This window comes from Dromiciops gliroides, chromosome 1 (genome assembly GCF_019393635.1).
Source record: "Dromiciops gliroides isolate mDroGli1 chromosome 1, mDroGli1.pri, whole genome shotgun sequence".
Lineage (NCBI taxonomy): Eukaryota > Metazoa > Chordata > Mammalia > Microbiotheria > Microbiotheriidae > Dromiciops > Dromiciops gliroides.
This window is the reverse complement of record NC_057861.1, coordinates 73,609,546-73,855,546: the sequence shown is the minus strand read 5'-3', so window position 1 is coordinate 73,855,546 and position 246,001 is coordinate 73,609,546. Positions and strand designations below refer to the sequence as shown.

The window sequence follows — 246,001 nt, the reverse complement described above, 5'->3', positions numbered from 1 at the left end:
CAGTAGTCAGAGCAGAGGAGTGGGGGGCATTCCAGGCATGGGGAACAGACAGAGAAAATGCCTGGAGCAGAAAGATGGAGTGTCTTTTTCACCAGAACAGCCAGGAGGTCCCTGTCACTAGATCAAAGAGTATACAGCCGGGAGGAAGGTATAAGAAGCCTGGAAAAGGGGAGGGGGGCGGTGAAGAAAGGAGGAGGGAGCTACATTATGAAGGGATTTTCATATTTGATCCTGGAAGCAATAGGGAGCCACTAGAGTTTATGAAGAAGGGCAGTTGACATGGTCAGACCTGCACTTTAAGAAAATTGTTTTGGTGGCTGAATAGAGGATGGATTGCAGTGGGAGAAGCTTGATGCAGGAAGACCCACTAGCAGATTATTTCAATAATCCAGGTACAAAATGAGGAGGACTTGTATCAAGTTGGTGGTGCCCAGCCTTAGGTTCAAAACTGTATGTGTACACAGGGCACATAGAAGTGAGTTTCTACATTTGTTTTCAGTCCCTTTACCCTGAATAATGAAGCTCCTAAATCAGACACAAAGTCTACAATTGATTCTCATTCCAAAAACAATTGCATACTTTGTCTCTCCCACTGCTGATAATTGAGCCAAGTTGGCTTCTCCAGTTTCCTCCCAAGTTTCCCATACCACCTCCTTCTGCTCTTCAGTTGGATTGCACCCAGGAAATGCAAATTCTAATATCAAACATTTAAGGCGATCAGGAAGGTAAATCTTCTGAAGGGAAAGAAGGAGGAAGCCTACTAGAATGACCTTTGGATTAGTCACACCCTTGCTCCTCCTACTAAGAAAGAATTGCATGGAACCCCAGACTCTTAAGAGTAGAAATGAACTTAGAAACAAATGCCAGGCATTCATCACCCAAGACCGTTCCTCAGGCTGATGATACATGCAGGGGTTGCCAGCTGTATTTTGTATCAGGCAGTCAGAGAATGAATGACTGGCAAAGGGAGATTGTAGACAATATATTTCTATGGGGTTATGAATAAAATCTATCTTAACAGATGATAATTTTGTAAATTTGTTCTACATGGTATTTCTTATTTATAGAATTTTAAATTATAATTTTTAAAAATACATTTTTGCTATCTTTTATTTATACAAAAACCTACATTTTCCAATGTATCTCTTCCCACTAGAGATGGTTAGACATCCCCTATAACAAAGAATAAAGAAAAAAATGTCCAGCAAAAAACAACACATTGAGAAAGTCTGACATAATATACAGTGCTCTACAGTCACACTCTCCCATCTAAAAAGAAGGTGGGTGCTTTCTCACAAATCTTTTTGGGGCCAGGTCTTCAGTTTTGATTGCTTTGTTTTTCTTTCCATTATTCTATTTTAGTCACTACATATACTGTTTTCTTGACTTTGCTTACTTCATTTTGCATCTGTTTATATTTTCCCATGCTTCTTTGTATTCATCATATTTGTCTCTTAAAGTAAGCATGGTAATATTTCATTACAGGCATATATCAGAACTGGTTTAGCCATTCTACAGATTATTCACTTATCCCCCTAGTTCTTTACTCTCGTAAAGTATTATTCTAAACATTTTGGTGTATATTGGGCCTTTCTTTTTGTCATTAACGTTTTTTTGTGGTATATTACAAGGGTCAGAGAATATGAACATTTTAGTCACTGTCTTAGCATGACTGCAAATTGTCCTCCAGAATGGTTGTACCAATTCATAGCTTCAAAAGATTACCACTGTGCCTATCTTTCTATGACCCTTCCAACACTGACTGTTCCCATCACTGCCAATTTGTAGACTGTGAAGTAAAATGTCAGGGTTAGGATAATTTACATTCTCTTAATTCTAATAATAATTATTATTAATTATTTGGAACATTCTTTCATATGGTTGTTAATAGTTTGCAATTCTTTTGAGAAATTTATTCACATCCTTTGACCACTTATCTATTGAGGAATGGCTTTTTGGTTTTTTGTTTTTGTTGGTTGCCTATACAAGGTGTCCCAAAAATCTTAATGCAGTTTCAAGCTATTAAAACTTATTAACAGTTTAATAGTTTAAGCTATTAAAGCTTTAAAATGCACTGAGGGGCACCTAGGTGGAGCAGTGGATAAAGCACCAGCCCTGGATTCAGGAGGACCTGAGTTCAAATCCGACCTCAGACACTTGACACTAGCTGTCTGACCTTTGGCAAATCAATTAACTCCCATTGCCTTTCAAAATACAAAAACAAAAAACTGTACTGAGACTTTTGGGACACCCTGTATAATCTTATATTCAATATATCTGATAAATTCCTGGTATCTAAAATATATATTGCAATTTTTTTAAATTTAAGGAATTACTTTCATTATGATTGAGAATCTGATTCAGAATTGCACGTATGCTGTCTCTGCAGGTTCCATTTATACCTAACTGAGATGGCCAGATGGTTTAATCTCCATTAGGAAATGTCTGCCACTTCCCTGTCACTTGGTAGCAGCAACCTTAATGGTGGCATAAAACAATTAATTTGGATTCCAAGAAGCTTAATTAAGAATGACCTCAAAAACTGAAAATAATAGCATGAGAGGTGGTATCTTGTGTATGATGGGATTCACTAAACAGGGAATGGAAAATTACTGACCCAAGGAAGGAGAGGAACATGGAAAGACACAGTTAACTTGTGCTTCACAAGAGAGAAATGTGAGTGAGGAATATCTGAATGAAAGCCACATCCTGTTCCACTGGCTGAGGGGCAGAAAAGTAAGAGGCAATAGCTTTAATGCTGATCCAAGATGGGAATCAGGAAGTCTGCCAAGGAGGTCAATCTGTTCTCTACCCACAGAAGGGCTAATGACCATCAAGGCTGTCTGTATATCTCAGACATGATTGAATGTTGGAGAATGAAGAGTCTGGTACCTGCAGGTAGGCCTTGGGCCTTGGGCTGTGTACTGGTAGAAGGGTCCAATACTGTCGAAGAACCCATTTTTGTTGTGTGAAAGGATAAATTTGGCATAAGTTTGAGGAGTAGAACTCTCCTTGGTAGCCTCCATATTTGCTAAGAAAGTGAAAAGATAAAAATATGGAGTGGGGGAGTAAACCTTAAGCTCTTTAAGTCAACAGTGTGACCTGGAGGCCAAGAACAATCAAACAAAACCCTAAAATGATATTAGTTGGTATCATAATTGAGGCACAGTATCCATGGTTGGGGGGTGGTGATTCTCAGGAGAGACACAGTATCTAAGGCTAGAGAGGAGGAAGTTCTATTGTCTTCTGTCCTCATCAGATCATACCTAGAGAACTGTACTCTCTTCTAGACACCACACACAGGATGCCAAGGACAGAGGAGAGCAGCCAGACTGACAAGGGCACTTATACCATGGGGGGGTTAGTGGAAGGCACCGAGAATGTTTAGCTTGGAGGTGAGTCTTAAGGGGACCATGATTATTGTCTTCAGGTGTCTGAAGGGTTGTTATGTGGAATGGCCTGTTTGACTTCAGAAAGCTAAAGAAGCAGTGGTAGAAATTGTACTGAGGCAAGATTTTTGTTCAAATATTTTCTGTCTTTTCTGACCCTTCGTGACCCCATCTGGGGTTTTCTTGGTAAAGATACAGGAGTGGTTTGCCATTTCCTTCACCAGCTCATTTTACAGATAAGGAAACTGAGACAAACTGGGTTAAGTGACTTGCCCAGGGTCACACAACTAGGAAGTGTCTGAAGCCTGATTTGAACTCAGGAAGATGAGTTTTCCTGACTCCAGGCCTGACAGTGTATCCACTCCACCATCTAGCTGCCCATAGACAGATTTCAGTTCAATATAAGGAAGGACATCCAAATAATTAAGGCTAACCCAAATCTAGAATGTTGAGGAATCTCCTTCCCAAGAAATCTTCGATTGGAAGCTATATAACCAGTTGTTGGCATATAATAGAAAACATTCCTTTTTCAATGTGGGTCAGAAGTGGGGCAGCTAGGTGGTACAGTGGATAGAGCACAGGCCCTGGATTCAGGAGTACCTGAGTTCAAATCCGGCCTCAGACACTTAACACTTATTAGCTGTGTGACCCTGGGCAAGTCACTTAACCCCAACTGCCTCACTAAAAATATATATATATATATATATATATATATATATATATATATATATATATATATATATATATATATATATATATATATATATATATATATATATATATATATATATATGGGTCAGAAGCAAGTTCTTTCCCTGCCTCCTTCCAGAGGGAGCTAGGTGGCACAGTGCTGGGGGTGGAGGGAGTGTGGAAAGGGACTCCAATGAGATTTATGCTATGAAATACTAAACTATTTAATTTGTATCAATGTGTTTATTATTCCTAAGCCTTTATTGCTATTTGGTCTTGTATACAGAAATAGAATCCTGTGAAATTATTTTCATTTCTGTCCCTGAGCCCCACAGACAGAAGGCAGGCCACCTTTCCTCCAGGACGGGCAATGAGGCCCTTTCTCACAACACCTCCCCCTCAAGGGTTTCCATGACCACAGCCTTGCCTTTCTCTAGTCCTCCACGTAAAGTCTTCACAGCGACATTGGAGTAGATTCCATCAGCCATCAGCTGTGCTCCTATGTCCCCTGCCTGGCTGCCACCCCTTGCTGGCTCTCGTTCTGGGCACTGGGATCTCAGAAACTCTGTAGGCCGGCTCCATCCAATGGAACCATTCCCCTTCACGTCCATTTCCAGCAGATGTGTCTGGAAGATGTCCGTGCCCATGGCAATAGTCGACCCCTCCAAAAGGACGCTTCTTTCGGTCTCATCTGGATCCTTATCCAGCAATTCAGGTGGCCACTGAGTAAAGCAGGTCTCCCTACTCCTTCTCCCTGTTTCTTCCCGATCCCCTTCACGACGGGAATCTTCAAGGAGATCGTGGTGGGGGTCTGGGTCCCAATGCGGAGGAGAATCAATGGTTTCTAGATTCCACATGGAAAACATAGCATGAGTACAGGTCTCTGCAGTCACCTTCTTCTTCTCCTCAGGTTGGAAGCCTCTTAGTTCAGCTGTTGTATCCATTCCTTGAAAAAAGAAGAAAATGGAAAAAAAAAGAAAAGGAAAAAGAAAAAGAACAAAATGTGTGTGGAGCATTTTTTTTCAGACACTCTTTCTCCTCTAAATTGCTCTTCAATCCCTAAAGTCCCTTTCCTCACTTCTTGTTATTTACACTGTTTCTTGTCTACTGCTCACTTCAACCCAGAAGATCAGGCTCACATAGGAATCTCTAATCTCCACATAACCAAGATCCATGTACCCATGCCAACATTGTAGCTTATAAAGAAATCCATAAGCATTTCATTTGAACAACCACCATTTGTGATAGATAGAGCAGGTATTAGTGTCTTATAGGCAGTTAAGTAGTGCAGTGGCTCTTAGAGCAGCACTATCCATCAGAGTCAAGAAGACCTAAGTTCAAATCCTACCTCAGATATTTACCAGCTGTGTGACCCTGACCAAGTCACTTAACCTTTTAAACTTCAGTTTCTTTATCTATAAAATGGGCATAATAATAGCATCTATGTCACAGGGTTCTTATGAGGATCAAATGAAATAACAAATTTTACAAACCTTAAAGTGCTAGGTAAATGCTAACTATTATTATTATCCCTACTTGATAACCAAAGAAACCAAGGCTCAGAGAGAAGTGACTTACCCAAGGTCACACCGCTGGTGAACAAATGTTGGTACTGGAACCTGGACTCCAAGATACCATACAACAGTTTAGGGAAGCTGTCTTTGTCTCACCAAGGGCATCTATGCCTATCCCTCAGATTCATCTATTTTTGCTTTTAGGGAGCTGAGAGTCACTTAGGTTTTTCACTTTTATAAGGAGGGGGAAAGTTGATGTAGTCACAAAATATAATGATAGGTAATGGCATGTACCCATCCTTTCAGGAAGAGTGAATACCTTCCTCTGATGACTCTAGAGGGTGGTAGGCCATTGGACAAACAAACAAACAATAAACAGCTACCCCCAAACTGGCCAAAGCCTTGAAATCTTTAAATAGCTAAACCTTAACGACAGTTGGCAACTCAAGAAAGATGAAGAGACAGCAAAAAGTCAGAGGGAAATTGAGCTATTCACCTGAAGGTGGGAGAAGAAGAGCTTTTTCTCCCGGCATCAATCAGTTGACAGACATTAATTAAGCACCAGGCACCATGCAAAGCACTGGGGATAGAAAAGAAGGCACAAGATAGTCCCTGTCCTCAATAGGCTCACAATCTATTGGGGAAGACACCACATAAACAGATACATACAGAGCAAGCTATATACTTGTAAATAGGAAATAATTAACAGAGGAAAGGCATCAGAATTAAGAGGGGTTGAGGAAGGCTTTCAGGAAAAGATGAGATTTTACTTGGGACTTAAAGGACATGGTAGGGGCAGCTAGGTGGCGCAGTGGATAGAGAACCTGCCCTGGATTCAGGAGGACCTGAGTTCAAATCTGAGCTTAGACACTTGACACTTACTAGCTGTGTGAACCTGGGCAAGTCACTTAACCCTCACTGCCCTGCAAAAAATATAAATAAATAAACAAACAAACAAATAGATAAATAAAGGAAGTGGTAGGGGGAATGGGTCTGTAAGTAGAGTGGAAGAGTTACAGCATTTCAGGCATGGGGGTCAGCCAGAGAAAATGCCCAGAGTGAAAAGATGAAATGTCTTGTTTGTGGAACAACCAGGAGACCTGTGTCACTGAACTGAAGAGTACATGTTGAAAACTTAGGTGTAGGAAGACTGGAAATGTAGGAGGGGATTAGCTTATCTAGGTCTTTGAACGCCAGAGTGTTTTGCATTTGATCCTGAAGGCAACAGGGAGCCAGTGGAGTATACAGAATGGGGAGTGGGGAGGAGAAGGTGGTATGGTCTGACTTGTACTTCAGGAAAATTGATTCGGCGACCTAATAGAGGATAGAATGGAGTGGGGAGAGATTTGAAACAGGCAGACCCACCAACAGGCTATTGCAGTAGTCCAAGTGAGAAGAGATGAGAGTCTGTACCAATTGTGGCAGTGTCAGAGCAAAGAAGGAGGCGTATTTGAGAGATGTTGCAAAAGTGAAATCAGCAGGCCTTGGCAACAGATTAGATATGGGGGATGAGAGATAGTGAGGAGTCCAGGGTGACTCTTCAGTTGTGAGTCTGAAAGACTGGGAGCATGGTCTTTCCCTCTACAATGATAGGGAAGGTTGGTGGGGGAGGGTTTAGGAGGAAAGATAATGAGCTCCATTTTGGACATATTAAATTTAAGATATCTACTGGATATGTAGTTAGAGATGTGTGAAAGGCAGTTGTAGATATAAGATTGGAGGTCATCGGGAAGCTGGGGACAGGATTTGACAATCATTGGCATAAAGATGGCAATTAAATCCAGAGGAGCTGATGAGATCGCCAAGTGAAGTTGTATAGAAGAAAAGAAGATGGCCCAGGACAGATTTCTGAAGTGCACCTATAATTAGAGAGTATAATCTAAAGGAGGATAAGGCAAAGGAGACAGAGAAGGAGCAGTCACATAGGCAGGAGGAGAACCAGGAGAGAGAGGTGTCCCCAAATACCTAGAGAGAAGTGCGTATCAAGGAGAAGACGGTAACCAAAAGTGTCAAAGGCTGCAGAGAGGTCAAGGAGGAGGAGGATTGAGAAAAGGCTATTGGGACTACTTGTCCAGGAAGAGAAATACCATCTAGTATTTGCAGAATGAGTTACAGAGAGTTAAAGGAGCAGATCTGGAAGCATAGGTACCCTCCACCCAGACACTGATACAGAGAGGCAGTTACTCAAATATGGAAACATCTTCAAGGAATGGGACCACTTACAGCAAAGAAGAGAAGCAGCTATGGATTCAGGAGAGAGCTAGCTCTGATGATGGAATTAAACCGAAGAGAGAGGCAGACTACAGGAGCCCAGCTGAGGTTCCCACCCAAAAGAGATGCTGCACCTGGAGTGAGCTTTGGGAGGATTCTGCTAGGAGGAGAAAGGTCTTTATGTTCCTGCGGTATCACGTGTGTTTAAACTGTATCTTGTTCTGGTCCCCCTGATCACCTCTTTACCTTCTAGTCAGTAGAGTAAGTTAAAAGTAGCCAGTATAAAAGGGCAGTAGTAGCAGGAAATTAGATTGCAAAGAGCAACCTGGAAGTCATGGACAAACTGTCCCAAAAGATCAAAGGACCATAACTTACAAAGTGTATTATATATTAACTAAAATTCACATCCTGATAATATGTAATGAATCAGGGGAAGCCATCTAGGCACTCTAGTCAAAGTTTCTGGTCCTAGAATATGTAAATTCTGGACAAAATCAAGACCTCCAAATTCCAGGCCAGCAGAACATCAAAAAGGGACTGATGATTCAGATATGTTAATGAATTAGCCCCAAGGTGGCACAGATAGGAGTTGGTCTGTTTCCCCAAAGAACCACAAAAATGAGATCTTCTTCTGTCTCCTAAGGGTTCATGCTACCTAGTGCTCCCAACTCTAGTCTCTGGTTTACATAAGTGATATTCTCTGCCTTTCCCCATCCCATCTGCCCCATGCTGCCTGACTTACTTCTCCATCCCATACCACCATCTGCCTTTGTATTTCTCCCCACTTTTTGCCACTTGTTTCAGTATTTTCTGTGCTGTTTGCTTTCACATCCTTTGTAGTTATTAAAGTCTGATTTCAGGGGCAGCTAGGTGGCACAGTGGATAGAGCACCGGCTCTGGATTCAGGACCTGAGTTCAAATCTGGCCTCAGATACTTATCACTTACTAGCTGTGTGACCCTAGGCAAGTCACTTAACCCCAATTGCTTCACCAAAAAAACAAACAAACAAAAAAGTCTGATTGCTACCACATTTCTTTCTGCCAATCATGTTCTTTCCTAGTGAGTATCAAAAGAACTAGTCCCAGGGCAGCTAGGGGGCACAGTGGATAGAGCACCGGCCCTGGAGTCAGGAGTACCTGAGTTCAAATCCGGCCTCAGACACTTGACACTTACTAGCTGTATGACCCTGGGCAAGTCACTTAACCCCAATTGCCTCACTTTAAAAAAAAAAAAAAGAACTAGTCCCTGTTTCATAATTTCATAAATTAATTAACAATTCAACAGAGGAGTGAATGGCATTGACAATATGTAGCCCCTACTCATGTGCATCATTACTAATGTACTAAGTTTGTACCTACTTTTACCAATGATGCTGTTTTGTGGTAAAGTGTATCTCAGGTTTCTGGGGAGAATTCTGTAACTACTGTTCCTACATTGACATCTTAGTGAATGCCTTTCCTTTGAACAAATTATGTCTTCTGGATGATTGTTCATGGGAAAGAAACAGTAGGGGCTCATGAATTAGTTTTAGGAGTGTTTACCTCCAGGAACTTCTAAATATCAGTGACCTAGTGGGTATCCAACCTTCCAGTGACAGTTGAGAGAATAGCCAATGGGGAGAATATTGTACTTTAAGTCCAATCCCTGTCTCCATCCTTCTATAACCCACAAAGATATGCTAGTCTTCTTAGATTTGGAATCGCTTTTTGTTGATCTACCTGTTTTGATAATAGAGCTAGGTTTGTCTCTTCCTCACAAAGATGCAAGTATCCACGGTGACATGTAGGAATATCTTCTAGTGTAGTGGGAGGAGGAGAGGAAAAGAGGGAATAAGCATTTATATAGTGTCTATTATGTGCCAGGCACTGTACTAAGAGCTTTTTTAGAAATATTATCTCATTTGATCCTCAAAACAACTCTGCATAATGTTATTATTATCCCTATTTTACGGTGAAGAAAACTAAGCCAAAGAGAGGTTAAAGTGACTTGCCCAAGGTTACACAGCTATTAAATATCTGAGACCAGATTTGAACTCAGATCTTCCTGATTCCAGACCCAGACCTCTATATTGCACTATCAACTCTCCATAGTGTAGTATAAAGAGTGCTAGACTGAGATTTGGGAGACCTGGGGTTCAATTCTAGCTCTGTAACCAGCTATGTGACCTTGGGCAAGTCCCCCTTTCTAGAATCTCACAATCCCAGAATAGGATGGGAACGTCAAGATCATTCCATGTTTGCATCTTATCTGCAATATCTTAAAGGGTCATTCAAGCTCCCAATGAAAGGTGGAACCCATTATCTTCTTCTTTTTTTTTTTTGCGGGGCAATTGGGGTTAAGTGACTTGCCCAGGGTCACACAGCTAGTAAGTGTTGAGTGTCTGAGGCCAGATTTGAACTCAGGTACTCCTGAATGCAGGGCAGGTGCTCTATCCACTGCGCCATCTAGCTGCCCCCGAGCCCACTATCTTCTGAGGCAGCCTATTCCATTTTTGAAGAGCTCTAATTTTTTTGGGGGGTGGGGTGGGGTGAGGCAATTGGGGTTAAGTGACTTGCCCAGGGTCACAGAGCTAGTAAGTGTCAAGGGTCTGAGGCCAGATTTGAACTCAGGTCCTCCTGTATCCAGGGCTGGTGCTCTATCCACTGCACCACCTAGCTGCCACGAAGAGCTCTAATTTTAAGGACAATTTTCCTCATATCAAGTCTAAATCCTCCTCACTCTAAAATCCACCCATTGTCCTTTATAATTTCACAACATTCATCTTCAATTGTTTTGTAACTGTGGTACTTTCCATTTACAAAGCCATCGTGTCTATTGTTTTCCTGGTTCTACTCACTTCATTTTGCATCAATTCATGTAAGTCTTTCCATTCTTCTCTATATTCATCATGTTCCTTGTTTCTTACAGTCAGTGATACTCAATTAGATCCACGTAACCACAATTTATTTAGCCATTACCCAATCTAGGAGCACCTACTTTGTTTTCAATTGCTTGCTGCTAGAAGTATTTTGGTGTACATGGAACCTTTCTTTTGGTTAGTGACTTCCTTGAGGTATGTGTTTAACAGTGTAATCTCTGGGTCAAAGGATATGGACATTTTAAACACTTATTTTACATAATTCCAAGTTGCTTTCCAGAATGGCTTCACTAATTCACAGCTCTACCAACAAAGTACCTTTGAGAAGAATTAGGAGGGCAATCATGGCTGTCTCAAGTATCTGAATGGCTGTCACTTGGAAGGGGGTTTATCATTGTCCAATATGAGGAAGCTGTCACTACTGCCTCCAACTGGACTTGCAGATAACACACACTGGAAGAACCTTGACCCTCCTGGTCTGAATGGTGAGACCTCACTGGTAGCTGGTACCATATCTAACTATGCTCTTTCATAAAAGCCATTTCCCAACATACTGCCTTCCATATACCTTTCTCTTCTCCCCTTCCACTTCTGCAACCCCACTCCCAACAGTAATCACATTAACTCTACCATTGCTTCTGGAAACTGACTGCTCACCTTCCAAGTAACTCCCCAGATCAAAACACCCTTCCCTGGTCATCATTCCCCTATATGTGTCATCTCTTCCCTTTAGAATGTAAGTTCCTTGAGGGCAGGGACTGTCTTGCTTTTGTACTTCTATCCTCAGCTTAGTATAGTAACTGGCACATTTTAAGTATATAATAAATGCTTCTTTCTTTCATCCATCCATTCATTCATTCATTTATTTATTCATTCGGTTGATTCTCTAATTCCTTTTTCCCCCTCAAAATCTCTAGGGACAGAGAGTCCCATGGCCACTCACTTGAGCTTTTGATCAGCTTGACAAAGAGTTTTATTGTTCTTAGAACCAAAGGGACTCTCCTCCCACTAACATAAAATCATAGTTCTTTCCTACACTTCCTGCAGATAAGCAGAACTACGTGTCCACACACTCCTTCAGAAAAAGCCTTAATGCTCTTATCTGAAATTAAGGTATCTCTGCCCTTTGGCCCTTTCCTCCAGATTGGACAATTCTAGTTCTCCCACATTTTTTGTCAGAGGTAAGAATTTCCTACTGGTAAACCCTGGCTGCCTCTCCTCTCTAAACATTCTCCAATTCTTGACTGATGTACACTGGGAGGGGGAGGGGGGTTACCCCCACGTTTCCCTGGCACTCACCCTTTGTGCTTTCTATTCCCAATGCCACCACAGGGCTCCTGGCCCGGGAGGTTCAGACAATGGCATTAACAGAATTTTCTCCTGCCTCTGAACCACCCTTCATACTGCTGCCAAACTAATCTTCCTAAAGTCCAGCTTTTAACTTCTCATTCCCTAGTCCAAGAACCTATGGAAAGCTCCCCACTGTCAACCACATTAACTGCTCCATGCCTCTACCTGGCCCTCAAGACCATCTGTGAGAAATACGCCCTTATATTTCCCAACACATACCCTCGGTCAGTCTTCCCCATTCCTCCAGCACAATCCAGGTGCTTTTTTTTTGCCTCTGATCCAGGGTTATGCACCATTAGAATGTAAAATCTTTGAGGGTACGGATTGTTTCATTCTTTGCAGACCCAGAGCCTAGGGCAATACCTGGTACATAGTAGGTGCTTAGTAAATGCTTGTTAATTGATTGGTCTGGAGTGTCCTTCCCCTTCTTATGCACTTAGCTAAGCTTTACATGCACAACTAGGGGGTGCAGTGGATACAACACTAGGCCATGAGTCAGGAAGATCTGAGTTCAAATCCAGTTTCAGACAGTTACTATCTGTGTGACCCTGGGAAGGTCACTTAATCCTGTTTGCCTCAGATTTTCCATCTGTAAAATGAGATGGAGAAAGAAATGGCGAACCACTCCAGTATCTTTTCCAAGAAACCCATCCCTCCCCCCAAATGGGGTCAGAAAAAGTCAGACATGAGGGCAGCTAGGTGGCACAGTGGATAAAGCACTGGCCCTGGATTCAGGAGGACCTGAGTTCAAATCCAGCCTCAGATGCTTGATACTTACTAGCTGTGTAGCCCTCCTTGGGCAAGTCACTTAACCCTCACTGCCCCACCAAAAAAAAGAAGGAAAAAAAAAGAAAAAGTCAGAGGCAACTGAAAAAAATAACTGAACAACAAAACTTTACTTATCCCTCATTTACCTCTTCCATGAAGCCCTCCTGGACTATTCCAACTCCTGGTGATTTTTTTCTTTTCTAAACTCCTAGGGTTAGTGCCATAAAATTCATTCCTTAATTGTTTTCTGATTGCTGTTAAGATTCTTAACACTTCTGTTAAAATTCTCTCTCCTCAAAGGACCCACATGTACAAAAATATTTATAGCAGCTTTCTTTGTGGTGGAAAAGAACTGGAAACTGAGGGGATGCCCATCAACTGGAGAATGGCTGAACAAGTTGTGATACATGAATGTAATGGAATACTATTGAGCTATAAGAAATCATGGTGGTACAGTGGATAAAGCACTAGCCCTGGATTCAGGAGTTCCTGAGTTCAAATCTGGCCTCAGACACTTGACACTTACTGGCTGTGTGACCCCGGGCAAGTCACTTAACCCCCATTGCCCTGCAAAAAAAAAAAAGAAAAAAGAAATGATGAGCAGGCAGATTTCAGAAAAAACTGGAAAGACTTAAATAGGCTGATACTGAGTGAAGTGAGCAGAACCAGGAGAACATTATACAAAGTAACAGCAACATTGTGTGATGATCAAGTGTGATCGACTTGGCTCTTCTCAGCAGTAGAATGATCCATGACAATTCCAAAAAGGACCCCTAATGGAAAATGCTCTCCACATTCAGAAAAAAGAACTGTGGAATCTGAATGCAGATTGAACCATACTATTTCTACTTTCTTTGTTTTTCTTTTTTGAGGTTTTTCCTTTTTGTTCTGATTCTTTTTTTCACAACATGACTAATGCAGAACTATGTTTAATGTGATTGTACATATGTAACCTACATCAGATTGCTTTTTGTCTTGGAGAGAGGGAAGGGAATGGAGGGAGGTAGAAAAATTTGAAACTCAAAATATTATAAAAACCAATGCTGAAAACTATCTTTACATGTAACTAGAAAATAATAAAATACTATTAAGATTTTAAAAAAAGATTCTCTCTCCTCTACTTCTCTAGCTACTTACCCACTCCCACACTCTCTGTCCTTACCCCAGTAGCTGGCATGATAACTAGTATTCAATAAGGGTTGGCTAATAACTTGGCTGGAGGACTTCTTCCCTGCTGTCTGGTCATGTGCTTTTACCATCCCCCACTATCACAATGGCTTCTTTCATGATGAATGGCATTTATTTAGCTATGACCTTGGGTGGGGTTTTTGCTATATGAGGTTGACCATATTCATAGTATTGGCTCCACAAAAGAGCAATCATCTTATCCCACCACCACCACCCCTTTATCTGTCACCAGGGGTATAGACTTACTATACCCCCAGGACTTCCTTCCAGCTGTGGCAGATCCCTTCCCCTAACTGATTACCACCTATGCCAACAGAGCAGGAGACTAGGGACAGAATTGTCCCACTTGGGACAGAATAATACTATCAAATATGGTATAGTCATACTTCGGAAGACTGACATCTCTTGCTAGCCTATCCTTGTCTAGTTCAGGACTCTACCACCTCCCTAAAGTTTCACTTTTACAGTTCTTTGCTCAGTTACAGAGAGAGTATGACGAGCTAAATTATCAGAGATGCCAATCACAGCAAAAGCAAAGGCTGCAGCAAACTGAGAAATTCCAACCCACCATGACCCACAACTTCTGACTGATCCCCAGCTGGGTACTTGTGCCTTTCAGTATTCTCCTTCCTGGTTCCAAACCCTCTCTCTCTTCCAGTGTATAAAGGAGCTAATATTATACTGTCACAGTCACCAAGTCCCCAAACACAGCAATCCTCTTAAGTCAAACTTTAAGTGTTTGCTTAAATTCTTTCAAAATACTCCCATTGGCACTGCCTGCTCCCTGAACAAAACAAACTTCATCAGTGAAGCTGATTCATACAGCCTAATAATAAATGGACTTCCTATTGTCAAAGTCTGTAGCACCAAGGACTCTACTGTCTTAGAAAAATTAAAAATTAATGTTGTGACCAGCAGCTAGCTGGCACAGTAGATAGAGCAGTGTGCCTAGAACCAGGAAGACCTGGGTGTAAATCCGACCTCAGATACTTACCAGCTGGGCAAGTCACTTAACCCTGTTTGCCTCAGTTTCCTCATCTGAAAAATGATAATAGCACCTATATCCCAAGGTTGTTGTAAGGATCAAATGAGATAATAATTGTAAAGGACTTAGCACAGTGCTTGGCACCCACTATAGAAATAATAGCTATTATTATTATTAGTTGTTGGTGTCAAGCCCTCAGTTTTCCTTGAATTAAAGACCTAATCAGTCTCTCTTAAATAGAAGACTTAATCAATAGGAACTACAGCTCCCACCCTGGAATCAGCTCCTACAAGGCCCACCACTCTCCACCCATTTCCAGCTCTAGTTCTGAGAACAGAGCTGCCATTCTTGAAAATGACATGCCAATCAATTGCCCTATGACTCCCAACATCATTCCCTCAGTTTTCCCTAACATACTCCTCCTGTGAGCAACATTCCAAACTCCTTGATGAAAGGGACTGTCTTGCTTGTTTGTGTATCCCTGTGTTTAGCACACTGACTGACACAGTAAGCACTTGATAAATTTTTTTCATTCCTTCCTTCCTTCCTTCCTTCCTTCCTTCCTTCATTCATTCACCTTGGACCTAGCTATACTATTCACACCATATACCATTGGTTTGTAGTTCTAAGTGTACAACCTTGTACTTCTCCCTGCACAACTTAGATACTTCCTCATTCATCTTTTGAGCAGGTATAGGGAAATACTAATGAGAGTCAGCTCCCAAGTTCCCTGCTCTTAGAGGAAACCCAAACTGGGCTGTACAAAAAGAATATCTTCATTGAATGGTAGGGCTCAGAGCTGGGATCATCTAGCCCAGGGATAATTGAGAGTTGACTTTATATGGCCAGTCCTTAGGGGTTCTTCCCAGGTTTGCCAATGGTCTTTGTAATTGGTTCTGAAGTTGGCCGTACTTCCTTCCTTCTAAAATCAGCCCTGGATGCAATATCTTGTGCCTGTGGAGCAGGGAGGGATGGTGGGGTCCCTTGTGTTCTTGGAGCACAGCCTACTGACCTGCATTCACCTTCTGGTTCAGGAAGCTCAGAACTACATCCTCATAAATGTTCTCAATGGTGATGATGTGACTGTAGTCTGCAAACACGTACTTCTCATACTTGTGCAACTCCTAGGATTGAGATGTAGAGAGAGAAGTCAGGGCAGGTGCCTTTGGGAACCTCCTTGACCAACCTTTCTAGGATCTAGTCCTGGGCTTACATCGGATAAATCTGGACCTCAGATTGATAAACTCTGTTCAAGGGTCTAGTTGCTTAGTTCCTTGGTTCTTGCCCAGCCTGGGCTGTCAGTCTTATCAGGGAGAAGAGGGTGACTGGGCCTTTTTGGACTAATTTGTGCTACCCAATCCCAGGAAATGGACTCACAAAGAAGACTTCACACTGAGTGACATACCAGGGGGAAATAGCTTAGATGTGTTTATAACATATTTGACTCATCCTAGCTCAGAAAGGTAGGTACTATAAGTTATCCCAATTTTATGGATTCCTTCATTAAAGGTTAAGTGATTTTCTAAGGTTACTTAGCTAGGAAAACCAGAGCTGGGACTTTAAGGTGGGTCTTCTTGATCTACTATACCATACAGACTATATTATTTGTCTTTTCCATTGTTACTATTTTCATAGTTACATTAAATTTACCCCAGCCTCTATTTTACATGGATTCAATTTGATTCAACAAATATTCATTAAATGCCTAAGTTGTACAAGTCACAATGTGCTCAAAGATAATTCCAAGGCCACAAGGCAGGCTAACTGAGTGCCAACAATAGAAATAGTTTGAAAGTTGAGGGAGAAGCAGATTTGTGGCAAGATCATACTAAATTCATTTTGGGACATGATGAAATTGAGGAGCTCATGCGAACATTCTAGGAGAGATACCAGCAGGAAGTTGGGAAGTATAAGGACAGCACAGGCTCAAAGATATACTGGCTCTTTCCCTGCCACTGGCAAAAAATCCCAAGTCTCCTCCAAATGCCCTTACTTGATCCTGCCATCTCCTTGAGCTATGGTCTTATATTTCTCTTCCCTTTCACAGACTAACTCCTTGAAAATACTATCCACAAACATTGTACACAGTAACAGCAACATTGTGTGATGATCAACTGTGATAGACTTAGCTTTTCTCAGCAATACAATGATCCAAGACAATTCCAAAGGACTCATAATGGAAAATATTCTCCACATCCAAAAAAAAAGAACTGTGGATTCTGAATGCAGATTGAACCATACTATTTCTACTTTTTTGTGGTTTTTTTCTTTTGTGAGGTTCTTCCCTTTTTTTATGATTCTTCTTATATGACATGACTAATGCAGCAATGTGCACTAATGGGATTGTACATGTATAAACTATGTCAGATTGCTTTCTGTCTTGGGGAGGGGGGAGGGAAGGGAGAGGGAGAAAAATTTGGAACTAAAAATTTTATGAAAACAAATGTTGAAAACTAGCTTTACGTGTAACTGGAAAATAACAAAATACTTTTATAATTTAAAAAAAATGCGGGGGCAGCTAGGGGGCACAGTGGATAAAGCACTAGCCCTGGATTCAGGAGGTCCTGAGTTCAAATCCAGCCTCAGACACATGACACTTACTAGCTGTGTGACCCTGGGCAAGTCACCTAACCCTCATTGCCCTGCAAAAAAAAAAAATGCTATCCATGCCCACTCCATTTCATTTCTTCCCAGTTACTTCTCAATCTTTTTAATCTGGCTTCCATAATCATTATCACTTAGCAGAAAGACCTCTTTCCAAAACTGCCAATGAACCCAACTGCCAAATCCACACGCTCTTTCTCCATCCTCATCCTTCTTGACTTCTCTGAACCCCCTGATATTGTCAAGCACCCTCTTCTTCCTAAACTCTCTCTCCTCTCTGGTTTTTCATGATACCACTCTACACTGGTTCTCAAGCTAACTGCTTCTTCTTAGTATCTTTTGCTATGTCATGCCCATTAAAATTGGGAGCCCCCATTCTTCAAAGCTTTCTCCCATGTCCTTCTCTCTTTCTCTCTGTGTGTCTCTCTCTCCCCACATATCCAATCAGCTGCTAAGTCTTATCAATTCCCCAACAACTGTCACATCTATTCCCTTCTCTCTACTCCCAAGAGTAGTAGTTCTCTTTGTAGTGGCAAAAAATTGGAGTTAGAAAACCAAGATTTGAGTCCTGACATTTTCTAGGGGTAGAATACTTACTAGCAAGTTACTGATTTTCCCTGAGCCTCAATATTCTCTTCTGTAAAATGGGAACAACTGCTTCTGTCATAATCATCACAAGGGCCAATGGCCCTTTTATTTTTTTTTTGCAGGGCAATGAGGGTTAAGTGACTTGCCCAGGGTCACACAGCTAGTAAGTGTCAAGTGTCTGAGGCCACATTTGAACTCAGGTCTTCCTGAATCCTGGGCCAGTGCTTTATCCACTGCACCACCTAGCTGCCCCACCAATGGCCCTTTTGAGGCAGTGAGGGGGAGCACAGAAGCCTGAAGCCTCTCCCCAATTCCATGGCCTGAAGTTCTCTTGAGTGAACAAGGGCTTTGGGGCTCAGGCACAGGGAGAGGCTGCCCCTGAGGGCTTCACACTCACCAGTTTGCAGCCCACTTCCAGCCTTCTCAGCAGGTAGGGAAGGAAAATCTGGACAAGCCATTCTTGAACAAAATGCTTCTGAGCAAATTTGCTGTCAGACTCAAATTTCTGAAAGAACAATTGGGCAACAAGTCTTTGTTGACTGTTTTTCAATCAAGAAAAAATAAAAACACATACCATGTGCCAGGCACTGGGGATGTGAAAGGCAAAAGGGAAAATAATCCCCGGACCAGAAGGAGCCTGCAGTCTATCTGTTGTTCAGTTATGCCCGGCTCTTCAGGACCCCATTTAGGTCCATTTCCTTCTCCTGCTCATTTTACAAATGAAGAAACTGAGGCAAACAGGATGAAGCGATTTGCCCAGGGCCACACAGCTAGTAAGTGTCTGAGGTCATATTTGAACTCAGGTCTTCCAGACTCAAGGCCCAGAGCTCTAGCCACCACAGTCCAGCTAGAGAAAACAAATAGAAAACCCTGTTTGTTGTTCAAAGCTCTTCACAACCTCACTTTCCAGTCTCCTCCCTTTCCCATACTCTTTGATCCAGTAACAGTGTCCTCCTTGCTGTCCCTGGAACAAAACATGCCATCTGGGCTCCCCACATTTTCTCTGGCTGTTCCCCCAGCTCTGGAATGTTCTCCCTCTTCATCCCCACCTCTTGGCTTCCTCAAAGTCCCAGCTAAAATCCTACTTCCTACAGAAAGGTGATTTCCCTTAGTGCCAGCACCTTCCCTCTGTTGTTTATTTCCAATTTATCCTATTAATAGGGCAGCCAGGTGGTACAGTGGATAAAACACTGGACCTGAAGTGAGGAAGACCTGAGTGCAAATCTGGCCACAGTCACTTACTAGCTGTGTGGCCCTGGGCAAATCACTTCACCCTGTTTGCCTCAGTTTCTTCATCTGTAAAATGGGCTAGAGGAGGAAATGGCAAACCACTCTAGTATCCCTGCCAAGAAAACCCCAAATGGGGTCACAGAGAGTCTGGAACAACACAACAACAAATCCTTTTTATAGGTTATTTGTCCTAGTTGTTTGCATGTTGTCTCTCCTGTTAGATGGTGAGCTTCTCATGGGCAGGGGCTATCTTTTGCCTTTCTTTGCATCCTTAGAGCTTAGAATAGCATCTGGTACCTAGTAGGTACTTAATTACTGCTTATTGTCTGACATGTGTATGTATGTATGTATACACACATATAATATACATATAGATGTGTGTATACACACATATAATATACATATGGACACATATGTATATATGTTTTGGGGTATATTTGAAACAGATATAAAGTGATTTAGGAGAGAAGGTACTAGCAGCTAACAGACTCCAGAAAGACCTCATGCAGAGGTGGCACATGAACTGAGTCTTGATGGGAAGCAGAGATTTTAAGAGATGGAGGTCAGGAGGGAATGCCTAGAAAGGCAAGGGGAACAGCCAGTTCAAGTCTCTGGCAGGGTGGTCACGGCAAGAACGAGGGTGACTGGGGGGAAGGGGGATCTTACTTTTAACACACGACCCTTGACCTTTTCCAGCAGGCAGATGACTTGTCTTCTACGAGTGGCTGAGGACACATGTTGGTCTGAAAGCTGTTGGAAGGTGTACACGGCATTCTCCATCAGCTAGGAATGGAAAAGTTAGAAAGAGGCATTTGGTATGAAAAAGATGTGTGGATTCACGACCTCCAGCTGCCTTTTCCCAGCCCCCAGACACATTCCCAGGTAGGGAAAGTCACCAGGACATGCTCCATGCTTCCTTCTCACCCACCCACAGATGGGACTGGAACTCCACACAGGCTTTCCTCCTGACCCTTCATGGTACCTGTTGCATGAGATCCTGAGCACTGAAGACAAGGTTTCTAGTGCCATGAAAACCAAATCTTTCCTTCAAACCCTGGAGACAGTCCCAGTACAGCTCTGCCTTCTGGTAGCACGGCTGCATCAGCTCTAAGTCCCAGGGCATATCTCCCAGTGAGCAAACCTGTGAAAGTGCAGCAGAAGGGGAAGATGTCACACTCTTCCTGCTGGGCCCCAGTTGGTGTGGTCATTCAAAAAGAGGAGAGCAGGGGAGCTCCCTCAGCTTGCCCTTTGGTGGGAGTCATTCCCTAGATTGGGGAGAGCTGCTTTTAAAGTGCAGAGTAGGGTCCCATGGCCTCAGATGCTACAAGGAAGTCAGGAGGCCTGGAAAGGATGGGAACAATATCCTGACAATGCAAGAAATTCCAATAAGGAAGAAATGAGGAAGCTGCGTAAGGAGACCTGCATAGGACACTTTTCAACCACCTTGGATTTAAGAAACAACATAAACAGACAATGGAAGCATAAGCCGGCAGCTGGGGTAAAGTATCCTGGCACACTCCTGTAAGAATCATGTTAAGAACACTGAAGCTCAGGACAGGCTGGTGACAAAGTCTGCTAACTAATGCTACCTGACAACAAGGAAAGTAACTTTTTTAGAGGAAGAACCACTGCCCAGGGACTGGGATGGTGCTATTGGATGACAAAAAAAAGACAGAAATAATGAGCACGCACTTCTGTTTGTTCACCAAGAAGAATGGAACAAAAATGGATGATAGCAAATTCAAGATTAAGAGAAGAAACATTAAGGGTGACCAGCATCTCCCAGTGAATTCAAATGGCCAAATCGAGAGGAATTCTATCCCCATCTACTAGATATCCTGCTGAAGCTTTAGGCTCACTGGGAGCCTTGTTTCAATTCCTGGCAAAATTTTGGAGCATATCATTAAAGGGAGGTCTTGTGAGCAACTTGGTCAGTCAGTCAGTCAGTCAATAAGCATTTATTAGGTGCCTATTATGTACCAGGTACTGTGCTAAGTGCTGGGAATACAAAGAAAGAGAGGAGGAGGAGGAGGAGAGGGAGGAAAGAAGGAAGGAAGGCAAGTTTCCGCTCTCAAATAATTCACATTCTTTTGGGGGGGAGGGGGCAATGAGGGTTAAGTGACTTGCCCAGGGTCACACAGCTACTGTCAAGTGTCTGAGGCTGGATTTGAACTCAGGTATTCTTGAGTCCAAGGCCAGTGCTTTATCCACTTCGCCACCTAGCTGCCCCCTAAGAATTCACATTCTAATGTAGGAGACAACTGCTATGTACAAAGAAGATATAAACATGACAAAGTGGGGATAATCAAGAGAGGAAAGTCATTAGCATTAAGAGGGATGGGGAAAGGCTTTTTGGAGGTGTAATTTTAGCTGGGATTTAAAGGAAGTCAAGGAAGCCAGCTAGGTGGTGCAGTGGATAGAGGACGGGGCCTGGAGTCAGGAAGGTCTTCCTGAGTTCAAATCTGGCCTCAGACACTTCCTAGCTGTGTGACCCTGGGCAAGTCACTTAATCCTTGTTTGCCTCAATTTTCTCATTTGTAAAATGAGCTGGAGAAGGAAATGGTAAACCACTTCAGAACCTTTGCCAAGAGAACCCCAAATGGGGTCATGGGAGTCAGAAAGTACTCAACAAGAACATATACCAGGCATTGTGCTAAACACTAAGGATACAAAAGCCAAATGAAGCAAAGATAGTCCTTTCCCTGAAGGAGCCTACCTTCTAATGCAGGAAGACAATATTCCCTAAAAGGGACCTGAAAAGTAAGGGGAGGGGGCAACGTTCTAGGCTACAAAGAAAAATAAAGGCATAGCAGCCAGAGCAAAAAGTGGTTAAGTACTGTAGTTTCCAAGTATTCTGCCCCTTTCAGAACATATTTGGAGTGGTCCGTCCAGTCCTAGATGCCCCACATTCTAGGAAGAACAATGAGAAACTAGAGTTCATCTAAGAGGTGCCATCACTGGTTAAAGAAAATGGGTTTTTAGACTGGGGTGTGGGGGTGGGGACTGGCTATGATATCTGTCGCCAGGAATCTGAGGGGCTGTCATGGGGCAGATTAGACTTCTCCATGGCCCCAGAGGACGAATGGAAGGAAGTTTTAAAGGGGCAGCTTTGGACTTGAGATCAGGAAAAACTTTCCAAAAATCAGAGGTGTCCAAAAGTGATCTGGGCTGCCTCGGGGAATGCCCAGCTCCCCATCACTGGAGGTCTTTAGTGTCAGCTGAATGTCAATGGGGCTGTAAGAGATTCTTGCTTAAGCAGCAAATGCCCTCTGAACTCCCTTCCAGACCCTCAGTGTCTATGATTCTTCACATCGTGGCCCTCAGAGGAAGGACATTGCCACATGTTTCCTATTATAACTCACTTCCCCTTGTGCCAAGGAAGTGCCCCCTAACAGCCTCTGTGCTCAGCACTTCTTTCTGGTGTCATATTTGGCTCTAGGAAATGTGAGCTCTCCACAGGATAAGCATGAGACGGGCCATGGTGACCTAGAGAACAGCTGAAGGTACTGGGGCTCCAGCCAGGATCCACCAAGGGAGAGCCGGAAGGAGTAACAAGAGCCTGCACTCTTGCCTGATTCAGTCTCAAAGGCTGCTGGCCCTAAGCCTCTATAATACCTTGGGCGTCCAGCGGGATCATTTCTAGTGGAAAGATATCTATTAGACACTCCCTCAGCCCCCACTGCTTGAGGCTGCCTGGAAAAGGGGCTTGTAGGACAAAAGGAGGGAACAAGCAATTATTAAGCACCTACTATATGCCAGGCATTGTCCTAACCCTTTTTAGAGGTAGGTGCTATTTATTACCCCCATTTTATAGTTGAGGAAACTAAGGCAGGCAGAGGTTACTTAGTTAATAAGTTCTGAGGCCAGAGTTGAACTCAGGCCTTCCTGACTCCGGACCTAACACTGATATTAATAAAGTTAAATTGGGTAAAGTTAACATTTCATTATTCATTATTCATCATTAAACAAAATTAAATTCATAAAATTAAATGATGTGAACAGTTTCCCAAAAAAATGCTCCAGATGACAAATAATTAGAAAACCATGAATTGAAAACAGCTCAGAGGTTATGCCTCATAACTATCAAATTGGCAAAACAGACAGAAAAAGGAAAACTTTAAAAAAAAAGAAAAGAAAAAGGGAAACTACAAATATTAGAGGGGCAACAATATTGTGAAGACATACAACTTTGAAAGAATTGGGAACTCTAATCAACACAACGACCAACCATGATTCTAGAAGACTCATGTTGAAACATGCTACCCACTTCCTGACAGAGGTGATGAACTCAGAGTAGAGACTGAGACATATGGGGAGGGGGGCAGGGCCGCCCAAGGCATGGCCAATTTGGGGGCTGGTTTTGCTTGATGATGAATATTCACAACAAGGGTTTTATTTTTTTCTCTTTCTTATTGGGGAGAAGGAAATACATGGCTTCATTGATTGAAAAGATAAAATTTAATTTAGAAAATAAACAATTAAAACCAACAAGACCAAACAAAGAGGGAAACATATGCAAAAATATTTACACTTCTTTTTTCAGTGGCAAAGAAATGGAATAAAGCAGTATCCATCAACTGGGGAATGGCTAAACAAATGACAATATATGAATGTGATAGAATAGTACTGTGCTGTAAGAAATGAAGAGAGACAGTTTCAGAGAAACCTAAAGGGCAGCTAGGTGGCGCAGTGGATAAAGCACCGGCCCTGGATTCAGGAGTACCTGAGTTCAAATCCAGCCTCAGACACTTGACACTTACTAGCTGTGTGACCCTGGGCAAGTCACTTAACCCTCACTGCCCAGCAAAAAAACCAAAAAAACCCCCAAAAACAAAAACAACAGAGAAACCTAAAAAGACTTATATGAACTGATGCAGCATGAACCAGGAGGACAAATTAAACTATAACAAAACTGCAAAAATGAATAAATTTGAAAGACTTAAGGAATTCTGATCAATGCATGACTCACCCTGAACCCAGAGGGTTCATGATGAAGAATGACATCACCTCCTGCCAGAGAGGTAATAGACTAAGAGTATGGTAGACTGAAAAACACATTTTTGCACATAACCAATATGGGAATTTTTCCCCCAGTTGTAAGAATTTGTTACAATGGTTTGGTTTGGTTTTTAAAGGGGAGAAAAAATAAATGCTTTGATCATTTTTTGTTTGTTTGGGGTTTTTTTGGTGAGGCAATTGGGGTCAAGTGACTTGCCCAGGGTCACACAGCTAGTAAGTAAGTGTAAAGTGTCTGAGGCCAGGTTTGAACTCAGGTCCTCCTGAATCCAGGGCCGGTACTCTATCCACTGTGCCACCTAGCTGCCCCTGATCATTTTTTTAAAATTTTAATTAAAAAAGTAGGGGACAGGGGCAGCTAAGTGGTGCAGTGGATAGAGCACCGGCCCTGGATTCAGGAGGACCTGAGTTCAAACCTGGCCTCAGACACTTTACACTTACTTACTAGCTGTGTGACCCTGGGCAAGTCACTTGACCCCAACTGCCTCACTTAAAAAAAAAAAAAACAAAAGCAGGGGACAGGTTTGCGAGATATAAGCTGGGACCACATGGGGAAATCTTACCTCCTCTTTCAGCACTGCAACAACCCGACTTCTCTGCACGTTCCTGAGCAGACCATCCATTCGATGAATGAGGAGTGTGCCAATCATGCCAACCCCTTGGCGAACAGGGCCAAGGAGCTCCTCTATCACCCAGGCCAGCTGAGGCTCCACTTCCTGGCAGAGGAAGGACTCAGCAAGGCCACACACCATTGCTGGAAAAAGAGCAGAATGTTTCATGAGGCCCTAGGCCTGGCAGAAAGCCTGGGCTGCAGCATGAAGGAGGAGGCCCCTGGGATCTGGGGGGGATACAAGGATCACAGGACAGTTCTCTGACTCATGAAAAAGGCCCTAGCTCAGTCACTGTAATGTGAGCAGCACAGACAAAAGGGAGGGGAGTGGGAGGCAGGGGTTGGGGTGGGGAGGGTGGCAGAAACATTTTGTAGCTGAATCTGGTCCATCTACAAGTCTGCTCTAGGCAGAAGCAGCGTCCTCCTCACCCAACCAATTCTCACTTTGAAGTTTTTGAGCAATCTGATTTCTTAATGCAAGCATCTGATCCGCCTCAGGACGAATTTTCTTCTCTAACTCTTTCTGAAGTTCTTCCTTTTCTTGATGAAAATTGTGGAGCTCAGAGGAGACCAGTTTTAATACTAGAATATAAACTTCATCCAAGAACTGTTCAAAGAGTAGGAGCCAGACAGAGCCAGAAACATATAGAAAGGGAAAGGAAAAGAGAGGAGAAGGAGACAGAGAAGGGGGAGAGAGGGGGAGAGGGGGGCAAAGGATGGGAAGGGGAGGAGAAAGAGAAGAAGGGGGAGAAAAGAGGAGGGGAGAGAGGTAAGGGGAGAAAGAAAGGAAGGAAGGGAGAGAGGGAAGATAGATGGGGGAGAAAGAAAGGAAGGAGGGAGAGTGAGGGAGAAGAAAAGAGAAAAGAGATGGAGAGGGAGAGAGGAAGGAAAGAAGGAGGAAATATAAGACAGAGACAGAGACGGAGAGACAGAGAGAGGGAGACAGAGAAAGACAGAGAGAGAGAGAGAGAGAGAATGAGAATTAGGAAAGCATATGTACTTATATCAAAGACATTTATATAGGTCACAGCAGAGATATTTAAGAGAGTCAGTGTTCTGAACGGCCTTTTCCTTGCCCCCAAAGCCCCCAAGTGTTAACTAAGCAAGTATAAGTGCCAATACACAGAAAGAATGTTGGTTATATTTTTTTTGTTTGGTTTTTTTCCTGGAGGAAGAAGGGGAGTTATAGCACCCATTCCCACAATCCTGAGCGCTAACACCTCCAAAGCACCAAGTGACTGCCCCACAGGAGAGGCTCTGAGGTCTGTGGGGTTTCTGTGTATGGTCTCCCACAAACAACTGATAGAATCACCCTGTACACCCAGAGTTGTTAACCTTTCTTGTGTCATGGACCTCTTTGGGGGTGAAACCTATGGATCCCTCCTCAGAATAACGTTTTGGGTTTGTTTTGTTTGTTTTTTGGTGGGGCAATGAGGGTTAAGTGACTTGCCCAGGGTCACACAGCTAGTACATGTCAAGTGTCTGAGGCCGGATTTGAACTCAGGTCCTCCTAAATCCAAGGCCGGTGCTTTATCCACTATGTCACCTAACTGCCCCCTAGAATAACTTTTAAAGTAATTGAAGGACATGCTCAATTTCAGTTAGAGGTTAGTAAAAATGAAGATGTAATGTTTTTTTCCTATCCAAGTTCATGGACCCCCTGGAATCTAGCCACGGAGTCCAGGGAGTCAGTCCATAGTTAAAATCTTAAGGATTAGGGGCAGCTAGTTGGCACAGTTGATGGAGCACTGGCTCTGGATTCAGGAGTACCCGAGTTCAAATCCAGCCTCAGACACTTGACACTTACTAGCTGTGTGACCCTGGGCAAGTCACTTAACCCCCATTGCCCCACAAAAAAAAAAAACAAACAAACAAAAAACACAACAAGATCTTAAGGATTGAGAAGCCCTGTTCTATACCCTCTGCCCACCAAGCCTGAGAAACTGGACTTGAGCCACAGGCAAAAACCTGTGTGGCTCAAACAGTGATAAACCTGTGGATAGGAAAAGTCAGAGTGGAGAATTTACCTTCCTCCAGGCCCATTTCCTTCGGCTTCCCATACCCCTGAGCATGGCTGGTTTCTGGGCCCGAAGCTTTGGCAACAGATCCCGCATCAGCAGATTGGTGAGGATCTAGGGCCAAAGGAAGACAGGGGTGACCGCTCTATGGCAGAACGAGACTGGCTCCCTCTCCAGCAGCCCCTCCCTGGGTCCCAGCCCCTGCAGGCGGTGGGGGAGGGGGGGCTCCCCCAGCTACATTTATTTCACAAACCTCAGCATCTGTGCCTAAAAGAAGATTGTCGACTCCATAAATGCCTTTCTCCTGCCTATAAGACTTCACTGCATCCAGAAATGCCTCGGCTTCAGAGGATTCTCTTCTCTGTAAAACTGAACCCGATGTTATCCTCATTCCTCCATGCTTTGGCCCACACAAGGAGGTTGCTGTTGGCCCTCAAATCCCACCCAGCTGTCAAGTACACCTTCCCTGATCCTCCTGCCCCGTAACAACCACCCTCCTTTGATCACGAAGAGCCCTGAATACCCCTGAATACCCATCTCTAATCTACCAGTCATGGGTCATCAGGATTACTTTTCTGCTTCTATCTCATCTTCCTAGACTGTAAGCTCTGTGAGGGCAGCGTGTCAGTTCTGGCCACTGCAGTTTGTGAAGAACATTGATAAGAGGAGGCAAATAGGATTGGCAAACAGGACTTGAGTCTGTGTCATTGGAAGAACAATTGAAGGAAATGGGAACGTTTAGCCTGGAGAAGAGAAGACTGGGGGGGGGGGGGGCAGGGGAGGGGAAGGGGTGATGACGACTGTGTCTCAGTATTTGAAGGATCATTAGACTTGTTTGGCCCCAGAGGTGGAAGTTGTAAAGAGGCAACCCAGGTCTGAGGTCAGGAAAAACTTTCTAACCATAAAATCTGTGACAGATTGAGTTGTCTCAAGTGGCACATAATCCGGTGCAGAATTTTATGAGCAATCAAAGTCAAGTTCAACAGTCTATTGTTTAAAGATACTACCCTCTCCCACCCCCACCCCCCACACACACCTTTTTTAAAATCAAGACATTTGGTCACTGAATCCAACCCCTCCCCCAATTTACAAATGAGGAAATTGAGGTTAAGTGACTTGCCCATGGTCAAACAGGGAGTAAGTGACACAGCTGGGGAAGTGAAAAGTCTAGATCACAAGATCGGAGTTGGGTCAGACCCCAGTGGCCATCCGGTCTGACCCATTACAGAAAGGAATCCCCACCTCTGACTGGAGACTCCGGAGGAGGGGTTGGCTGATCATTTGTCAGGCATATTAGAGTGGGGATTCCTAGATCTGTTGTTACTTGTGTGACTCTGGACATGACACTTAACCTGCCCGGGCCTTAGTTTCCTCATCTGTAAAGTGAGGGTGGTACTAGTAGGCCTCGGAGGGCCCTTTTCGTCATTCAACACTGAGGTTTCTCTGACTTTAGATGAAGTAGGTGCTTAATACTGTGTTGTCTGTTGTTGAATGAACCAGTCAAGAAGAGTCTATTCCATAGTGATGGGGCACTTTCCTCAGAGACTGGACCCATCCATCATCAGGTCTGTGTGGGAGGTGAGAACTCAGAAACTAATCATGGGACATGGGCCTAATTCTAACCACAGCCCCTCAGAGAAATCATCGCAGTTGGGCTGGGCCCAGGCCTACCTGTCCCCCGGCACCGAATCCCATATCTCAGGACAGATTTCCAGCTGTCCTGAGATTCTACCGTGTCCGTGCAAAAGCAGAGGGGCTGTCGGAAAGGGTGGCAGAGATAGATGGGAAATTCCAGAGGGGGCTCAATGATTGGATCTGGATCTTGAAAGGAGTGGTTTCCTGAAAAAGAGAAAGGCTATAGGCTTGACCCTTGTCTTAGAGTCAAGAAGAAAACTTGCCAGGGGGCGGCTAGATGGCACAGTGGATAAAGCACCAGCCCTGGATTCAGGAGTACCTGAGTTCAAATACGGCTTCAGACACTTGACACTTACTAGCTGTGTGACCCTAGGCAAGTCACTTAACCCCCATTGCCCCGAAAAAAAAAAAAAAGAAGAAAACTTGCCTTGCCTCTCTTGAGCCACACAGCCAATCCAGGACAAATCAAGAATGCCCATATATATGTATGTATATATACATATTTATATTTGTTTTGTTTTGTTTTTTAAGAATGCCCTTATATATAAGGTGGGGGGAAATGAGGGTCAGCTTGCTTTTAAATGTCTTTCCATGACAAGGGGTCTCCAAGCCTCTGAATGCTATTCTTCTGAGGCTGGTGAGGGAACCTAGATGCAAATAATGTTGTTCTGGCTTTGCATAATCCTAGCACTGCCCATCTCAAAGGATGATTGCTGGATTAGGGGTGCCACTTGAATGTCAGCAGTCATGATTACCTCTCTAATGGCAGTCTTACCTGTTGACCTTTGGTAGAGACATTCCCTCCATGAGGCCACTAGTGTGTAACCAGTCAAAGCAACGGAACCCTGCGGCTCATCGCCACACCTCTGCTCCTAGAAAGACACCCAAAGGGACTTTTCAGAAACTCTCAACAATAGTTTGCTCTCACCCAAACTTAGGAGGGTTAGCAGCCAGTGAAGCAAGAACTCCCCAAAATATACACTTATGGGACACTTTCAATGAAGCCTCCCAGAGGCAGCATGGTGCCTTAGATCTTGGGAGGCAAAAGACCTTTAGCCCTGGACCTGCAGGATTATAATTTTCTGTGTTGCCTTAAGCAAGTCACTCGTGCCATTTCTGGGCCTCAGTTTCCTCATCTGTATAATGAAAGAGTTGGATTGAATGATGTAAGCCCAGCCAGCTCTGACATTCTGATTCTAAGATTATGATATCATACTATTCCCCACCCCAAACACGCTACACTCCAGCTAAGCTGTGTCTGCACATATCCCAAAGTGCCCCACCTCTCGACTTTGGTCCTAGAACCTTTCTTCAAATTCCTATTGATCTTTTAAAACTCAAATGCCACCTCTTGGAAGAAACTTTTTTTTTTTTTTTAGTGAGGCAATTGGGGTTAAGTGACTTGCCCAGGGTCACACAGCTAGTAAGTGTTAAGGGTCTGAGGCAGGATTTGAACTCAGGTACTCCTGACTCCAGGGCCAGTGCTCTATCCACTGCGCCACCTAGCTGCCCCTCAGAAGAAACTTTTATGGATTCTTCCTAGTTGGAAATGATTTCAGTCCTCTGGCATCTAGAAGCCAGTGTTAATCTATACATCACCATGAAGGCAGAGACCATCCCTTATTGAAACTTCCCATCACCTCTATTTATCAAGATCCCAAGATTATAGAGTTAGACCTGAATGGGATCTCAAAGTTCCTACCCTCTCATTTCACAAATGAGGAAACTGAGACCCAGAGACTGGGGAGTGAGTGACTTGCCCAAGGCTACTCAGCAAGTTTGTTATGGGTCCCAGATTAGAACTCGAGTTTAGGACTAAAACCAGAGATGGCAGGTGTCCACCAATATTTGAACTTGGGTCCTCTACCTCTAAATCCACTCTTTATTGATTAATTTAAATATCTCCTGAATTTAAATACAAGATGTGATGTTCTGTTGACCTTAAATTTCTGTGGAGACCAGGTGACTTGAGAATGGAGGGTGGAGAGGGACATGTGGGCAAGCCAGCTCATGTCTGGGGAAGAATGGCAGCTATGAAGATGGTAGGAAAAGAAAGCTTCCTATCTAGCTGTCCTACTCACAGGTATGTGGCACTAAGTCCACTCCACGAGCCTCTCATTCCTACCCTGAAGTGCCCATAGCCATGAGGGTAATACATGTATTTGATCTCTGCCTTTGACTTAATGATGTACTTTAGGCATGTACATCTTCATTGTGATGAAATTCCAATTCAATTTTATTCAATCCAAGAAAAATTAATTAAGTGGTCATCATGTATTTAAAAAAATTTTGAAAACATAAAATATTCCCTGCTCTCAAAGACCTAACATGCTACTAGATGTGGTGGTGAAGACGTATCGTGTATACAAATTAAGTAAAATACAAGGTAATTTGAAGAGGGAAAGAGTGCAAATTCCTGGAAGGGAGAGAGGATGAGGGAAGGCTTTATAGAATATGTGGTCCTTCCACTAAGTCTTGAAGGAAGGAAGATACAGCAAGCCTTCATACATGTTTGTTGATTGATTGGGACTTCAAAGTTCAAAATCCTTCAGAAATGAGTTTAAGTGGCAGAGAAGCATCTAGAAAAAGTGACCTTTCAGAAAAGAAAATACAAGCAATGACAAAAAAACAAAACTAGGGGTTGGGCTAATGAGTCCTAAGGGGCCTCCCAGCTCTGACTTTCCATGATCCTGTGAGGGTTCATGGCTAAGGGGAGCCTGGGAACATGGCACCTGAGACAGGGAGAAGGGGATATCCATACAAATAGTAATAATAATGACAGAAATGATTCAAAGAAATAGAAGAGAACCCCAGTATTTTAAAGTTTACGAGACTGCCTCACAAGACTGCATGAGGTAGATAACAGAAGTATTATTTCTCCATTTTATTGATGCAGAAACTGAGGTTCCCAGAAGTTAAGTGACTTGCTCAGGTCCACACACTGGGTAAGTATCAGAGACAAGATTAGAACCCAGTGTACAGTGTCATAAGTCAGAACTAGAATGGACCTTAAAGGTTATCTAGTCTAACCTCATTTTACAGATGAGAACACTGAGACCCAGAAAGGTCCCCAGAGAGAAGCCCCTTTCCCCTTTGATGGAAGAGGGTGGAAGATGAACATGGTAGAGCTCCTCCCAGATCCTCCACTATTTAAGGATGGGACACAGAGAATTCTCTTCAGCATCTCCCACCCAGCTACTTCCTGGATGCTGTCACCTCCAGAAACTCATCATTCTGCAAGACGAAATCAACTTGGAAACTCCCATCTTTTCAGATCATTTTCCAGCATGACCACATGACTTCATGCCCTTCTTTCCAGCTTCTTTCCCCATTAGATTGTGAGCTCTCAGAGGACAGTCACTATCTAATGCCTTTGTTTGTATCTCCAGCTACTTAGCCCAGTGCCTGGCACACAGTAGGTGTATAATAAATGTGTATTGATTCTGACTCCAACTCTGACACGTCTTCCCCAAGGTCATACCAGCAGCAAGGAGCAGTTACCTCTAGCTCCATGTCTAGCATTCTTCCCGCTACCACCTCTGCAAAGAACTGACTACAAGGGGTCTAGAACCAAGTGTTCAGCTTGGCATTGGCATTGGCACTGGCACTGACATTAGCACTGTCAGATCCCACTGAGAATAAGATGGACACTCTTACCTCTTTACTACCAAACCACTCCAGAGAGGAGTCTCCACGTAGGACATAGTAACTTTCCCTCCACTTCGGGGAGTGCCCTTGCAGCTGGGTCAAGATTCCCTCGTGCATCATGGTCTGGGGAGGCTTCTAAGAAGAGAAACTTGGTCAAAACTGGCATCGTACCAAGTAACATTCCTTAAAAAAAAAAATAGCTCAACAGAGAGAGAGAGCGCCTTCCATCCTGCTCTCTCACACTCAACAGACTCCCTGGGGCTGCCACAGCTGCACACCAGACATTTCCCAAACACATGGAGGCTGTTAATGTTGATGCCTAAAGACAGCTGAGCTAAGGACAGGGCATCTGCCATCTCTCCAGAGACCTGAGGCAAAAGCAGCAGAGCATGAACCTGCAGGCCCTTCACCTGATGCTTTAAGTGTATGTCCCCACATCCAAAAGACAGTCCTTTGTGAGTAATGGTTGATTCAGATACTCTTTTTTGGAGTATCCTGGTAGGGGAGGGAGAGTCCCAGTTCCCCCTCCCACTGAGGTGTTGAGTCTCAAAGAACAGCCATTTGGGCTCATCCTGTATTATTCTTTCCATTTGGAGGCAGGAAGATATACCAGGGGACCCCAATCATGTTTCAAGCTACACAAATAACATCTCCAACAACTTCCCTGCCCCAATCCTGTAAAGGAATAATGGGTGAGTTATACCCCTACTAAGCGGTTACCCCAAAGAGATCAAAGGAAAAGGAATCATATGAACAAAAATATATATACACATATATTTGTTCATATGATTCCTTTTCACATATATATACATATATGTGCGTATGTATATATACATACGTATGTGTGTGTGTGTGTGTGTGTGTATGGAGTATGTGGAATATATACATCGCAACTCTTTGAAGTAACAAAGACCCGGAAGCTAAGGGGAATTGGCTAAACAAATGTGTCATAAGATTGGAATATTGTTGTAGTATAAGAAATAATGAAAAGGACAATTTCAGAGGAAACTGAGAAGACCTCTGTGGACAGAGAGAAATGAGCAGGAGAGGAAAACAAGCCACATGACCCCCAACATTACAGAGGAAAACATCTTTGAAAGACTTGAGAACATTGGGCCAATGCAATGAGAAAGCCGGGGTCCACAGGACTGAACAATACTGCTTACATCCTGCCAGAGAAGCAATGAGCTTAAAATGCAGGATGAGACAGATATTTTTGGATATGGCCAATGTAGGAATCTGTTTTGCCGGACTACACCTATTTGTAAGGAGAATCTTAGTTTTATTGTTCATGGTTTGGGGCAGCTAGGTGGCGCAGTGGATAGAGCACCAGCCCTGGAGTCAGGAGTACCTGAGTTCAAATCCAGCCTCAGACACTTAACACTTACTAGCTGTGTGACCCTGGGCAAGTCACTTAACCCCAAGTGCCTCACTAAAAAATTAAAAAAAAAATTTATTGTTCATGGTTCAATGAGAGGGGGGCAGTGGAAAGGGATAAGAAATACGTGTTCAAAAATCATTTTTAAGCTAAAAAAAATAGAATAAGTAGGAGTACAACTAGACAAAAAGTAGGAGAGAGTTCAGCATAGAAGAGCATTCTTCCATCCTCCGAAGCCACTGACATTCGAGGGTTAATGAGCTCTCATCCTCAATGCCCTTTGTTCCTCTCCATGTGAGGAGGTTGTGCTGGGACTTTATGTGATCTCTATCTTCTGTATGCTTGAAGAACCCTGGACCCAGAGAAGGAGCCTCTGGCAGAAAAGCACCCCACCCAAGGGAGCCATACCCACTTTATTCCAACCTGTAGCATTCTCAGGATCAATTCCCTGTACCAGTACCTACTTCACTCTTCAATAGCTGGTATCCTGTCTGTCCCTGGGGTGTCAGCTCACTTGAGATTTGCCTCAGGAAGGTCATAGCAAGTTGCCTTCGGTAATGCGGCATGAAGTGATTCAGAAAAGCATCGGTCCGGCCTGGGAAGGGACAAAGAACAGGTACAAACCCAAGTTGGTCTCCTTTCCCTCCTGCTGATCTCACCTTATCCTGAGATCGTTGGAAACACCAATGCCCTCACAGGCCCCAGCGGCTATGCCCCTGCTGTGATCCCTCTTGCTTCTGACAGGTCTGCAAAACACATCCAAAGCATGATCTTTTTTATACCAAGTCTGTGTTAAGGAAGCTAGTGATGGGCAGAACACCTTCCACCTGGAAGCTTGGTGACTAGATGCACGTGAGAAATAACTGCACCCATGAGGGTCTCATCCACAATTGTCCTACTCCCACAAAGATCAGAGAGATTGGATGCAAGTGACTTGAGTCCAAATCTTTCTCCTCAGCACCCCCGAGAAGCACCATCTAGCAGATGATGCAGTTATGAGAGCCTGGGAAAGGGGCTTATATTTGAGATCCCAATGTCGAAAGAGATAGTGAAAGTTTTCTGCAATTCACTTTTCCAACTCTTTGAAATCATAAGAGGAAAGGAGAGGAAAAATCACAGGAAACAAATTTCATTGAGAGTAGAACTGGAAGAAGGAAGTAAATAAACATTTATTAAGTACCTACTATGTGCTAAGCACATTTGCCAATATTATCTCATCTGATCCTCACAACGTCACAACTACCCCTCCCCACCCCCCAGGGAGGTTCACTGATGATATTCATTGCTGACCCGGTGAGCTGTATACTTAGAATCACTAATCCCTGAAAAGTAGGGTGGGCTTGAGGAAAGACCAATCAGCCAGTGTTGCTCTACAATAGCCCCATAACCCAAGAAACATGCACGCGCACACACACACACACACACACACACACACACACACACACACGCAGTCCAATAGCCTCAGTCAAGTGATTTGTCAAAGGATTTTGGCAAAGAGGTTTCCAGGGTCTTCCTTTTTGTGGGTAATTTTATCTACAGCATTTAGCACAACGCCTGCCCTATAGTAACCACTTAACCAATGTGTGATGACTGACTGGGTGACTGCTGACACCCCTTCAGACCCTAAGGTTTACAATCTCACCCCTCTAATCCACCTCCTGCTGCTCAAATGACTCAGCAAAGGATTGTGGTTCCAAGTGCTTTTTCTCCCCCAAGGCTCTTCCCATCCATGAGCTAGTAGGGACCAGTTCAGGCAGAATCCTGCAGTCCACATGTGGATGGCACATAAACTATAGTCACACCCAGGGTTTGGTAGTTGAAGGAATTTCTCATGTTGGGGCCAAGAACATATCCCTGTCTCCTTGCAAATAATAGGGCCCAGAGCAGTGCTGAGTGGCAGCTCTGAGTCTAAGTCCAAATGTCAGGGGAGGAGAGAGGGAGAAGAGAGAAAGAGCGAGAAAGCAGAAAATGAGAGGGGGGGGGGAGGATATAAAGCGATGAGAGAGGGAGAGAGAATGTGAGAGGGAGAGGGAGAAACAGTGAGAGAAGATATGAAATGATGAGAAATAGAGGGAGAGGGAGAGAGAGACAATGAGAGAAGATATAAAATGATGAGAGAGAGAGGGGGGGGAGAGAATGAGAGAGAGAGAGAGAGAGAGAGAGAGAGAGAGAGAGAGAGAGAGAGAGAGAAGATATAAAGCAATGAGAGAGTGAAAGTGAGAGAAAAGGTAAAGGAATGAGAGAGAGGGAGAGAAAGGAAGAAGAGAAACAGGAGAGGAGAGAAAGGGAAAGAGACAGAAAGAGAACAGGGAAGAGAAGGAAGACTAAACATTTACTGGTTTGCGGAGCTGCCAGATACTCTCTCCAGGTTCTCAGAAGGGCTCTGGAAATACCACGTGACAATAGCTTCTCCAAACATCCTCTCCTGTCCTCACCTCTCAGGTGCTGGCATTGTCTCTCTCCAAGGTGGCTCGAGTTCTGTGCACCCATCTCCTTTCCACTGAAGATCCTGCAGGAAGGTTCCGCTGCTTGGTTAGAACAGAATAGCCACTCAGAGAATCCCACTCAGCCCTGAGGGCACCTCCTGATTGGCAAGTCAGATAAGGTGAATGTCTAGGTAATGTCTCTCTGATAAAACAGCTCTGACAGTCTAAGTTCTATGAACATAAAGGCCTGAGAGCAGGGTTCCTCTAATTCAATCCTAGCAATCTGTTATTAAAGTCCTGGGGCTCTAAGCCACCAGGTCCTGACATGCCACCCAAGCAGAGCCAACTCCGAAACAAGACTTGAGGGGAAACTGAAGCCCTCCTCAATCGCACTAAAAAAAAAATGGTCCAAGCCACTCCATGAGAGAAGTGAACCTTGTGTTGTGGGTGGGGGACTCCAAAAATTGTTAATCTTCCAGAGACATGTCAGAGAGAGGGGGGCGTATGTAGCGGGGGGGGGGGGGGTACTGGCTCTCATCACGGGATGTCATGGCCACACACACCTGCCAACCACAGGAGTGCCAGGGGAATAACCCTGCTGAGAGCACCCACTCACTTAGAAAAAGAATTTGTGTTAAAAATTGAAAAGAGAATGAGTCAAAGGCCTCCCTGTGGCTTCTCAGTCACCTTCCTGACCCTCTCATCTGTGTCTGTGGCGGTCTCCATGTGCCTACAGAAGCTGCAGTGTCCAGGGACTGGCCAGAGAAGGGAATGTGTGATGGGTGAAAGGGCAATTTTTAGTCGACACTTTGTAAAGTCGAAGAATATGTTTTGGTATCATCGGCTCCTTGGGGAAATGCCTCCAGCCCCACCCTGCACCTGTTTTCTGTTCTCTGTTTCGGTTAGAGATTTTCCAAAGCCGGTTATTTCCTCCTGGGTTGAGCTGAGATCTTCCACAGGTGCACATATAAATAAATGGTGCTGACCACATGTCCATCTTCATGATGCCAAATGACCGGCCCATCAGCAGGTGCCTGTTGGTCTCCAGTTAAGGCCCTTAGAGATGGGTGTCAAATGGAGAGGGGGCAGTTCAAAGCACAGGGACAGAAGCCAGGCCCAAGCTACCACCACGGCCACAGGGAAAAGGCCAAGGAGGGGTATGTATGCATGTGAGTTCGAGGGGAAGAGAGAAGAGGTAACAGGCAAAAGAGTGAGATGGTGAGTAGGAGAGGTGTGAGAAAGGGAGAAATGAAAATCCCAGGGTATGGGACCAGATCTAACCAGTGACTTGGCCACTGGCTCTAGTCCTTACTCAGGGGGCAAACCTGGACCTGAGCAGGGACCAGAATGCTTCCCTTAGTATGAGTATACCCAGGAAAGTGAGAAGAACTGAAGTTGTGCCATCACACCCACCCAACTCAGCCCTTCAGAAAATGCAGGGAATCTGCTAATGGGGCACATGTAAACACAGCTCTGAGAACTCCAAAACGACCAAGCAGCTTGGTGTGGCACGGAGTGGAGGTGGAGGGGTTCTGGGCTTACTGCCTAACCCACCAGGGCATCGTGCCCTTACCCTCAGGACAGTGTCCAGCACCCACCCTGCCCCCTGCCACATTTTGTGACCCACCCAGAACATTCACCCCTTGGCCCTAGGTGTCTATCTATTGTCTCCCTTAAGCCTCTGTCCTAGGCCCTCTTTACAACTGAAGAAAGTGTAGACAGGGAGATCTCACCAATTCCTATTATTACAATAAATACAACTACCTGTATGCAAGGGTAATTAACAATTCTTTATCTCCTGTGTCATTCTTCCAAAAGCTACAACCCTACACCTCGAAGGATCAGCTAGACATGTCCATGTGGATGTCCCAGCAATATACACCATCCCCTACATGTGTCTACCTACCTACCTGCTCCAGTCCCCCCCTTTCTTCTTCTCACACCCACTGATGGCTCCACCATCTTCTCGCCCATGCTCCTAAACTTAATTTCTGATGTTTCCCTCTCTGCCACCCCCCATATCTCATCAGTTGTGAAGTCCTCACAACTGGACTCAACCTTTTCAATAATATCTCATCACAACTATCTCCTGATGGATACCCATCAACCGAACATGTTGTGGTATATGATTGTGATGTAATAACTATAAAAAATGACAAGCAGTAAAGAGGGGACAGGATAAACAAAAAAAAAAAGATAAAGAGAACAGAATAGGATGGAGAGAAGTACACAATTAGCAATCATAACTGAATGTAAATGTGATGAACACATCAGGGAGACAATATATTCAGTAACAGCGATATTGTAAAGATAACTGAAAGACTCAGCCACTCTGAGCAATACAATGGTTCACCACAATTCCACAGGACTCATATGAAAAATGCTCTCTTCCTTTAGATAGAGAACTAAATCAGAGTGCAGATATTGAAGCATATATACTTTTTCCTTCCTTTATTTTTCTTCCTTTCCACCCCCTGGAATACAGCTAAAGCAGACATGTGTTTTCCATGACCATTTGTATAATACATACCGTATTACTTGCCTTCTCCGTGGTCTGGGGAATGGTTGGAAGAATGGAAAGAATTTGAAACCGAAAATTTAAATAAATGTAAATGCTGCAAAAAAAAAGAAAGGAAGGAGAAAAAGAAAGGAAGGAAGGAAGGAAGGGAAAAAGAAAGAAAAAGAAAGAAGGAAAGAAAGAAAGAAAGAAAGAAAGAAAGAAAGAAGGAAGGAAGGAAGGAAGGAAGGAAGGAAGGAAGGAAGGAAGGAAGGAAGGAAGGAAGGAAGGAAAGAAGAAAGAAAGAAAGAAAGGAAAGAAAGAAAGAAAGAAAGAAAGAAAGAAAGAAAGAAAGAAAGAAAGAAAGAAAGAAAGAAAGAAAGAAAGAAAGAAAGAAAGAAAGAAAGAAAGAAAGAAAGAAAGAAGGAAAGAAAGAAAAAGAAAGAAAGGACAGAAAGAAAAGAAAAATGACAATCAGAATGGTTTCAGAGAAACCTGGGAGAATTTATATGAACTCAAGCAAAGTGAAGTGAGCACTGTGCACACTTAACAGCAATATTGTACAATGATTAACTGTGAAGTCACACCAATATTCTAAGTATGATCAACTGTGGAAAGGCTTTGCCATCCTGAACAAGCCAATTCCAAAGGGCTCATGATGAAAAATGCTATGCACTTCCACACAGAGAACTGATGAACTCTGAAAGCAGATTAAAGCAAACTTTTTTTAAACTTTATTTTTGTTTTGTGTTTTCTTTTGCAACATAGCAAATATGAAAATGTTTAGCATGACCTCACATGTATAATTGAAATCAAATTCTGCTCCCTTCTCAAGGAGAGGGCAGGGACAGGAGGGAAAGAGAAGATTTTGGAAGCCAAAATTTTAAAAATTACTGTTAATTTTTTATATGTAATTTGGAAATATTTAATAAAATAAATAATAATAATTTTTTTAAAAAAGAGAGTGTGGAGGGTAGAGCAAAGAAAATACTGTATTGGGTGTTAGGAAACAGGCCTTCTAATTCTATTTGGCTAATTACTGTGATCTTGAGCAAGTTAACTTCTGAGTTTGGGGTTTTTTTCTGTAAAATAGTGATATTATCTACCTCATGGAGTACATTGTAAGGATCAAATGAGTAAAGTGTTTTGGGGAAAAAAAACCAACCAGAAAACCAAGACAAACTCTCTTAATGAGATGGGGGGGGTGGCAAGAAGGAGAGAGTCAGAAATGACACCAAGTTTAGGAGCATAGGGCCGACTAAGAAGATGGAGCCATCAACAGAAGTAGGAAAGGGTGTGAGAAAAGGCTGTTGAGGGAGGGAGAGAGGTAAGGGGAGAGGACAGTGTACACTCCTGGAACTTTTGGCCCTTATTATCTCTCTCTCTCCTAGATTACTCTAATAGCATCTTAACTAGTCTTCCCATTGGCAGTCTCTCCAATTCACCCCTCATAAGCTATCAAAACAATCTTCCTAATTCTCTTGACATAACCACACGAATTCCCGGATCAAAGACTTGCAGTAGCTTCCTATTACCTTTAGCATCAAATACAAACTCCTTATCCTGGCATTCAAGGCTCTCCAAACTCTGGCTCCAATTTAACTTCCTAGCTTCATTTCACACTGGTCTTCTCTTTGTACTCTCAGTTTCAGTCAAACCAAACTACTGTTAGCAAATCTTACCCATCCTTTGTCAATATTACACAACCCCTCTTATTTCTCTCTATTCATGTCTTTCTTCAAGGCCCAGCTGATGTTCTACTTCTGCCTCATCCTCCCCAACAGCTAAGAGTGATTCTGAGCTCACAATTCTTTTTTTTGCTGTCCTGTCTGAATACCTCTCCTTTTCCCCATCCTCTTCCTTGCATCAGTATTTATTTACAGGCTATAGAGCCCTTATTGGATCAGGAGGCCATTGAAGTCCAGAACTATGTGGTTTTTCCAGAACTATGTTTGCATTTCAATCTCTTCTGGAATAATCCCCCACTCAGAGGAAGCACCTAATTAGGGTTTGTTGACTTGACTCTAAGGACCATCCCAGTGTGGCTGTATGAACCATCACAAGGCACAGTGACCAGGCATCACCTGATGGAACAGCACCTCGAGGACCTTCTCCCGGAAATGGCTAACTAAGCAGCACCCATCAGAACCTGCCCAATTGGCCTGGCAGGATGGTCACCCACCACAGTGTACTCCCCTGCAAAATCTACGACTTCCCCCATCCCTTGTCATAGATAGTCAAGAGTCTAGGAGACAGTTATGGGGCTTAAATTCACATTTTAATATTGGGTGGTCACACAAGAGAGACCATACACAGTTCATGAGCCTGCTCTCAAGCTCACTCCCTCCTTCCCCAGGAGAGAGGACTGCTGCCCCACACCCGCTGGTCTTTGTAAAAATATCAGGAGAAAGACAAGGAAGCAGTGTGCAGAGGTCAACTCTGGGTCTGGCACATCTGGGCCCATCTGGCTACAAAATGGAATGCTTCTCGAAAGGAATGGTCAGCTCTTTTGCCGCGGCCTCATCCAGGAACCAGCACAGGCGCCCCGTGTGGGGCTGCACAAGTGCAGCAGGAAGCGGATTCTCTTCATCACCTTCCAGGATGCGCTGTTTCCCCACACCAACAGAAAGCACATGAGGCCCAACTCCATCCCCAACTCCCAGACACTTCTCAAGCCCGAGAGAGGGAACAAGAAGGTACCATGGGTCCTTTGCCCTGGCCTGGACCCCTCAGACACAGGAGATTCTAGACATTGCCGTTGTGAAATCATCCCACACCGGGAACTTACCCTCAACAGTGTCTGTTCCCATCCCCTTCTAGGGACAGCCCACAGCTAGATGTTCCCCCGGCTCATTCTTCAATATTATCACAGGGACAAAACTGTGACTGTTACCTTCAAAACAGCTGCTTTGCTTTCTCCAGTTGCCACAAACACGACCATTCGTGCTGCATTCAGTACAGGCAGAGTGAGGGTCACTCTTTTAGGAGGTGGCTTTGGAGAATCACTGATGGGGGCCACAATTTTTTCCTTCTCCTAGGGGAAATAAGTTCAAGCAGCGGGAAGATAATCAGATGGTACTAGAGGCCCTCAAACCAACTCTCAGCTTGAAATGCTTTTGCCCCCCTCCAACAACCCCAGGATACACAGAACTTATAACAGGGCCCTCAAACCCCATACCAGTGTATTGTAAGTGCCCTTGCCATGCTGAAGATGACCCCCCAGCCCTGGGCTTAGCTCCGCAGCAGCCGGTGTAGACCAGTCCAACTACCAAAGCAGCTGGTGTAGACCAGCCCAACTACCATAGCTGGCTCACCTGCAGCAGTGGGTGATCAGGGAAAAGGGAACACGTGTGCCCATCAGGTCCAATACCCAGAATCAGAAGGTCAAAAACTGGGATTGCGTCACCTTGAAAGGCCTGAGGGAGAGGAACAAACACAAGAAAGGCCACCCCCGCCCTAGTCAGATGCCCAGCCTGGCCTCTGCCAAGTGAAAGGCCCTCCCTTCTGTGTCCACACACTCTGACTAAAGGCCTGTGCTGTTCCAGAAGCAGAGTGGGAGGAAAGACGAGAGGCTGAGATGCTTCTGAGACTGAACACAGGCTTTTCCTGAATCAGCTTTTCTCTGAGGGGCCTTAGAACATTTTCTAGAGCTCTCACATGAAGCTTACCATCCTGCAAAACTGGAGCTGTGGCATTATAATCCCTGTTTTATAGAGAAGAAAACTAAGACTCAAAGGAAGCGGGATAACTTGTCGTGGGGCAAGACATGCCAGGGGCAAGATGTGAATTCATTTCCAACAGACCCTTACCTCCGATACTCTAGCACAACAGCGTGGCCAGAGCAGAGCTAATCCACTGCCACATCTGTCCTTTCAGGGCTAGGTCACTCTGCGTGTTGGGATGGGCCTCCTCCTCAGGCTGGGAGGGGATGGGAGGGAAGGGCTCTTGGAAGTAAGGCCTTCTCTCTTTCCATGTAGGGGGCCCCACATGGGGCCCATGCAGGAAGGGCTGCTGCTGCTGTCACACAGCCAGGTTTGCTCAGGACACAGTTATGTTGTTAGTCTTTCTAACCAGGTGTTAATTTTAGTTATTATTTGTATAATAATATAATAATAATCCTTTTCCCCATTTTACTTCTCCTTTAATTGTTAGATTTCCCTCTTCTTTTGGGGTTTAAGTTGTTGATTCTCTAGGTGTTTTTTTTTAAAACTGCACACTTGATTCATGAATTTCCTATTTTATTAATGTACATTTTCATACGTTTAATTTTTTTCTCTGAGGCCTGTTTTAGCCACACTCCCCCAAATTTTGTCTCATTGGTACCATTCTCTTTTTTTTGTTTTTTTAGTTTGTTTTTTTAGTGAGGCAATTGGGGTTAAGTGACTTGCCCAGGGTCACACAGCTAGTAAGTGTTAAGTGTCTGAGGCCGGATTTGAACTCAGGTACTCCTGACTCCAGGGCTGGTGCTCTATCCACTGTACCACCTAGCTGCCCCCATTCTTTTTCACATAGTTATTATTATGACGATTTGTTCATTAACCCCATCATCCTTCATTATATTACAAACTTTCATTATAATGGAAGTTCTTTTTCCTGATTACTTTCAAAAATTACTGTTTGGCATAAAAACCATGAAATTTAGCTGCTATATGCTTTGGAGTTTCAAATATGAGGTTTTTTTCTCTAGAGGTAATTTGTGGATTTAATCAAACTGTATTTAATTTTCTATTCACATCCTATTCAAAAGTTCTGGGCAGTCTTAGCTTTTTTCCTTCAGTATGGTATTCTGGGATTCTAATTTATCCTGTTCTCCTAGCTGTGATTTTTAAGTTATCTCTGTACTTTAAGTACTCAAGACATGCATCCCTGTCTTTAAGTTTCAATATAAACTCCGGGAGAGCAAGAACTGTTTCCCAGTATCCAGCACAAGGCAAGCATTTAATAGATGTTTGCTGATTAAAGGCCAGTTGGTTTAACTTTATGTGTACCATCAGTTGTCTTTTCTTTCCCATTTACCAAATTTTATTCCAACTTCTGCTTTTTAAAAAATTCCAAATCTGTCATTTTCCCTTTGAGAAGCTCTACTCTTTTTAGAGAGATTCACCATCATATTTTCTATGAGGCAATCCCCTACTAGACTAGGGAAAAGGGACAAAGTCTAATCTGGATCTGAGTAAAACTAAACAAAAAAACCAAACATACAAAAGTCAGACCACATAGGTCCCAGGGTTTCTCTAAAGAGCCCAAATCCAAAGGGTTAGAATGGAAGCAGGAATTGGGTTGCAGGAATGGAGAGTCGTTCTAAGGAAATTAGTACAGGGAGTGCCAGGGAAGTAACTGTTTGTCTGATTCAACTTGTTTCCCCAAAATCTTGAAGCACAAGTTTATGAGGCTATGTGTATGGGTTAGGCACACACAGGTTGCAAGTACTAGGTAAGATCTCTAAGTACTTTGGTTGTCTAGTGCTATTTCATGACGGTTGTAAGATGGGTTTTTTCCTTATTATTTTGTGGATTCTTTACTAATTATTCCAGATTTGGTTCATTATTTTCTTTCTTTTGACAGGTTAGCCAAGATCCTGATTATTACCTGCCTCACTATTACTGAATTTCAGACTCCAAGCCATCATTTCCACATTAGTACCTGTGTCCCCAAACAGAGCCCCCTAGGGAGAGGAAGCCCAAGAGAAGGCATGGGCAGCAGTGTGTAAGAGCTTTCCCTACCCTAAGCCCCACTACTCACTTCTCGAAGCTTCTCTGCGTAGTCTGAGGCAGCCTCTTCCACTGGAAGCGAAGGGTTAATGGTGATTACCTGGCTCTCTGGGATGGGCAGGTTCGAAAGAAGATGAGTCTATAGCAGATAAAGGAAGAAAATTCAGCCTTACACCCACATCCAGGGCATGACAGCCAAGGACTTACGTCCAGGCTTTAATTCCCGGCCTCTCTATCCCTCTTCCACTACTGTTGCCTCTAAAGAACCCACGTCACAGGCCTTCATGTACCACTGATTTGGCTGTACTCATCTCACCTTAAGATGAAAAACTTACTATGAGGGTCACTTCCACAGGCCCTATAATCTGGTCATGCTGAATGAATAAATTAAAAGGCATTCGTTAAGCACTGTGCTAAACACTGATGGTAGTAAAGACAGGAAAACTGAGACAAGGGAGCTCATTCTCTAACCAGGGAAGGCAATGGATAAGAGAGTTCAGCAGCAGGGTGCATGGCATGTCCTGGAAGTCCTAAGAGAACCAGGAGGGAACAAATGGCCAGACAAGGTCTAAGATCCTTAGGATGCATCAGCAGGCCAGAGAGCAGTAAAGGAACGACCGGGGAGGGGGGGGGGGGCTGGTGGGCTCTGGGCTGCCCAGGGGAGGGGGAGGGGGAAAGGGTCACAATACCCCTCCCCCCAGGAAGAGAATGGCCTCGTCATGGGGCCTGAGAAGCCTAGTTATGGGGAGAGGGCAATGAAAATGCAAAAGATTCAACATATTTCTCACTATCTAGAATCTATGGCCCTTCCCTACTGCTCTTCCCTGGCCACCCCCATTCTCCAACTCAGTTGTGCTAGCGAGATCATAGGCTTAAACATTACTCTCCTCTCCTAAAACTCCCCTCCCCCAGGCCCCAAATCAAATCAAACCAAACTCTTGAGCCAAAGGTTTGGTGGGAATGGAAGGATGGAAATGAATGGAACAGATGGAAAAGCTCTACTAATTCCAGGGCATGTACAGTCTGCAGGTGGATACAAAGTGAGAAGGATAATCACAGCCAGTAGATTATTTATTATCTGTGTGAAGGGGAAAAGACCTATCATCCTTACTGCCAGTTCCTAGAAATGTCTACTGGCATGGAGACCACCGGCAGATCACCAGACTCAATCCTCTATGCTCTAGGGCTCCCTGGGCATATTATGATGGTAGTCAGACTTGTTGGTACACTACTTTGCTACTAGGGTGCAATGAAAGTCAGGCTGGGTGGTCTACAAAGTCCCCAAGCAGTTAATGACCACAAGAATTGGGATATTCAGGGTCAGTCAGTCAATAAGCATTTATTCAGTACCTACTATGTTCTAAACACTGAGGACAAAAAAAAGAAAGATGGTTCCTGCCCCCAAGGCACTTACAGTCTAACAGGAGAGACAAGAAGCAAAGAAATATGTGCAAACAAGCTACATACAAGAGAAACAGGAAATAATTAAGAGAGGGAAGGCACTAAAATTTAGGGAGATCAGGAAGGGCTTCCTGTAAAGGATTTTAGCTTGAAGGAAGTCAGGAGGAAGAGATGAGGAGGGGGAGCATTCCCAGCATGGGGGACAGTCATTGAAAATGCCCAGGCCTGAGAAGTGGAGTGTCTTGTCACTCGGTCAAAGAGTAGGTGGCAGGAAGTAAGGTGTGAGAAGACTAAAAACTGACAAGTGAGGAGTTCTAGGAAGACTTGTACAAAGTGATGCAGAACAAAGAAAACATTACCATCATAAGCAGCTAACATTTCTAGAACGCTTTAAGAAAGTGTGCAAAGTGGGGCAGCTAGGGACGCAGTGGATAGAGCACTGGCCTTGGAGTCAAGAGGACCTGAGTTCAAATCTGACCTCAGACACTTAACACTTACTAGCTGTGTGACCCTGGGCAAGTCACTTAACCACAACTGCCTCACCAAAACAAAACAAAAAAACATACAAACAAAAAACATACAAACAAAAAAAAAGAATTAGATTAAATCTAAGAATGGGATGGCTAGGTGGTGCAGTAGATAAAGCACCGGCCCTGGATTCAGGAGTTCCTGAGTTCAAATCCAGCCTCAGACACTTGACACTTACTAGCTGTGTGACTCTGGGCAAGTCACTTAACCCCCATTGCCCCACCAAAAAAAAAAATCATAAAAAATAAAAATAGCCAGGGCATCTAGGTGGCGCAGTGGATAAAGCACTGGCCTTGGATTCAGGAGGACCTGAGTACAAGACCAAAAAGACCAAAGACTCCAGTTCCAATCCAGTGAAGATCACTGCCATTTTGTTTGGTTCACCAGGTATGAGCCAACAGAACTGGGATGATTGCTGGGGCTTCTCAGCTTTGATAGTCAGAAAGCCCTATTTTTTTTTTTTAATGAGCAGCACCAGGATTCCCCACTGGAAGATGAGCCCCTCATTTCAATTCTCTCTCTTTTTTTTTTTTGGTGAGGCAATTGGGGTTAAGTGACTTGCCCAGGGTCACACAGCTAGTAAGTGTTAAGTGTCTGAGGTCAGATTTGAACTCAGGTACTCTCGAATCCAGGGCCGGTACTTTATCCACTGTACCACCTAGCCGCCCCCCCCCCATTCTCTTTTTTTTTTTTAGTGAGGCAATTGGGGTTAAGTGACTTGCCCAGGGTCACACAGCTAGTAAGTGTTAAGTGTCTGAGGCCAGACCTGAACTCAGGTACTCCTGACTCCAGGGCTGGTGCTCCATCCACTGCGCCACCTAGCTGCCCCACCCCAATTCTCTTCTAATAAATATCCTACAGGATTTTTTATAAGCTATCTCAGGCTTGGTCAATCAACCAATCAACAAGTATTTATGGGGCAGCTAGGTGTCACAGTGGATAGAGCACTGGCCCTGCATTCAGGAGGACCTGAGTTCAAACCCAGCCTCAGACACTTGACTTATTAGCTGTGTGACCCTGGGCAAGTCACTTAACCCCAACTGCCTTGCCAAAACCAAAAAAACCACCAAGTATTTAAGTACATACAATGTGTCCCAAGAGGTTGGGGGAAACCATATGAACACATATCACTTATATATGTATTTATATTATGTATTAAAATGAATACAAAGTAGTTTGGGGGAGGAGAGGGAGTAGGCCAGCAGCTGGGGAGTTAGGCCTTCATGTAGAAGGTTGACATGTGAACTGAGTCCTGAAGGAAACCAGGGATTCTGGGAGGTGGAGGTGAGAAGGGAGACTCTTCTAGGTCTGTACAGGGGACACCAGTGCAAAGAAAGGAAACGGAGTATCCTGTGTGGCACAGCAAATAGGTCAGGATGCCTGGATTATAGAGTGTGAAGGGAGGAGTGATATGTAAGAAGCCTAGAGAGAGCTAAGGAGAAAAGAGATTGAAATGTCCTCAGGAGTCTCTATTTGATCCTAGAGGCAGTAGGGTGCCATGGGAGTTTACCTGAGTGAGGGGGCAACATGACTAGACCTATGCTTTAGGAAGTGAGGACACCAGACAAGGGGCTGTTATAATAGTCCTGGGGAGAAGCAGTGAAGGCCTGAACCAGGGTGGCAGTTTTGAGTGGTGAAGAAGTGATGTACAGGAGACATGTACTGTGGGTACAAATGACAAGATTTGCTAATTTACTTGGTCTACAAAACGAGTGAAAATGGGGAGCCAAGGATGATGTCGAGGTTTCAAATCTGGGTAACTACAAGAATGGCAGTACCCTGTCACAGGAAAGGTCAGAAGAGAGACAGGTTTGGTGAGAAAGACAATGAATTCTGTTTTGGACTCATTGAGTTTGCCTGTGGCATCCAATTGGAAATGTCCAACAGGCAATTAATTGGTGATATTCAGGGCTAGAGCCTAGGAGAGAGACTAAGACTGAACACATCAATTTGGGAGTCACCTGCATGGAATGGTAACTGAATCCATGGGTGTGGAGGTCACCAAGAGAGAAAAGAGGGCCCAAGAGAGACCCTTGGGATAGTACCACAGTCAGGAGACTTGAAATGTACGATAGGGGGCAGCTAGGTGGTGCAGTGGATAAAGCACTGGCCTTGGATTCAGGAGGATCCCTCAGCAAGTCAAGCAGGACCGTGGGCAAGTTACTTAACCCTCATTGCAGGTGGAAGGAAGGGAGGGAGGAAGGGAGGGAGGAAGGAAGGAGATTGAGAAGGGAGCATCTGGGCAGGTAGGAGAGCCAAATGAGAACAAGGTAAAGAAAGCCTAGAAGGAGGATGTCTCTAGGAAAGGGGTTCAGTGGATAGATTTCAGGGGTTCCATCAACTCCGATGGGAAATGAACTGCATTTTTATTTTCACTAACCTTTTGTTTCCTTTGTAACCCTATATATTTTATTTTATCCATTTAAAAACATGATTCTGAAGAGGGGTTCATAGTCTTTACAGACTGTCAAAGAGGTGCACAGCACAAAAAACGTTAAGGACTTTTTTGATCTAGGAGATGGTCAATAGTGTTAGAGTCACAATGGAATACCAACTCAGGAGTAAAGAGAAACAAAGTGCATCTAGGTGGTATAGTGGATAGAGTACCAGCCCTGGAATCAAGGGGACCTGAGTTCAAATTTTACCTCAGATACTTACTCGCTATGCGTCCTCAGGCAAGTCACTTAACCCTGTTTGCCTCAGTTTCCTCACCTGTAAAATGAGCTGCAAAAGGAAATGGCAAACCACTCTAGTATCTCTGCCAAGAAAACCCTAAATGGGGTCACAAAGAATGGGACTGACTGAAACGACTCAATGACAATAGTGTCAAGTGCTTCAGAGAGATGAGGAAGGATGAAGATTGAGAAAAAGCTATGAAGTTTGACAATTAAGGCAGTGTTGGACTTTGGACAGAGTAGTTTCCATAGAGTGATAAAGTATGAAGGCAGACTGTTAAGGGGTTCTGAAGAGAATGAATGGGGAGGAAGTGGAGGCACTGAATAGAAATGGCTTGTTGGAGTTTGGCTGATGGTTATGTAGAGACTATCACCCTGATAGGAAGGCAACCTCTAAGAAGGATCATCATACCCAGGCCACCAGAGCCCCTCAGGTCCAAGAAAACTCCAGGTCCCACTCCCTATTTTAATAAAACCACCCCAAATTCCACATCCTGCTCCTTAAGACCAGGCCACACTATTGAGCATACCCCCCTTTTTATAACCACGGCATGTATGATCAAGAACAGCACCTCTGGGTCAGACAGACCCCAGTTCCTGAGAAAATTAACCTGCTCAGCTTTGGAAGTCTTGCTCTGAGCAGGGTTTTCATGTTTGGCAAATTCAATTAGTCCACCGTATCTACATGGCCAGGACCATCTGTGCCCCAGACTCCATCCAGGCATCTTGCCATTAACCCTGTGCGAGGCCTAACTCCTCGCCTCTATCAGCGCCTCAAAAGGGCGTGTCAAATGACGGCTCAGATCAAGGCACCATCCCCGTGATTCCGTGCTTAATAACTGTTGTTGAGTGACTGACACCCCAAATATTCACACCCCGGCCCCCACTCCTCCACGTGTGTCTCTCCCAATGGGAATGTAAGCTCCTTGAGGGCAGGGGCTGTCACCCTGGTATTTCTATCTGCAGCGCTTGGCAAAGTGCTGGACACACAGTAAGCATTTGACAGAAGCCTTTTTATTCACACCTTAGGACCAGACTCCCGGGGCTGCACCCTGGATTTCATGAGACTGGGACCCCTGGGACCGCACGTGGTCATCAGGAAAGCTCCTTGCAGCCAAAGTCTCCCATTCACCGCGGCCCCCCCCCCCCCCCTTACATCCCACACCACACCCGGAGCTCCAAGGAGCCTAGAAGCGCTAGCCCCAGGGCCCCCGCCCCCTTTGTAATGAGGTCACCCACCCTTCAGGGCCAGGCCCCTCCCAGCCAATGCCCTCCCTCCGCCCCGCCCCGCACCCGGTACAGGCCGAACGTGCTGTCCGCGTGGTCGAAGGGCACGAGGCGTTCGTCGCAGAATCCCAGCGTCCAGTGCGCGGGGGCGGCTGGCCCGGCGGGAGCGGCGGCAGCGGGCAACTCTTGGGACAGCAGCTGCACCAGGCTCCCACCCGAGAGGCCGAGCGAGAAGCGAGCCCCATCGCCGGCGCCTCCAGCCCCGGCCCGGCTCTGCGCCGCCCGCTGCACCACCAGTTGCGCCAGCGACACGCCCAACTCCTGCGGGCTCGGGAACACCGAGATGAGGCGGGAGCCTGACCCCGGCATCGCGGCGGTGACGGCAGCGGCGGCGGGGGTGCGGGAAGAGAGCCGGCGGCGCGCGGCGTGGGGCGCGGCCTCGGCGCCCGGGCGGAAGTGGCGCCAGTCCGGGCGGAAGGGGCCGCACGAACACTTCCGCACTAGTAGCCGCTCCGAGGGTCAGACGCAGGCGCAGCTCCTCTTAGGGAACAGCCGCGGTGCTCGTGCCTGTGCGGGGCGGCCACAGCTCGGCCAAGGGACAGCAGAGCGGTCGCATCCTGCGACACTGACCGGGCAGCAGCCTCCGCAGCTCATGAGAAGGCCCTGAAACCATCTCTGACCCCCGCTTAACAGGGGCCCGGGGGCACCCCCATTCACTTTGTCACACTTGGCCGGATGCTCATTTCCCTGCGCCCCTCATCCCCACTCTACATACACACTCCTCTTCCCTGCCCCCTCCCCGTCGCGTGGCTTCTCTCAGAATAAAGTTTGAAAAACTCGTCAGATCCTAAGTGTACACACCGGTGACTGAGAAGCAAGAGTATTCTAATATCACAATACCCAGGCCTGCACGTTTTCATCAGAGCTTGTTGTCAAGTTTATTTTTTTTAACTCAAACTAAAAAATAAAATTGCCATGCCTGAAAACACCCGAAAGAAATAGCACGTACTCATCACCAGCCTGAGAAGTTTCTGGATCATCAGTTGGTCACTACCAGAAAGACGATACCGGGCTATCTGCATAGTCACTACCAGAAGGGCCAAGCATAGGCTTCTGAATGGTAACTGTCAGCAGGACTGGGCTGGGGGCTTCCACTGGAGGTCAGAGATCAAATACATGAGATTTCCAGTTAACTTGGATTAAGCACAAACCACCTATGTTGGCCTGCAGCCTCTCAGACCAGTCTATTCTTGTCCACAGGAGCACTGTCCCCACCATTCACAGCACTGAGTAAGGGAATGAAGGCAAATCCACTCCTGAAGTTTAAACTGAGTTAAAAGTAAGTACTGGAACACAGTGACTTAATGACTGAGGGTTCCTTAAGGCACAACCAATAAAACAGGCAGGAATGGTCCCCTCTGTGCAAAAGAGGCATTGACATTGTTGCCCTCCTGTCTGGGGCAGTTTGTAGTTAAGGAGCAAAGAAAAGCAGAGAAATGACCCTTGCTGACCAACTCTGGCTAAAGCAGACCAGATGAGACAGGGCTTTGTGGCAGCTCCCCATACCCTGCCCCACCTCCCCACCCCAGATACAGCCTATGTTTGTCAGGAGTCCCCTCTAGCCCTAGAAGGAGGAGCCAGATGGACCACACATAGCATCCTGTGATGGGGTATCAAACCCTCATTTGGGAAACATCCAGGAGTCACATGGGTTTAAATGCTCCAAACCATGTGGGCCTCTTGGCTGCAACCCAACCCTCAAATACTCCAGCAACCTTGAGGATCCCATGCAGGATCCTCTTTAAGTCCTGTCCAACTTTAGCTCCTGCTTGAACCAGAGCCCTGGATCTGAGGGGTGGGGTCAGGGAGGAGCTTAAAAAGCAATTTTGATAAATTACATTAGGCCAACTTGTGCCCTCCCCCACCACACTCATTCTTTGGGAAGGAGAGTGGCTGGGTCCAGGACAGAACAGGGCGGGGCTATGGTTGCTGTCCTCAGTCCCATCCATCACTGCCAGGGAGGAAGAGGGCAAGGTATGGGGCAGTGAGCTCTGTTAAAGGGAGAAGGCTCCTGTGCAGATGCCAGTGTAGACATTTTCATCCATGGGGATATATCTCCCTTGCTTCAGGTCCAGGAAGAAGAGTCGGTCTGATGTCTGGTGCAAGTCAAATCCTTCACGCTGAAGCCGTGTTTTCTGGATCTTGAAGGTCCCTGTGGGATAAGCAGGAAACAACTACCTAGCCAGCAAAGGGTGATGTGGAACAAGGCCCCCCAGGGCAGGGCAAGGTCCTAGAGCTAGAGACATTAAAATGTTATGAAATGAAATAAAAGATATGAATATACCTGTTGTGTCCACCTGAGGCAGGAGGCGAAGGAAAATGGGACGAGCATATGGTGGAAGTACTCTCTGTAGCTCCTGGTACAGGGCGTTGGGGTTCAGCATAGTATGGGGGTCAGCAATGGCAGCCATTCCAGCCTTACCCTCCACTCCTACAATGGGGTTAGATGCTGAGAACGTTCCCAGGCCCCTAGATTTCTCCAGGCCTTTCAGTCCCTAAGGTTCCCCAAAACTACTTCCTATCCCATCATGTCCTCCCAACTCTTTCCAAGATCCTGTCCCACCCGGGCTCCTTGCCTGGCACATCCACCCCATAAACTGCCACATCAGTCTGGCCCAGAACACGGCTCAGGACGCCTTCCACCTCAGTTGTGGAGACATTCTCCCCACGCCAGCGAAATGTATCTCCACTCCGGTCCCGGAAATACATGTAGCCAAGTTCATCCATCATCAGCACATCTCCTGTTGGGGCAGAGATGTTACAGTGAGCTACTGTGGAACACTGCTAGGGGACCTTCTGTCCCTCATGCCTAAATCCCAGTCCTAGATCATACAAGACTAGTCTCTCTACCCAGGGTGCCATTCTCAAGAGGTATCACAGAAGTAGGTGGGGTAGTACCTGAGGGGTATGTAAGGAAGCAAGATACTTGAGAAGTAGGGAGAGATAAAGATGGGTAGGGCTTAGGGAGTATTTGAGAAATAATGGGGTTTGACGGGGTCCTGGGGGGTAGGATGAGATTTAACAGTACCTGAGAGGTAGGCACTGTCCCCTTTCCGGAACACATTATATGCTATCTTCTTGTTGGTTGCACTCTCACTGACATACCCATCAAATCGACGAAGGGGGTCTTGCTGATTGATCTGCCCAACTAGAAGACCGGGCTCCCCTAAGGATCAGAAGAATATGTCAGCCACAGGATGTATCTAGGATTTCTGGCAAATGGGGATGATCTAGTATTTGGGGGCTTAATTGGGTGCTAGAGTAGATACTCCTCTCCTTCCCCCTCACCTGGCTGGCAGGAAATGCAGAGCCCCTGGGCATCCCTCAGCAACTCCATTGTATCCTCATTCACCTTCACCAAGCGGATTGGGTACACATTAGGCAGGATCCGGCTATTGAAACCACATGCCCCCACCTAGACCACGTGGAAGGAGAGAGAAAATGTAAAGTCTCATGCTGACTGAAAAACTTGGGGGGGTTCTATGCTCCACTGGCAATGGCACTCCTCCATCATGCCATAATTAAATTTGGTCACCCTGTGGAATTCAGAAGTTCTCACCTCCAGCTCTCTCTGATCCTCCATACCCTACAGTCATGCCCAGCCTCACCACTCACCCCCCTCCAGCTCTCACTTGCCTCCCCCAGCTCCTACTTGCCCTCCACACCTTTCCATCTAGGTTGGCAATGCTACAGTTGCATTCAGTTGCACCATAGAATTCTCCAATCTGCTGGACCCCAAAACGGCAGGTGAATTCCTCCCAAATGGCAGGCCTGAGTCCGTTGCCCACAGCTAAGCGTACGTGGTGCTGGTTCTCTGTTGGCCGCACAGGCTGTTTCAAAAGGTAACGGCAGATTTCACCAATGTACTGAACCACCTGATGGGAGTGAGGGAGGAAAGGATGTAAGTAAAATTATTGTGGTGGGAGAGAGATGTCACTGGGGAACACATATAGCAGAGGACACGGATGAGGTGGCACTAGAGACATGGCAGGAACAAATGTATTAGAGGCATTAAATATCAAGGTGGGGAGCAAACATAAGGGGGAACAGATACCCTCAGAGACGATCAGGGTTGGCAGTATCCTTAGAGATCATCCAGTCCAACTAAGGAAGACCATTAAGCCTCCATTTGACTATTTCTAATGCCTGGGAGTTCATTATCTAAAATGCAGTGTTCCTTTGTCAATACTTTATTGAGCTGACAGATCACACAACAAGTAAGTAGAGTCAGGAATGATTTTTGACCTTTGCTTTAACCAGCTGATTTGACTGCACAAAGACAGCTGCTTCTGAAATGATGCCCATATTAGGAATCAGTCATCTTCTGATTCAAAAGATCATCAATTCATTTAAGTTTTATCCTGTTCTTCACTGCTCACTATGTTCAAGGCTTTCCAGCCCATCTAAAAAAAAGAATTCATTAATCTGAGCCACAAGGCTTCTGAGTATCCTAAAGCCTTTGTCCTATTTAATTTCTCAATCTCAAACTATATTTTCACCAACTTTTTTTGCCATCCTTTGCCCTGTCTACCTTTGCTATGAAGTCATCCAGTATATTAAATCAAAGTGTATGTATATACACATACACATATATACGTAATGTGGAGAATACCATCAAGTTCTTCATAAAGTTCTGTATTACTTTATCATCTGCAGTAAAGGTTGGAACATAAGCTACAGTTATCTTCATGGAGATGTTTGCTTAATTCATTGTAAGAACTTTAACCTATCCCATGAAGTTATGTTTCTTGTTGATTTTAAGATCATACTGAATCCAGCTTTGCCAGCTCCTGCATTTCCCTCTCCAAGGAGAACCTGTGAGCTTTGTATTTAACTGTACCTTTATGTCTTCTGGTATCATTTCCTAACTTTTTTTTTTTTTGGTGAGGCAGTTGGGGTTAAGTGACTTGCCTAGGGTCACAATCTAGTAAGTGTTAAGTGTCTGAGGCCGGATTTGAACTCAGGTCCTCCTGAATCCAGGGCCGGTGCTCTATCCACTGCACCACCTAGCTGCCCCTATTTCCTAACATTTTAAAACACCAATGTGCCGTGATATGGCTGTGAATCACAAAATACTATAGTATCTAAAGGCTTGAAATTAAGGCCTACCCAAAGGGCAACTGAGAGGTACATGGCAGATGTGAGCAGGTTTCGCTCATTGAAATTAAGGAACTGGGGAGCAAAGGATGTCATCACAGGAACATGACCAGAAAAAGAGATAGGCCAGCCAGGATGAAAGCAAGGGGAAACTAGTGGCAGCCTGTGTGCTCCATGGATAGCCATGCAATGGACAGCCAAGAACTGTAGACAAAGGCCATCAGGATATTGTATGGATGCCTTGTGGTGGGCTTACAAGAGATACACAGGATGGGAAGGTAGTATTTAGTAGGTTAAAAAATGCTCATTGCAATTTGGAATTATGCCCAAAGGGCGATAAAGCTGTCTATACCCTTTGACCCAGCAATACCACTTTTGGGTCTTTTTCCCAGAGAAATCATAGAAAGGGGAAAGGGACCCACATGTACAAAAATATTTATAGCTCTTTATGTGGTGGCAAGGAATTGGAAGTTGAGGGGATGCCCATCAATTGGGGAATGGCTGGACAAGTTGTGGTATATGAATACAATGGAATACTATTGTGCTGTAAGAAACAGTGAGCAGGAGGAGTTCAGAGAAACCTGGAGGGTCTTGTGTGGGCTGATGATGAGTGAGATGAGCAGAACCAGAAGAACACTGTACACAGTATCATCAACATTGAGTGTTGATCTACTGTGATGGACTATATTCTTCTCACCAATGCAATGGTACAAAAGAGTTCCAGGGAACTCATGATAGAAGAGGATCTCCAAATCCAAGAAAAAAAAAAAAAGAACTGTGGAGTATAGATGCTGAATGAACCATACTATTTCTTTTGGTTTTGGTGCTGTTGTTTTTTCTATTTTGAGGTTTTTCATTATTGCTCTGATTTTTCTCTTATAACATGACTAATGCAGAAATAGGATTAATGTTATTATGTGTGTATATATATATATATATATATATATATATATATATATATAATAACCTATATCAGATTACCTGCTGTCTAGGGGAGGGGGGAGGGAGGGAGAAAAATCTGAAATTGTAAAGCTTGTATAAACAAAAGTTGAGAACTATCTTTACATGTAATGGGAAAAAAAATAAATTAATTAAAAAAAAAAAAGAAATGCTCATTGGATTGGATTGAGTTTAGCTCTGCATCACTGGGGGAAGTACTCACAACAAAGAAATCACATATCCATCAAAGTGTCCATCATTTGTGTTAACAGAGATATGGCTCAGTTGCTCAAGTAGCGTGCCAACCTGGTCACTGGAATGTAGAACTCCAAACTAATGTTTGTAGACAATCCAAGAACTGAGATTCTTAGCATCCTATGTCCCCTTTCTATCACTGACTGAAAAAGCAGAAAGGGGCTATCTAGGACTGAAGGATATTTTGTATTTGCATCTCTTTCATGAGTTGCTATAGCCAAAAAAATTCCTTTCTAGTAGTCCACCCTCTGTTAACGAGCCTCTCTGTATTTGGCTAGCCTAGCCCCTGCATACCAGATAAAAGCTCTTGCTGAGACTCAACATGAAACCTGCCTGACAGACTGACTGGTAGAACATCGCAGAGCTTGTGCTTTGCACGTATAGCCTTTGAGAACCCAAGAAGAATTCTGTGGAACAACTTGTCAAAATTCCTCTTAAAAAGTGGTGCCCAGAATTGAACACATATTTCAGGCATGGTGTGACCTTTGTAGAATACAACATCATTTCCCTTGGTTTAGAGAAGGAGTTCTTCATCTCTTGGTAGTCTAGTAAAGCATATAGACCCATTTTCAAAATAATGTTTTTAAATACATAAAAGCATTCGTTTGTAAAATACTTACAAAGAATACCAATTATATTGAGATATGGTTATCAAAATATATATTTTTAAAAGTTCACTGACTGGGAGCAGCTAGGTGGCTCAGTGGATAGAGCACTGGCCCTGGATTCAGGAGGACCTGAGTTCAAATCCGACCTCAGACACTTAACACTTACTAGCTGTGTGACCCTGGGCAAGTCACTTAACCCCCAATTGCCTCACACACACACAAAAAAGAGAGAGCATAGGAACTTAAGATTCTTAAAAAAAAAAAAAGTTCACTGACCCCAGCTTAATAGCCCCTGTTCTAAACCCTATATCTATTAATCCAACCCAAGACTGCAGCCACTTTTTGCTAGTCAGGCCACATGGTTGGCTCAAAATAAGTTTGTGGTAAACTGAAACTCCGCCATTTTTTTTTCATCTGAAGTGCTGCCAAATCATACCTTCCAAATACTGTACCTATGCAAACATATAGAACTTTTTGAATCTAAATTCAGGACTTTACATCTGCAAAACTTCTTTATGAATTTGGCCTCAATTTCTCATTTGTTGAGATTACTTTAAATTTTAATTCTGTCACCTTAAATTAGCTCTTCCTCCTAGTTTTATGTCATCTATAAATATGACAAGCATGCCTTCCGTGTCTTCCTCTAAATCATTTCTGTAATTATAGAAAAGGAATAGTTTTTGAAATAGATACAGATAAAAAATATTGAAAAAGACATGGCATGCTACTAGATACCTCACTGTTGACACTGTTGACAATTAGGCAACTGTCCTCTATTAGGACACTTGTTCAGCCAACTGTGGATCCACTTGACTATCCTATTATGAGCCCACATATCATGATTACATCCACAAGAATATGAGGATTTAGGGGCAGCTAGGTGGTGCAGTGGATAGAGTACCAGCCTTGGAGTCAGGAGGACCTGGTTTCAAATCCGGCCTCAGACACTTGACACTTACTTGCTTTGTGACCCTGGGCAAGTCACTTAACCCCAATTGCCCCACCAAAAAAAAAAAAAAAGAATATGAGGATTTTTCTTAGTCTTAGTACTGGATGGGATCCTAAAAATCTTCTAATTTAACCTCTTATCTAATATAGCAATCTCTTCAAATGCTTTAATGAGATAAAGAAATGCAATTATCTATCAACCTAAGAAACCTATCTTCAAATTACATTAGTTCAGCCTGATATGAGGTGATGGGATAAATACATGGTGGTGGTGTGGTATCATGGAACTAATCTAACTTGACTTTCCTAGTAAGAAGATGTAGGAATAGAAACAGTATGACATTTGCTCTATTCCACTTCAGTTATCTGTAAATGCAAAGGTCCAGCACTGACACCTCTATTTTATGCTAACAAGGTTAGAAACAAGACAGAAGGTGGGAGGGAACACAAAATGGAGACCTAGAGAATCTCAGAGGTGAAAAGGACCTCAGGGTTCCAACCCCTACCTAAAACATGAATCCTGTTTATAACATTCTCTGTGAGGGACCTTTCAACTTCTGCTTGTTAGGAATTGATTCCTTACAGAGTCAGGCTCAACCACATACTTAAGGAGAAGGTCATGGGTATGCATATACAATATTTGTAGACTAGTAACTGAAGACAAAGGAACATTTCAACTGCTCGACCTTCAAAAAACAGAATCTAGACCTTCTCACTCCCAAAGTGTAGTTGTAGTAGTAGTAGTAGTAGTAGTAGTAGTAGTAGTAGTAGTAGTAGCAGCAGCAGCAGCAGCAGTAGTACTCCTACTACTACTTTTCAGCTAGATTTAGAGATGACTTGTGAGTGTTTGAAGAATGAGTTAGTCAGGCCTTTCCCAACTGTGCCTGTGGTCTCCCAGCTGCTATTCCTTCTGAGATAGTAGTGGAGTAGGGTAGAAATGGTTCTAGATTTGTTATCAGGAAGCCTGAGTTTAAAACTTAGGTCTGCCACTTGCTGGATAAGTGTACAAATGACTTCACACCTCTGGACCTCAGTTTGTTACTGTAAAATGAGGAGGTCGTATTGATTAAAGGAAGGGTGACCCAGGCGAATAGTGACAGAGCCTAGGGGTTGGAAGGGCCCTCAGAGGCCATCTAATGTAACCATCTATACATGACACATGATCCCTGCCTTTGCCCAGACCCCTCTGGTGAGTGAGAGGCAGGCCATTCCACTTTGGGGCAGCTCTAGCTGTTAGGAACTTTTCCCCCTCTGCAGCTTCTGCCTGTTTCCCTAATTCTGCCTTCTGGGGCAGAGAAGAACCACAGGATAATTGCCTTTTAAATGTCTGAAGACAGCTATCAAGGCCCCACCTAAATCTTCTCTTCTCCAATTTCATCAGGAAACCTCTCTTTGTTTGGCAAGATCTCATGGCCCTTCACCATCCCAGTTGCCCTCTTGCTCACAAATGTCCTTCCTAAAATATGGCACTGAACTCAACCTTCTGGCTGTAATCTGATGAGGGCAGAGTAGAACAGGAAGGGGTAGGGGAAAGGAACAGGTATTGATTAAGCACCTCTTATGTGGTAGGTACTATGCTAAGAGCTTTAGAAATATCATCTTAAGACCACCGCCTCCGCAGTCCTGTACATTATCCTTCTTTTAACACAGCCTACTATGACATTAACCTTTTTGGTTACAAAATTATTCTACTGACGTATCACACTGAGTTAACGGTCTGCTAAAATCTCCACCAGCCTGGAGAGCAAAAAGGAGTGTATAAACAAAGGAAAAGAGTTGGTGAAAAAGCCAAGAGAGGAGCCAATACCAACACTGGGGATATTTATTGGGAAATCTTGAAGATTTATCTTAACTCTCTCCACACCTGCTTCAATCCTTTGAGGGTCTATGACTTCCTTCCTGTGAACACTCCCTCTGCCAGCACAGGCTACAACCCTTCCCTCTGTACCTTAGCAGATAATCTTCTACTTTCTGTGGCTAAAACCATTCATGACCTAGGGTCCAGCCTTCTGGTAATGAACCTCTCTAATCTTAGTAAGGCTAGACAGCAGAAACACCAGGTCACCAGAACTCTTCTGGTTTGGTAAGACCTGCCAGAATTTAAGGGCAGCTAGGTAGTACAGTGGATAGAGTGCTGGGCTTGGAGTCAAGAATACTCATCCTGGGGGGCAGCTAGATGGCGCAGTGGTTAAAGCACCGGCCCTGGATTCAGGAGTACCTGAGTTCAAATCCGGCCTCAGACACTTGACACTTACTAGCTGTGTGACCCTGGGCAAGTCACTTAACCCCCTATTGCCTGCAAAAAAAAAAAAAAGAATACTCATCCTTCTGAGTTCAAATCCAACCTCAGATACTTACTAGCTGTGTGACCCTGGGCAAGTCACTTAAGCCTGTTTGCCTCAGTTTCCTTATCTGTAAACTGAGTTGGAAAAGGAAATGGCAAACCACTTCAGTATCTTTGCCAAATGGGGTCATGACTGAAAATGACTGAAAGAAATAGCTAGAGCTTATGCTCCATTGGCAAAGCCTTCAAAAACCTAGGGCCACCTCCATGATCCAATGAGATACTGGAGAAGAGCTTTGGTAGAGGGACCTTCCTTACCTTTATTATTTTCATCCACTATCTGTTTTACTGTAGGTCCTACAAATGAAAATCCTTAAAAATCCTCAAAAGGGTTAACTGCTTGCTTTGGGGGAAAGGAGGGGAGAAACTGAAAAGCCTCCTTGCCAAGGATAAAAACCTTGACTGGTCAGCAGTAACAGGTGTGGTAACTGAGAGGGGAGCATGTGGACTAGTCCCTACGCCAAATGAAAAAGTTCACCCCAAGGTGTCCCTAGGTATCAGTCCCAGCCGGTGGTCCCAAATGCTGACCAGGGAGCATAGACAAAGGAGGGAAGGGATGAGATGGTAGTAGCCATGTGGGGAGAAAAGAGAAGGAAGAGACATGGAAGGAAACAGTCAAACAAGGTGCTGAGGGGGTAAACTGACATGGTAGAAAGGACTGGTTGGAAGCATAAAAACAGTGGGGAGCTTCAGCATCTTGGGGAGGGGAAAAGGGCCCTGACCGTGCAGTTGTACTTGATGCAGTCATCCCAGAAGCGGCTGGCAGAGAACTTCTTCCTAATGACGACTGTGAGCCCATAGAGAAGGCACTGCCCCACCCCCATGATGTTCCCTGCAGAAAGACCAGGATTAGGGTTAAAAGCCTCATCAGACCCACCCACTCATTCCCTTCCTTCCCCCTTCCTTCCCCCTTCCTTCCCAAGGAAGTTGCCAAACAGCACTCCCTTCAGTACCTGCCGAATGGTACAGAGGGAGACAATTGTAAATTATATCCGAAGGTTTCATTCTGTAGGCATGGTGCCCAAAGGCTGCAATTCGATAGTACCTGAATAAGATAGGAGAGGTGAGGCTGAAAAGGGGACATGGGAAAGATGTGGACGGGGCTAAGGGTGGGGATACATGGAACAAGGGCCAGAGGAGGCATGGGGAAGGGGTGAGACTCATGCTTGAGCCACGTGAGGTGGTGGCAGGACTGAAGCCAAGATGGATATGGTGCAGAAACAGGGCTGGGGCTGGGGGCTGCAGGGAGAGGGCAGGATTGAGGATAAGGTTCGTGTGGAAGGGGCAAAGTGGAGAGTGGGGCGAGAACAGGAGGAAGGAAATAGAGCTAATAAATTAAGAGGGTGGAAAGGTATTAGGGCTGGGAAGCCCTAGGGGAAAAGCAAGTATCCTCAGTGTCCACACCCTTACTCAGCTTTCGGTCCTACCTGCTGTGTACTACAATTGCAGCTTTGGGCATCCCAGTAGTGCCAGAAGTATAGATGTAGAAGAGACGATCTGGAAGGAAAGGGAAGCATCAGGGGTGGGAGGAGCCAGGAGCTCCTTTGGGATTTGTTGGTGGAGATGGGACTATGGGGATGGAGGAAGGATGGGACTAGAACAAAATGAGAGGTACCAGCAGGGAGGGTCTCCAGGAGGAAACCCCCCAAACTAGACTCACCGTCCATCCCTTTAGGGGGCACTTGCATAGGGGGTGCTGTGGAGGCCTCACTCAGCATAGGATCAAGAAGGTGAGTATCAGGGGTGACCCCTTCTGGCCCAAAGTCCCCAGAGCAGAACTTCACTAGGTTTTTCCCCAGCTGTACACTCACTTCTGAAATAGCTGGAATACATGAAAGGTATGTGATTAGCCCCAACCTCTGGTCCACAGACCTGCCTATTAACCTCAGCCTGAAGACATGCCTCTTGGCCCCAGGGCACCCCCTAGTTCATAGATATACTCCTCAGTCACGGATATGCCTGTTAACCTCAGTCAACAGACATGTGTTTCAGCTCCAACCCATAGACATGTTTGTCAGACCCCTCCCACAGACATACCTACAAGTGCTAGCTTCCTGACATGATTGTCAGCCCCAGGCTACAGACATACCTGGACATGCACATAAGGCTCTTTTCTCCTAAGCACAAGGCCAAACAGCCAGGAAACACTTTTCAAGGCTGGAGCTGGTCAGTCTAGCCTAGCTAGCTTCCCTCCCCCAAGACCCTACCGGCCCCCAGATCACACCAGTCATTTGCCATCAAGTCATGCTCTCCCTCCTCCTACCTCCAGAAGTCCCCGCCCCAGACCAAAAGAGAAACCTTTGCTTTGATACTGTGGGGCCTGACCCTCTGTACCACCCCCAGCCTCACCAGCTGCTAGCTCCCCCCCAAAGATCAGGGCCTTGGCCCCTGAAGTGCTGAGGCAGAATGTGAGGGGTTCCAGCCGCAGGTTCACATTGAGCAAGGCAGCCTCCACTCCTGCCTTGGCGAGGCCAAGCCACAGTCCCACAAACTCAGGCCGACCCTCCAGAAACATGGCAACCACATCGCCAGGCCCGAAGCCAAGCTGCAGGAACAGGTTGGCCACTGCGTTGGAGTACTCATCCAGTTGCTGGAATGTCCACTGCTTTCCGCTGACCGCATCTATTAGGGCCACCTTTTGTGGCTGTCGGTTGGCCACCTCCTGGAAGATGTATGGAATGGTGTGCCTGGCCTGCTGGTGCCGTCGGAGCTCATAACGGACACTGATCAACACGGAAAGGCCACTGCAGCAAGGAAGAGAAGAGATCAGGCAGACCCTAGAACAGAAGCTGCAGCAGCAGCCACTCCTGCGTTCCATGTAGCCCTTAAGCATTTCTTCACCCAAACACAAATGCACAAATACTATGAAAGATGGGGGAGCAAGGTAAGGAAGGCTAATAGTTACAGGGCCACTGCAGCATACATTTACTATGTGACTTTGGAGCAGCTTCTGCCTCAGTTTCTCCCTCTGGGTAAGGAAGTGGGCAATGACCTATCTTGTGGGAGTAAAAGGCAAGTAAAAAGGATAAGGGGGGGCGGGCAGCTAGGTGGAGCAGTGGATAAAGCACCAGCCCTGGATTCAGGAGGACCTGAGTTCAAATCTGGTCTCAGCCACTTGATATTTACTAGCTGTATAACCCTAGGCAAGTCACTTAACCCTCATTGCCCTGCCCCCCCCAAAATGAAATACATACATACATACATATGGATTGACCCATTGAACAAATTTTTGGTAAATCAAATTTTAGAAGGTTATATTTCATGTTTTGAAATTAAAAATATAAAAATGGGGGCAGCTAGGTGGCTCAGTGGACAGAGCACCGGCCCTGGATTCAGAAGGACCTGAGTTCAAATCTGGCCTCAGACACTTAACAATTACTAGCTGTGTGACCCCGGGCAAGTCACTCAACCCCAATTGCCTTACCAAAAAAAAAAAATATATATATATATATATATAAAAATGTTTTCAGTTTAAAATACATAATTATCTATGTAGCTAAATTGTACTTAATTGGCAATTATATTCCTAATTCTATAGGGAGATCTTTTAGCTCAAAGAAAGCTTCATACTATAATTTCTAATTATATACAACTTAAGGTGACATGCTCACGTAAATCTCATAGAAGAGTCTTACAAAGAGGCCACCCCGGGCCTTGAGGGCTAAATCTACTGGGACTCACAGAGGCTCCTCTATAGTTTACTTAGTATGATTAGAGAAGATGTCTTCTCTTGTTAGAGTCAGAACCCAGTCAGTCCAGAAGATCCAATTAAACTAAGAAATACTTAGCTCTGGTTCTCACACTTTGGGTCTCCAGAGAAAACATGCTTATTAGCCACAGTATAGGAAGACAAGAGATTCATTCACCTCTCCTGTCTGTAAGGATGTGTATATAGTCAAGTCCTCAACTCTTTCAAAAAGAATGTCAGGGGCTTAAATGACTATAGGATGGTAGGGATGAAGTAGGTCTGACCAAGGATGAGGAACATAGAGATAAATCCAAGAAGGAAGAAGGAACAGGAGAGAGGAACTTTGGTTTTTTTGCTGGGCAATGGGGGTTAAGTGACTTGCCCAGGGTCACACGGCTAGTAAGTGTCAAGTGTCTGAGGCCGGATTTGAACTCAGGTACTCCTGAATGCAGGGCCAGTGCTTTATCCACAGAGCCACCTAGCTGCCCCCGCCCCCTTTTTTTGCAGGGCAATGGGGGTTAAGTGACTTGCCCAGGGTCACACGAGAGGAACTTTTTGACTCCAATATTCTAGAAGACTTACAGGACAGATTTCTGAAGACTGAATAAAGCTCTTTCTAGTTAAACCAAAGAATGTAAATGCTTATTGTGTCAGATATGTACTGTCCTGTTAGACACATCCCCAAATACAGGATTAACCTGTTCAACAGGGGAATCCATGTTATTGAGCTTCAGTAAATATAACCACCAAAACATCACTCAGTTTTCTAAGGTAGTTTGCAGACAATCTACAAAGGTATGTTGGTAAATTCCTATTTTAAATAGTCATTCTTTCTCTCTGAGTCATGAAGAACATACATTTCCACTTACCTCAATGTTAGCAGAAAATATACACTAGACCAAGGTTTCCTGCTTAGTTATTGAACTAAGTCTATACTGTGACTACTGAGGATGAGGAGAAGGGCAAAGGAGAACTAACTACTCGAGGGATTGAGATGGGAATCTGGGAGACCATGCCAAGGAAGTTCTGGGAACAATGAGAGTTGGAAAGAAAATGTTAGAAGGGCCAAAAGCCATGTATGGGCTGGGATTGGGGATGGGCCAGGGGGAGAATGGTTTTGTAGTTATTCTAACCAAAAAAAGAAAACTGGTTAAATATTTGATGAGGGAGTGTCAAGTTTTAAAAGCCCTGAAAGAGTAAAGATACTCTGGGCTGTAACATGAGCACTCAGAAGGCCCAGCTATTCTGGGAGACCTAAGGAATCTCCCCCCACTGCCTGCCCTCCCCCAGCTTCAGCTTGACACTGGCACTAGCTCCCCCTCACACTATTCACTCTGTTCTGATCCTTTCCCTCTGCCCTACCACTACCTCCCCTTCCCAAGCTCTGCCCTGCCATCACCTCTCCTCCTCCCCCCACCCAGCTCTGTCCCAACATCACTTTCCCTCTGTCCCCAGAGCTCTACCCTGATCCTCCTTCTTCATTCCCAGCTCTACCACATTCTAACCTCAGGCCAAGCATCCCTGAATGCAGAGAGGAAGTAGAGGGCACAGGAGGGTTATGGGTGGGGATGGGACACACAGCTGAGTGATTGCTACTTCAGCTGGTGACTTGCAGGCAGTCATAACTTATGGAGTTAGGGCCACCGTGCTCTTCAGGGCAAGATGAAGAATCCCCAACCCAGTACTTCTTTCTCAGGCTTTCTCCATCTTCACGGCTCATACCTTTTGTCTCTCTCTTCCTCCCACTCCCCCAGAATTTCCCTTTCAGCTCAAGAAAGTGAACACAGGGTAGAACTGCCAATGGGAGCCTGGGGGTGGGTTCTAACTGTAGACAATACACATGGCATCAGGGTTAGGTCACGCTAAGCCTTAGAATCCAGCTTACCCTGCCTTCTTGTCCCCACTTCAGACTGCCCTTTCACCTCACTCTAGAGGGAACAAGACTCTCTTCAGATCATAGAAGCCCTCAAACTTTACTCCCAATCAGAAGGGAACCATCTGCTAGCCTCATACTCCCAGGGACTGCCTACACTCCTTTGTAAAGGATAAAGGGACCTTTCTCTTGCTCACTGGCCCAGCCCCAGACGTGTTTCGGCCTCCTAATCTCTTCTTCCAAGGGCAGACTCCATTTTGAAAAACCACAGGGCTCCCAGAAAGATATGGGAGACAAAGCAAACCCTGAATACTTTGCCCAATGATGTCAACTCTTTGCTGAGCCAGATTAGGCCCCTATATTGTGTAGGGGGTGAGAGAAGCATGATAGATTCTGACAGAGCAAGCTGTACTTACTGTTCTCACTATGCCAAGGTCATGGAGGCCTAATCTGGCTCAGCAAAGAGCTATCACAATGCCAAGCACTGCTCCTGTACCCATCACTACTACCAAGACACCCATTGCTACCATCAGCTTTCCTCATAGCTCTGCTTCAGTGTCTCCATTCCTCCTCACATAGCCCTTTGGTACCCCACATCTCCCTCACTTACAAAAGGTCCCTTAGTGCTGTCTTGAAAATAATTCGTAGGAAACGCCAACCACCGGTGCCCACATAGATAGCCAAAGCAGCTGCCAGACCCCAAGACCAGGGCAGTCCCAGGAAGCGGAGGAAGCCCACTGAGGCCAGGGAAGCTGTGCACAGGCCTGCAGTACGCATCCTAAGAGAGAAAAAGGAAAGAATCATTCTTACCCTAAGGCCATATTTGGGGGTGGGTGCAGAAAGACAGTAAAGGCAGGGAATAGGTATCATTGGATCACAGGACCTAGATAGAAGAGACCAGGGGGCAGTGGGGTACAGGAACAAAAGGTGAAATGAAAAAAAAAAGCAAAGGAGAAAATTAAAGAGGAGACTCATGGGAGGGCTAAGGCAGGAGAGAATGTGGGAAGGGGGTAGCTAGGTGGTACAGTGGATAAAGCACTGATCTTCGATTCAGGAGGACCTGAGTTCAAATCCAGCCTCAAACACTTGACACTTACTAGCTGTGTGACCCTGGGTAAGTCACTTAACCCCCATTGCCCTGCAAAAATAAAAAATAAAATTTTTTTTAAAAGGGGCAGCTATGGGGCAGCTAGGTGGCACAGTGGATAGAGCACCGGCTCTGGAGTCAGGAGGACCTGAGTTCAAATCCGGTCTCAGACACTTAACACTTACTAGCTGTGTGACCCTGGGCAAGTCACTTAACCCCAATTGCCTCACCAAAAAAAAAAAAAAAAAAAGAAGAGAATAGGGGAAGAAGTGAATGAGAGGAACAATAAGGACTGAAGTGAGGGGGAGTTCAGAGAGACTGAGGGGTCCTAGAGAGAAAAGGAGTGGTGAGAAAGAAAAGTTGAGAGAGAAGGAAGAGCTCAGGGGAAAAAAGGGCAGGAAAGATATGAAAGAAACAGGGAAGAGGAGAAAATGATAGAGGGAGGGAGGGAAAGAAAGAGCAGGGGGGAAAGCTGGGGAAGAGAGAGGGGAGAGTAGCAAGGCTAGGAGGGGGTGAGGAAGAAGGACAGGGAGAATAAGAGAGAAGAGTTCAGGGAAAGTCAACGTGATAGAGTATGGAGGGGCAGCTAGGTGGCACAGTGGATAGAGTACTGGCCCTGGAGTCAGGAGGACCTGGGTTCAAATCTGGCCTCAGACACTTAACACTTACTAGCTGTGTGACCCTGGGCAAGTCACTTAAGCCCAATTGCCTCATCAAAAAAAAGAAAAAGATAGAGTATGGAGAAAGTGGGGGTAAGAGGAGAGAATGAGAGTGGGGAGGGGAGAGGAAGAAGGGGAAGCTAAGGGATGAGGGCAGGGGAAGGGAGGATAGGGTCATTGGAAAGGGAGAACAGTAATGGGGAACACAGAAGAGGGAAAAAATGAAGGAGACTGGGTGTAAGGAACATGACAAGAAAAAAGGGGAAAATAGTGAAGACAACAATAGGGGACAGTGGTGGATAGGCAGTGAAAAGGAAGAGGAGGGAAGTGAGGAAGGAAAGTTGTGGCAACAATGAAGGGAGAGGGGCGGTTAGGTGGCGCAGTAAATAGAGCACCAGCCCTGGAGTCAGGAGTACCTGAGTTCAAATCCGGCCTCAGACACTTGACACTTACTAGCTGTGTGACCCTGGGCAAGTCACTTAACCCCAACTGCCTCACTAAAAAAAACAAAAAACAATGAAGGGAGAGTAGTGGGGGAGGCAGTAAAGGAAGGGTGAGAGTAGTGGGGACATGGTGGGTAGAGATAGTGGGTGGAGACAAAGAGAAGGACAATGAGGAAAATGGTGCAAATTCTAATGAGGGGGACAGTATGGAGGAGGAAAGAGGCCAATGAGGGAGGACAGGGATAGTTTAGAGGAGATTAGAGTTTAAGTATGGCTTGGACTAGATGACCTCCAAGATCTACTCGGGACTACTGGGGGAGGAGACAAGGGGCAGGGGACCAAGGAGAGGGTAACAGGGATAATTAGAGGGGTTTTTATTTTGGTAAAGTTGGAATAAATGGCTTCTCTGGTCTCTCCTAACTGATTTAGTGACCGCTGTTACTACTGAGGAAAGACAGTGAGGGGATAGCAAGGGGGAACAGTGAGGAGGGAGAGTGAAAAGGGACTGTGAAGGGACAGTGAGGGAGGACAATAAAGATGGAGAGCAAAAGGGGACAGTGAGGGAGAGTAAAAAAGGGACTTGCAGGGACAATAAGGGGGACAGTGAAGGAGAATTGTGAGGGGACAGTAAGAAGGATAGTGAAGAAGAAGAGCAGAAAGGACAGTGAGGGGGGACAGTAAGAGGGACAGTGGGAGCAGTGAGGGGTAGGAGGAACAGTGAGGATGGAGAGGGAAAAGGAACCGTGAAGGGCAGTTAGGGAGACCGTGAGGGGACAGTGCGGGGCACAGTGAAGAGGAAGATTGAAAGGGGACAGTAAGAGAGAGAGAGAGACTGGTGGCCTCTGAGGTCCCTTCCAGGGTATGTGGTGACCACTGTGACTGAGGGAGGGATCTGCAGGGGGTGCTGCGAGGTCAGCGCGAGAGGACGGGGGTGGGGATTAATGAGAGGATGGGGAGCAAGAGAAGGACGGGAAGGGGCGTCAATGAGGGAACAATGAGAGCTTTAGAACACAAAGTGTCTCACACAGTGTCACTCACACACACACACACACACACACACACACACACACACACACACACACACACACAAAATACATGCGCACACGTACCTCACTCCCTGGTCCGCCCCCAGGCCCCCCACCCTCTCCCTTCCCCCTCTCCCACTTCCGGAGGTCCGGACCATAGAGCACCTGGGGGGAAAGAGAGGCTGGTTCCGAGATCCGGCGGCTAGAGCAGCCATCCTGCTGCTATCCTTCGTCTCCATGGCAACCCGCCGCCAAGCTGGCGCGAAGCGGGGGAGGTAAAAAGGAGGGGGCCTCCCACGTGAGCGGGGAGCCGGGCCTCTAGCCAGCCTCCTCCCCCCACCTCCCGCAGGGCAGATATGGAAACTGAGACCCAAAAAGGACGCTTGCCCCGCATCCCCTGGCTCCAGCTGCCAGATCCGATCCCGGGTCTGGGCGTGCGGGGGCCCAGGCTGCTGCGGCGGCCGCCCCCTAATGCTTGTAGAATGAATGAACTAGTGTTTGCGGAGGTGTGTCCACCTCGGTATTTGGGTCGGTCGGCTCGCGCCACACGGACAGCACAGAGATACCGGGCCTCCACTCCATGCCCAGCACCGTGCCAGGGGTTTTGTTTAAGTCTATATGTCTGTGCCAAATCCTCGTCCTCCTTGACCTCTTTGAATGTGCCAAAACCCAACACTTCAGCCATCCCCTATTTGAAACTCCTGCGGTCTAGACTCACGATTCCCAAAGGCTCCCTAGTCCCCCATTACCCCACCCCACCCCACCCCCAGAGACCATCCAGCCCAGCCAGAACGAGCCTCCCCTCTAGACTGGATTTCTTAACCAGGGGTCCACGGATTTCAGGAGATCTGTGAACTTGGATGGGGGGGGGGGAGAGGAGGGAATCACAGCTCTATTTTCATTGATTTCTAAATGAAATCGAGCATTTCCTTAAATTATTTAAAAACATGATTCTGACAAGGGCTCCATAGGCTTCACCAGATTCCAAAGGGGTCCAGGACACAAGGTGAAGAACCCCTAAAACATACTCAACTAGTAATCATTCAGTACTTGCTTGAGGAGCTCAGGGAAGAAGGAAGAAGTATTGCTTTTATGCTCATGACTCTCGGAGATTTGCTATCTCCACCTTGGCGTCAATCGCAAAGTAATAATATGATAATGACAATCGTAGCTCATGTTTATATATGATTCAAAACGAGAAAAGAGCCCCAACCTGGGAAAGTCTAGGTTCTAGTACTCTCTGCTCCTTCAGCCACTCAGTGTAACCCTAAGGTAAATTCTTTCCCCGCCAGAAACTTGTTGGAAGTTTTGGTAGAGTTCAGTGGCCCCGGGGCTAACGTTCCTTCTGGTCCTTGATCACTCACCTCCTAGTAGTCTTCTTCAATAGCTTTCATGGAAGGTCAGGTGATCAGAGGCCCTCCTCAGCCCAGAAGGCAATCCCAGCAGCTTTATGGCCAGGGCTTCTGCTCTGATTATCACCTAAATCCCTGATACCAGAGCTCTCCGATGCTGTCTTCCAAGATACACCAGCTTAAGCCCTCTGGGACTCTTGCTCCACAAGCCGTGGGTTCATAAGCAATGTGGGCAGAAGAGGCAGCTGGGGATTTCACAGCCTCCCCGTAGGAAGCCTTGGCTTCCGCTGAGGGCACAAGAAAAGCTCCATCTCTGGTTTCTGAGGGTGTCCAGCCTGCTGAAGAAGGGCAGAATCACCGCTTCCTCCGATTTCAGCTTTCCCAAACAGGATTTCAATGATCTCACAGGCGGATGTCCCCAGAAGACAGCTGTATTCCCCAAGTCACCACGCAGATGCTGCTCTTTCTATAGCCGGGTCATCTCAAGACCCCTTCAAGCAGCTCCTCAGATGTTCTACTTGGGATATGAAGGGGCTCACCTACGGCTTGGCCGTAGCACCGGCCCCAGCTCCGGGTGCTGCCTGGCCTGGGTGAGTCACAGACGCTCTGGGAGGTCCCTTCCCAGCTTTCACTCCACAATTTCAAGTTCTTTGCGCTGATCCCCACTTTCTTCTCCCCCAACCCGTCCCTGCCCCTGCCCCCGCCCCCCGCTCCGCCCTTATCCTTTAGATGCTTGTTTTCAAACAAGCTCTATGACCTTTCCCCCAGTTTCCCTCTCGTGGGGGGAGGCAGCCTTGGCCTTGGTCCAGTGCCCTTTGGAGAAGGGGGCTGACAGGCACACACTCTATAGCCTCTCATTGGTCCCTTGAGTGTGGGCAGCTCAGCTTGAGGGAGGGTGGGGTGGGGAAAATAGATGGAAACTGTTGCACTGTTCGCCCCCCTTCCCCTCCTCCCCCCTACAATGTTGAACTGAACCTGGAAGATGCCTCGCCCAACAGCCCCTCCTGGCGGCTTGAAATTGTAGTGCTCTTTCATTGACAGATTTAGAGCCAGAAAGGACCTTAGAGATCACCTACTCCAAAAAACTCAATTTATATCCCAGAGATGTGCCCAAGGCCACAGAAGCGGTGACAGACTAGGATCTGAACCCAGATCTTATGACTATGAATCCATCGTTCTTAATACCCTTCACAGAATCCCTACAGGTATCCTCTTCCAGATGCCCCCAACTGTCAGCACCAGCCCTCACCACCATCTGACTTATCTTGTATGTATGCTGCATGCATTTTTTTCTTTTTATACTTATATATGTACATGTTTTTCCCCCAACAGAATGTAAGGACCTTGAGATAAATCAACCAATCAACGAGCACTTATTAAACCCTTACTATATGCCAGGTGGTGTGCTAAGCACTGATACAAAGACAAAAAAAAAAGTACCTGCCCTCAAAGTGTTTACATTCTTCTTTTTTTTGTTGTTTTGGTGAGGCAATTGGGGTTAAGTGACTTGCCCAGGGTCACACAGCTAGTAAGTGTCAAGTGTCTGAGGCTGGATTTGAACTCAGGTCCTCCTGAATCCAGGGCCAGTGCTCTATCCAAAGTGTTTACATTCTAATGGGCAGATCAACACACATATTAATGGATATGTATAAGATAGGAACTAGATGAAAGGTAGCCTTAAAGTAGAAGGTGCTCGCATTTAGGGGAACCAGGAAAGGCATCCTGCAGGAGATGTTTAGGTTGTCTTTTTTTTGGCAAGGCAATGGGGGTTAAGTGACTTGCTCAGGGTCACACAGCTAGTAAGTGTCAAGTATCCAAGGTCAGATTTGAACTCAGGTCCTCCTGAATCCAGGGCTGGCACTTTATCCACTGCGCCATCTAGCTGCCCCCTGTTTAGGTTGTCTTGAAGGAAGCCAGGGATTCTGAGAGAGAAAGCCTTCTGGGCAAGGGCTTAATGTAAAGGCATGAATTTAGAGTTGGAAGAGGTCTTAGAGGCCATCGGATACAACCCTTTCATTTTATAGATGAAGAAACTGAGGTTCCGAGGTTAATTTGCCTAGGAATACCCAGAAAATACATATGGTAGGATTTGATTTCAGGTCTTCCCTTCTCCAAATGGAGCACTCCATCTCCAATGGCAGATGAAATATCCTGGGTGAGGAATAGGAAGCAAACCGGTATGGCCAGAACATCTAGGGTGTGAATGGAAGTAATGGGTATGAAGACTGCACAAATTATATAGGGCTGGGTCATGAAGAGCTTTAAATGCCAAACGAGTTTATACTTGATGCCAGAGCTAATAGGGAGACATAGGAGTTTGGATGCCTGTGGGGGATGGGGTGGGAGGCCAAGGGGAGGTGAAATGGTCAGACCTACAGTCTGGGAAATCATCTTGGCAACTGTGTGAAAGATAAATTGGAGTAGGAAGAGACTTGAGGCTGGAAGACCAATTAAAATGTTATTATAGGGTCAGCTAGGTACGAAGTGGATAAAGCACCAGCCCTGGATTCAGGAGTACCTGGGTTCAAATCCAGCCTCAGATACTTGACACTTACTAGCTGTGTGACCCTGGGCAAGTCACTTAACCCCCATTGCCCTGCAAAAACAAAACAAAACAAAACAAAATGTTATTATAATAATCTAGATGAGAGATAATGGTTGTGGTGGTTGTATGAGTAGAGAGACTTACAGTGTGTAAAAGATGTTGTGGAGGTAAAAATGACACAACCTAGCAAATGATTGGGTGTACAGACTGAGACGAAGGAATGAAACAAAAATCACACCAAGGCTAAGGAACCTAGGTGACTAGGAGAACAGTGGAAGTTTGCGAGAGAGAGGTGGGCTTTGGGGGAATGATGAGCTTAGTTTTAGACTTGTCGCACCTGGGGTTTGGGGGGAAAGATGAGTTTAGTTTTGCACATGTTGAATGTGAGGTGTCACATGGGACATCTAATTCAGAAGTTCCAGTAGGCAAGAGTCTAAAGCTCAGGAAAGGAAGTAGGATGAGATATGCCAATCTGGGAATCACTAGCATAGAGATAATAACTGAATGCATGGGAGATAAAGAGATCACCAAATATGAGTGTAGAGAGAAAAGAGGGCTCAGGATGGAGTTTTGGGGGACGTTCACAGTGGGCATAACATGGATAAGGATGAAAGGAAGGTTTTTGTAGTTAAGAGCAGGGATTGTTTACTTACTTTGTCTTTGTAATCCCTGCACCTAGCAGAGTGCATGGTACATAGTATGCCTGTTGATTGATTGCTCTTTTGGAGAAGCCTAAAGGAGCAGGGGAAAGGATGCTAGATTTGGCATCAGAGGACCCATGTTTGATTCCTAGATCTGATACTACCTATGTGACCTTGGGCAAGTCATTCACCTCTCTGGGTCTCAGGTACCTCAACTATAAGATAAAGAAGTTGGATTGGATAATCTCTAAGGTCCCTTTCACCTTAGGTTCTTTCCTCTCTCTTCACTCTTCACCTTCCCAGCACAGCCAGGCTAGTTCTCTACAGATTTCCCAAAGGCTCAAAACCAAAGAATTTGGTTCCACACTTCAGCTCTAGGAATTTTCTGCTGGTCTAAGCCTCCTCCCCTGGTTCTATTAATAGTGTGACAGACCACACTTAGCCCAAGGGAGGTGATAGGCTAGGCATCCCTCACTGTGTACAAGGACATAGCCCTCAATGGATAAAAAAGACCCAGCCCCAGCCCCCCAAAGAGGGCTTCCATTTTCTTTGCTGCCTCCTCATCCTCCCAAGATTCCATCCTAGACCCTCTTTCCTTCCTCTGAGCCTCTCATAACTTTAGTTATCACATATACACAACTGATTATCTTTCTATCCCCAATCTCACCCTAGACATCCAGTCTCTATTTCCAACTGCATGAGAGATACTTTCCCATTTTGGAGAGTCCTATGAGTTTCTCAAATTCTAATGCTACTGCCAGGGACATTTGAAAGATTGTGGAAAACGGGAGAAGCTCATCATGACAGGAAAAGGATAACTGCCCTTACTTTAAAAAAACAAAGGAGAGCCTTCTGCCAACTAGAGGCTAGTGAGCTTGGCTTCAATTCCTGGGAAATTTCTAGGACAGATCAGGAAGAAGCTAATTGATGAACATCTACAAGGGGAAGCTATGATTACAGTGAGCCAGCCAGCACAGCTTCAAGAGCAGGTCATGCCAGCTCAACCTCATTTCCTTTTTTGATAGGATAACTAAATGGATGGGTTTGGTAGATGCTGGGGATATAGTTTGTCGGGATTTTAAAGTTTTTGAGAAATATCCTTTTATTCTTATGGGAAAATGTGTACTAGGATGAGAATAGTTAGATGGATTCAGGGCTGACTAGATGACTATACTCAGAATAGTTTGTGATGGTTTAGTGTGTGTGTGTGTGTGTGTGTGTGTGTTTGCAGGGTAATGAGAGCTAAGTGACTTGCCCAGGGTCACACAGCTAGTAAGTGTCAAGTGTCTGAGGCTGGATTTGAACTCAGGTCCTCCTGAATCCAGGGCCAGTGCTTTATTCACTGCACCACCTAGCTGCCTCTGGTTTAGTGTTAAGGTTTCTGAAGGTCTCTGGTAGAATCCTCCAGAGATCTGTGACTGGCCCTCAGCTGTTTAATATTTTAATCAATGTTAAAAGATTAGATGGAATGTTTACCAAAATTGCAATTGACATGGTACTGGAGGAAAGCAAACACTGGATGACAGAATCAGGATCCAGAAACATCTTGGGAAGATTGGGTTGAATCTAATAAGATGAAATTCAGTGGGGATAATGGTCAAGTCCAACACATGAAAACAAAATATTGACCTCACCACTATGCAATGACAAGCCATGGATAGGCAGCAGTTTATTTGAAAAAGACCTAGGGGTGTTGGTGGATTGTAAGCTCAGTGGAGTCAGCAGTGTGATGTGGTAGCACCTTGGGCTGCACTTTGAGAGTTATAGCTTCAGACCTCATCTAATAATAATAGTAATTAATACTAATAATGATGGGGCAGCTAGATGGCGCAGTGGATAGAGCACCGGTCCTGGAGTCAGGAGTACCTGAGTTCAAATCCGGCCTCAGACACTTAACACTTACTAGCTGTGTGACCCTGGGCAAGTCACCTAACCCCAATTGCCTCACTAAAAACAAACAAACAAAAAAAAAAAACAAAAAAAAAATTAATACTAATGATGATTATAAGAGCTACCATTTATATAGTACCTACTATGTGCCCAATACTGTGCTAAGTGCCTTACAAATATTATTTTATTTGATCCCCATAACAATCCTGGGAGGTAGGTGCTATTGTTACCTCCATTTTACAGAGGAGGAAATAGATTAAGTGACTTGTCCAGGGTCACACAGCTAGGAAGTGTCAGAGATTGGATTTTAATTTAGGTTTTTCATGACACCAGGCCCAGGGTCAATCCAACATGCCACTCTGGTATGTCATAATGCTCCAGCATTATGTTCCATTCTGGGTACCACAGTTTTATAAAGTCATTGATAAGTTGATAGGACAAAGGGTCTTGAATCCACATATTTTAATGATCAGTTGAAGAAACTGGGTATGTTTAGCTTAGAAAAGGCTCCAAGTACATAGAACCACTGTAGGGCTGTCACTAGACTTATTCTATTTGGCGTCAGAGGGCTGAACAAGGAGCAATATGTAAAGGTTGCAAAGAGACAAATGTAGGTTTCACATCAGGCCAAACTTTGTAATAATTAGAACCAGCCTGAAGTGGAGTGGGCTGCTTTTTAGTGGGCTCATCCTCACTCCTTGGAGGTTTTCAAGTAGAGCCTTATCATATATGTTCTAGGAGGGATTCCTTTCATGCATGGGTTGCACTAGATGGTCAGCAATGCCCATTCCAAGTCTCAAATTCTGTGATTCTGAATGGATCCTGTTCTTTCTTCTAACTTCTATATTTAATACTGATGGCTTCACCATTTTCTCAGTCTTCCAACTTGGGTTCCTAACCTTGGAACTATTTCAGGATCTTCTCTTGTCATACACTCTACACATCTAATGTGTTGCCAGGTCTTGACATTGTTGCTTCTATAATTGTCTCTGGCATCTAATCCTTTCTACTATGCCCCTTCTCCCCCAAGCCCTGTAGGCCTTTGTCTCTTCTTAACTAACCTAGCATAATCACTTATTAAAATCATCTTCCTGCTTCCTTTCTCCCATTCATCTTCCACTCTGATGCCCATTAATCTTCCTGGCGTACCTCATGATCATGTGACATCTACTCAAAGGATCTGCAGGGACTCTCAGGAGTTTAAATTCCCAATCCTGGAATTCAAGGGCTTCCATAATCTGGCTCCAACCTCAACATCTAGCCTTCACACACTCTATTGTGGCTAAACTGGACTCTTTCTCTGTATCCTGTTTCTATCACTTTATTCATTCCATCCCCCATGCTTGGAACAGAGTCCCCCTTGTCTACTTCTGTTAAGTATCTCCCCTTTTTCCTTTAAGAGCCGGCTTCCCGGTACCTGCATTGCTCCTTCCTCCAAATTGTCATAGTGCCTTGCCTCACTCTCCTTTACCTCACTGCATACTACCCTGGACCACACTTCTTTGGGTCCAAGGCGTATCCCCTCAATTAGATAGTAGGCTGCTGAAGGTAGAGGACACCCTTTTCACCTTTAGATGTGTAGTCTCATCAGGGCCTTGCCCATACTAGGGGCTCAGCAAATGTTTGATGAATCACGTTGGATTGAATTGAAAAGCTAACATTTTAATGATCAGGACTTTGGTTCTGTGGGGTTGGTGGGCTGCTCTACCCTTTTATACCACTGAATCAGAGACTGCTTTCTAAAGGACAAGGACTTTGACAGAGGCTTAGCAAGGTTGACCCAGGTCTGGGGAGCCCCAAAAGAGACAGTCAGAAGTGGGTCTGAGAAAATAGGGTTCACTGGAGGAAGATGAAGAGCCCAAACTAGGGTGCTCACTAGTGAACAGGAGGAGAAATTCAGTCCGGCGCTGGTGACCCATCCCTTTCCCATGAGTCCCTCTTCCCTCTAGTTCCCAGCTCCCTGAGGGCAGTCTTTTCTGCCCTCACTTAGCTAGGGCTCAGAAAAGGTGAGAAAGAGGTCAGAGGTTTAGGGAGATTAACCCTGAAGAGGACTTAACCCCCCAAAGCCGTTCTATTCCTAGCAGGGCCCCCACCAAACTCTTGAAAAATCACCTCAGATGACCCTCATCACTTTTACCCAGAAGCTTCTTTGGCAGTAATTCGATCGGGCCTGACTCAGAGCTGATCCAGGGAGCCAGGAAGGGCAGGCATGTCCTCGCTCTTCACCGGCAAAGTGTTGATAAGGAACAACAGTGAGGGGGATGAGGTGGACACAGAGCAGGAGCTGAGTCACCGGCTGGACAACAGGGTGCTGCTGCTGTATTTTGGGGCTGGGGAGTGCCCTCAATGCCAGGCCTTTGCCCCCATTCTCAAAGACTTCTTTATGAAGCTCACAGACGAGTTCTACGTAAACAGATCCTCCCAGATTGCCCTGGTCTACATCTCCCAGGACCAGACTGAGGAGCAACAAGACACATTCCTCAGGGACATGCCCAGGAAGTGGTTGTTTCTGCCATTCCAGGATGAGCTGAAAAGGTAAGCCGACCTGGGGGCCCTTGCTAGGGGAGGGAGAGCCAGGTAAGAACTCCGAGCCGGGGCAGGTCACAGAGCCTTTCTGCAGTGAGCCCTACCCCCACCAACACTGCCTGCCCCATGTTCCTTTATGGCCTGAGCCCTGGGGCCCCCAGGAGAAGGCCCAGGGAGGTAGAGGTTTTCTGAAGTGAGGCTGGCAGAATTAGGCCTTTGATCAAGGTAGGCAGGGGGACAGAAGAGACCAACATTTAACGATTTATACCACTGGGCCGAGGGGAACCATCATGGCCCACAGCTGAGCACAGCTATTTACGGCCTAGTAACCTAGGGCCAGTCCAGCCTCTTCCCTGCACTGCCCTACCGACCACCTCCTAAGAGACATTCCATAGGGGCTATGCTCCCTTCCCACCTTTGGGACCCAGAGGTCCTGTCCTTCCCCCTCCACAAGTAGCAGCTCTCTTCTCTAAGAGGAAAGAGGAAAAGGGCCCTTCCTCCCGGTCCCAGGACCCTGTTCCAAGAGAGAGGAGAAGGGCTTGTGTTGTAGTCTAGTCTTCTAGCCCCATCCTATCTCAACCCCTGAACACAGAGGCCTCTCACTGACTTGCTCACAGGGACCTTGGGCGGATGTTTGCTGTCGACCACGTCCCCACGGTAGTTGTGCTAAAGCCTAGTGGCGAGGTGGTCACCCAGGATGCTGTGGAGGAAATTGGCCGACTTGGGCCTGCCTGCTTCTGGAACTGGCAGGAGGCCTCTGAGGTCATAGACCGAAACTTCCTAGCAGCCGAAGACTTTGATGATGTGGCACCCAGAAGCCTCACTGACCCCATCCGCCGTCTCAAATACAAGATTGAGAAGGAGACTTGGAGAAGATCCAACTCACAAGATGGTGAAAGAGAGGAGGACACTGGGGGTGGGGCACTGTTCTGAACCTGCTGAGTAGGCTCAGAAAAGGGGCCCTGGCTGGAAGGTGCCAAAGCTATAGGAAGTGGCCCTCTGACTCCTAGATGTTTGGGTCCCCACAAAGACTTGCAAAAGCAGAGAGGCAGAAAAGACACTGAACTGAGGTCCAAGCAGTGGATCAGTCTTGTGCATGAACCCTGAAATCTCAGGGACCATGCTCCCTTGTTCCTGCCTGATGTCCCACATGCTCTCCTTCAGACTGGAGAACCTGGTCCCTGGAGGGACAGGACTCTTTCTGGGGAGATACCCCTGAAGCTTCAGGGGCTGAGGGCTGGATGCTCCAACATCAACCTTTAACAATTCTGTATGAGGCACCAGCTGCCAGAGTTGCCCAGACCCCTCTACATTCTATTCCCTCTAGCGGTCACCCCAACTGTGTGGCCCTTCCAAGATGAGCTAGACACTAGAGGAATGAAGAGTATGAGGCTACGGGGAACAGAATCTCAGAGCTGCAAGGGACCTTGGTGACGATGTATTTCAACCCTGACCCAAACCAGAATCTCCTCAACAATGGACTTACCTACTAAGGGACTTTGTAGCCTCTGAGGCCCTCCTCCAAAGGAGAGCCCAGCCCCTCCCAGCTGGGGAGAGCTCTAATTTTCAGGAAGCCCTTCCTTACATCAAGCCTAAAGTTGCTGCCTCTTTCTGACTTCTACTCTTTGCTCCTCATTTGGCCCAATCTTCTCTTGTGAGAGAGGGCCAGAAGGAGAAGCTCTGCTCTCTCCCCATTGTGGGGTGTGAAGCGGGAGGGCAGTCCACTATCAAAGATAGGAAACAATGGGATCAAGGAGAAGTCTTTATTGCTAAGAGCAAATTGAGCCAGTCCTGCAGGCTTATCACCAGGGGAAAAAAGTCCAAGGCACACATTTTGTTCCCTGCCTGCCCAGAGACATATCAACTCAAGGCCTGATGGGGCAGGGAACCCTTGGAGACACCCTTGCTAGAGCATAATCTCTCACTTGGCAGAGTAGCTTAAGACCCCTTCTCTCCCCACACCTTCACCAGGCACTATTAGTGGCAAACTTTCAAGCTCCTGTTAGGGGCTGAGCTGCCTGTCCCAGAGATTCTGAGACAGGCTGCAGGCTTCCAGATGTCCGAAGGGACCATGGAATGTAGTGTCACCCAAGGGGCAAGGAGGGCAAGAGGAAGAAGAAGAAAGGCACTGTGGTCAGCAATGCACTGGCTGTGCCATCCCAGAATCCTGAAGGCTGATCCCTCTTCTACTGGGAGCTAGCAGACACTGGGAGGCAGGCGGGCCGCCGCTGTCCTCTCCACCACAAAGCCATAGTTGTACTGGAACGACAGACAGAATGAGAGGTGGGGCAGCTTCATGAGCCATGGGCACGACAAATCTAACCTTGGCTCCCACCTCCCACAGCAGACCTGCAGGGGCTGGGGGGGGGAGGGAGGGGGGGGTTCAGGGAGTGGGGAGCTAACCTTGCAGACATCACTATGAGACAGAGGACCAAAGGACCTACCTCCTCCTCGATGTCAGCCAGAGATTTGATGGTCAGGTCTGCAAAAGCAGAGGAGCCCTGCAGGAAGGGCCAGAGGAGAGTCAACCCCAGAGGACCCCCAAACCCTCAAAACCGTACCCAGGCTCTTTGGTATGAATTATAAATGCTGGAGCTCAGCAACCCCAGAACTAGGGGTGTGGCTGCCCCATGCCTCCAGTGACTTTGCCGCAATATCCCTCACCCCCTCTCCCAGTACTCAGGCCCAGGTCTATCCTTCAAAGCCTCCCAACCGACCCCAGAGTCCCCAACTCTCTGCTATACCTCTCATAACCTCCCTGACATCCTCTGCATCCACCCTGTCTCCCACCCCCAGTGACCTTCAAGGATCTATGGGAGGAAGTGCTGTTTTATGGGAGCTGGGGAAAGGGCCTGGGATCATATGGCTGGGGGGTGGGGAAAGGGTCTGGTGAGGCACCTCAGGACAAAGGGAAAGGTGGGGTTCTGACAATAGTGCTGGTGTCTGCTTCATGGGATGGAAGGTTTTAATGTAAAGTTGGGGCAAAGGAAGTGTCTTAGCATGAGTGCTCATCAGCATATACTGTTGTGAGGAAAATACTTTAAAAACCGTCAAGTGCTATATGTTCATGTGAGGTATCAGCACTTATTGATGAATAATAAATGCAAACAAGTAGCTTGCTTCACTCCTGGGGGACTACTCACCGTTGGACCATTGTCTTTGCCTTCAAACTTGGGGTGCAGGATGAAAGGAACCCCATCCATGGCTGACAAGAAAGATTACCAATGAGTTGAAGGGTAATGGGATGAAAACCAGAGCTACTCTCCCATTCCCCTGAGGAAACTGAGGGCTGGCATGGGAACCAGAGGATGCTAGTGGTGGAAAAGACCCAAGATCTTTTCTAGGCTAAACCTGTCTTTTTATAGACGGGGAAACTGGTGCACCATGGGGGAGGGGAGTGTTACAAAGTTGGCAAGCACCAGAACTGACTAGAACTCTGGTTTTTCTCAGTCTGAGGCTTTTTTCTTCCAGACCTTGTCAATTCTCCTTCTATCCAGACCCTGTTCTTCCCAGTGCCTCAATATTCCTATCTTTTCTCTGCTCCTTTAAAGTCGAGTAAGAATGCAGAGTTCAGTTTACCTGAGATGCCATATAGACTAGACGCCTCATAGATGGAATCACTCCTCCTTATGGTTCCTTGTCTTGAGCTCAATGGAGATAGCTTCTCTGAGCCGTCACTGTGGGATGACACAACCCATGCCTATGTAGACTAGCAAGGGAGGTCACCCCTGAATCTCCCCTCCAGCCCAGGTCTTGGTTGCCTCCCCACCTCTTGCCGGTCTCACCTGGACTTATCCAGAGAGAGGCCTCTCATCTCCAAGCTGATGCTCCGAGGCTTAGGAAGGGGCTTGGAGATTTTACCTTTCTTACACCAAAGTGCAAAGCCACCTATTTCCCTAGAGGGTAAGACATGTTTTATAAGGAAATGTTGTACCCAAGGAAGATCACTCCCTGGGGACTGTGGGTGAGGGTTCGCTAACTCCTAGGACATGATGGTGAGGGGGTGGGGCACACACACATATGGAAATGGTTAAAGGATCAGGTGTCTCTATATATGAGGAGGGCCAGTGGGGTCAGAGGGTTGTGTATATGGGATCACGTTAGCCAGGGCAAGCTGGAGTGGACAGGGGCTTCAGGGGCAGCTCTCTACCCAATACGCATGTATCCTGGCACCACTCTGCTCTTGCCACTCAGTTGGACATCAACGACAGCCGTATCAGCCACTCCAAGGGGGACCAGCTTCATGCAGACCCGTTTCTTTTTTGACACTGATGCCTCTGGGCAGGGGGGGAAGGAGAACAGAGGTCCATATCTCTTTCCACTATATCAACTGAAACCCTCACTAGTCGTAGTGCCTACCTTCCCATCCATGGATGGGACTAGGATTCAGGATGTACAATACAGCTGTCACTAAACATACCACAAGTATGAGTTTGTGCGCGCACATGCATGCACACGCACACACACACACACACACACACACACACCCCACCTAGGAAAGAGAATGACCGTACTGGCATCTAGGAACTCGCTGACATAGGTGAAGCCCATTGGAAGAGGTGTTTTCTCATTTAGGATCTGGATATCTGTGACCACATTTTCTGGGAGGGTCTGTGAGGGAAGCAGAGAGGAAGGGGGTAATGGTCACCACAGCTGCAGAAAGAGCCAGAATCAGCCAGCCCAGGTAGGGGAGTACCCACAACTGCTCTGTGGGGGAAACTGGAGGGGGGCGCAGCAGTAATACACAATTACTGGCACCCTGGGCAAATTTAGGTGGAGAAAGAGAGCAGACGGAAGAGGCACAGGACAAAGGGCAGTCTGAGGGAGGAAAGTCAAGGGGCACGACAGCAATGGGACCTTGGCAACTTGGACCTACAAAAGACCATGCATGGCCTGAGACAAAGGGACACAGGTTGCCACAGGGATGAAGAGGTATGTCCTTGTATCAGTATCTGTCACCAACAGCTCTGGAGCTATGCTGAATGCTGTGGAGTAGGAGTTAGGACATACATGTTTTAGACAAATCACTTCACCTCTCTAATTTCTCATTTTACAAATGAGGATAATGGCTCTATTACCCACCCATGACTGCTGTGGGGAAAGCAGACTGTAAACTTCAAAGTGTTAGGGGAACAGGAGACCATGCTGTTATTATTCCTTACCTCACTGCTGCCGCTGCTGCCAGTTCCAGTTTCCCCAGTACTGAGGCACAGGAAGTAGCCAGATTTCTGTGCAAATCCCTTTCCGAAGTTGGCAGGTGTCCCCTCCACTGTGCTTGTGATCTGGGGGTCAGACAAAGCAGGCCACTGACATGGAGTATGGCGGGGAGGAGCACCGGTGGCCCAAGACCTGGCCCTAACCCTTCTCTGGGCTTCTATACCCTCTCCCCTTACTAGCCAAAGGACTTTTGTCTTCCAATGCCACAGGCCCCAGATATCACCATCTCCCCACTTCCTGCGTTGGACAAGAATACCGAGGCCTGTAGGCTCTGGAGTCAGACTTGGACAAGCCCAAGAGTCCAGAGGGGCAAGGCAAAGACTGTCACATCAGGGCCAGAGGGGCTGGGTGAGATTAAGGACACTGAGGCTGAAGGCGCCAAGGGTAGGAGATCAGGAATGGGAGGGGTGGAGTTCAGGGGTAGGGTGGAACTCAGAGGGACCGGCACTGAGGGTGGAGGAGGTGGAATGAGTGAGAACAGAGACGCAAAGGGCAGGGGACCCGAGGACCAGACAAAAGAATACTAGAGGGAAGGAAAAGCTGGGGTGGGGGGCGCAAATGAGGGAACCAAGAGAGGATAGCAAGGTGAAGTGAGGGGGAGACGGGGACATGGGGCAAGGGGGCAGGGAAAAGGGAAGGAACAGGAAAACTGAGGCCAGAGGAAGCACTGGAGGGTGGGGGAAGCACGATAACACTGAGGCGAGGGTGGACAGGCAGAGGGACACTGAAGCCGGAGGAGTAGGAATAAGGCGCAGGGATACCGCGGCCAGGCCAGGCCGGGCTCCATTCGCTCACTCACCGGGCTGTAGCCCCGGGGCGGGACAGCCGAAGCCAAAGCCCAGGCCAGGCCAACTATAGGGTCGGGCGTAGGATCCATCCTAGGGGCTGCGGATCAAGGCAAAAGGAAACGGGATGAAGGGGTGTTCCGGCTGCCAAAACGAGGGGCTAGGGCCTCAGAAACGACCAAGACCTGGGATGCCGCCCCCGACAGCTGCCCAGAGTTCTCTGGACTTCGAACCGCTGGCGGCTGTTTACAGGAACTACAGGAACCAGAAGTCAATTCGGTGAACTAGTTGCGCCTGCGCAAACACTCATTCCCATAAGTCTTTGATGCAAAGCCTGCGTTGTATGGCGCAAAACCCCAGCCAAACAGCTGACGTCATTCCTCAAAAGATTACTTCAGAAAGCACAACTCTAGCATAAAGCGTCCTGCTCATGGGCAAAGTCCTGGGGAGCGTTGACGTGTTAATGACGTTTACGAAGTACCCAGAGATACTTGCAAGACTAGAGCGGATCCTTAACCACGAATCACCCGCCCATCTCTGGCATTCCTGGATCCGGACGGACGGAGGGGCTTTGTGGGAGGAAGAAGAGTAAGTCAGAGCAAGTCAGAGCAGTTCTGGCCCCAGACATCGAAAGTTTTTTGCAATAGGTGGGTGGGCTTTGAGTTTGTTCCAACCGGTTATCGGGTACTCATCACCTCTTGCCTGCAGCACTACGATGATCGCTTGCCAGTTGGTCCCTGCCGCCAATCCTGCTCCACTCCCATCTATCCTGACAGCTGCCAAAGAGATAGTTCTTTAGAACTAATCCCCTGCTCAAGAAGCTGTTGCCTATAGTCTAGCTACAGTGATATAGTATAATGTACTATATATAATATAGCATATACACTATGTTACAGCATATACCATAGCATACATTATCGTATACTATGGCATGATAATATATACTATAATATAGTATGGTAATAGCTCAGTGGCTCCCTATTACCTATAGGACAAAATAGAACTTCTCTGTCATTTAAAGCTCAGACTACCTCTTCAGGCTTAATACAAAGTACTCCCATGCTCTATTCAGACACCCCCCATCCCTACCCCCAGAGGATCTTTCTTTTCCAACTTTTTTTTTTTTTAGTGAGGCAATTGGGGTTAAGTGACTTGCCCAGGGTCACACAGCTAGTAAGTGTTAAGTGTCTGAGGCCGGATTTGAACTCAGGTCCTCCTGACTCCAGGGCCAGTGTTCTATCCACTGTGCCACCTAGCTGTCCCCCCAACTTTCTTAATAAAGCTCCCTTCTCCTTCTTACTGTCCCCTATCTCCACCTCAGTGAGGGATTACCCAGAATCTCTGCTGTACTCAGACCCTTAGGCGAGGCACTCTCCCTGTTGTTCACCGGAGGTGGGCAAGGCCCCTCCAAGCCTTCTATGCTCGACTGGGCTGACATGACTGTTTGGTTGGTCTCCTTCATTCTCAGAGAGGACCAAAATGACACTACTATGTTAGAGTCTACAGTGTATTAGACCAATACCAGCTTGAAATGTTCTGCCACAGGTTGGGCACAAAGAGTCCATGTGAACATTTGGGACATGACTGGGACACACTACCTGGATATTAAATTAGAAATCAACAATTATAATCCTTACAGGAAGCCTTCCCAGGGAACCCTGCCTGAGTCCCAATCTAAGGCCACTGATCTCCTCTCCAGACTTGCTGGAGAGCCCCACATCAGACCTGACCCAGACAACCCACTTCCAAACACCAGTCTTTGCCCCAGGGACCCCCGTGTCTATCTGGATCTAAGCCATCAGCATAGAACCTCTTTGCTAAAGACTTCTCGGTTTGATCCTTCTCCTGCTAACTATTGTCTCATGTCTCTCCTGCCCTTGGTAACTAAAAGGCTGTCTACAACAGGTGCCTCCACTTTCTCTTCTTTTTCCCTCCTTTAAATTCCTTACAGTCCTGCTTCTGACCTCATCCTTCCACTAAAACTGCTCTCTCCAAAGGTACTGAGGAGCTCTTGGTTACCAAATTCAGTGACCTTTTCTCAATCCTCATTCCCTTCAGCCTCTTTGCAGGCTTTCACACTGTTAATCGCTATCTTCTCCTTGATACTCTCTTCTCTCTAGGTTTTCAGGACACCACTTTCTCCTGATTCTCCTCCTATCGGACGGCTCCTTCTGTCTCCTTTGCTAGATCCTCTTCCCTCCGACCATAATGTCCCTCAGGGTTCCGTCTTGGGCTCTCTTCTCCAAGAAGTAGTATTTACTTGCTGATCTTATCAGCTTCCATGGATTTAAAGACTACCTCTATGCTGATGATTCCAAAATTAACCTATCCTGCCCTAAACTCTGCTGCCCTCCAATCTTTCTTCTCCTACTGCCTTTCAGATACTTCAAAACTGGATGTCCAGTAGACATCTTAAACTCGACACGTCCAAATTGGACGCATTCTTTTCTCCTTAACTCTCCCCTCCTGCCTTTATTTATTTATTTAATTTAAATTAAATTAAATTTTTTTTTTTTGCAGGGCAATGAGGGTTAAGTGACTTGTCCAGGGTCACACAGCTAGTAAGTATCAAATGTCTGAGGCCGGATTTGAACTCAGGTCCTCCTGAATCCAGGGCCAGTGCTTCATTCACTGTGCCACCTAGCTGCCCCCTCCTGCCTTTTTTATTACTGTAAAGGGCAACTCCATCCTCCTAGACCCTCAGGCTCCCAATTCTGCCTTTCCTGTTGTTCAGTCATTTCAGTTGTGTCCAACTCTTCATGACAATATTTGGAGTTTTTTTGTTTTGTTTTGTTGTTTTTGCAGGGCAATGAAGGTTAAGTGACTTGCCCAGGGTCACACAGCTAGTGCCAAGTATCTGAGGTCACATTTGAACTCAGGTTCTCCTGAATCCAGGGCTCACTTCGACACCTAGCTGCCCCCAACCTGATTTCTTCTTAATCCTTTTCCTTTCTCACTTCTGAGTAAGCTTACCAAGACTGAGCTCCCTCCTGATGACACTATGTATCCTGGCCACCCTCTCCAGTGTTGGTTGCCCCTTGATTTACTCACTGGTTGTGGTGAAAGAATCAGGATATTCTTTGCACCCCTCTTGCCACTTCCAGACTCTCCTGCCATCACTTGGCAACCACTCCTTTGAGTTTTGTAGTATTCAGATTTATCATCTAATCCTTATAATTATTTATCACCCCCCCAGGATGCTCTTCCTTCTCCAATAAGTTCAGTGACTGGCTCCATCTTTCTTTCCTCCCCAACTCCTGCTTTCATCTTAAGAGATTTTAATACACTCCTTCAAATACCATACCATCTCACTTCCTCAATCTACTCAATTCACATGACCTACTCCTACAAACTACCTCTAAGCAGATGATCACACCCCTTGAACGTCATCACCCACAGGTTCCATGTTCATATTTAGAAACTCTGAACTTCCTTTATCTGGTCATAACCTTCTATCACTCCATCTTTTCCTACCTTATGACCCCCAACCCTGTTCTTTCTCACCATAATCTGCAACTTTTATGCCCCTCAGTTCTTTGCCAGGCTATCACCCCATTCATCAGCTATACTATCCTGAACCATGGCGAATCACTTCAACTCTACACTGGAACCACTCGCCACCTTGTACTGTTGTTGATCATGCCTTGACAAACCCAAGCCCTGGATTACTTGGATCTACACTGACTTCTTCACTCCAATTTATGTGCTGCTGAACAGAGCTCAAGTCTCAAAAATTGTTGACTGGGTCTGCTACAAATGTGTTACACACAGTAATCTTAAGTGGCCTTTTACTATAGCAAGGCAATCCTTTTACACCTATTTATCCTTCCACTCCTCAAAGTGAATACACTCTATGTACTTACAGTAAGTAACTTCACAATGTTTATTGACAACCTTATTTATTACTCCTCTAGTTGCCCCTACTCCCTTTCAGCTGAGGACCTTGACTCATACTTCCCTGAAAAAAATCGAAGAGATTCCCCAAAGTCTCCCTTTTCCTTATCTTACATCAGGCAGACATCTTCAACTATCTCTGGTTTCACCCCAGTCTCTTTTTAGGTTTTTTTTTTTTTTGCAGGGCAATGGGGGTTAAGTGACTTGCCCAGGGTCACACAGCTAGTGTCAAGTGTCTGAGGCCAGATTTGAACTCAGGTCCTCCTGAATCCTGGGCCGGTGCTTTATCCACTGTGCCACCTAACTGCCCCTCTGGTCTCTCTCTCTCTTTTTTTTTTTTTTTACATATAAGGTATTTTATTTTTTCCATTACATGTAAAGATAGTTCTCAACTTTTGTTTATACAAGCTTTACAATTTCAGATTTTTCTCCCTCCCTCTCCCCTCCCCTAGACAGCAGGTAATCTGATATAGGTTATATCTATATATCTATATATCCATATATATATATATATATACACACACACACACACACACACATATATATATATATATACACATAATAACATTAATCCTATTTCTGCATTAATCCTGTTACAAGAGAAAAAATCAGAGCAGTGATGCAAAACCTCAAAATAGAAAAAAAAAACAGCACCCAAACAAAAGAAATAGTATGGTTCAATCAGCATCTATACTCCACAGTTCTTTTTTTCCCCTCTGGTCTCTCTTAAAAAGGTGGCTTTTGGGGGTGGCTAGGTGGCGCAGTGGATAAAGCACCGGCCCTGGATTCAGGAGTACCTGAGTTCAAATCCGGCCTCAGACACTTGACACTTACTAGCTGTGTGACCCTGGGCAAGTCACTTAACCCCCATTGCCTCATCCAAAAAAAAAAAAAGGTGACTTTTCTCTTTGCCAATGCAAATTCCTCTACTTGTATCCTCAATCCCATTCCTTCCTGTCTTCAGCAGATTGAGCCCCTCCCTCCCCACATCCAATGTTAGGTCTCTTCCTGTTCACTGGCTACTTCCATGTTGCCTAACAAATTCACTCATGTCTTCCCCAATCTTAAAAAAAAGACCATGTCATACTATTTTTCACTTTGATTTTTTTCCCCCTTTGGGTCTGTGTCTTTTACAACATGACTAATATGGTAATATATTTTGCATGATTGAACATGTGTAACCCATATCAATTTTTGACTGTCTCAGGGAGGGGGGAGGTAAGGAAAAGAGAGTAAAGATTTGGAACTCAAAATTTAAAAGAATAAATGTTAAAAAATTGTCTTTACATGTAACTGGGGGAAATATATTTTTTAAAATCCCAAATCCGGGGGCAGCTAGATGGCGCAGTGGATAGAGCACCGGCCCTGGAGTCAGGAGTACCTGAGTTCAAATCCGACCTCAGACACTTAACACTTACTAGCTGTGTGACCCTGGGCAAGTCACTTAACCCCAATTGCCTCACTAAAAAAAAAAAAAAGAAAAGAAAATTTATAAAAAAAAAAAAAAAAAAAAAATCCCAAATCCTTCACTTGATCTTACCCTCCCCACTAGCATCCTATATCTCTCCTCTCCTCAGCCAAACTCCTTTAGGAAGCCATCTATCTACAAGCAACGCTTCCACTTTCACCCCTCTTTCTTCATTTTAAAACCTCTGCAGTCTGGCTTCTGATCTCATTTCTCTGAAACTTCTCTAGTGTAGCCAACATCCTTTTTTCCCATCAATACTATGGTAATTGCAGGGCAGCTAGGTGGCACAGTGGATAGAGAACCGGCCCTGGATTCAGGAGGACCTGAGTTCAAATCCGGCCTCAGACACTTAACAATTCCTAGCTGTGTGACCCTAGGCAAGTCACTTAACCCCAATTGTCTCACCAAAAGAAAGAAAATATTGTGATTGCTAAATTTTCTCAATTCTTCTCTTTCTTGACCTTTCTGTAGCTTCTGGCACTTTGGATTACACTTTTTCTGGATACTCTTTTCTCCTCCCAAGGTTTTTGTGGCGTTGCAGTCTCCTGTTTCTCTTCCTGATTTCTCCTTCTCAGCCTCATTTTTGATTGGCTCTTCATCTATGTCACACCCACTAACTGCAGGTGTCTTTTAATTCTGTCCTTGGCTCCTTTCTTCTTCTGTAATGGCTTCCTTGATGATCTCATTTAGCTCACACAGGTTCAAATATCATCTCTATGCTCTACAATTCAATATCTATACATCTGGCCCTAACCTCTCTCCTGACATCCATTCTCTTATCACCAATTGCTCCTCAGATATCTTGAAGTGGATATCCCCAAGGCATCTCAAATTGGAAATATCTAAAACAGAATCTGAACTTCCCTATTATTGTTTGGAGCACCACCATCCTCCCAGTTACCCAGATTCCAAACGTAGGTGTGATCCTTAACTCTTAGTACACTCACTCTATAGATCCAATCTATAGAGTCATGCTGACTATCTCTGCATCTCTCAAATACATCTTCTCTCCCCTGACATGGCTGGCAGTCTGGTATAGACTCATCATCTCGTGCCTTAACCACTGCAATATCCTTGTGGTTGGTCTCCCTGCCTTGTCTTTCTCCACTCCAGTCCTTCCACCCCCTACTCAGAAAACTCCAATGGCTCCCTATTACCCCCAAGATCAAATATAAAATCCTCTATTTGACTCTCAAAGCCCTTCACAGACTGCTCCCTTCCTACCTTTCTAGTCTTTTTACATTTGTCTTCCCTCTACAACTTGTTAATCCAGAGCCTTTTCACTGTTCCTCAAAGCTGACACTTCACTCTCCCAACTGTGTGCCTTTTCACTGCTTGTTCTCCATACCTGGAGTGCTCTCCCTCCTCACCTCTGCCTATGGCTTTCTTTAAAGATACAGCCTCTATAGGAGGCCTTTCCCAGTCCTCCCCATTGACATTGCCTCCCTTTGGGATTATCTCCCATATCACTGTAAATACATCCAATACACACACACACACATACATACATACATATATATATATCTATATCTATGTCTTGTGTGTACAGTTCTTTTTATGTCACTTCCTCCAGTAGAATGTGAGTTCCTTGAGGGCAGAGACTATATTTTTGCCTTTTGTAGCCACTTGGCCAGCAACTAATACTAAGTGCCTAATAAATGCTAGTGGAATGAATGAGGTGATCATCAAACCTTGCCATTTGTTCTCCTCCTACATCGTCTACATCTGTGGGTCTTTTCATCCACCATGCAGCTGAACCCTCCTGTATGAGTTGTCTCTCCCAAATATATTTTAAGTGATTAGATTCTAAGTTCCTCAAGAGCATTTTTGTCTCTGCATTCCTATCACCTCGCACATTATTTATTTGCTTGTTTTGCAACATTTTATTTTTTCCAGTTACATGTAAGGGTAGTCTTCAACATTCATTTTCATAAGATTTAGAGTTCTAAATTTTTCTCCCTCCCTTCCTTTCCTCCCCCCTCCAGAAGACTGCAATCAGGTTATATATGTACAATCCACAAGTGCTCTTTTTATCAGTTCTTTCTATGGGGGTGGATAGTAAGCTTCATCATTAGTCCCTTGGGATTGTCTTGGATCATTGCATTGCTGAGGGTAGTTAAGTCATTCACAATTGCTTATTGAACAATACTGCTGTCACTATGCACAATGTCCTCCCAGCTCTACTCACTTCACTATACATCAGTTCATGAGTCTTTCCAGGTTTTTCTGGGATCATCCTGTTTGTCATTTCCTATAGCACAAGACCATTCCACCACAATCATATACCACAGCTTCTTCCATCATTCCTCAATTGATGGACATTCCCTTGATTCTCAATTCTTAGCCACCACAAAGAGCTGCTATAAGTATTTTTTGTACAATTTTTCCCCCTTTTCTTTTTCATGATTACTATTGTTAACTGTTTCCCTTCCATCTTATTCCCTTCCCCATGATATTTATTCTATTATCCATCTTCTTTCATCCTATCTCTCTTCAAAAGGGATTTGGTTCTGTCTGTCCCCTCCCTCAATCTGCCCTTCCTTCTTTAACCCCTCTCTATCCCCTTCACCTCCTATTTTCCTGCAGGGTTGGAGACATTACTCCACCCAATTGAGTGTGTATGTTATTCCCTCCTTGAGCCAATTCTGATGAGATTGAAGTCTCTGAGCCAATTCTGATGAGTGTTAGGCTCATTTAAGTATGCTTCCACCAGTCATGGACAACCATGGATCAGTGCCTTGAAGAGCCACAGGCCACAGTGTGGCTGTGCAGTCCAAAGGTGGTGCAGTGGATAAAGCACCAGCCCTGGATTCAGGAGGACCTGAGTTCAAATCCAGCCTCAGACACTTGACACTTACCAGCTGTGTGACCCAGGGCAAGTCACTTAACCCTCACTGCCCTGCAAGAAAATTTAATTTATAGGTTCATTCACTGCCCAGATTAAATAGATTACTCCACCCAGTTGGGTGTGTGTTAGTCCCTCCTTGAGGCAACTCTGATGAGTTTGAGGTCTTTGAGCCTTTTTTGATGAGTATAAAATTCATTTACTGCCCTTCTCCTCTCCCACCTCTTTCCCCACTCCATAAGCCTTTTCCTGTTTCTTTCATAAAGGATTTCACCTCTGCCCTTCCCCCTCCCCCAGTGCATCCCCCTCATCCCTCGATTTAACCCTAAAGATGTCATCATGGGGCAGCTAGGTGACACAGTGGATAAAGCATCCATCCTAGACCCAGGGGGATCCCAGACAAAACCCGGCCTCAGACACAAGACAGTCACCCACTGCACGACCCCAGGTATGTCCCCCAACTCTAATTTTTTATGGTTCTCTAGGGTCTTGTATTTGAAAGTCAAATTTGCCATTCAGTTCAGGTCTTTTCATCATGAATACCTAAAAGTCCTCTTTTTCATTAAAGTCCCACTTTTTCCTCTGAAAGATTATGCTGACTTTTGCTGGGTAGGTGATTCTTGGTTGTAATCCCAATTCCTTTCATATTCCATTTCCTATCATATTCCATGCCCTCTGGTCCTTTAATGTAGAAGCTGCTAGATCTTGTGCTATCCTGACCGGGGCTCCACAGTACTTGAATTCTTTCTTTTTGGCAGCTTGCAATATTTTCTCCTTGACCTGAGAGCTCTAGAATTTGGCTATAATATTCCTAGGAGTTTTCCTTTTGGGATCTCTTTCAGGAGGTGATTGGTAGATTCTTTCAGTTTCTATTTTACCTTCTGCTTCTAGAATATCAGCAATTTTCCCTAAGAATATCTTGGAAGAAGATGTCTAAGGTCTTTCCTTGGTCATGGTTTTCAGGTAGACCAATAATTTTCAAATGATCTCTCCTGGCAGACCTATTTTCCAGGTCAGCAGTTTTTCCCAGAAGACATTTCACATTGCCCTCTATTTTTTTATTTATTTGGATTTGCTTTATTGTGTCTTGGTTTCTCATAAAGTCACTAACTTCCATTTGTTTGATTCTTAGGCAATTATTTTCATCAGAGAGCTTTTGTACCTCCTTTTCCATTTGGCCAATTTGATTTTTCAAGCTGTTGACTTTTTTCTCATGTTTTTCCTGCATCACTGTCATTTCTCTTTCAATTTTTTCCTCTACCTCTCTAACTTTATCTTCAAAGTCCTTTTTGAGCACCACTATGGCCTGAGACCAATTAACATTTTTCTTGGAAGCTTTAGATATAGGAGCCCTGACATTAACATCTTCCTCTGAGGGTGCACCTCGATCTTCCTTGTCACTGAAGAAACTTTCTATGGTCCTCACTTTTCTCTGTCTGCTCATCTTGCCTTTCTTTTACTTGACTTTTAGCTCCTTAAAGTGGGACACTGTTTCTAGGCTGCAGTATCCCAAGCTTCAGAAGTCCCAGTTGGTATGATTTAAGGAAGATCAGGTTCTTCACTCACCTGGCCTGTTCCCTGGTCTGTAGATGACCCCAGACCAATTTGATAATCAACCAGCTTTGTGTGTTGTAGTTGTCAGCTCCTATGAACCTGTGCCCCTCCCCTACCTGGGCCACTGCTACTCAAGCCTACCTCCAGGTTCCTAGCAGGGGTGAAAAACCTAAGTTCTACCTCAGCACCAGCATAGACCCCTGTAGTCTCCCCCCTGCCAAGGGCTCAGCCCTCTCATCAGACTGTGAGCTTAATTCCAGATGACACTGATGCTTCAGCTGATTCAGAGGCTCTGGAGGTCTCCTTCTCTGGTGAGGCCTTCCTGGGACTGGGGTTGGGCTCCACTCCTGTCTCACCACAGTAGCTCCCTCCTTCAGACCTTCCAAGTTGTTCTTGGTTAGAAGATGATTTCAGCACATTCTTCTGTGGGTTTCGCTGCTCCAGGCATTGTCCTATGGCATTATTTGGATGTTTTTTGGGAGTGATTGTGTCATGAGTTCTAGAGCTCACTGTCTTTCCTCTGCCATCTTGGCTCCCAAGGTGTGTTTTTCACCTCGCACATTTTAATAAATGCTTGATTCAACTGAGTAAATTTGTTTTTCTAGCCTTCTTTCTACAAAGGCCTCCAGAGCCAAGTATGGAGGAAGGGGGCAGAGGAAAGGGCCAGCTCAGGTTCCTAACTCCACTCCAATCAGCTGCAGACTCACATCAGTTGTCCTGCCAACTGTTCTGCATCTCTGCCCCTCTCCAGTTATGCTGTAAGACTAGACTACCTGATTCAGGTTCATGGCAATTCAGAGGGGCACTGACATTTAATCTGGCCACTGGTATCAACATGCCAAAAAGCACCACTGTCAACCAGTTTGCCCACTGCTGTCATTGTAAGAGAAGTCAGGGAAGCCAGGTGAAGTGAGGTCAGAGACACCCATCAATCATAAGAGAAGATTCAGCAAAGGCAGGAAGGAAAAAGGCTTTGGAACTTTATTCTCTTTGATAAATTTTAAACTGAAAACGGTAGATTTGTATCAATATTTCCAGAAATGCACAAACCTATTCACAGGGAAGTCTGAATTTACAAAGACATGAAATTAGAACTACATGAAATAATACAGAATGTAACTTTCTACTTATTGTAAATCCCAATAAAAGTTTTGGTAAAGTTATGTTTATTTCAGGTCGATTAGCTCAGAATTCATAGAATGAATCTGAGTTAACAAAAAATTTATTTCCCTATACAAAATTACAATACACAGAACGTGTACAAGTACAATACAGGTTTAAATTGTTAGTAACTATCACCTAGAACAAAAATTTCATAGTAAAAAAGGACATGGAAATTAAAATAAGTCAAAATTTTTAATTGAAAAATTTGTGACAAGTCCTAAAAGAGACACTTCAAATTCTTACCATAAAATTGCTATTTAAAAAATGAATTTGGTTAGGAAGAGGAAACAGGTTTTCAAATCATTTTAAATCCCGATGGATCTAAGTAAAAAGTAACTCCAATGTGTTAGGTTGAGAGGTAGAGAGGTGTCACTGTAATCACAATCTTCTATTGGTTCCAGGTTTTCTGAGGTAATTAGCTGTGTGTCAAGTTGTAAAAATAAGAATATTGGCAAACATGACAAATTACACCAATGACCTCTTTCCTCTCATCAATAGGTCCCAAACTTAATTAGATGCATCTGAATTAACACTGCCGGGGTCCCCAGCAGGTGAAGTGATAGATGATGGAGTGGTAGCGTCCTGCCAGCTGCCATTTGTCTGGAAATAAAGAGAAGATCAATGAAGAGAGGAAAGCAGAAGAGGAGTTTTGGACAGCAGACTGATCATGGGTCAGCAGTGTAGTGTCTGCCTGCCTAGGGATCAGAGCTGGGAGGGGGCAGGATCAGTTCAATGAGACCCTTATGCTATGTGCACATTAACATCTTTTCTCCTTTCCTTCAGATCAACACATCCAGCATTGCACTCCTCAGTCCTGTAACTGGACTGATGGTCTGGTGGCCAGCCATAAACTGTGAGGCTCAGAAAATAAGGAAGGAGTTCTTGCAATCAGCTTTTTGTGAAAGAAGACCAATCTGACACCCAGGGAGGCTGGACTTTTCTGGGTGAAGAAACAGAGTACCTAAAGAAGAGCCAGCAGCCTATCTTGGCAATGCCAGTAGCCCTAATATTAGGCCACTGAGATACACCTTCAGCTTTGACTTTTTATACTGGGCATCTAGTAAGATAGGTTCACAAACACCAATAACTAAAAAGGAAAGCAAAGGATCAAGTTTTTATTTAGCAAATGCTAAATAAAGAGGGAGAAAATTCCAATGAAAAGCAAAGTAAGAGCCTAGGGTTTTTGCTAAAGAAAGGAGACCATGCAGGATATCAAGAGATATTACAGGATTACAAGATAGATATCTGTATTACAAAGGAAAAGTCAGTCTAAGAAGTGATATTTGCAGGTCTTTTAAAAACCAGGTACCATTACTTTATAAGCTTTTGAACTTCTAAGTTACATCTTTGGGTCTTCCCTACAGAATTCATTCTGTCGATACCACTATACTTTAGCACAAATAATCCTTAGGAAAGCTAAGTATGTCATACTTGCTTAATGGGTAGCAGGGGAATAGGTTAGCAACCAGAACCACATTATGGATTAATTTTTGGCTAGAAAAGACCAATTTCCCAGCTGGATATGCCAATAGCTCTCTTGAAGAAAGAGAGATGGATGTGTTTGAGAATGTGTATTTGGGAGCCAAAGAGGATATTTGATCTGCACATATAGTCTTAGAGAGATATTGCACCAGAGATGATACAATCCTTTTTTTGTAAACTTTAATGAATTATTCTGAAACTCTGGTCACTTACATCAATTCGCTGCGTTGTATACAAAGGGTTTCCGACAAGGGAGTCGTATCTGCCCGTCTGATGTATAACATGATGTAAAGAATCCATCTGCAACAATACCCAACATGATCACTCATCACATCATACACTCTGGCTCATTTCAAAGGGGGAAAACCCACAGTAAAATGATAATCTTTCCAATGATGTCTACAAACCAGGCATAATAGATATGTAACAAGGAAAGTGACAGCTAGGTGGCGCAGTGGATGGAGTGTTGGATTTGGGATCAGGAAAACTTGACTTTGAATACAGGTACTGCCACAGGCACTTACTAAACTGTGTAACTCTTAGTCTGTTTCCTCATATATAAAATGGGGATAATAATAGCACTTCACAGGTTGTGAGGATGAAACAAGATCTATCACCTTAAAGCCTTACATAATGGTTATTATTCTCAAAACTGCTATGCCCCCAGAGTCTCCTAAAACCACAAGTTCTAGGATCATGGATCTTGAGATGGGAGGGCCCTCAGAGGTCATGTAATCTTCATAGAAAGGTGTTTCTGTCCAGGTGAGGGCTAGATGGGTAATTCCAAGGCCCTGGAAATAGTTATAGCTTCCACACCCTATAGGGGACCACAACACAAGCAGAAGAAAACTGCAGAGGGCTGGGCTCTCTATGTCTTCCTTTACCTTACTTCCCCCTTGTTTCCATGGGGAAGGTACAAATATCTTTTTACTGATGGATTTAGACTGAGTAAGGTGTTTTCCATTGTGGCCTAAGGGAAGGGCAGGTTTTCATTAAGCAATAGTGGAAAGCAATTCAAGGTCTCTAGTAAAAATATGTTTTCTCTCACTCAAGCCCAGTTGTATAGGGAATTCCAGTTTGGGTATGTTGAACTAGGTGAAATATGAATTCCCAGGGGCAGCTAGGTGGTGCAGTGGATAGAGCACCGTCCCTGGAGTCAGGAGTACCTGAGTTTAAATCCAGCCTCAGACACTTAACACTTACTAGCTGTGTGACCCTGGGCAAGTCACTTAACCCCAACTGCCTCACTAAAAAAAAAAAAAGAAAAAGAAAAAAAGAAATATGAATTCCCTTTCAATGCTAAGATTCTGTAATTCTGAAACTGTACATTGATGTTTGCATTTAAAATTAATACTTTCGGGGGCAGCTAGGTGACGCAGTGGATAAAGCACCAGCCCTGGATTTAGAAGGACCCGAGTTCAAATCCAACCTCAGACACTTGACACTTACTAGCTGTGTGACCCTGGGCAAGTCACTTAACCCTCATTGCCCTGGCCCTCCCCCCGCCAATAAAAGCTCTGCTCTGGAATATAAATTTCCTTGAGGGCAATAAACTCTGTGTAAAATTAATACTTTCTCAAAATGCTACCCTAAAATTCAGGCCAAAATTTCAGAGTTGGAAGAGATCTCAGTGGTCATCTAAGCCCTCCACTACATCCCTTATAGGTATTTGTCCAGCTTTCGAAATCCTACAATGAGGAGGAACCCACTATCTCCACAAGCAGTCTATTCTACTTTTGGATAGCTAGTTCAGGTTCTTATCTTTCACCTAGACTATTGCAACAATCTCCTAATTCTTGTCCCAGCCTCAAGTCAAACAGGTGCCAAAGTGCTATTTCTAAATACAGGTCTGATCATGTCATTTCTGTAGAAGCATACAACACTAAGGCCTCAGCAATGCTAGAAAAAAAAATGCTGTGATGACAATGTCTTCATCTGAAGCCCTTGATCTCACTTGAATCAAAGACCTAATTAATTTTCCTAAATGGAATAGGGATAGGGCCTGGATCTAGGATTTCACAGGTTTGGGGAATCCCTCTACAAATGCAGGTTTGTACCTTGCCTTAGTCACTGGGAGATTAAGGGAACTGCCCAGTATCACACAGCCAGTGTGTGTCAGAAGCAGGTCTTCCTGATTCCAAAAGCAGCTCTCTATCCCTTATCCTAAGGCTGCCACCTCACATTTCAATTTCAAGGAGGGATCCTGATTCCTTGAAATTCAGAGAATTGGTCTTGTAAACAAAGCCAGGTGGTGGGAATTTCTTTTTGGTCTTGGTGATCAAAGTCGGGGTGGTAATTAATGTCTTTTTGTTTAATCCAGTTGAGGGGTTTTTCTTTGTTCACCTTTGGCCAGATTGAAAGATTTTAAGAGAATGTAATTGGTAACATTACAATAAATCAAAACCCCTTAAAGTATGTGGAATTTTGTCTTTTGTTTCATGTATACTATTAAGATTGAAAATAGAAATTGCTTGGGTCAGAGGGAACTGCAATTAACAGAAGAAGCTCAAATTGTACCTCTAAGTCACTCAATAAGCACTTAGTAAGTGCCTACTATGTGCCAAGCACTGTGGATACAAAAAAATGCAAAAGACAATCCCTGTTCTTGAGGAGCACACAGTCTAATAATAATAAGAGAGAATGCATGTTAATAACTATGTACAAACAAGATATATAGAGGATAAACTGGAGATAATCAAGAGAGGAAAGGCACTAGCATTAAGGGGGATCAGGAAAGGCTCCTTGGAGGAAGTGAGACTTAAAGGAAGTCAGGGAAGCCTAGAGGCAGAAATGAGAGTATTCCAGGTATGGGGAACAGCCAGTAAAAATGTCCAGAAAATGGAGATGGAGTATCTTGTGGGAGGAACAGGAAGCAGGCCACTGGATTGCACAGTGTGGAGGTGGGGACTGGAAAGGTAGGAATGGGTCAGATTGTGAAGGTCTTTAAATGCCAAACAGGATTTTATATTTGATCCTGGAGGTAATGGGCAGCCCCTATTTACTTTAGTTTACTAAAGGCGGGGAGGAGATGACGGTCAGATCCATGTTTTAGGAAGATTAATTTGACAGGTGAATGGAGAATGGATTTGAAGCAAGGAGACCAATCATCAGGCTATGGCGACAGTTCAGGCATGAGGTATTATGAGCTTGTAGCAGGGTTGTGGCAGTGTCAGAAGAGAGAAGGTGCTTCTTTGTTAACAAATAACAGCCATTTCTGGATAGGACCTTTTCTGGAGACCTAGGGCCCCACTCACCATTCCTGTGATTTCTCAGTCTAACCCCTGTTCCTCCACCTCAATCAACATTGTACTTTATATGTTGTCTTCCCTTATTAGAATGTAAGCACCTTGGTAGCAGAGATTTGGATCTCCAAGGCTTGGCACACTACCTGATCCAGATAAATACTTAATGCTTTTTACATTTCTTCATTAAAATTATTCCTTGGCAGATTTTGGCTTAAAATGTGCAAAGTAGAGACGTTTTCTTTCAAATTCCTCTGCTCCATAACCCTCCCTATCACCCCCGGGATCGGAAGGCTCCAATTAATCTTCCCTTTCATGCGCTCTACAATCCAGCCAAAATGGTCGTCTTCCCTTTATCCAGGCTGCACCCCAGGTCTGGGAGGCACTCCCATCTCACCTCAGCTCAAGCACCACCTTCTCCATGAGGCCTTTTCTCATTCTACTGGTCACTACAATCTTCTCTCAAAAAAAATGACCTTTTATTTATGTTGTTGATAGTTAGATACGTGCATGTTGTAGCCCTTTAAGGGCAGGGGCTGTCTCAGTTTTGTGTCGGTATCCCCAGTGCTTGGCTGTGGATTGATTACATGAAGCCCAAATTTGTCTTTTTTGAAACTTCCACCCACTATTCCTTGTTCTGCCCTCTGGAACCAAAGAGGACGGGGCTAATCCTTCTAAGTGATAACCCCTCAAATATTTGATGTCTTCAAATTCCTGTTTTTAGAGGTCAGACATTCAAAGGTCTGTTTCACTTCTCTGTCTCACTCTCCATACTCATTTCCTCTACTTTCTCACACCCTACTCGTTCTCAAGCTTTTATGATCTAACTTCTAACCACTGCTCCCCCGGGGTTACCAAGGAGGTAGTCATTGCTAAAACCAATGCCTTGTTCTCAATTCTCATGCTTCTTTACCACTCTTTCAGTAGTGTGTGACCCTGTTAACCACTACCACCTTTTGAATATTTGCTCCTCCCTGGTTTTCCATAACACCTCTCCCTTAACGCATCTAACCATTCTTCAGTGTCCCTTTAGTGGATCATAAACTTTGCACAGGTATCATCTAGGGTTCTTGTCCTGAGTCTTCCTTCTTCACACTTTTTTAGTGACCTCATCTGCCTCCACAAACACATCCCCATAAGGGGCAGCCAGGTGGTCCAGTGGATAGAGCACCAGCCCTGGAGTCAGGAGGACCTGAGTTCAGATTTGGCCTCAGACACTTATTAGCTGAGTGACCAATGGCAAGTCATTTAACCCTGACTGGCTCCAAAAACAAAAACAAACAAAAAACCACATCCCTCCCCATCTCTACTCACACTGCCATCACAGTAATTTAGGCTGTCTTCACTTCCTGACTGGCCTCCACATAGCTGCCAAAAAGCTATTTCTACAGGTCTGACCATGTCACATTCCCATTCTTACCCCACCCTCATCCAGAAGCTGCCATCCTTATGGCTCTAGGACAAAACATACACTCCCTTTTTTGGAATTTAAGGTCTTCAAAATCTGGCTCCAAATTCTCTTTCTAAACTGATTTCACATTATTTCCCCTCATGCAGTCTACCTGCTATCCATCCTGCATAGGCAGGACACCTTTCATCTCCTGCCTGTGATCCTATGCCCAGGCTCATACATCTTTTTTCCTTCTAAATATTTATATTTAACATTCATTTTCTTTCTTTGCTTTTGAGAGGAAAGAGGACTCTTCTCCTCACCCCCATGTCTCCCTCCAGAGTCTCCTGGGGCTGTGTCCCATCAGTCACCTCCACTTCACAGAGCACTGCTCCAATGGTCCAGAGATGTACTGAGGCACATGCAGCCCGTCTAGCTCCGAATTCTGAGCTCCTCTCCTTGCTTTACCTCACTATGTAGCTAACCAGCTGACTGCTGTCCTTTACATTTACATCCCTTCCTCTTTATCCTCACTGACACTCCCCCTTACCCCTCCATCCCCCTACCCCCAGCTTAGACCCTCTAGTCTGGTCAGTCCATTTCTAGACCTGTCCCAGTTCTCCTGGATATTCCTGCTACAGTGATGTTCTAATCATACTGTTTTTTGATTTGTTTGTTTGTTTGTTTGTTTGCCTATTGGTGAGGCAATTGGGGTTAAGTGACTTGCCCAGGGTCAAGTGTCTGAGGCCAGATTTGAACTCAGGTCCTCCTGAATCCAGGGCCAGTGCTCTATCCACTGCGCCACCTAGCTGCCCCAGTCATACTGTTTTAATCCCACAAAATAATCAGACATTAAGTGCTTCTATGTGCCAGGTTCTGTGCTTTGCCCTGGGGATAGAAAAACAAAAGGCAAACAGTCCCTGGCCCTGAGGAGCTGACATTCTACTGGGAAAGACAACCCATAAATAGCTAAAGGAAGGCAGAAAGGAGGAATGGCAGACAGCCTGTTCAAAGTCATGAAAGCAGGAGGTTTCATAAAATCAAGTTTGGGGACAGCTAAGCAGTGCAGCTTGGCTGGAGTGGGTTAAGTATAGAACTACTCTGAGTGCTGGGGGAGGAGTCTATAGTTTTCTGTGGAGGGCCATTAAAGATTTCTGAGCAGGAAGTGACATGGAGACACCTAGCATTATAAAATATTTGGCCCTACTTAGCAGCCTCCAACAACTTCCTATTGCCTACAAGATGAGATCTAAATTCTCTGGGGAAAGGGGACTGCGAGGGCTCACTTTCCCCAGCCTTTTTGGTTAGTCCATCTTCAAGAAACCTTTTTTTGCTCACACCAAACTTGTCTACTTTTACCCATACCTTGAATTTTCCTACCCCAAACATTCTCCCCCGACCCCAAGTGAAATTATGCACATCCTCAAAGGCTACCTCCGCTATGAAACTTTCTCTATTTCCCTAGCTGAAGAGATAACTCCCTCCTCTTAATTCAGAGGGTGTCCACACCTGGTTTTTTGCCCACTGTCTTGTAGCATCAATATTACCTTTCTAGATATGTCATTTTCTCAAACAATTATTGGACTATTTGAGAAGACATGTCCTATATTCTGTTTCTTCTAATGGTCCATAATGCTGAAAACAATGCCTTGAAAATAATTACTACTCGGGAGCAGCTAGGTGGCACAGTGGATAGGGCACTGGCCCTGGATTCAAGAGGACCTGAGTTCAAATCCAGCCTCAGACACTTGACACTTACTAGCTGTGTGACCCTAGGCAAGTCACTTAACCCTCTTTGCCCCACACACACATATAAAAAAAAAAAACAAGAAAATAATTACTACTCAATCAATCAATCAACTGATAAGCATTTATTAAGCATCTATGTGTTAGGCACTACGCTAAGCACAGGAGATATGATGACACAAGCAAAATCATCCCTGCCCTCAAGGAACTTGTACTCTATCAGGGTAGATGACATGTGCCTATAACAAAATATATAAAAAACGGTCAATTCTGTTTTAAGAACTTGTTTTGAAAATGCAAATTTGCTCTAATGTGCCTGATATATAAGGGAATAATTTAGGCAGAATGTGAATTTTGTGTTTACTTGTACATGATTTCATCTGAAAGAAACAGTGAGAATGCAGAAAACTGTACTGCTTCACAATAACTCACAAGCTGCAACCCTTCTGATGTTCACTTCCATGAGCAAACCTCTGGTCTTTCTCAAGGTCAAGTGCCATATTTATGGTCTATCCTCTGCAGGAGAAACAGCAGGTGGAGAAGGGCTGGTCTGTACCACATCTCCTCACGCTGCACTTTCCTCCATGGCCTCTGGCTCCCAAGGACTGGCATTTCAGCCTGCTCAACTTATTTCAAACTTTGTCAGTGTGGACACCATGGGAACAGGGCTCTAAGCCAAGTAGGAGCACTCAGCCACAGACACCACTGTTATTTAATGTGGTATTTATATATTTCATAACCACCTCACATGTATATAACTGTGCTACCACTCTGATTTAGTTCCTATCTTTTCTTTTAATGTGTCATGGACAAAATTTTTGCTCCTGACTTCTGTTTTCCCATAAGCCCTGTGGTTTTTATTGTACAATTTTGCCTAGCATGGTGATGTTTAGGAATGTTGCAGTGTAGCAGAACTAACTGTGCAAGGTAATTTTTTACAGGGAAGGAACTCACAGCTATGGGGATGAGGAAAGGCTTCACGCAGAAAGTGGCAGGTCTCTTGAAGGAGATGAGGGATTCTAAGAGGTGGAGGTGAAGAGAACATTAGTTGATTGATCCAAACCTATCTTCCTACACCACAAGGACATATTCCAAACACTGCTGCCCACCTGGAGGTCACTTAGGCAAATTCCAGGCATGTTTTCTAGAAGAAATAACTTACTTCTGGAAAATTAGCTTTGTAAACATAAATATACAGAGTGGAAAATGTCACGGAATTAATAAAGCTATGATTTCTAGTAATCAGAAAAATGTCTGAAATAAATTGTTTCAAAATCTGTGACTTTTCCTTCCACGTCCTAAAGGTTAAACAACAGAGAGTCTTAAATCTCTAGAGAAAAGTTCTTCCTGAGGTCATTATGACAAGTGCAGATGACAAGTCTCCAGACTCACCTGTGACTGCACACTGGCTCCCACTGGGGAGCTCTGGTAGGTCAGTGACTGTAGATTTAAAAAGGAGTCCCCAGAATTTGTCATCTTGAAAGAGCCAGAGGAGCCTGAAAAAGGCAGAAAGAATCAGGATAGACACAATACATCTGCCTGGTTGTTCAGTGCAGTCTGGCAGGAAGTTATTAGGCATTTCTGGGCTGGGATCCAGCCTTCACTTCTGTTTAGAGCTGTTAGTTTAGATATGCCAGCTCTAACTGGGCAGGTCGGGTGAAATAGCTGCACAGGAAAGACCCAAGGCCCCAAGTTAATCAAGTGTTTTATTTTTACCACCAAATCACAGCAGAAACCTCACAGCTCAGATAAGGGCCTCCAATAAGGAGCACGTGAACAGTCACTAAAAGCCCAGGGTGGAGAAGAGGGGCTTTGGGCCTCTTTACAAGGTATATCTCAGTTCTTTCACCTACTTGTTCTAAGAGAGAGAGCAGCAGCATTTCCACACAGCCCAGAGCTTTGATGTTTACCCTATTAAATCACTCATCCTTAAACAAACAAGCATGTCTCATTCCAGGTCAAACAGAATAACCAGAAGCAAAGAAAGATATGCTATCTTACAGGACCAGAACGTACTTGGAGGCAGCTGCTATTGCACAGGAGCCAAGCCTGGCCAGCTCTGGTAGAATGGCCCTTACTCACCAGAGGAAGGTGTGGATGGGGAATTGGCCTGGTTTCCTTGGGCCACCACAGTAGTTGCATCCACCGCTGTCTTTGCTGCATAAATATTAGCTTCTTCCTGAAATTTCCCCATGTTCTTTTTGTACCGGATTCTCTTATTGCCAAACCAGTTAGACACCTGTGGACAGACAGAGGGTTATTAAAGCATGTCCCCAGGATTTTTGTCCCACTTACATCCAGAAAGTGTGTGCTGATTTAAGTGAAGAGTAAGGCTTCATTTGGGTACTTATGAGACAAATGTGGTGTCCGGGTCAGCTGCCTCTTCTGCCCCAGACAACATGCCACTTTACCCATTTTCCTATAGATAAGGATCATTTGTTACATGTCAAAGAGGTAAAAGAACAGCCAGCAGCATGAACTGACAGAATGGCAAAGGTGCTTGACTTGAAGTTAGGGAGGCCTGAATTTCAATCTGACCTCTGACACTTAAAAAGGTATGTGACTGTAGGCAAGTCATATAATGTTTCTGAGCTTCAGTTTCTGGAAACTGGGGACAAAACCACCCACAATATCTACCTTATAGAGATGTTATAATGATTTAATGAGCTAATATATGTAATAATAATAATAGCCAGCATATACATAACACTTTAAAGGGCTGCAAAGCATTTTATAGATTATCTCACACATCTCAAAATTTAAAGTGCTATGTAAATTTCAGTTATGATTATTCTCATAATCAATATCACCTACATGGCTATAATAATCATTCTATTACAAAATTATAAAAAAGAAAAATATCACTACATCTTCATGAAAGACCGGACATTTCTAGATCTGTTTCTTCAACAAATGTAAAAATGATTGGATTAGCTGACCTCTGAGGTCTCTCCTAATTCTTGAATTCTCTTCCTTCTATTCTAAAAGCTTCCCATTTGCTTGACAATATTTTTCGGCAGACTTGAGTTACTGATAAAATGGTTGCAACTGGACCTCCTATCTGTCCCTTCCCATTTCCACCCCATTCAGGCCCTTGGAAGGCCAGTCACCTGGGAGACAGTGATGCCGCCCTTCTTGGCTAACTCTTCTTTGGCTTCTTCACTGGGGTAAGGGTTGCTCAGATGGGAATAAAAATATTCATTCAGGACTTCTGTTGCCTGCTTGCTGAAATTACGCCGCTTTCGCCTGGAAAGACAGACTGATCAGAAAGACTCCCTGACCCCATCATTCCACATTAATAGTACTTTGTCTATTTAGCAGTACCTTATGGCCACAACTCCTCAAAGGATGCACATTGGAGTGGATAATTCTGAGTCTCTCCCAATATTCAGTGGTGTTCTGAAGTGAAAAGGGGTATGTTCTACATGATATTGTAGAGAGAATATTGAACTTGAGAAGTAGAAGATCTAGATCTAGTTTCAGTTTCAGCTTGGCCACTTACTAGCCATGTAACCTTAGGCAAGTTTTACAACTTCTGGGATCCAATCTCCTCATCTGTATTAATGACACTTTTACTCTAGACTTTACATAATTGTTATGGGAGGAAAAGGACCTTAAAATATAAGGGACCGGGGCAGCTAGATGGCACAGTGGTTAAGGCACCGGCCCTGGATTCAGGAGGACCTGAGTTCAAATCCGGCCTCAGACACTTGACACTTACTAGCTGGGTGACCCTGGGCAAGTCACTTAACCCCCATTGCCTAAAAAAAAAAAAAAATATATATATATATATATATAAGGGACCACATACATTTGAGTTATTACTGAGCTTAGGGAGTACAACTGCAATTTCATTGACAATAGTGAACTCCCAGAAGAGGAAAATCAATCTACCAATTCAGGTTGACACCTTCTCTGAAACTTATAGGCTTAGAGAGTTGTCTGAGGAAATGAGAGATTAAGTAACTTGCCCAGGGTCCAAAGACCAGTATTTATGTGAGTCATTACTATTGTTACCAAAACTCCTTTACTTGAGACTCTTTAAAAAATCTTTAAGTTAATTTCCCTAAGAGATCTTCTACTTCATTCAGCACTAAGCACAATACTGGCACAGGATAGGTGCTGAATATGTTAACTGACTGATTGACTGGGTGGTCAGTCTAGCAAATGCCAATGAAGTTAGCAAAAATTTGCACCTTCTCTAAGTTCTCATACCCAATAACACATTAGACATTCAGAGAAGGGTCTACAAATGTGAGTGGGAGAGAATCTAGCAGAAATAGGGGCTAACTGCCTGTTTCTGTCCTGTCCTGCTTACCGGGCATCTAGAAACCGGGAACGCAGGATCATCACTGCTTCACACGTGCTTTGCTTCAGCTGCATCTGGATGGTACTGAATTTCCCATGGATAATGTTGACCATGCGTTCAATTTCTTTGGGTGAAATTGGTCTTGTTCTGCTCTGCTCCCTAAGAAGGTTCATGACATGAGTAGTAAACTCACTGCAGGCCTGGAGAAAACAAACAAACAAATAACAATATAACCTCCAGAGATTAACAGCTCACAGCTAAATCTAATCTCAGCACATGGGAATGACTCCACAATACTGGACATGCCCCCAGGTCTCAGCTTCCTCTTCTACCATATGGCAACCACCAGACCTCTAATGTTTTCAAACACTGGCCTGCTGAATGTAACCAGTGTCAAGTGTTTTTTATCTTAGCTATATTCGGAGCAGCAGATCAAAGTGTTTTCAATCAAATTTGGCATCTCTGTTAAGTTGTACCAATTAAGTGTATTCCATATTCTGTGCCACAAAAGAAACAAGGTTATCAGGTTTTGGTTTTGGTTTTGACAAATGCGCATTCACATGATAAAAACTCTTCCATGCAGAAAGATCACCTGTTCATATTTCTCTAGCTCAGAGTGGTATATCTGTCGGATCTGTGACAGCTTGGCCCTGTAGTCAGAGTGTTCAATGCTATTGTCATTTGGACAGCCACCTGATGTTGCTGCTACAGCCGACGGTCCTCCTCTTCCTCTTTTCTCAGGCCCGGAGACACCCTCTGCCAGCAACATGTTATCTAGTCTCATTAGCTGAGCATCTGGGGGGTCCTCTTCCTGAATACCACGAATACTTAACACTAGATGAACAGAAAGGTGGAGCAAATCATTATTCATTTTCTGAAAGGAAAACATAATTGACATCAGGAGAGTTCACTAATTTTTTCATTGAGCCATTTAGAGGAAAAATTATTTTATTTACTCATCAAATTTGGTTCTCTCAATAATGCTCTCTGTAAACCCTTATAAATTCCAGAAACTTTAGGTGGGCTTAGAATTGTTCTGCAGAAGAAAGCCAAGTTTTCAGAAAGCAAAGCTTACTTAGTGAAAAGAGAAAATAGGCACAAGATTATCCACAGACTGATTTAAATGCTAAAAAAATCTGTTTAAACACTTTTGAAATACAAAATCATTAAACAATTAATATTTTCTCCTTACTCCCTTACAAACTAATCTTCTCTTAGTCAGAACTGAGAGGTTTCAGATTTCTAACTAAGAGATATGATGAAAGAAACATTCCTTAGAGTGTTGTGTAATTCAACATTTTCATTCAATTTTGTTATCTTTTTTTTTTTTTTTTTTGCAGGGCAATGGGGGTTAAGTGACTTGCCCAGGGTCACACAGCTAGTAAGTGTCAAGTGTCTGAGGCCGGATTTGAACTCAGGTCCTCCTGAATCCAGGGCCGGTGCTCTATCCAATGCACCACCTAGCTGCCCCCTATCTTTTTTGTTAGTTCTTTATTTGATACCTTTTACAACCACCCTGAATTTTAGTGATGCCATCTTGAGTGGGAATGGGCTAAAAGAATTAAGGTTAACTCAAAGAACAGCTTTTAGTTAATTTACCAGATGATCTAAATATGAACAAGTTTTCTGACCCAGTAGTTTGACTTGATGAAAACCTAATACTTCCAGGCCTGACCAAAAACCTGATACCCTGAAACAGAAGATCATAGTATACAGGATGCTAATATACTGAATTAAGAGTAACTTCAGGGAAGGTGTACACCACCTAATATTGACAAGACTGAAGTTCCCACAATTCTTTCCATTTCTTAAAAAAAATATCTTTATTATCATAAACTTTATAAACATTAAGAAGAATGAATATTTGTACATGGTATCATGTCCCCTTCTGAACTTCCTTCTGTTCTCTTCGGTGGATTTAAAAATACTGAATTCATTTTGGGGGTAGTTTCCTAGTTTTATATCACTTTCTACAGGGTAGGCCAAAAGTCACAATGTTTTAATAAATTTATGAAAATTATTTTTCTTTTTTTTTCACCATTTATGAGATTTGATTTCACACATAATGTAAATTCATTTCCTATGTATACTATATATGATGCTTTGGTATTATCACTTAAAAAAACAAAAAAATAAAGGGGTCATTAAATATTCAAATCCCTTTGTGACTTTTGGCCTACCCTGTACCTCTCTACCCCCTAAAACTGTACTCCATCCCTGATAAAAGCCCTCCCTTGTAACAAATATAAGCTGACAAAATAAATCTGCCCATTGGCTGTCTGAGAATTCATGTTTCACTCTATACCAACCTTTACCAAAAGGTTATTAGTCTTCTGCAGTCATGATGGATCAGAGTTCTTAAAAATGTCATAGTTGCTTTTCTTTACAATGCTGCAGCCACTGTATAAACTTTTCTGATTCAGCTCATTTCTTTCTGTATTAGTTCATAGTCCTCAGGTTCTTCTGAAACTATCATCATTTCTTAAAATGTAGTACTCTTCTATTCTATTCTATTCCCATGCCCTAATTTGCTTAACTATTTCCCCCAGTCTTAGAATTTTGAAGTTGGAAGAGATCTCAGCAGCCAAGTAGTCCAAACCATAACTCAAAAGCCTACTCACTACAGCCACTCTGACAAGTGGGCATCCCATCTCTGCTTGAAAACCTCCAAGTAGGGGGATCCACCACCTGCTTCTCTCTAACTCACCCCACTCTGGGGCAGCTCTAATTGTTAACAAGTTTTGTTTTTTCTTCTTGACATCAAGCCTAGAGCTGCTCTAAAAATTTCCACTCATGCTAATCCCTCCTCCACATGGCTGAAGACAGTTATCACGGCTTCCCTAGATCTTCCTTTCTTCAGTCCAAACATGCCCAGTTCCTTCAACCGGTCTTGTTCTTACATATTTGAATCAATTTCTTATATAATTTGGATATCAAACCTTTATCAGAGATAACTAATGACAATATCCTTCCCTCCCTTCTCCGCCCCCCCCCCCCCGCCACGTTAATTGTTTCCCTTCTGTCATTGTGTAGGTGCATTGTAGAAATGGATAGAGGAAAACCTGAGTTTGAATCCTGCCTCAGACGCTTATTACACGTGTGACCCTGGACAAGTCACTAAACCTAGCCTTGGTTTACTCATTTATAAATTGGAGATAATAATAAAGGATGGAATAGCAATTACTTCACAGGGTTATTGTGTGGATTAATGAAATACATATATAAAACATGAGTAACCTTAAAGTGCTGTCTAAATGTTAGATATTTTTATTGTAATTATTATGCAATTTTTTTCCAATTTTATATAATTAGAAATGCCCATTTCATCTCTTGTAATCTTGTTTCTTGTTTGGTCAAGAACTCTCATCTTTCCATAGTCATGAAAGATATCTACTTCCCTGCTGCTCCAGGTAATTTATAACATGGCCTTTTATATGTAGGTCATATATCCATTTAGGGCTTATTGTGGTATATGGTGTAAGCAGCTGGTCAAAACCTAATCTCTGCCATATTGCTTTCCAGTTTTCCCAGTATTTTTTTGGGGGGGTGGGGGTGGGGGGCAGGGTAATGAGGGTTAAGTGACTTGCCCAGGGTTACACTGCTAGTAAGTGTCAAGTGTCTGAGGCCGGATTTGAACTCAGGTCCTCTTGAATCCAAGACCAGTGCTTTATCCACTGCACCACCTAGCTGCACCCCCCCCCCCGATTTTTTTTTTTTTAGCCAAATAATGAGTTCTTATTCCAGCAGTTGGAGTCCTTGGCTTTATCAAATAATATGCTACTATGTTCAATTCCTTCTGCTGTTATGTACCAAATCTTTTCCACTGATCAGGATTTTTTTTGTTGTTTAAAAAAAAATTAGTATCAGGTAGTTTTGATGCTTGATCATTATGCTGATATTCTGTATTATACTTTGGAATCTAGTGCTACTAGGTCTCCTTCTATCTTCCCTTCCCCTCTTTTAAGTATTTCTCTTAGTTTCTTTCTTTTCTTCCAGATGAATTTTATGATTTTTTCCCCCTAGCTCTATAACATAACCCTTTGGGAATCTGATTGGTATGGCACTGACATTTTAAACTAACTTATATAGTATTGTCTTCCTGGTGGGTTTTGTGGATATACCAAATGGCTAATCATTTTTGTGGGTTTATTTTATAACCTGCTACTTTGCTGAATTTGTTATTTCAAGTAATTTTTGGATGAGTCTTTAGAGATTTCTATGCAAATTATCTTATTTGCAAAACTGATGATTACCCCCCTTTGCTTAGTTCCTCATTTTTTCTTGTCTTATTGCTATTTATTTTTTAAATCAAAGCAAACAATAGTGATGATAATGGAAAACCTGGCTCCCCATGATCTTATTGTAATGGTCTCTAGCGTTTCTTCATTATAGGTAATAATAGCAGGAGCAGCTAGGTGGCACAGTGGATAAAGCACTGGCCCTGGATTCAGGAGGACCTGAGTTCAAATCTGCCCTCAGACACTGGACACTTACTAGCTGTGTGACCCTGGGCAAGTCACTTAACCCCCATTGCCCCTCGCAAAAAACAAACAAAAAGATAGTAATAGCTCTTGGTTTTAGACAGATTCCATTTAATATATTAAGGAACTGTCCATTTATCTCCTTTCCTAGGCCAACCATACTACCTGTATCTTTGATTCCAACGCCTTGCAGAGACTGACCCTATAATCACCACCTTTCTCACTAATCTTCAATCTCCCCACCACTACAAATTGCCCAAGTCTCCTCCATACTTAAAAAAACCCCAAACCTTAACTAACCACATCATTTACTCAAGCCTCCCTTTCATGTGCAAACTCTTAGAAAGAGCTGTGCACTTTTATTGCTTCTGCCTCCATTTCTTCTCTCATTCACTTCTCAATCTGATTTTGGACCTCTTCACTCAACTGAAAATGTTCTCTAAAGTTATTGAATTCTTACTTGCCAACTCTGTAAGCCTTTGCTCAATCATCATCTTTCTTGACCAAGAAAGTAGTATAGTGTCCGACACTGTTGACCACTCTCTCTTTTCTGACTTCTGGTTAACATTGCTCTCTCTTGGTTCTCCTCCTGCCCGTTTGATGACTCCTCCATTTCCCACCCCTTAACTATGAGTGTGTGGCTTTGTCCTGGGCCCTCACCTTTCTCTACATTCTTTCTCAGTGTTCTCATTGGCCCCATGGGTTTAATCAATATTTCTATGAAGATGATTCCCCAACATCATATCAGTTCCCTTCTCTTCATTCGTGGGGTTATGATCATTCTAATTCAGATCCTCAACTCTTTTTTTTTTGGGGGGGGGGGAGCTCAGGTTTATTAAGCCCGTGGGTCTATGAAGCCATTGAGAAAGGTCATCTTTTTTTTTTTTTTAGTGAGGCAATTTTGGGTTAAGTGACTTGCCCAGGGTCACACAGCTAGTAAGTGTTAAGTGTCTGAGGCCCGATTTGAACTCAGGTACTCCTGACTCCAGGGCCGGTGCTCTATCCACTGCGCCACCTAGCTGCCCCAGTCATCTATTTTTACACTAGTCTGGTCTGATCTGGGTTGGGGAAAAACAACTTCATGAAGAACTAGAAAGTGGCCTGTGAAACGTGTTTCTTTGACCAGTCCCATTATATGGCTTGGAAAGTAGAGCACCAAACAGTTGGTCATTCAGATTCTAGGTTGATCCTCAACTCTTTTATGTCAAGAACTCCCACCCTATGGGTGCCTTTATTGGTGAGTGCTTCTCATAACTATCTTTTTAAAAAAATTAAAACATATTCTTTTCCCTCACCATTTTCCGCATCCAAGTGCTCTCCAGAAACTCATCATCCTGAAAGATGAAATCAATCAACTCTGTAACTCACATCTCCTCAGATCATTTCCTACCTTCAGGTTGTAGGGCTTCATCATGTCCTGCATGATGCATGTCCACCCCCCACAACCCCTTTACTGCTTCTTTTCTTAAGTTTTCCTCCATTATAAGATAGTGAGCTCCTTGAAGGCACTGGACTATCTTTTGGCTTTTTTTGTAGCCTCAGCACTTAGTGCAGTGCCTAGCACTTAATCAATGTTTATTGATTCTTGACTGACTCTTTGATATAGATATAGACTATTGTGACTTGAGAAAATCCTTAACTGCTGACAAGTCAGTAAACTTCTATTAACTCTGTGACCACTGAAGAATAAAATGCATCCACAAATATTTATCTAGCACTTACTCTGTACATATACTTTGCCAGGTGCTTAAGAGTAAGACAGAGAGTTATCCCAAGCCTCAAGGAATAACAACCAAATAATAGAAAACCAGAAGACCTGGGTTCTAGTCTCAGCTCTGCCATTCACTTGTTGCATGACACTGAATCATTTAACCTCTTATCTTCAATTTCCTGAACATTAAAATAAGAAAGTTGAATTTTTATGGTGGTGAAAAAATAATGGGATTCTATGAGACCCAGAGAGCCTAGCCAGATCTTTCTTAAGGCCAGCCCAGAGTCAGAAGAATTTCAAAGGAAATGTAGTTGGACCTTCGACTGTGAATAGAGACAATTAGAGATTAAAACCACACCTACCTGAAAGCCTTCCCCTCAGAGGGTCTGTCCTCTGTACTCTGACCTCAGCACATACTGCTCATTGACCACCTTCAAATCCAGTAAACCAAGAGATTTGACTGATGCTAGCCAATTAGCTTTTTTTTTTTTTTTGGGTGAGGCAATTGGGGTTAAGTGACTTGCCTAGGGTCACACAGCTAGTAAGTGATAAGTGTCTGAGGTCAGATTTGAACTCAGGTACTCCTGACTTCAGGGCTGGTGCTCTATCCACTGCGCCACCTAGCTGCCCCTAGCCAATTAGCTTTGAGCAGTGTGGAAGGGCTATCTCTCCTCCAGACCCATAGAAGCTTAGGCTCTCAGGCTCTCTCTTGGCAGAGAAGGTGGCCATTCTGAGCGCTCCTGGCCCAGAATGTGGAAGGAACAACCACATGGCCCATTCTCTCTCTCTCTCTTTACTAATATTTAATATGCTTTAATAAATGCTTAATGCCCAAAACTGGTACTGTAGCCTCTAATTTCTAAGTAACAATAAATTAGAAACCCCAGCTAAATTCCCTAAAACTTGGGACAGAGATAGGGCACCCCAACATAATTTCAAATGACACATAGTCCTTTCTAAATCTTTCAAAACATACACAAATAACTATAGTACAAAAAAAAAAAGGCAAGAGAAATGCATAGAAAAGACGCAAAGCATTCTGCAAGATAAAAGGAAGGAACAATCAAAAAAATTTCATGGTCTCATAGGAAGAAATAAAAGAGTGGAGCCCAAGGATAACATTTCCGGAAAAGCTGCCGACTTTCATTTAACTTCGATACTTCAAAAGATCCATGATTTCACTGGTGGTGTAGGTAATCTCTCTGCCAATGCAGACTAAGACTCCTAGTAAAGTGGTCTTCATGATTTACTACAGACAAAAAATACAAATTATCACTTAATAGCCAGCTCTCTGGTGATGAACTTCTCAAAACTAAGCTTGGCTGGACGGTTCTCAGATGGTCCACTCCTGTGCCTCTATGTAAATCCTTGCTGCCTTGGTAGAAACTGCCTGAGCATGTGTTTCCCCAGGCATAACCTTCAGGAACTCAGGGTGTTGTGGCTGAGGTTGCACCAGGTATGGATTTTGGTGGAGAAATAGCATATGTAATAGAAAAACTGAAAATTCACCCTGACTACCCTTTCTCTGTGAAACTATATGAGAATATGAAGAGTATATTTAAAGAGGCAGTATAGCACAATTGAAAAAGGTTTGAGCTTGGAGTCAGGAAGACCAGGGTTCAAACCCTGACTCTAACACTAACTAGTTCTGTGAGTATGGACAAGTCACTTAACTTTTGAGCCTCAGTTTCCTCATCTATAAAATAAGTATAAGACATATATATGCATATATATATGTGTGTGTATATATATATATGTGTGTGTGTGTGTGTGTGTGTGTGTGTGTGTGTGTGTGTGTGTATATATATATATATATATATATATATATATATATATATATATATATATATGGGGCAGCTAGGTGGAACAATGGATAAAGCACTGACCCTGGATTCAGGAGGACCTGAGTTCAAATCCAGTCTCAGGCACTCAACACTTGCTAGCTGTGTGACCCTGGGCAAGTCACTTAACCCTCATTGCCCTGCCCCCCCCAAGACCTATATATACCTACTTCACAGAGTTTCTGTGAGTCTCAAATGAAATACATATGAAGTGCTCCAAAAACCTTAAAGTACCATACAAATGTCCAAATGTCAGTAGTTTATTACTATTATTTATTATATGCTAATAAATATGAGGCATGTGTGGCTGGGTTGATAAAGTGACAGCCTCAGAATCAGGACTAACTAGGTTCCAGTCCTGCCTCTGACACAAATTAGTTGCATTATCCTGGGCAGTCATTTTACCTCTGAGTGAACCAAGAATTCTCTAAGACTAAGAGAATGACCAAGAGTGGAACAGCAAGAGTTTTAAATACAAATTTATATTTATCCTAGAAGAAATAGGAAGGGACTGAAAATTACTATGCTTTAAGGAAGATTACACTGGTCCCTGTAGAGATTAGAGAGTTCCCTCTTCTTAACTCCACATCTTACAACACCAGATTCTTTCCCCCACTATTTCTTCCTTCACTCCTGCTTCTGATGTAGAGGTAGCACTTTTACTAAAAAAGGCTTCCCAGTCCCTGCAACCATGTATCCTTGACCTTACCCTCTCCAATACTTTCCAGAAGACAGCATCCCACTATCATCTACACTCCCTCTCTTTACTCTCTCCTTATCTCTCGTTTCCTTTTCTGTAAAATGACTGGAAAACCACTCTAGTAACTTTACCCAGAAAATCCCAAATGTGGTCACAACAGAAATGACTGAACAATAGCAATAATCACAAAATGTTTTCCCCATCCTTAAAATACCCTTGTTTGAGTTGACATCAAGCTTCAGCTTGGATGGAAAGGCCTGAAAGTCCAAGGGTGCATCAGCAGGGTGGATATCCACCAGAGGTCCTAAGGTCCAAAGGTCCTTAGGATGTCTAAGTAGGTTAAATGGTAGTACCTGGGGTCTGAAGGGTGGACTGATAGGGCAGATAGTAAGACCTAAGGAACCTCCATCTTAATGGAAGGATTATAGTTGATTACTCATATGTAGCTCAACAACTAAAGAGTGGGATCAGCATGTCTACTGTACAGGGCAAAGGCATGGTTCTGCGCATCCAAGTTTAATGGCATCCAATTGGGGGAGGGGAGTGGTGTCACTTTCTAGCCAGAAAGAAGAAAGTACTACCAGGAAGGCTGTAGGTGAAGGGTACCCCATGGCACTTGCTTTGCCAGGATCTTTGTACCAGATGGGCTGTGGGTAGCCTTAAGCATGGGAGAAGAGTCTGAAAAAAGTAAAACCAATTAGGAAGCTACATAAGAACCCAGGATGGAAGTGACAAAGGCTTGAAGTAGGATGAATAAAGAAGGGGGAGAGAGGTGTCTGGTGTGAGAAATGTTATGGATGAAGAATTGACAAGACTTGGCTAATGACTGGATATGTGGGTGGAGGGAGGAGCAGTGAGAATAAAGAGTTGAAGATGACTTTCATTTTAAACAAGCTGAATCTGAGGTATCCAAGGGACAATCTAGTGGAGATGTAGTATTACCTTTCAGGAGGCAGGTTAAACAAGGCTGGATGTGAGGATTTGGGAACTATCTGAAGGGAGATATTAATAAGCCATGGGAGCTGATTAGGAATTTTTTTAAAAGGTAGATAAAATAATGAGAAAAAAGGGCCTAAGACAGAATTTCTGTGGTACCCATAGTTAGTGGGCAGGAAATGGATGTTAATCTAGCAAAGGATACTGAGAAGGAGTACTCAGATAGGAAGGAGGCAAACCAAGAAGGAACACCATGAAAACCAACATGGGAGAGGAGTGGTCAACAGTGTCAAAAGAGGTTAAGAAGGTTAGGCCTGAGAAAGGGCATTTTTATTCCCAATTACTTCTGGAGTGATAAACATAGATGGAACTAGCTATAGTGATCTCTATAATTAAATGGTTGGTAGAAATACCCTTATTTTTAAAGACAATTATGTGGAAATTCTTCCTTAATCTTGATTCCAGGTAATTCAGAAAGAATGCCACTCATAGATGAGAGTTGGAAGGATATTGAAAGACTTTCTAATCCAAATTCTTCATTTTATAGATTTGGAGAAAATGAGGCCTTATTCAAGTGAACTGATCTGCCCAAGGGCTCATAACCTTGGGCAAATCACAAAGAAAATATGGTTATGTAAGAATGGAGTGACAGTATAAAAGTGGCTTGTGGCCCATACACTCCCAATGCACAATTCAAATCACAGGCCTCTCACAGTCATCAATCACAAGTCACCAATCAGAACTGAACACTAAAATATCAGAAATAGCTGCTGTGATGAATATGGCTGAGAGACATACATATTTGCATCTTTCTTCTGCCATTTGAAAATTAATTTTGTCAAAGCCATTCCACATACACAGCTCTGCCTGCAAATTCTGCCTCAGTGCCTGTCTCCCAGCTGCAGCTTAATTTTCTGTCACTTGTCTAATTATGGTAATTAGACATTAGTTATCATCAATTACACAGGAGCTCATTTCAAGTTGACTGCTGAAAAGCATCTCAAACATGCTCTTCAAATCCCACAGGGACATTCTGATTAGCTGGCACTGGGCAAGACCCAAGTAACCACAGAGGAGTTCTATTCAGGAATAGTCTTTACATCTTTCCACAGGCAGATGAGAAATAGACCTTTTATTAAGTATTCAAATAAGGAAATTTAACTTTGAATATTCAGACTTATATAATGTTTTAAGGTTTACAAAGCAGTAGGTAGTACAAATATTATTATCCCCATTTTATCAATGAGGAACTGGAGGCTCAGGAAGTCTAACTGATCTGCCCAAGATCAAACAGGAGTAAATGTCAACTGGACCTGAACCCAAGCCTTAGAATTAAAAACCTAGAGTTCTTTCCATTATATTCACTTAATTCAGAAAAAAACTTCTCTTTTCCAATGTTTACTGCAAATCTGGTTTAATGAGAGGCATTGTGGTATTAAACAAAAAAAAAGCACTGGTTTTGGAGCTAGTAAAGAGCTGGACTTGAATTTGAACAAAGCAACTCATGGAACATCTCTGTACTTAATGTAAAATGGGGGTGGTGTTCAGTTGTTTCAGCCATGCCAGACTCTTCCTGATCCCATTTGGGGTTTCCTTGGCAAAGATATCAGAGTGCCACTGTCATTTCCTTTTCCGGCTCATTTTACAGATAAGGAAACGGACAACCAGGTGAAGTGACTTGCCCAGCTACTAGCTCATTCTCCCTCCTTTCTGGGGTTACACAGCTAATAAGTGTCTGAGGCCAGATTTGAAATCAGGTCTTTCTGACTTCAGGTCCAAAGTTCTATCCACTGGGCCACCTATACTACCTACCTGTACTTACCTTGGCGTCAACAAGTATCAAACAAGATAATTTACTTTGCATACCCTTTTTTTTTTGGAGGGGATGGTAAGGCAACTGGGTTTAAGTGACTTGCCTGGGATCACACAGCTAGTAAGTGTCAAGTGTCTGAAGCCAGATTTGAACTCAGGTCCTCCTGATTCTAGGGCTGATGCTCTATCCACTGTGCCACCTAGCTGCCTTACTTTGCATATCTTAAAACACTATATAAATATGAGGTGGTATTATTGTTGTTGTTGTTATTAGAAATCCTAGGCACACTATTCAGAATCAAGTAGTCACATGTGTCTCTTTTCTTGATAACCTCTCCTATCCAAACAATTGCCAAGTTAAATGCTGTATCTCCTCCCTCCCCCAGCCCCCTTTCCCCACAATAGAATATACACTCTTTGAGGAAAGTGGCAAATTTTTTATTTGTCTTTCTGTACTGGAATCTAGCCCAGTGATTTGTACATAACAGGCAGGCACTTGACAAATGCTTAATAAATGCATGGGACTTGACTGAAATGATGTTAATTCTATACACACAATGTCTCTCAGGTCCATTCCTTCCTTCATCTCCACTCATACTGCTTAAGCCATAGTTCAGCAATCTCTGGAACTTCAATTAACCTATGAATTCCCCATCTGCAAAGGAATTGAATGTAATATAATCATGTCATGGAGAGGTCAGCCACAAGAGCTACTATGCATATTGCCAAGTTATGTCTCGCCCAAGACAAGAATCTATAAGAAATTCTACTAAGAGACCACTTACAAGAACCACTTTCTTTCTTTCTCAGGGTAGTTTCCTCCCAAAATATTTCATCAGTGTCATGATATGAAACAGAGATAATGAAGGCAAACAGCCATGTTTACAGGCACTCCAACAGCTTCAAAGAAGATCTTAAAATCATTTTAAAATTTATATACCTTCCAAATTCTCCACCCACAAAAGTATGATTCTATTTCACTGTCTCTGAAATGGTATCACTGTTGCACAGCACTTCTGTTTCCTGAAGTTGGCACGCTGTTCATCATGGGTGGATTGTTTTTACCTCTTCATTTCTATTCTTCCCACCTTACTTGCTCCCTCTGCACATTCCCTTCTATTTTACTTAGCTTTGTACATGTTGAAACTCTCCAGTAAAATGGGAGCTCCTTGAGAGGGCAGGTAAAGTTTCTCATTTTCTTTGTGTCCCCAACATCTAGTACAGTGCAGATGACTATCTCAGTCACCCACCTGGCTAAGCTGTTTGGTTTTCCATAACAAAGCTATCAGCTTGATGTTATATATCTTGTAAATAGTAAAATTTACATCCCACATATTGGTATTCAACAAAGATACTTGGTTGCCTTAAAGATTTAAATCCTACTTGAAAAATTGGAAAATTCAGTGTAACACAAAGGTGCCCTAACGTGAAACTTTTAGGTAACTTTTGAACATATTTCTTGACTACAAGTTACTAAAAGGGGTCCCTTTAATCTCATTTCTGGACCTTGATATGGTTCACCATGTTTAAATGGTCCTCATGTAAAAAATGTGGGAGTAAAATGCTTTCTGTGGTCACTTCCAGCTTTAAATTTTAAGGTTATAATCTGGTTCCCACTCACTTTTGCAGTTTAATGTCATGCTAGTTCCCTTTATATATTCTCAATTCCAATCAAACAGGACTGCCAGTTATGCTGTGCCACAGTGAACTTTCGATGGCCATGAAAACATATACAAACGGTAATTTGTGTCTGTCTGGAATACTCTCCCTCCTCTCCTTAGCTTTTCAGAATCCCTAGCTCTCTTAAAGCATACCTCAGGTGCTAGCTATGCCTTCCATGAGTTCTTTCCTGATTCCTAAGGATTTTCCTTCTTGAAATTATTTCATAAAAAATCACCTTGCATTTACCTACCTGTACTATACCTTCAAAGTAGAATTTAAAGTCCTTGAGGGAAAGGACTGTTTCCAATTTGTCTTTGGATTCCCAGAGACCAGCCAAGTGCCTTGACCATAGCTACATATTTAAATGTTGAATTACTAGCTCATTCTCCCTCCTTTCTCAAATTCAGGACCTGGCTCACAGGCTTCCTCTACATACCCTTTTCTCAATCTTGGGACTTCAATACACATATCAAAATCCCCCAATTCACCCAACTTCTAAATTCCTATGAGTTCTACTTCCTGCCATCTCAGCTACACACAGCAATAGCTGAACCATTCATTTATCACTCATAATTATTCTATTCCTATAACCCAGAACTTTGATATTCTTCTCTCTTATTTTTCAATCTCTTCCTCTGCCTTACTCCTCCAAAAGCCACTCTTTGACAGATCACTGGTCTGTCCACCCTTCCCTGTTCTCCCGGTTTATCATTTCTCTGGTCTCACTTCCCACCCTTCACTCTTTTTTCTGTGTGTGCGTGTGTGTGTGTGCGTGTGCGTGTGCGTGTGCGTGTGTGTGTGTGTGTGTGTGTGTGTGTGTGTGTGTGTGAGAGAGAAGCAATTGGGGTTAAGTGACCTGCTCAGGGTCAAACAGCTAGTGAGTGTCAAGTGTCTCAGATCTGATTTGTACTCAGGTCCTCCTGAATCCAGGGCCGGTGCTCTATCCACTGCGCCACCTAGCTGCCCCCCACCCTTCACTCTTAAACAGAGGTTCAAACATATATTAATAGGTCATCTTCGTCCTCTGTGTCTTATTGCCAGATGCCAACCCTAGGTCATTCCTACCACATGTCATATCTCCTATTCAAGTGTGGCCGAGGGGAAAAAATCAATAATGCTGCTAAAATTCACTATAAATTTGTTATTTAATACTTACTGGGCCTTTGCTGATGCATAGCAATCCCTTTTCTGACTCTAATCATTCTTCAAAGAAGCTATTACAAACCTTTTCCATTTCCTCAAACCTACTGTATCTCCTCCTTCCCTTTCTCTCTCAGCAAAGGATTCATCTTCACATCTCAAACCCCCTCTTCATCATATCCCCTCTCCCATTCTCATCTCTTTTTCTCCAGAGTCTGATGAAAAGGTGGCTATTGTTCTTGCCAAGTACAACCCCTCCCTTTGTGCTATGGATTCCATTCCCCAGTGTTTCCTTTAGGGACTACCTTGTCTTCTAGAACACTTCCTATCTGTCTCTCATCTTCAATATCTCTTAATGCACTGATTTTTCCCCTTGCTCATCCCAAACTTCCCACTCCAAACATGTCCAGGTCTCTCCTACCCTTAAAAAAAACAACTTTTAGTTGCCTCTATCATTTTCTCAAGCTAATATCTTACATCTCTTTTCTCTTTCACAGTCAAACTCTCTTGGTGAGCTTATCAGCTGCTTTGGGTTAAATTATCTCTATGCATATGACCATCAAAAAAAATTAGTCTGTCTATATCCAGACTTTATCTCTCTCCTGTACTCCAGTTAAACACCATCAATTGCCTGCTAGACATTTCCATCTGGCTGTCCCAGCAGATACTTCAACTCAACATATACAATATAAAATTCATTATATTTCCCCTAAAACCCATTCCTACTCCAGTCATCTTTATTTCCATTAAGTGTATCACTATGCTTGCAGGCATTTAGGATTGTAATCCTGGAGTGATACTTGACTCTCACCTCCCTTCATATCCAGTCACTTCCCAAATTTTAGCTATTCTACCTCCACAATAACTATCTTCTTCTCTCCACTGATACAGCCTCTTCCTTGATTCAGGTCCTAATTACCTTCCTTCTAGACTATGGCAATAATTTCTGAACTGTCTCCTTGCTTCCAGTCTCACTATTCTCCAATCCATCCTGCATATACCAAACGGATATTCCTAAAACACAGGCAACAGGGAAATATTTGAAGAGCAGAAGAATGACATGTCTAGATGTGTATATAAGAAAAATTAATCAGGTAGCAACACAAAGGATGTGTTAGTGAAGAAGTTAGCTATATGATCAGCAAGGAAGGTATTGCAATAATAGTCCAGAAGAGAGATGAATAGCAGTGGAAATAGAACACAGATACAGATGTAAGATTTATTGTCGAGGTAGAAGTGGTACAATTCCTTGGTGGGAGATTTCCAGAAATTCACAGAAAACAAACTATAAGAAAGAAGCCAGTAATCAAATTCACTGCCGTAGGTATATATTTTTTAAATGCACGAAGTATGGATAACAAACAAGGTAAAATGGAGCTCCATTATAACACAAGGAAGCACATTTGAGCCCACAGATACTGAGACTTCATGGATTAGGACCCATGACTGAAATATGGTTCTGGAAGGATATATCTTACTCAAAGGAACAAGATATAGGAAAGAAGATAGAGACAGAATTGCTTTGGCTATTAAAAGATATTCTCATGTGGATAAATCATTAGGAGACTATCAATAGAAGCAGAAAAATAAGGAAATTTGTTATCAAAATTTGCTACAGATCACCTGAAAAGACAGAGAAAACAGATAAGCTCTGGAAACAATTCAAAAGCCTAGCATGAAGAGACACATGATTTAGTAGTGATGTGGGCTTCAATTATTCAGACATCTGCTGGAATGTCTCTTATTAAAAGAGAACTACTAATCTGTTGGTTTGTTTTAATGATAATTTCATCCTTTTAAGGGTGAAGGAAAGTAGAAATGATGGGAACCTTCCCTTTGGTAGAAAAGAAAAGCCAAAAATAGTATGATAGAGATATAGGATATGACAAAGTTTCTAGATATTTGGAGAGCAGATTTCAAAGGATCCAAGGAAAATATAGGCAATCAATCAACAAATATTTATTAAATGCTTATTATATGCCAATCACTGAGTGAGGTGTGGGGGAAATACACAAAAGTGAAACAGTTCTAACATCTCTCCTAATCTCCAGATTTACATCTCCAATTGCCTATTAGACATGTTGAACTGGATGTCCCATAGATATTTCCAAAACTGAACTCATTTTCCCCATTATTGCCGAGGGTACCGCCATCCTCCCAGTCATCCAGGCTTGCAACAGGTGTCACCTCCTCACTTTTTCTCATTCCCCATATCAGTCAGTTGTTAAGTCCTGTTGATTCTACCTTTTTATCATCTCTCATATATATATATATATATATCTCCTTCTCTCCTCTCACATTGCCATTAAACACCTAGACTACTGCCTTCAGGTTGGTATCCCTTCCTCAAGTCTCTCCCTACTGCAGTATATTTGCCACTCGTGTACGTCACTCCTCTATTCAATAAACACCAATAGCTCCCATTATTTCCAGAATCAAATATAAAAATATCCATTTAGCTTTTAAAGCCTTTCATAAACTGCCTCCCACTCTCCCACCTTTCCAATCTCCTCACACTTACTCCCCTGCACTAGCTCTGGGAGCCAGTGACAGTGGCCTTGCTTTTCCTTGAAGAAGACATTCACTTTCCAAATTTGAACATCATCACTGGCCAGTCCCTAGGCCTGAAACACCCTCCTCCTCGTCTCTACCTCCTCGCTTCCCTGACATCCTCCAAGTCCCAGCTAAAACTCCATATTCTACAAGAAACCTTTCCTGATTCCCTTTAATGCTAGTACCTGCTTCCTCTGTTGATTATTTCCAACTTATCCACATACATATCTTGTTTGCACATAGTCGTTTTCATGTTGTCTCCCACATTAGACTCCTTGAGAAAGGTTTTGCCTTTCTTTGTATTCTCAGCTCTTTGAACATAAGTGTTTGTTGACTGACTGCCTTCAAGGACCTTACATTGTAAGAGGCAACATCCACACACATGTGCATGTACATAGAGACATACACACATATAATACAAGGTAATGGTAGGAGGAGAAGGGAACATAAGAGAAATATCATGTGTGAGGAACAGCAAGAAAGGTAAAGGTTCTTGGTTCCCAGTTTGTGAGTGGTCAGGGTATAATTTCTTTCAGCTGTTCTGAATCCAAGTTCATCAGTCATTGGCAGCTACCCCACACCCAGAGAGTACTTCTATTCTTATCACCACCATGCCACTCAGGTTCAATCCTAATGAAATTAAAGTTATGTTTTTGAGGTACATGGGGATGAAGTAGGTGCAACATCTGCTCTGGCCCCTCAAAATGGTCCCCTGGGTTTGTGATGATTGGGGATCACCTAAGCTGGAAAAGTTGGTTGCCACAAAACTGGTGACTAGAAAGGGCTAAGGATCACAGTGAAACTCATCATTCAGAGCAGACAGGCTCAGATTGAGGTTGTACCTTCTGGCTCAGCCTTGATCATCAAAGCTTTGAAAGAATTTTTCCAGGATAGAAAGAAGCAGAAAAATATTAAACACAGTGGAAACATCAGCCCTGATGAGATTATCAACATTGCTCAATAGATGAGGCATTGATCCCTGGCACAAAACTTCTCTGGAACCATTAAAGAGGCGATAGGGACTGCTTAGTCTGTGGGCTACAACATCAATAGTGGTGCTGTAGAATGCTCAGCTATTTAAGAGTCACAAAGGAGACAACTATAATAAGTGAACATTTGACCAAAAAAAGAAAGAAAGAAGGAAAGAAAAGAAAAAACGGTTCAGAAAAGATAGGATTCGGCCAGGATGTGAAGAACTTTAAATATTTAATAAAAGTGGTTAAAGCTGATTCTAGAGGTTAAAAAAAAGGTTGTCTTAATGTGGAGGGGTTGATATAGTCAATATATGCTTTAGGAAAAATATTTTGGAAATTGTGTGGAAGACAGATTGAAGTGGAAAGACTAAAGTCAGGAAAACCAGTTGTGAGAAATTAATTGCATAATCCAGACAAAAGGTAATGAGGTCTTGAATTATGGTGGTAAGGTGTGTGAGTGAAGAGAAGTGGATACAGAGATTTTGTGGAGGTAGAAACAATGAGATTTTGCATAGATATAGGTCATGAGAAAGAACAAGAAGCTGAAGCTGACTACAAGAAGGGCGGTGCCTTGGGCAGAAACAGGAAAGGTCAGAAGAAGGGAAGGTAAGTGGGAAAGAGAAGTAGTGTTTTGGACATTCAAATGAAGACATCCAGCTCAAAATGCCCAAGAGACTGAAGCATAGCAAAGAGATCTAAGGCTGAATATATAGATTTAAGTTCCAAGTGTATAGGGGGTTGATGAGATTACCAAGTGAGACACTATATAGAAATAAGAGGAGAGGGACCAGGGCAGGACCTTGGGGGACTGCCCACAGTTTGAAAGCATAACATGGATGATGAACCAGTCAAGGATGCTAAGAAGGAGAGGTAAGACAAGTAGGATATCCTAACAAAATCTAAAATTCTATAGAGGAAGTTTGGCCAGTAGTAATGGGAAACTCAAGAATGCAAGTCTGAAGATGCAAAAGGAAATAATTCTGATGAGGGGGAAAAAAAGTTGGTAACTGATAAAGGAGCCTGATGTAGGCAACTTTTATTTATTTATTTCTACAGCAGAGAGACAATTCTTTTAAGTTTCAATTCTTTCCCATCCCTTTCTCCCTTTGTTTTACACACACACAAAGAAAGAAACAGAAAGAAAAAAGTATGCTTCAATCTGCACTAAGTCTATCATTTCTTTATGTGGAGGTAGATAGCATATTTCATTATGAATATGTAGGAAATTTTTTTTATCTTAATAGCATTTCATTTTTTCCCAGTTACATGTCAAGACAGTTTTCAACCTACATTTTTCTTTCTTTCTTTCTTTTTTTTTTTAGTGAGGCAATTGGGGTTAAGTGACTTGCCCAGGGTCACACAGCTAGTTAAGTATTAAGTGTCTGAGGCCAGATTTGAACTCAGGTCCTCCTGACTCCAGGGCCGGTGCTCTATCCACTTCACCATCTAGCTGCCCCTCAACCTACATTTTTATAAGATTTTGAGTTTCAAATTTTTCTCCCTCCCCAAGATGGTGAGCAATCTGATACAGGTTATATATATACCATCATATTAAACATTTCCACATTAATCATGTTGTGAAAGAAGAATCAGAACAAAAAGGGGAAAACAAAAAAAAAACACAAAAAAGTAAAAATAGTATGGTTCAATCTTCATTCAAATCCTACAATTATTTTCTGTAGAATATTTGCTATCATGAGTCCTTTAGAATTGTCTTGGATCATTGTACTGCTGAGAAGAGCTACGTGTACCACAGCTGATCATCACACAATGTTGCTGTTACTGTGTACAATGTTCTGGTTCTGCTCACTTCAAATTCATCCCCCAAAAGAGAAAAAGACCTATTTGTACAAAAATATTTATAGTAGCTCTTTTTGTGGTGGCTAAGAATTGGAAATCAAAGGAATGCCCATTGACTGGGGAATGACTAAACAAGCTGTGGTATATGATTGTAATGGAATATTATTGTGCTATAAAAAAATGCCAAGCAAGACAATTTCAGAAAGGCCTGGAAAGACTGGTGCACAAGGAATTCAGACAGAAAAGCATGTGTTGGGGCAGTTAGGTGGTGCAGTGGATAAAGCACTGGCCCTGGATTCAGGAAGGCCTGAGTTCAAATCTGACCTCAGACACTTGACACTTACTAGCTGTGTGACCCTGGGCAAGTCACATAACCCTCATTGCCCCACAAAAAACAAACAAACAAAAACAAATAAAATCATGTTTAAAAAAAAAAGAAAAGCATGTGTTTTTTGTTATTGGGGGTTTCTTTTGGGAGGGGGGGAGACAATAAACTCCATTTAAGACATTCTGATTTTAAGATACTGGTGGGACAGCGGAGAGGGGATGGCAACAGTAAATTGGAAATGTAGGTCCATAGCTTGAGAATGAGATCAGGATTGGAAATAGACATCTGGAAGTTATATACATATGCATGGAGGTAAGAATTAAATATAGGATCTAGAACACAAAATGACTTCAAGATCAGGCAGTCCAACCCCCTAAGATTAGCAAACTGAAACCCAGATCACAGAGGTAGTAAGTAGCAGAACCAGGATTCAAATGCAGGTTTTCTGACTTAAAATCCAGTATTTTTTCCCACCACACCATTGTCAATTCCACTTCTAATTATACTTAAATGATCTCAGGTATACCTTTTTAAAATATCAGGTATTCCTTATACCAGGGGGTCCTTTTCCTCTTCAAGTTATTCTGACAAGGAAAATATATAACCAGTTGCAAAAATGTGTTCTGCTGAATAAAGGCCATTGTATTATCCCCAATTTTCTCTTGTAGTGAGAAGGAATCTCATACTGACCAAAAAGGCAGCATGCAAAAATTATGGAAAGAAAAACTTTCTAGAACCTTCATCAGCACAGTGTATAATGGGGGGGGGGCAATGAAGGTTAAGTGACTTGCCCAGGGTCACACAGCTAGTATCAAGTGTGTGAGGTCAGATTTGAACTCGGGTCCTCTTGAATCCAGGGCCAGTGCTTTATCCACTGCGCCACCTAGCTGCCCCATAATTTTTTTTAATGGATAAAAAAAAATCTTATATGTAAATGTAAAATATAAAGTGAAATCCAATACAACTGCCTCTGGTACTCTTTTCACACTGTTGCAACATACTACTAAAAATACTCTTAACATCAAAAAGTAATAAGGAAATCTCATTCAACTTGAACTTCACTAAGAATTCCCTCATGTTTGATGATGACTGTACATATTTGCATATGTATACTTCTCAATGGGTGGGTGAGAGGCGAGGAGAGAATGCAGAATTGATTTTTTTTAAATGAAAATACCATCACTATCAATGTTCTTAGGTTTATAGAAAAAAATAATTTCTTAAAACTTTAGTGGAGTTGTGATCAAATGACTAGCAGCATCCTTTGTGATTGTTGGTCCACTTTCAAAAAATCCCGTGGTACTATAAAAAAAACTCAAAGCTGAAATTCAACTGAAAGAAAGTTTTCAGTTGAAATCACAGTTTAACTGAGGTTCAGAGGTGAATAAAGTATGTTGCTGCATAAGGTCACATAGGAAGAAAGTAGTAGAACCAATCTGAATCCAGGTCCTTTAACTCTAAATCTTGTACTTTTTCTACTTAAACATGTTCACTCATTACCAGTTCCTGTCTGCAGAGTGATAAATATTTTAGCTACTACACTTCAAAGTAGTCAATAGCAGAAGAAAAGGATTCATATAAAAATACATAGGATAAGGGGCAGCTAGGTGGCACAGTGGATAAAGCACCAGCCCTGGATTCAGGAGGACCTGAGTTCAAATTCAGCCTCAGACACTTGACACTTACTAGCTGTGTGACCCTGGGCAAGTCACTTAACCCTCATTGTTCCACCAAAAAAAAAAATACACAGAATAGCATTTTTTTATTGTAGTGAAGAAATGTAAACAAAATGGGCAGCCATCAATGGGGGAGTGGTTGGTATGTGAATTGTGGTATATGTAAGTAATGGATAACTGATTTTGTAAATGACATATATGAACTGATAAAGAGTGAAATATGCAGAACCAAGAGAATAATTTACAAAATGACCACAATTATTTAAAAGAAAATACCTTTCAAAGGCTTCAGAAGGTTGATAAAGTATAACTAGGGGTAGAGAAATGAGACATATCTTCAGTGGATGGAATACTTATACTAGTCAAATCACAAATCCTTGAAGTATTACAGTATGTATAACTATAACCTATCTTTTCCTAACTCCCCAAATGACACTGAAACAAATGGGAAATAATCTCTCCTAATCATTCATTTTTTTTCGTTCTCACTACCATCATTCCCATTTTAGCCCATACCACCAGAAATCTGGATTACTTTTCTCCCTAAATCTATTCTCTTCCCTTTCAATCCATTCCAATTTTCCTTAAAGTTTCACTTTCATTCTGGTACTCCTCTATTCAAAATACTAAAACATGCTTATTCAAAAGCTCATATATTATCATAGGTTTTGCTAGGTGCTGGAAAGACAAAAATAAAACAAAACAGTTTATGCTCTCGAGGAAGGCACACTCCAGTAGGGTGATAAGACAAGTATACAAGTGACTATAGTACAAATTGGAATGTTTCAAGTCGAAGCAGAAATCAGGAGACAGAGTGAGAGAGAGAGAGAGAGATTACTATTAACTAAGAAGGAATCAGGAAAGGCTTTACTGAAGACAAGCCACTTCAACTGAGTATAATAAGGTCCAGCTCAAGAACTATCATCTCCTTGAAGCCTTCTTTGACTTTTCCAGGCTTTACTCCTCTGCTCACCTTTTCTGAACTATTATAGTCCCAGAGCCTCTAGAGCTCATGCCACTCATTTTACAAATGAGGAAACTATCACATAGAGTTCACCTTATGCAGTTTAGCATATATACTTCCTTTTATTTTTTGAGGGGGCCACTTTTTCGATATGTTAAATCTTTTCTCTCCAACTAAACTGTAGGATCTTCAAGAGCTTAGAATCCTTATTCTGTGCTTTTTTCCATAAAGATCCAACAATCTACAAACAGGAAAACACGAGATCTGTGGTTGAAGAAATAAATGTTAGGTGGAAAGTGAAGCAGAGGTTGAACTGGATGGCCTCTGAGGTTCCTTTCAATTCTAAAAGTCAGTGATTCTGTGAAAATGACTTAGTAGATCTTAACAAGAGACAGCCTCCAATTTAGGAAGTCTTTAGCAAAATTGAGTACACACAAGAGCCAGTTACTATACTCCGTTTCATGTCCCCAGTGACATCTTCCAAGCTTGCTTTAGCTGAGGGAGCCACTGGAGTTCCCACACTAGCCTTTCCCACCTCTTTGGTACTGGAGAATTCCCAGAACACACCACGGAAACGAGCCACTATGGAACAGTCATCTATTACTAAGGTAGTTTGAAAGAAAGATTAGGGGCTGAGTTGTATATGATGAGATGATTCTAAAAAACAAAACTGGGTAGGAAAAGATGAAGAGAAGCAATTATCTCATAAAAACGGGTTGTGGAAGAAGAACTAATATAGAGGAAGCAGGCAGGAGTGGAGAGCTACTAATATTGGAACTTTACTCTCATCTGGATTAAAAATGAAACAACATATGTTTTTCTTTTTTGAGGTTTTTCCCTTTTGCTCTGATTCTTCTCTCATAACATGACAAATGCAGAAATATGTTAACGTGATTGTACATCTATAACCTATATCAGATTACTTGCTGTCTTGGGGAGAGGGGAGGGAGGGAGAAAACTTTGAAACTAGAAATCTTATAAAAATGAATGTTGAAAACTATCTCTACATGTAACTGGAAAATAATAAAATATTGATATGGAAAAAAAGAAAATGAAACAACACATGCATCGGAAAAGGTTTAGAAGTCTTCTAAAATTCTAGAGAGGTGAGAAAACTGGGGAATAGGGTGGGAAAGAGACTTACAGAAGGGGAGAAAAACCTTTACCTTATTTTCTTCTGAGAGTCTTCCCACCAAGGCTTGGTTCAGCAGAGAAGCTCACATTCTGAGTTAAATAGGCTTTTGTGGGATGGCTGTGAAACCTAGCGATCACCTAACATTGTCTCCAAGGGAAAGTAAATTTTGAGTTACAAACCCCAACTCACAATGGAACTTTTGGAATATAAGCTTTTGGTGCTGCCTACATTTTTAGAGAGAAATACGTGATAAATTAGTTTCTCAAAATAGAACCTAGATGTATTTTTGCTTTATGTTGGCTGAAATTTCTCATTCCTCAATCCATAATTTTTTACATTCTTTTAACAAACACTCATCAGTCTGTAAAAACACTGCTGTAACACATGGTATTGTGCATTCTCCAGCACAACACTCACTAAATGTTCATCAAAATCTAGAATAATTATACTAAGCCAAATGAAATTCCCATCATTTCTAATTAATCGGTAATTAAAATACATAACCACCCAAGGTGCTGAAACCTCACTCAATATGCAAATTAAATTCATTACAATATATTTACATATCATTAATTAAAAATCTGCAATTCTGTAATGAACTGTATGAGATTGCTGATGCCAAAATAAAAATGATATGTCATTTTGTTTAGGCTTGTTTTCCTCTCCAGATATTTTTGCACATGGGAACAGTGCTAAAGAAAAAGGTCTCAAAATTTGTAGAAATGGCCACACCAAAGCTTTGGGAAACACCACCTTTACTTTTTCAAAATAAGAATTTGTAAGTGTACAAAAAGCTAAATTTATAGATTAGCTTAGCAATATTCTCCAAAGCAACATGGGAAAACTGTGAGAAAATAAATTTTCTGTCAGAAGAATCAGAACCTTGTGTCAGAGCTCTATTTTCTACTACTTTACTAATACTACCCATGCTTATGTAGTTTAATGTTAAAATTACAGCATTTTCCTGGCTTCTGTTCTGCAAATAATTTGTCCACTTCACAATGTGGTAATCTGGAAACAGTCACCGGACTTACTACCCGTGTGATCAGGAGCAAGGTCACTTAACCTTGGGTGGGTCTCAGTTTCCTCATCTGTAAAAGAGAGGGTTGGATTTAATGGCTTCTGAGGTCACACCTAGCTGGAGAGCTAGGATTGCTGACCTCACTCACTATTCTCTACCTTTCAATCTTTTCCTTCTCCCCTTCTTTTACATAAAGCCTAAAACTTTTTCTGCAGATTCCACCCAAAGCTCAGTCTTTGCCTTGTAGAGTCAAGACCAGCTTTAATCCTCTCTTCCATATGAAAGACTCTAAAAGACAAATGTTTAAAGTCAGGAATCACATCCTTCCTTCTGAACATTATCTTTCTGTTAAACTGCATGAGCTTATTGGCCTGCTACAGGATACCTGTATCTCCCACTTTTAGAACACTAAAACTCCCCAACATCTCTATCTCACATGAATGCTTCTTTAGCTCTGTGTGTACACAGCTTTTTGACTTACGTAAATTGTATAAGTATGTTTCATTTCTTTTTGTTTGTTTACTAAACTTGTGATTTCAACAGCATGGCAGTTTGGCTCATAGCGATTAACTTCTACCAATTCAGATCAGTGGACTTCTCTATAATTTACAGTCTTAAAGAACTCCTTTGGTCACTGAGAGGTTAAGTGACCTGCTCATGGTCACAGTCTATATATACATATATGTGTGTGTATTTATATGAGGAAGGACTTAAATCCAGGTCTTCTTGACTTCAAGGCCATATCTCTTTCCCCTATATGTCATGCTGTCCCCTCATGTCTTCACACAATTAATAATGATGATGATGGTGGTGGTGGTTGAATGACTATTTATTCTGTATAGAGATTTATATGTAGACACACACACAGAGCATGTTGTCTCTCCCATTAGATTGTTATTTTTATCTCCTTGAGGGCAGTAACTGTAGGTGCTTAACAAATGTTTACTGATTGATTTAACATCAATCTGTAAAATGGGGAAAACCTTAGTTGTAGTGCTTCCCTTAAAGGATCGTTGTGAGAATCTGAGATGTGTATATAATACTTTTTAAACTTTAAAATGCTATATAAGTCAGTATTTATTATTATGGTATATGTGTCAGACTTCTGCTCATTTTTCACAACTTGTATTCAACAAGTGGCATAAAGATATCATCAATGACATCTGGAAAAGATTATGGGATGGTAATATATAGCTGGAAGGGCTCTTTAGAAAAAAAATTTAAGGACATGAACAAGAATAGCATAGAATAAAAGAAGACAATTACATTTTAGATTTTATTTACATTTGCTACAAATATATTTCCTTTTGAATCATTTAGAAGGCAATACCCTGGGGCAGCTAAGTGGCACAGTGGATAGAGCACCAGCCCTGGAGTCAGGAGGACCTGAGTTCAAATCCAGCCTCAGACACTTAACAATTACTAGCTGTGTGACCCTGGGCAAGTCACTTAACCCCAAATGCCCCACCAAAAACAAAACAAAACAAAACAAAAACAAAATAGAAAGCAATACCCAAACTGTTCAGTTTAAATGTTTTAAACTGATGATGAAATTGGCATGAAGGAAAGGGAGGGCCAAAGATAATAAACTTTAGTCTCTGCTATAATGGGAATACTCAAACATTGCATCTTTTTTTTTTTTTTAAGTGAGGCAATTGGGGTTAAGTGACTTGCCCAGGGTCACACAGCTAGTAAGTGTTAAGTGTCTGAGGCCGGATTTGAACTCAGGTACTCCTGACTCCAGGACCGGTGCTCTATCCACTGCGCCACCTAGCTGCCCCAACAGTGCATCTTTTTAAAGAAACTATAGTTAAAACTAAGACTTGATTTAATCAAGTACTCTGTGTAAGATCAAAGTAGAAAAGGTCCAAGTTAACCCCAAAATCAGAAATTAGGAATGGAGAGCTCCATCTTGGAAAGTAGCATGTTCTGGAGCCCTTTCTCTTTGTAGGTATAAATCTGTAACCAATTCCTGTTGTAGCACTTTACTTTAGGGGGGCAGCTAGGTGGCGCAGTGGATAAAGCACCGGCCCTGGATTTAGGAGTACCTGAGTTCAAATCCGGCCTCAGACACTTGACACTTACTAGCTGTGTGACCCTGGGCAAGTCACTTAACCCCCATTGCCCCGCAAAAACAAAAACAAAAACAAGCACTTTACTTTAGTAGTTACTTTAGACCTAAAGCAATGTGGGGCTTTGATTAGGCTCAATATTCTGCCCTGACCTCATACCTTCTGGACATCTTCTGTGGCTAGCTATAAACACAATGTACAGCATAGGAAATATCTGCAGAGACCTTATTAAGTTGGACAAGGAACACAAGTCAGTGCTGGGCTTGAACATTGTACTTATTTGCTGTTTCAGATGTTTCTAGAGTCACAAAAGTGGCTTTTAAATAGAGGCAAGGCTAGGGTGAAGTTGGAGGCTAACAGTGAAAAAGTCACATTCCATGGAACATACAAAATCCTTGTATAGCAATATTGTAAAGATAATCAACTTTGAAAGACTTAGTAATTTTGACCAACATAATAACCAACTACAATTCCAAAGGCCTCATGATGAAATATGCTCCTCATCTCCAGACAGAGAACTGAATGGACTCAGAGCACAGAACGAAGCATATTTTCTTTATTTCTTTCTTTCTATTTTTGGGCATGGCTAATGCAGGAATTTATTTTGTATGACTTTATACACTGTAACGATTGGAATGACGCCACCTGCTGGAGAGCTACTGTAGGAAAGCTCCACCATGAGGAGAAGGCGTCTGAGGGCAAGCCATGTGGTCAAGGTCCTTGGCGTCAGGAAATGACATGTGACCCTGGCCAAGTCACTTAACCCTCATTGCCCTGAAAAAAAAAAATTAGAAAGTTCAGAAGAGGAGAGGATTTGGAGGAAAAAATAATGAATTCAGCTTTGATCATGTTGAGTTTAAGATATATATAGTATATCCAGTTCGGGATGTCCAAAAGGCAGTTGGAGATGGGATATTGTCAGGAGAGAAGTTAGGGCTGAACAAACAGATCTGAGAATCATCTATACAGAAATGATAACAATCATTTGAATCAAATGAATAACTGAGATGAAAGCTTACGAGATCACCAAAAGTATAGTAGGGAAAAAGCAAAAGGCCTAGCACTGAGCCTTCAAGAATATCTAGCAGGTGTGTCCTGGATGAAGATACATCTAAAAAGAAAGAGGGGTGATCAGAGAGGTAAGAGGAGAACCAAGAGAAAGAAGCTGTGTCATGAAAATGTAGAGGGGGAAGAGGATGATCAAGACTGGCAAAGTTTGCAGAGAGGTCAAGAAGGATAAGGATTGAGGAAAAGCTAGGAAAAGGTCTATTTGCATCTCAAAATGCAAACAAATCAGATGGTTTAGTTTGTTTAGTGCTACTGCATTAGAGATCACAATTTTGTACTCAAAACAACATGACACAATTGATGGGGGGAAGGGTCATTGATTTTATACCACCAAAGTTCTGTCATAAAATAAAAGTCAAACCTAGATCAACCTACTTAAGCTAGCATACTGCTCATAGAAGATCAGTGAATTGTGGTCAGCAAGAAATGAGGTGTTCCATTATGTTATAAATTATTTATATTAATTCCCTTGAAAGAGGTTTTCTTTTCTTTTTGTGCTGCCATAGCACAATTAAGGATGTGCTTGGCACAAGCACAATCCTGGCAAAGTAAAGCCTTGCTAGATAGTCCTTAAAATGACTTCTGATTGATTAAATGTACAGCAAGTCCCACACTGAACTAGAAGAAAAAAGCAAGTACTTGAAATGTATTTCAAGCAAGATAGCTGAGCCTGAAGCAACACAGAGTAGAAAAGCATGAGCTGGAATGTTAATAAAGCCTTCTTGGAAGAGGTTCATATGCTCCCTCCTACCTGTCCAGACTCATTACACACTACTCCCCCCCCTTCCTGCATTTTACATTCCAGCTAAACTGGCCTAGTTCCTGTTTCCAGAACTTAATACTCTTATCTTTGTACAGCTTTCCCCCCATATCAGAAATGTATTCCCTCTTCACCTCTGTGCCTTAATTCCTAGCTTCCTTCAAAGCTCGGCTCAAGGGCCATCTTCTACATGAGGACCTTTCCTGAAACCCCAAAACTACCAGGGCCTCCTTCCTCCTCATTACTTTGTATTTACTTTATAGTTTGCATTTACTCAGATGGGTGCATGTTATTTCTTCCCAACAGAAAGTAAGCTCCACAAATAGCTGTAAGCATACACGATGCCCTCTACCACAAAAAGATTTGGCATTTAATAATTGCTTCCCAAGTGAAAGAAAAAAGTGAATTATCAGTCAGAAAGGAAGAGTTTGGCCTGAAGGTAGATGAATATCACCAAAAAAAGGCCCTACCATACCATGAGTACATCAAAGTTTAGAGTATTCTTTTGAGTCCTAAGAACACTTGTCACTGATCCTTGGAACACTCACAAGTTCTAACTTGCATACTCACGTGCGCATGTGCGCGCGCGCACACACACACACACACACACACACACTATTTGATTACCTGTATAAGACTATAATGGAAATGTCTTGGATTAAATTACTCTTATCTTGGGGCAGCTAGGTGGCGCAGTGGATAAAGCAACAGTCCTGGATTTAGGAGTACCTGAGTTCAAATCCAGCCTCAGATGCTTGACACTTACTAGCTGTGTGACCCTGGGCAAGTCACTTAACCCTCACTGCCCCACCAAAAAGAAAGAAAGAAAGGAAGGAAGGAAGGAAGGAAGGAAGGAAGGAAGGAAGGAAGGAAGGAAGGAAGGAAGGAAGGAAGGAAGGAAGGAAGGAAGGAAGGAAGGAAGGAAGGAAGAAAGAAAGAAAGAAAGAAAGAAAGAAAGAAAGAAAGAAAGAAAGAAAGAAATTACTCTTATCTTGACATTCCAACAAATAGATAATCAACAAAGTGAGAAATTAGAAATTAGGTTTTAGAATTCATAAAAAGTTCTAGTTATGTTGCATATGTTATCTTCATAAATATAACAACAACAATTAAGAGTGTTTACTTCACATAAGTCACATAAGGGCAAGGATCATCTTGTTTGGTGTCGCCTAATCTCCACTTGGCATTGTACAATATACTCCACAAATTATCCTCCTGCTGCTGAATCTCCTAAATTGAACAACAATGTAGAATTCTACAATTAATGCCCCACAGAAAGATTTACCATCAAAAGCATTTAAATAGCCACCAGTTCATGCATTTTTACTTGGAGCTATACAAAACAAGTTAAAATGACATGTAATAGTTACTGCCTTCTAGGAACCAGGAATCTAAAAACTAAGAGAAACAAGAATCCAGCTGGTGGTACCAAAGAACTAAAGCTGAATAGACAGATCCTTTAAACATATGTCCATATAATTTCATAGAGACAGGACTATGCCCAAAAGCTATATTTCCTAGATTAGATTCTGAAGAAAAAGAAGCTGTAAGATAATTGTATTATTTTATAATGGTTTAAAAGTAATCAAGTGATGGAAAAGGGAGTAAATTTTGGCAACTGCTTTAGGATGATATATATTAAATGATACACATGTGTGCGTGTGTGTGAAACTAAGTAAAAAAAAAAACCACTTTTTTCAAACTAACCCATTCAATAGCAGGAACATTGCTTAGCCAATCTATTATGCAGAAAGCTGAAGGGACAACAAAGGAAGTATGAGGGAGGGATTTGGGGAACAAACATTTCTTAAACCAATTCACTGGTAGAAAAAGAAGCTTGTGTGACTAGGTCACAAAGAGAGTCTAACCCTTTTGCTACAATATGTCCAGGCTTTTATTTGCTGGAAGCTATAACATCTGCTCCCCATAATTTAAATAAGGAATAGACAGGTCATCAGACATTCACAAATCTATGAGACCAATGAGAAATTTAGTGTAACCAAGCTGCAAAGGTTTTAAAAACCAAGTATGTTGACTGGTTAGAAGCACACCAAATATAATCAAAGCACGTACATACAAACAAACACACACGAGTATAAGTATTTACTTTGAAAGTAAAGAAAGGTGAGAGTGAATGTTATGCTCTCCCAATTCATTTGGTCATCTTAAATGACCAATATATGAAATGTAACCATATAAGGACTCACATAAGAAGATAATCTGTACAACCTGCTCAATACAGTAAGCTAATTTTCAACCCACTGATGGCAGCCTGAGGAAGATAAAAGTCAATTTGGGAACAAATAAAAAGCAATTTATTTTTTTAATGAAAAAAGTGTCAAAATACAGTTTCTCAATTACCACATGAAATTCAAATGCAAGATTCAAGTTATATTCTTTTTAACAAGAGTGAGAATATATCATTTATTCTTGCTATTTCAACTACCTTCCAAAAGCAAAACAATTTTATCCAAAGTACATAATCCAGTCACAAGCTACATCCTATTTTCAAGCTAATTCATTCCAGAAAGACCAATTCTCTTTAAGAAATCATATAACTATCTTCATTGTCAATTTTCATTATACCTTGATTTGATCTTGTTTTCTCTCCTTACACTACTGTTATTCAATTTTTTTTAGTTTTTAAAAACATTATTTAGCATTTTATTTTTTCCCAACTACATGTAAAAACAATTTTTAACTTTCATTTAAAAAATTTGAGTTCCAAATTCTTTCTCCCTTCCCTCTATTGTTTTTCTAATTAAAACCATAGTGTTTGCTTCAACAATACATAATCTAATTATAAACACAGTAGTTGACTTTAACACAGGGCTTTATAGTTTAAACAGCTTCACATTCATCCTATCACTTCATCCTCGTGACAATTTCCTTCAGTAGATAGTGTAAATAAGCAAGGTTATTACAATTTTAGAGATGGGGAAACTGAAAATAGAGAAGTAGTGACAAAGTTACACATACAGTAAGTGACATAGTCAAGACTATTCTATCTCCAGGGCTCTCTCCATTATACCAGAGGTGTCTCTACTTCCATAACAATTCCCCTTCCAAAACACCAAAAAACACCAGAACCATCTTGCTAGCATCATGCCTCTATTACCTTCAAGACCTGGTTTAAGTTCCACCACCTCGCCAGGGCTCCTGTCCAGGGCACACCCTCCATTCCATAAGCTTTGTGTATATACTTTGGGTTTTTTGGTGGGGCAATGAGGGTTAAGTGACTTGCCCAGGGTCACACAGCTAGTAAATGTCAAGTGTCTGGGGCTGGATTTGAACTCAGATCCTTCTGAATCCAGGGTCGGTGCTTTATCCACTGTGCCACCTAGCTGCCCCTGTGTATATACTTTGTATCTAATTTGTATGTACCAACTCTTTGCATGTTGCCTCTCTCTGAGGCAAGGGGATGTTCTGGACTTTTCTCGTATACCCAGTGCTTAGCAAAGGGCCCTGACACACAGTGTTTAATAAATAGTTATGATAGGTTAAGAAATAAGTTTTAAGACTTCACCAGAAGCTAAAGATCAAGTAAAAATAGTGTTCTTCAAACCCAATAGGAGCATACCAGATAACTTTTCCCTGCAAAGAATAACTTACCTGTCTTTTCCTTGATTTCACAGAGCACACTGAAGAGAGCAGGCTTCATTCGATGGCAATTCAAAGCATGTTTTCTGAAAAGAAAGTTGGATGAATACTTGAGAAAAAGAAAAGATAGACATCAGGTCCAAAATCAATCAAACATTTATCAAGTGCCTGCTATGGCTAGGCCTAGGAGATACAAATACAAAAATGAAAGCCCCTCCCTTCAAGGAACATAATTACATCTAATGAGGAATATGACATACACATATGGGTATATACAAAATATAATCAAAATAAATATATGTGGGGCAGCTAGGTGGCATAGTGGATAGAGCACAGGCCCCGAATTCAGGAGGACCTGAGTTCAAATCTGACAAAACAAAACAAAAACAAAATAAATATATGTTTGGCTCTGCATATGAAGGAAACAAATAACAAGGGGGGGGGGGGGGAGAGAAGCCTGCAGCCCAAGACCAACCTAAACTGGTTTACTCACTTTATAGCCTCCTATAGTCCTGACTGCTTATCAAACAACTAAGTATCTTCTTCTTTTTTTTTTTTTGGTGAGGCAATTGGGGTTAAGTGACTTGTCTAGAGTCACACAGCTAGTAAATGTTAAGTGTCTGAGGCCAGATTTGAACTCAGGTACTCCTAACTCCAAGGCCGGTATTCTATCCACTGAGCCACCTAGCTGCCCCCATAAGTATGTTCTTTAAATAGTGTTTTACACCTCCCCCCAAATTACATGGGGAATGGCTTGTATTATAAATTTTTTTGTTCTCATATTGAGAAATGAGGTCTTTATTAGAGACATTTGCCATAAAGATTGTTTCCCAGCTTTCTCTCTTTTTTTTTTGGTGAGGCAATTGGGGTTAAGTGACTTACCCAGGGTCACACAGCTGGTTAAGTGTCAAGTATCTGACTGAGGCCGGATTTGAACTCAGGTACTCCTGACTCCAGGGCCGGTGCTCTACCCACTGCACCACCTAGCTTTCTTTTTAATCTTGGTTGCACTGGTTTTGTTTATACACAAGCTTTTAAATTTAATATTATCAAAATTTCATTACCTCTCATTTGGTCATAAATTCTTCCCTTCTACATAGATCTGACAGGTAAACTACTATTTGTCTTTCTAATTTACTTTTGGTGTCACCCTTTATGTTTAAATCATGTACCCAATCTTTACATAACACATTGTGATTTTTAAAAAATCATACAGAAAAAGGGAACTCTATATTGCTCCTCTGTAATTAACTTTGATTTAGTATCTTAGAGTGTAGCCTCTATACTAAATGGGCTTTCAATGATCTTTCCTTATTATAAAAGGACTAAATCTCTCTTTAATGAATGAATGAACAAACAAAAATAAATAAATCATGTACCCATTTTGTCCTTATCTTGGTATATGGCATAAGATGTTGGTCTATACCTAGTTTTTACTCTATGGTTTTCCAGTTTTCCCAGCAGTCTTTGTCAAATAGTGAGGTTTGTTTTGGGTTTTTTTTGCAGGGAAATGAGGGATAAGTGACTTGCCCAGGGTCACACAGCTATTAAGTGTCAAATGTCTGAAGACACATTTGAACTCAGGTCCTCCTGAATCCAGGGCCAGTGCTTTATCCACTGTACCACCTAGCTGCCCCCAAATACTGAGTTCTTATCTCAAAGGCTGGTGTCTGGGTTTATCAGACACTAGATTACTATGATCACTTACTACTGTGTCTTGTGTACCTATTCTATTCCACTGACCCAACACTCTATTTCTTAGCCAGTACCAGATAGTTTTGATGATTATTGTTTTATAATATAGTTTGAGATTTGGGTATGGCTAGGCCACCTTCCTTTGTATTTTTAAAAAATTCCCTTGATATTCTTGACCATTTATTCTTCCAGATGAATTTTGTTATTTTTTTCTAGTTCTACAAAATAATTGTTACTCTGATATAGCACTGAATAAGTAAATTAACTTAGGTAGAATTGTCATTTTTTAAATATTGGCTTTGCCTACCTGTAAGCAATTGCTATTTTTCCATTTGTTTAGATCTGACTTTATTTGTATAAAAAGTGTTTTGTGATTGTGTTCATATAGTTCCTGGATTTGTCTTGGCAGGTAGACTCCCAAGTATTTTATATTGTTTTCAGTTATTTTAAATGGAATATCTTTATCTCTCTGCTAGGCTTTGTTGGGTCATATAAAGAAATACAGTGGATTTATCTTATATCCTGCAACTTTGCTAGTTTAAAATTATTTCAAGTAATTTTTGTTTTGTTTTGTTTTTTCAAGGCAATGAGGGTTAAGTGACTTGCCCAAGGTCACACAGCTAGTATGTGTCTGAGGCCACATTTGAACTCAGGTCCCCCTGAATCCAGGGCTGGTGCTTTATCCACTGTGCCACTTGCCCCTCAAGTAGTTTTTTAGTTGATTTTTTTTTGGGGTTCTCTAAGTATACCATCATATCATCTGCAAAGAACGACAGTTTTGTTTCTTCATTGCCTAGTCTTATTCCTTCAATTTCTTTTTCTTTTTTTATTGCTATAGCTAATATTTCTAGTACTACATTAAATAACGGTGGTGATAATGGGTGTCCTTACTTCACCCCTGATCTTACTGGGAAGGCTTCTAGCTTATCCCCATTACAGATCATGCTTGTTGATGGGTTTTTTGTTGTTGTTTTTTTTGGTGAGGCAATTGGGATTAAGTGACTTGCCCAGGGCCACACAGCTAGTAAGTGTTAAGTGTCTGAGGTCAGATTTGAACTCAGGTCCTCCTGAATCCAGGGCCAGTGCTCTATCCACTACGCCATCTAGCTGCCCCCTTGATGGTTTTAAATAGACACTGATTATCATTTTTAAAGAGTGCACCCTTTATTCATATGCTCTCTAGGGTTTTTAATAGGAATGGGTGCTGTATTTTGTCAAAAGCTTTTTTAGCATCTATTGAAATAATTATGATTTCTGTTGTTTTTTTATTGATATGGTCAATTATGTTGATAGTTTTAAAATATATTCTTTAAATATAAATGGTTCTAGTCTCCTTTCCTACCCCAGATCTACACAAATCTCATCCATGATGAAGCCATGCTCTCAGGATGATCTCACTCTCCTTACTGCTGCTCAGGAAGTCCAACCAGGGTCCTTCTTCCCTGCTTTTCCTAGAACACTGTTACTCGAGTTTCATTCTGAGCACTGTTGAGGCCCAGTACTACAATATGGCCAAGGGTATTTGACTAGATTTTAAGCACTTTTGAAGTGCTTCAAGTGTCATAATTCATACTCTTATTTAAAGTTTACAACTTACTTTCCTCACAATACTCTTGTGAAATAGATAGAAGTGTCTCACAATCTCAACATTAGAAAGGACCTTAGAGGCCATCTCATATCATCACACCTGACAAAAAAAATTCTCTGTATAACAACTTCAACAAGTGGTAATGCAGTCTTTACCTGAATGCCTCTGAGAAAGAACTTAATATCACCATTTTGCAGACAAGGAAAGCTAGAGAAATTCCAGGGACAAGTAGTCACTGTACCACAAGGCTCTGAGCTTAGTGCTCTTTATTACTATGCCATGATCTAAGTAAGGCTTAACAAATACTGAAATGGAAACTATGGTCAACCTTTAATCTATCTTACATTTCTTTTCTTTCTTTTTTCCCCCTATTTTACATTTCTAATGTTAAAATATTTTCTTATTAGGTGAGACCCTAATGGTTTGTTTTGAGCTTTGCTAGTATTTACTATGTACTAACTCATAAATTTAATCTTTTGAGCAGCTAAATATTTTACAGCTAAAATCAGAACAGAGGTAGAAGAAACTGGGTAAATTGTTACCAGTTGCTGTTGAAGTGGCATAAGCAGTTATTATGTATTCTCTTTAGCGTAGGATAATAAAAAGTTGTTCAGTTCTCTCCAGATGAGTTTCTGCTGCCCTTGACAACCTCAGCAGCCCACTTGAAGGTAAGTTAATTCCAATAAGGGTTAAGTGACTTGCCCAGGGTCACACAGCTAGTAAGTGTCAAGTGTCTGAGGCCACATTTGAACTCAGGCCTTCCTGAATCCAGGGCCAGTGCTTTATCCACTGCACCACCTAGCTGCCCCCAAAGATATGCAATCTTACAAAATATCTCAATGAAATGTTCCACCCTAATTTCTAGATAGGCCCTTTACTGGAGGTATTCAGCAACTTTCAACAAGTACCTATTATAGACAAAGCACTAAATTGGAGGAGACAGCCCCAAAAGAAAACATCGCCCCTAAGTTCAAGAAGTTTAAATTTGGGTTAGGAAGGATACTCACAAAGATACAGAAAACCCCACTTACAAAGCAAAGCAAACAGATGCCAAATAAAAGAATCTAGTACAGAAAATTTAAGTGCTGAAGCAGCACTCCATAGAGAAATGTAAGAAGAGAAGTACCTTCAGAGGGGTAAGCTAATTAGAAGAGGCACTGTGCTACACACTTAATAAAACCCTCTCTATGTCAAGAAAGTGAATTAGAGAAAAGTTGCTCTTGGTCTTTATCATCCTGTCACTCTTCCAATACTGGGCATAGTCTTCAGAGAAGACAAAAAGTGCAACAATTTTGGGGTTTGTACTTTTAACATTTTTCTTTAAAGCATTATGTATGTATGTATGTATATATGTGTGTGTGTAAGTGTATATATTTGTATATATACACATATATGGACTACATAGATCTGTATATGTGAACCTGTTCATTTACATGTCTTTTCGGAAACAAACTGAATCTTACTTATATTCCTAATTAATTCAACATTACTTCAAAAGGGTTGTTGCTAAGATTCCACATTTAAAATAATACCTCAAAACACTTAAAATGAAAAAAAAGTTTTAAATTGAAGAGATCACTACAGGTCACATTTCTTCAAGAATAGTCCAAAACCATGCTGGGGCCGTGACAGATTATCAGAAACATCAGGGAAGATCAATATCTAAACGCAGAAAACAGCCCGAGAACAAAGACAGCTGACAGCTAAAGCCTAGTGGCTGCTATTGTCCTCCCTTAAGTCTTTGACTGGCTAGACCTAAAGAGTCCTTAGTAACTAAGGCAATTGATAAATTCAACAAATATTTATTATGTTCCTGCTAGGAACAAGGCAAGATGTTCAGGCCAGGATACACAAAAATGGAAAAAGCCAGGGTCCACGCCTAATCAGGCTCCCCATGCCTACTCCTAAATTCAATGTTTGAACAGGAGAATCAATATAAAGAAAACAATACAGAAGTCTATCAGAGGATCATAGATTTAGAACCAGAAAGGGCATCAGAAGTCAGTCATCAGCTCCAACATCCTCATTTCAAAGATGAGGAAACAGGCCCAGAAGAGAGGTTAAGTGATTTGCCCAAGGTCACACAGATAATAATAAGTAGCAGTGCTAGGATCTGAATTTGAATACTAAGTCCAGCATTCTTTTCTTGGTTGCTATATATTACTATTTGTATTTGTTTTTAATTTCACACTTCGACAGACTTTTAAAGCCCACTTCAGTTTAAATCCTATGATCTTCTACAAATAAATACAAATATGCACACAATTCATTTGGGTACTAGCTCTAAGAATATTTTTAAAGGATCTTTGTTTTCATTTATTTAATATTTCCAATTTACAAATTAAAATTGAATCCAGATTTTTTAAAGATTAATAATTAATCCATGGGCAAGAAAACAAAAGAGCAGAACCACACACAGTCTTAGTAGTAATCTAGTAAATTCCCACCTGAGACTGGAATCCCTAACATTCTAGAAGACCTTTACCAACAGGGAATTTTCTATTTCCTAATATGCAGTACATTCTGGTTTTGGACAGTTCTAAGTGTCTGGAAGTATCTTCTAATACCAAGTCAAAATCTGTGTCCCTGTAACTTCTATTCATTGGTACTAGTTCTGTCCTGTTGAGACAGGCATAATTAATTAAAATTTTGTTTCTAAACAACTTTTAGATATTTGAATTGATCTTGTCCCTAAGTCCTTGTATGTCCTGTGGTCATCCTTATCATCCTCCTTTCAATACACACCAGTTTATTAATGTCCTTCCTAAAAAGTAGTGAATCCAGTAAATGCTTATTAATTAAACTACAAATTTCTACAACTGAATAATAATAGAAGTCCTTATTACAAGAACCAATTCAAAAATAAAAAAATTGGGGCAGCTAGGTGGCACAGTGGATAGAGCACCAGCCCTGGAGTCAGGAGGACCTGGGTTCAAATCCGGCCTCAGACACTTAACACTTACTAGCTGTGTGACCCTGGGCAAGTCACTTAACCCCAATTGCCTCACTAAAAAAAAAAAAAAATCAGGGAAACACCTTCAAACTTATAAAGAAAAAAGTGTATAAGTCTTCAAAGTTTCACTAATTTGCTTTAAAAAAAAACCATAAACACCAAATGTCTTTCACTTTCAGGAACACAAAATCCATCAGATTTTGTATTCCAAATACATATAATGCAAAAATACATATATCAGAAAAGAAATCATTTTATACATGGCTCACATACACATACATATATATGAATGTATTTCATAAAGCTTTTTTTACCCTATTAACTCTCTTTAAAACTGCTCAGTAGTCATTTTCTATTATACTGAGGTCATACTAGCCACTGGAATGATATACTGTAGAGCCTTATAGTTTAAAGCTACAAGTATGAGAAGCTATCTTAGACCCACAGAAACCTGGTTTACTTAAATTTAAAATCCACTGAAAATATTTAATATCCAGTCACAAAGTCTATTTCTTGGTCACTAGCAGTAAGTCCAAAATGGTTTTGTTATTGTATCCAAAGATTCTGCCATTCACCAGCAAAGAAAGCCACAATACTTTGTTCAAATGATGCAAAATAATATCGCTAGGGACCCTTGTAATTAGTTGAATGTTCATTAAATTTATAAGAACATCACATTCTCAAAAAGGTTTTCATTTTTCACATTAAAGAACTGAGCGACTCATTCTATGAAAATAGTAATAATACTATTGAGTAACATGACTCCATGCTTTTCAAATGGATAAACACTGGCTGACTTTTCCACCCTCATCACTGTCCTATAGTTTCTCTGTACCTTGGCTCATACTACCTACTTTGCCTGGAATTCATTCTCTGACCTAACTACATCCTTGTCTGCACAAATATCTCTTTTTCTACAATGCTCCATGCAAGTCCCACTTCTTACCTGAAGCTTTTCTCTGACCTCTATCCCAACCCTAGGTAAAAGTAATTTCTCCCTTTTAAAATTTCTCATAGAATTTTGACAGGACATTGATGTGCTAAGCACTTTACAAATATTATCTCCTTTGATCCTCACAACAACCCTGGGAGGTAAGTGCTGTTATTATTCCCCTTTTTACATACAGTTGAGGAAATTGAGGCAGACAGAGCTAAAGTGACTTGCCAAGGATCACACAGACAGGTAGTGTCTGGAGCTGTATCTGAACTCAGCTCTTCCCGATACTAGGCCTGGTACTCTACCCACTTTGCCACAGCTGCCTCACTGCATTATGGTTTGCAAAGTACTTATTATGTTCTCTCATTTGGGCTTTCCAACATCCTTGTAAGAGAGGTATTATGATCTCCAATTTACACATGAAGAAACCAAGGGTCAAAGAGGCTATAAATGACTTGTCCACAATCTCACAGCCAATAAAATGTCAGAGGTGAAATCCAAACTCAGATCTTCCTGTTCCACCTCAGCTTTCCTTCCATTACAATTCTGTTTTCTGAATGAAAGACTAAATGAATGAATAAACCCCAAATCTGGCAGCACTCTATAATAGTTATTAATTAAGCACCCACACATACAGAAATAGAGGCAATTTAGAGCTGACAGAAGGCTCCTGAGCCAGATTCAACGTGGGCAGGCACTCTAGGGTAAGCACAATGACTCTGGTAACACAATTTTGCTGAGATGACAGGATTTGGAGCTTCCACCAAGTCCCTGGAGCAGTCCTTGAATCCCAACATGATGCTGTTGCTCCCTACTACTTTTTCCATTAGGCGTCTCCAGTATTCTTCAATTCTCATTTACAGTCCTCACTCTTCAGCTATTTCAAAACTAAAGATTTCATACCCCATTGCCAAGGAGCCCCACTCTTTAACTTTATTTGGGCCTCGAGCTCTAAAAGGCTACTTAGCAAACTCCTGCCTAGCTGAAGTCATTTATTAGTTTAAGTCATTGGTGTCAGTCTCATTTAATTGTAGTCTGAACAAATTTAAAATGCTCAGATTCAATGTCACCTATTGATTAGACTAATTATTTTAAATGTACTCCTATGCCTAAAGCTATGCATTACATACTAAATATTCAGACACATTTGGCACAAAAGTTTTTCAGGAGAAAAGAATGAGCTTTGTTTGATTTACTGATATAAATGGTCCCCTGTTATGAAAAGAATTGGAAGGAGGGAAAAAAGTCCTATAAAAGAAAGGCACTTTGTAAACCTTAAAGAAGTTATCAGTTTGCAAGAGTCCAAGCTAGAAAAAAAATTGTAGAAAAGGTGCCTTACAGACACCAAGATTTAACTAAAATATTAAAACTAAATCCCTAGTCACCCTCCTAAGATAATTCTTTAACCTACTAGGGAAACATCAGCTTTGATGTTTCTAGATCTAAAATAGAACAATTCATTCTGGGTCATGGTTGAAGTGAACATTTGTTTAGGTCTTTGAGAGGTCATTCATTACCTAAAATGAGCATAGTCCATGTGAAGATTGTTTACCTACTCTGCCAAAAGGAACTGTTTTATAAGCATTGGGGAAGAATACAACGATTCTAAAAGGTATAAAACCTAACTGCCAATCCAGATGGAAGAGGGGAGAGGAATCTTTTCCTCACCTCCTCATTTTAAACTTTAAATGGATATTCCTCTCCCACTTTAGTTCTCTGACTTTGATGCTGATTACTTAATGTCACCAGGAGCACTAAGGCTAGTACAAGGTCATACAGTTAACAGTATGTGTCAAAACACCTAGAGGAAAGCCCGAGCAATGTTGGGTAGAACATTTATGAGCCGACCTGAAATCAAGAATGAGAAGGTGGGGCTAGGTTTTGATCTTTACTGTAGAAGGGAATACCCACATGGATGAAAGCACCGATCCTCTGAATTACTGAAGGAAATTGTTACATGCTCGGCATCCTATAAAACGTGGACAAATATGTTATTTGCCCCTTCCGATATTCTTTCTGAGTAGATTTTCCCGCTTGTTTCCCCACAAATCTATCTTACGGTGCCTACCCAATGACACTCAGTAAAAGGGAAGGATAAGGAATGTTAAGCATTGAGTGTGGTGGGTGACTGTTCAACATGTTGTCCTGTTACTTGTGCTGAAGAACAACTCAGGCTCTGGATCCTGGGCTCTTCATTCTTCCAATCAGTCATTTGTTAAGGCGCATTTATTAAGCCCCTACCATATACCAGGCACCGCGTTAAGCGAAGGGAATACAAAGAGAAAGGCTAAAAGCAATCCTTACTCTCAAGGAGCCAGCTCACGGGTAAGAAGCATTCATTAAGCGCCTACTATTATGATGTGCTAGGCAGGCACTGTGCTTTTTAGGGTGAGGAGCGAAGGAGAGAGCATTCGTGGTGTCGGACTTTCCACCAGGAAGCCCGGGGAAATAAAGTTTGTTTGGGAAAACTCATTCCTCGTCCACCTTCCCCCTCCGAGGGCAGAGTTCGTGAAGCTGGCCTAGGAGCTCGGCTGCTACTACTCCATGCATGACTCCTTTCCCTCCAGCTGCCGCAGGAGCCCATAGGTAGCTCGCCTCCCAAGCTCCGGACCCTCCCCCTCCCCCACCGCGGCTGGACCCTTTCCGACCTCCGCGCCCCACGCTCCCCTCCCCCACCTTCCCCCTCCACGCAAACCCCTCCCCTTCCCCCGTACCGGGCCTGCGCTTCGTCCAGGCTCTGGTCGGTGATGGCCATGATCTGCTGCAGGATGTCGCCGGTGTCCTGGTGCGGGCCGGGTCCCGCGGCGGGCGGCTGGGGCCCCGGCGGCGGCGGGAGGTGGTGCGGGGCCGCGGACTCCAGCTCCTCGGCGTCGGGCGGTGGCAGGGGCAGGGGCGGGATTCCGGAGAGCGCCCCCACGGGGTGCGTGGCTGCCGCTGCCGCCGCCGCCGCCAGCAGCCGGGACGGGTCGTCCATGGCCCGGAGGCGCTGAGGGAGGGGGCGCCCGCGGGACCTCCGGCGGCGTCGTCGGCGACCAACAGCCCCGCGCCTCGCGACCGCCTCGCGCGCTCCGACAGGCCCCGCCGCGGGGGCGCGCGCCTGGCCCCGCCCCCGGCCGGCCGCTTTCCGCCCCCGCAGCGCGCGCCAGCGCGAGTCCGCCCTCGGCCACGCCCCGCGCCGCAGGGAGACCGCTGGCTCCGTTACCGGGGCAACAGCCTCCCGGCTCCCCTCTCCCCCCCCCCCACCAGGAGGGTCCAAGCCTCGGTTTCAAGGATATCCGCCCCACGTCCCTCCTTCAGACATCTCCACCCGCCCTCTCCACAGCCAAGGCCACATTTTGAGGCTGAGCCCCAAACTGACGCTGGGCTGGAGGAGACAGAATCCTCTAAGGCGGGGTTGAGGGAAGTTAAACCCTCAATCTAGGGCTAGACTAGAGGAGGCTGAGCCCCAAACTGGCTCTGGGCTGGGAGAGGCTGAGGAGCCCGATTGAGGTTGGGATGGGTCCTAATCTGAGGCACGGTTGGGGGAGATAGGACCCTCCATCTAGGGCTAAACTAGAGGAGACAACCCCAAACTGACGTTAAAATAGGACTGGCTGAACCCCAATCTGAGGCTATATCAGGGCAAACCAAGGGTCTCTCCAGGGAATGGCTTTTTCTAAAGAGGAATGAGACCTGGTGTCCTGGAAAAGTCTTATTTACTGTTATCTTGGGGAAGGAGGGAGTAGTCCCAGGGCTCCTGAGGTATCTCATAGGCATAGGCCACATCATTTCTGTCCCTGGAGAAGCATGCCTGTTCCAGGAGATTCTGGCTACAAAGGGAAGGCTGGAGGGAATGGACACAGGGCTCACTTGGGGGCAGAGGGACAGAGAGGTTGCAAGCCACTCCCCCTTCCCCATCTGCTCATAAAGCACTCTCCTTTCTCAGACTATCACAGATAGTGACTGCTCTTAGACAAAGCAAGATGGAGAATCTTTGTCTCTGCTGGGCTGAGTGCTTGGAAGGGTCACACCCTTTGGAAACTGGAGGCCCCGGGTTTCCAAGGGAACCAGTTGGATGAAGGGATATAGCCCTTAATTGTGGATCAGGAGACAGACCACCCACAGGAATAGAAGAAAGGAAGATAGGATTGGGGCAGGGCTGTTCCAGGCAAAACCCATATCTGTTGAAGGACCAGAAATGCCTAGTTTAGATCAATACAGGGAAGGCTTCAGTGAATGGAGGAGGGGGGAAGGGAGGCAGATTCCCAGCTCTGGCCTGTGGGGAAGGTGGGAGAAGGGGGGGGAGGATAGAAACTTCAGACACCTATTTTCCTCACAGAATCAGATCCAACCAGATTATGAATCCATGGTCCTTATTAATTAATCCCTTTGATCTGGGCGGCATGTCTACAATGTCCAAACCAAGAATTGAAGGGAGCCCTATCCCAGCCCCCAAGGGTTAAATTGTCAAAAATAAAAGCATTTCTCTTCTCCCCACTAGATTGGGGGGGGGGAAGGGACACTCCAGACAACCCTAGGATTACATCAAGGCAATCAATGAGGGATACTGACCCTCAACTTGATAGAGTCTATAGCCGTAGTCGTCTGTTTCATCTCATTTGAAGGGGTTGTCTCAGACTACCCTAGAGGCAGTTCACTATTCATTAACCCTGTTCACAGCAGTCATTTCCCACCCCAATCAGTTATCAGTCCTGTCCGACTGGTGTAGAGACAGTTAAAGGGAGGAATCCATCAGGGGGTGGCCACTGTCAGGAAGATTGACCCTCATTCCAGGTCTTGGCCCATTTCCGGGTGTGTGTGGGGAAGAACTCCTCAAGCAGCCACAGAGTAGACGGCGGAAGGTGTTGCGCATCTCAGCATCCCGGCATGAATATACAACTGGGTTGACCAGTGAGTTAGCTTCAGCCAAAAGCAGGAAGTACTTCTCCACGGCTAAGACATTGCACGAGTCACAGCCCAGACCGTCTAGAAGCAATACCACCTGGCCAGGTGTCCAGCAGACCACAAATGCCCCTGGGGACAGAGAGAAGAGTAATGAATTGTCAGTGTGGGCCCAGTCAAAATGTTGTTCACTCTAAGGGATTTGGTCAATTGGGGTGAGTTAGTCACTCATACCAGAGGGAACAATCAGTTACTATGAGACCAGTCACTTTTAGGGGGAGGGGGAAATCAATCATAGTTGCCAAATGGTCAACCACTGTCAAAAAGGATGGGTCACTAGAATGGTGGAGGACAGTCCAACCACTTTAAAGAAGGATGCTGTCATAGCTAGCAGTGGATCAATCAGATAGTCTAAAGAGATTGTTTTCTCTGAGAGGGTAGATCACTACAAGTAAGTCAGTCACAAAACGGGGGGGGGGGGGGGGGCAGTCAGTGGCAATTGCTGAGGGAGTCCATTAGTGGGTCGGTCATTGGGAGGAAGTCAGTCTCTGAAGGGCAGGGGTCCACGTTGTAGACAAAGTTCCCTCACCCAAAATGATGACCACTGTCTTGACTAGAGCAACTGTGGTCTCACGGTATCGTGGGTGGAAGCCAGCATGTTGTGACATGCGATTCATGCGCCTTCGCACATAGAAGAAGATGCGTGCATACACAGCTGCCATAAGCAGGAAGGCCAGCAGGTTGCCAAGGGCCCAGGCAGTCAGGAAGGTGCGGCTGTAGAGCGGGGCCAGGCGAGCACAGTGGTCCAGGTTACACAAGCAGTTCCAGTAAGAGGGCAAAAGCGCCAGGCCCAGTGCAACTACCCAACTGCCCACCATGAGTAGCAGCACTCGGCCTCGAGGCAGGAGACTCAGCGGCTGCACCGCCATGACGCTGCGGTGCCGCTCCACTGCAATGGCCAGCAGGTTGACAACAGAAGCACTGAGGCTGGCATCCAGCAGGCCCTGCCGCAAAAACCAGACCCTTACAGAGAGCTGGGCTGTGCGGGGGCCTGTGTGTAGCATGAGGAATAGGTAGGCCAGTCCTGCAAACAGATCGGCTGCAGCCAGGTTCCCTAGCAGATAGTAAATGGGCTGGTGTAGCCGTCGGTTGGAAACGATGGCCACAATGACCAGCAGGTTGGTCAGAAGAACCACTACACTGACGATAAGCCCCAGGACCACCATGACCACATCCTTGGGTTGCCAGGACAGACTCAGATGCTTCCCACTGTGGTTGTAGAAGAAGCTCACAGATTCATTATCGTAACAGTGATCCATGACTGCAGCCAAAGCCTGAGGACAGAAGAAGCTAGTGGTCAATGAAGACAAAGCGAGAGGGGATAGTCACCATGAGGACACATGGGGGAGGCAGAGTCAGGGAGAGGACAGTAAGGAGACAAGGGGATTGGCTAGTAAAAGGATATAGAGGAGGGCAGCTAGGTGGCGCAGTGGATAGAGCACCGGCCCTGGAGTCAGGAGGACCTGAGTTCAAATCCGGCCTCAGACACTTGATACTTACTAGCTGAGTGACCCTGGGCAAGTCACTTAACCCCAATTGCCTCACTAAAAAAAAAAAAAAGGATATAGAGGAAAGGTAGTCAGGGTGACCAATGTGAGAGAGAGACCAGCCAGCGAGGGAGAAATCAGTATAAGGAAATAGCAGTTGACTCAATGAAAGGGCATGGGAAAGGTAGCCGTGGTCACTATAGAGTCACAGGATAGGAGGCTGGGTAACCAGGAAAAGGAACAATGAGAGACCCAGGTGAAGGCCAGCCAGTAAGGGGAACCAGTTAAAGAAATGCTTTGGGAGCATAGATTGTAGTGGTTGGCATTTGAAAAGGAAAAGGTCAGTGGTCACTTCTAGAACAAAAGATCACTACCACCCAAAGATCAGCATAGTACTTTTGCACTTAAAAGGTAATCAATCACTATAGTATTGATTCAGTACCTACTATGTGCTAGGCACAATAATCATCTCTGGAATGATACAAAGAAAAGCAAAAACAGTTCCAGTATTCAAAGAGCTTAACATACTAATGAAGGAGATAACAAATACATAAATAGGTATAGACAAGTTAGCAGCTAGGTGATTCAGTGGATAAAGCCCTGGGTGGGCCCTGGAGTCAGGAAGACCTGAGTTCAAATCCAGCTTCAGATATTTGCTAGCTGTGTTTCCTTAGGCAAGTCACTTAATCTGTTTGCCTTAATCCCCTGGAGAAGAAAATGGCAAACCATTCCAGTATCTTTGCCAAGAAAACCCCCATGGACAGCATTGGTGTGCTATGGTCCATGGGGTCACAAAGAGTTGGACACAACTGAATGACTGAACAATAACAATGTAAAAGTTAGATACAAAGAACTTTAGAAACAAAGGCTAGCGGTGGGGCAAAGAGGTGGGAAACTGGGAAGGGCTTTCTGCAGAAGGTGACAGTCAAGCTGAGTCATTACAGAATCCAGGGATGTCAAGAGAGAGATGAGGAGGGAACATTCTAAGTATGGGGGACATCCAGTACAAATACAGAGGTGAGGAAAGGAGGTTCAACTGTGTGGAATGGCAACTCAGAGAGAAATAAAGTGTGAAGACGAAGAATACGAAGGGAACCAGGTTGTAATGAGCCTTAAATGACAAACAAAACACTTCTTGATGACTTTTTTTTCTTTTGGTGGGGCAATGAGGGTTAAGTGACTTGCCCAAGGTCACATAGCTAGTAAGTGTAAAGTGTCTGAGTCCAGATTTGAATTCAGGCCCTCCCGAATCCAGGGCCAATACTTTATCCACTGCGCCACCTAGCTGCCCCCAAAACAAAACACTTCTTATCAGATCCTGGAGGTAAAAGGGAATAATTGGAGTTTTGAGTGTGTGGGGGAGTGACATGAAAACATTCATAGTTGAGCAGAAGGTGGTTTGGAATGGGGAGAAACTAGAGGGCAGGAAGAGCCAACCAGCAGGCTATTGCAATAGTCCAGGTGAGAGGTGATGAGGGCCTGCATCAGGGTGGTGGCAGAGTCAGGGAAGAGAAGGGGACTTCGACAAGGGATTTGGTAAAAGCAGAAATGGCAAGACTTTGTGACAGATTTGGATAAGTGGAATGAGAGGAGTCCAGAAAAACCTTAAGATTGGAAGAGAGGTTGACTCGGAGGATGGTAGTGCCCTTAACAATGACAGGAAAATTGAGAAGAGGGTAGGTTGATAATGAGCTATGTTGGATACGTTGAATTGGGGAAGGCTCCTGGGCATCCAGTTAGAGATGTCCAAAAAGGTAATTAGTGATGTGAGACCAGAACTCTGAAGAAAAACTAGGGATACATATATTAGATTTGGGAAACATCTTCATAGAATTGAACCCAGGAGAGCTAGTGAGATCATCAAAGGAGAGGATATGCAGAGAAGACAGAGCCAACGGGTACACCTAAAGTTATAAGGCAGGACAAGGATGAAGAGTCAACAAAGGAGATTGGGAAGGAGCAGTCAGAGAAGTAGGCGAAACAAGAGATAGTAGTGTCATGAAAACCGAAAAAGAGTTTGCGATAGAAGGTGACTGGCCTCTGCTGGGAACAGGGAGATATGTAGCAAGGAAAGGAAAGGAAAGGAGGGGAGCGGAGGGAGGGACGGGGGAGAGGGAAGACAGAGATTTCCAGCAGCTGCCTTGGAATGAGATACTAGCGAAAAGCTTTCAGGCTAAGAGAGAGGAAGCCTCCCCAAAGACCCCATAATCAATAGGCAGTTAAGTCTGAAACAACAGGACCCCCCACTCCGCCCCACCCCGCAATCGAAAAGACCTGATGGCAGCTCTGGCATTTGGGGTCTATCTTTGGGCAAAGCAGTATAGTCAGGCAGGGTTTTGTCCCCTCCCACCACCACACACAGTAGACAGGTCTAGAGCCCCCTAACAACCAGCGGCTTCCCCCGCTTCCCCAACACTAATAACTCCGCGGGCTGTCGCTCCTGCCTCTCCTATCTACGACCCAGCAAACATCCCAGCCCCTCTCACCGACTCGGCTCCCGCCTAGCAGCCCCAAAAGAGGAGCCCGCCTCTTAACCCCTAATTTTTCCCACACTCCTCCCGGTCCCCTTCCCCCTCCTCCAACTTCGAAGTCCTTTGGTCCCTCCTTCCACCGGTTCCCTCCCCCAGGATGCCAAAGAGCCCCCCCCCGCCCCCGCCCCTTCCCGTTCAAACCCAGTTTGCAAGTAAAGCCCCAATTTCCAGGAGCAGAGTCCCGACTCAAGGAAGGGCCGCCTCGGCTCCCTCTCCCCAGGTCCGCCCGCCACAAAGCCCTTCCGGCCCTCTCCCCAATCCCGGGCCCGCCACGGAGCCCCCTCCCCACCCAATCGCTGGCCCGCCAGAAGCTCCCTACAGCACTCTCTCCCGTCCCGGGCTCGCCGCGGAGCCCCAGTCACCAAGCCCCCCCTCCACAGCCCCCACCCCAGCCACCGAGCCCCCCCTCTTTCCCATCCCCCCCACCCCAACCCCCTCCTCCCTAGAGCCAGAGACCTGAGACCACCTGGAGCCGGTTTCTCCGCGTGCGGCCCTGTAGGCGGGGCCAGGGTGGGCGGGAGGGACTGGAGGCAGGGGGCGGTTCCTTGAGATTTCAGCCGAATCTCGGCCCTGCCCAACTTCTCCGCCTGAGACAGAGGCAAGCTTGACTGCCTACCTGCGGAAGAAGGATCCTTCAAGGCCTCTTGTAAAGTATACTTTGTTTTGATATGAATGGAAGCTCTTGGAAGGCAGAGACCATTTCTTTTTTATCTTTGTAACCGCAAAGCCTGTTAGTGTTGCACTATTGGGGCTTGATAAATGCTTGTTGAATTAAGGGCTGGGAAATTTGTTCCGTGGCCTCCCTCTGGGCTAAGGGTGGGGTGAGGTGGAATGCATGTTTCCTCTTAGGCTGGCACCTCTGGTCTCCCCTTCATCATGCCACCCACACTCACCTCCCTCACCAGCCTCTGAGGGTCTCTTGGCCAGAGCTATCAGGAAGGGTCACCAGTCTGTACCTTCCTTGATCCCTCATTAGCCAGTCTCCTCTGCCCCAGATATAATTCAAGTCAGACAGCCAGAAACAAGGAAGGTATCGAAATTTATTGACTGCTAGACAGTGAGAGCAATAGTCAGTGAAAGCAAAAGAGAATATGGCCACTCCCACCGAGTGACCAGAAAATGACCTTCGTTGACTCAGGCTCCCAGGATAGGGAGTGTAAGTCACAAATGTTCCTCAGCCTCCTCAAACTGGGGCTGGAGCTCAGGCTGAGGCTGGGTCTGGGTCTGGGGCTGAGGCTGGGGCGGCGACTGGGTCTGGGTCTGAGGCTGAAGCTGAGGCTGGAGCTGGGGCTGGGGCTGGGGCTGGGGCTGGAGCTGGGGCTGGGGCTGGGACTGATAGGACAGGGGTCGGGACTGAGGTTCTGGTTCAGGCCAGCCAGGAGATTCCCCACCATCTTGGGACCCTTCTCTCTGGAATTTGGAGAGGAGTCTCGCTGTCTCCTGGGTAATCTCAAAGTGCTTTGGCAGCTTGGCTCGGCGAAGGGGGCTGCTTTCTGGGGAGGCACTGGCCCAAGGTCCCTGGCCCCGAAGGCTTCCGTGTCGATCCTTGATAGGGGTTTCCTCACAGAGTTTAGAGGCCACCAGGGCCAGGCTGGACAACTGGTGGGTGACTGGCCTGACTCCCCCTGCCCGGGGATATTTCACGGGCTGGCGACTGAAGTGGCATCGGGATTGCGTCCCTAAGGGGGTTTCCTCAGGAACTTGATTGGACTCTGACAGAGGAAAGGAGGCTGATTAGTTCTAGCCTCCCTAAATCTTCCTCCAGGATTAAACCTAATTCCTTAGGGAATTATTCCCTGAAATATTGTACCTCTAAGTCCCTCCTCCAGCTATCCCCATGTCCCTAATACCCTAAATTCTGTAAGCAGCCTGGTGACTCAGTGAATAGAGTGCTGGACCTAGAGGCAATAATTGTTGTTCAGTTGTTCAGTTGTGTCAGATTCTTTGTGACCCTGTGAACCTTAACATCCATGGGGTTTTCTTAACAAAAATATTGGAGTGGTTTGCCATTTCCTTCTCCAGTGGATTATGACAAACAGGTTAAGTGACTTGCTCAAGGTTACAAAGCCAGTAAGTATCTGAGTCCGTATTTGAACTCAGGTCTTCCTGACTCTAAGTCCAGCATTCTTTCCATTGAACCATCCAGCTGCCTTTGGAGTCAGGTATATCTGAATTCAAATAGATACTAACTGTGTGACTGAACAAGTCACTTAACCTCTCTCTGCCTCAGTTTCCTCATCATAAAATGGGAATAATAGCATCTACCCACCAAGGTTGTTGTAAGGGTAAAATAATATCTCTAAAATGCTTTGTAAACCTATGTAAATGCTAGCTATTATTATTACTAGTGATAATTAAATTCACTTAGAGCAACTGTACAACAGCCCTCCCAGAGATGCTCAAGATATCAGTACTCGCAGCTTTTCCCCAGTTACCTCCCAGATTAATCCCCAAATCTTTGAGTAGAGTCATGTCTACCTAAGATCTTCCAGATTCAATTTCCAAATACTCCCAGCTGTCCTCTAACTACTACACTCACCTTCTCCTCCCCCTTCTGAGGAGTTCCCAGTTTCCCACTCAATGAGGTCACCTTTGGATGGTGAAGTCTGTGAAGAGAAGCATCAGTGTGACCCAAGAGTGACTCAAGAGGTCCCAACTCTGAGACCTAAAGAGTCTTATCCAGGGTAAAACTACAGAGCAACCCAGGCACTCTGACTTGGGAGAGAAACAGAGACACCCAAAGAGGCTGACCTGGCTCAAAAAGTCTAGCCCAAGACAAGTAGTCTAACCCAAAGACATTCAGGGAGTCTCACTTAGGATCAACCCAGAGATTTTAACTTGGCCTGGAGACAGAGAAGTCCCCCAAATCAAACCAAGACCAAGAGCTTCTAAAGTGGGACAGAGATAGAGAAATCCTGTGAGTTTACCTTCGAAAGACCTAGGGGCAGCTAGATGGTTCAGTGGATAGAGCACCAGCCCTGGAGTCAGGAGGACCTGAGTTCAAATACAGCCTCAGACACTTAACACTTACTGGCTGTGTGACCCTGAGCAAGTCACTTAACCCCAATTGCCTCACAGGAAAAAAAAAAAAAAAAAAGAAAGACCCAGAGTCTTACGTTAGCCATGGACACACACAGAGAAAGAGCTACCTACTCAGTGAGTCAGACTCCAGCACAATGCAGGAAGCATGAGTATTCAGCACCCCTCACAAATCTCACTCTTTCCCTACTCCTTGGAAATCCTTTGGGAGTTTCTTGAAAAGTCAAGGATTGATTTCTCCCCTCAGTCAGCATAATTTATACAAACCCTAACCATTTTTGGAGAAAATCTTGCTGATTATGTAAAACAATCCTTCAGGTCTGCCGGAATTTGGGCAAGTTCATGCTTCTACATCCATCCTCATATTTCTAGGGTACCATTACCCATCCCTACCATTCCCTTCAGGCCTCAGAACGCCATTTCTTCTTTACTATTTATTTGTAGTATTTCCCATCATCTCTGATACTATAGCCATTACACACAGTCACACACACCTCCCCACTGTTAGCACACCATTTGTTCTTCCCTGTTACCCTACTGTTCCCGTTCCCTTCCCCCACAACCCTTAAACTGTTGCTTCACCACTTCCCTTGACTCAGCCCAGGCTTTCTGGACCTCCAGAGAGGTTGTGCAGTAGAGAGGGCTGGAGACTGACTAGTCTCATCGGATAATACCTGGACCCCTGAAGTCCCAGACCCCTCTTCGGCAGAGGCCTGTGTGACAGGACTAGGAGTTCCAGAGTCAGATATTTCTGCAGTGGCTGGAGGGAGTTCTTCCATCCCAAAGACTTGCTCATAATGGATGATGAGGAACTCAATCATCTGGGCCTGGTATCCTGAGTCCAAGAGGCAGGCCACTGGGCTGGTGCTGACCCCACCCTGGCCCTTTGGTGGCCGAAGCAGTGTTGGCCCAAACACGATGCCCAGGTTGTTGGCTGACATCTTGTTTTCTTCAAACCTTGAGGCCACCCTAGAGGAAGACCTGGGTTCAGAGGTTGTTACCTAGAGATCTTTGCCTAGCCCCTGGCCCAAGCCCCAGCACCAACCCTACCTGAATAGATGGGCCACTAGGTGCCGGAGAGTATTGTAGTTAGAGCCAGGCAGCTGTCTCAGGAGATTCCTCAGGGCACTGACAGCTTCAGCTGAAGGGTCAGCATTATTGGGGCTGGGGTCAAGATTGAGTTCAGGTTCAGAGCTTCCTAAGGCATCTGATGATACCCCTGGTTGCAGGGTCTTAGCCAGAGAGATGAAGGAACCATAGAGTTGAGAAGGTATGATAGGATCTGTGAGCTGGGAAAACAAGGAGTGTTCTGGCTTTATCTCTAGAACAGATCTCAATTTGCTGCTTCACCCTCCTATCTCTCATGGGCTCCCATCTTCCCCTCCTTCCTCTCCCCTGCCCCTGGCTTCCATCCCTCAGTCTCCCAAGCCCTCCCAAGTGCAGCCCTCCACCATCCTCCTTGGCTCCCTGATGCCCCATTCCCATCTGGCCTGAGCCCCACCTCCTTAAGGAAATGCTTGAGTACTCCAGTGACATCGTGGGGAGAGTTACCCGACAACTCCACCAAGGCCCAGCCATTTTCAAAGGCCTGGCATAGCCGCTCCACTCGAACCCGGGACCCACTGATCCGGTAAATACCCTGAGGATTAGAGTTTTGAGCCATGAAGCCAAAGGCCTGATCTTTCAGAAATCCATCAGAAGATATTCAGAAATCAAGGGTCTGAGGGAGTAGATAGGTGGCACAGTGGATAAAGCACCAGCCCTGGATTCAGAAGTAACTGAGTTCAAATCCAGCCTTAGATACTTGACACTTACTAGCTATGTGACCCTGGACAAGTCACTTAACCCCCATTGCCCCACCCCCCCAAAAAAGAAATCAAGGGTCAGATGGTCGACTCTGGGGGTCACCAGGAGTCAGGGCCTGATCTAGGGCTGGGATCAGGATTAGTTGTCCCCTCACCCCATGCCTAGAATATACTCCCTCCCCAAGATCACCAGCTTCCTTCAAAGTTTAACTCAAATGCCACGTCTTAAAGGAAACCTATGCTGATCTCCTTAATTGCTAATGCCCCTCCCCCCCTCAATTACTTAATATTTATTTTGTCTGATTTTTCTATCTAAGCGTTGGCTACTTGAGGGCAGGGACTGTCATTTGGTTTTTATATCCCCAGCACACTAGCAAAGTGCTCAACACACGATAGTCACTTAAATGCTGATGAAATAGAATGGATTTGGCACCTGTATACCAAGGCCACGGTACTCAATTTCAGCAGTGCATTTGATGACCAAGAAGGGCACCTCCTCTGGAAAGTCCCGGGGCAGCTGTAGAAAGTCAACTCCAAAGAGCTGAGCTCGGGCTGGGAGCTTTCTGTGGCCACACAGAATCAGTAAAGACTGCAGGCAACGCTTGTGGCAGGCCAGAGAGCACTGGAAGATCACAAAGGATTGAGAGTCACTAGGGATCATGGAAGGACTGAAGGTCACCAAGGGGCAAGAGGTCAGAGGGGAGTCAGGCTCACAATACCTCCTCACACTCGATTCCGCTGACCATGAAGGTCTCACACTCACGGCACTTGGCTGGGCCTCGAAGCCTTCGAAAATTGTGGGTCTGGGCTGCACTAGACATCGGCCACTTCTTAAAGGGCCAAGACGTCTCATTGTCTGCTCCATCCCCAAGTTCTGGAGGAAAGTAGGGAAGGGATATTCAGGTTAGAGTCATGCCAAGGTCTGATCCCTGATTCCCCTCTTTTTGAGGTTTTTCTGAGGGTTTTTTTCCTGAGAATTAAGGGTCTGGGGGCTCATTTAGGGGAACAAATCATGAAAATGAGAGAAGCTCTCACTTTTTCCAAACCTATGGGCCTGAAAGGCTGAGGTCCAAGGTTAAAACCTCACCAGGGCTGGATGTAGGGGAGTCCAGAGACCGAGACCCACTGCTTCCACCTATACTGTCCACATCACTGCCTAGAGAGATGCCCAGGCTCCCTGGATGGAGAGAAAGGCAGGTTGTGGGTGTCAATCCTTCTGGGATCCCATCGCCTCACTCCCATTTCCCAAAAACATTTTCCCCATACATTATTCCTCATTTCCTCACCCTCACCACGGTCCCCAGACTCTTCCCAGAGGTTGAGCTCTGATAAGGATTCATTGGACTGCAAGGATTGCTGGGATGGAACCTTCTTTCGAGCATCCAGAGGGGAGCTGGAGGGAGTTATGGATGAGTGCTGAGACCAGTCAGACACCAGATTCCTCTCACATCCAAACCCCCTTGCCCTACACCAGTATTAACCCATTGGGAACTGACCCTGTCCTGAGTACTGACCCCTAGAATCACTCCCCACCTGTGTGCTGAGGCCACAAACTCCTGGAAACAGAAATCTGGTGGAGCTGGAGGAGGGGGCTCTGGCCACATTGTCTGCACAAACTCAAGGTATCGTTGGCCAGGCTCAAAGGGCATACAGCATTCACTAAGTGCTGAGAAACCCTGGGGTCTTCGTTGAGCCAACTCCCCTCGAAGGCTGAAGAGGTACAAGGACACCTAGGGAAGCATACAGACCCCTTATAGACCACTCAGAAACCCAGAAACTCCCCCTCCCCCATATTCTCAAACCTTCAGTGGCCCCTGAATCCTCCCCAAGGGAACAGAACTCTCAGAGACACCCCTTCCCAACACTTACCTTCTTGAGTTCCACATCTCCCTGAAGCAACATCTTCCGGACACGGGACACGATTCTCTGTTTTGTAGCCTCCAGATCCCGCTGCCGGAGGTTGGCCTCCCGGATGCAGGCCTGATAGTGAGCTTCAGCCTCCTGTGCCTGGGGGAAATCAACATATGGAGAGGGAAGGCAAACTGAGCCACAGGGAATGAGAGGAGACAGAGATATGGGGGTAGATGCTCACGCTGAGCATGATCAGAGGCTGTGGTCTTACCTTGGCCTGGGCTTCCTCCCGTGAACGGCGCCGGCGCTCTTGCTGCTTGCTGGGAACTTCAGGAAGGCCCAAGATTCGAGCTTGTGCATCCTCACTCCTCTGCAGGTAGTGGATCCGAGCTCGCCGTAACGCCAGCACTGCTTCATTCTAGGGCCAGAGGTCAGGGTCAGTGATGGTAGGGGTCAGCGATGAGCAGGGACCTCCCTCTCCCTTGTTTTCCCCCTCACCATCCTCTTCTGTTCACGAGCCCACTGGGCCTTCATCTCTTTCCGTCTTTTCTCTATCTCATTCCTCTGGGCCACCAGGGGCTGTAGGAACAGAGACCAGGGTTGAACAGAACTTCTGGGCTCCCCTCCCTGTACACGAGTGCACACACACACACACACACACACACACACACACACACACACACACACACACCTGGTAAAAATTATGTTTCTGCTGTGCCAATATCTGCAGGGTCAGGTCTCCAAGGGTGAAGTCCTGCTCGAGGAAGAGGGCATAGACATCTCGGAGTGGTCCTGAAGGATGCTGGGGAAGGGACAGAAATCAAGAGAGGAAGCTAGAGAATTAAAAGGCCATGGACTGCTAGAGCTGGATATGACCCTAGAGACCCTCTGAGCCCAAGGTCACTGGAGCCCAGGAGCAGTGGAACCGGGATCAAATCTAGTCCTTCTGACTACTGCTAGGCCTGGGCTCTTTCCTCCACAGGAAGAGAGTCAGGGGGATGGGCCAGAGGGAGGATGGAGGTGGGGGAGAGGGATGGCTCTCAGTAGGGTGAATAGGGCCATACCTGCTGCTGAATGGATACCTTTGCTGCCTCGGCGAGCTTCATGATGTTTTTGGAAAATTCTAGCTCTGGAAAGGGAAAAATGAAATCAAGCCTGAGATTAGGGGTCTCTGCTGGAATAAATGATCATAAAGGGTCATGGGTAGAGGCAGAGGAGGGGAGTGTCAAGGACAAAAGGCTAGACTCAAGACTGGGTCTAGAAGTTAGGACTAGTGTCCAAAGGCAGAGTGGAGACATAGGTCGAGGCCAGAGGTCAGGGGCAGGGCCAGGAATCACCATAGCTTGCTCTCTTTTCAGTCCAGCTCAGAATCTCTTTTATGTGCCTACTCCACATCTTGGCATAATCCAGGGCAGCCTCCACACCTCCTTCACTGCGCACAAGCCGGGTGTCCAGTTCCTCCCCTTGGGAAAGAGGGTCAACTGAAGGGACCCAGCAATCCTTAACCTGACCCCAGGCCCCAGCCCTTGACCCCAGCCTGTACCTGTGAGCTGGGCAGGGCCTCCAGAGAAAGAGCTGCTCCAGTCTTGGGTCTCATTAGTCTAGGGGAAGAGCTCAGTGTTTGGCTGGTAGTCACTGACTACCTAGGGAAGAATTCTTAGAGGTATCAGCAGATCCAATCCTTCCCTCTTCCTCTCTTACCTCCACTCCTGGCTCAGGCTCATCCAAGGGCTCCGAGTCTCCAACCAACATTTCTATAGCCCTGGAAGTGGGGGGTAGGGGTGGGGGTAGGTTAGGGTGTCCCCATGACTGTCCGGGGTGGGAGTCAATGGGTTTGGGGATTTGTGGGGCTTAGGGGGTCATCTTGGAGAACTTTGGGATTGAGGTTTATCTTTCGCCCTCCCTTCCCCTCTTCCCCACTCACGCATTTCCCAAGGAAATCTCCAAGTTGTCCAGGCTCCTGAAGATGTCACTGTAACGGTTTCTGTTCTCTGTGCCTTGAGTCTGAGGGAGACCTGGAGGTGGGGTATGGGTGTAAAAGGGCTTGTACACTACCAGTTGTACACATCTCAAAGACACTTGCTCCATGCACATGGACCACCCCAGCTGGAAGCAGGTGTTCCTGAGCCTATCCCAGGAAGGCTCAGACCCCAGGTCTGTCTCTGCCTTCCGGGTCTGAGTTTTTAATCAGTTAAGGCTCCAGGAACAGGAATAGATGCACACACATTTACACGTGTGTGTACACTGGAGCACAGGCATGCACATACACATACATACACACATATACACACACAGACACATACCTGCACACAGACTAGCACACGAAGAGAGAAGGGTGCTCCGTGAATGTCACTGGGCCCTTCCCCCACCCCATTCCATATTCAGCAGAAGCAGAAGCAGCCACTTCCCCCACCTTGGCAACCGGATGGGGGAGGGCCGGGTATGAGGGTGAGGAGGGGGTGGTTGTGGGAAAAGGAGGGGAACTTGCACCCTCTTATGTCCCCCCCCATACCGAACTGGGTTCCTTCCATGGCTCCAGGTGCAGGCCCAGGGGGCTGCTTGGTGGAGGTGACCGGATGCAGCAAAGTGAGGGGCCAACCTCTCCCTTACCCCCGCCCCCCAGGCTTCCTGCTTCCGTATGGGGACCTGCCACCCCCTCCACAGGGCGGGGTCAGGGCCGGCGGGAAGTTCACGGTCCCCCCAGTTTCTCGCCCCCGCCCCCATGGGCTGATTCAAGCGGAGCAGGCCTGAGGTCGTGAATTTCTGTGCACAGGCCGGCATCACCAGCCCTGGTCACTATCCACGCTCAGAACCCGGACAGGGACCTGACATTTGGCTCCTCCGCACACACTCAGACGGACACACCGGGACACACACTCGTGCACACAGGCCAAGGGCTTTCCGAGACCCGCCCCGCCCCGCCCACGGAGGCCGACTCCGCCCCCTCACCTGGGTCCCCGCCCCCTCACCTTGCGCTGCTCTGACTAACGCAGCTTCGGCCCCCCGGACTCGTGGTCCGGCCAGCACCGGGTACCGGGTCTGGAGCTCGGCCAGTGCCTGAAGCAGGTCACAAAGGTGAGCCTCGAGGGGTTCAGACCCAGTCCCGCCTGCGGGGGAGACAGTGTGAAGGTCCTGCCCAGACAGTCGTCACCTCGACCCCACTCTTTGGGTCTGCCCCCCGCCCCCTCCGCCGCTCCCCGTCTGCCGGCTGCTCTCCCTCCTGTGACCCAGGGGTGACCCTGCCCCCACCACTCACAGCCCTCCCGGCACAGCGCCCGAAAGTTGAGGAATTTCCCGTTGATGAGGCGGAGGTGCGCCGAGACCCGGCGGAGCTGGCTGGGTGAGTCCCGGCCAGAGTCGAGGGCAGGCATCTGCTGGGCAGACATCCAGACAGGGGCCTGGCGTCCGCCTTGCGCAGGAGGCTCCCCCTCAGGCCGAGCCCGATTCATAGTTCTCTGGTAGATATGGACCATGGGCTGCCCTGGGAGTTTGGGGGCCCAACGGTACTGGCGACAGCCGGCTCAGTGCCTCCTTGTGAGAACCCCAGGAAGGCACAGGGAGCCCAGTGAACCTGTTCTTGGGTGGCCTTCACAGGTCAGGACAGACGCACGCACGGGGCTGCCCCAGCCAGGTCATGCTCTGGGTGGCTCGGCTACATTCCAGCTCCTGGCTGACAAGCTAAGTATTAACCCCTCCCTGGCTGGGTAGGCTGGGAGCTAGCCAGCAGGGGAGGAACTTTATAAAGAGGAGGGGAGGCACCATTCCTGGGACTCAAAATCTGGGACAGGGAGTCAAAATAGCCCCAGACCCAAGCCAACTCATCTGGTTCTGTGCCTGCCACCCCCATGGTGTCTCCAGTCATTAGGGAGAAGGAATGACATCTGATGTGTGGAGGGGAAGATCTGGACCACCTCTTGTCGGCTCCTCTCTCCATAAAAGTTAGGGGAGAGTTAATGGAGGCCCAAAGGGCTCCATAACAGCCCAGGAGGTACCAGCTAGACCAGTTGTTGGGAATGGAGAGAGGGTGGGACTCTGGGTGAGGAAGGAAGCCTTAAAAAAACCAGCCAAGCAGGCTGAGGGAGCTTCATTCATCTGCATTGCCCGCCTCCCCCCTTCCCAATCTGGGGACTCCTCTCAAAAGAGGGCCCTTTCCAGTTCCAAATCTCTCATCCAATGAGAACAACAGACAGCTGAGGCTTGGAGTAGTTTTAAAATACGCTGATGCTGCTTTATTTACCAAAGGGGGAGGGAATAGGGCAGGGGGCCACAGTACAAAAGGTTCCCACTTAAGTCTGTCCTAGAACATCACTTAGAACATCGATGGGGAGGGGGGTGATCACTGCTCCTCCCTGCACAGTTTGGGCTCATCCAGGCCCCCACCCTGGGGTGACATGGTCGCCTGTCCATGGTCCTGGGAAGGAGGGCTTGAGGTTCAGGCTCATGAAGGCACTTTCATCTTCGGACTCCCCAAGAAGAACTGAAGGAGACGGTCTACCAGAAGGGCCACACAGAAGTCGAACAGCAGGACCTGAGCAATCACCACCTTGAACTGAAGGACATGGAAGGAGCGTCAGAAAGGGGAAGAGAACCCAGTTAACTCTACTAGAAACTTCCCTGGGACCTTTGGGGGGATGGAGTGGGATGGAAGAAACTCCAAGGGTCTGGACTAGAAAGAAGGCTTTACAAGGTCAGCATTCACTGGGTGAAACTCCAAAGGACCAAAATGGGGGGCGCCAGAGTCAGTGCCGGCTTGAATGGAGGTCCTTCTTACCTCCACAGGGATGTCCACAAGCCCAAACTGGCTGTTGAAGTCAGGGGAAGAGCCCAACAGGAGACCAGCAACAGCAGCAGTGGATATAATGAGGCTCCACAGAAGGGGCTTGTTCTCCAGAAGGCTCTCCATGAATGGGGGACCCTGAGAAAGGCCAAGGTCACTCAAACCCTCTGCCCTAACCTCCTCCCTCCTATGGCTCAGTGTAGTCAGTGGGGGTAGGATGTTGGTGGGAATTAGGGTCTTCCCAGGACTAGTATTATGGAGGGGTGGATACAATGGTAGAAAATGGGGGCCCTACAGGGCTAGGGTATCCGTTAAGAATCGGGGATCCTCCGGGGTTAGTTCAGTAGGGGAGGCCTCACCTTATAGTTGATGGCAAAAGTGGCCATCTGCATGGCCATGGCCATGATATACACAGTGCTGTTGACCAGGCTCGGCTCAAACTCTTTGTACAAATCCACAAACTCCTCCTTCCTAGAGAAGAAGAGAGGATCAGGGCTCCACAGGCAGGCAGGAGGCCAGAAGTCACCACCCAATGAACCTTCCAGAGCCCTTTACCCATCAGTTATTGGTGGGAGAAGGCGAAAGGCACAGGGACTACTCACTTGCCAGGGCTTCGGGCCTGAGCCCCCTTGTACAAGTAGATGAGACTTAGAAAGTGCACCAGGAATTGCAGGAGCACGGTGAGGACGGTGTACAGGTTGAAGATGTTGGGCAGGGGCCGCTCTGGTGACAGGGTCTTCAAGGGCTGGGGGTTTAGAAAGGTCTCTGCTCATCCTTGTTCTGGAGAGGACGAAGCAAGACAGAACCCAGACTCCCAAGGGGAAAGAGGGGATGTGCCCATTTCTTCCAATTAAAACTCACCTCTTTCAGAAGTCTTCCCTCCTTAACCCCTGCCCCCCCCCCGCCATGTGCTCATAATGCATTAAGAGTTTACAGAATTAAAACAGAAAAACAAACCCCTTCAAGACTGTCTTTTGACCCTCATCCTTTCTGTACTGATTGCAGTAAGTCTAGTCCCTGCAGAGCAGGCAATGTCTTCCCCACTTGCCTGCCCTGCTCCTACAAACCTTGGAGCGGGAGATGAAAAGGAAGCAGCCAGCCAGCAGCAGGCCCTGTAGTGTGGCCTGAAAGTCACTGAACTTGACCCCTTCCAGGTAGAGGACACTCTGGCTGTAGGCAAGGATGAGCGCATTCAGCGCAAGGATTTTGAACATCTGTAGCGTGGTCACCAGAGTGCACCGGCCTTGTTTAATGACATGGCAGACTGTAGGAGAAGAAGGGGGTGGGGAGGATCTCCAAGTCAGGCTTGGGGACTAGAAAAGAGCCCATACTAAAAAACCTCCTGCCCCTGAAGGAGTGAGATTAGTGTGATGACAGGCAGTGAAGGGTTAGACAATACTGGGGGGGTCAATCACCAGGAACAGGCAGGGATGCAGTTAGGAATCAGAATGGGTTAGGGAGAATGGTCACAGGATGAGGAGCTGGTCTCTATTAGTAAGGGGAGGTCAGGAAGGGTCAGTAAAGGTTAGTGCTACATCCCTTGGGGCTTGGATACTCACTGCACTGGATGGAAGAGAGCTTAGAGGTGAAGGGGGCTGCTATGCTAGCATCTCCCAGCTTCACAACAGGAGCATGGTCATCCTCTAGATCCCTTAGCACCTGGTTAAGACGCTCCTGCAGGTAGGAAGGGAAATATGCTCAGGCTATGGCTCAGAAAGGCCCATTTCCTATCTTCCACCCCTTTATCCTAGACTTCCTTGGCCATCTCACATACCCGCTGGAGATTCAGCTGCTCCTCCCGTGCAGGTCGATGCTTAACAGGCTTTGAGGTTGTCCTCACACTGCTGCTGCTGCTCAGGGACAGTCTCCCATCACTGGGACCATCCCTGGGCCTTCGACGCCTCTCAAATATCCGTTCTGGGGCATTGGCCAATAAAGCGACCCCTGAAAGGTACAAGTAGCGCTGGGAAGGAAGACTGTGCATCCTCCTTCCCTTACAGAAAATACTGGGGGGCTCTGGGGAAGAGTGTGAAGTATTTTGGCCATAGGAAGAATAACCACGCAGCTTAAAGTCACTTCTATATACTCCCTAGAAATCCACCAGGCCACCTGAACAAATTTCCATCTGTCTCAATGAATATCCCACTTTCCCCCACACCCTTACACTAAAAGCTCTATAGGTAGGCAGATACATGATTCCCTATTCAGACTGGGGGGGGGGGGTCTCACCCACCACCCTTTCCCTTACCCACATCTGCATGCTTCAATGCCCCAACATCATTGGTGCCATCCCCACACATCAGGGTTACGTAGCCAAGCTCCTTTAGGCTAGTGATGACAAACTCCTAGGACAGGAGGGGGAGTGGTCAGCAGAAGGGAAGTCTATAATGGTCCCTTTCCCCCCACCCCTGGCCAGGCTCCAAGATCACCTTCTGTTTGGGGGAGACTCGGGCAAACACCTGTACATGGGGAATAAGCTTGAGCAGATAGTGATGGTCAGAAGCCTGGAGGTGGGCAAGGCCATCCCCTGTGAGGCACAACGCGTGATTGGAAGTCAGCTCCTTTGTGGAGCTCTGTGTGAGCGGAAAGACGATGGTACCATCAATAGACTGCCACTGCCACTCAGAGCCTGCAACACATGAGGAGCCACACAGTCAATGTGAGTCAATTCTCTCCCTCCTTGGCCTCTGGGAAGCTATGATGTCATGGAGTGTCTCCTCCCCCTAATATTTCTTCTTGACCCTCTTTGCTGGCTTCCTTTCCTTCTGACCTCAAACTATGGGAATCTCACAAGGCAGCTCTCTCTATACTCTCCCTGCCTTCAGTTTCTACCACTATACAGATGATTCCCAAATCTTTTTCTCCTTCCTTGAGCCAAGCTTCTGCATCTCCTTGATTTTAAAGTTTTTATTTTGAACTTATCAAATACTAAATGAAACGAGCATTTCCACCTGCAAAAAAGAACAGAAAAAGAGGAGTATACACAAAACTGTGAATCTCTGTAACTTGCAGCTTGCCTTTCAAGTATATAATTAAGTCACCAGATAACTTTTGAAGCTGCCCTGCTGCTCATCTGTTTCCTTCCAGGCCTTTATTGTGTTCTCTGCACCTAAAAATGCTTTAATGAACCTTTCTTTTTGGCATCTCTTGCTAACACCCTTTCTTCCTCTCATCACTTCTAGCCTCTTTCTGAAAGAGAGGAAGGGAGGAAGGAAGGAAGGAAGGAAGGGAGGGAGGGAGGGAGGGAGGGAGGGAGGGAGAGAAAGGAAGGAAGGGAAAACCCTTATCAACTCTGCAAAGTCCAAAACAACAAACTCCCTCATTGGTCTTACTTGAAACTGTCCCTCTCATTCCACAGCCATGTGCTGCTCCATTATTAGGCTTCTGGAATTTTGGTTGGCCATTGTCTTGACCAGAGTTCTTAGGTCTTCCAAAGCTGTTTTTTTCTTTACAATGTTGTTGTCTAGATGTTCTCCTGGTTTTACTTACCTCAGTGCCTGAGTCCACACAAGTCTATTATGTTTCTCTGAAACCAGCTCTTTCATCATATCTTATGTTGCAATCCACATACTATGTTTGGTGTGGCCATTCCCAATTCATGGGCATCCCCTTACTTTCAAGTTCTTTGCTACAAATAGGCATGTTCTCATATTTCCAACCAACACCTTTGGACGAAGTCACACAACTGTGTTTGCTGACTGTGTCCAAAACAAATTTATGTTGACTAGTCTCAACTGGCTTTCACTACTTTACAAGGATCCCTAAATTTTTCTCCTTATTACTTTACGATTATACTACCCATAGTGACTATTTGAAACTTCTCCTCAAACCCTCTCCTATCATCACCTCCACTCCCCTTTCACTTTATTGGAAAAAAGGGAAGCTGCCTGTTGTATGCGTATTCTTCTCCCCACCCCCCATTCCAGGTAAGTACTCCAACTATCTACTTGTGCCCTGGATGACAACTCTACCTATCCAATTTCTTTCTGGAGCTTACCCTTTCACTTAGCCCTTCTTTCTCATTTATTGGAGTCTTTCCTACAGCCCACAAACATTCCTGGGTGGTCTCCTTATCCTTCGAAAAAAGGTTTCACTTAACTACCCCATAAGCTATCATCTCTTACCTCTTCCGCTCACACAAAACCAAATGCCCCAAATAAACTATTTATGCCTATTGCCTCTATTCACTCACATCCCACTCACTTCTCTTGGCTTTTAACCCCATTCTTCTACCTAAAACTTCTCCTCTTTTTATTTGCTATCTGATTGGGCCATTCTTAGTTCTTATCTTCTGTAGTTTTGGACTACCATTCTTTTTATTTATATATATTTTGGTGAGGCAATTGGGGTTAAGTGACTTGCCTGGGATCACACAGCTAGTAAGTGTTAAGTGTCTGAGGCTGGATTTGAACTCAGGTCTCCTGAATCCAGGGCCGGTGCGCCACCTAGCTGCCCCGAACTACCATTCTTTCAGACTACCCTTCTCCTCCCTCAACTTTTGGAACCCTGGATTTGGGACTTCTGGATCTCTTTCTCCCAACCTGACTGTACCTTCTTTGTTGGATCACCACCTGTGGCCTGAGCCCTGACAGGAGGGCTTCTCCAAAGCTTGGTCCTTTGTACATTTCTATACTCTCCAGGCCATCTCATCAGCTGCCAGGTTTCAATATCTTTATGCAGAAGACACCTGAATCTACCTGTTCTAATTCCTCTTTTGAATGCCTTCCAATAGGTGAGATCCTGCAATAGCTTCTTCAGTGATCTCTGTTCTGCTTCCAATATCTACTCTCTTCAACGCATTTGGGGGGGGGGGGGCCGAGGCAATTGGGGTTAAGTGACTTGCCCAGGGTCACACAGCTAGTAAGTGTTAAGTGTCTAAGGCTGGATTTGAACTCACGTCCTCCTGACTCCAGGGCCAGTGCTCTATCCACTGCGCCACCTAGCTGTCCCTCTTCAACCCATTTTTGACAGAGCCATCAAAATCCTTTTTCTAAGTCACAGGCTTGACATTGTTCCCCTGCTCAAACATCTTCAGTGGTTATTACCTTTAAGCTAAAACACACGTCTTGCCCTGTCATTTAAAGTCTTTCACATTGAGGGTTTCAAGAAAACCTGGGAAGATCTTATAGATTGAAGAGTGAGGTAAAAAGAACCAGGAGAGGGGCAGCTAGATGGCGCAGTGGATAGAGCACTGGCCCTGGATTCAGGAGGCGCCGAGTTCAAATCTGGCCTTAGACACTAAACACTTACTAGCTGTGTGACCCTGGCCAAGTCACTTAACTCTCACTGCCCCACCAAAAAAAAAAAGAACCAGGAGAACAGTTTATATAACAACAACAACAATACAATGGAGAGGTGGGAGAGAGGGGAAAGACTGAAAGAATTTGAGGGCTGAAAAAAAAAAGGAAAAAGAAACAAAAGAAGAGGGTCAATGAAGCATTTTTTTAAAAAAATTTTTTTAGTGAGGCAATTGGGGTTAAGCAACTTGCCCAGGGTCACACAGCTAGTAAGTGTTAAGTGTCTGAGGCCGGATTTGAACTCAGGTACTCCTGAATCCAGGGCCGGTGCTCTATCCACTGCACCATCTAGCTGCCCCCCGAGCATTTTTTAAGTGTACCAAGAGAAGACCAGAAGGAAACAGAGAAGCAAGACAGCTTTGAATGTTGTGTTGAAATACTTACATGCTACAAGGAAAAGCAAGCTGCACAGAAGAGAGTCAGTTTCACATACAATTCTCTTTCTTTAAAATGTTACTTTCTTTGTGTGAATGCTCATTTTATTTGGTGTTGGTTTTATTCAGAATAAAATTTAAAAAATTTTCTTTTGCAATCTCCCTCCAAACTTATGTCACTATCTCCTTATCTCCAAACTGGCCTTCTTCCTATTCCCTCAATTGAGCATTTCTCCTGTGCCATTGCCCAGGGCATTTCTCATATCCAGAATGCTCTCCTTCCTTTCCTCTACCTCCTGGAATCTCTGGCTTCCTTTGAGGCCCAGCACTGTCTGCTCAATCGACCCAAAGTCTTTCCTAATCATTGCTAGGTTAGGGCTTTCTCCCTCCTCCAATTATTTTGTCTTTACTTATGCATGGAATCTAAGTTCTTTGAGTACAAAGACGTTTTTGTTTTTGAAAGCCAGTGTCTAGCATAGAGAAGGAATTTAATAAATATCTTTTGGATTAAATATCCCATTACATATCCCATCTCAAAAACTCCATTTAGGACCACTGTCTCCCCTTTTTCTCCAACTGTACCCACCCAATTCCCTTAAACTTTCCTGGGTCTACCAATGCCACCACTGGTGTCCCCACTCTCCTGTTCCTTCATCCTTTATATGTTCAGTCACAAAACCCTGCTGAAACTACTTCCCCAGTGCAGGTCTTCATCACTGCACTATCCTGTCTCCCTGCCAAAAGTCTCTTCTCCTCACATAGCTACACAGGCTGCCAGGCAGACCATAGAGACCACCTAGTTTAATTTCATTTGACCACTGAGTAAACTTATTCCTAAAAAGGCGAACTACTCAACTGATAGTGTTCATTCAGCTTTACTTAACATTCTAACATTTACTAAAGCACCAACTTTGTGCAGGACACCAGGGATAGACAGAGACAAAGATAAAATCGCCAGATTTCAAGGAGCTCAATTCCACAAAAGAGGATAGGAAAGGTACAGAGATGGATAAATACAAAACATATACAAAGTTGCATCAAGTAACTTTGAGAAGAGAGCACTAACAGCAAAAAGGAATCAAGAAAAGGCTTGGGGGGGGGGTGGCTAGGTGGCGCAGTGAATAAAGTGCTGGTCCTGGATTCAGGAGGACCTGAGTTCAAATCCGGCCTCAGACACTTATCACTTACTAGCTGTGTGACCCTGGGCAAGTCACTTAACCCCCACTGCCCCACACAAAGAAAAAAAAAGAAAAGGCTTGGGTGGGAGGTGTGCTCTGACACAAGGGATTCCTTACAATGGCACAACTATATTCTAGCATGCCCAGTCAGCCTGAAAGAATAGTTTGTTAAATGTAATAGGAAGACTGGCAAATGGAGGAGCTACGCTGTGGAAAGCTTCAAATGTCAGGCTGGGGAATCTGTATTTAATCTCTGGGGCAATCTAGGGAGCCAATGCAGATCTGTGAGGAGGGGAATGACACGGTCAGAGTTGTGTTTTAGGAATAAGAAGTTTAAAAGCTTTGTGGAGGATGGACTGATGGGGGGGAAAGACTGGAAACAGGAAGTCTAATCAGGAGGTGTGATATGGGTTTGAAACAGGCAGAGTGAACTGTGTGAGAGAAGGGAATAGATGTGTGAGAGATGTAGTAGAGGGAGACTTGACAAGACTTGGAAACTGATAAGATGTGGGGGAAGGTGGGTTTAACCAAATGAATGGGTTGAGAAGGGCTTTAAGGTTGTAAACCTAAGTGACTGGCAGTTCAGTGGTACCCAGAACAGAAACAGGAAAGCTAGAAGGAAATAAACAAGCTCTGCTTTGAACATGTTGAGTCTGAAATACCTATGAGACATCTCAATGGAGAGGTCCAGCAAGTAGATGATGACAAAGGGCTGGCATTCAAGAGAGAGATCAGAGTTAGATATACAGATTTGAGTCAGCTGATGACATTTGAGATGATATTTTAATCAATGGGAACTGATGAGATCACTAGGAGAGTGTAAACAGATAAAAGAGCCCAGAACACAGCCTTGCATCATGCATGAAACCAGGAGGGGTAGCTAGCACAGCTGTGACCTACAGTCAGGACATATGCAGCTTGGTGACCAGCTAAATTCAATAAATCAAAACTTAATAAGGATTTATAAATGTAACATTTTGCATGGGTTTTAAACAAAATTAACTTCCTAAGTATGAAATAAGGGAGAATGTCTAGGTATGTGAAAATAATTTGGGAGTCTTAGGGTATCAGAAGCAATGAATGGCAGTGTTACTTGGCAGTCAAAAAAGTAGAAACTGATATGATCTCGGGCTTCGTTACTGGGGCAGGATCCAAAGTGAGTGAGCTGATAATCTGGCTCCAATGTACCATGCGTGGTCAAACATAGGAGTACTGTTTGATTCCGGGCACCACAATTTAGGGAGGACACTGACATGATAGAACACCTCAAGAAGAAGGCAACAATGTGAGCTGAGGGGACTGGAGGTCACCCCATGAAAGGACTGGTGGGAAATGGGGTTGGTTAAGCATGGAGAAGAAATTGGGAGGCGGGGCTGGGGAGAAGCTGTGTTCAAGGGCCCCCATGGGGGAAGCATTATCACTTTTTCATCTCCAGGAACAATAGTGTAAGCTACAGAGACAGATGTCAGTTTCATAGGATAAAGTTTCCTCAAAATCAGAGCAATCCGTAAGAGGAAGAGGGGACAGTGGTGAGCTTTTCCCTCCCCAGAGGATGAACACAGAACTTAGAGGATTTTCATTCAGATAAAGTTGGACCTGATGGTTTCTGAGGTCCCTTCCAAATGGTAATCTGGGATTGATATGATTTTTCTCCATGCAGGAGGTTTCCAATCAGACCAGGGCAGCCCTCTTCTTCCTGAAACATGCTGCGCTCTCACTTTAGTGTGCCTACTCAGGCTCTTCCCTCAGCCCAAAATATCTTCATTCTTTTTGTACGTTTAATTCTGACTTCTCCTTTGCAACCCTGACTGCTGTAAAGTCTTCCTAGCGCCTGCCTGCCTAGTTGGTAACGATCTTCCTCTTTATACCCACAAGTCTCTTTTTATTTCAAAACAAAACAACACAAAAACCCCAAACCCTTTAAAAGCACAAATCCTGTCTGATTTGTGTTGGCATCTTTTCCTCCTCCTAGACTGTGAGCTTCTCAAGGATAGATACAATGGCTAGGTGGCACAGTGGATAGAGCACCGGCCCTGGATTCAGGAGGACCTGAATTCAAATCCGGCCTCAGACACTTAACACTTACTAGCTGTGTGACTCTGGGCAAGTCACTTAACCCCAATTGCCTCACCAATAAAAAAAAAAAGAAAAGGATAGGTACAATGTATCTTCTCAGAAAATTTTAGGGGTTTAATAAATGCTTGTGATTATTCTGAGACCAACTGAGACCAGTGCAATCTTCCTTTTCTGAGTTACTTCAGAACTGTATGCTCATCTCAGCACAAACCAGACCTATATTGATTCTAACTGAACCATGTGCAAGTTTCATTTCTTTAGCTTCGGAGACCTTGGCTCTTTTACAACTTAGATGACCCCAAGGGGGTCAACTACACATTCAACTAAAAGAACTGATGAGACTGGTCTGTTAACTGTCAGTAAATATCTGGTAAACAAGCACAGCCTGCTTGGAGTGTGTGGGGCCCTGTAGGAGACCCTCTGGACACTGGAGCCCTCCAAGACCCTTGTTCCACCTCCCCGATCACACTGCTTCCTGCCACCAGGGGTCACCAAGGGACATCCTGCCACCTGTGCAGAATACAAAGCTTACCTTTCTGGGTGGGGGCCTGCAGAATTAATGTGTGCTCCTTCTCAATGAAGTGCAGCTCCTGGGCCACATGACAAGCTGTAAGCGGGTTATCACCTGTGATCATGACCACCTGGAGGGACAGGTCATGGCTTATGAGGGGAGTGTCTAGGAGGAGGGACAAACAGTTGGTAGCACAATGGGTACAGAACAGGGCTTGGAGTCAGGAGGACATGAATTCAAATCCAGCCTCAGACACTTACTGGCTGGGTGACCCTGGGTCAGTCCCTTTCCCTCTGCCTGCAAAGCCAGAAGGTTGTATCCCACGGCCTCTAAGGTCCCTTCCAGCTTTGATTCTATTGAGTATGAATGAGTAGGGGCAGATGGGGAGCAGGGTTGAGGATCTCAAGGGAGGGAGCAGCTGTACCCTGTGCGATGCATTTTGGATCTCCCGAATCACAGCTTTAGAGTCAGCTTTGAGGGGGCAGGAGACCACAATGAAACCCACGAATTTCAGGTGGCACTCAAGAGTTTCACGTTTAACCTCTCGGACCTAGGAAGGAGTCACAGAGGACAGGTTAGCTAAAGTGCTGGAGAGGGGGCTGAGCAGTACACCACGGCCACGGCCAAGTGGGGAGAGTCAGATACCTGCTGATGAGTGAGATGGCCCAGTTCCTTATATCCCAGAGCAAGGATACGGGCCCCTTCCCTGGAGATCTCAGTATGAATGCTTTGATAGTCACTTGGGCATTGAGAAAACTGGAGGAAAAAGAAAAAGTGAATTATAAACAGACCAACTCAGCCACAGAAGTCTCTGGCCACCCCTGTGGGAGGTACTACCCAGGTGTGCTCCAGGGTCCCTCCACAGGAACCCAAGTAGTGCCTGAGCCTCTCCTGTCTCAAGGACATGGTCAGCCTTGTGGGAAAGCACCGGGGTGGTGCTCACCATGGGATGCAGGGTCTCAGGGGCCCCCTTCACTGCAGCGATGTAACACAGGTCAGTGGACCCCATCTTCTCATAGGAGGCCAGCACGGACATTCGCTTCAGGGCACTGGCAAAATGAAAGCGCTGGTGAATTTTCAGTCCCTGAGTTTTAATACTTCTGGGGAAAACTTTCTCATCTGGAAACAAATAAGCAGGAGTCCTGAGGGGTTTCACTCATTAGGCAGCAAGGACACCACCCCTCCCCGTCCCCCAAATCCACTTAGCTCATGGCCCACTGTCACCCCGCCCTGTTCTCCTTTAGCCCAACTAAACCTCCACCCCCTTCCCCCCAAACAGGAGAAGTCATGTTCACGTGCTCACTCCCATGGCAGTCCCCCCACAGTAACTGGTGACATCAGGTGCCCCCTCACCTTTGGTAAGAGTCCACTCCACAGCTGTCAGCATGGCTTTCTCTAGAGGATCTCCTACCAAGGAGCCATCATCCAGTAGCACTAGGGAGTGACATGTGGCCAGGGCCCGGTGTGTTTCTACAGGAATATTGGACACTGGCGTCACCTCCTTCCCATCTCTGCAACGATGGGAAACAGCCAGCCAGGTTACAGTGTGGAGACAGGGCTGTGAGTGCCTCTCCCAACCTCCCACCCAAAGAATGAAAGGGATGACGGCTGGGCAGCCAACACCCACTCTGGGTCCTCAGTCCTGAGGCAAGCCCTGAACAACAGGAAAATGAGCGATCTAAGGGAGTCAGGAAAGGTCAAACGAGCTCCCTGCTGAGGCTGAAGTACCGTGCCATTCTAGGGACTAGAATCTGCCCTAGACAGCCCTGGCCATACCCCTGACTTCCACATGCTCTACACCTGAGACAATTAAGGTCTGAGTCCTGGGTCAGGCAACATTTCTGAGAAAACTTAGAGAGTGCTTTTTTTGCTCCCCAGGGAACGGACCAGCATCCCCTGGCCACTCACTTGAGCCCAGCCACGCCCCGAACCACAAGGCTGTCACTGGTCAGGGTGCCGGTCTTGTCAAAGCAGCACACCTGGACTTTCCCAGCAAAGGGGATCCGGAACGGTTCCGTGCAATACATGTCTGCAGGAAATAAGCCTGGATGAAGGTCTCTGCGGCTGCCTCAGTGGCTGGCCGACCTCCTCCCACCCACACCAGCTCCCTGGCCACTCACAGAGTTTGGCCAAGGCAATGAGAGAGGTGTTGACAGCCAGAGACAGCTCAATGGGAAGCTCCGGAGGCACAACTGAAGTCAGGATCAGAGTGCATTCCAGGAACAGCTTGTATCGGTTCCTGCTGGGGTCCTTAGTGCCTGGACAGGAGACAGATAACATGGGCTGCGTGATCGGAGTCAGGGGCAAAGCAAAGCACATGAGCCGGGCCTGGCCAAATCTTGAGGCCCAGGGAGCAGGGCAGTTTACCTTCAATCCAAACATAGGCTGCTGCTGCAACTGCAAAGACAAGTAGGAAGAGGATGAAGATAAAAGTCTCGAGGTTGTTAGCAGTCACCCTCTTCACTCCAAAAAGGATTGTGCGAAGCAGTTTGCCCTGGGAGAGGCAGAATGAAGATTCTTTAATTGACGTAGCGGAGATGGACAGCCTGGTTCTTTTTCGGATACAGGGTAGGACCGTCATTTTTCTGGGCTTGGTGTCTTGAGGACCAATCAGATGCCAAACCCTAAACCCAGGGCAGAGGCTGAGAGGGTAATGAAGAGATTTCACAGCAGTAACAGAGAAAATCTATCAACCCAATGGCATGATTGGAAGACAAGGACTCCCTTCTCCCCCTCTCCTACCTGGGACCTACTGCTACATCACACTCCTACCCACCCCACCAAATGGCTGTTACCTGTGACGTATTGAAGCCAGTCCTCAGAACGTAGGCCACACAACCATTGTCGACTGCTGCAGGAGACAACCAGGTAATTAAAAGGTGACGTGATCTCCAGAGAAAGGAAGAACCCCCCCTGATTTGTAGAGCCTGCATTTACCCAGGGCCTTTACCAAATGTCACATACTTTCTACATATTAACATTATCACTCAAGAGGGTAAGACCATGAGCTGTTACAGTGAGGAGTAGGGAAAAACCAATGTTTGATATGGTTATCTTTAGGTAGCCCTGTGGGAGAACAGTGTGGATAATTCAGAGATTACCTCATTATTTTTCATGGACACACACCTAAAAATTCGCTGCATGGACTTTTGAGTCACAGACTAAAACTGATGAGAGAATCTGGCCCAGGCTCCAGGCAGGGGGAAGCCACATTAGCCAAGAGCCATTTTCATGGGGGAGAAAAATGCCTGCCCAGGTAGGTCCTCCAATATGGGAGGTGGAGAGGAACCTACGTTTCAGACCCGTGGTAGCTTTCTGGGGAGCGATGTGCTGCACGACCTTGGTGCCCCCAAAGATAATATGGAGGCGTGAGTCAGCTTGTATGTCTAGCACATGGTCTGGGTCCAAGTCTTCAATTGGCTCCTGCAAGGAGATCACCAGTGACCTTCAGGACTCCGCTGTCTCCCAGGTGCCCACATCCCACCTGTCCTTCCATTTCTCTTGCTTCACCTTCATCTGGGGTACTGACTCCCCAGTGAGCATGGCCTCATCTACAATGCAGCGGCCCCGCAGCAGCAGCACATCACAGGGGACAAGGTTCTCATGGGGGGAGCGACCTATTGGAGAGAAGGAAGGATAGTATCACAAGGAGACAAAGCCCATCAGATTCATGGCTCCCCTACCACCACACTCAGGGAAGAAACATGAAGAAGGCCCAACTCTTCCTTAGACAGGACTGAGGGTAATAAATATCAGGATAATCAAGGGCAGTTGGGACATAGGAGTTCTATTTTTGGGCCTACTACCAACTTAATGCACCACCATTTAAAAGTCCCTTCCTCACTCTAAGTCTTAATTCCCCCCATTTAGAAAAGGTAACTGGCCTAGCTCATCCCTCTAGCTCTAAGTATCCACAACTGTCAGGAGTAGGGAGGGAAGAGGCTGCGGATGGGAACTTGGATCCCTTTCCACCCAGAATGTTACCAATGGAGACGATGTCTCCGGGTATGATCTCATCACTGGAAATTGGTCTCCACTTCCGGCTTCTATAAACCTGTCAGAAGGAGGTGGGATGGTGGTGAGTAGACAGCAGCCAACAGTTCCAGTCTTCATCCAGGTCCAATCTTGACCCAAGCCTGGTCACATCCAACTGATTGCCAAGCCCTCCCTTTGAGCTTTGCCCAGAGGAACTCCTGAGCAACCTAGCTGTCCTTACAGCTAAGCGAGCGCAGCCTGCCCTACAGTGTACCTGGATCATGTACGGCTTATTGCCCATCTTCCGAATCTCTGACATATTCCTCATCTGCTGCTGTACCAGGGAGGCCTCAAAGGCGACCAGCATGGACAGGGTGAAGACGCTGTAGTACCAGTACTCATCTAGGCACCACAGCCCCACACAGAACACCTGGGGAGGACCAGGAGATGTAGGGTGAATCAGGCCTAGGCCCATTACTTCTTATTTGCAAAAACAATGGCAGGAGGAGGGCCCTTGACCCCTGGGAGGGGAGGGCAGGGTTTCAGGAGATGGGCAGTTGGGGAGAATAGTTAGCTTGCTTATTCCTCAAGCTGAAGTGCCTGTGGTTCAATGTTCCAGGAGTGAAATAACAAGGTTTCACTTTTCCCCCCAAGTGAAACAATAGGGAAAACATAAGGTTCAGTAGAAAGTAAGCTCCTTGAGGGCAGAAACTGCTTTTCATTTTGTCTTTAGATCCCCAGTGCTTACCACGGTGCCCTGTACATAGTAGGTGCTTAATAAATGCTTGTTGGATTGGACTGGAGAGGAGAGGGCATGCACAGCAGCCCTAGCACCAGGGACTGAACCTCAGAGACAACAGAGGTATCTTTACCTGAAACACAAAGAAGGGGGCTGTGGCTCTCTCTTTAAACAGCTCCGAGAACTCAGGCACCACCATCTCCGCCCTGAAAAGGAGACCAGCCCCCCAACCCCACCAGGAGACATCAGGTTTCTGAAGGGTGGCAGGGCAGCCCCCCAAAGTCAGATGAAAATCCCCACTTCAACAAGAACTGCCCCACTTGCTGACCATCTTGTGGGATGGGTCTCTCCAGCTTCTAGCCCAGTCTGAGGGTTAGGAAAGGCAAGGAGCAATCTCCCCCCAGAGTCACTGAGGCAGAACAGATGTGGCAACACTGCTGTCTCTCCCTGGGCTGATCCTGCTGTTCACTTTATTATTATTCACAACACACACTTATTGAAGCCTATCTTTTGCAGAGCACCATGCTGGGCACTGGGGATAGAAGTGGAAGACATGGGCTCTGCCCTCAAGGAGCTCAGTCGGGTGACATGAGTTTCAGCAGGGAAGAGATAAATAAATAGAAGGCACAACGTGCCAACAGTACAGCATGTTCAGGATTTTGGTGGAGAAAGGGATCATGGAATGACAGAGTGGTCAGAAAATTTCCATGAATAAGGTGGTTTTTGAGCTGGGTCCTAAAGGATAAAAAGACTTAGAAAAACATTGAGGAAATAAAATATTCCAATCATGGGATACAGTTATAAGGAAGGGTGAGAAAACTGAGCAAAGCTCACAGTATCTGAGGTAGATGGAGGGAGAATAAGGAGACCAGTTTAGCTAAAGATGAAGGTTTGCATAGGGGAGCAGCAGTAGGTAAAGGTCAGATTGCAGGCGCTTCATACACAAGACTAAGGAGTTCAGCTATCTCATAGGCTGTAAAGAGCCCTTACAAGTTTCTGAGCAGGTGGATGGCACTGTAGCAGATAAGAAACCCAGGTTACGTATGGTAATGAGGAGAACAGCAGATAGTATGACTTCAAACATGTCACCCTAACTTTCTGGGCTTTGAGAAGATTAGTCTGACAGTGCACAGGGTGAACTGGAAAGGGAACTACCAGGAACAAGGGAGACCTGCCAACAATCCATCTGGAGCACTTGAAGGCCAAGTTGATGGACTCCTAAAGGGATCTAAATTAAGCCAATTCAAGGGCAGGGATTAGCTTGGTGCCAAGGAATTCTAGGAGCTAACTAAGAGTATGTAAGGAAAGGTAAAAAGTCCCTGACAGGAGAGATGATTCTTCCAAGGTGAGCAGACAACTAACTCACTTGTTGGTACCATATCGCTTTTCAGCTGCTCGAATTTCGGCATCTTCCTGAAAGCCCCGGGCATTCTGGTAGCAGGAAAAGGGGCTTCCCACAGGAAATGCCACAGGAAGGAACTTCTTTTTCTCTCCTCTGTCATAGGAGTATTTGATCTTCTGAAATTCAAAGGACAGTACCTCCTGCCCGCCTTCTCCCTGGAGGAACAGGCCTTGGTTACCGTGTGTGGTGGAGGGGAACCTCCAGAGTGACTTAGAGATGAAAGGTCCTATACAGGGATGCCATCAGGCAACCAGGATGTGACTCCAGAAACCCTCCTAAGTTTATGTTTCCTCACCTCATCCCGATGCAAGGCTACAAGCTCAGCTGATCCGTTGTTGGGCGTTGGGACCACCTTCACCAGAGTTGCTTTGTTGGCATCATATTCCTGTGAGTAACAGTAAGACTTAAGTCCCAGGTAAAGGAGATCTGAGATACAAGGTTAAGTCCTATCTTGTCCAGTGCCAAGAAACAAATAGACCAATTTAAAATCAAATGAAAAAGATGGAAGTCCTGTGCTAGTCTTTCAGCTCTAGCCCTCTGCTCCCACATTCTTCTGAGGCAGTGCCAGGCAACTCTAAGGACTGAAAGAGACCTTGTCTCATGTTCCTTCTGGCAGCATCTCTTTTCCCCTACCTTGTTTCTCAGCTCTGGGACTTCTCCCTTTAGAGGGACACACAGTGTGAGAACAAGGAGTAGCAAATGACTCAGGGCTGGCTGCTGAGCAAGCATATGATCCTAGTGCCTCGGGGAGTACAGATCAAGTCTCCCAAGAGGCCAGTGAGTATTCATGATCAAAGCCACACGCCTCCTCCAAGACACCTGAGACAGCTAAGAGGCAGAACAGGTGTGTGGATGCCAAGAGTAAAGTTACTGGTGACCAGCTGCAACCACACGCCACACACGTGCACCCATCAGTGCCTTGTCGTCTCACAATAGATCTGCCATGCGGATGGAGACCAATTTTAAAAGGATTAAAAGTAGCGGCATTGCCAGAGCCGTGGCCCTGGGCCAGGAAAGCCTCCCTCACCCAGCTCTCCCCATCCCACCACCCTAGCCACACATCGGAAATGAAAGGGGGGACTTGCCCCGAGGGCAGGGTTGTCAGAGGAAGGTGACAGGCCGTTCTGAGGTCACCAAGAGGCCCAGCCAGATGGGCCAGGGAATGCAGGCTCGGGGAGGCTACATACCACGTGGATGCTTCAGGGAGACCAGGAAGCCGGGTGAGCGGGAGTTCCGGCAGCACCGGAGGCAAAGCGGGCGGGGAAGGACGTGGCCTTGGGGGAGGCGCATCGCCTTCCCTCCCCCCTCCCTCCTTGCCAAAGTCCACCCTACACTCCCCCCCAAAATCCCCAAACCCGGACGCGCGCGCACTTACCGGAGCGCAAGTGAGCGCGCAGTGCGCGTGCACGGACCAGTGGCCGGAGAGGACCGTGAGAGCGTGCGCGAGCCCGATGGCTACTAGGGTGAGCAGAGCCGCTTCCGGGACCTCCGTCCAGCCGCCCGTCCAGCCCCAGCAGCCGGCGGCCGCGGCACCCAGCCAGGCCGGATAGAGGAGCCCTACGAAGGGCAGCACCGTCAGGCGGCGCAGGCGGGCCAGGCGCCGATACGGCCACACTGAGGCCACTAGCTCGTCCCCGCCCGCTACCAGCGCAGGCCCTGCGGGCAGCAGGCGCGACTGCGCAGCCGGCGGCCCCCGACTCGGGCCGCTACCGCCATCCGAGCCCGCCGCCGCCGCCATCTTCCTCAGCTCGGCACTCGCTTCCGGGGACAGGCGCCGGCTCACTTCCGGTATCCCCCTTCCGCGACTTCTGGACGCCGCCATCACCGGCCGTAACCGGAAGGGGCGGAACCCAGGGCCTTCTCAGGCTCCCCGAACACCCGTACCGACAGCGACATGTGAGTAGCGGCAGCCCAGTCCAGCCGCCCGAGCCCAGGAACCCACCAGGGCCTTCTCTCCCCTCCTTTCCTCGCCCTCCCCTTAGGGAGCCCAGGCCAGCGACAGATGCACAGGCTCTATCTGGGCCTCGTGGAACCATCCCGGACCTCCGCCCCGCACCCCCCGCCCCCGCCCGGCCCCGCCTTGCCCCCCCCAGGCCCCGCCTCCTGCGCGGCCCCCCTCCCTGCGGGCTCAGCCCGGTCTACTTCTTTTGCTTCTTTCCTGCAGGCAGGCGGCCCTGGAGGTGACAGCGCGCTACTGCGGCCGGGAGCTAGAGCAGTATGGCCAGTGCGTGGCTGCCAAGCCACAGTCGTGGCAGCGGGACTGCTACCACCTCAAGATGAGCATCGCCCAGTGCACCTCCTCTCAGTGAGTCTGAGCGGGGCCAGACGGGAGGGGCTGCCTAGAGGAAGGGGCCAGGATTTGGGGTCTTGACTTGTGGCCTTCTCTCCCCCTCCCCCGCCCTCTGTCCAGCCCCATCATTCGTCAGATCCGTCAGGACTGTGCCGAGCCTTTTCAAGCCTTTGAGTTGTGTCTCCGACAAAATGAAGCCGCCGTGGGCAACTGCTCCGAGCACGTGCGGCAATTTCTGCAGTGTGCTGACCGGGTGCAGCTGCCGGCCGAGGTGGGCATTGGGGAACTCCGGGAGGGAAGGGTCTGAGGTTCGGGCCCAGCTACCAAGCCTTGACATATGTCTTGGGAGGGAAGGACGGGTAAGTAACCAGCCTCGTTTTCCTGCACAGCCAAAACCTCTCCAGGCACAGTGAGCACTTATTTTCCTTGGACCATGGGAGTATTGAGCATCTTTGAACATGAGATTTTCTCTGGAAGGCCGTCGGACAGGGCTTGGGCACTGACAGCTGACGGGAAGGCAGTGCTGAGCCCCCACATCCTGTCCACCAAATAAAGACATTTGTACAGAGCTCTACATTCAAAAGCTTCTCTACTTTGGCCTGAGGATAGTGAATCTCTCTCTCTGCACTAGGGTAACTTCATAAGAAAGGACAAATTGGTCTTGGTTTTTAATTTATGAGTTTTCTTGGAAAAGTCGAAATGGAAAGATTCCTCACCATGAAGAGTTATTGGACCTGACCCGGAACTACACAGGCCAGAGAACACTCAGATCAAGAGTGCAGGAGTGTCGGTGTCACTTCTGATCCAAAGCCTCATGTTCCTAATGTTGGGAACTGAGCTGGATTGGGAATGTCCTTATGCTCTTTTTCTCCTGTTCCCTCCCTCTCAGAGCATGTAGTAGAGTGAAGTAAAATGGGAAAAGTAAAGCAAAGTTCAGAGGTAGGACAATACAACACAGAAATTGGATTTGGAGTTAGAGAAGCTGTGTTCATTCCCAGCTTTGCTATTTTTTTGTTGTTGTTGTTTTTGGTTTTGTTTTTTAGTGAGGCAATTGGGGTTAAGTGACTTGCCCAGGGTCACACAGCTAGTAAGTGTTAAGTGTCTGAGGCCAGATTTGAACTCAGGTACTCCCAAGTCCAGGGCCGGTGCTCTATCCACTGCGCCACCTAGCTGCCCCCAGCTTTGCTATTTTGTACTGTATCAGGGACGAAGTGAGAATTTCTAAAAAATTCAACAATTACATTTCACACACGACCCAGTATAAGACCCGGAGTACTATCTTACTGGGGATAGATATCTAAATTAAAATACATACTACGGTAGGAAAAGATAATAAAAACATAGACTTGGGTCTGGAAGAAAACATAAAGAAGGTGTAGTCTAACTCATTTTATATACTGAAGCCCTGGGGGAGATTAATCAGTTTGACAGAATTTGAGAGTTGGAAGGGATCTTAGCCGCCACTTAGTCTAACCCAGGGCTTCTTAAAATTTTTCCCCTCAGGACGCCTTTTTGCCTGAGAAATTTTCACTTGCCCAGGTATATAGGCATATAAAATAGGTATATGTAACCTTTCACTGTTGCCAAATTTTTCTCCACCTCCATATTCACAGTTTAAGAAATCTAGAAGAATCACCACTTTCTCATACTCAGCAAGTAGTTATACTGCTGCAGCTTGAAGATCTACAAGGAGAAGAAATCCACCTTCTCTCAGGGCAGCCCATTTTACTTTTTCATAGCTCTAATTGTTAGGCCCAAGATCACACAAGTAATGTGACAGAGCCCAAATGTGCATATAAGTCCACTGTTTACAAATTTCACTCCTTTCATTACACCACACCACAATCAAAGCCACAGTTTCCCAAGGTTTCCCATTGGTCAACAAATAGCTTTACTCCCTCCATTCTACCACAGGCTCTGTCTTTACCCCACTTTCCCCTCTCCTGCCTAAATCTAACATCTCTGCTTCAGAAAGTTCTCCTAGGCTAAACTCATCCAAATCTGCTTAATATAATTTGTCCCTTTTCCCTGCCTATGAACAGCTGTCCTTATTTCCCTCTCTTAAGGCTCAGTTATAGAAGAGTCCTGAGGTGAATGTCATTTCTGTAGGTGAAGATTGACGAGGTGCATGGAGATTGGTAAACATTTTTATTCACAATCTGAAAAAGGGTATGCACAAAGACATTTCCTAGTAGACATATGGCACTTGGATCACCTTCCCACTGATACAAGGAATTGGCTCTTTGGAGATAGTGCTGGCTCTGGATGATTTAGGAAAATCCTTAGGACAACAAATCCTTTAGGTCAGGGAGTCAGTAGAAGGCAGCATGATTTAGGCTAGGACATGAGAGACCTGGCTTCTAGCTCCAACTTTTATATTAACTTGCTGTGTAACCTTGGACAAGTCAGTTAAATTCTGAGAAATGACTGTAGAATCCCTTCCAGCCTTCATAGTCTAATAGGAATTTTTGTGACTGTTACTAATACAAGTTAATTACATCCCTACCCCCAACCCCAAGCTTGCTGATGTCACAATATGGGTTTTGAGGGTCTTAAGACAAACAAATGTGGTCTTAGTAAAGAGATAAAGGCAGACTTCCCTTCTATACTGTTCCCTCCCCCACAATTTGACCACAATCTGTGAGAAAGGTCACTAGAGTCTTGCAATGTGGTCACCTCAGGCAAGCGCTATCTTGCCTTTCTGCTTCAGTTTCCTGCTCTCTGAAATGGACCAAAGTCCTAATTTAGAGGATTTTTTGAGGTTAAGTCATATCAACTATAATTCCTACATTCCTGGCCTTGGGTATTCTCTCCACACCTTTTTTGGGTGGGTGGAGGTGAGGAGTGGATTCTGTAGCACTCCGGATAATCTGAGCTCACAATAATTCCCATCTTTAAAGCAAAAAATAATTTAGTGCCTAAGTCTGTGATTGCCACTCAAGCCTTACAACTCCTCACCATCCATACCTATTAAATGTAAAAGCAGCCTCATCATACATTTATGATTTTCCAACCAGTGTAAAGAAGAGCCTAACCATTGAGCCACCCTGTGTCCCTATCCAGACTTAGAACATCATTCCAGGACAGCAGACTGCTCAAATTAATCTCCTAGTCTCTTTTCTTACTTGTCTTTCAGGTAGCCAGAAACACAGAACAGGGTATAGAGATCTGATTTTCAGCACATTATTGCTTCTCTCCTTATATCCACAGATGTATCTGTGGCCCCATCAGCTTTAGGTTGGGATGGAAGTGAAGGGTAGCCTGAGGAATAAGCTACTCTACCTTCATCTTCTGCCAGGTGTCATCAGCGCCATCCTTTGAGGGCATTCTTCAACTGGAACTGAGGAGTTCCCTAATACAGCCACATTAGACTTTGCTGACACCCTTTTACTATGCAGATCAATGTGATTAAATCACTGGAAGTGGGTTTTACAATCTCCTGTCCCTCCCTATCCTGCCCTCTTCTCCATCAGTAAGTCTAGGAAGTTGGTTTGCTGACTGAATACCTCATCTACCTAAAAGCGATTTCAGGATCTCTTCCAGTTCTGATGGCAATGACTTAATTTACTTATATGTGTATGTGTTGTATTTTTATACACAATGCAAGCTCCTTGAGAGCAGGATCTCACTTTTGGCTTTGAATCAGTCCATCATTTTCTTCTATCCCTAGTACTGGCACACAGTAGACATTTAATAAATGATTGTTGGTGGACACTTTGAGGAACTCTTTCAGAGATTCTGGCCTAATTCAAGAGATTCAGGAAAAACTCCCTCTGGCCCCAAACCAGCAGGTCCAGCCTAGCTCACCTCCCCAAAAGAAAGCCCAGGATACTGGGTAAGTCTGAAGTAAAACAACATGCATCCCCAAAGAACCCCAATAGGGGAATAACGCAGGAATTGGAGGCATTCGGCATTTTGTATGAAGAGCCGAGTTAAAGATCCAGTCTTTGAAGGAATGATGGTGTTCAAAAGCCTTTGTTGGGGCGGCTAGGTGGCGCAGTGGAAAAGCACTGGCCCTGGAGTCAGGAGTACCTGAGTTCAAATCCAGCCTCAGACACTTAACACTTACTAGCTGTGTGACCCTGGGCAAGTCACTTAACCCCCATTGCCTCACTAAAAAAAAAAGCCTTTGTTACAGTATCACCTTGCTAAGTACTGAGGATACAAAAACAGCCAGCCCCAGTCTTCAAGAAGCCTACAGTCTAATGCAGAAGGGCATTTTGGTCTGGAAAGTTACAGATACGGTGAATGGGGGGCATTGGAATAGACTGACACTCCTAACAACTACAGCAGGGATAACTTTGTGGTTTCAGAAGGGAGACATAGGGTAAGATATACTTAGACCCACAAGGCTAGAGGTGAGCTCAAGTTCCTGTGCAAATATTTGTATGTAGTGAGGCAAGGCTAGATCCTGCCTAAAACTGAGGGCCAGGTGAGGCTCCAGGGCAGACATTTCAGAATGAAAGGGTGAGAATCTCTAGGGCATTGTTTTCCAACTCAAGTGGCTGGGGAATAGGGGTGAAGTGGAGCCCTAAGAAGAGAAGGATGAGAAGAGTACTAGTACCTTCTCCTAGACGGCTGGGCTGCTTTGCTCAAGGCCAAACCAAACCAAGAAGTGAAAATAGGATGACCAAGGACAAAAGCAGCAACCAACTCCAGCCAGGAAGCCAGAGAACATCCTAACCATCAGCTCTACTCTTGAACCACCCTCATTCCAGCCTCCTGAGTTGGGAATCCTGAGTGTCATTATCAAAAATCCAGACTGGTTGAAATGTCCCAAACCTGTCCTAAAAACTCATTTTTGGACAAACCTTGACCACAAATGTTCTTTGCCCTCTATCCCAAGAGATGAAGGTGCCTCCTTGGGAGAAAGGATGAAAATGGAGGTAGAGAAAAAAGATAGGCGGGAGATACTGAGAAGCCTCCCAAGCCTCAGCCCTCTCTGAACCCCATAGTATAAATATTTGCAGATCCTGGAACTCAGAGTTCCATTTGAGAATATTGGTTTTAGAGCTAGAAGGGACACAAGTGATTTTCAAACCCAACCTGGTTATCTTGCAGATTAAGAAAATTTGGTGCAGAGGGGAAAACAGCTTGCCCAATGTCACATAGCAGAGTTACCTTTCTCCACTTCTTCAAGTGTTTCAGTGGACCCTGAATACTTCTAGTCCGAAAGTGAGGGGCTGTTAGCTTAGGCCTCCCAAAGGGAGCTCCCCAACAGTGATGATACAGTGAACCAGGCCCTCCCTAAGGATAGCCTCATCTGCTGACCCCAGGCCCATGCCCTGAAGGCTGAGGACTCTGAGGTTGGGCAACATGAGGCAGAAAGTGAGGATGTCCTTGGCTGAAAGCTCATCCGGGGTAGGTGGTGGTCCTAGGAGGCCCAGGATCTCTAAGGTTTGCATCTCCACCAGGATGGCCAGCCCCTTGGCTGTGAGCCCAGTTACAGTCAGCCTGAGCTCCCTTAGTCTGGGCAGGAAGCTTCCCATGGCCTGCAGGGCCCCATCAGCAGACACGGAGCATCCACACAGCTCGAGCAGCCGGAGGTTGCTGAGGCCAGGCAGGGCATCGCGTAGTCCTTGGTGGGTCACCCTGTAGGTGACCCTCAGCACCAGGGAGCACAGCGCCCCTTGCCGAGGCAGGGCCCGCAGTTGCACGTCTGAGAAGGCCGGGACCCGGTCCAGCACCAGGTGCTCGAGGTGGGGCAGACTTGAGGGGGCATTCCCCTGGGGAAACCAGGCCTGGGGGAGCTCGCACGACTGCAGTTCCAGGCACCGAAGGGAACGTGGCAGGCATGAGAAAGGGATTTTGCGGAGGTCCTCTTCGAGGAGGCTGAGGCAGGCCACGTGCGGGCAGCGCTTCCCCAGCTCCTGCAGCAGGGCCGGGGACAACAGAGGGGCCCGGGGCCCGGAGAGCAGGCGGCCTCGCACCTTGAGCGTCCTCAGCCCCGAGCCCAGGTACTGCCGCAGCAGCTGCCACAGCACCTTGGGCCCGACCTGTCGGGGAGAAGGCGGGGGATGGCCGAGCCCTGTCCCAGGGAGCCCCCAAACAAGCGCCCCGCTTTCCGCCAACCCAGGACTGCGGTCCCCCTTCCCAAGGGTGGATGGGCCCCAAGCACCAGGTCTCGGTCTTACCCTGTAAGGACTCATATCCAAGCGTTTCCATAGAGTCTTGTCCAGAACTAGCCTCCGCCAGCGCTTACACACCCTAGGGAGGAGGGTGGGTCGCATCGGTCAAAGCCAGCCCCGCCCGGACCCTCCCCCCCAACCCCAACACCCCTCCCCCCCCGTCCGGGTCCTGGCCCCCTGCCTGCGCTCCAGCCCCGCCCGGACACTGGATCCACCCCGAAGGACTGAAGAGGGGAGTCACTGTGGGAGTCGGGGCCGGACGTAGCCGCACCTGGAGCTCCGGAGTCGGTCCCGGACAGGTACGAAGGACAGAATCTCCACAAGTAGCCAGTCCGGCAACTCCGAAGCCGTCGCCATCGCAACCCGGGTCTAGCTTCCGCTTCCGCTTTCCGCTGGCCGTAAAGTGCGGGCGGTGCTGTCGTGCGAAGTGAGGCTGGGGCTGCGTCTGGAAGCGGAGGGGTAAGAATCTGCGTCTGGGGCCCGGACCAAGAATCCTTGGTTGTGTAAAGTCACGGTTAGGGACAGGGGCCGAGCGGGGAGGCCGAGGGGTGCCGAGTCACAGCCGGGGGTACGGGCCGACCAGGGAGGTCAGGGCTATCCGGTGTGAGCACCAGGGGCTGATCGAGGTTATCAGGGTGTTTGGGGCCAGGGCCCGAGAGTGTTCGGGGGCACAGTCAGTGTAAGGACAGGGGTGAGACCTGGCACAGAGGCCGGGGTGGACTGGAGGAAAGGACCCGACCCCAGACTGATAAGATCCTTTGTCTTCCCTAGAGCCATGATTGAGGTTGTGTGTAACGACCGGCTGGGCAAAAAGGTCCGTGTGAAATGCAAGTATCCTATTGGCGTGAAGGGGAAGGCGGAGAGGGGGAGGGTTGGGGGTGGGGGGCGCGGGAGGCGGCCCCTGGTCTGCCCGCTCTTGCTTTCCCTTAACGTACCCCCAGCACGGATGACACGATAGGAGACCTGAAAAAACTGATTGCGGCTCAGACAGGCACCCGCTGGAACAAGATCGTCCTTAAGAAATGGTGAGTGCGGGCAGGGCTGACTCAGGTGTAAGGCTGGGGAGGCTGATGTCAGACAGGGTCAGGAGGTGGATAGGCCTGGATTCTGTATTCAGACTTAAGGCCCCTTCATTTTGAAAAGGAAGGAGGTGTGATGGCTCTGACATTGCTAACTATCCTTTCTATCCCAGGTACACAATCTTCAAGGACCACGTTTCCCTGGGTGACTGTATCCTTTATGATACTCTCAAGAGCCTATGGGGCCTAGGGGTTGTCAGGAAACATTCTCTTTCTTTGCTCTGCGACGCCCCTTCCCCCCTCCTCCATTCCCCCCAACAGTGTTGGTCTATCAGGTGAAGCCAAAAAGGACTTAACCCTTGAGGAGTAGATACCACAGTTGCTAGTAGAGCCTGGGCCCTGGCTGGGGGAGGTTAGGGAAGGGTTTGGGGAGGTCAAGGATCCAAGTGTTCAGATTCCATGACTCCTACTGTCAGATGAGATCCATGATGGAATGAACCTGGAGCTTTATTATCAGTAGGGGCAGCAGGCCTGCCAACTCTGCAACCTACCCCCATTTTTAAAAGTCTCACTAATAAAAATAACTTAGATGCTGCTGCTGCTTCTAGATGTATATTATTTATGTGCTCCGAGTATTATGAAGCTGGAGACTGGAAGTGAGACACTTGTTAGAAAGCACATTTTAATAAGGGACATCTGGTCAGCCAGTGAACAAAAAGGAACTACACAGTTAATTTACATAACCCTTAAAGGATGTAGATGGGGGTGGGACTGGGGAGGGGAGTTATTTTTAACTAAAAGCAGCAAAACTGGAAGGAGTAAATTGTTCTAAGATGTCGTTGGCTGCAATAGTTCAGGTAAGGAGTGACAAAGTTAATGAAAGGGAGCCAGGATATGTAGAGTAGGAGAGGAATACCAATAGCACTAGGGGTCCCAGTACCAACCTTTCAGGAGGAGGAAACATCAAGGCTAAAACAAAAGGGAAAAGATGCACCCCCACCCCCAACCCAATAAGGGCCTGATGTATCCCTCACCTCTTTGCTTGAAGACACTGAAGGCTGGATGGAGAGGGTCTGGGGTTAGGCAGAAGAGGGGTCAGTCTCTACCCTTGATTTCCAACCCAAGATACTTCTCTTTTGGAAGGATGATGTGAATCCATGAGTCTGTGAAGACTAGGCCACTCCTTTCATCTGTCAGAGCAAAGAACGTCCCAGTAGGTCAAAATGGCTTCTGCATATCACTTGGTAGATATGGGTGTGTGGAGGACCTAAGTTATAAATATAGTGACTAGGAGGGGAGGCAAGTAAAGTCCTGAGACACAGACTGTTTAAGAAGAAGGAAAAATAGTTTGGAATGAGGGAGGACTGAGCTCTTACAGAAGCCCTGGCATTTTGGGCAGTGGGATGATGAATGGGGCATTTATTATTTCACTAATACAGGCAAAAACAAGCATTTATTAAATGCCCAGTGCTGGGCATGCAAAGGCCAAAAAAAAGAGGAGTCCCTGCCTGGAAAAATCTTGCTTGCTTTTTAATGGAGTAGACAAAATGTAAATAATTAGCTACACACAAGATAGGGAGGTAGAATGCACTCTTTTTGTTTCCCCCAGAGCAATGAGGGTTAAATGACTTGCCCAGGGTCACACAGCTAGTAAGTGGCAAGTGAGGCCAGATTTGAACTAAAGTCCTCCTTAATCCAGGGCTGGTGCTTTATCCACTTTGCCACCTAGCTGCTCCTAGAATGTACTCTTGAGAGGTAGAGGCATTAGCACTTGAAGGCACTGGAAAAGTCCTCCTGGAGTAGGTAGAATTTGAGCGTGTACATTATGCATTTCAGGCCTGGGAAACAGCATGTACAAAGAAAAAGGAGTGAGCTCTGGTGCTGGAGGAACTATGTAGAACAGCATGATGTATGAGAAGACTGGGAAAGTAGGATGATGCCCAACAATGGAGCTCATAGTTCATCCCTGGTGGTAGTAGGGAGCCACAGGAGTTCACTAAGCAGGTCGATAATGTGGTCAGAAACTTTATTTAGAAAAATCACATTGGCAACTTAGTGGAGAATGGACCAGAGTGAGGAGACACAAATCAAGGAGACCAGTTAATAGGCTACTGAAATGGTCTGAGTCATTAGGTCATTAGGGCCTGGATTAGGGTGGCAGTTGTGTGAGTGGAGGAAAGGGGACTGTGACATGTGAAGATAGGAACAAGATTTGGCAAGAAATTGGATAGGTAGGGTGAGAATCTAGGATGACATTCAGGTGAGGGAGAATAGCAGGGGTTTTGTTTTTAGTTTTTAGTTTTTGAGGGGCAATGAGGGTTAAGTGACTTTGCCAAGGGTCACACAGTTAGTAAGTGTCAAGTATCTGAGGCTGGATTTGAACCCAGGTCCTCCTGAATCCAAGACCAGTGCTTTATCCCCTGTGCCACCTAGCTGCCTCAGGTGTTCTTGATAGTCAAAGAGGGATGAATTTTGGAGAAAAGATAGTTCTGTCTTAGACATGTTGAGTTTGAGATGGCTACAGTACATATAGGGCTATATTGATCTGGTAAATTGCATACAGAAGATAAACTCCTGGGTGCTAATGAGATTCCCAAATGAGATAATCTAGAGGAAGAAGAGACAGAGGCCCAGGGCAGAGTCTTGAAGGACCCCCACAATTAGCAGGTAAGACATAGATATTACTAGATCCAGCCACTGTTAACCACAACAACTGGTAACTACTGGGAATACCTAGCCACCTTTGTTCTTCCTTCCTCTATAAATGCCCTATCTATCTGCCAGAGTTCATATCCTTGTCATAGCAGGCAGATGGAGACTTTGGCCTGGATTGGCAGTGTCATTAAGGAGGGTGTGAAAAGCCAAGAGACAGAATGAGGGATGGCTCCAGGAACTAGCAGCAGGGTATTTTTGAAGGCACATTTTAGTGATGAACTCATCTCCCTGTGCTTTTCAACACCTGCTGGGTCATTCATCATTTCCACCTCCTCTGGTTTCCCATAATTTCTTTGGCTCTGTCTAGTTCTGCCCCTAAACCTGGCCTAATAGCACCACCACCACCACCACCACCACCACCTAGCTTTGTTCTATCCCAAGCCCTTTGTCTCAGACCTAGTACTAGCTACTTACAAAGCAGAGAAAATAATCTAGACTAGTGATTGTCAAATTTTTTGGTCCCAGGACCCTTTTATGCTTTTTTTTTTTTTTGGTGAAGCAATTGGGGTTAAGTGACTTGCCAAGGGTCACACAGCTAGTAAGTGTCAAGTGTCCAAGGCTGGATTTGAACTCAGGTCCTCCTGACTCCAGGGCCAGTGCTCTATCCACTGTGCCACCTAGCTGTCTTACCCTTTTATACTCTTTTTTTGTTTGTTTGTTTGTTTTGGTGGGGCAGTGAGGGTTAAGTGACTTGCCCAGGGTCACACAGATAGTGTCAAGTGTCTGAGGCCAGATTTGAACTCAGGTCCTCCTGAATCCAGGGCTGGGGCTTTATCCACTGCACCACCTAGCTGCCCCCACCCTTTTATACTCTTAAAAATTACTGAGGACCCTCCCCCCTCAAAGCTTTTATTTGTGTGGGTTATATGTAGCATATTTACCACATTGGGAATTGAAACATCTTAGTATCATTATAAATTAGTATTTACTATTGACCTTTCAGACCCCCTGAAAGAGTCTTGAGGACCTCCAGACCACAATTTGAGAATCATTGCTGTTGGCCTATCTAGGGATGTGCCTTTAGACCCCTTCAAATCAGAAGAGTATGAAAGTCTCAGGTACTATGTCTCTAATCAAGACAAATAAAAAGTTGTCCTTCCAATACAAATAGTGGACCCCACTAAGGAAAGTGGTTTGAGATGTTACAAACCTGATCTTTGGCTTTTTGATAGGGGACAGTCAGGATCCTGGCCCAAGGGACTGTGCACTCCTGATAGACCCACCTATGTTATAGGGAGGAAGTCTGGGTCCCTGAGCTCCCCCCTCCGCCCTTCTTTATGTCTTAGGAAACAGAAAATAAGTAGATAAATGCCTTGGGGCTGTTAGGCACCAACTAGATGACCTGACCTATATGGGGCAAAGATATAAGTGGGATAGAGCAGGTGTGGAAAATTAGGGATTAAAAAGCAAACCTTCCCCTCCCTCAACCTCTTCTTGAAAATAGAGGGAAAGTACTAATTAGGATGGTGCCCAGACTGTGTGAACATTCAGACAATTATCTTTTCCTCTTTGGACTTTAATTTTCCATCTCTATGGACTGGACCAAAGTCCTCCTAGCTCTAAGGCCTTCTTTTTTTTTTTAATACTTGTTTTTAATGGGAAAACATCAGGACAAGAGCAGACTAAAGAAGGGCTAATGGATTAAATTATGGACTTAAGAACCCTCTATTTCCTCTTGTAAGTCATTTAATTTCTCTAAGAATCTGGATGCTATACCACTGGGCACATATATGTTTGGTATTGATATTACTTTATTATCCATAGTACTTTTTTTTCTTCGGGGCAATGAGGGTTAAATGACTTGCCCAGGGTCACATAGCTAATAAGTGTCAAGTGTCTGAGGCCAGATTTGAACTCAGGTCCTCCTGAATCCAGGGCCAGTGCTTACCCCTATCTATGGTGCTTTTTTAGCAAGATGTAGTCTCCTTAATTATCTTTTAATTAGATCTATTTTTGCTTTTGATTTGTCTTAAGAATTGCTACCCCTGCTTTTTTTTTTACTTCAGCTAAAGCATAATAAGTTGTTCTCCAACCTTTACCTTTACTCTGTGTGAATCTCTCTGCTTTAAATGTATTTCTTGTAAACAACATATTGTAGGATTCTTTTAATCCACTCTGCTATTCGCTTCTTTTTTATGGGAGAATTCATCTCATTTACATTCACAGTCAAGATTACTGTTTATTTGGGGCAGCTAGATGGTGCAGTAGATAAAGCACCAGCTGTGGATTCAGGAGGACCTGAGTTCAAATTTTACCTCAGACAGTTGACACTTACTAGCTGTGTGACCCTGGGCAAGTCACTTAACTCTCACTGCCCCAAAGGAAAAAAAAAGAAAAAAAATCACTGTTTATTTCCCTCCATCCTCTTTTCCCCTTTGTACTTTTTTTCTTCTTTCACCCCATTCCTCCTCACCAGTGTTTTGCTTCTGACGACTGTCTCCCTCAATCTGCCCTTCCTTTTCTTTCCCCTTTCTTCCCCTGCTTCTGCCCTCCCTTTTATCAGTGCTGCCCTTTTTCCTAAGGAAGTAAGTCTCTTTATCCAAATGGGCTTATATGTTATTCTCTCTTTGAACCAAGTCTGATGAGAGTAAGGTTGAAATAATGCTCACCCCTCCTTTTCCTCTATTGTAATAGGTTTTTTGTGCCTCTTCCTATGATGTAATTAACCCCATTCCACCTCCCCTTCTCCTTCCCCTCCATTCTCCTTTTATTCTGCCCCTTAAGTTTCTTTATATCATCACATCAAAGTCAATTTAATAACAATACCCTAATAGAGATATAGACCTCAAGACTTAAAAGTATTATCTTCCTTCATAGGGAGGTAAACAGTTTAGCCTTATTGAATAACTTTTTTCCCCCTTTTACCTTTTTATGGTTCTCTTGAGTCTTGTATTTGAAGATTAAATTTTCTGTTCAGTCTTGGTCTTTTCTTCAGGAAACCTTGGAAGTCCTCTATTTCATTGAATGTCCATCTTTTCCCCCTGAAAGAATGCTTAAGAGCACTCTAGATACATGACTGGGGTATATCTAGTCCTCTTGGATGACATTGCTCTTATTCCCAAAGAGATACATGAATATAAGAATGTGAAAGCACAGCTCTAAGAACAGTCCCAGTGTACCATCCTATGTCCCTACCCACAGTGTGGAACATTTCTCCAGAAGGGAGTCAGGTATCAAATTGTTCAATTCCTCTTTTTCTCAATCTCATTTCTTATTTGTCTTTTCTTTCACATTGATTTTTATTTTATTTTAGTTTTGCAGGGCAATGAGGGTTAAGTGACTTGCCCAGGGTCACACAGCTAGTTAAGTGTCAAGTGTCTGAGGCTAGATTTGAACTCAGGTCCTCCTGAATCCAGGGCTGGTGCTTTATCCACTGCGCCACCTAGCTGCCCCTCTTATTTGTCTTTCAGGAAGATAGAAACACTGAAGAGGATGGAGGGGCTTGCCTCTCAGTACAGCAATCCTGCTCTCATATCCATTGACATATCCACCCTTGACCCCATCACCTTTAAGCTCTGAGGTTCCCCTTAGGCCCTGTCTTTGGAAGAAACAAGCTACTCCATGTTTATCTTCCATCCTTTGAGGGCCTTCTTTGGTGTGCATAGACAAGCCTCCCATGTGGCTGTGCATATAGTCTGAGGCCCTTACATAATCCACCAGTTGCTGTGCCTTCCCCACAAATTATCTTGTACATATTGATATTAGATACTGTTGCCTCCAAAAAGGGAGATTTTTTTTCCTTTGTATCCCAGTGCCTAGGACAGTACCTGATACATAGTAATAATGATAGCTATCATTTACATGGCACTTTAAAGTTTGCAAGATGCTTCATAATTATCTCATTTGATCCTTGGGAGGTAGGTGCTATTACAACCCCCAGTGTACAGATGAGGAAACTAAGGCAGAAAGTAGTGAACTGCCCAGCATCACATTGTGTTTGGGAACTCAAGTCTTCCTAACTCTGGGTCCAGTTCTCTATCACCTGCCTAGCTGCCTAGTAGACAATATTTTTTTTTTTTGGTGGGGCAGTGAGGGTTAAGTGACTTGCCCAGGGTTACACGGGTAGTAAATGTCAAGTGTCTGAGGCCGAATTTGAACTCAGGTCCTCCTGAATCCAGGGTTGGTGCTTTATCCGCTGTTCCACCTAGCTGCCCCCTTTTAAATGTGTTTGTTTTTGCAGGGCAATGGGGGTTAAGTGATTTACCCAGGGTCACACAGCTAGTAAGTGTCAAGTGTCTGAGGCTGGATTTGAACTCAGGTACTCCTGAATCCAGGGCTGGTGCTTTATCCACTGCAGCACCTAGCTGCCCCTAGACAATACTTTTTAACTGACTGCTACATTGAGATTGTATCACTTACAATGTTTTTCACAGCTTCTCCTCCCCTAATTTGCCTATAAAAGGAACAAGCAGTTACTGCCTAGTAGGTGGTTGGTTTTTTGTTTATTTTTTTTTTGTGGGGCAATGAGTGTTAAGTGACTTGCCCAAGGTCACAGAGTTAGTGTCAAGTGTCTGAGGCTGGATTTGAACTCAGGTCCTCCTGAATCCAGGGCTGGTGCTTTATCCACTGTGCCACCTAGCTGCTCCATAGTAGGTGTTTAAAAAACTTATCAATAGCCTGGAGAGGAGGTGTGGAAAGTGGACAGGGCCTGATGCAGGGCACTGGATGAAGAAGTTGATGAGATGAGCAAGGGGATCTGTGAGCCTCGTGTAAAATCTGTACATTGGAATATTTATGTTTGTGTACATATGTGTGTGTGATGAGACTAATCAGACTGTGTTGTGAAAAAACAAAACAAAAAAACTTGTCAGGGGCAGCTAGGTGGCGCAGTAGATAAAGCACCTACCCGGTATTCAGGACCTGAGTTCAAATCCAACCTCAGACACTTGACACTAGCTCTGTGACCCTGGGCAAGTCACTTAACACTCATTGCCCCATGCAAAAAACAAACAAACAAACAAAAACCTATCAGAGCCGACCATTCCAAGCTATTAATCTGTATTTCTCTTTCCCTTCTCAGCTAAACTGGAAAAAGCTGTCTTTGCTTATTATCTCCACTTGCTCTCCTCTTCCTCTGAAACTCTTTGCAATCTACCTTCAAACCTAATTACTGAACTGAAACTGCTTTCTCCAAAGTTATTAATATTAATAATCAAACGTGATGGTCTTTTCTCAGGCTACATCCTTCTCTGATGCATTTGATATTGTTGGCCACCCTTTCCTGGATACACTCTTCTCACTGGGTTTTCATGATGCTGCCTCTCCTGGTTCTCTTCCTGTCTGACTGACTCTTCCTATCTCCTCAGCTGATTTATCATGCCTCCTAACTAGAAATATTCCCCTAAGGGTGTCTCGGACCCTCTTCTCCTTGTGTTACAGAAGAGGATCCCAAATAATTATTAGGAAGGAAAAGGCAATCTTTGATAAATACTTTATCCTATAGAAATATTGTAGAAGTTTCCAATTGATTCATAACCAATGAAATTACAACTTAGAGAATTAAATTTAGTTAATCTACTTATGTGCATATACAAGGTAAACTCTAGAATTTATTTCCTTTTATATTGAAAAGAGGGTATAGGAAGGTTTACTGAAAAGCCAAGAGTATAAAAGGGAGCTAGGAACTCAAGGTTGGAAACCCCTTCTCTACATATCCTCTTTGTGACCTCATTAGACCAAATAAAATAGGTTTTATTATCTTTATGTAGGTAAACTGAAGATATATTCATTCTCAATCCCTTCCCTGAGCTGCAGTGCCATATTACCAGTTACCTCTTGGATATAATAAACCAGATGTCTTAGAAATTCAAACTCGCATGTGTGTGTGTGTGTGTGTGTATGTATACATATACATGTGTGTGTATATCTATCTGTCTATCTGTCTGTCTGTCTATCTATCTATCTATCTATCTATCTATCTATCTATCTATCTATCTATCTAAACTCATTATCTTTCCCCCAAACCCAGCACATCCAAACCTTCTATTGCTAAGGATATCATTGTTCTCCCAAACTCCAAGATACTTAAACTCAGCATTATCTGGGACTCCCCACTCTCTCAATTCACATATACAGCTGGTTACCAAATCTTGCTATTTCTACCTCTACCATATAGCTAGACTCCTATGTCCTTTTTTCAGCTAGCCATTATTTTAGATCAAGAACACAACCTCCTAATTCATTTGCCTGCTTCAGCTCTCCCTACTCCAATCTATCCTCCACACAGCAGCCAAAGTGATTTTCCTTGATCTCAAATCTGATCATGTCATTACTCAATAAATTCCAGTGACTCCCTATTTAGCCCAAATAAAACATAAATTCCTCTGTGGTGCTTTTAAAAACCAACCTATCTTTACAGCCTCTTCTGTACTCTGAAATACAGCCAAACTGCTCTTCTCTGGATCATCTGTCTCAATACTGCATGCTCATAGAATCCCTCTCTTTAAGAAAAAACTCAAGAACCATCTTCTGCATGAAGTCTTTCCTTATCCCAACTACTACTGCCTTCCTTCTCTTCGTATTTACATGTTTTATATATTTTTATTCTCTTTCTATAATCGTATGTTGTTTTCTTCTTTAGAATATAAATTCCTTAAGGTTAGGGACTGTTTCATTCTTTGTTACTGAATCCTTAACACAGCACAGTGCCTAGCACATAATAATGGAGCTTTAAGTTTTGCAAAGTCTTTTCATATATTATGATTATCTCATACTCCTCTCCATGAACAATGATACTGGCCTCCTTGCAGTTCTTTGCCCAACACACACTCCATCTCTCAATTCTGTGCATTTCCCCATACTTGGAATTCTCTCCCTTCAGATCTGCACCTCTTAAGCTTCCTTCATGTACCAGCAAGAATCCCACTTTCTGTAAGAAACATTTCTGATTCCCCTTAATCCTAGTGCTTCTAAGTTTATCTACAATTTATCCTGTACATATTTCCTTTGAACATAATTCTTTGTATGCTATTCCCCCCATTAGACTGAACTTCTTTAGGGCAGACTTTTAACTTTCTTTGTATCCTCAGTACTTAGCATAGTGCCTAGTATAGGGCAAAATCTTAATGCTTGTTGCCTTGATAATTAATTCACCATGGCCTGCTGTCTAGGGGAGGGGGGAGGGAGGGGAGGGAGGGAGGGAGAAAAATCTGAAATTGTAAAGCAAGTATAAACAAAAGTTGAGAACTATCTTTACATGTAACGGAAAAAATAAAATATCTCAAAAAAAAAAAATTCACCATGGCAACCACAGGCAATTTGGAGATCAAAGAAAGAACAAATCAGCAGATGAGGGTACAGGGACATTTTGAAGATTTTCTCCACAAGTGGGTCAAATATCCAGGGGAAAGACAATCAGTAACCCTAAGTGTCCTCTGCTATCCTAAGGGATGATGTGGTCCCCTTGGAAGAAAGGGTAGGAGAGTTTCTGTGTGGTAAGATTTAGGTTAAGCTGGCCCCCGAGGAGACCTCTAAGGCTCTTTTCACACCAAGGTACAAATGTTTATTTAGCCCTAGAACTCGGCCAGATATTTGATCAAGAAAATGGGATTTAGGGGCAGCTAGGTGGCGCAGTGGATAGAACACTGGCCCTGGACTCAGGAGGACCTGAGTTCAAATTTGACCTCAGACACAACACTTACTAGCTGTGTGACCCTAGGCAAGTCACTTAACCCTCATTGCCCTGCAAAAAAAAAGAAAAAGAAAAAAGAAAACGGGATTTAGAGCTGGAAGGGACCTTATTTTAAAGATGAGAAATCTTGGGCTTTGAGAAGGAAACTCAAGATCACAGAGTCAGTATTTGAATCCTCACCCCCTCATTCCAAATCTAGCATCCTTGCAACTACCTCAAGTGGGGAGCTCCCCAACAGTGATGATACAGTGAACCAGTCCCTCCCTAAGGATAGCCTCATCTGCTGACCCCGGGCCCATGCCCTGAAGGCTGAGGACTCTGAGGTTGGGCAACATGAGGCAGAAAGTGAGGATGTCCTTGGCTGAAAGCTCATCCGGGGTAGGTGGTGGTCCCAGGAGGCCCGGGATCTCTAAGGCTTGCATCTCCACCAGGATGGCCAGCCCCCTGGCTGTGAGCCCAGTTACAGTCAGCCTGAGCTCCCTTAGTCTGGGCAGGAAGCCTCCCATGGCCTGCAGGGCCCCATCAGCAGACACGGAGCATCCACACAGCTCGAGCAGCCGGAGGTTGCTGAGGCCAGGCAGGGCATCGCGTAGTCCTTGGTGGGTCACCCTGTAGGTGACCCTCAGCACCAGGGAGCACAGCGCCCCTTGCCGAGGCAGGGCCCGCAGTTGCACGTCTGAGAAGGCCGGGACCCGGTCCAGCACCAGGTGCTCGAGGTGGGGCAGACTTGAGGGGGCATTCCCCTGGGGAAACCAGGCCTGGGGGAGCTCCCACAACTGCAGTCCCACCCTCCGTATTAGCGGCCAATCCGACCACTCCCAAACCGTCGCCATCGCAACCCGGACTTCCGCTTCCGGCGGCCGTAAAGCGGACAAGTGGCGTCGTAGTACGTGCGCAGTGAGGCTGGACCTACAGCGGCTAAAGGCTGGGGGCATCCTGGTGAGGGCTAGGGGCTATGGGTGGGTCCGTGAGTGCCGGGGCTGGGTGATGGGGAGGCCGGGGGTGAGCGTCTGATGGCCGGGCTCGGGGGCTCCCCTGGGGAGGTCGATGGTATCTGGGTATCAGGGCTGCCCGAAGAGGTTGGGGATGACCAGAATTAGAGGCAGAGGCTGAATCAGGAGGCTGCAATTGGCCGCGCAGAGTGGAGGACAGGTGCTGAGGTGGAGAAAATGACCCGCCCCCAGACTGAAGAGATCCTTTGTCATCCGCAGAGCCATGATTGAGGTTGTGTGCAACGACCGTCTGGGCAAGAAGGTCCGTGTGAAATGCAAGTATCCTATTGGTGGGAAGGCGGGGGTGGGGTGGGGGGATGGGCATGGGCAGGGCTCGCCTGCTCCCCTCTTTCTTTTTGCCTTAACACATGCCCCAGCACTGACGACTCAATAGGAGATCTGAAGAAACTGATTGCGGCTCAGACAGGCACCCGCTGGAACAAGATCGTCCTTAAGAAATGGTGAGTGAGGGCAGGGCTGCCTCGGGTGTACTAGATCTCAGCTGCCCTCTGGGTGGGTGGGGTGGGCCCTGCGGCCAGGCCAGGATCCCTATCCCTGGAAAATGGAAGATGATGGGCTACCCTGGCATTGCCAAGGAGGCTTCTGAGAGTGGGGAGCCTCGCTGAACCAACCTCTCCATCCCAGGTACACAATCTTCAAGGACCACGTGACCCTGGGGGACTGTATCCTTTATCTGACAGCTTTGAAGGGCCTCTAGCTTTTGATAAATTGTCCCTGCAGATCCTATCCCTACCTCCCCGGCTCTGCTGATTTATCCCTTGAGGAACACAAAGAGCTTAACTCTAAGGGGGATTAGGAGGATTGCCTAGGAGAGCTGGGGGGGTGGGTAGGGGAGTGTGTTGGTAAGGCCAACAGTCCAGCTGTTCTCATTCTCTGACATTTACTCTCAGATGAGATCCATGATGGAATGAACCTGGAGCTTTATTACCAATAGGGGCAGCAACACCCCATCCCCCAAATCTTCACTTCTTTTCCCTTTTTAAAAGTCTAATAAAAATAATTTCAATGCTGGTGCTGCTGTGTTTTGGCCTTGAACTCTGGTTTTTGTGAAGTGGGGTGGGGGAGTGGGGAGAGGAGGTAATGAGACAGTAGAATCTTGTTTACAAGGTTTAATAGGGGACATCTGAACAGCCAGGGGATAAGAACAAGAACTATACAACTGCCTTGCATTAGCCTTAAAGCTGAGGATTTTGATTTTCTTTTAACTAAACAAAGCAATGCAGCAGAAACAGCAATTTAGTCTCCCTCCAAGATGCTCTGGCTGCAAGAAGAATTTGAATAACCCAGGCCCTTCCCCCTCCCAGCTGAAGGTCCCCTCTCATTTCCAAGTAGTTTCCTTCCAGCTACTGACCCACAGTTCCTTAAGATGCAGAAGGCAGGGTCAGACTGAATGGAAGCCAAGAGTGGCTGTTAGGTAAAGCTGGGTGGGGGCCGTTGTTGCCCACAGTGGGGTGATTTGACAGGGGCCCTCAGGCAGTGGGGGGAGAGGGGGATGAGAAGGCCTAGACCTGGGCTCATCCTCACCCCTAATCCCTGCCTCTGAGAGTCTGGGTACAATAAATATTGTGTGGTTTCAGTTGGGGCAAGGACACCAGCAACACTAAGGGTCCCAGCAACTGACCTTTCAGAGGGAGGAACCATCAAGGCTGAAATAAAATGGAAAAGATGCCCCCAAATAGGAAGTAAAGGGTTCCCCAACCCTGGCCTGTCCCCTACCCCATGCCTTGGGGCCACCTCAGCTCTTAGAGGCAGCTGTAGACTGGATGGAGAGAGTCTGGGGGCAGGCAGAACAGAGGTCAGTCTTCCCCTGCCCTTGATCCCCAACCCAAGGCACTCCTACTCTGTGCGAAGGATGATGTGGATCCCTGAGTCTGTGAAGACTGGGCCGCTCATCTCACCCGTCCTCAGTGCGAAGGAGGCATCTTCAAATGGCTTCTGCATCTGACCTGGAGAGAGGCAGGGAGTGTGGAGGACCTAGGTCATATGGACAATGTCTAGGAGGGAAGTCAGATGAAGGCTTAAGACACAATACACAGCCTAGGAGGAATGGAGGGTAAGGTGGGAGATGACTGGGCCTTTACAGGTTCCGGCTCTGCCTTGGGTGACAGGTATTGTTTGGATACTGCTAACCACTGTTAACCACAGCAATTAGATCCTAAAAAGGATACCCATCCCCCTTCCCCCTTGCTCTATAAATGCCCCATCCATCTGCCAGAGTTTATGGTTCTTGTCACAGAGCTTAGACAGCAGGCAGATGGGAACTCTGGCCTGGCTTGGCAGTGTCATTAAGGAGAGCCTGAAAAACCAGGAGACAGAATGAGGGATGGCTCCAGGAGCTAGCAGCAGGGCATTTTTGATGACACATTTCAGTGATGAACTCATCTCTCTGGACTCACTTCGAAGCATCTGCTGGGTCATTTATCACTCCTACATCCTCTGGATTCCCACAGCCAAGGCCAATGGCATTCTTCATCCTACAATTTCATTAGCCCTATCTAGTTCTGCCCCAACTCACATCAAAGAGCCTAAGTTACCCCAGGTCTGGGCCCAGAGAGTTCAGTCAAATGCCTTGTCCTAGACCACACAGGAAGTAAGGAGCAGAGCTAGAGTCTGAAGACAGGTCCTCTGACCCCAAATTCAGTGTTCTTTCCACTATATCACTCTTCTGTTCCTGAGTCCTGGCCTGTCCAATTTCTATTTTTTTGTTCTTGGGCCTCAAAGGGCATAGATAGCCCGGAGAATGTGTACATTTCTCTGGCTCTGCTCAGTCATGCTGCAGTCTCTGTACTGATTCCTCTCCCTGGGGCTAGGGTTGGTCATTCTCACCTGCCTTAGCCCAATTCAATTTAACTCCAGGCCCACAGGCCTCTGTTCTTCTGGGAGGTTTGGCCAAGAGCCACCTCTCCAGGGTCATCCAAAATGTATCCAGTAAATTGCTTCCTCTGATAAGGAAGGCTAGTTGTGTGCCTCAATATGGACCTTGTTCTGAGTGTTTTTTTGTTTTGTTTTTTTTTGGTGAGGCAATTGGGGTTAAGTGACTTGCCCAGGGTCACACAGCTAGTAAGTGTCAAGTGTCCGAGGCCGGATTTGAACTCAGGTACTCCTGAATCCAGGGCCGGTGCTTTATCCACTGCGCCATCTAGCTGCCCCGTTCTGAGTGTTTTTGACATCAGAAATCTCCTGACCTAGAGCCAGTCCTGGACTTTGTGTCATCTCACTCCTGCCTCCTGCTGGACCCTGGAAACCTAACCTGGCCAAGAGACTGGGCTGTTCTGATAAGTGATTATGACATACCTCTTCCAAAGGTGCCCAGGTCCCCCCTGGCTTTGGCTGAACTGCAGTCGCTGAACTGCGATGCCAAGGTCTCGAAATCTTCTTCTCCTGATTTAATCTTCTGGATATATCCTGTGAACACAGAGGGCAAATCAGTCAAGGACCAGAAAAAGAGAAACAGGAATGGAGTGAGTCGGGCAGGGTGAAGCATACTTTGACACACAAGAAGGCTAGCTGATAACAGATGATCTTTAAGGGGGACATTTGGGAAGGGGAGAGGGGAAGATTTTTTTGAAAAATAACAGTTGCTCTGGGGGTGCAGGCATGGCCAGCTGGGGGTTGGGAAGACAGGACTGGATAAGAAGTGAGCCCAATTCCTCCAGGTAGGTAATAAACAGGTCAAATGGACATTACCTAGAAGGACCAAAGAGTGGCAATGAGATAAAGCCCTGAGGAGGGACTCAGGAGACTTGGGCATAGTTCCAACTCTATCACTAACTTGCTGTGTGATCTTGAGGAATTCTAAGAATTATAAAATTTTAGACCTGAATAAGAGCTTAGAATCTATCTAGCCCAACTCCCTCATTTTGCAAAGATAATTGTAATAGCTAAAATTTACATAATGCTTTAAGGCAATGCTGTCAAACTCAAAGAGAACAGATCCTTATAGCCACATATTGACTTAGAACACCACAGATTACCATTAGCTACGCTGAACTGTATTTTTCATTTATTTTGTTAAATGTTTCCCAATTATATTTTTATTTGATTTGGGCCTCATTTAGGAATTCTGTGGACTGCATTGAGTTGATACCTCTCTCTGCTCTGGGGTTTACAAAGTGCTTTTACATATATTATCTCATTTGATCCTCACAACAACCATGCAAGGTAGGTGCTATTATTATCCACATTTTACAGATGAGGAAACTGAGGCTGAAAGTCATCAAAGTAACTGGCCCAGGGTCATAAAGCAGGAAGTATTTGCAGTGAGATTTGAAGTTAGTTCTTAACTCCAAGTCCAGCACTCTATCCACTATGAAACCCAGCTGCCTGTTAAAGGAGCTTGAAACTCTGAGAGGGTTAGTAATGTATAAGGTCACACAGCAATTAGGCAGTTAGCAAGGCTAATCTTACAGAGGCTGAATCTAGGAGAATATCTATTCCTTGAGGACAAGAACTGGTTTGGTTTTGTCTATCTTCAGCTGGCACAGTGCCTCACACATACTAAGGGCTTAATAAATATTTGCTGAATTGCTGGATCAATTTCATCATCTGCAAAATGAGGGGAAAAGTCTAGCCCACTGGGACCCTGGGAGGCCAAAACAATGCCCAAGGCCTTTGTGAAGTACGAATTTCCATGAGTACATACCTTAGAGCTAATGTTGCCTCCAGGAAGTCCTCCCTCTCCATAATCCTGGCAGGGAATTCTTAACTATACTCAATGGAAAGAATGTATCACTCTCACACTATAAGTAGGTCTAGAGAACCTAGGAGTTCTGTTTCCTGCCCCAGTTTGGCCATTCCACCCCTCCATACCACATTCTGAACTTATTCATTGAGCCTGACCCCTCTGGGTAGGGGGGAGCAACAAAGAAGATTAATGGAGAGAATGGGAAATTAAGGTTTGGGAAGGGAAATGGGGAAGAGTACAAGTGCTATGGAATGCAGTGGTGATAGATGGTACTGCTGAGACTACTAATATGAATCACATTTCCAAGGAAGTACCTCAGTCTGAAACTCAGGCTGAAGAAGAGATGACCCTACACTTTGCTGTGGGGTGGGATATGTCTAGGTGCCCTGTTGTCAGGGTCCAGCATAAGAAGCCTTTCCTGAAGGTGAAAAGAACTGACCAAGTTATACTTTCTTCTAAGATGTAAACAAATCTCAGGACTCACACATGCTCACCCCTGTGTCCTACTCAGGGGTTCAACACAAGATAGAAGACTTGTGGGGAAGAATATTGGTTTAGGGTCAATTAGGTGGTGAAGTGGATAAAGCGCTGGCCCTGGATTCAGGAGGAACTGAGTTCAAATCTAGCCTCATCCACTTGACATGTACTAGCTGTGTGACCCAGCAAAAAAAAAAAAAGTTGAGCTAATGAGGACCCATGACAAGTTAAAAGATAGCTCAGACTCAGTTCTATTTTAGTGCCAATCAATACCAGGGATAACTATTGAGCCAATTTAGGAAGTCAGTTAGTTGTTCTAGCTCCCAGGGCCTTCCCCACAATTTCTACTGACAGGACTCACATTTTCACAGTCTTTGGGTAACCCATTTAAAATCAGCTCCATTCCATATCCTCTGCCTGAACTTTGTGTCATTGTGATAATTCTGCTTGTAACTTGGGAAATAAAAGCAAAAGCACATAAAAATAAGGGTAAGAAGGAGATCAGTTTAAAAACTGGATGAAAACAGAGTTCATTTTGAAGATTCTGACTCTCTCCTTTATATGGCTCCCATTTTAATTCAAGACATGCCTTCTCTTGAAAACTGAAAGATTTCTTAGGAAATATTTCTCTTCAGGGAAGCTGAGGTTATTTTTCCCTCTGGTTTGTTAATTGCTTCCTACAAGACTCTTTAATAAGAGTTGACTTCTAGGTGGGCTGGACATTGCCAGCATGCCAGGAAATGCATACTTTTTATTCTGGCAGGTGATAGTTGAAGTCAGGGAAATTGACTTTCTGGCCAGCACCAGTACTCTCTCAGAATCCAAGGAAGGTCTCTGTCACTGCCACATCTTAATTCGTTACCCCAAAGAATGAGACAGTTCTAGGTCAGCGCCACTTCCTTTTCCTCCACTCACCCACCCAATGTACCAACAGAGGGCTCTCCTCAAATCACTCCACCAATGTGAACTACAGCCTCTCCTGGAGGGAGGGATGGGCAGCAGAAGTCTTTACCAGACAGGCTGTAGCTTAGTACCTGGAATTGTGTGATAACACACCTGTGACAGCTCATCCTATAAACAATAAAATTAAAGCAAAGGGGGTAAGGTTGTCCTTAGGCTAGAAGATAGGGATGAGGAGCAGCTAGGTGGCACAGTAGATAGAGCATGGGCCCTGGAGTCAGGAAAACCTGAGCTCAAATCCGGCCTCGTACACTTGACACTTACTAGCTGTGTGACCCTGGGCAAGTCACTTAACCCCAATTGCCTCACATACACATACACAAAATAGAAGATAGGGATGAAACCATTTCCAGATAGGAAAGGGAAGGTTTGGAAACTCTCAAGCCCTCTGGAGGCCCTAAAACAAGAGCCAAACTTGTTCAATTCCCAGAACCAAGAAAATACATATTCCTGCTACCCAAAGGGAGAGGGCACAGTAAATGTGGCAGCTGATTCTTAGACAACATGGTTAATAAAAAGCAGTCTCAAACCAGGACATGAATCACCAATGGCTTTCATCCAGAACATCACAGTTGGGAGGTCAGAGAAGGAGCCACAAAGAAAATGGTAGCATCAATTTTCCAGGCCTAGGCTGTTCCCCTTGATAAAGGATAGGGATAAATTAATAACATCAAGATTCAATGGGATGGGCAGCTAGGTGGCGCAGTGGATAGAGCACCAGCCCTGGAGTCAGGAGGACCTGAGTTCAAATCCAGCCTCAGACACTTAACACTTACTAGCTGTGTGACCCTGGGCAAGTCACTTAACCCCAATTGCCTCACTTAAAAAAAAAAGATTCAATGGGATCTCTAACCCCAAGTCTAATCAAGACACACCAACTATATAGGAAATGAGGATAAATCCAGGAGCCAACTAGGGTGAGATGATGCCTATATCCAACACTCTTCAGCACTTTTAACTTTTCCAGTATCATCTTATCTCTAGGACAACTGAATGAGATAAATGTACAGAAAATAGCTCTAATTCCTGGATAAGGGGACTGAGGGCCAGAGACATTCAGTGAGTAGGTGGAGTTACACATTTAGGTTGAACCATAACCACGATTAGAATTCAGCTCTCCTGACTCCTAACACAGGGCTCTGAATCCACAGTTCTTTTCGGACCCTTCCTGTGAGATCTCCTAAATCAACCCACAGGATTTCCATGACCTTCTTCAAGGGACTTAATCTTGTGGTCCAAATCCCCATTGTGTACTGTATCTCTCCTACCTGGGAGAAGCCAAGGGTTGAAGAACCCTAAAGTGACCCAAAGTGCTGAGAGATAGTCAAAGGTGGGACATACTAGCAGGAAGGAAGGAGACTGGTCCTTATCTCTAGGACAGAAGAAATTATCATTTAAATTTTTTAAAAAGAAAAAAGAAATTATAATTTAAGCTGGGAAGTGACTTTTCCTTGGTCTGACCTTGTTTTTCAGTACTGTATTTACTTCTGTATACCATACTTTATAAAAGACAGACAAGCTGTAACTTTCAGAAGAGGGTAGCCAGGATTAGTAGAGGACTAGATGGGGCAGCTATGTGGCGCAGTGGATAAAGCACCGGCCCTGGATTCAGGAGGACCTGAGTTCAAATTCGACCTGAGACACTTGACACTTACTAGCTGTGTGACCCTGGGCAAGTCACTTAACCCCCATTGCCCTGCAAAAAAAAAAAAAAAATTGTAGAGAGGCAGATTTAGGATCCATGTAAACAAAAACTTCCAAACAATTAGAGCTGACTCAAAGTAGCATGGGCTGCACCAGGAAGAAGCCCTCATTGGAGGGCTTCAAGAAAAGGCTGGATGACCACTTACTGGGAAGGTTGTAGAAAAGATTCTTAATTAGCAATGGGTTGGCCCAGATGGTCCGAGGATCCCACTGATCCCCTTCACAAACTCTATGATCCAATCAAACTGGTCTTCCTGGCCCTCATAGCCTGCATTCCATTTCTGCCTCTGTGCCACGGCCCTGGCTATTCACCATGCCTGGAATGTGCTCCCTCCTCATCCTGACCACTTAGAATCCCTAGGCTCTTTAAGACTTAGTTCCACTATGCCCAAAGTGCTACACAACTGTGCATGCCCTTTGATCCAGCAATACCACTATTAGGTCTTTATCCCAAAGAGATCATAAAAAAGGGGAAAAGGACCCATATGTACAAAAATACTTATAGCTGCTCTTTTTGTGGTGTCAAAGAATTGGAAACTGAGGGGATGCCCATCAATTGGGGAACGGCTAAACAAACTGTGGTATATGAATGTAGTGAAATACTATCATACTGTAAGAAATGATGAGCAGGCCAACTTCAGAGAAACCTGGAAGGACTTACATGAATTGATGCTGAGTGAAATGAGCAGAACCAGGAGAACATTGTACACAGTATCAACAACATTATGTGATGATCAACTGTGATAGACTTAACTCTTCTCAGCAATATAATGGTCCACGATAATTCCAAAGAACTCATGATGGAAAATGCTCTCCAAATCCAGAAAAAAAGAACTGTGGAATCTAGATGTAGACTGAACCATACTGTTTCCACTTTTTTTTGTTTTTGTTTTTTTGAGGTTTTCGCCTTTTGTTCTGATTCTTCTTCCACAACATGACTAATGCAGAAAATATGTTTAATGTGAATGTATATATATTACCTATATCAGATTGCTATCTTGGGGAGGGGGGAGGGAAGGGAAGGAGGGAGAACAATTTGGAACTAGAAATCTTATGTTGAAAACTATCTCTACATGTAACTAGAAAATAATAAATACTTTTATGATTAAAAAAAAGACCTGGCATACAGAAAAAAAAAGACATAGTTCCAGAACTATTATTCTTCATGCTTTTGAAGTTAAATTTTCTTTTTAAAAAATTAACAAGCCTCTATTTTTGAGTCTCCTCCTCACCTTCACCTACCTCCCTCTCCCACCCAGTGAGAAAGAAGAGACAAAACTTTTATAACAAATACACATAGTAAAACAAAATAAATTCCTACATTGGCCATGCCCCCCAAAATATATATATATATATATATATATATATATATATATATATATATATCTCATTCTACCTATTAAGTCCATCGACTCTCTGTCAAGCAACATACTCTCTTCTACCTGAAGCCTTTCCAGTCCCCCCAGTTGCTAGTGCTCTCCCTGAATCACCTTGTATCCATTTTGTATTTTTAGAAAATGCATAAGTTGTCTCCTCATAAAGAACATAAGCCCGTTGAGGACAGGTACTGTTTCATTTTGGCTTTGTATTTCCAGTACCATGGAGAGTGCACACATAGATTATTAATAAATGCCTTTTGATTCAGTGAGATCTTCCAGATAGGAAGGATGAGCACTTGTACTCAGCTACAAAATGAAAGAGATTGAAGTGTAGACCATGGGTTTATCATTTTCCTGTCATTTTTATTTCTTAACAATCGCATCCATTCCATACTTGAAATTCTGATCATGTGTCCCCACAGTCCTAACAGGAAGCTTTTGGACCTACTTCCCATGGGAGGGCAAAGACAGATGGTGGTGCCTGGGACTTTACTCTGTGACAGGACATTCTTTATCCTTTAAAGAACACAGGTTCCCCCCCCCCCCCCCGCCCCAGTACTGCTGTGGCCCCTCATGGCTCTGCATAAAGAAGAGTCAAACTACAAGCTGCCCAGCCCAGGAAGCCAGTGAGAAGAGGGCCCTGGACTAGAAGACAAACTAGACTTAGCTTTTGAACAAATAAGTTTGCTCATCTGTAAAATTAGGAGAAAACCACCTGTGAGGTAAAAGCCTTTGTGTGAAAGCACACGTGGCCCTGACATGTAACAGAGAACCTTAGGCCTCTGTAACCCTAGAAGCTTCTCCTTTAAATATCACTGCTTGGGGCAGCTAGGTGGCACAGTGGATAGAGCACCGGCCCTGGATTCAGGAGGACCTGAGTTCAAATCTGGACTCAGACCCTTGACACTTACTAGCTGTGTGACCCTGGGCAAGTCATTTAACCCCAATTGCCTCACAAAACAAAACAAAACAAAAAACCAAAACAAACAATATCACTGCTTGCTCAAGGTTTCCCTTCCTTGAAGGGTAAGCCAGCCATCCAGCTCACCTGCCACCATTTTTTCCTCCTAATCCAAATCATCTAGGGGCAGTGCTCAACCTATTAGCCTCATCTCCCTCATACTCTCATTCCTATCCAGTCCACTCCTACTCCCTCTTCTAGTTCCAATGCTCTTTCCCTTACTATTGCCCCTATGGAATCTGTTCCTTTATACAACTCCTCTTCATCTTTTAGCTCTTCCCCTTATATTCCTCTACCTCCTTACATTAATTGAAGCCTGGTTTTGTCCTGAGGGCTACAAATCACCAGCTAATGCTTCCGATGCTGGCCACTCTTGTTTTCTCCTAGCTCTCTTCTCACTCCCCTTACAAAGTCTGGAGGTAAAGTCAGCTTACTCCTTGCTCCCCAAAGCCACGTCCAGACCCCTGCTCTCCCTCACGTGCCTTGTTCATAACCACTTAAAATATATATAATATATATATATTTGTTGAACTGTACTGAGATTGGATTATCTATTCTCGAAGGATTTTTCCATATCTAACTATTTTATTCCAAGAACTGGTCAAATCAGTCAATCAACAAGCATTTACTAAGTGCCTACTATGAACTCAAGGAGTAGCCAAAAGACTCAATCCATGGTCATTTGCTCTTTGATATCCTCATTCACTCCCACAATTTTGACTATCATCTTGAGTCAGAGGAGAGCCAAATATTTATTTCTAACTTTAACTGATCTCCTGTATTCCAGTCCCTCATGTCCAGCTGCGTGCTGTATGTTTCTACTTAGATGACCCCAAGCACCTTAAACTCAGTATGTCAGAAACCAGATTCTCTCTTCCTGACTGTTTTTTGCTTCCAATGCCACTCAGGCTTGAAACACTGTTTTTTGACTTCCTCTTGATTCTACAAATAATCAGTTACTAATTCTGTGCCTGGAGTGGATGGGATGCTGACAACTGAGAAGAGAGAAAGCAAAACATCTTCTAGTTTTTCTTTTCCATTGTTCTTTGGCTCTACTACACTTTACTCACTCACAATCATAGACCTCATCATTGCTTGGAATTGCTTTTCTTCCAAGGTTCTGAAACTTCATTCTCTGGAGAGAACTTCTGTTATCCCTCTCTTTATCTTCCTCCCTTTGTTCTCATCTTCACTTCCAAAGCCAAGTCAAATCTCTTTTTTCGCTCTCAGTCCTCTGGCACTGATATGCAGAATGGATTGGAGGAAAGAACTAGAAGTAGGGAAGTAGGGAAACAAGTGATTTCATCTGCCTCCCCATGCAGACTGGACCCCACAAGTCAGTCACTGCAACAATGTGCCCACCCACTAGTCCTAGAATCCTTTCCCTGCCTTGTTCATCCACCATACCGGCTTTGTTGATTCTCAATCCTGGATAAGCCCCACCAGACTCCTCTGCTCTTCCAGGGCTGCAATGTGTTGCTAAAGCAAGCCACAAATTATGCCAAGCATACCAAAAATTCAGCTCAATGCCTCTAGGCTATCCTTTTATTTCTCATTTATGAACTCTTTATCATATTCACCTTACTCACTGTTCCAAATTTCTTTGATTATTAAGCTTCCACCTTAAATCTCGACTCTCACCTTTATCCTTTTACCAAAAATACTATAGAAACACATCTGGGTCCCCTTCAATTCTCTCCTCTACCTTGCAGCTTCTCCCTCTTCACACATCTTCTCCTCATTCCTTATCAACTGAGAGGATAAAGGAGCCCTTCTTCAATCAATTCAAATTCACAAACATTTCTTAGGTGCCTACTATGTACAAAGCATTGTGTTAGATATTGGGGATATGAATATTAAAATGTTAACAAAGGATGGTACCCACTAGGGTGGGACAAGTGTGAAACACATGTATACAAATGGGAACAATGCAAGATGGGATGTGAGGGGAGCAAAGGAGAGGCAAAGAATTCTAGGGAAATTGAAGGTGAGAAAGAACAATTTCAACTTGGGGGCATGGGGGAAGATTTTATGGAAGGAACAATTGAACCAGACCTTGAAGAGTGAGAAGGATTCAGAAAAGTTAAGATGAGGAAGGAGTCTATTCTAGGCATCGGGGATGCCTTGCAAAAAAATACATGGAATTGGAAAATAGCATGTGAAATTTGGAAAGCAAGTTAGAGCCCAGTTTAGCAGGAATGTGGAATATATGAAAGGGAGTACTGGGAAATGAATCTGGAAAGGTAGAAAGAAGTCAGAAAAAAAATAGGGAACACTTTAAGAATTTGCATGTCATCCTCCTCCTAACCAATAGCTAATCCTATGTCCTCACTTCTATCTCCTCCCATCTCTTCTAGAACCTCATTCCATCAATCATCACCTCTCTTTCTTTCATTTTCAGTCATATCCTCTCCACTCCATTTAAAAATGTGTTCAAGCTTCCTCTATTATATATAACTTTCCCTCTACCCTGATACCCCACTGAAAGGACTATACTCACCATCCAACTTGTATGATCACTGCTTCTAGTTCTTTACCATTCATTCAACAAACATCCATTAGGGACCTACTATGTCCAAAACGATGTGCTTGGAAAACTACAAACTTTACATAAGTAACAGTGCCTGCCTTACAGTCCACTAGAACTTACAGTCCATTAGGAGACAAATACAGACAGCTATAAAATACAAAGACCGACAAAGGATATGAACAGGCAGTTTTCTGATGAAGAAACCAAAGCTATCTATTCCCATATGAAAAAATGCTCTAAATCTCTAATGATTAGAGAGATGCAAATTAAAACAACTCTGAGGTACCACCTGACACCTATCAGATTGGCTAAAATGACAAAAAAGGAAAATAATAAATGTTGGAGAAGCTGTGGGAAAATTGGAACACTAATTCATTGTTGGTGGAGCTGTGAACTGATCCAACCATTCTGGAGAGCAATTTGGAATTATGCCCAAAGGGCGATAAAGCTGTGCATACCCTTTGACCCAGCAATACCACTTTTAGGTCTTTGTCCCAAAGAAATCATGGAAAGGGGAAAGGGAACCACATGTACAAAAATATTTATAGCTGCTCTTTATGTGGTAGCAAGGAATTGGAAGTTGAGGGGGTGCCCATCAATTGGGGAATGGCTGGACAAGTTGTGGTATATGAATACAATGGAATACTATTGTGCTGTAAGAAATGATGAGCAGGAGGAGTTCAGAGAAACCTGGAGGGTCTTATGTGAGCTGATGATGAGTGAGATGAGCAGAACCAGAAGAACATTGTACACAGTATCATCAACATTGAGTGTTGATCTGTGATGGACTATATTCTTCTCACCAATGCAATGGTACAGAAGAGTTCCAGGGAACTCATGATAGAAGAGGATCTCCAGATCCAAGAAAAAAAAAGAAAGAAAGAACTTTGGAGTATAGATGATGAATGAACCATACTATTTCTTTTGTTTTTGGTGCTGTTGTTTTTTTTTCTATTTTTGAGGTTTTTCATCATTGCTCTGATTTTTTCTCTTATAACAGGACTAATGCAGAAATAGGATTAATGTTATTATGTGTGTATATATATATGTGTGTATAGATATATATCTATATCTATAGGTATATGTATATAGATATAACCTATATCAGATTACCTGCTGTCTAGGGGAGGGGGAGGGAGGGAGAAAAATCTGAAATTGTAAAGCTTGTATAAACAAAAGTTGAGAACTATCTTTACATGTAACGGAAAAAGTAAAATACCTTATATGTAAAAAAAAAAAATATAAAGACCGGAAAGGACAAAACAGAAATGGCTAGTGGGAAGTAGATGTCATTGTTAAGCAGAGATATCATAGCTAGTATGCTCTATCTCTCTTCTCTTTTCCCCCCAAAGTCCTAGAAAAAGCCATCTATGATAATTACCTCCACTTTCCCTCTTTTCAGTCACCTGCTTAGACCTTGTAATCTGGCCTCCAACCTCATCATTCAACTGAAACTGCCCTTTCCAAAGTTACTGACCAAAGCTCCTAGCTTTTTTAGTTTTCAGTTTTCTTAACCTCTCTATAGCTTTTGCCACTGTCAATCACCCTCATCTCTTAGATACTCTTTTTTCTAGGTTTTTGGGACACCACTCTCTACTGGTACTCCTTCTACCTACCTGCCTGCTCATGCTCAATCTCCCTTGCTGGAGCTTCTTCCAGGTCACACCCACTAACTGTGGGTGTTCCACAGGGCTCTCTGTTCCTGGCCCTCTTTTCTTCTTCCCTGATACTATTTCAATCAGTGATGTCATCAGCTCCCATAGATTCAATTATCATCCTATGTTGAGGATTCTCAAATTTACATATCCTATCCTAACCTCTGTTGACCTCCAAGTCTCTCATCCCCAACTGCCTATTAGACATCTTGAACTAGATGTCCTGTAGACATCTCCAACTCAACATGTCCAAAAGCAAACTCATTATCTTTACCCTAAACCTTTGTCCCTCCCAAACTTCTCTTATACTGTTGAAGGCAACCTCATTCTCCCAGTCACCCAGACTTGCCACCTAGGTGTTATCATAGACTCCTCACTTTCTCTTATTCCCCATATCCAATCTGTTGCCAAGGGCTGTAGATATGACCTTCATAACTTTTGCATATGTCCTCTTCTCTCCTGATGTTACCACCTTTTTAGTCCAGGCCCTCATCACTTTATTGGTGGACTATAGAAATAATCTGTTGGTTGATATGCTTGCCTCAAAACTCTACCCACTCAACTGCCAGTGAGTGATCTTCCTAAAGAGTAGGTGTGACCATGTCACCTCTCCTCACCCTACCTCACCCCCAATAAACTCTAGTGGCTCCCAATCACCTACAGGAAAAAATAAAAGCCTCTGTTTGGTGTTTAATGCCCTTCATAACTTGCTGTACCTCCTCCCACAACCCTCCAGTCTCCTTACACCTTTACACTTCCTACATATTTTTCAATTCAATGACACTAGTCTCCCTGCTGTCCCTTGCACAAGACACTCCATCATCCCTCTCCAGGCATTTAAAATAATATTTTATTTTTTCCTAATTACATGAAAAGACACTTTTTAGCATCCTTTTTAAAAAAAATTTTGAATTCCAAATGTTCTCCCTCCCTCTTTCACCTCCCCCCTCCCTGAGATGGTAAGCAATTTGATATAGGTTATACATGCGAAACCATGCAGAATATATTTCCATATTAGCCATGTTGTGAAAGAAGACACAAACTCCCCACCCCCCCAAACAAACAAATGAAAAATAGGATGTTTTCATCCACATTCAGATTCCATTAGCCCTTCCTCCATTCCAGGTATTTTCATTGATTGTTCCTAGTACCTGGAATGCTTTCTCCCCCTCATCTCCAGTGCCTGGCTTCCTGAGCTTTCTTCAAGTCCCAACTAAAATCGTACCCTCTAAAGGAAGCTTTTTCTAACCCCTCTTAACCCTAGGGCCATTGCTCTATAAATTATTCCCTATTTATACAGTTTGTATAAAGTTATTTGCATGTTGTCTCCCCCGTTAGACTAGTGCTTCACACAATGCAATGTTTACTGACTGGCTGATCTGACTGCTCCTTCTTAGTCTCTCCTGCTGGATCATTATCCATACATACCCCATAACCGCGAGGTGTGTCCCAAGGCTCTGTTCTAGGCATTCTCATCTCTCAATGGCTTCATAGGCTTTCATGGTTTAATTATCAGCTCTATGCTGACAACTCTTAGGTCTATATACAGGGTGTCCCAAAAATCTTTATACAGCTTTTAAATAGCTTTAAACTGCACTAAAACTTTTGGGACACCCTGTATTCAGCCCTAGTCTCTCTCCTAAGCTTTGGGGAAGCTAGGTGGTGCAGTAGATGGAGCACTGGCCCTGAAATTGGGAGGATCTGAATTAAAATCTCACTTCAGACACTTATCAGCTGTGTGACCCTAGGCAAGTAACTTAAGTCCAATTGCCTTAAATATCTGGGGATAATTCTAGTCATCCTGATATGTATCTTGCCACTGGATCTAGATGGCTCTGGATGAGAGTGAGGGTAGTGACCTTGCACAGCTTTCCCTTGCTTATAATCCAATTCAGTGCAAGTCAAGATATCACCCTGATATCATGGTCCTCTTCGAGAATGAAGGACAAACAACTCCCCTAAGCTCTAGTTCCACATTGCCAATTGCCTATGAAACATTTCAAACTGTATGTCCCCTAGGTATTTCAAATTCAACATGTTCAGAACAGTCCACCCTTCTTCTGAACTTCTGTTTCTGTTGAAGGCCCCACCCTCCTTCAGTCATAGAATTTTGCGTCATTTTTTGGTGTCATCCTTCACTCCTTACTTAATCCCACCTAGCCACCTGTCAGATCCTGTTTGTCTCCACAATATCTCGTGATGACATCCCAATTTCTCTTCCTCATACTCCAACAACCCTAGATCAAAGGCTCATCACTTCTTGCCTAGCCTATTGCAAGAGACTTTTCATTGGTCTCCCTGGATTAGAGCCTTTCCCCACTCTAATCTATCCTTTTCACTGCTGCCAAAATGATTTTCCTAAATCTAAGCCTGACCATATCACTCCTCTCCTCGATAAACTCCACTGACCCCTTTTAACCTCCTTTTCCAGCCTTATTATACTTTACTCCCCTTCATGCACACTGCAGTTCATATGAACTGTCTTCCTTACTTTGCGTCATACACATCACTCCATTTGTCTGTCTCCATGCCTTTGCAATGGCTGTCCCCCATGTCTGGAATACACTCCCTTTTCACCCCTGCCTCTTAGAATTCCTTCAAGGCTCAGCTAAAGTGTGATCTCCCTTGCTTCCTCCCTCCCTCCCTTTCATGATTCCTTCCTTCCTCTCTTCCTGCTTCCCTTTCCCCCTTCTTCCTTCCTTCCATTCCCTCCTCCCTTGCTTCCTTCCTTTCTCTCTTCCTCCTTTCCTCTCTGGCTATACTGTAAGCTCCTTGAAGGCACTGATTATTTGTCTTTGTATCCCCAGAAGCTAACACAGTACCTGACACATAAAAGGTGATGTTCTCTAATGCTTGTTGATTGACTGAGGAAAACACATAGGTGACCTTGATGAGTTTGTTACATGCCTAGATGGCTACATCTATGGATATAGATAACTGATGGAAATGATTGCTGAGTTACTTTGAAAGACTGTAGAGAACAGGAATGCTATAGGATAGGAGAAGGGCAATTGTCCATATTGTCAAAAATGGGAAGAGAACTGAGTCCACAAATTGTACATCAGTAGAACTGACTTTGATTCCTGTTAAAATTCTATTAAAGAAGGGGCAGCTAGGTGGCGCAGTGGATAAAGCACCAGCTCTGGATTCAGGAGGACCCGAGTTCAAAGCTGGCCTCAGATACTTAACACTTAGTAGCTGTGTCACCCTGGGTGAGTCACTTAACCCCCATTGCCCTGCCAAAAAAAAAAAAGAAAAAAATTCTATTAAAGGATGGTTAGGGCCCATCAAAAAAATTAAGTCATGATCACAAAGGCTTCATCAAGAATAGGTTATTTTGTTGGTGAAGTTGTGAACAGGTCTCACTATTCTAGAAATCAATTTGGAATTAAGTGAAGAAAGTCACTAAAATGTCCATACCTTTGACCCATAGATTCCATTGTTACATATGTAATCCAAGGAAAGCAGTGATAAAAAGTTCTCTCTCTCTCTCTCTCTCTCTCTCTCTCTCTCTCTCTCTCTCTCTCTCTCTCTCACACACACACACACACACACACACACACACACACACACACTCTCTATACCAAAATATTTGTAGCAACACTTTTTGTAACCAGAAAGAACTGGAAACAAAGTAGATGCCTACAGATTGGGAGGTGCTTAAACAAGTTAGAGTATATGAACGTAACAATATTATTGTGCTGTAAGAAACAATGAGTAGGATGGAGAGATGCATAGGAACATTGTACAGACTGATGTAAAGTGAAGTAAACAGAGCTGGGAAAACTAGGTCTACAATTACCATAACACTGTAGATGGAAAGGTCAACAACAAAACAATCAAAAGTGAAACTATGTTGGGAGCAGCTAGGTGGTGCAGTGGATAAAGCACCAACCCTGGATTCAGGAGTACCTGAGTTCAAATCCGGCCTCAGACACTTGACACTTACTAGCTGTGTGACCCTGGGCAAGTCACTTAAACCGCATTGCCCCACCAAAAAAAAGTAAAACTATGTTGACCAAGCTTGGCCACAAGGAAAAAAAATATGAGATTTCTCCTTTCTCTGCAGAGATGAGGGACAATGGGATTGAAAAGCTGCAAGCATCAGATTTCCCCAATGTGTTCAATAGTTTTGTTGCTTTTCATTATTTATTTATTTATTGGGGGGGTGGGGGGTGGGGGAGGGTATCACAGTCAAGTGATCTGCCCAGGATCACATAGCTAGTAAGTGAGCATTTAAACTCAAGTCCTCTGGAGTCTAAGGCTGGTGCTCTATCCACTTCACCACCTAGCTGCCCCTTTGTTCCTTTTTATGCTTTCTTATAAGGGATGGTTTTCCACAGGAAAACAGCAGGAAATGTAGGCAATATAAAAAAATAAAAGACATTGACAACATTTATTTTTAAAAATAGAACAGGTTATTAGATTGATAGATCAGGGAAATGTTATAGATCTAATTTTCCTAGATTTTAGCCAAACATCTGCTAAAGTCCCTCATGTTATTTTTGCGGACAAGATGGAAAAATGTAGGTTAGATAACAGTCAGGTGTAGATGGGAGATATGGCTAGACCCAAAGTGTAGTCAGTAATGGTTTGCTACCAATCTGAAAGCTCTCTAGTGCCGCTGCCTCAGGAACATATATTTGGCCCTGTAATGGTTCATACAGGATCACAGGGGTCATATATTTGGGGCTGTAAGGGCCCTTAGAGGCTATTAAAGAAAGCCCCCTGATTTTATCAATAAGGAAACTAATATTCAGAGTGGTTCAGAGACTTTCTAGTCACTGACTTGGGTAAAGATAAGCTCGTCAGACCTGCAGATGACACAAAGCTGGGATGGATAGTTAAACCACTAGATGACAAAGGCAGCATCCAAAATACCATGACAGGCTCAGTCTAAGAAAATGATAGATAGCAAGGGTAATTGTAAAGTCTTAGGGTGGAGTCAAAAGGCCTACTTCAGAAGTACAAGATAGCGTAAGGGTAGGTAGGCTGCAGCTTGTCTATCAGAGGTGACCTTGTAGGCTACAAGTTTAATGCATCAACAATGGGCTATGACAGCGAAGAAAGCTTACACTGAGAGAGTAAACAGGACGAGAAGAGCCCTGACGGTGCTGCTCTCCTAAGGTCTAGACATAGATGGTCTACGCTGGAGCCTTGTGTTCAGATCTGGCTGGAACATTTTTGGGAAGACACTGATAAGTGGGAGAGAAAAAAGAGGAAGACAGCCAGAATGGTGAAGGGCCCCCCAAATCATGCTACATGAGGATGAACTAAAGGACCTGGAGCTGTTCAGACTGGAGAGGATGAGATTTTGAGGGTATGCAATTCTCCATTTTGAAGAATCTGGAGAGCAGCCACGTGGAAGGATTAGATTTATTTTGCTTAGTCGCAGAAGGTAGACCTAAGACCAACTGATGGAAGTTGAAAAATAACAGAGTTAGACTTGACTTAAGGAAAAACTCTAATAACTAGAGCCCTCTAAAACTGGAAGGGGCCACTGTAGGAGATAACAGGTTCCTGCTCCTTACTGGAGGTCTCCAAGCTGAATGGAATGACCACTTGTCATAAATATCACAGAGGAGATTCTTGTTCAAGTACTGGTTGGAATGCAGAGCCAATAAAGTCCCTTCTAATCTGTGAAATGCATGACCATGTTACAAAACAAGTGAGGTCTAAGAGGGAAGTTTGTTAATACTGAGAGCAAGAGGCAGCTAGGTGGTGAAGTAGATAAAGCACCAGCCCTGGATTCAGGAGGACCTGAGTTCAAATCTGGCTTCAGACACTTGACACTTACTAACTGTGTAACCCTGGGCAAGTCACTTAACCTTCACTGCTCTGCAAAAAAAAAAAATACTGAAAGCAAAAGGCAAAAAAAAAGGAAAGCTTCATGAAAGAAATAACACATGAAATGGGCTTTAAAGACTGGGTGGATACTAGCCCAGGCACAGGGTACTAGAGCAAGGGCAAGGGCACAGGCACAATACTGGATGAGTTTAACCTCAGCTTGGCTGAAGCGGAAGGGAACAGTGAGTGAGCAGCAGAGACAAAACTAGCAATCTTGGTGCATGGAACAAGCAGCACAAAATGTGTCCTCAAATCAACTTTGTAATTTGTGATGTAAAAAAAGACAAGAAGTAATTAAGACACATTCAGTTGAGTGGGAGTAAGAATTAGCTACTATAGTAGCTCACAGATAGCTGCTATTAATAATGCATGCCATCTGGTAGCTTTCTCTTTTAAAAGAATTATTCTTGGTAACCACAGGAGGCAGTATGGCCTAGTGGATAGAATGCTAGACTTAAGAGATAGGAAGATCCTGGTTCAAATTTTACCTTGTACACTTTTTAGCTGTGACACTGAGCAAGTTGCTTGATGTCTCTAAGCCTCAGTTTCTTCATCTGTAAAATGGGGGTAATAACAGCTCTAGTACCTGACATGATGGCTGTGCAGATCAAATGAGATGTGTATCCTCAGAACTAGGCACTAAATTCAATTGTCTCTATGCTACTGAAGGAGTATGAGTGCAGTGAATTAAGAGATGTAAATTTTCCAATTGTATAACCTTTTAAAATCACTTTTAAAATTTCAGAACCCTCTAAATTTCAGTGCCTGAAGGCAAAACCCGAGTTGCTGCTGTTGTAATTCCTCCAAATGAACTACTGTGCTTTGAGGATAACCTGGAAAGGTAGTGGTGCCAGGCTATTAAATAAAGAGCACTGAATGGAAAGCAAAAGTTTGAACTTGGCTGGGTGAACAATTAAGACCCACTTCAGACTTTTTGAGCTGATGAGTGCTAAGACCAGATGTATGCATTTTTCTGGATGAAACCTGGAATTCCATTAGTATAGAAAACTCCTAGTGAAGACAGTCCTACCAATACAGGTATATACCTGCTCTGCAACTCAGAAGCTTATGGGAGAGTTTTTCCTGGGGTGGTAAGAGTTCAAGGGACTTACTTAGTCACACAGCCAACATATGTCAGATATAGACTTGAACCCAGGTCTTCCCGAACATGAGGCCTGCAATCTACTGACTACTTTACACTGCTTCTTCTTAAAGACGGGGCTCCCAATCCCTTTGAGGAGATCAAGGGGAGTCACCAGCTTGGATTCTTTACATAAGAAATATTCTGGCAGTAGATCAGAAAGGGAGAAAAATGGAGGCAAGAAGAAGGCCTGTTTTCAGATTTTTGCAATGATTCAGATGTCTGGTGATGACAACCTGTACTAGGAGACTAAGTCCTGAGGACAGACAGGAGGGAGTAGATGTAAAAGATTCTGCAAAGGGGGAATTGCCAAGACTTGATATCCACATCACTTGGCTATGAGAGGTATGGGGGAGGTGAGAATGTGGGGCCACAACCTGCAGCAGTAGAGGAAAGAACTATGCTACTAAAATTACATAGATTTTTGAAGTATTAAAAGTTATGACCGGGGCAGCTAGGTGGCACAGTGGATAGAACACTGGCCCTGGATTCAGGAGGACCTGAGTTCAAATCCAGCTTCAGACCCTTAACACTCACTAGCTGTGTGACCCTGGGCAAGTCACTTAACCCCAATTGCCTCACCAAAAAAAAAAAAAAGTTATGACCAATGAAGATTCATTCTGTTCATTCAACTCCCTGGAAACCAGCTATTATACCCACTACTAAGAAATGGAGAATTTAAGAGGATAAAGGGACCTCATAAGCCATCCAGGTCAACCCATACCTGACCAAGAATCCCCAGTGAACTATTTCTGACAAGCAGTTGTTCACCTGCTTGGAAGTTTCTAGAGACAGGAAACCCATCTGGGGCAGCATATTACGAATTTAAACAGCTTCAGTTATGAGAAGTTTCCCCTTATATCAAGCCTAAAAGTGTTTCTTTGTAACTTCCACTCATTGCTTTAATTCTGTTCACCAAAGCTGAGCAGAACCAACCAGTCTTGGACATGGCAAGCCCTTGAAAAATTTGAAAACAGGTATGATATCCTCTCTATGCCTTTGGCAGGCTAAACATCACCAGTTCCTTCATCTCATCCTCACCTGGCATAATCTCCAGGCTTTTCACCACCTGGATGCCCTGTTCTGAACAAGATCCAACTTCTCTTCATATTCCTGACCTGAAATTGATCTTTGCAGACCCACTAACAACCTCCCAGTCATCAAGGGCAGCAGTTTTTTCCTCAGTCCTCATCCTCTGTGACATCTCTGCTCTCAAAAATACATGATGATCTATCCCTCTTTGTCTTCCCAACATACCTTCTGCATTCCCACCTCCATACCTCAGTTTGAGTCATTCCTCCCACCTGGACTGCCCTCCTCCATTAATTCATCAAAATCCTACCCACCCTCCTCCATGAACCCCACCCCAAGTTCATGACACTCTTTTCTTCTGAACTCTGACAGTGAAACTCACTGTCTGCCCCACATCTCATGATGTTAGATAACTTTCTATGCTTTATTTTATTTCTTGTCACTAGCTTCCCTTAAGTTCTGTCAGGCCACGACTGTGCTCCACCCACCTTTTCCTCCTCCCTAACCGGGGGTAGCACTGGTACTGGGTACAACAGGTACTCAGTAAACCTTTGTTGTAGGAAGGAAGAAGAGGAGCCTACAAAGGACATTGCCTCCACTTGGAGATAAAGAGCTTGTTCCCTAGGGTAGGCTAAGCACAAAGAAATCAGCATCTGGTCAGGGTCCTTTGGAAAGAGGTGGGGAGGGAGAAACTGACATCAGGCTATCTGCTATAAAGATGCTAATAGTTAAACGACAGTATGAAGGAGGATGATTTACGGACCATGGGTTGACACTTTTTGGATCAGTTTTATTTTTTAACAAATGGCATTAATACACATTTACAATAAAGGTTACAAAAAGACCATTGTGGTGTTACAGAGGTCAGGGAGCAGAGGAAAGGGGGGAGTTCTGTCCTTAAGCCACATCCAGTAAGTCCAAACCAAGGCCCTGGACACATGTGCTCCTTTCCAGGTACTGCACCCCATTCCATATCCAAGACTGGCTTGGGCTCTGGACCCAACTCCCCCTTTTCCCCCACCAGCTCCAAACACTGCCTCCCAAGCTCCTCCCACCCAGTACTTGCCATTGATCAGCTCCAGTGCCTCCTCTTTGCTCCGGGTGATCTTCTCCTGCCGCCAGGATGAGGGCCTTCGAGACTGGCTGTGTTTCACCAGCAGGTGTGAGCATCGGACCTTGGTAGGTTCACCTTGACCATTCTTGCCCACACTACTTGGACGCTCCCACTGGCTGGCATTGGTAATGTGGTTGAAATAGTAGACTCGTCCTACAGAGATAGAATAGGAATGGGTAGCACGCAAGTTACATTAGGCTTTGCACACTTGGGAAGAGGGGGAGGATAGGGGTATACACTGAGGCAGATGTGAGACAGAGGGCACAAAGGTCGCCCTGTCATACAGAGCAGGTAAAGCACTGGTCAACTTGGGCCACAGAAGTGACAGAAGCCACTGGTCACCCTGGGCCTTGGGAAGTACAGGGTGAGCTGATGCTGAACCATAAAAGGGGCAAGGCAGAACAGGGTAAGCACCTGTCGTTCTGAGCCATAGAAAAGGCTGGGTCACCCTAGACACTGAGGGGGGAGGGGTGGAAAGAAGACCAGTCACCCTGGGCCTTGAGTGTGGTGGGGGAGGGGAAGAAAGCATTAGTCACCCTTGGCCTTGGAGGGAATGGGATGAGAACACAGGGTCATTTTTGGCCTTTTGTGGAGTGGGAGGAGGGGCACTGATCACCCTGGGCTTTAGGTGAATGGGGTGAATCCTAACCCTGTGGGCCTTACATTGCAGTGGGGAACACCAATCACCCTGGACTTTATGTGGTGGAGAACACCAAATACCCTAGACCTTAAGGCAAAGGGAATCACAGATCACGGAGGGCTTTAAAAGGAAGGAAAAGGGGGGCAGCTAGGTGGTGCAGTGGATAGAGCGCCAGCCCTGGATTCAGGAGTACCTGAGTTCAAATCCGGACTCAGACACTTGACACTTAATTTACTAGCTGTGTGACCCTGGGCAAGTCACTTAACCCCCAATGCCCCACCAAAAAAAAAAAAAAGGGGGGAAGGAAAGGGGAGAGGAGTACTGATACCCCTGGGCCTAATGTGGGAAGGGAATGGGGTAGGATGCAGTAAACCTGGGTCTTACATGGGGTAGGGGAAAGGGAGCACTGATTACCTTAGACATTATATGAGGGGAGCACTGAATATCCTGGTCCTTATGTGGGGGTGGGGCACTTGATCCTCAAGGATTTATCGCCCTGGGATTTATGGGGGGGTCACCACATGTGAGGGAGAAGTAGTGATCACCTTGGGCCTTATTGGGAGGGAGGGAGTATTAATCACCTTGGGTTTTATGTGGGTCGACATTGATCACCCTGGGCCCTACATGTGTATGTGGAGAAACACTGATAACCCTAGGCCCTATGTGGGACAGGAGGATGAGAAATACTCATCCCTGGGTCTTGGGGAAGGGATCACCAACCCCCCTTATGTGGAGGAGAGGTGCACTGATCCCCCTGGGCCTTATGTGGGGCAGGGAGGTGAAGATCACTGATGCAGTAGGCCTTATGTGGGGAAGGAGCACTCATCACTAGGTCTTGGGAAGGGTAGCACTAACCCTCTGAATGTGAGAAAAGTACTGATCCCCATGGACCTTATGTGGGGCAGGGGGATGAGGAGCACTGATCATTTGGGCCTTATGCGGGGGGAGGAAGCACTCACTACCCTGGGTCTTGGGGAGGGAGGAATCGATCCCCCTTATGTGGAGGAGGGGAACACTGATACCCCTGGGCCTTATATAGGGGAAAGGAGTACTGATCCCCCCTGGGCCTTTACGAGTTCTGGGGTTCCTTAGATGGGGAAGGGCGGGGGTAAGGAAGGGGCCCGGGGAGTCCAACCTCATTCCCATGCCGGTGGCCCAAGGCCGGCCCATTACCTGGCCTCCTCATTTCCCGGGTCGGGGCGGGGCGGGGCTGGGGGGGGGGGGGGGACTAGTCGCGCGGGGCTATCATTACAGGGCCGCAGGCCGTGGGATGCTGGGGAAGGGATGCAGGGCCCGAGCCTGGGGTGTCCGCACTCATTCTTCTCCTCCCGGAGCCCAGCGCGCCCTCCCTCCACCCCGTGGCACCTGAGCTGCGGCTCATGCGCTTCTCCCAGCCTGACGGCAGCTTCTCTTCGTCCGCCATCTTCCCTCCTGCCGCAGCACCCGCTCCGCCTCCGCCCCGCCGCCCCCACTGATTGGCTTAGCGCCTCCCGCACCGGGCCCTAGTCGTGTCTTTAATTGGCTATTCCCAGGGCAAGGACCCACCCCTGGCCTCCTCACTTGCTGCCAGAAAGGCGCGGGGGAGCTGCTTCTTGTCACGCTGGCTCCTCCCACAGGCAATCTATTCCCTAACCCCACCCCTCCTCGAGCCCAGCTCCGTAAGTGGTGGAATGAGAAACAGAGGCCGCTCCTCATTATGACCATTGGTGAAAAATAGAAAGACCACCCCTTAACTTCCGCCTCTAGCTTCAGAGCAACCCCTTCTCCCCGGGAAGAATTCGACTCGCTGATTGGATACTGAACCTGTAGTTCCCGCCTTCTCAACTGTTCTCTGGTCCTTAGGGTAAGGAAGCGTTATCAGAAGGGCGGGGAAACTGGAGCTCATGAGGAACAGGAGATCTGATGCTTTGGGCGCCGTTGCTATGTTACTTCGTTGCCATGGTTTTGCTCAGGCTCAGGACCCGCATCCTGGGCTCAGTTCCAGTCTGAGAAGTGGGGGGCGCAGCACTCTGCCGGGTTCTCCGCTCGATCCGTGTTCAGCCCTCTACTGGACTTTAACCAGCCTTCTTCAGGGTCCTTATCCTGTCCTCCTTCCAATTTTCACCCAGTCCTTGTCAAGCCTTCTGCCCAGTTCTTGTCCGTTTTCCTGCCCAATCCTTGGCCAACCTTTTGCCTGAGCACTCATCTGATTCTCCCCATTTTCTTATCCTGCCTTTTGCTCAGCCCTTGGTTGAGCCTTTACCCAGTCCTCTGCTTTGTCCTTTCCTCTCTTGCACTTCAGGTCTTTACTAGCCCCATTTTCATCACAGACTTCATATTTAATTCACCAAACATTTGTTGAGTATATCTTATAAGCAAGGCACTGTTAAACACTAAGGTTACAGATATGATCTGTGGCCATGAAGCCCTCCCTCTCAAGGGTTTTGGGCTCACAGGACTAGATTTGATCCTATGGGATTGACTCTACATGGTCAATTTCTCTCTTTGCCTTGGTATGACTTTACTTGGAGTTCTCCAGACAAATCTCTAAAATAAAGTTTAGGCATAGCTCTCCTCTTAGTTTCCCCAAATGTCTCATTTGTACAGAGTTATTTGTACATTGTATCCTTCTGTGAGCTTCTTGGGAGTAGGCACTGTTTCCCCCGTCCTTTCTTTGTATTCCTAGCACTTAGCACAGTGTCTAGCATATAGCAGGTGCTTAATAAATGCTAAATGACTGATAACTAGGTCCTCGACTCCCACTCAGGCACCCATTGTACAATGTGCATACCAGGTTGGGACAGACTTTATTTTTCTCACCACAGAAAATGCATAAGATGCAAAAAGGACTCCCAGAGGTCCATGAACAAGTAGAGAAACACAAATCACTCAAATAATCTATTAGACTCATAAACACACTTTGGGGAAGATATTGAACAATCCTGCTTCACGTTGGACTTGTGCTGACCACATAGCTCAAAATAGTGGAGCTGAGGAGGTCCAGACCTCTTCCCACCCTCATGGAATGACCACAGTCCTTCATTTGCAGGGTGAGCCTCTGTTGTCAATCTTCTTTTGCCTTACAGGATACTATTGAGGAAATCTCTGTCTTATGCCCAAACTTCAAACTAAGAAACCCTCAATTTCAGGCTTGGCATGTGCTTCTCTTATAAGTTACTCTTTTCCCCTCCTGCGAAATAGGGAGATAAAACTCCTCTTCCCCTATTACTTGTATTTTAGTTTGGAAGATCAAGAAAGAAAGCATAGGAAAAGGAAGGGGCTGAACAATTTCACAGATCACTTTTATAGACTATGGGAAAAGTATAACTATTCTGACTCTCACTTACCAGTTATCTGAGACTTACCAGTCACTGAGAACCAAGCAGAGGAATTTCTGTCTCTGTGTTCTCTCAGCAAGATGCTGAGATGTGTGTTATACACACACACGCACATACATACATACATGGTATACATATACCCACAAAAATCTCTTGTGCTATTCTGTGGGGGGAAATGGAAAAAATATGATGTACATAATAGTACAATTAGGTGAATTCAAAAGTGATTGAAAGCCCAGACTGAAAGAATTAATAGTTAATGTCTGGGTATCAACTCAGAAGTAAGTCTCCAATGGAATGTCCCAGTGATTTATTTGTGTTTAAACTTGTGCTTTTTAAAATTTATGGGTTTTTAAATTTTTTATTCTGAACTTAACAAACACCAAATAAAAAGATTGTTTCCATACACTTTGTAGGACAGAGAAGATTGTACATGAAACGGAATCTCTTCTTTTTATATAATTTAACATGTAGCTTTCAAAGTTGTCCTGCTTATTTTATATTCCTTCTGGCCTTCCTTATGTTCTCCTCTGTTTTGTGATAGGGAGTGAATCCTATTCCTATCTCCTCTCTCCCTTACACCATCTCCTCATCACTGGAAAAAAAAACAACAACCCACAGCTTCTGTAACAAATATGCAAAGCCAAGTAAAACAAATTCCCACTTTAGCCATGTTGAAAAATTTATGCACCTTGAGTTCATCACTTCTCTGTCAAGCAGTCAAGTGATATGTTTTTTTATTACCCCTCTGGAGTTGTGGTTGGCCATTGCATTGATTAGAGTTTTTGAATCTTTCAAAGTTGTTTTTTTCTTTGTAATTCTGGCATCATATTAATTATTCTTTTGGTTCTGCTCACCTCACTCTGAATCAGCTCATACAACTCTTCCCAGGTTTCTCTGAAACCATCCCTTTCATCATTTCTTATAGCGCAGTACTATTCTATTATATTCATATACCATAATTTGTTCAGCCATTCTCCAGTCAGTGGGCACCCCCCTGGTTTCCAGTGCTTTGCCTCTTCAAAAAGAACTGCTATAAATATTTTTATTCACACAGCTCCTGTTCTTCTTTCTTTGATCTTTTTAGGGTATAAGCCTGGTAGTGGTATTGCTACCTTGCAATATTTTAATTGATGACTTGGATAGATGGCCTGCTTATAAAATTTGCAGATGACACAAAGATGAGAGGGATGACTAACACAATGGATGACAGTCAGGATGGAAAAAAAAAAGATCTTGATTGTCTAGAGTATTAAACTGATTCTATAAAGATAAAATTTCAAAGGGATATGCTTAGGGTAAAAAAAATCAACTTCATAAGTATATCATGGATGGAGGAGGGGATGGGCTAAATGACACTTCTTCAGATAAAGATCAGGGATTTTAGGGAATTTGAAACTTACTTAATAGAAGATAGTATAATAATATGGCAGCTGATAAATTAATGCAATCTTAGGCTGCATTAAGGCAGTGATAGTGTATGGGAGGTAATAGTCCTATTGTATAATGTATGCCCTAGCTATACTACGGCTAGGAAGGAAAAGAAAGAAACAAGAATTTATGAAGCACCTAGCATGTGCTGGGGCCCTGTACTAAGTACTTTATAAATCTTATCTTGTTTGATTCTCACAACAACCCTGAGAATTAGGTGCTATAATTATCACCCCATGTTTACATTTGAAGAAAGTGAGGCAGACAATGGTTAAGTGATTTGCCCAGGATCATCCAGTTTATGTGTCTGAAATTTTATTTGAACTCAGATGATGCTGACTTCAAGCTCAGCCCTCCATCCACGGTGCCACCTAGCTGCTCCTAGAGTACTGTGTTAATTTCTAGGTGCTACATTTTAGGAAGGACCTTGTTAAGCTGGAGGGAGTTCAAGGGAAGATAGCAAAGATTTTGAAGGGCCTTGAGATAGATCATGGTATATAAAGATCAATCGAAGGGATCAGTTGAAGGATGTTTAGCCTAAAGAAGAGGAGATTTGGGTGGAACATGGTGGGAATCTTCAAGTAGCTAAAGGGCTACCAAGAAGCAGATTTTTTTTCTGTTTGGCCCCAGAGGACAAAACATGGAGTGATAAGTGGAAGTTGCCCTGAGTCAGATTTAGGCGTTTGATGTCAGGAAAAATTTCCCAATGATAAGTAAGAGCTGTCCAAAAGTAGAATGGATTGCCAGGAGGAAGGAGATTCTTCCTTTACTGGAGGCCTTCTAAAAGAGGTTCAGGGGCTACTCGTTGGAAAACCACAGCACTGTCAAGATTCAAAATTTAACCTGGGGGAAAGAAATGAAATATTGCTCTGAAATATGAGAATTATGAAAATATGAATTCAGTTCCATCTCTACCTGCATTCAGAAAATCCTCTGTTCTCAATCCATCAACCTTATTCATAAGACTCAGATGATTGATTTTTTTCAGTGGTGACATGATTTGTTTTTCTAAAAGTCACATAGTCAAGTAAATAAAGGCAAAGGACCTATCCCATAACCAAACTATAGGGGAACTCCTTTGTCCTATCATCTCAGTCCAATCATCCCAACCACTCCCACTGCCCCTGGGGCATGAGGAAATAGATTAGTGGGAGGAGTTTCACTGCAGAAACCTGACAGGATAGGCTTTGTGACCAATTAGAAAAAAAATGAAAGGGGAAGCACTAAATATTGGGATTGGTTCCCTGGACCAATAGAAATGTTCACCACAGCTAGCCTTACATTACAGTTCCCTCTGGCTCGGCTTTAACTCTGGTTTTTCTGGTCTCCCCAGTGCCTTGGTACCACCACTCTTCTTTTCTTTCTTTCTTTCTTCTTTTTTTTTTTTTTTTTGGTGAGGCAACTGGGGTTAAGTGACTTGCCCAGGGTCACACAGCTAGTATGTGTTGAGTGTCTGAGGCCAGCTTTGAACTCAGGTCCTCCTGAATCCAGGGATGGTGCTTTATCCACTGCGCCATCTAGCTGCCCCACCACCACTCTTCTTTATCTCCACTGCAGGATCTATCCCAGCTTCTCTATTGCTTCACCCAATTTAAGTTGCAGCCACAGTAGACAGCTGCAGTGAACACGAACAACCAGCAGTGGTCACCCACTCCACTGTCAGCATTAAAAAAAATGGCTTAAAATGGTGGACTGGAAGATTTCTCAGGGTCGAGAGAAGATATGTGATTTGGGGAAATGTGTGTCCACCTACCTAGCTTTCCTTTTTCTTCCCCTGTCTCTGCATCAGTGTTTCAAGGACAGGGAGGAGTTATAAGAGCTAGTACATCTGTGTTCAGAATGTAAACTTCTTGAATGTAGGAACTACCTTATTTTGGTCTTTATACCCTGATGTCTAGCGTGGCTCCTATCATATAATGGGCACTTAATAAATGCCTTATGAATAAGAATAACTGCCATTTGTAGAGGGTTTTAAGGTTTGCAAAGTGCTTTTACAAAGATTATCTCATTTGCTCCTCATAACCTTGGGAGATAGGGGCTATTGTTACTTCCATTTTACACTTGAGGAAACTGAGGCAGACAGCTGTTAAGTGACTTGCAAAGGGCCACATAGCTAGTGATAATAGCTGATCTTTATATAGCACTTACTATGAGCTAAGTGTTTTACAATCATTATCTCATTTGGTCTTCACATCAACCCTGGGAGGTGGGTACTATTATTATAACCCCTATCTTGTTGATGAGGAAACTGAGGGCAAATGACTTGCCTAGGGTCACACAGCTAGTGTCTGAGGCAGAATTTGAACTCAGATCTTCCTGACTCCAGGCCCAGCATTCTATTCACTATGCCACCTATTCTATCATATCCAGTGAATGACAGAATAAGATCAAGAGCACAAGTAGAAGGATTTACCTTGGTCAAGGACAAGGTCCATCTTTTAAGCAGAGCCTGGAGTAGAGAGAATGGGAAATGATGTAGAAGGATTTAAAGGTATAGAACAAGAGACAAAAGAGATCTAAATGGTGGATGTGAAGTAGGAGGCAGGGTTCTCCTAGTTGAATTATTAAGGAAATGAGCCAGTAGCACTTAATAGAAGGGGCCTGGGGGTTGGCAGGGTTATCACCTATGCTCCCATTGACAGCTCAGCCAACCCCACCTAGGCTACCGGTAGGGGTAGCTATTAAACAAATCCTGCTATATATTATCTTAGTCTCTCTGTGTGTCATGCAGTAGCCTTCAACCACGATTGTTAACTCTCCAGAACGACTGTTAAAGTGTTTCTTCCCAAGGAGAATATACCATCTTAAAGATATAGTAACTGTGTCCATAATCTCTATAGATACATAGATTTATTACAAATATTATCTCATTTGATCCTCACAACAACTTTGGGAGGTGGGCGCTAGGAGATATGGAAAGGACTATTGGGAGGAGAACTCTTCTGCCCTAAATATGATATATGGAGTGGGAAATGACCTTAAAGGTAAGTTCGTCTAAACCCTTCATATTACAAATGAGGGAACTGAGGCCCAGAGAAGTTAAGTTACTTATTCAAGATCACATAGATAGTAGGTAGTAAAGACAAGATTTGAACCAAGTCAAATGCTTTTTTAAGTAAATTCTGTATTGTATACAGCATTCCCCTGATCACCCCTGATCAGCTTTTTTTTTTTTTTTTGCTAAAAAGGAAATTTCTTGTTAAGAATTTTCTTTGATGATTTAAAAAAAATTTTTTTTAGTGAGGCAATTGGGGCTAAGTGACTTGCCCAGGGTCACACAGCTAGTAAGTGTTACATGTCAGAAGTCAGATTTGAACTCAGGTCCTCCTGACTCCAGGGCTGGTGCTCTATCCACTACACCACCTAGCCACCCTGATGATTGTTTTTTAAAAAGTCATTACTTCCCTTACTAGCTGTGTGACCCTGGGCAAGTCACTTAACCCTCATTGTCCCACAAAAAAGAAAAGTCATTACTTCCTTTTCTTATTAAAAGGATGGTTTACTAACCATCCTTTAATACTTCCTAGAATTTTGTCAATAATTAAGGTCAAGCTCTTTGGGCTATAGTTTGGAGACTACTTTCTTTTATTTTCTTTGAAAATTTGGAGGATATTTGTTCTTCTCCTGGTATTTCTGTTCTCCATGATTTCTTTTCTTTTTTCTTTCTTTTTTTTTTTTTTTCAGGCCAATGAGGGTTAAGTGACTTGCCCAGAGTCACACAACTAGTAAGTGTCAAGTGTCTGAAGCAGGATTTGAACTCAGGTCCTCCTGAATCCAGGGCCAGTGCTTTCTTCACTTCGCCACCTAGCTGCCCCTGTTCTAAACAATCCTCAAGAACCTATCTATTCTTTCCCTAAGCCATTTGAAATCAGCTCTCCCCAAATCAGGATTCATGTTCAACTATTCCTGGTTTTATCTTTCTTCTTTATCACAAATTCCAGGATAAAGGAATACTTTCTTCCAAGTTTCTGATCATTTTCTAATTCAGTAACCAGTGCATCCTTGTTGGTTAGAATCAGGTATAGAGCAATTGTTTCCCTTGTTGCTCCTTCTGGTTTTTGAAGGATGAAATTATAAGACAAGCCAATACATTATTAGCTTCTCTGCTTTAGATACCCAGATAATTTGGTTTCCATTACTACTGTATAGTACATCTCTCTGTCACATTTATCATCAATTTCTTGAATGTCTATTTTCATTTTTAGTCCATATGGTCTATAGTATACCTTAATAGCTATACAACTTGTTTCTGTCTCCATTGACTTTCTCTCAAGTGTTCTCCACTGTACTTCCCAGATTTACATTTTTTTTTTTTGGTGAGGCAATTGGGGTTAAGTGACTTGCCCAGGGTCACACAGCTAGTAAGTGTTAAGTGTCTGAGGTCGGATCTGAACTCAGGTCCTCCTGAATCCAGGGCCGGTGCTCTATCCACTGCGCCACCTAGCTGCCCCTATTTACATATTTTTAATGTGCCCTTCATAACTTGTTCCTTTTTGGCTTTTCCAGTCTTCTTCCTCCTTGATCCAGTGACATTTTTCTTGCTATTCCTTGCACATGAGACTTAATTCCCAGATTCTGAGCATTTTCACTGTTTCTCCCCTATTATCTTAAGCTCTCTTCTTCCTCATCTCCAACTCTTAACTTCCCCAACTTCTTTCAAGTCTCTTCAAGCTAAAATCTCATCTTCTGCAGGAGGCCTTTCCTGGTCTTTCTTTCTTTCTTTTGTTTTTTTTTGGTGGGGCAATGAGGGTTAAGTGACTTGCCCAGGGTCACACAGCTAGTGTCAAGTGTCTGAGGCTGGATTTGAACTCAGGTCCTCCTGAATCCAGGGCCGATGTTTTATCCACTGCACCACCTAGCTGCCTCCTTGGTCTTTCTTAATCTTAGTGCGTAGCCTCTGAGACAATCCTGAACTTCTTTTGTACATATCTTGTTTGTTAGTTGTTATTTGCTTGTTGTCTTCTCCATTAGAATGTGAGCTCCTTGAGAAGAGGCAGTCTTTTGCCTTTCTTCATATACTCAGCATTTGGCACAGTGTCTAGCACAGCACTTAATAAATGCTAGTTGACTGAATTAATACACTCTACCTACTTTTCTATTTCAAATTTTAATCTCTCTTCATCTACTGGATTCTTCCCTGCTCCCTGAAAATATGTCCCCATCTCCTCCATCCTTTAAAAAACAAAGCAAAAACAAGAAGCCTTCAGGTGACTGCTGTCTTCTCAAGATATTGTCCTGTATCTTTGTCCATTTTACAGCCAAACTCTTAAAAAGAGCTGTCTCTAGTTATTGCCTGAGAATGACTAGGATTTGTTCTTTCCAAGAGTACCTACAATTTCTTAATTACTATATCCTCATCTTTTTTGACTTCTTTGTAGATTTTACCATTGTTGATTATGTCCTTCCTCTTATATACTCTTCTTCTTCCTCTTCTTCCTCTTCCTTTTCTTCTTCCTCTTCTCCTTCCTCTTCTTCTTCTTCCTCTTTCTTTTCTTCTTCTTCTTCTTCTTCTTCTTCTTCTTCTTCTTCTTCTTCTTCTTCTTCTTCTTCTTCACATTTCTCTTTTCTGATTTTCCTCCCTCCTGTCTGAATGCTGGTTTCAGTCTCCTTTGGAGCATCACCATTTTTCTCCTACACCCAAAGTGTGGGCATTGTTGAAGGTTTGGTGTTGTGTGTTCTCTCTATATATCCTCTATCTTGGTTATCTCATCAACTTTCATTCAACTATCATCTCTATAGAGATGACTCACAAATCTATATATCCAGCCCACATGTCTCTTCTGAGTTCTGGTCCCCCATCATTAACTGCCTACTGGACATTCCCACCTAGCTGTCCCATAGGAGTATTATTTTAACGTCCAAAATGGAGCTCATAATCCCCCCACCTGACAACTTCCATTCCTCCAAATTTACCTATTTCTGTTGAGGATGATACCCCAGATCCAGTCAGTTACCAAGTCTCAAAGATTCTGTCTCACAGTATCTTTCACATCCATCTCATTCTCTCTACTCACATGGCCATCACCATAGTTCAAGCTCTCATCATCTCTTATCTAGAACATTGTAACAGCTTTCTAATTGATCTCCCCGTTTTTGGTCTCCCCTACACTCAAATCTTCCTAAAGCACAGATTGGACCATGTCACTCCTCTGCTGAAGAATTTTCAGTGACTCCCTATCACCTTAGAGTAATAGACATACCCCTCAGCTTGGCATTTAAAGCCCTTCATAATCTAGTTCCACCCTACCTTTCCAGACTTCTTTCACTTTATTCTCTTTCATATACTTCTTGTGTCTTTTTGTTGTTGTTTGGTTTTTGGGGGGGGGGGCAATGGGGTTTTATGACTTGCCTAGGGCCACACAGCTAGTAAGTGTCAAGTGTCTGAGGCCGGATTTGAACTCAGGTCTTCCTGAATCCAGGGCTGGTACTCTATCCACTAAGCCACCTAGCTGCCCCCAACCACCTAGCTGCCCCCTCTTTCATGTACTTCTAACCAAATCAGCCCACTTGTTGTTCCCCAAGCTAGGCATCTTATCCTCCTCTAGGTTTTCGCACAGGTTGTATTTTACCCATATTATTTACATCTTAGAAGGTAAACTTCTTTGTCTTTGTTTCACCAGTGCTTGGTATAAGGCCTTGTATACAGCAGGTGTTTAATAGATACTTATTTAATTGAATTTCAATTCAATCTGTTTTCATCTGTTCATCTGTTTTCATAGGCTTCACTATCACCTTTGTCATCAGGCTTTTTTTTTTTTGGCAGGGCAACGAAGGTCAAGTTACTTGCCCAGGGTCACACAGCTAGTAAGTGTCAAGTGTCTGAGGCTGGATTTGAACTCAGGTCCTCCTGAATCCAGAGCTGGTGCTTTATCCACTGAGCCACCTAGCTGCCCCAAGGCTTTCATTTTTACAATTCTTAGTTCTTCACTGCTGTGACATTTCCTTCACTGGTCCCACAGCTAGGTGGTGCAGTAAACAGAGTGTTGGGCTTGAAGTCAGGAAGACCTGAGTTCAAATCCAGCCTCAAACAGGGATCAATTCCTTTAACTTCTGTCTGAGTTTACTCAACTATAAAATGGGGGTCATAATAGCCCCTACTTGGCCAGAGTGGTTGTCAGGACCATATGAGATCCTATTTGTAAAGCTATTGGCACATAATAGTGCTTAATCAAGTATTGCTTTCTCCTTTATGGCCTTCACTGTTCCCACAAGCCTTAGTTTAGTCCATCCTCCTTAGAGCCTTTAATGGCCAGTCCCACTGTTTGTAGAGTTTTCACTGACCCCAGTCATCAAGCTTTCACTGACCCTGCTGCTTAATGGGGTCAGGTCTGCACTCCTCAACCTGGCTTTCATTCCTTTTACTTTTCTTTCTTTTCCTTCACAACTACTTCCCTAATTGTTCCTTATGGTCAAACTGTTCCTGAAGATTTGTGGGTTTTTTGTTGTTGTTGCTACTTGTTTTTTGTTTTTGCCAGGCAGTGAGGGTTAAGTGACTTGCCCAGGGTCACACAACTATTAAGTGTCAAGTGTCTGAGGTTGGATTTGAACTTGGGTCCTCCTGAATCTGGGGCTGGTGCTATATCCACTTTGACACCTAGCTACCCTTAAACTATCCCTGAAGGTAAAGGTCAATTCCTGCTGTTTTCCTCCCCTCCCTAGCGTCTGGGTCTGCTCCTCCTCTATCTACCCCAAACAGTATACTCTACAGGGTCAGGACCCGGGTCAGATCCTTTTTCTCCCCCATTTTGGAAGCTCCCTAAGGACAGAACTTTAGCCTTCATCTCAGTTTCAGAAGCATTAGTGCTAAACACTTTCCCCTTTCCTTTCCCCACCCAAAAGGAGGGTCTACTCATGTCCACAAGCACCTTTGGAGCTCAAGGGGGACACTTGCCTGCCTTTTGTTTGGTGAAATTTCCAGTGACAGGATAAGGGGAAGATGGGATCACAAGCTCTCATATGCCTAAGGAAGAGGGGAACGTGTGGCCAGAATAACTAAGATGAAGGTCATAGTCCCTACTTGGGCAGAGCAGGAATGCTTCTTCTCCTGCAGGACATATCATCAGAGGGCTCAGGGCTGTCTAAGTGTCTGTGCCTTGTTTCAGGAATAACAAAGGACCTAGACCCGAGATTCCCTTGGCTTGGCACAAGTCTGCCTTCCCCACCTCCACCCCCCCATCTCCCTTTAATAAACCTGGTTTGTTTCCATTCCTCCCCAGCCCTGCTCTGGCTCCAGACGGATATTCTCCCCTCAAACAAAACCTCTGAGTAATTCCTGCATGATGCTTTCTCCAGAAATGACTCTGGGGCCTCTGCGGGTTTTAATGAATTTCCCCTCCGATGGTGATGGCGGGAGGAGGGGTGCGGGGGCGGGTAGGAGTGATACATTGATGTTCTCACTTGTAATGGATACATTGCTTTCTCTCCTGGGATAGGAAGAAAAAAGGAATCTCTGTTTCTGCTTGGCCAGGAAACAATGTATCCACCTGTTCAGGTCCCCCAGCTCCCAGTACTTCCCCCTCCCAATACATTGAAATTAACAGGATCTGGAACTAGAACTCAAACTAGGTTCTCCAGGCTAAACCACTATTAGGTATGTAACAACAGGCAATCTGTTGAACCTCTCTGGGCTTCAATTTCCTCATCTGTAAAACAGACACAATAGTACTTGCTCAATCTACCCGTCAGATGGTTGAGTATAACTCCAGTCCTAAAGCCCATTAGTATGGGACTCTCTGGGCTTTGGGATTGGGGTTACATGAAGAATGGACTTTTAAAATGTTAAAGCCCTACAGAAATGAGATATATTATTATTATTATCTTCTGGGAGAGAGGAGCATAGGATTCCTGGGAGCAGGGATGAGGAATGCCCAGCTCAGCCCTTCTCCACCAGCTGAACTAGCCCTGAGTATAAAAAACTGGAACGCAGGCCATGGAGGACTTGGCTCCTTTCTCCAAATCCACTCCAAGTGGGAAGGTAGTTAGGAGGGAACTGGAGAAAGAACCCCCTTTCCTGGATTCCCTGAGTCTCCTCCCACTCAGAGCACTGTTGCTCCCTCATAATGCTGAGAGAATAGGTGCTGCGCAACTGTGATGATGTCTCTGTTTTTGTCTCTGTGTTTCTCTGTGCTGGCAGCTGAAGCATCAATAAAGGGGAAAAAGATTTGGGTTGGATAAATAGGTCCCAGTAGGCCAATTAGTGCCCATATGATTCATTATTTAATATGCTTCCCCTCCCCCCCTCCCCAAATTGAGAACATAAATCCCAGCCTTCTTCTCCCTGAACAAATCCTCTTTCAGTTACTAAGCCTCCACCTAGTCATTCTTCAATGTTTATCCCCCAAAGAGGCTTTTCCCACTTCATCCCATGAAGGGTGACTTGGGCAGGGAAGCAGTCCTGTCAGGAGGGGGCAAGTCCCTCCATGATTTATCAAATAGATTTTCTGTGGCAGAAACATACACAGCCATAGTCTGTGTGGAGGTGAGGCTGTGATTTTCACAGACTGAACAGTGTAGTCTGTGCTCATGGAGTATTATTCTCTGTAGTTCCTCATCAGGTTTATGGGTTCAAGGGAGGTTTAATGAAATGGAAATCCACAGGACTCAGTCTCAGTCCCTCCTTCTCACAGTCTTTGGTTAGAATAGGAACTATAAGCACTGGAGTCAGAAAAACCTGCATTCAGATCCGACCTCAGACACTAGTTATATGACCATGGGCAAGTCACTTAACCTCCATCTGCCTGTTTCCTCAACTGTAAACTGGGGATAATCATAGCTCCTATCTGCTAGGGGTGCTGTGAGGATCAAACTTAGCTCAGTGCCCGGCACATAGTAGGCGCTATATACATGCTTGTTTCCTTCTTTTCCCTCTTTATATGTGTGAGTATGATTGAGCATATTTCTCTGTGTTTGACACAGCTGTGTAACTAAATAATAGACTTTCAGACCTATAGAATTAGAAGTCCAATATGTATGTCAAGATAACAAATTCCATCTATAATAGCCCTGCCTGGATAACTGGCCATCCAGTTTTTCCATTTATGTAATGGAATCTGAAAAGGAGGGAGGAAGGAAATGATCCTGGGGTATGTGGGTTTAGAGATCTCCTCCCTGAAGATCTCCATTCCCAAAATTCTACAGTGATGAGGACCTCATGATCTTTAAAGGAAGTCCATTCCACTTTGAGAGAGCTTAAATAGAAATGTTTTTCTTCATCTAATTTTTTTTAAGTGAGGCAATTGGGGTTAAGTGACTTGCCCAGGGTCATACAGCTAGTAAGTGTTAAGTGTCTGAGGCCGGATTTGAACTCAGGTACTTCTGACTCCAGGGCCAGTGCTCTATCCACTGCACCACCTAGCTGCCCCTTCTTCATCTAATATTAATTAAAGAATGCTACTGGGCCCATAGGGGTTAGGCTACTATACCCATTCCCCCTTTCTCTGTCCTGGACCCATGCACATAGTCCAATTGGATTCTGTCTGGGGAGAAGCCTGGTATCTATTGAAGAGGACTTAGGCTCCCTTTTCTCATACTCTTGGGTGCATTTGGTGTTCCAGGGATAAACAGCTGAAGGTTTAGGATTTAGGTTATTTCTAGGGCCTCCTCAAAGGATGGAACTAACAGGTATGGACTGTATAATGCAAGACAGGTATGGGGTATTTATTTCCTATGTAATAATGACACAAATGATTCACATGCACATTGATAGAACAATTCAAAACATGATTCACTAAACAACTTATTTTTTTACATATAAATATTTTATTATTTTCTAGTTACATTTAGTTTTCAGCATTTGTTTTTATAAGATTTCTAGTTTCAAATTTTTCTCCCTTCCTCCCCTCCCTGTCCCCTCCCCAAGACAGCAAGTAATCTGATATAGGTTATAGATGTACAATCACATTAAACATATTTCTGCATTAGTCATGTTATGAGAGAAGAGCAAAAATGAAAAACCTCAAAAAAGAAAAACAACAACAACAACAAAAACAATAGAAATAGTATGGTTCAATCTGTGTCTAGATTCCACAGTTTTGTTTTGTTTTGTTTTTTCTAGATTTGGAGAGCATTTTCCATCATGAGTCCTTTGGAATTATCTTGGACCATTGTATTGCTGAGAACAATCAAGTCTATCACAGTTGATCAACACATAATGTTGTTGATACTGTGTTCAATTAAACAACTTGTTATTACAATCTCTCAGGAGGCTGTTTCTTAAACTTTATCAGGACACAAAACAGTTTATGGGGTTGCTGACTGGATATTTTACCTTTCACCTGGGCTTTGCACTGTCCAACCAACCTCCCAACATATCTCCTGGATGATTGTCTTTTCCAGTAGAGAACCTTCCCTTGGTACCAGCCAGTTCCACTAATTGGACCCAGAACTCCGGATCTTTAAAATTCCTGTGTGGACATGTCTACCTCAAAGCACAGCCCACTCCTCTTAGGGAAAGCCCTAAGACAGAGTATACCACTTACCATATGTAAAAATCAAAGCAAGAGACAGAGCTGGAAGTTGTCTCATCTTTTAACTGATGCAGCATCCCATGCTCTTGTTGCTGTCATGGGGTAGAGGGAAGAGCAAGGGACTGCCATGTTATACCAAGCAGCCAGGGAGCTTGTCCAATAGATCTGAATGCTGAGTCAAAATGTAGTTGGCTGGAAGCAGGCAGAGAATATCTATCTACCTATCTGTTCTCTATATAATCCATATTACATTTTAAATCAACCAATAGCCTTCTTTTTATGACTATTTCCCCATTAATTCTGCTTCTGCTCTCTGGAGCCAAACAAAATAGAGTCCATTACCCTTCTGTGATGAGAGGCATAGTGTAAGGAAATGCTGGTGCCAGTTCAAACCTGCTCTGGAGAGCTGATTGCTAAATTTCTAGTGTAAACATTTAGGACTCAGAGATCAGCAAATGCTCCTCCAAATCAAGGCTTGATTTATTTTTTTCTTGATTATCTAGATTGAGAAATAATGGGGAAAATGTTAATAATGAAGATCAAACTGAAAAGTGGGTTGAGAGTACACTTCCTCCCCTAAAGATCTAGTTGTTAAACATTTCTCAGCACATCATTGCATAGTGGTGTAGTGAAAGGAATGCAGCACTTGGAATTCAAAGATTTGAGTTTGAGTCCTAGCTCAGTCATTTATCACCTGTGTGATGCTGGACAAGTCACTTTACTTCTCTTCACCTCAGTTCTCTTATCTAGAAAATGGAGATTTTTGAAGTGCTCCAACATGATTATTATGACAAAAGAGATTGATAAACCTGAAAACCCTATAGAAATATGACCTGTTTTTTTCCTTATTATAGCCCTTCAGACTCATCAATCAATCCATCAACAAGATTTATTAAGCACCCACTTTATGCCAAAGCTATACAAAATACTGGGAATACAAATGCAAAGCGAGACTATCCCTGTCCTCTCAGAGTTTACAGTCTACTGATGGTTATATCATACATACAGATAGGTAGATATAGAATTTAAACAGAATGCATATACAGTGATTTGTCAAGGTACTACCAGGAAGGGTGATCAGGAAATCCTTTATGTGGGAGATAGAATTTGAACTAAGCCTCGAGGGGAACAAGGGAAGAGATTCCAAAGGGTAAAGGTAGCAAGGGAGAGAATTCCAGGTATGGGTGACTGCCTATGCGAAGGGCATGGGATGTCTTGTAGAGGAAAATCTAAGTATCCTAGTTAGGCTACAACAGGAGAATAACATATAATCAGTTAGAAAAGCTGGACTAAAGCAAGGTTAGGAAAGCCTTTTAATGCCACAGAGTAGATTTTATTTTATCCTAAAAGCAGTGGGAAAAGGTAATGAGTTGAAGAGACCCACTGTATCCTTTGTTGTTGTTACTGAGTCATTACAGTTGCATCCAATTCTTCATACTAGAGTGATTTGCCATTTCCTTCTCCAGCTCATTTTACAGCTGAAGAAATTAAGGCAAACGGGTTAAGTGACTTGCCCAAAGGCACACAGTTACAGTGTCTGAGGTCAGATTTGAACTCAAGAAAATGAGGCTTCCTAACTTCAGGCCTAGAATTCTGTGCACTATGGTGCCACCTAGCAGCCTGCAGCCTTTTTAAGTGTCTCTCTTTTCCAGGCTAAACTTCTCTTGTTCTTTTTTATTTTATTTTATTTTTTTTTTAGTGAGGCAATTGGGGTTAAGTGACTTGCCCAGGGCCACACAGCTAGTAAGTGTCATGGGTCTGAGGCCAGATTTGAACTTAGGTCCTCCTGAATCCAGGGCCATTGCTCTATCCACTGCACCACCTAGCTGCCCCATCTTGTTCTTTTAACTAACCTTACTATGTTCTGGACTCCAGTTTTCTTATCTGGATATGTTTCAGTTTTTTATTGTCCTGGAGAAACAATGTTGAATAGTGAGAAGAAGGTTGGGCTAGGAGTCAAAAGAAGCTGGGTTCCATTCCTGACTCAGACATTACCGGAGTAACTATTTGACCTTTCATCAGTCTCAGTTTTCTTAGCAGTAAAATGGGTAGCTGAGACAATGTGATAGAAAGCTGACCTCTGAGTCAGGAAGATTTCTGACACATACTGCCTTGTGTGACCCTAGAAAATTCACATCCTCCCAAGACCATAGGCAACTTTCTAAGACTATGAATTGCAGACTATCTACATTGGTAGAGGGATTTTTCCTCCTGAGCATGCAACTCTCATCTAACTTTCCTAGAATGAAGAAATCACA

The 246,001-nt window shown here is 44.6% G+C and overlaps 15 protein-coding genes and 1 long non-coding RNA gene across 27 annotated transcripts; 5 read left to right on the top strand and 11 right to left on the bottom strand.

Annotated features, from left to right (window-relative positions):
- Positions 1-4,360: 4,360 nt before the first annotated feature.
- Positions 4,361-37,108, bottom strand: NIBAN3 (niban apoptosis regulator 3). Of its 2 annotated transcripts, XM_043995736.1 has the most exons (15): positions 36,986-37,108; positions 36,116-36,189; positions 34,145-34,275; positions 32,312-32,437; positions 29,430-29,526; positions 28,691-28,858; positions 27,273-27,388; positions 27,029-27,133; positions 25,446-25,608; positions 24,955-25,145; positions 20,358-20,516; positions 20,042-20,158; positions 18,543-18,650; positions 15,966-16,077; positions 4,361-5,025 (listed from the first exon to the last, which is right to left on the bottom strand). In XM_043995736.1, exons 2-15 carry the CDS (start codon positions 36,168-36,170, stop codon positions 4,463-4,465), a joined length of 2,211 nt encoding a protein of 736 aa, XP_043851671.1. In that variant the 5' UTR covers positions 36,171-36,189; positions 36,986-37,108; the 3' UTR covers positions 4,361-4,462. The 2 variants fall into 2 exon arrangements, with proteins under 2 accessions (XP_043851671.1, XP_043851664.1); XM_043995729.1 differs by lacking the exon at positions 36,986-37,108 and having other exon boundaries at positions 36,116-36,562.
- A 3,754-nt stretch (positions 37,109-40,862) lies between these two features.
- Positions 40,863-50,589, bottom strand: PGLS (6-phosphogluconolactonase). Its single transcript, XM_044003130.1, has 5 exons — positions 50,212-50,589; positions 44,346-44,453; positions 41,918-42,019; positions 41,497-41,637; positions 40,863-41,209 (listed from the first exon to the last, which is right to left on the bottom strand). The coding sequence occupies exons 1-5, from the start codon at positions 50,512-50,514 to the stop codon at positions 41,072-41,074; spliced, it is 792 nt and encodes a 263-aa protein (XP_043859065.1). The 5' UTR covers positions 50,515-50,589; the 3' UTR covers positions 40,863-41,071.
- Positions 50,590-51,064: 475 nt separating this feature from the next.
- On the bottom strand, positions 51,065-70,922 carry SLC27A1 (solute carrier family 27 member 1). Of its 2 annotated transcripts, none has more exons than XM_044003106.1 (13): positions 70,536-70,922; positions 66,568-66,735; positions 62,746-63,140; positions 62,057-62,218; positions 61,824-61,893; positions 61,350-61,441; positions 61,119-61,228; positions 53,871-54,080; positions 53,494-53,620; positions 53,234-53,371; positions 52,782-52,946; positions 52,490-52,636; positions 51,065-52,357 (listed from the first exon to the last, which is right to left on the bottom strand). In XM_044003106.1, the coding sequence occupies exons 2-13, from the start codon at positions 66,732-66,734 to the stop codon at positions 52,200-52,202; spliced, it is 1,941 nt and encodes a 646-aa protein (XP_043859041.1). In that variant the 5' UTR covers position 66,735; positions 70,536-70,922; the 3' UTR covers positions 51,065-52,199. The 2 variants fall into 2 exon arrangements, with proteins under 2 accessions (XP_043859041.1, XP_043859044.1); XM_044003109.1 differs by lacking the exon at positions 70,536-70,922 and adding an exon at positions 69,256-69,296.
- Positions 70,923-70,988: 66 nt separating this feature from the next.
- On the top strand, positions 70,989-79,885 carry NXNL1 (nucleoredoxin like 1). 2 transcript variants are annotated; one of them, XM_044003135.1, is made up of 3 exons: positions 70,989-71,113; positions 77,744-78,134; positions 78,743-79,885. In XM_044003135.1, exons 2-3 carry the CDS (start codon positions 77,809-77,811, stop codon positions 79,056-79,058), a joined length of 642 nt encoding a protein of 213 aa, XP_043859070.1. In that variant the 5' UTR covers positions 70,989-71,113; positions 77,744-77,808; the 3' UTR covers positions 79,059-79,885. The 2 variants fall into 2 exon arrangements, with proteins under 2 accessions (XP_043859070.1, XP_043859073.1); XM_044003138.1 differs by having other exon boundaries at positions 70,992-71,113; positions 77,741-78,134.
- Positions 79,875-84,281, bottom strand: MVB12A (multivesicular body subunit 12A). Its single transcript, XM_044003125.1, has 9 exons — positions 84,142-84,281; positions 83,288-83,407; positions 82,640-82,736; positions 82,276-82,402; positions 81,911-82,021; positions 81,705-81,802; positions 81,269-81,330; positions 80,570-80,626; positions 79,875-80,384 (listed from the first exon to the last, which is right to left on the bottom strand). The coding sequence occupies exons 1-9, from the start codon at positions 84,217-84,219 to the stop codon at positions 80,322-80,324; spliced, it is 813 nt and encodes a 270-aa protein (XP_043859060.1). The 5' UTR covers positions 84,220-84,281; the 3' UTR covers positions 79,875-80,321.
- Positions 84,282-84,491: 210 nt separating this feature from the next.
- On the top strand, positions 84,492-98,930 carry LOC122754644. 2 transcript variants are annotated; one of them, XR_006356376.1, is made up of 3 exons: positions 84,492-84,715; positions 95,551-95,723; positions 95,836-98,930. It is a non-coding gene; the product is annotated as an uncharacterized LOC122754644 (long non-coding RNA). The 2 variants fall into 2 exon arrangements; XR_006356377.1 differs by having other exon boundaries at positions 84,492-84,774.
- PBX4 (PBX homeobox 4) lies at positions 94,865-149,675 on the bottom strand. Of its 3 annotated transcripts, XR_006356375.1 has the most exons (10): positions 149,343-149,675; positions 139,468-139,541; positions 107,814-108,055; positions 107,231-107,421; positions 106,023-106,158; positions 104,995-105,151; positions 104,305-104,408; positions 103,867-103,931; positions 96,748-96,834; positions 95,617-95,652 (listed from the first exon to the last, which is right to left on the bottom strand). XR_006356375.1 is itself a non-coding variant. In XM_044003113.1 (9 exons), exons 1-9 carry the CDS (start codon positions 149,600-149,602, stop codon positions 95,560-95,562), a joined length of 1,344 nt encoding a protein of 447 aa, XP_043859048.1. In that variant the 5' UTR covers positions 149,603-149,675; the 3' UTR covers positions 94,865-95,559. The 3 variants fall into 3 exon arrangements, 2 of the variants coding, with proteins under 2 accessions (XP_043859048.1, XP_043859051.1); XM_044003113.1 differs by lacking the exon at positions 103,867-103,931 and having other exon boundaries at positions 94,865-95,652; XM_044003116.1 differs by lacking the exon at positions 104,305-104,408 and having other exon boundaries at positions 94,865-95,652.
- A 1,545-nt stretch (positions 149,676-151,220) lies between these two features.
- On the bottom strand, positions 151,221-152,828 carry LPAR2 (lysophosphatidic acid receptor 2). The gene is made up of 2 exons (XM_043979370.1): positions 152,099-152,828; positions 151,221-151,641 (listed from the first exon to the last, which is right to left on the bottom strand). The coding sequence occupies exons 1-2, from the start codon at positions 152,826-152,828 to the stop codon at positions 151,343-151,345; spliced, it is 1,029 nt and encodes a 342-aa protein (XP_043835305.1). The 3' UTR covers positions 151,221-151,342.
- Positions 152,829-156,625: 3,797 nt separating this feature from the next.
- Positions 156,626-164,913, bottom strand: LOC122734643 (GEM interacting protein). Its single transcript, XM_043975611.1, has 20 exons — positions 164,795-164,913; positions 164,207-164,297; positions 163,984-164,044; positions 163,826-163,883; positions 163,620-163,745; positions 163,347-163,411; positions 162,974-163,084; positions 162,781-162,861; positions 162,554-162,700; positions 162,301-162,438; positions 161,965-162,161; positions 161,718-161,824; positions 161,519-161,608; positions 161,151-161,305; positions 160,865-161,053; positions 160,128-160,265; positions 159,677-159,915; positions 159,301-159,607; positions 158,127-158,193; positions 156,626-157,299 (listed from the first exon to the last, which is right to left on the bottom strand). The coding sequence occupies exons 1-20, from the start codon at positions 164,811-164,813 to the stop codon at positions 156,749-156,751; spliced, it is 2,937 nt and encodes a 978-aa protein (XP_043831546.1). The 5' UTR covers positions 164,814-164,913; the 3' UTR covers positions 156,626-156,748.
- A 1,571-nt stretch (positions 164,914-166,484) lies between these two features.
- On the bottom strand, positions 166,485-184,477 carry ATP13A1 (ATPase 13A1). Of its 2 annotated transcripts, none has more exons than XM_043987257.1 (26): positions 183,987-184,477; positions 182,907-182,996; positions 182,576-182,766; positions 181,343-181,415; positions 180,745-180,900; positions 180,480-180,549; positions 180,006-180,112; positions 179,789-179,918; positions 179,291-179,343; positions 178,863-178,989; positions 178,616-178,753; positions 178,404-178,524; positions 177,849-178,006; positions 177,439-177,614; positions 177,141-177,251; positions 176,920-177,045; positions 176,517-176,625; positions 169,489-169,688; positions 169,308-169,404; positions 168,834-169,003; positions 168,619-168,733; positions 168,127-168,323; positions 167,662-167,804; positions 167,419-167,530; positions 167,054-167,197; positions 166,485-166,831 (listed from the first exon to the last, which is right to left on the bottom strand). In XM_043987257.1, the coding sequence occupies exons 1-26, from the start codon at positions 184,431-184,433 to the stop codon at positions 166,721-166,723; spliced, it is 3,672 nt and encodes a 1,223-aa protein (XP_043843192.1). In that variant the 5' UTR covers positions 184,434-184,477; the 3' UTR covers positions 166,485-166,720. The 2 variants fall into 2 exon arrangements, with proteins under 2 accessions (XP_043843192.1, XP_043843182.1); XM_043987247.1 differs by having other exon boundaries at positions 179,291-179,346; positions 183,987-184,476.
- Positions 184,368-185,475, top strand: CHCHD5 (coiled-coil-helix-coiled-coil-helix domain containing 5). Its single transcript, XM_043987290.1, has 4 exons — positions 184,368-184,507; positions 184,776-184,916; positions 185,022-185,172; positions 185,291-185,475. Coding segments are annotated over exons 1-4 (318 nt in total). The 5' UTR covers positions 184,368-184,505; the 3' UTR covers positions 185,315-185,475.
- Positions 185,476-187,032: 1,557 nt separating this feature from the next.
- On the bottom strand, positions 187,033-191,482 carry LOC122742774 (F-box/LRR-repeat protein 12-like). Of its 2 annotated transcripts, XM_043987278.1 has the most exons (3): positions 191,301-191,482; positions 191,036-191,108; positions 187,033-190,897 (listed from the first exon to the last, which is right to left on the bottom strand). In XM_043987278.1, the coding sequence occupies exons 1-3, from the start codon at positions 191,384-191,386 to the stop codon at positions 190,088-190,090; spliced, it is 969 nt and encodes a 322-aa protein (XP_043843213.1). In that variant the 5' UTR covers positions 191,387-191,482; the 3' UTR covers positions 187,033-190,087. The 2 variants fall into 2 exon arrangements, with proteins under 2 accessions (XP_043843213.1, XP_043843203.1); XM_043987268.1 differs by having other exon boundaries at positions 187,033-191,108.
- Positions 191,396-192,643, top strand: LOC122742793 (ubiquitin-like protein 5). Of its 4 annotated transcripts, none has more exons than XM_043987302.1 (5): positions 191,396-191,488; positions 191,801-191,860; positions 191,971-192,054; positions 192,222-192,259; positions 192,525-192,643. In XM_043987302.1, the coding sequence occupies exons 2-5, from the start codon at positions 191,805-191,807 to the stop codon at positions 192,566-192,568; spliced, it is 222 nt and encodes a 73-aa protein (XP_043843237.1). In that variant the 5' UTR covers positions 191,396-191,488; positions 191,801-191,804; the 3' UTR covers positions 192,569-192,643. The 4 variants fall into 4 exon arrangements, with proteins under 4 accessions (XP_043843237.1, XP_043843245.1, XP_043843265.1 ...); XM_043987310.1 differs by having other exon boundaries at positions 191,478-191,543; XM_043987330.1 differs by having other exon boundaries at positions 191,482-191,532.
- Positions 192,644-202,608: 9,965 nt separating this feature from the next.
- On the bottom strand, positions 202,609-203,328 carry FBXL12 (F-box and leucine rich repeat protein 12). Its single transcript, XM_043990981.1, has one exon. The coding sequence runs from the start codon at positions 203,326-203,328 to the stop codon at positions 202,609-202,611; it is 720 nt and encodes a 239-aa protein (XP_043846916.1).
- LOC122736281 (ubiquitin-like protein 5) lies at positions 203,177-204,419 on the top strand. The gene is made up of 5 exons (XM_043978419.1): positions 203,177-203,332; positions 203,605-203,664; positions 203,763-203,846; positions 204,031-204,068; positions 204,297-204,419. The coding sequence occupies exons 2-5, from the start codon at positions 203,609-203,611 to the stop codon at positions 204,338-204,340; spliced, it is 222 nt and encodes a 73-aa protein (XP_043834354.1). The 5' UTR covers positions 203,177-203,332; positions 203,605-203,608; the 3' UTR covers positions 204,341-204,419.
- Positions 204,420-204,500: 81 nt separating this feature from the next.
- On the bottom strand, positions 204,501-229,019 carry PIN1 (peptidylprolyl cis/trans isomerase, NIMA-interacting 1). Its single transcript, XM_043978418.1, has 4 exons — positions 228,896-229,019; positions 226,843-227,043; positions 206,701-206,811; positions 204,501-205,352 (listed from the first exon to the last, which is right to left on the bottom strand). The coding sequence occupies exons 1-4, from the start codon at positions 228,951-228,953 to the stop codon at positions 205,243-205,245; spliced, it is 480 nt and encodes a 159-aa protein (XP_043834353.1). The 5' UTR covers positions 228,954-229,019; the 3' UTR covers positions 204,501-205,242.
- Between the last annotated feature and the right edge of the window lie 16,982 nt (positions 229,020-246,001).

What these genes read in the sequence shown, in the direction of transcription:
- NIBAN3 (XM_043995736.1), bottom strand. Translation starts at nt 36,170, where the DNA reads ATGGGTGCACAGAACTCGAGCCACCTTGGAGAGAGACAATGCCAGCAC. An exon ending in TTTTAGGCACAGATGCTGAG is followed by an intron (nt 27,134 to 27,272) that starts GTTTGTGAAATA and finishes CTTTGGCCCTAG; the next exon opens with ATCCTCACCAATCTGCTGAT. An exon ending in TGGAAGTGGGCTGCAAACTG is followed by an intron (nt 16,078 to 18,542) that starts GTGAGTGTGAAG and finishes TCTCAATCCTAG; the next exon opens with GAGTTGCACAAGTATGAGAA.
- LOC122734643 (XM_043975611.1), bottom strand. An exon ending in AGGCCCTGCCCAGCTCACAG is followed by an intron (nt 163,746 to 163,825) that starts GTACAGGCTGGG and finishes CTCTTTCCCAAG; the next exon opens with GGGAGGAACTGGACACCCGG. An exon ending in CTGGGACTTCAGGGGTCCAG is followed by an intron (nt 158,194 to 159,300) that starts GTATTATCCGAT and finishes TTCTCTTCACAG; the next exon opens with ACTTCACCATCCAAAGGTGA.
- NXNL1 (XM_044003135.1), top strand. Translation starts at nt 77,809, where the DNA reads ATGTCCTCGCTCTTCACCGGCAAAGTGTTGATAAGGAACAACAGTGAG. An exon ending in TTCCAGGATGAGCTGAAAAG is followed by an intron (nt 78,135 to 78,742) that starts GTAAGCCGACCT and finishes ACTTGCTCACAG; the next exon opens with GGACCTTGGGCGGATGTTTG.
- ATP13A1 (XM_043987247.1), bottom strand. Translation starts at nt 184,433, where the DNA reads ATGGCGGCGTCCAGAAGTCGCGGAAGGGGGATACCGGAAGTGAGCCGG. An exon ending in GGAGTGGACTCTTACCAAAG is followed by an intron (nt 177,615 to 177,848) that starts GTGAGGGGGCAC and finishes ATTTGTTTCCAG; the next exon opens with ATGAGAAAGTTTTCCCCAGA. An exon ending in ATTGAAGCATGCAGATGTGG is followed by an intron (nt 169,004 to 169,307) that starts GTAAGGGAAAGG and finishes TGTACCTTTCAG; the next exon opens with GGGTCGCTTTATTGGCCAAT.
- LOC122742774 (XM_043987268.1), bottom strand. Translation starts at nt 191,386, where the DNA reads ATGGCGACGGCTTCGGAGTTGCCGGACTGGCTACTTGTGGAGATTCTG. An exon ending in GACCGACTCCGGAGCTCCAG is followed by an intron (nt 191,109 to 191,300) that starts GTGCGGCTACGT and finishes CCTCCTCCCTAG; the next exon opens with GGTGTGTAAGCGCTGGCGGA.
- CHCHD5 (XM_043987290.1), top strand. An exon ending in GCCCAGTGCACCTCCTCTCA is followed by an intron (nt 184,917 to 185,021) that starts GTGAGTCTGAGC and finishes CCCTCTGTCCAG; the next exon opens with CCCCATCATTCGTCAGATCC. An exon ending in GGGTGCAGCTGCCGGCCGAG is followed by an intron (nt 185,173 to 185,290) that starts GTGGGCATTGGG and finishes TTTCCTGCACAG; the next exon opens with CCAAAACCTCTCCAGGCACA.
- SLC27A1 (XM_044003106.1), bottom strand. Translation starts at nt 66,734, where the DNA reads ATGCGTACTGCAGGCCTGTGCACAGCTTCCCTGGCCTCAGTGGGCTTC. An exon ending in CCCTCTGTACCATTCGGCAG is followed by an intron (nt 61,229 to 61,349) that starts GTACTGAAGGGA and finishes GTCTTTCTGCAG; the next exon opens with GGAACATCATGGGGGTGGGG. An exon ending in GCCTCAGGTGGACACAACAG is followed by an intron (nt 52,358 to 52,489) that starts GTATATTCATAT and finishes CTTATCCCACAG; the next exon opens with GGACCTTCAAGATCCAGAAA.
- PBX4 (XM_044003113.1), bottom strand. Translation starts at nt 149,602, where the DNA reads ATGGACGACCCGTCCCGGCTGCTGGCGGCGGCGGCGGCAGCGGCAGCC. An exon ending in AGCTAGAGAAATATGAACAG is followed by an intron (nt 107,422 to 107,813) that starts GTGATCTTTCTG and finishes TGTTTTCTCCAG; the next exon opens with GCCTGCAGTGAGTTTACTAC. An exon ending in GCGGCATCACTGTCTCCCAG is followed by an intron (nt 105,152 to 106,022) that starts GTGACTGGCCTT and finishes GTCTGTCCACAG; the next exon opens with GTGTCTAACTGGTTTGGCAA.
- LOC122742793 (XM_043987302.1), top strand. Translation starts at nt 191,805, where the DNA reads ATGATTGAGGTTGTGTGTAACGACCGGCTGGGCAAAAAGGTCCGTGTG. An exon ending in AAGGTCCGTGTGAAATGCAA is followed by an intron (nt 191,861 to 191,970) that starts GTATCCTATTGG and finishes ACGTACCCCCAG; the next exon opens with CACGGATGACACGATAGGAG. An exon ending in AAGATCGTCCTTAAGAAATG is followed by an intron (nt 192,055 to 192,221) that starts GTGAGTGCGGGC and finishes TTTCTATCCCAG; the next exon opens with GTACACAATCTTCAAGGACC.
- LPAR2 (XM_043979370.1), bottom strand. Translation starts at nt 152,828, where the DNA reads ATGGATCACTGTTACGATAATGAATCTGTGAGCTTCTTCTACAACCAC. An exon ending in GACAGTGGTCATCATTTTGG is followed by an intron (nt 151,642 to 152,098) that starts GTGAGGGAACTT and finishes CTCTGTCCCCAG; the next exon opens with GGGCATTTGTGGTCTGCTGG.
- FBXL12 (XM_043990981.1), bottom strand. Translation starts at nt 203,328, where the DNA reads ATGCCCCCAGCCTTTAGCCGCTGTAGGTCCAGCCTCACTGCGCACGTA.
- MVB12A (XM_044003125.1), bottom strand. Translation starts at nt 84,219, where the DNA reads ATGGATCCTACGCCCGACCCTATAGTTGGCCTGGCCTGGGCTTTGGCT. An exon ending in CGCCCCGGGGCTACAGCCCG is followed by an intron (nt 83,408 to 84,141) that starts GTGAGTGAGCGA and finishes TCTGACCCCCAG; the next exon opens with ATCACAAGCACAGTGGAGGG. An exon ending in TGGCTGACATCGAGGAGGAG is followed by an intron (nt 80,385 to 80,569) that starts GTAGGTCCTTTG and finishes CTGTCGTTCCAG; the next exon opens with TACAACTATGGCTTTGTGGT.
- PIN1 (XM_043978418.1), bottom strand. Translation starts at nt 228,953, where the DNA reads ATGGCGGACGAAGAGAAGCTGCCGTCAGGCTGGGAGAAGCGCATGAGC. An exon ending in GGCACTGGAGCTGATCAATG is followed by an intron (nt 206,812 to 226,842) that starts GCAAGTACTGGG and finishes CTGTGTTCACAG; the next exon opens with GATATATCCAGAAGATTAAA. An exon ending in CCTGGGCACCTTTGGAAGAG is followed by an intron (nt 205,353 to 206,700) that starts GTATGTCATAAT and finishes GCCTCTCTCCAG; the next exon opens with GTCAGATGCAGAAGCCATTT.
- PGLS (XM_044003130.1), bottom strand. Translation starts at nt 50,514, where the DNA reads ATGCCGGGGTCAGGCTCCCGCCTCATCTCGGTGTTCCCGAGCCCGCAG. An exon ending in GCACGTTCGGCCTGTACCGG is followed by an intron (nt 44,454 to 50,211) that starts GTGCGGGGCGGG and finishes TATCTGCTATAG; the next exon opens with ACTCATCTTCTTTCGAACCT. An exon ending in ACGCAGAGAAGCTTCGAGAA is followed by an intron (nt 42,020 to 44,345) that starts GTGAGTAGTGGG and finishes CCTCTCCCTCAG; the next exon opens with GCCTTTCAAGGTGACGCAAT.
- LOC122736281 (XM_043978419.1), top strand. Translation starts at nt 203,609, where the DNA reads ATGATTGAGGTTGTGTGCAACGACCGTCTGGGCAAGAAGGTCCGTGTG. An exon ending in AAGATCGTCCTTAAGAAATG is followed by an intron (nt 203,847 to 204,030) that starts GTGAGTGAGGGC and finishes TCTCCATCCCAG; the next exon opens with GTACACAATCTTCAAGGACC. An exon ending in CCACGTGACCCTGGGGGACT is followed by an intron (nt 204,069 to 204,296) that starts GTATCCTTTATC and finishes ATTTACTCTCAG; the next exon opens with ATGAGATCCATGATGGAATG.